This window comes from Epinephelus fuscoguttatus, linkage group LG11 (genome assembly GCF_011397635.1).
Source record: "Epinephelus fuscoguttatus linkage group LG11, E.fuscoguttatus.final_Chr_v1".
Lineage (NCBI taxonomy): Eukaryota > Metazoa > Chordata > Actinopteri > Perciformes > Serranidae > Epinephelus > Epinephelus fuscoguttatus.
Window position 1 is genome coordinate 29,398,065 of NC_064762.1, and position 288,358 is coordinate 29,686,422.

Consider the following 288,358-nt stretch of genomic DNA (forward strand, 5'->3'; position numbering starts at 1 on the left):
GTGTAATTATATTGCTTTTTGTTCATTTTATGAGTTTGCATAGTCATGATGAATAATCAGCGTAGCCAGTGCAGTCAGCATTTGTATATTAGTCAATTAGTCAATGCATTTGGCCCAACTGGTGACATTACTGTGGCTATATTTATACATACTGAGACGTCCAAGAGACGTCCAAGCTCCATATAGTGAAATGTATTTATTATGTTCCTTATAAAAAGGCATTAAATAGGGTTGGAACCTTTATTCTCTCTTTTTTTTTTAACATATGAAGTGTTCCTTGATGCTTTTGATATCAAATGGAAAAAATAATGAAAAGAGAAAACACTGAAATTATCATGACAACATCATCTCGAAGGTTGAGAACACCGTTGTGAAGGACACAGTGAGGGATAAAGTGAACAAAGACAGGTGAAGCTGAACCTGGAGGCATAAAGGGATAAAATGGGATAGAGCAGCGCTGGAAGAAATGAGACTGAGCGGAGTTGGTAAAAGGCAGAAAAAAGGAGACAAACTGAAACAACGAAATGGCAAAAACAGCAGAACAAAATGTACGAAAAGTGAAGTGAATTTGACAAAATAGCTGAGAGTGGTGTAATAAGACACATCAGGACACAGTGGGGGGAATAGAAAAGCAGAGGATTATGGGTCATCTCTCCTCGTGTTCACAGCGGACCTTGATTTAAATGTCCATACAATTAAGGCACGCGGTGAATGCCAAGAGAGTGGCCTGGAAACCAACACTGACCTCACTGAGCAGAGAGTGTACAGACTGCCTCTAGTGGTCAAACTGGAGACCCACGATTGTCATCTTAAAGATGACCAAAAACACAAGAACAATTTTAAATCACTATCATGGCTTTTTTGAATAAAGATGTCAGATTTTTGGGCTGTTTTGTATCTGGGAAGCAACCATGGCTGGAGCTTAATGCAGTACCACTAATGGCCACTAGATGGTGCTCCAAAAATCTTTTAAAAATTCCAACTTTTCTCATAAAATATATAATGTTTTTGTGAAAAATGGATAGATATATATGAAATTTGGTTCTTGATAGTACATTGGATCTTTTTAAATGCATGTCTTCTTGTTACTGCTTAGAATTATAGTAGAATTAAGAAGATATTTGGTCTTAAAGACTTACTTTTGTGGGAGCATTTGCTTTTAAATAAGCGCATTTAAGGACATTTACTCAAGTATCGCATTTAAGTACAGCTTTAAAGTACTTTATATTTGTGCTCCACTGCATTTCAAAGGGAAATATTGTACTTAGTACTCCACTACATTTATCTGACAGCTTTTGTTTCTTTTCAGATTAAAATGTTTCATAGAAAACTTATTATAAATTTCTAAAATTATACATTGTTAAGGGTTGAACTAGTAGCATAGGCTATAAAAAATATGGCAGTAAAAAATAGCTCCACCTCCACCAGCTACAAAATTAATAGTACTGTTGTAGTTATAATAATCAGATAATATTATTACAATAAGCTAGTGTCACAATGACAGCAGCCATTTTGCTGCTTAATGAGTACTTTTCTTTAAAGCTTTACATTCTTTTTGTTGCTAATACTTTTATACTTTACTTAACCATTTGATTGCAGGAATTTCACATGTAACAGTGTATTTTTAGTAAATCATTAGATCTCAATACTTCCTCCACCCCTGCAGACACATACTATGAAGTTTAATCCCAAAAGAAATTGCATTTGTTCCATCAATGTAGGACAAAAACTTAACGTACTATCTGTGTGGGATGTGGAATTCATCCACAGTGATCCCTTCAGTTTTAAATCTTCATAATGCTGTGTAATTTACCGCCTTTTATCATTAAGCAATCCAGTCATCATACATTAATCTGGTCCTCCATTACCAGTGACATAACGATAGCTTTATCCCTAGCACCATGGAACTCCAAGAAATAACAAAAACACAGCCGAATATGTATCTTTCATACTCTGTAACCACATAAAATGTTGCTTCATTCACCTCTCTTCTCTATCACCACCACCATCGCTGTTTGTGTTTCTGCTCGGTTGCTTCTCACTTGCATCACCCTCCTTGGATCAGCCTCGCAAATCACGAGAAATCCTCTCTTATTTGTAGTCTTGGAGAAGAGGCCAGGCTCTCAGGACTGCCTGACATGCAGGTCGAGCGAACGTCCTCTCTGATACATCTGATGAGTGTGAGGTTTTAGATGTAGATTAGAAGTAATGATGGGATACAGCAAAAAAGGGGGTCTGATGACAGCTAGAGCTTACAAGAAAAAAAAGATTATTATTATTATTAAAGATTGAAAAGCAAAAAGAGGATTACGAATAAGTGGAGGAAATATCTACACATACAAATAAAGACAATTTACAGTAAATTACTGTAAATTCTCTTTATTTACATATGTGGATTTTTTTTTGTTTAGAATAGTTTGAATAAAGACAACTGGGGCATATTATAGTATGAATACAATGATACTCACATTAACACATTTATAGGAGGCCCAGATGCATGACTGATTCTTCTTCTGCTCCTGTTTATTTTCTGTTGGGTCCACAACTTTCCTTTCAGCGCCACAAGACAATGATTTACCAAACTGTAAATTCACATGACACAAAATAATTATGGTTTTGATATAGAGAAAGAGTCAACAAATACTCTCCATGAGAATAAAGGAGTAAAATTACAAACAAAATGTGATTCAGTGGAATATTTTTTACCTCAACTTATTGAATGTTTTCAGTAAAATGCACATTTCTGGAATATAAAATTAAAAAAGAGAAGTCCCAACACCTCCTGAGAATACATGTATGTCCTCCTGTGACATCTCAACATTGTTAACATTCTGTATGTAACGTGAATGTGGATATAAGACACTGACATGTGGGCTGACTTCAGTGAACAGTCTATTCTAGGTGAGCAGTGTAGGTGAGTATGAGACATGGAGCCAGCAGCAGCAGGAGTGATCTCTTGCTAATGCATTTTCCCCAAACTCACAGGCTTTTATATTGATTGAGGATGTACAGTATCTCTGCTGGGAAAGGAGGCAGTATATACTGTATAATGTACACTGAAATGTATGTGCAGTAGAAACAGCACAGCCATGTTAAGTGAATTTACAAAGCAGGACTCAGTGTTAAACATTTGGTTTCTCAGACTGTGTTTGAGCTCCTAAAATGTATTTTGTGAATTTAATAAATGAGGTATTGTTATCTGTTTTTGTTTATGGTTCTGGTGCAATTATTTTTCAGTGTGTGTCATAGAATTACAAATTAAATTTGAGGTTTTTCAAAGTCTTGTTTTTTCCTTTTAGCTGCAGCTCATTGAAACATCTGTGAAATGTCTTGAAAATTTTTGTCTAGCATGATTTCAAAACATGTATTAGTTATCCCCATGAACCAGAGGGAACATTTAGAGAATATTTAGAGTTAATGGTCACTTTTGTAAAGCATCCTTAGAGAAGATGAAAATATATGAAAGCTTCTATAAATATAGAAGGATAGAAAAGGTGAATATAATCTTCTAATTTTATGCTTTAAGTAGATTATTTTTTAGTCAGTGTTAGAAAGATGTTCACATGTACTGTATTTTTTCTTACATTATAATTTATTATGGAGAAAAACTAAAATGATCTGAAGGGATATCAAATTATTCACAGTTTAAAATTCAGCATGGATTTATAATGTATCAATGTATACCTTCTGTATTATTCTTTTTTGTTCTTGATGACAGTAAATAAAATAAACAAATCAGAAAAAAAAATATTTTGTGTTACTTTTTGTCTTTCTTCTTTTTGTTTTACAGGTTATTTTAACTATGAATATTCCGCAGATACTAACTTTAAGGCTGGGAAACGATTGTGGTCATTGTTGAATAAAGATAAAAGGCCTTGGGTTGAATAATTACTCATCGTCATGCACATGGACTTTGAGGACTGAAGTGAAACATCTGTGTGACAGGAACATCAACATCTGCCACAAAAAGGCACAATCACGATAATCATCCGTCCAGCAGAAATTATAAAATAAAAAAACAACAAAAAAAACAACAAAAAAAAAACAACATAAAAAATGGACTTAGTCTTCAATCTCACATTACAAACAGTAATTTCTCTTCAGGGAGAATATTAAATCTGTTTCAGCAGCTAACGGTGGTGTACCTCTTATTATACTGCGGTCTGTTTTAATGAGACAATATGATCATTATCTACCGAACATCAAGGAACGCACTGAGCATCATGACAAATTACACTAAAACCTTATATTTAAAAAAAAAAAAAGAAATATTTCACTGCACCAATAAAGGAGTGTCCATGCAAAATATCCCAGTTATTTGAATTAGATTCTCATCCATAATAAACCCTTTATTCACTGAATAATTACTTAGACCCTGATGAGTTTCCCACAGCAAGATTACCAGTTAAACCCTGCTTATTTTACTAAGTCAGGCTTACTTTTAGGAAATCCTGTTTCATGAAGGAACAGCCAGATAATACAGTCAGATCGAAGTCAAAGTATCTTTATTGTCCCTTTCAGGGAAATTGGTTTGCAGCCAGGGAAATACACAAAGTCAGACAGTGCTTTAGCTGCTAAATCATAATCAGAAATGTTCCATTATGTTCACCAGCAAGTTCTCAGCAGGCAGTGTAAAGTGGGTCTTTACAGCTTTCCAATTGGAAACAGTTGCCTGCTGTGGCTGACAACGACACTATGAGACACTATGAGAGCGACAACAGTGAACCACAACAGTACAGTTGCAGCCTGACAGTTAAACAATGAGCTGAATCTCACTGTAAATATCTGTAAAGCTGAGGGGAGCCTGAGCTCATGTAGAGCCATCATACGTTTCCAATACCTACTAATATAATACTAATGACCAAATACCTACAAACTAACCATCAGCCTCAGCTGTACTTTGTGTTAAATGCTAATTAAATTATTAGCATTATAATTAATGTAATTTGAGGAAACAATCTCTCGAACCTTCTCCTTCTGACACTTAACCGCCCTGATGGCCACCAATGTCATTAGATGTTGATATTAAGTTAAATTTAGGTTGTGATACAACCAAAATTCAATGTCAGGACGTCGAATGTTGACAAAAGATGGTTACAAGTTGTGTCTTCCAAATGTCTCACGCCAACATCATCTTGACATAAAATAATGACGTTTAGTCGTAAGGTATGGAGAGCGAAACCCAACGTCTGCAAAATGTCATTATCCTAACATCCATACCAAGTGAAATTCTAACGTTGTTCGTGGTTTAAAATAACCTGATTATCATTCCAACCAAAATTTAACATCACTCTAAGATAAGAGTCCAACGTCTCTCTGACGTCACACTGACGTTCGGTGCCAGCTGGATGGGCTCCATATATAGGAATTAGATTTAAAATATCTCTTGTGCCAACTGTGTTACCATCTGAACAAACATTACAAAATGAGCAAATACAGCACAGTAAAACAGGAAGAAAGCAGCACTTGGAAAACACATATCTTTTATTTTAACTTTATTAAACAAATATACACTTCATATCAAACACACAGTAAAGGCATTGCCAGAGATACTGGCATCTGAAGATCCGAAACACACACACACACACACACACACACACACACACACACAGAAAACAGCTCATATCAGACATTAAGTATCAGTCGTCATATCGTAACTTCTGCTGGAATAGAAACTACTTTCTTAAAATGTGACAGAAAGAATCCTTTGGCTTTTATTCAGCGATGCCATCCTGAGACAAAGTCCGTCTGATGAGAGACAAAGAGGAGAGGAAAAGACTGATGGTACAGGAGAGTGGAGGAATGTGTTTCCATGGCAACGGCTCAGGATAAACTGACCAGTCCGAGGACAAAAATAAAGTGAAAGCACAGGAAGTCAGTGGGAGGTTTTTGTGTCCCGTCATCCTCATATTGATGATGCGAAGAGAAAACCTCCACTGTGGTCCATAAACTATTAAAACCACATCAGTGATGTTCCGTCATTACACCATGACCACACACACACTGTTGTTTATTTTGACTCAATCCCACACACACCGTCCTGCTGCCACAAAAACTCACGCATCAAATGTGGATTCATCCACCGCTGAAAATAGTCCCCAACAAAGGCACTGTTTCCTCCTGTTTGAGTGACGTCTGTTAAAAACTACACTGACCCGCTGTTTTTGGAAATTACCGGATCTTATTTAATAAATTAAACTATATATTTGTGATCTGTTTTTTTAGATTTGCATCTTCAGCAGGAAGCAGTGGGCTCGGGACTGAGAGTCAAAGACAGACCCGAGAGATAAGGAAGTATAAGAGGGATCAGGGTCACATCCAGGCTAATGTTTTAACACTCATTTAAGAAAGTAGTGACTTTTATTTCTTTTCTTTTTTTTAGCTTAAAATTACTTAAAAAATAATTTCCACAGTAGGAGCAGAGAGGGATTTGAAACAGCATTTTGACCGCCATGAAAGCAAGAGTTTTTGGGCGCGAGAACAACAGAGCAGACGTGAAGAGAAAGAAGAGCACAGATGGATGAAGTATTTAAAATCTTGCAGCAAACATGGAAGAATGTAAAACAGGAAATAGCAAAAATGTGTGTATGCGTGTCTCAGTGGAAAGAGAACCCAGATGCCGGCAGGCCGCCACACCACAGGCTGATAAACTTGAGGACGTCCTGGCACTCTGGACTGTGAGTGGTCTGCAGGGTAAAGATGGACACCAACAGCGACCAATCACAAAACAGATTCAACATACGTTGTCAGTGCTGCATGTTGATGATATAAAGGGGTGGGTGTGTGTGTGTGTGTGTGTGTGTGTGTGTGTGTGTGTGCGTATAGACTTGAGATAATGATGATGCGATTAGCCGACTCTGCTGATTCACAGAAAATCACTGAGGTTGAGAGAGATGATGAAACTCAGTGAAAGGAGTTTGGCTTTTGTAAGTGAGACATCAGACAACTCGTTCTGTGTGTGTGTGTGTGTGTGTGTGTGTGTGTGTGTAACAGTGTCATCAAAGGTCTGAGTCTGTTATAAATCAAACATGTCTGTCTACAAATGGAGGACTAAAATGAAAGTCCGTCCATGTCACACTCTGTCTAAACCCACGCTCACCAAAGCACAACATATCAGGGAGACATGTTGGATTCAGCTGCTCATGTTTAAGTTGTTGGAAACCCAAAACCCTTTAAAAGAAAGCTATTTATGATTGAAGTTTTTGGGACTGTTTTCAGTGTGAGGTACTCCCAGTGGTGGAGGATTCAGAGCTTTTACTCAAGTAATAATACTAATACGACACTGTGAAAATCCTCTGTTACAAGGAAAAGTTTAAGTATGGAAGTATAATCAGGGAGATGTACTTAAAGTATTAAAAGTAAAAGTACTCCAGTTAAAAAGTCTTCCATGTCACTGTTATAATATGATATATAAGTAGATAATAATGACTCACGCATGTTGTAGTTGGTTGAGGAAATAAAAAAAAATAGTGAAACATGCTGTCACAATAACCCAGAGCTCAACATCAATTGAAATATTTTTTTAAAATGTATATAATTTAAAAGAAAAGCAAACCCTCATATTTGTGAAGCTGGAAGCAGGAAATGTTTTTGCATAATAAATGAAAGAAAGGATTATTAAATGACTAACAGTCTGCTATAGCAATAACTGTGATAGTTTGAAAATAATATGGCAGACAGACCAGGGATGTTCTCTGGATGAAGAGCTATGGTTTGAGATTCTGTCTGACAGTAGTAAATATGTCAGGGAATCCAAGAGCAAATTCACCCAGTGAAAAATAAAATAACACACAGATACCAGTGGACACCGGCCAGGTTTATTAACCAATGACTCATGTTGGAATGCCAGGAAGAAACTGGCACTTTTTTACACTGTATTTGGGATTGTTCACTCATTCTGCCCTTTTGGAGTAAAATTCTTCGACACATGAGTAAATGGCTAGGTAAGAAACTAACAGTGTCTTCAAGACATTGCTCATTAGGGGACAGGTCACAGGTGCATAATGTGTCAAGGGATGAGTTCTCAGTTGTTATAGCTGGATTTAATACAGCTGCTAGAACAATACTCAGATATTGGAAGTCAACAAACCCCCAGAAATAAAAGAATGGGTCAACTATATGATAAAAACTGCTTCTTATAAATCCATAGTGACTGGAATGACTAACTGTGCTCAAGGACCAATCATGGGGGATTTTATTGAATTATTATTGCATTGTCTGGGGGCCTGCAAGTGTGAGTTTTGTTTTGTCTTGCCCTGCCTATTTTTTTGTATTTATTCTTTTTTATTATTATTATTTTTTTTAATTATTATCACTATTGATTTTAATGTTTATTTATTCAAATTTAATTTTGTAATTTTAATAGTTTTTTGGTGAACTGGGACTGCTGCTTCACTCCCTTTTGTACGGATCTCTGTTACCCTGATGTATTTTATTTTTATTTTTGTTTGTCAAGATTGAATGTCTCATTGGATGTGTAGAACTGTCACGTACCAACATAACCCAAATCAATAAAAATCTGAATTATATATATATATATATATAAAAATATAGTGTGTGTTTCACTATTTTTTTTTAATTTCTTATTGTTTTACAAACTAAATAATCAATCAATTAATGGAGGAAATAATCAGCAGATTAATCCATAATGGAAAGTGGAAATGGAGTTAATCGTTTAAAACGAGCTCATCCTCAACCAACTACAACAGTAAATGCTGCTCTACATTAATGCATGAGTCATTATTATCTAATTATATATCATATTATAACAGTGACATGGAAGACTTATATATATATATATATTACATATATATTACAAGCTACCTCTGAGATGTAGTGGAGTACAGTACAGTATTTGAGTAAATGTACCTCTGGTAGTTAAACTCCACCAGTGGATCCTTTCTGTTTTCTCTCTGTCTGTTCTCACCTTTGTGGCCAACAGGAAGTTGTTCCATTCTTTCTTGTTGGCTGCTTTCCCCACAGACGAGAACTCGATCTTATCCCTCAGCACAGGGTAGCCTGGAGATAGGAACACCACAGAGTGAGGGGGTATACTCTGTATATGTGTGTGAGTGTGTGTGTTCACTCAAGCAGCTCACTGGGAAACCAACACGAGCAGCCAAGTGAGTGTATATGCTGTTTTATATCATGTCATTTTATATTTATTTCAAATTCAAAATGAGATGAGTCATCTTGTCCTTCAACACAGACAAGGCTAAAGATTTTCAAAATAAAAGCACATCCAGACATCAAAAACAGTAAAGATAAAAACATAAAGACCTTGGAGTGTCTCAGTTGAGATGTGTTTGGAGAGGACGATGAGCAAACTAAGCAGACTGATCAGAGAGTGCTTCTTTATTCAACAACAGGCAAATGATTAAAACTGTAGATAACAAAGGAAATGTATGATCTCAACAAGATTCAGTCTGCCAGTATTTTTGTGCACTGATTCTTCTTTTACAGTGTTTTTTCTTTGCTTTTTCTACAAGTTTGTTATTTTCTTCACTAAGACTTCTTACTTGAAGGGTTGCAAAAACAGATGTGTTGTGTTGTTTTTATTTATTTTACAGAATCATGTTTCTGTGTGCAAACTTGAGAATATCAATCAAACTAGTGTTGAGCTGTTTTGATAAGATATCTCAGTAAGATATCTTTCTGTCCAGTTTTTGTTAATCATGTTTGTTATTGTGCACTTAAAGGGAAAATCAATCAAACTGGTTTATTCATTTCAAGAATGGCTATTATCTGTTTTTACAACTCTTAATTTTACCTCTGAACTCTAGTCAGTCTTTGAACTCAGCACATTTGATGAGTGTGTGTGTGTGTGTGTGTGTGTGTGTGTGTGTGTGTGTGTTACCGGTGAGGATACAGGGCAGAGAGCGGAGGCCGGTGTTGACGGCCACAAGCGAAGCCTCGTACGTGTTTCTCTCGTCACGTGGCAGAACCTGCTCCAACCGATTGTTCATGGACACCATCAGCACCCAGTCACGGATCTGCTCACGTTGGGTGTCCTGCGACACACACACACACACACACACACACACACACACACACACACACACACATATACACATGCACACGATGTACAGGAACAAGTGAAAAATTAAGACTATACAGTTAGCTGAGACTCTGGAATTGAATTTGATACCAATTCAACAAGGAACTCAATTAATCAATTAATTAATCATTTTCCAATTTTTCCAATTTGTCCTGCCAAGAATCCAGAAACACAACGATATTTTATAATAATTAATTTACCATGGTATAAATTAATATAAACATCATTTATGAAGCTGTAACCAAAGATATTTTTGCTAAATAAATAACTTACGGCAAGTCATCAACTTAGTGTTAGTTGATTAACTTATTAAATGACTAAGTGTGTCAGCAATACAAGCAACATAAAAAAAACAAATTCGGCAACAGAACCCTAAAGGTGATTAGCTAACTGAACTTAGCTAATGAAAGCCCTGATACTGGTTATCAAAACAGTTAAAAGTTATCAATATTAACAAACATATATAATAATTACAATAATCACAAGGCGGTAAAGTAACAATATAAACTGAGAATGAAAGTTTTCAGAACCGTAATTACTGTAAATTGAGGCTTTTTCGGGACTTCTGAGGGCTTGCAGATGGCTCTTTGATGGGGGTCAGCCAATGGGTTAGCTTCTTTGGGGGCCAATGTTATACAATGAACGTGATCTAATTCATAACACACCACCACAAGTGGCGCTATTTATCAGTGTGTCCAGTGGGGTGTTTAGGCGTGTGTTTGGTAGAGGGATGTCTTACAGTGATGCAGAGTTTGGTGGGAAGTGGAACGTCAAAGGGAATGTCTGTGTCCAGGAAGTCAGAGTGGTCCAGACCATCCATTGTCCCCTCGTCAACCGCCTGAAGACAGAAAACAGCCAGTCAGAAACAGAAACCGGATTCATGGTCAAACAGTCTAATGGTGCTGAGAAGGATTTCCGATGTTAATAAAATTCTGGATCTTTTACTGCATGAGGTAGATAAGGGGGGTATCTTGATTTTGCCAGCAGTTTACTCACATCACAGAGATCCAGGAAGTGGTTGAGGAAGACGAAGGCCATGTTCTCCCAGCCAGCATCCTGCCAGATTTTAAAAAAAAAAGAAAAGGAACCTGTTTAGTGAATCTGGTACACAGGATCATGTTATCAGTCCAGGGGAATTGGTATGGTCTTCTGGAACAAATATTTCTTGACATTTACGTTCATGTTTTTTCCCCAAAATGCCTGTCGCTGTCCAATTAACACTAAAAAGCCACTGAAACCTCAACATAAATATCCTGAGAAAAGCAAATTAATGGACCACAAAGAAACATAGAACATATTTTATGTTATTCTTGGATTTTTAAAAGTGACCAGTCAATGCAAAAACTACATTTTAGGTTTGCATCTTTTCTTGGAAGTCCTGGAATGTGTCTGGAATAGATGTACTTCAGATGAGGAAAGGTTGTCAACTTTCAGATTGTACAATGCCAGGTAGGAAGAACATTTTGTGGCCATGTCCCATACTAAAACTGGAATGAGTGGAGCACTTTGTGCCAGTTTATGAATACAGAGACTCTTGAGTGGAAGAACTACTGTCTTCCTCTCATCTGTAGTACCCACCCTGCAGGCCAAACCAGCCTCATAGAAAGCCTTGTCTGCAGGAACGAGCTCAGTGTGACGAAGCAGAGACACCGACAGCTTGGCTGGAAGACTGGCCTGAAAATGCACAGCAGAAGAAGAGGAGCTTTGATTTTAAAATTAGTAATAACACAAATCCAACTTTCAAACTGTCACCACCGGCTGCGGAAGAGAGTCAAGTTCCGGTACTGAAAAGATAATCTATCAGATTTAAGGTTTATTTTGGAACAATTCAACATATTGACATTTCCTGTTTTTTTGTTTAGTCATACTGATGATTATATGAGTCATTCCTGTTATTAATACATCCAAGTCAATGTTGAACCTGCTTTTTGAGATGAAATGTAATCATGCACATGTGAATTTAGCCCCATTTTTTGATAAACACTAAACTGACCTTTAGTATCTAATGTCTAGAGGAAATAATGCAGGTCAAAGGTAGAAATTAAGTGAGTGTTATAGTGTTGTGTGTACCAGCTGCGTGACTCCCTTTGCGGCAGAACGTGTGGCGTAATAGTGAGCGATCAACAGTATCTGCTCAAAGTCTTCATGAGCTGGAGAGTTGGCTTCGGCCGACCTGGAAATGTTCTCACACTGAAATCATACACACAACATAGGCGTCAGAAAAAGTGGAATTACAGCTATTTTCAGCTTTCAGACTCTTAACTAGATACTGTTGTGATTTACCAGCTGCAGCATGAAGTCGCGGAGGTCGGCCCACATCCGGTAAGACTCTGGTCCATCAGTGTCGGGCAGGTTAATCAGGTCCAGGAACAAGCGCTTGTAGATGTTAAAGTTCTGAGAGTTCAAATAAGAAGGTTAGTTTGAAAGGCAATTCCCATTAATACGGAGTTAAAAGTGTGTATACGGTACCTGAGGGTTGGGTGGAACTCCGTGTTGTATGTAGAGCTGCAGAGCCTTCAGAGCGTCCTCCTCCTTGATGAGGTGTGTAGCGTACAGAGCGACGTACTTATGAAGGATCTTAAAGTTCTGTCGAAACACAACAGGGAGAATGAGGAACACTGACAACTACCATTGACATGGTTTATGTTTTCTGAATTCAGAGAAAACTTTACATACATGCAGTTTCATAGACAAAGAGAACTACATACAGCGTTGGAGGCGGAGCCCCATTTATTCCTGTGAAAGCAGCTCAGTGGTGCATGAAGCCAAAAAGGGTGTAAAATTATCTGGATCTTGTGCAGCGTTGGGCCACCAGAACAAGTGAACGTGATTTTTCATGGGCTGAGCGCCTAACTACTGGTTTAGCCCTCCGCTAACATAAATAGGAATAAAATATGTTCATCTAGCAGCCCTTCTAGACATTCCAAATATTACTAGACTGAAGGGATCAAATCCCGATAGTGAAACAAGTCATTTGGTGGGGGATGTGACGCTCAAAAATTTTCATCCAGTGATGTACAGATGTCTATGTAAGATAGACTTCACGATAGTTGTGTTTCCATCAGGCTGTTTAGATGTGCATCTAGAAGTATCGCATCGGAAAATGTTGATGGAAACGGCAAAATTAGAATTAAAATCCCCTGATTCGCACAAACAAAAATACGCTCGCTATGGCCGGGTTTTGGCTGATGCGGTTGATTCACAAAATGGGGGATGGAAACAGTTTAATTCGAATTAAGTCTGACGTAGCACACTTGCACACACGTGACTGATCAACTGTTTGCACTCGCAGTGTTTTCCCACAAGCCAACAACATGGCGGAAAGCAGCCCGAGGTTTGTGTGGATGGAGGAAGAAATCAAAGCCTTTATCACCTTGATAAAGGATAAAAACAATACTGCAATTCTGGATAGCAAGCAGCAACGGAACGCAAGCCTGTAGATAGCAGCCAGTACCTTGGCTTGGATAGCTTGATATATTGCAAACCGTTGCTAACGTTAGCTAGTTCTAAAGATGTTCTTATGTACATTCAAAATTTGTCTTCACAAGCACAATATGTCATGCATTTCAATACAACACATGCTGGCAACAGCATGTGAGATTTGTTTTGTTTCCGGCTCTGCGGCCAGGTAATCTTGCAACTCGCATGAGTTTGTAGTGTAGTTTTCACGCTCCAAACATTTAATGGAAACACACATGATTCCCACTTCTAAAAATGCGCATTTCCCAAAGATTCAAATCACTTTTAGATGGAAACGAGGTTAATGTCAGTCTTTTCAGGCCCAATGGCATCACATGACATACCCAGAAGTTGTAATTCCAGTTTGGGTACTATGTCAATTTGGCTTCAAAGCCCAACGCTGTTCCTGGGTCTTGATGGACTTCCGTTTTGAAGCCTCCAGTTTGGCATTTTGACCATTGTCATCTTGAATTTATGATCCCAGAAGTGATGAGAGTTGACTAGTTTGGACAAGAGGGTGGAGATAACCTTATCGCTAGCTGCTAGCTTGGTTAGCACGATGCACTTAGAGTCAGTATATGGTTAACTGTAGTAACACCAGCACAAATTTTTACCAGCAAAAAAACAACCATTAAAACAAAATGTACTTATTGTTTGTACTGATGTACTGAACATCCAACTCCTTAGAGGTCTTTTCGTACAACCACATGCTAAATCGGACTGTCTTCGGCGGCCAAAACGTTACAGTTAACTTTCATGAACTGGAAACACACTGAAATAGCGTCAGCTGCTGCTATGTTTATACTCTCTGAATCTGGAGTTATTTCATGGTTATGTTACATAGCCAGCTTTGCTACAATGTTAGCAACTTATTAATGTACGACAACCGTCCGTCACTTAAAGCGCCACACCCTCAATTATGTGTAACTTTTAGCCTTAATGAAATCAAATTGGTGAGCTATATAAAAATTCACCACAGTACAGTTGTCATGAATGTGGAAATTAGCTAGGGAGACCAAAAAAGTGTTTTGTACCAGGCTGTAAATGTGGTTATTTCTGTTGTAAAGTTGGGCATTTTAACGTAGGGGTCTATAGTAACTGACTTTCTCTTAGAGCCAGCCTCAAGTGGCCACTCAAGGAACTGCAATTTCATTTTACAGCACTTCTGCGGTGGCTTCTTTTTTCAGCCATAGTGGTTGCTGTATGATTTTACTTAGCTATTAATAGAAGGTTAGGTTACAACAAGCAATACCTGTTTATTTTAACTGAATGCACCTTGTCTGTAATCTAAACTTCACAACTAATAGTTTACACCTTCAATCAAGCAATTAGGAAAGGATGTTTGATTGTGTGTTCAGTACCTGTTTAGAAGCGGTGTCCAGACATTTCGCCCACTGGCCTCTTTCTGCGTACATGTCCAGAGCTGCCATGACGTCCACGCCCACCAGCTATAAAACACACACAGTCACAAAAATCGTCATAAACGACAACATGACACTTAGATTGTTTGAAGTATCTACATAATGTTTTCCATCTTTCTTTGTTCAAAGTACACTATAAACTTGGCTTCTTTCACACACTGGCAGCTTTATATATATGAGAATTGAACCAATATGCTTTGCAGAGACTTAAACAACCAGAAATCATGTACAATGCACACAACAAACTACTTGTTCTGTGGCAACCTTAAACTGATTTTACTACAGGGAAAGGCTTAAAGATTAATTCTGAATTTTAATTTTCTTTCATACATATTTTAGATAGGTTCATTTCCTCCGCAATATGATGATTTCTTACCACTGAGTCTTTCAGGCCACATGGATGTGAGTGATTAAAGTAAGTCTCATATTTTGCTGATAGTGGATTTTGTCCCTTTCAGGCCCAAACTCAAAGATTAGATCGATGATGTAACAATATTTCCTTGAGAAAATGGTACTTTTTAAATCCAGGGTGTTACAGTGTGTGTCTTTGTACTTACAGAGTCAACTTTGCCTTGGTTCTTCAGGTGCTCCTTGTATTTGTGGTCCACATAGTCCTCGTACCTGCCAGAGATCAGAGTTATATGATACAGGGCGGAGACTGGAGACAAATTTGTTTTTCAGTGGTTAAAAGTATGTTGAAATGAGGTGGTATCACACTGAAAATACCCTGCATGTCTCTTTTCCTCAAGCTTGTGTGCTTGTGAAGAAATGTGGTATATTCAAGTGTTGGTGTGTGTACCAGAGAAGAGGAAGAAATACTACTATAACTTAGAAATACTCCGCAACAATTAAAAAATCCTCTATACTTAGGTGCCATACTTAGCACCAAAAGTAAAGGTACTTATTATGTAGTATGACCAATTTCAGAATAATATATATAATATTATTGGATTATAATTATTGATGCATGAATGTGCTTATCACTTTCATGTTGCCGCTAGTAAGGGTGGAGCTAGTTTTAATTACTTTACATACTGTATCTGATTGATCAATTAAGTTTCATCTTAAAGAATCATAATACCTTATTAGATGTATATATTTTGTATTCGTAATCTGAATCTGTAAAGTGACTAAAGCTGTCAAATAAATGCAATGGTGTAAAAAGTACAATATTCGCCCCTGAAATGTCGTGGAGCAGAAGTATAAAGTAGCATAAAGTGTAAATACTCAGTATAAATTGTACTAAGTACTTTCCACCCCTGATGTACTGAATATGTGAATGTGTCTGTGTTTTTAAACCTCGGCTCCATCTCCTTGGCGACTCTCTTGGCTTTGTTCCACTCTTCACCCTCAATAAAAACATCGATTGCCTCTTTAATGAGGTTCATATTAAGGTAGAGATCAGCAGCCTTCAACAAGAGAGCACAAACAGCACAGCAGGAGACAAAAAGGGAAAATTAGAAATGAAAACAGCTGAAACAAACTCATAGAAGCATGTTCGTAGCAATTTAATAAATACTGATGGTTCTTTTCAAACACCAACACTTAAAACAAGGTCAGTGTGTGTGTGTGTGTGTGTGTGTGTGTGTGTGTGTTTGTGTCTGTGGTTGTGTTCACCCACAGCGTTGTACTTTCTCAGCTGTGTGAGTCGTGGTCCGACCGCCTGGATCACCTCCACTGCTCGATCTTCACTGAGGAACTTGATGGATAACTCTGCTGCCTGGAAACACAAACAAACAAAATGCACATGTGAAACACTTATAGAAGGAATAGTTGGAGTGTTGTTGTCTCTGCTTTTCCTCAAACAGGTACGAAGATTATAAGTATCTGAAAAGTGTAATTTCCGAAGACAGAATGACACAGAATTACACATTTTAACCCATAATGTAACTGGGTTACAAGATGTCACGATAACTATGAATATGAGTATGATTAAATGCAAAATGATCTTTGTCCATCATCTCAATTAACAAATACATTAACACTATAGTAAATGTCAATACGTAGTACATTTACCACAAACAAACCATTTCTGATTATCATTCTGGAGGAAGTTGATAATCAAAGTAATAATTTCTTAGCACATTTTAAGACGGATGACAATTTTCATTTTGAGGTGAAGTGCTGTTATAAAGACCAACAGTTTGATTTATTACTATTTATTTTGTCTGAAACAGTGACCAGAAGGCAATGTGTTTTAAATCTCTTGTTTCGTCCAATCAACAATCCAAAACACAAAAAATCTAAATAAAAGCCACATATTGATTCTGTTGAGTCTCTGACCTTTACCTCCAAACACCACCAAGACACCAAATGTTCAGCTCTCAGATAAGCACACACTGTGTATTCTTCCTTTTCTCACACTGGTTCATCAGACTCCCAAAGGGAATAAAAAATATTGATCTCTGAGACCCGGTGACCTCTCTTTCCAGAAACACCATCAGACCGAACCAATCCAATTTCAATTGATCTGATCTCCATAGCACTTTAATTAATCAATAACACACAATATTTGCTGTGAACACCCGAAAGGGAATCCATTGATGTTGGTGACACTGTGACCTTTTACCCTTTCTACACTATCATGTTGGCTCCATCACATATACATATTCTATTATCCACAAACTGCAGTGTTGAATGTAAAAGCAGCTAATTGGTGACACTGAAATATGTGAGATACATTTCAGATTAGATGAAGCAACACCCCTATCACTGTACATTAAAGCTGGGGTAGGCAGTTTTACTTTAGCATCATTGGACACAAATCCCATAATAAAGTTTTTGCATATTGTAATTCAGGTGGTCTATGAGAAAACTAAACTTCTGCTCCTCGTCTTGGCTCTGTTTTCAGGCTTTAGACAATCTATCATGTGATGGGAGAATGTGGCCAATCACAGTTCATTTCAGACAGAGGTGTGCCAACTAGCTGCTCTGCAAATGCAGATGCGCCTGCATTTCTCTTCAGATGAAAATCTGATTCATTGACAGAAAATTCTGCAGAGAAAGTTGCTGTTCCTGCATTGTAACAACTCCCTACACTGCAAAGCAACCAAACAAAGAAGGACGGACTTATCAAAAAGAGAGTCTTAAAGAAAGTCTGAAAATAAGCACAATAAAACATGCGTCTATACCGAAAAAGCATTTCAGAGATGGAGAGAAAATGTTAATAGTTTAACCTTTTGCTAACCGGAGCCAAAGGATTATGGCTGCAGGTTTAAGTTTGTGTTTATGTAGGAAACGTTCTTTGCCACCATCCCCGACGCTACAGGCCACCACACTGGGGGAATAGCGGGCAGCAGCTCCCTGACAGAACCAGTCAGCCCATCCCCAGCTCCTGCGGACTAGACAACCCCAACTGCTCGCTGGATCAGCAAACTTTCTGTTGCTGCCATTACAAAGGTTTGCGTTGCCACTGACCACCAGCCCGCTGTGACACCAGACACTGGGGGGTTGGCACTGGCCAATTCCAGCAGCTACAGCCACCAACTGAGCTGCTGGCAACTCTCCCTTCAGCCAGGTTGAGAACCCTCCTCAGCCCTTTATGGCAGTGAAAGAAACTGTATTTGTGCTAACTGGACCTGTTGTAAATCTATCTTTTACCTTCATCCAGCACTTCTCCATCAGGGCACTGTTGGAGTCGTCCTTCACCTTCAGGTAACACTCCACGGCCCGGGAATGTTCACCTGACTGCTCCCACTCCCTGGCCTGTTCTAGCAGACCCTCCACTCCCCTGGAACACCAAATAAAAACACAAAGTCAAATATGAGACACAAATCAATGCATTTCATTTGAGGTTTATTTGCAGACTCAAGGTATCAGGGCCAATTAGTGACAAAAAGGTCATCTTGCTTTGACTTAAATTGAACTCTGCAAAAAGCAAAACATAGTCTTTCAAGATTGAGAGTGCAACTTGCAAGAAATTAGGAAAAACTGAATTAAAAAAAGATGATAATAAATGAGGCATTGAAATATCTAAATTATTTCAAGAGGAAGGACTGTTTTCATGTCCATGAACACTTTCTTGTTCTTGGTCTCTGTCTTTTTCATTGTCTTCTTTACTTCTAAGATTAAAGTCGCGTACATCTAATACGGTGGTGCTGGTCTGCAGATGCCTATAAGAAACAGGAGTTGCACTTATCTGGAGTCTGAGCCGTAAACTCCGCAGGAATAATTCAGTGTTTAACCCTCACTTCCTCACTCGTCTCCATTGGTAACTTTTGATGTTTTCTCCCGCAAGTCATTAAAGAGGGAGAAGTGGTGGGAGGAGGATAAGAGCTGCGTGCTGCTGGTCTGACGGCTAACGAGCTATTCCTTGTTGGTACTTTCAATTTGGGATAATACATGAGCTGTGTTTTAATAAAGCATCAAACTGACTCTTTGTGCATAGATTATACTGGTGGGTGAACGGGCAGAGCCTGTGAAATGTTCAGAGTGGTTTCCCGCTGGCTTTTAAGGGATTTCTTAACAACATAGCAGGTCAACAAAATCTAATAGAAACTCTTAAAATGATGTCCCACAAATACCAAACCTCTGATCTATAATTATGAGTCAAGTTAACGAGGCTTTCGGCATCTGCTGTTGTAGCTATAAAAAGACAATTTTTCACTGTGTTACGTGGGAATGAAAAATAAATGAAGATAAATTAAATCACTTTTTAAAGGTTCTCTGGGATGCAATAAAGTACATAACCAAGCACAAAACAAGGCCCGTTGACTTCTTTTATTTTTTGGGCTTAAAGGAATACTTGGCTGATTTTCAACCTGCTTTGTATCATAACAATGTGGGTAGTATGTGTAAATGAACTACGGTAAGCTTCCCTCCATCTTACCAGTACCAGGATCTCCATGCTCATCTCTAAACTTAAATTGCATCATCCAGTGAATTTGTGCTGTTGCTCAAACAGCAGATTGTACTTCCGCATTTTTATATGCCTGTCACCACAGTCACAAAGAGTGTGGAAGTGGATCAAGAGAGAGACCCCTCCTTTCTACCAAAGTCAGATCAAATGATTAAACTGAGCAGTGCTGATCAAATACAAAATCTTTTTTTTTTTTGCCTTTTTCCTCATCTAAAATGTTTTCAGAAACATATTTAAAAGTGCTTTCACAACTGCCCTGTTTGGTTCGGTTGATTCGAACTCAAGTTCGGTTGCCCCCTAAGTGCGGTTCATTCAGGCAGGTGTTAACTCAGCAATGGCATTTGGGTGTGCACCTAAACAACCGGACTGAGACCGTCTTAAAGAGGTGGTCTCGGTCTGGTTACAAATGAACTCTGGTGCAGTTCGTTTGTGGTGAGAACGTGTTCCGACCTCGATCTGAACCAACTGCAGTCACATGACACATTGTTTGGGTTAAACATGAGCATGTTACAGTCCTGGAGGATTATTAATGTGCACCTCCTCCTGTACTGCCTTAATATGCACATTCAGCACATCCAATGCATCAAAACATTGTTTTCTAGTTGGAGCCGCGCCTCGTTTTCAAACTGTATGGTTTGACTAAAATGAACAATGACAGCAATATAGTCCACGATGAGCAGCGCTAAAATCAACCTGCGTAGTTGTCCCTCCATTGTGACATTACAAAGTGTCACTTTTATCTTGCAAGTGTACTCTTCTTCAACGTTTGGTTTACTTCCTGGATTTTTCTTGCATGGAAATTCTGACCAATCAAGAGCAGCTTTCTCACACAAGGCATTTAATCCGGTCCACTTGGAAATGCTGCCGTGAGAACACGAACCAACTCTAGGCAATTATGCAACTTTGTAATAAAATTAGTCCCTGATTCAGACCAAAGCAAGACAACTCTAGGTCTGAAAGCACTGAAATTCCAGATTGTTTGTTACCAGCCCACCACCTTATCGTTTCTATGTCACCCACCAGAGGAAGCATTTATTGGTCAGGTGAGTTGCAGTGCATTCTAGTCGTTGTAGATTTTCTGCATAAGTGAAGGCAGTAGCCCTTGACCTCTGTTTTCTCTGGTCACCAATTTCAAAAGAATTTGCTTCTTTCGACTGAACAGACAGCCCTGTTTTATGAAAAGACCATCTTTTCAGCAGTCTTTAATCTCACCTGACTCCCTTCTTGGAGGTTTCTTTCTCGAACTCCTCTTGGAGCATGGAGAGCTTGTTGGGGAGATACTCCTTACAGATACGCATGGCATCGCTCCACATATCTGCATTCTGATGAATACAAATATGGAATACATCAAAGAACGACCGACCACGAGGCAGAAGGTTTAAATCTATGGTTTGACTTTTTGTTTGGTCAGCAACTTGAAACAAAAATCTCTTCAGTAAAATAAAGCTTGCTTAGAACAGTTTGTTACTTTTTTCTTGTTTTTCAGAAGCCAGTTTGGCTGCTATAGTTACCTTGTAAAACTGGACAGCAAGTTCGGGTCTCTGGGCTCGTAGCAGGAAGGCTTCAGCCTTCTGGAAATCTTTCTGTTCAAAGCAGAAGTTGGCTTGGCCAACCAGGATCTCAGACACGCTCTCTGGATCATGGCCCTCAGCCACCCGCTGCGCACTGGCCCAGTCCTTGTTGTGGACATACCTGGAGCAGTTCACACAGAGACACAAATACACACACACACACACACACACACACACACACAAAAAACAAGATTTTAGAAGTAGTTGAAATCCTGTGTGTTGCTGCTGATCTGCAAGGACAAATAAATCTACACATAATTCTAACAACTCCTGATCAGCTGACAGTAATGCTGAGCTAAATATACTCACATGCACACAGCTTCTTTGGGTTTTCCAGCTTTGATGAACTCCACCTCGGCCTCAGGAAACTTTCCCTGGAGGAAGAAACAGTGACAGCATATTAGGATAAGCACTACCAATGATACTTGACATGCCGTCTAGTAGGGCTGTCCCAAAAAAAAAAAAAAAAATTTGGCCTCTGGAGCTTTGGTAGTAATCAACAGTGAGTATTTAAAGCTTTGGCCAGGGGGCAGGTTAATAAAAATGCTCACAAGTATAGGCTCTGAATCGAGAGAATGCCCCGAAGAGCTGTAAAACAAGCACAGAAGCGCAGGAACAGCATACTAGCTCCAAAAAATTTAAGCTCTGAAATTTACAAGATTCAGTGTTTATGTTAACACAGGTCAGATGCAGGGTTCTCATCCCGTCATCCCTCATAATTTTTTTTTAAAATAATTACAAATACTTTAGAAATGATGGACAGAGCTACGATGATAACATGAAGGTTGTGAAAAAAATACTTTTTTAACTACTGGTCAGATAAATATTGCAGATCCCAAAAATAGTTTAATATGTAAGGCAGACTGATGTAAAATGAATACAGATGTGTAACTCTGCATGACTTTCACTGTAGCCTGTGCTTTTGTATCAGATATTAATATGCATTTTTGAGATGATGTGGTGTTGTAAGGTGAGATTTTTCATATAGTGGTAAAGTACGGACAGCAGATATATTAATGTAGGCAGCAGGACTGTGACAGGTTTACCTCATCTTCCAGGTACATGGCATGTTTGAGGTGGATATCAGGAATCTTCTCCTTACACGCAAGACGAGCCAATTCAAAGGCAAAGTCGAATGAGCTGGGGAGTAAATAAAGAGTGAGAAATCTAATCAGGTTTTGAAATACAATAACTGATAGTAGGATAAATGTAAATTTGGAAAGGTACTTTGTATGAGCTTGTTAAAGCCGGCAGGTGAATGTTCTGAGGAACAGAAACTCACAAGTTATTTGAAGCAAACTCAATGGCATGTTCAAGGAGGCCGAACTTGTTGAGCAGCTTGACGGCCGCCTCTCCTCCCAGGCTCCGAGCCCACAGGTAGGCCACCTGCTTCTGGGCACCAGCACCCCCATGGCTCTTCGCCACCTGAGACATGCATAAACATCCATTTGCGTAAATATTTATCACTGTAGGGGTCCAGTGAATCCCTAATGCTCCTACCACAGATAATCCCAAAGAAAAACATTTAATAGAAGCTATAAAGTTGCACCGTGCTCCAAAACCAGCAGCAGCAATAAACTTTGTCGACAGGGAACAAACACTTGTTATAATACTGCACCCAGGAAGCCTAATCTCTCAGTAAACTTTAAATTCTCCTATTTAGCCTTTACAAGTAGTATACAAACATTAAATGAATGGTTTAAACACACCATAATTCAGTTATCCATAGCTATAAGAACCACTTTAACAGTTTAATAATATACAGTATTTCCTAGCAGTTGTAACTTGTCACCAACAATAAGCAGGCTATAGACTGGGTATAAAAAGACTGTAAGGGATATCCGCTGGCTACTGTAAACATTTGGTGTGTGGGATGAGGGTTTAGGCTTTAAAATATACAACTACTTTCAAACATTTGGAGTACATAACTCTACATATCTTTGGAAATGTAAAGGTATTAATAGCTAGCAAGCCAACAACACAAATGTGACCATATCTACCCTGTATGCATCCTCCCACATATCATTGACTCTGTACATGTGGACAGCAGCTTTCCACTCTTCAGCCTCCATGAAGTGGTACTCTGCCTCTGAAAACCTGGAGTCAGCCTCCAACTCCTACAGGAAACATTTATACCATACATATCATTAGAACATACATATCAGGTACATTAGGGCCTCACAAAACAGCAGTGATCCAGCACTGATTATCTGAGATCAAAGTACATGAAAGTAAGCACTAGTGAGAATATAATAATAATAATGCTGATAGGTACAATTCATGTCCCTTCAGCTGTACTTTCTCTCAGTGTGTGACACAGCAGAAAGGAAAACTGCTGACAAAACTAAGTAAAGCCACTTAATGATGAAACTCTATTGGATTTCTTTTGAATCTTTTGTGCTGCAACAATCTGGAGCTAAAAGGTACTTAAAGTCTCAGAGCGACTGTCTCTAGACTCAACCAAGAGGTCAGTGGTGGAATGTAACTAAGTACAAGAACTGTACCTAAAGGGAAACTTTGCCGATTTTCAACTTGCAATGTGTCATTGCCAAACACACTGTCATCTGCACACACTGCGATGACACAGAGCTGGTTGAAAATAGGCCAAGTTTCCCTTTAAATACAATTGACCTTTTGCTAATTGGACACACAGACACAAGCTGTCTGAGTAAGCGTGGAGCCCACACTGTAACTAACTTTACTCCCTGAAGAAAGATTATCATATTTTTGGAAAAATGAAACAGTGATTCCAGAGAGAAGCAGACAGAGGGGTCTACAGTCTGTGTTTGAAGGATATATTCAGGATGTCAAAGCTAGCTAGCTAGCTACTGAAGATATAGCCTACTGAATGTATACACATGCTGCTTTTGCTTTTTAATGATTATAACAGTGAGAAAAAGACCGACCCTGCTTTACAGGAACCAGTGAAGGGAAGCAGGGAAACTTTGCTGATATTCAACCAGCTCTGTGTCATCACATTGTGCGTAGATGAATATTGACTTCCCCCAGAGATCCCTGCCCGGCTGCCAGCACCCGGCAGAAGTCCGGGTGCTGGCAGCGGCATGGGGGTGAAGCCAAACAGCGTTCATCTGCACACACTGTGATGCCACACATCTGGTTCAATATCAGCAAAGTTTCCCTTTGTATTCATTGTCTATTGTGTCGATCAGCAGTGATGTGGTGGTTCACTTTTACACTGTGATCTGTAGCCTATAGTTCGGCTTTAGCTTCTAACTATCTTTGTCTTTTTAATTGTTGCTGCTGAGTCAGTTTGACATCCTGGATATATCCTTCAAACACAGACTGTAGACCCCTCTGTCTGCTTCTCTCTGGAATCACTGTTTCATTTGTCCAAAAATATGATAATATTTCTTCAAGGAGTGCAGTTAGTTGCAGCGTGGGCTCCATGCTTACTCCAACAGCTTAGAGAAAGGTCCATTGTAAGACCACCGTGTTTTGGTTGTGGCCTACATCAGCCATGCACCCTGGAAATAGGTGGAGTTTTGTAAGAAATCTCCAGCCTGCTTCTACAGTTAAATCAATAAAATAACAAAATAAAATGTTTTAACCAGTCAAAACGTTTTTTTGTTTTACCTATGTTTTTTGTTCAAGGTAAACTAAAAAGGAACTTAGGAAAATGATCCTGTCCTTGAGTCATAAACACAGAGGTGAAAACAATTTAGATCAGATTTAGAAAAAGAATCACCAGAATTTTTTTTTTAATCTCTTGCCTCTCGAGGCTTTCATATACATATATAAAGTAGTTAAAATTTGCCCCATCTTACAAGCCGAAAACATAAATGATGCCTACACATTAATGCATCAACAATTACGATCCAATAATATATAATTCAGAAATGGGCCATTCTACATAGTGAGTCACTTTTGGTACTTCAAGTACATTTTGATGCTAATACTTCCGTAATTTTACTTCATTAAATGTTATTAATACAGGTCTTCAACTCATGGCATAGAGTATTTCTATACTTTGGTGTTGCTTTTTCTTACTTAAGTAAAAGATTTGAGTACTTCTTCCACCAGTGCATAAGGTTGTAAAATTAGACATGCATGTGGTGTGAGTTAAAAAATGGGATTTGATTCATGGGCTTCTAAACTTCAGAAGCTGGGTAAAATTCTTAGTTAGGGACATTTGTAATTATTAATAGAGTTTAAAGCACTGCGGGGCAATTCTCACAAGATAATTGGACAACCAAAAAACTGTGGACGCACTCATTTGTCTACTGTTATGTAAGAAATAGAGAATGGTAAAAGAAAAAATGTTATTAAGTTGTATGGGTGCCTGAAGTGGAGCATTATCTGAGTCTCTGAGACCTTTTCAGATGGGAAACTTAATCCATTGCTGTCTGAATGTTGCAGATGAAATTTCACATGCGTACATTTCTGCCACTTTTCAAATCATCTTATGTGAGCTACAAGAATTTTATTATGTTGAACTGTTGTGCCCATTGACAGCCAAACAACCAATCAAGGCATTGTGGGTGGGATTAAGAGTGAGGGGGGTCTACTTTCATTATAGCTAATTAACGATCGAGCTACATTCATGTAAAAAAAGTGACAGAAACAAAAATGGCTGCAGGCTTGGTTTGCTTCAACACAGCTACACAGGTTGTAAGTCCATTTACAGAGATAACAACTCTTATATCAGCACAAATTCTAAGTCTGTGGCGAAAAAGACTGCGCTAACTGCCCCTAGTCATTTGTTACTGATAGGTTAAGGAAGACCAGACTTCAGGGGCTGGGACTTCAGCTTCAAATGTTGCTTTCAAGATTTGATCTGAAACCCTGTTATCCATTAGTTCCTGCTGTAGTGTTGATCACAGTGTGTTGTACCTTGGCGAGGTGCAGGTGGGTCTCTGTCAGCAAGTCAGGGTGATGTTTGGCCACCAGGCGAATAACATCATCAAACATGCGGTTCTTCTTGTACATGGTTATGGCGAGGTCAGACTGCTTCACTGTAGCAAACAGCCTGCACACACACATACACACACCCATTAGTAACTGAACTGTTCTTTAAAGTGCAAGTGTCAAAGGACTTCATACAGACATAATAAAAATAAAGCCAGACAGCAAAGACAAAATAGGGTCTGAATTTTCTATCTGCCAACACTCAAATACAGTTTTCATTATTGTTCTTGCAGTAATTACTTCAAACATAGTCAAGTTACTTTTCCTTACTCCATGTTCATGCTTCCAGCAGCTGATGATGTGACAAATGACTATAAATAAATCTCCTTTTACCTCTCAGCCTCCTTGAATTTCCCGTCTCTCTCCAGCTCCTGAGCTCTGCTGATGTACAGAGCCATAACCTCCTCCTCTGTCATACACTCCACTGCCAACTGCAAACCAAACGTGCCAAACAAAGACAATAGTTTCAATTACTTCATTGTTTCAAAGCTAGACTAATATCAGATGCCAAAGAACCCTTTTAAAAACAATCTAGTCAGTGTTATCCACCAAATTAACTTAGACACATGTACGCTTTTGTCTTAAATTAGTCAAATTATATATTGGTGGAATGTTCAATCTAACCCTAACAGTCCTGGAATTATATTTAGTATAACTGGAAAGCTGTGACTCTTGTTGATCCAGTGAGCCCCATTTCATTCATTTGCAATGAAGTTTATCCCCATTGTAGCCATTTCACTGTAGTAACACTTTTTCGGAAACAGACATCACTGTATAAAATGACCTATAGTGACCTCTAGTATAATTACAGCCTCATTAGACTTTACAACTACAAACTACAGACCTCGAGCATTTAGAGAATGGATGGCTCACATAGGTATATTGACAATAAGGGTCTTTCTCAGCAGTATCCACAACAGGAGTGCTCGTCATCCAACCGCCAAGAGATGCAGTTCTTTCCGATATCTCCAAATGTGTTTTTGACAGCATGGATTTTTCTGTGGTGTTCCTCAAGGTCTTGGTGTCTCAATGTGGTATTTTGGAGTGAATTTTGAACATTTTTATCAATTCTCCTGTGGTAAAAAATGGTAGTATTCTTTGTACCAAATCTGTATCAACCCAAAAATTGCTACAACAACTAAAAGGTCCAGTTTCCAGGATTTACGTGGATATATTGGCAGAAATGGAATACAGTATTCATAAATATGTTTTCATAAGGTTATAGTCATCTGAAAAAACAATCATTGTGTTTTCAGTACCTTAGAATGAGTAGTTTATATCTACATAGGAGCGGGTCCTCTTTCACGGAGTCTGCCATGTTGTTTTACAATAGCCCAGAGCAGACAAACCAAACACTGGCTCTAGATAGGGCCCTTTACATTTTCATGTCGGCCACCTTAGTTCTCCTACACACTTGGCACAGGGAAGAAGTTTCTCTTGGTTGCAGTCTGCAACCTCTTTGCTAGGCAGTGGTGTAGTGGAGGCTGTACGCAGGTTTACAGGGTGTACCCATCTGTTTTCCTGGCCGTTTAAAGTATACCCACCTTTCAGCCAAAAAGCCATTGGAATATATAGGGGAGTATGTCCACTTCCTGCTTGGTAACTTGCCCATTTACCTAGTAGTACACTAAATCCTACCACTAGACCTTCAAGAGACTGGAATGGCCATCATATACTTTCATCATAATATTCTGGGCCCCTATATGCTCTAAAGTTTAAAAGTTTGGATATGCGCCTAACCAAAACACAATGTTTATTATATATTTATGACAAGAAAAACTCAAAACACAGTGCTGAGCTCAGATTAAACCTCAGGTTCCCTGCTTTCAGATCATACATACACTGCTGAGCTGCTACGCCCCGCCCCCCCCCCCCCCCGGGTCAATTGTGGGTCTTTAAGGGTCAACTGTATTCATTTGCCACAATAATACATATTGATCACACTGTATTTTACATACTTGTTTGTGTAGTTTGTGCCCATACTAACCTTATGAGCCTCCTCCCAGCGTCCCACTGTGGTGTACATGTCTATAGCATCTTTGATGTGGCCTCCCTTCACAAACAGTTGCTCTGCCACCTGCAGGCCATTAATAAACAAAATACACACAACATACTCTCAGAAAATATAAAATACCGTCTGAATATCATACAATCTTCCTCTTCTTCAACTTCTTAACCCTCTGGAATAGCCATAGCATATACATATATTAAAGTAGTATTCCTGCAGGGTAAACAGAATAAAACAGCTACCTGTACGGATAACAATTGTTGCCATAGTGTGTAATTGTTAATGGTAGAATTTAGGAGAGCTTGCGGGAAGGAAAACAGGAACATTCACCACTTTATGTGAATAAATTTCTACAAAGCAAATGAAAAGGTATTTTTCATTGAACCCGTTCTAACACTGGCATCAATCAAAAGCAAACGTATGTGCTGGTTCGTTCTGATTATAAACCGTTAAGTCATTGTTTTTTTTCCGCTGATAATTTCTGCATTTGAATCACAGGTGTGAGCTTCCGTCATTGTTTTAGTTTGCACTGAATTATACTTTCCTGCAACTTCCACAAAGTTGGAAAGCAAAGAGCTTGTTATCTTAATTACTTTCTGTGAATATGCCCATAGAGCAAACAGACTGAAATGGCCTGCTATTTTCAGAGGCTGGCAGTCTGTGGAGGCTGTTTGGCTCAGCTGAGCTCATCAGAATACGGAGAGCACACTGTGCTTTACCATCGTTGCTGTCGCCGTCATCATCAGCATCATCATCATCATCATCATCATCTCTCTTCCTTTAATTTTTTCTTTGTTTTTATACCAGATTTCTTTTCCTTTTCTCCCTTTTCAAAAGTTGCTGTATTTCTGGTATTTAGGCAACTATTAACTATTACACTGTTACAACCATCCAACCTGTCATTACTGCCAACACACCCTCAAGCAAACACAGCCCACACTGCTCCATGGAGACCGAACTAAAGCTGATCGTCAGCTCTCACTTTCTGGTTGAAATGTGTACAGGGTTGTGTGTGCATATTTGTGTGTGTGTGTGTGTGTGTGTGTGTGTGTGTGTGTGTGTGTCATGGGTGAATGCACAGTATATATCCCTGAAAGATGTGCAGAAAGTAATTGCTGGTGGCAAAATGTCACTGCCTACTTTATCCCTCTGGCTGCCTCCATCTCTCTGTCCGGTGTTGTGTTCAGGAAGCAAAACTAACATCATGTGCTCACCTGACCCCAAAGCCAAATGTACCAGTATTTAGGCTTATATTATATACTGTTTTGTGGAGTAAGTATGTGCCATATTTCATTATGAATAACAGATTAATAAAAGTCCAAATTACATTACCACTCATAAACTTGATATCTATGGACATATTTGTGCATGCACATCGAGCAGACACACAGTGACATTAGTGTTCTTTTGGAGTCTTGTTTCTGACGTGACAAAAATAAGTCAAACTTTTACACTTTTAGCTCTATTTTTGGTCACCACCTACACTTGAGAAAAATATTTGGCTGTATAGCTGATGTAAATGCTCCACTATGTTTGCTAACCTTGTCTGTAAGCTGTTTGGTTGCTAGGCAGGTGATGTACAGTCGGTTATTGAGCTTTTACACTGCAAAAAGCTCCCTGCTGCTGGGACCAAAACAGAAAAGTCACAGGCCATAAACCCAAAACAATGAGCTGAAAGATGCTAAATCTCTCCTGGGTTCATCCCCAGGAGAGATGCTTTTCACATTACATGTATTCAATTAATGGATTGTTAAAGAAGCTGCATTCAGAGATATCTGTGATTCTAAGTCTGGGGCGGGATTGTCTACACACAGTTCTCATCATGGCAGTGGCTGAGCCAGCTGCTAACAGCTAACAGTGGTAACTCATTAAAAAAACGCTAACAATGGCAAATGTGCTGACAGAGCTAACATCATTAACCTGGGGGGAACTTGAGGCTCGGAGCTATGCTTCAGCAACAACGCCAATGCAGAGTGGCGACAATTAGCTAGCTAGTGGGATACTAGATAGCTAATTGGGGGTACACACACACAGGGACTCATATGCACTAACATGAGGCCAGACCGCCTTACCACAACAAGCTACAGAGAAGCTTGGACTACAACACACACAGACGGAGCGTAGCTTTATTCCACTATGTCTTTACATAGCAAATACTAGTTTGCTGCTACATTAATGCTCTGAATGCCGCACACAATGACTTTAACATAAAGATATTGATCAGTGCAGCCTTACCAACCAGTTTTTCTCTATACACACTGGTTGTGCATCCTCTACAAGCTAACCAAACCACTCCACACACTATTTGACACCTCTGGTACTCAGTGACCAACATCTGTATGAGCTGATATACTAAACTACCACAGGTACAGTACAGGCCAAAAGTTTGGACACACCTTCTCATTCAATGCGTTTTCTTTATTTTCATGACTATTTACATTGTAGATTCTCACTGAAGGCATCAAAACTATGAATGAACACATGTGGAGTTATACACTTAACAAAAAAAGGTGAAATAACTGAAAACATGTTTTATATTCTAGTTTCTTCAAAATAGCCACCCTTTGCTCTGATTACTGCTTTGCACACTCTTGGCATTCTCTCCATGAGCTTCAAGAGGTAGTCACCTGAAATGGTTTCCACTTCACAGGTGTGCCTTATCAGGGTTAATTAGTGGAATTTCTTGCTTTATCAATGGGGTTGGGACCATCAGTTGTGTTGTGTAGAAGTCAGGTTAATACACAGCCGACAGCCCTATTGGACAACTGTTAAAATTCATATTATGGCAAGAACCAATCAGCTAACTAAAGAAAAATGAGTGGCCATCATTACTTTAAGAAATGAAGATCAGTCAGTCTGGAAAATTGCAAAAACTTTAAATGTGTCCCCAAGTGGAGTCGCAAAAACCATCAAGCGCTACAACGAAACTGGCACACATGAGGACCGACCCAGGAAAGGAAGACCAAGAGTCACCTCTGCTTCTGAGGATAAGTTCATCCGAGTCACCAGCATCAGAAATCGCAAGTTAACAGCAGCTCAGACCAGAGACCAGATGAATGCCACACACAGTGTTCTAGCAGCAGACCCATCTCTAGAACAACTGTTAAGAGGAGACTGCGCGAATCAGGCCTTCATGGTCAAATAGCTGCTAGGAAACCACTGCTAAGGAGAGGCAACAAGCAGAAGAGATTTGTTTGGGCCAAGAAACACAAGGAATGGACATTAGACCAGTGGAAATCTGTGCTTTGGTCTGATGAGTCCAAATTTGAGATCTTTGGTTCCAACCGCCGTGTCTTTGTGAGACGCAGAAAAGGTGAACGGATGGATTCCACATGCCTGGTTCCCACTGTGAAGCATGGAGGAGGAGGTGTGATGGTGTGGGGGACGTTTTGCTGGTGACACTGTTGGGGATTTATTCAAAATTGAAGGCACACTGAACCAGCATGGCTACCACAGCATCCTGCAGCGACATGCCATCCCATCCGGTTTGCGTTTAGTTGGACGATCATTTATTTTTCAACAGGACAATGACCCCAAACACACCTCCAGGCTGTGTAAGGGCTATTTGACCAAGAAGGAGAGTGATGGAGTGCTGCGGCAGATGACCTGGCCTCCACAGTCACCAGACCTGAACCCAGTTGAGATGGTTTGGGGTGAGCTGGACCGCAGAGTGAAGGCAAAGGGGCCAACAAGTGCTAAACACCTCTGGGAACTCCTTCAAGACTGTTGGATAACCATTTCAGGTGACTACCTCTTGAAGCTCATCGAGAGAATGCCAAGAGTGTGCAAAGCAGTAATCAGAGCAAAGGGTGGCTATTTTGAAGAAACTAGAATATAAAACATGTTTTCAGTTATTTCACCTTTTTTTGTTAAGTACATAACTCCACATGTGTTCATTCATAGTTTTGATGCCTTCAGTGAGAATCTATAATGTAAATAGTCATGAAAATAAAGAAAATGCATTGAATGAGAAGGTGTGTCCAAACTTTTGGCCTGTACTGTATATGTCCAGAAATATCTGCTTGCTTTGACTATTTAACCACTCATTAATAAAATGCCAATTTTGATTTAGTTTCAGCTTAACTGCTCATTTTGGACACATTACTGCACAAAGATACCTCTCCTCTTGGTGAGCAGAAAAACATACTTTTCTTGAAATTTATATATGCTTTTAATAATTAGAGTTTGACGTGTTTACATATTATCAAAAGAAGGTAAAAGGTCAACTGTCTAACCCCCACATATACCTCATACCTGGCCCCTCCTCTCTCACCTCATACTCCTGCATGGAGGCGTAATACTGTGCTATCTTCACGTAGTATTTCCCTGCTGATGAATCCTCCTGTAACTCCAGGATATGGACGGCTTTCTTCCACTGACGGGCTGCGATGGCCGCCTCGATGGCTTTCAGCGAGCAGCTGAGAGCAGATTGGAAAAAGGACAACAGACCAGTTATAGTGCGGTGTATCCATATAATTTCATGAAATAAGCATCAACTCTGAAAGACAAAATGGAAGGACAGACAAATTCTAAGTGAATTAGCTGTGGTTAGAATTTAATTTAAACCAAATAATTTTGTTAAGACTATGGCACAGACCGAAACTTTACTGGCAGGACAAATTATCATCAGAAGTAGTATTTTTAAAACCTTTGTTTCTGCGGAGAGTTTCAGCTTCCCACAGTCAGATTTCAGTATCAGATGCTTTTTCAACCTGGAAAGAATAAAAATCTGGGCGCTGAATACCTGCCTTTATTTGGTTTTTTTTTTTTGGGAAATATAATCATGTTTAAAGAAATCTATTATGGTCCTGGTGATGATTTAAAGAACTATTGGCCATCTCTGTTGGATTAGTTTTTTCATGTGTCATCTTTCCTCCTCTCCATCTGCCCAAATCTTTGTCTCTTCACTCCCCTACACTACATACCCTGCTTCAATGAAGTGGTTGATAGCGGCGTCCATCTGTTTCTGCTGGACGAGGTAGTCTCCCCAGGCCTCCTCCAGTTTCACCACCTCAGCAGGGAAGGCAAGTCGAGCCAGCTCCACCGCTACAGGAAGCACAAACTTTATTTAATACACTGTATACCTACACTCAACTCAACAACATACATCCACCTGTTGTCCAACATTTGGTCACATGACCTATCTTACCTGTACTTATTTCATGCTGACATACTTACAATATATACTGTATCTGTATCAATGTAAAACAAGTCAAAGGGCTCTATGGAAATGATCTTTAGCGCATGGTATAAAGTGCACAGCGCAAGTGCATGTAGGGCGTGTCCAACTCCACTCTGCTAATCTGGTTGCAAAGTAAGGTGCAAGGGGTAATGGGGCACCCTTAATTAATCATATGTGTGTTATGGACGTAACATGAATTAAAACAGTCAGAGTGCATTTTCCAATTCCCTTTAAAGGCCTAAAATTGTAGTTAAACCTGATGGAGGAAACAGAACTAAACTTTTAGCTTCTGAAATGATCAGTGAAGTTCCTCTGGTCTTTGTGCATAAATGTGCACAGCGTCTCTCTTAATGGGGAGTTGGACAGCAGCTCTGCAGCTCTGCTCTGATCTCTGCTATGTTCACATTTTAAATGATGTATTCATATTTTTCTCGTTACCCTCTCAATAATGCGCCCACAATGCACCTGACCACACCTCATTTTAAGACCTACATGTCTATGGAGCAGACAGATGAACACAATTACATTTACTACTTACACAATGTGAGTGCTGGCTGTGAAAATGACAGCTGCGTTGGTTTTAAACTACCAATGACACTTGCTAACATGCTCACAATAACAATTCTAACATGCTGATATTAAGCAGATAAAATGCTAACCATGTTCATGTTTGCTAACTAGCACACAACACAACACAAAGTACAGCTGAGTCTGATGGGAGTGTCGTCAGTTATTTGGTCATAAATCAAAGTACTGGACAGATGTGAATTTTGACTAGGGCTGTATGATGTAAGGAAAATATGCGACAGATATTTAAGTGTGCTCAGTTCTGTCTTTCTGCTGCTTTCAGTATACTGCTGCAATAAAACAAATTGCTTATTGAATTTAAAAAAAATGAAAGAATATTTCCAACATTCTTCTCTTGAACAAACTGAACATTAAACTAAACAGAACACAAAAGGCACCAATAAAGAAGGAATGATAGTTACAATATGTGTGCAGTGCAGTTTTCTACTGTCACTACTACAACTGTTTAAAAATTTCAATATGGCACAGTAGAGCAGTGTTTTGTGATGTGTTTATCACAATTTGCCCCGATTGAAAAAAGGGATACTGTGCAGCAAAATTCTGACCCCTGATGATGATAGATGAAAAGTCAAAGGGTCACCAAAGTCATTAGGACTCATTTCATTTAGGAGCCATAGATTTAGTGCCAATCCAGCCAACAGTTATTGAGCTATTTCAGTCTGGATCAAAGTGGTGGACTGACCGATCTACAGACATTGCCAAATCTAGAGCCATGCTGCTAGCTCAAGTAAAAATCACCTAACAATATGATTTGCTAGTTATTCAAAATTTAGGTTAATCATATTCATGCAGTCTACACATCACTGATTTACCTTTCCTGAAGGCACCTCCTTTGCAGAAGCATTCCAGTGCTCTCTGGTTGTTTCTGATCCTCTCATACAGATCTCCTGCCTGACAGAGAGAATATAAATTTATTAAGACAAATTGACATATTAGGGTGAGTCAGGGTTGTTCAGAGTTGTTAGGACTGTAAACCATATTGCAAAAGTATGTGAACACTGTGCCCACAAACTTCAATTTCATTAAAATGAGTTTTAGTGAAGAGCGTTCTTGTCCAACGGTTTAAACACTAATTCTGTTGTTTTTCTGACCTGTCAACAACTAAATGCACAACACATGATCCTCGCAAGATGCAGAAAATATACAGTGTCAGTAGGATATACTGGTAAACTCAAACATCACCAGCATCCATTTCAACCCTCATACACCTAAACTAATGAAACCCTGCACCATCAGGACACAGCGACAAATTCTGCTGTGAAGTTTCATTCTTTCTTTACCACCTGTTACATAAACACAGATGGCTTGCGGAGAAGAATTGAGTTCTCAGACAAACGCTACAGAAGGAGACACAGAGAAATAACAGACAGATGGAGGGAGACAGCGTGTAATACTGGAGAAAAAAAAACAATTGTTGTTCCTCTGTTGATACCTCTCCTCTCCTGGCATTTGTTAGGAGAGGAGCGATGGGTGACTTGAACAGGGGAGGAGAGAGGATATGATTTACCAGTATGGGATACCAGTATTATAGACAGATCAATCTACAATTAAACAAGGCAGACAAAGTCCACTAACCCTTTCATAAAACTCTCCTTTGATGAGACTGGCAGCGATGCGGCTGACGGTGTCGCTGTTGCTGGTGATCTCTGTCCGGCTGATGGCAAGTCGGGCGGCTTTAGCGGGCAGTCCGGCCTTCAGGTAGAGGTTGATGGCACCCTGGAAGTCTCCCTCGCTCTCCTTCACCTCACCGGCCTTCTCGTCCTGACCAGTCTCAGTTAACCACTGGTAATAATTCCCTCGCAGGTTGTCCAGCTCTGGGTGGCCCTAAGAGAGACAAGATAGGTTGAGATTGGAGATGTTTCTATGCAGGACTTAGGTTCAAATATAGTGCTGAAAAATATTTAAGCCAATTAGCAAGTAAAAGTGTTGAATATTTACTGCAATTTGCTGCTGTTTGTAATTTGAAGACATGCACTTGGGCTTTGAGAAGATATAAGCAGCTATTTTGTGATATAATCTACAGCATAATCATTGGTTGTAGCCATATCTACATCAGTCGCAGTTAAACGTTCCCTGTGGAGTTTCAGACATCTAGTATCCACAGAGGTAGAATCAAAGTGCAAACCTGAAACTCAGTTTGCTTTGCGTCTGGTCCTTAGGTTTTTGTAAGGGATCAAGTCTGCACTGAGGAGAATGTCTCTGTGTGGAGGCATTTAAGACTCATCTAATAAGTAGGAAAACCCAGAAAACACTTCAGCTAAATGACTGCACCATGGAAAAAGGTTACAGTAAGCAACATCAGACAGCAAGAACAAACTCTCCCTCAGGTAAAATGCAAAGTTGTTAAGTACAAATTTAGTCTGTTCATTATTACCTTGGCCTCAGCCACAGCGATGCAGTCGTCCCACATGTGGAGCTCTTGGTACATCTCTATCGCTTCATCAATGGAATTCTGCAGACACACAGAAACGAAGATTATAGCATATGACTTAGATCTGCACACGTATATACTGTATAATTATCACAGTTGCAATATTGGTTTTCTGCAAGTGATAAAGTGTGTACAGGTGTGATACTGTTCCTGATCTGGTGAATTCAAGTGTGTGTCCCCAGTTCATGTGTAATTCAGAAGATAACGGTACATTAACAAGTGTTGAAATGCTGTGTAAGAAAATAACTTGGGATCTGTTGTAAAATGCATCAGTAATTAATTGTGCATATTGTATATAGATATACATGTTGTGAGCAAGTGTGTACATAAGGTTTGGTTGTACAAGGCACAACCAGGGCATGTCACCAACCTGCTCCATGTAGTGCATCTCAGCCAGTTTAAAATTCTTATCCAGCATCGCCACGTGGGCTTGTACTTGAAAAAACTCTGTTCCATCTCCTCCCTGGTCAAAAGAGACACATACACAGTGAAAAACACACACTGCAGTGATCACTCAGTTTGTACTGTGTTAGGAAAGTGTGTAATCACTTTTATGACAAGTTGAAGGTCTTATTCCGAAATGAATATGGATTACTAATTTCCCACTGTAAATTGTAAATCAATCACTGATATTCACAAAATATTTCATTAATAGAGTTTTGGTCTTCTGTGTTTTAAATGCTGATTTTTCATTTCCACTATGAGAAGCATTAATCTTTAAAGCATATAATGAATAATTTAAATTCTGCTGCCTAAATTTACAGCTATTGAATATCAGTGTGGAATACTGGTTATCTCTGATGGAATGTGACTAGGTGTGTTTACTCAAGTACATTTAATCCTACTTTATACTCCACTACGTTTTGGAAGCAAATACTGTATTTTTTACTAACACTTTTATATGTATATGAAAACCATCATTACTAGTTATTTTGCAGATTCAGATTATATGAAATGCACAAACATCAGCTCCACCTTTAACTGCTGCAATATTAAAGTCATGACTATATTAATGTATCAATAATTATAATTCATTCATAGATGATTCCTAAGAGGCAGAATGAGAATGAGTACTTTTACTTTTGGTAGTTTAAGTATACTTTGATGCTAATACTTTTGTACTTTTACTTCAGTAAGGTTTTGTTTGTAGGACTGTTAATTGTGACAAAGTATTTCAACACTGTTGTATTAGTACTTTTACCTAAAGATTTTTTTTTTTTTTTTACAGAGACTCTGCTGTCCTATATTTTCTTAAGCCCTGTTTCCACCGAGCAGTACAGTACGGCTCAGTTCAATTCGGTACACTTTTTTTGCATTTCCACTGTGAAAAGTTGTGGATGGTACCAGTGGAACCGTTCCGTACCGTCCCCATATTTGGTCCCCCCTCTGTTGGGGTGCCTAGCACACAGATCTGGTACTAAAAGGTGGAGCTGTGAACACTGCAGTCCATTGATTGGTCAATAGCGGACAGTCACTCTGCTCTGGGCTGAGTTGTGGCTGGTTTTGAGGCTCATGTAACCTCTGTTCATACTGTGGAGAGTTTTATTAGTAGACTGTACCAATAAAATGAAAGGATGTTTTGCTGCCTCTTGCAGCAGCTGGAGTCTGAGAAAAAAATAACTTCACTAGGCCGACTGCGGGCGACTTTTAAGGTGGAATGTTAACTTGTAATGTTACTCAATGCATGAGCTGACAACACACCTTAAATTTCACTGTGACAACTTTGACCATTACTTTAGTTTTTATCTGACATACACTTTTAGCAATGAGTGGATCTTCAAGCGTGTATATGTATTTATTTCGACTGGGACGTCATATATCCCAATCCTCACTCGGAGAAAAAAAAGCGTCACAGAGTGTTGTTCCTGTGGGCTCTGGCAACACTTAACCCCTGAGCTTGCCTCAGAAGGAATAAATGTACAAACCCGCTATTCTTAAATATCCCGTGGAGAGAGACTCTCACTGCAGCCTGTTTTATTTTGTTCTGTGGACGATAAACAAGGCACAGACTTCCATCTGTGTCACCGGTAATGAGGCAATGCAGTGAGAGCTGGATGGAGTAGTGAGTGACAACAACCCCGCCCACATTTAAGGGTCCTGTTGCGGTGGAAATGCTAAGCGGACCTAGGGTCTAGGTTTATGGGCGTTTACCCCCAAAGCATTTAGATGAGGTTAGGGCTTTATAAAAAAGGTCATGACCAGATGCCAGACTGTAAATGGCAGATACCCAAGAAGACTAAAAAAAGTGCTTAAAAAATGCAAAATATAGTGAGAATAAACGCCAAACAAGACTGAATCTTTTCCAAGAGAGTGAGTTTACAAAAGGTAACTGACAATCCTGCATAGTATATAAGTAAAAGATTTAAGGACTTCTTCTGCCACCTCTGGTAATTAGCCTCTTAATCCAAAAATATTTGTATACCACCCTCAAAACTCTGTATTAATAATATACATGGTCAGTGTTGAGATGTACTCTTGTGTCTTGTATCTGTGCTGATATGAAACACACCATTTCCTGTGAAACTTTGTCAGCAATCTGGTTCGTTTGATGGAGGAAACGCACAGTTGAGACATCACCCAATGCAGCGAAACACCTAGAAAAGAAAAGGCAGAGAAAACAAATAGAGAGCAAACAAGTAAGGAATAGTGGGAGAAGGACGAAACACAGAAAGAAACATTCAGTGGAGAGACGGTAAAAGGTACTGTCCGGTCAAAGCTCTCAAAAACTGTTCACTTAATGAACTGGGATAAATTAGAGCTTTAGTCTAATTAGCCTTTAGATACGCTGCAGACTGAGGGGTTGAGAAATGAAAAGGCTCATCTTAGCATTTGGCCACTTTATTAGCAACTCTCTCTGAACAGTTGCATCAGATTAATGAACAAGTCATGAAAGAAAAAAAAAGTTTAAAAAACTCCTTCTGTCTGACTCTTTCTCGCTTCCCTCCCTCATTAACATCGCTTCCCTCCCTCATTAACATTAGCCACTCCAGACAAAAACGTTTCTTTCCCCAATTTCATGATTTATGCAAATCAAGCCAATGCCTAACGAACAGCATATGCATTATTAATGACAGAGAATTCAAATTTGGAAAGTTTCTCAAAACAGAGAGAAATAAAGATGGAGAAAGAAAGAAAGAGAGAGAGAGAGAGAGAGAGAGAGAGAGAGAGAGAGAGAATGCTTATGATTAAAAAAAAACTGTCTTCGATGATTAATGAAGTTAGAGAGGGAGGTCAGGCAGGGACACAGTCATCTGCTGCAAGTGTGTGTATGTGTGCGAGAGTGTGTGTACTTATATATGTGTCCAAAGGTGTACGTTTTTATTCCAGGTGACCAAGGTGCCCTTGTTGTCTACTTCCTCTTCAGTAACAAAGATAAGTCTCACTTACAATGAAGACTGATAAAGAATGTAATTAGCTCAGAGACATGAACATTAGCTCACAAGGTTGTGTGTGTGTATGTGTGTGTTTGCTGACCTTTCTGCGATGTGCAGCTGGTGAGCCTCCAGAGCCAGCTTGCTGAGCGTCTTCCACATGGCTTCGGTCTCTGGTGACATCTCCAGAGTCTCAAGGAATGCTGTGGCTCTGTCAACACACACACAAAGACACACACACACATATGCAGATGTAAGGTTGAGTCAGGCCATGAAGCAAGATATGACAGAACAGACAAGTTCACCAGTATTTTGTGTTGCAGATGCAGTGTGACATGCACTACGAGAAGAGTTGCACCATGGCTGCAAAAAGAAAAAATACAGTTGTGTGAGTTGTGAAAATATTAGAGAGACTTGGTTTTTCAAAGTCAGCGGCAGTGTGTCTTGGAGGTCACAGTGAAGTGTTTTGAATATGTTTTAAAACAGAGTCCTCTTTTAAGAATAGAGCGCCAACTGGAGATTATTTTATTAGATTATCTTAAACCCAGCACAAATCGGCACATCCTGTAAAATGTGAATGTAGCAGAGAGCAGAGCAGAGCTGCTGTGTGACTCCACATTAAGAAAGATGTTGTGCACATTAATGCATGAGGAGCAGCATAACTTTAATGATTATTTCCGAAAATAAATGTTTCCTCTGTCAAGTTAGTGACTAGCAATTTTAGTTTTGCTGCTTAAATGTCCATTGATACTGCAACACTGACATTACTGCTCCTACTGCATTACTCTCAGCAGAGAACCGCTCACTTCTACAATTTGCCGAATCCGCCATGTAAATAAAAATGCACCATGCGCTGGCACACCTGGCTTTTAATGGTAACGGAACATGAAATTCTGATTGGTTGAATAAATGAAATGCCCAAAACACACCTAGGATTAATTAAGGGACTAAACACAACCCCTTTACCCCTTGCGCCTTACTCTGCACCCAAATATGCACCATTTTAAAAAGCAAAAGTGGAGCTGGAAACGCCCTAAATGCACTTGGGCCATTCACTTTACACTGTGCTCTATAGATCGTTTAAATAGTCTCATTTCTGAAAAGAGACATTGAGCTTTTTAAAACTATTTTTTCGCGGCTTTGACGCCACAAGCCAAGTGCCATCTAGTTCCACTCTATTCAAGAGAAGGCAGACATCCCTACAACTGATATCTCTAACACTCTACAGCTCACACCCAAACAGTCTAGATTAATAAAAAGCACCACAGGTAAGAGAAAAAAATATGCATTTTGATTTTTGGGTGAACTGTCCCTTTAAAGGTGGATGACCTCACTTTGTGTGACAGAGTTCAGAGCCACAGTGAAGAGCTCAGCTGCTGCTCCTCCAAACTGAGAGGTCAGTTACAACGATATGAGAGCATCACTTTGGAGGTGTTGGTATCACGACACACTGAAAAGATGATGCCTCCCAGCTGGCCTGGGAGCTCTGAGGAAACCCTCAAGAAGAGCTCGAGGAAGCTGCTGGATAAAAGGACATCTGGCCTGTTCTGCTCGCCCTGCTGTCACTCTGACTCCGACCCAGAAAAGCAGCAAGTAGTTGGAAAGCTGGATGGACGTTCAGCTTGACAGTAATGACAGTGATGATCTGATTTTTGTATGTCACAGTGGTCTCAACCTACCTGTCATAATCTCCATCATCAATGGCTGTACCGAACTCAATGAGGCCTTCGTCCAGTGTGTACGTCACAGTGTTGACGCCCTCTGTCACAATCACATCCGTCTTCCCATCACCTCTCTCTAGATCCACAATGTCTCCCTAACAAAGAGAGGTGCAACCAGTTTAAACCTGAATTAGAGATGTTGCAGTGGTGGAATTTAACTAAGTACATGTGCCAAAGTGTTGCACTTAGGTACAAATTTGAGGTACCATGTCCATTTCATTTTACTTTATACTTTACTTAACTATTTACTCTGCTACATTTATTTGACATATAATTACCAAATACTTTACAGATAAAGATTTTAGTAACTCTGGTTTTAGAAAGACACTATGAAAACAAAGTTTGTTACTATTATTATTATTATTATTAGTTAAATTGAATTTTGCCAATAAAGGATGAAAAATGCCAATATGAGCCCCATCTTATTGTGAAATTATAAACTTAACAACCATTACAGTCATGTTAATATGTAACGTGATGGAGATGCTGGTACTCACCTTGATCGGGAACATGGTGATGCTCTCTGGGCTGTCGATACTGTACCAGATGCAGAGGTTTCCCCTGTTTTGGGCGACCACCACGTCACTGCCAGGAACCCACTGGACGTAGGAACAGAAACTCAGCAAAGTGTTTTTTACACCGGTCTCTATGTCATACAGATGGAGCTGAGGAGGAAGGAGAGGGAGATACGGAAAAACTTACTTTCTCAATTGTTAATTTCATCATCAAGGATGGTCTAAACAAAGAAATTAATTTTCTTGCTGAGACTTAAGACGTTTGATACAACTCATATGAAGACAGTTAGCTTGGCATAAGGACTAACAACAGGGGAACCAACTGATGTTGTCACGCACACTCAGGCTAGCTGTTTCCATCCAGGTTTCTACAGGGTTCACCATGTTAAGATTTTATAAGACCTTTTTAATCCCACGCAGAATGCAATTTAATACCTCTTTTATGATCACAGCACATAGAAACTCAGTACTTTCCAGCAGTATAAAACAATAATTCCCAATGATACAATCATTAACATTAATGTGGCATACTTAATGAGCCAGATAACTGGCGTACAATTGATGGATGGAATAACCACTTCAAAATGATCAATTTAAGTTCAGTTTTTCTGATTGTCTGAGTGTTTGCTACAGGTCTGATGGTGCTGACTGAAAATCCACCATCACAACAATCCCACTTTTAATTTACAGGTGTACAATGTTTCCACGACAGCCAGGAGGGGCAGGTGAAAAAACATGTTAATTTTTTTTTTTTAATAGACTCTAAGGCTTTTTAAAAGGAAACTTTGTAGGACCTACAGATACCCTGAGTCATTATTTCAAGCTATCATAACCAGCTGCTGGCTCCAGCTTCATGTTCAATTAACACATATGATTGATCTTCTTATCTAACTCTCAGCAGAAGTATATATAGTATTTCCAAAAATAGCAAGCTATTCTTATTCCAGAATTGTACATTGCAGAGCCTTTGGAGGTTGCTGACAGATGAGTAGGTTGCTGTAGTAAGACGTAAGAGCCAGCATTCCACTATGTTTAGCAGTAATAAGGCAGATTTGGTGACTATAACATAAACAAGACAGATATAGTTGTAAACACAGGAATTAATTGAAGTTAAAGTTTACATTGCATAGTTTAATTCATGCGGCTTGAACAAAGTTAACATCCAGCAGCTCCATGTGAATACTAACACTGCAGTCTATCCTACTATACTCTTGATGAGCTGATGAGATTATGTATATTCTATAAGCTACAGTGGCTCCCACAGCACTTAATATATACGTGGGTGTGTGCATGCACGTGTGTGTCTATGAGAGACCGCCCACTGTTGTAATCAGCTAACTTAATATCTCCCACACCGCCATTTTTAATAATGCTGCTTCTATAGCTTCACCCTGGAGCTCAGCCGGCCACGTTTTAATGCAACGAGGAAGAGCAGCCTGTTGATAAGTTCACTTGAAAGCGAGTTTCAATTAAAGCAACATTTGTTACACAACTTCACTTTCCAGAATTTCTCACTGGTGGGAACCACAGTGAATATGTGCCATGAATGTTAACATCCAAAAATGTGAAATTGTATAAATCATTTTCGGTCTGATACGCTGCATTTTTATCCACTTAACAGACCAATGACGTGCATGTCTGACCTTCATGCACCAACAGAACTGAATTAGAGGTAATTAAAGACAATTCCTTTTAACATGGACAGGAGAAAAGCCATGTGGATCCAAACAAAAACAAGTCAAGGTTTTAAATATACCTGAGCAGAAGAAACAACAACTTTAATCCAAAGTATTCACAACAATATTCAGACAAGCGGCAGTTCAACGTTAAGATTTCTATCTGCATAAGAACCACAAAACTTACCAGAGTCTAAAAACAGCCAGAGAGACTACAGAGACTTTTCTGCTTCTGATTACCCTCAACCATCCCTTCTTTTGTGTATTGGAGATCTACACATAAATATTTCACAATCTGTTCCACTAAAGTTCTTTTTGTACATACTTAAAAAAATGGTGCTATTGTACCTATTGTGAAAAAAAAAAAAAAGACTGTAGCGAAAAGTTTGAAGCCACTGAAGGATTCCCAATTACCAGAGTTCTCCATGTCTTTGCCCCAGGGCTTAGACATCAAACTGTTTCATTACCCCGGGGCAACAACTGACAGCAGCTCTCTGCCACTCTCATCCTGCCTCTCAGAAAGCTGTGAATCTCAGAGCTGCCAAAACAGTGACCTTTTCTAAATGTTGTTTGTTTTTGGCATTCAGGTGGACAAAGGTAAAAATATATGTTTCTACACATAAGCCAGCGGAATAAATCAAAACGAACTGAAGAAAAAACAAATTAACTTGCTTTTTTAGTTATGATAGTGTGCTGTGATCATGAATATCCTGAATCCTGAATATGAAGGAGGAATGGACTTGAAACAAAATGTTGTGGCTGTTGTGTGTAAAATCAATAAAAAAAAAAAAAAAATATATATATATATATATATATATATAATGCCTGAAATACCTCTCAGAGGGAGGACCTTCACTTTGAGTGACCTTTTAGTATAGTCTCAGGGAGGGACGACAGAGCTTAGATTCTCTGCCCGAGCCTTAGCCCGGCCCGGCCCGCGGTGGCTCAGACAGGTGGGCTCAGGTTGCAATAAACAAAAAAGCTCAAACAAATAAGGCTATTATGCACATGAATTTTGCATGTAGGGTATGATAAATAGAATAAATAGAACATAATAAATTGTATTCAAAACAAATAAAACAAAATCCAAAAAGAACAGGCTAAATTAAGCCGATTTAAACACTCTAAAAGAGATGGACTGGCTTGCCTGGGGTCATCGGATCGGACATGCAGCTCCGCCTGAATCTAAGACTAAGACCGAGGCTGCACAAAGTTAATTATTGTTCATCTTGTATGTTATAGTTCACTGTTCATTTTTTCCATTTGACCTTAGGATCCTAAAATAAACACCTGTTTTATTACATAATCATGCTTCCGTGTTGTGCCATTCATTAAGATCCCATATTTCTGTAATTCAAATAACAAGAATTGTGGTTTAATACTCTTAATTATAACAGCCAACTTATTGAAAAATGTCGGAGTTAAATCGGGCTCAGGCCCATAATTACAGTTAATTGGATGGGCCGGGCTGGTCCCGGACATAACGTGCCTGGGTCGGGGTGGATTTTTTGGGCCCGATCTAAGCTCTAACGGACGAGTAACAGGCCTGCACTGTTTATGCGTAAGTGTTTTAAATAGTTAAGTTTTAGTGAAAGTGCATCTCTTAAGGAAGTACTGAGCATACAACTGGATAAATAAGACTTGGATTATACTTGTGTGAGAGCCTGTTAGCAGATTATTTGATATAGTTTTCTGTTATTAAACGTGGATCCCTACGACTTTAATTCATCAAGAACTTTCTCGGGTTTTTGGATTCTTCGTTCGCTGTGGAGGAATGCAAGAGAAACAAAGTTTTCTTCTTGAATTCAACATAACATGCATTTAGTGATTGACATCCAAATTATCATTTGGGGGGGTGGAGTATTTTATTAATGTTATTTCTACTTCCATCCCTACAGTTGGTTATGTTATAACAATGAAGAATGGAGCTTGGTGACTTGGTGACCCACTAATTGGAAGATCGGCAGTTCGATCCCCGGCTCCTGCAGTCTGCATGTTGAAGTATCCTTGGGCAAGATCCTGAACCTCAAATTGCTCCTGATGGCCGTTCCATCAGTGTGTGTGTGTGTCTGTGTGTGTGTGTGTGTGTGTGTGTGTGTGTGTGTGTGTGTGTGTGTGTGTGAATGTTTACTGAGTTGCTGGTGGCACCATGTATGATAGCCTCAGCCACCAGTGTGTGACTCGACTAGAAAAGCGCTATACAAGTGCAGTCCATTTACTATTTACAATGTATGAGTTATAAATCAAGAAAACCCCCTTCATGGCAACGGCACTCCTCAGTAACAGTGGTCCCCCCCCAACAAGACAATACCCCAAGCCACACCACAAAAACGGCTCAGGAATGGTCCAAGGAACGAAACAAAGAGCTCAAGGCATTGACCTGGCACCAAAATTCCCCAGATCCCAATCTGATCAAACATCTGTAAGATGTGCTGGTACCCCACCTCACAGGACTCAAAAGATCTGAAAGTAATGCCCTGATGCCAGGCACCAAAGAACATCCTCCAGCGGTCCTGTGTCCATGCCTTGACACATCAGAGCCAAGTCCAGTCCAAGGAGCACCCGCCATGGATTGTGGGTACCTCTGGGGTAACAGCACATTGTTCAGATGTTCAATCAGATTGGGATCTGGGGTATTTTGAGGCCAGGTTGACGCCTTGAGCTCTTTGTCCCATTCCTGGGGTCATTCCTGAGCAGTTTTTGTGGTGCAGCATGGTGCATTGTCTTGCTGGGGGGCCACTGCTATCGACCAGTGCCGTCGCTGTGAGGGGGTTTACTTGGTCTGCAACAGTGTTCGGTTGGGTGGAGTACCTCAAGTAGCATCCACATGAATGCCAGGATCCAAGGCTTTAATGTTTTGGCTGATCAGTGTATTTAAAGACATTGTATTTCATGTCTCCATCTGCTGGTGGGCTGTCACGACAAGAGAATGCATGCAGAACATAATGTAAATTCCACTAAAGAGGAGAAAATTAGCTGAGGAAAAAAGTGGATATATATCGATATTGGTATTGGTTATCAGCGAAATAAGTTGTTATATATCAGCATACCGGACATCTGCAAAAAAATCCAATATTGTGCATCCCTAGAGGATCTATTGCTCTTATTTTTTTGTTATCAATTTTGCAAATGTTTTTGAATACAAATCAAACAATTATTTGACTGAAAACAAACAGCTGTATGAAAAATGTTGGGTCCAACCTGTAGGAAATCTCTCCTACTGTAGGGGTTGCAAGATCAATCTGGGGAGTCGATCAAGGGAGTCAATCAAGACGAAAATTAGCGGGATAAGAAAGTAATAAAAAAAAAACATTTATGCTAAACAAACCTATATTTATGTTTGGATACAGGGTCACAGGTCATATTTGGGTGATGTTACTTCTTCAGGCCTCTTATAATTAATGGTTTAAATAAAACACGGACAGTTGCTTTGTTAAAATAGGTCACAAGCCACAACATATATGGATGGATGGATTGAGTTCTCTCGGGACTTGCGGCGCCCCCTCTGGCAAATTGAGTCCACATTTATTCTGAAATACTATCCTATCATCTGGATGACCAAAATAACTCCACAAAAAGCCCAGAGACATTATTTGGGTGATGGACGTGCCTATAACTTTAGACATCCCCCAACCAAGGTGGTGATTTTTCTACTTGACTTACTGCTTTACTAATCATCATCTTATCTATCATCTGCCCTCTCTGGCTTTGGGCCTCACTCCTACTGTTTCCACTCTTACAGTCCCTCAGGGTGCTGAGGTTTTTTATTCTCACCCGCAGCTTCTTGTCCCTGAACAGCAGTTTGCGTCCGGTTTCATTGAGCTCCAGCCAGTCAATCTTGGAGTTCTGGCTGATGGTTCCCAGATTGTAGCCCCCAGCCAAGTCCACTGAGCGGAGAAAGAAAAGGACAAGTTAACTGAGAGGAGTGAGACAGCCAGTGTGGCAATGTGTCAAACGAAAACTGGCTTTCTATTCAATTAATCACTGTATCATAATTATCTCTGATTCTATCAGGTAGTTTCTCTACTTTAAAAACTTACCTGCTCTGGGATCAAGCTGATATTATTAGTCTGCTGATACGTCAACTTTTTAATTAAAATGGAATACAGCCCAGTCAGTGTGGTCCACTTAATGGAAATTATACAGTTCCATTGATGATATAGTGCAGTTATTGTAGTTGTAGCAGTTTTAATATTATGGTGAGTAATCATGTGTGAAACCTAGCTGTCCGGCTCAATGTGCGAAACAAGATGTACTAGAAGATTCGTGCAGAGAAAAATGTAATAATGGTAGCATCATCAACATCCGACAGTGTTGAAAAGATGCAGATTGAAGCTGTTCTATAATCAAAAGCAATTCACAAACCTCCAGTGCAAAATGAACATGTTAATCTGCAGAGCTGACAGTGTTGCTGATAAGAACTGATGACTCACTATGACTTGGTCAGGTGCTGAGAATTCAGGCAAGCTGTTTTTGCCTTGGAACGAAAACTTGTTGGCATTTAAGTATAAGGCTGGCAATATTCAGCATTTTTTCTTATTGTTACAAATCCCACAATAAAATCACCAAAAAACAAACAATCAATTGATCCCGACAACAAGTATTGGCTGTGTATCCAAAGCCGAGTATCCCTCTGTGCCACAGAGCTCCGCTGTTGTCCAAAAACTATTAAAAACATATCAATGAGTCACGCTGTAGCGCTGGGTGACATGTTCCTTCATTACCATGAACAAACACATCATAGTTTATTTTGACTCAGTCCCACATGCACCATCCTGCTGCCACAAATACTCACTAAAGCACCAAATGTGGATTAATCCACCGCTGAAAATAGTCCCAAACAAATGCACTGTTTCCTCTTGTTTAAGTTACTTTTGATAAAACCTACAGTGGCCAGCTGTGGTAGGAAATAACTGAGCCTTTTTAAAAATTAAACTATATGAGTTTGAGGTGTCTTACAAGATTTACGTTTTTAGGAGGAACCACTGGGCTTGAGTCTGAGAGCCAAAGACAGGAAGTTAGAAAGTATTGAGGGACAGACTAATAAATTGTTGGTGTTGGTCTTTTCATGTGATTTATTGACTACAAGGAACACAATCATTATCCTGTAATGTAAAGTATATATGAAAGCAGTAAAAGTACCAATATGGGCAACATTACTCGCTACAAGACAAACAGACACAGGAAATGTCTGCTATAAAGAATCAAAAGTAGTTTTTTGTTTTTTTTCTTTGGGGTAGTGGATCTTTATGATATTAAAGTATCAGTGCAATATTTTAGAAATGGGAAGTTTCAGCTTAAGGTACAGGGTGTTTAACCTCAGGTGTCAAATTAGAAGTCTTATTCCACAAATGGCTACAACAGTCCAGTGCACATCCACAGAATCTCACTGGAATAGATGCTGTATACTACTATGCCCCTAAAGTCCTGTAAGGTGATGTATTTTATCATGTGCACACAAGTTATTATCTCGTGCACACAAGATAATAACTTCAGTGCAAAAAAATCACCTTTGAGGACATTAGGAGCTCTGCAGGATACCATAAACAGCTTAACTACATCTATTTTTGTTTGTTTGCATTTCTTGCCCAAGGAAGACCTGAGCTGGGTCAGCAAATTGTTCATATCAGCTTACGTGTGGGGTTAAATTTATATTGTATTTAAATAACATGAATGACCAGTGGTGGAAGATGTAACTAGATCTTTTACTTTAGTAAAAGTAGCAGTACTACAGTGTTGAAATACTTTCTTACAAGTAGAAGTTCTACATTTAGAATTGTACTTATTGCGCAGTTTTGTTTAATACTCTTTTCTGATTGGTCAATTATGGTGCTCTACAGTCTGTCATTTCTCAAAAGCAGACTATTTCTATGAATACCTGACTGTTGCTATATTATGGACACAGCCCTGATAATACATGCTTAGCTGAAGCAATAAAAATCATTTTTAAATCTGTATGTTTTGTCCAATTATTGACTGATCCAGTCAGTAGTGGTGTAATAACTGGGATAATGTGCAGCTTCACGGTGATTCAGTCCTGCATCACCCTGTTGGGTTTCATTTCGCAATAATTACCCACTGGTTGTACTTATCCATTACTTGAAGTACCAAAAGTAATAATACTCATTATGAAGAATGTCCCACTTCAGAATAATGTATAGAATATTATGTGATTCTCATTCCTTATGCGTTAATGTATGTTTCACTTTCATATTGCAGGTGGGGCTAATTTTAATTACTTCATATACTGGTGGGTAACTTGTGAATTTATCCCCCTGGATCAATAGTCATATCTTATCTTATATAAACCTTTGATATTGCTCAGAATTTATTTGATGATTATATTTTTCATTATCAATCTCAATCTACAAAGTAACTGAAGTTATCCTTCAAAATTGTACTCAAGTACCTGGGTAAATGTGCTTAGTAACTTTCCACTACTGTGAATGAACACACCAACCCCACAGTGACAAACACTCATTCTTACCAATACAAATGGTCTTCATATCAATCAGGTATGCCAGCTTCTTGTTGTCTTCAACTCCTCTCTGCTTCCTCTCATTTAGTCGCACACTGCACAGGTAAACATACAAACACACCGTCAGTAACACAAAAACTTTGTCACTGTAACATGACTGAATTTACAGCTGTTCAACATGTACGTATTAAATCCAGCATCTGCTCAGTATAATTGGCATCAGCTGCTGTTGGAATCCCAGGACACTGCTGATCATGATGTTGTCATGCTACAGTGTCCAGCCAGAGGCGAGGAGCAGTCAGAGCATCCTGAAACCTGCTGGCCTCAACAGCAGTCGGCCATTAGTCAGTTACCCGGGGAACTGTCAGTCCTGACACTTTTGACAGGGCTGAATATTTTAACATGGATGTGTGCTGACGAGCAGGCTGAGGCTCACTGACGCCTCTGAAGGCCCAGAGTCATGGTAACTGGAGTTTCTGCACAGCTCAATACACCCATCTAATGGTCAGAGCTGGAAATGCATGTTTTATTAGTTATGATCAGGGAGTTATTTGAACTGTATATATATTATATTGGCATTTTTATATGTTTATACTTAGATTAAAAAAAGACTACTTTTAAAACAGAAGAGTAAAATTGAGTTTTATTTGCTTGTTAAACATTTTTCTACATCTGACAAAGTTTCCTAACAATTACATTAGAGTTGCAAAGTAATTATAGTAAGTAATTATAAACTACTGACATGTAATGCATTCACTTGAGAAAAAAACTGCTCTCTTTTTCAAAATTAATGATTAATATCATTCAATTCAAAATTCAAATGAATTCAAATTCAAATTCAATTCAATTCAAAAAAAATGAGAAAAACAAGAATTTATGAGATTATTACATTGTTCATTCAGAAATTAATACAGAAAATGAGAATTATTAAGATAATCTTTTTAATTAAAAAAAAATTCAAAAAAATTCAAATTCACAAGATTGTTATCTCATTAATTCAAAAAACTAATTTACAAAAATGAGAATTTATGAGATTATCTTTTTCATTTAAAAATGACTAAAAAATTTAGAATTTACGAGATCAGTATCTCCTAAATAAAAAATAATTCAGAAAATTTTGAATTTACAAGATTATCTTTTTAATTAAAAAAAATAGAAAATTTAGAATTTACAAGATAGTTATTTTGTTAATTCAAAAAAATAATTTAGAAAAATGAGAATTTACGAGATTATCATTTCATTCAGATTTTTTTTTAGAAAAATAGCAGTTTCTGAGATTGTTATCTCGTTAATTCAATAAAAACAATTTAGAATAATGAGAATTAACAAGATTATCATCTTGTAATTCAGAAAAATAACTAGAAATTTTTTTATGAGATTATCTTGTTAGTTCAGAAAAAACAAGAGCATGTTTTTTCCCCATGAAAACTTTTCTCATTATTCTGAAATATTATCTTGCTAATTCAGAAAAACAGGGCAAAATTTTTTTTGTGATTGCAGTACGCTTCCATACTGAAGGACCCAAAATTGGGAAATACATATATTGACAGGGCTATTTTTACTAAGCAAAAATGCTGAGTTGTCACCTTCTTTATTTTGGATGTTTACAATGCCTATAAAGCTGTGTTGGAAATTTTGTACCTCAACAGTCAAAATGGATGAAGACACTGATAAATAAAAACACCTTTTACCGTTGGACCCCACATTTTTAATTAAGGCTGATACAAATGCTTCAGATCTGACCTTTTTACAATTGTTACATTCAATATAACAATTAGACCAATGATATCTGTCAGACTACTCTACCTTTGTTCTTAGGAACCAGACCAACCTGTTGAGGTTTCTTTTAATAAACCAACTCGATTAGGTGCGTCTGTTTTGTGTCACTGGACCTACCTGATGAGGTGAGGGTTCATAAATTCAGTTCTGACTGATCCCAGGATCTCATTGTTACTGTATTCCACCAGGCTCAGCTCCCCGGCATTAAAAATCATACACACCTGAAACATGAAATACAGTCAAATAAAACACAGTAGAGTGTAATATAATAGGAGCAGTAGGGAGACATACTGTCTAAAGGAACCTCCTACTGTATTGGAACTAACATTATATTGTACAATTTAGCGAGCGCTGTCTTGGCACAGCTGTAAACTTTAATGGAAAACCAACAGATAGATGTGTCTTGAATATTCATGGAGAAAAAACCCACAACTTCTTAATAATAATCTTCATGTGTGTACTTACTGATTCATTTTCAAAGAAGAACTTTTCATTTCCCCCTGAGCCGGGCCACGGCACCTGAAAGAGAGGCAGCAGAGTCAAGGCTTTTTTATTGTTAGAAGGAAACAAAGGACCATGAATGTACAGTATGACAGGACAGGCGGGGACACAGACTTGAGGAGGTGAATGGATTCTATTCAGGTTGTTCAAAGCAGTGAAGTGTGACAGTTTTCAATGGAAACAACACTGAAGAAAAAGTCCTAAAAAAACCCTTCATATCCTGTTCACAGTAAGGTCTGCGGATTATGCTGAGTAACTGGGAAATGGTGTCTTCAAAAGGTATGTTTTTCCAAAGTTAATCTTTCAACAATTTGACACACATTCATAATTTCACTCATCCCTACTGTACTGGGGTGGAGGCCAAACCTTGTTTATAATTCTTTACATCGGAGCAACTGTAATGAATCATAATTTTCTGATTCTGTAAGTAGCTGAATATGGAAGAACAAGTACCTCAAAATTGTACTTAATTACAGTACTTGAGTAAATGTATCAAGTTACTTTCCACACTGATGGCTTGATGTATGTTTTTGTGATTTAGGTGAAATAACCCTTTAAGTCCTACCTCGCTCAATTTATTGGTCAGCAGGTCTCCCAGCAGAAGAGTGTCGGAGGTGTGAGCCACCAGGTAGCGATCTTTGCCCATGATTTTGACTTCTTCTATCTCATAACCGTAATAGGACTTCAGGACCACCCGTGTTCCTGAAGAGAGGTTCCTCACTATCACCTAGAAGAGGATGATGAGACGATTGAGACAGGAACGTGGAGAAGGAGGCTAAATAAATATATAAATACGTAAGATAAAATGTATTTCTCAATCATTTTTCATTTGTATTCTATACACAATAGGGGTGAAATTCAATGACTTAATACATCGCAAAATGAAACTATATGAGAGGGCTTAAAAGTATATTAATGCTCCACAAATACACACAAGGATTCATCTGCTCCTTAAACACCAGTCAGTTGACTCAGTCTGGCTGAGTCACAGTAAAATAACTATCAGCTGCAACACCAGGCAGACTCACTCATAACAAGAAAGAAAGCAAATGTTCTTTCTGAACTCTTGACTGGAAAATATTATTACACATCAGCCGTCTCATTACCTGCTTTGCTATTCTCTCAGTCATAATTGTCAAATTTAATTTGTATCTTACTTTATCCAAACCAGCAGCAAAATCTATTCATGCATTAATTAACTTAGGATAGAATTTTTTCTTTGCTAATCAGAAAATACTTGATTAAGTTTAAAGGCCATTTCTACTCATTTCTAACAGTTGTGTTTCCAAAAACTAGTCACTGTCAAGTTAATATGTTTTATCACAGTTTTTAAGTTTTATAGTACAAACAAGACACACAGTGTTTGTTCTAGGGGATTACTAAAAGCCTATATTTACATTTTGTTAAAGAACTAGTTTGAAAATTAAGCAAAATACTGGTATGTTGCTGTAATCAGACAACCATTACATAAAATGTTGTCGGAAATCGGGGCGTCAGAGGCTTGGTGGATAGAGCAGGCACCCCATGTACAAGGCTGTTGCCGCAGCGGCCCGGGTTCAGCTCCAGCCTGTGGCCCTTTGCTGCATGTCACTCCCTCTCTCTCTCCCTTTCATGCTTGACTGTCCTGACAATTTAAGGCTAAAAAAAAAAAAAAAAAAAAAATGTTGTCGGAACTCATACTAATTAAAGGTTAACTTCGGTATTTTTCAACCTGGGCCCTATTTCCCCATGTGTATGTGTGCGTATGATTCAACAACTCGTTTTAAAATTGGTTTAGTATTGAGGGTGGCGGATGCAGCCGGCAGCCGCAAGGTAGATATGGGGGCAAATGCGTCCCGTATAAGTTTGCGCATTAAAAGTGACCGCCACTGATCGGTTCAGATCGCCAGTGCTATCTCTGTAGATAGCATACTAAGCGTTTTCCTTACCTCTGGGCTGTGTGACATCATCTCGCAAGAGCTTTGCTTGTTGCCGGAAGAAAAAAGAGGAGCCATGCTGAGCGCTGCTCAGAGTGGCGCTGGTTGTCCCGGAGTACAGTTGAGAGTTTTACTGCATCGATTGAAAACACAGTGGTTCGTGTTTGTGCTTATCCGAATTGCAAGAACAGGATGTCGCGCAACACCCTGTACAGCTTTCATAGGCTGCCTTTGTCGGACGGCGAGATGCTGAAGTTGTGGCTAGCTGTGCTACAAATGGATGCTAACACTCCTGTCCAGACATTGCGCCTTGCAGACCATCGGGTCTGCAGTGCTCACTTCTCCCAAGATGACTACTGCCAGCCGAAGAAGAGAAGACATCCAATGCCGAAACACCTCTTCCTCAAGAAAACGGCTCTCCCACAAGTAGAGAGAGCTACAGACACAGTGGAGCAAAGCTCTCGCGAGATGACGTCACACAGCCCAGAGGTAAGGGAAACGCTTAGTATGCTATTTACAGAGATAACACTGGCAATCTGAACCGGTCAGTGGCGAAAAAAAAGCACTTTTAATGCGCAAACTTATACGGGCGGGACGCATTTGCCCCCATTATCGTTTTAGCTCGTTTCACTGCTCCCGGTTGCAATCCGCCAATATTGAACCAATTTTAAAACCTTTGTTTGTTGTACCTATGAATCATATGCACACATACACATGGGGAAATAGAGCCCAGGTTGAAAAATACCTAAGTTATCCTTTAATGTGTGTGATAAGTATGGCTTATTTTTGTTCTGATTTCAAAATTTGATGCAAAAACAATATGCTTTCAAATACTGAAAAAATACTTTTACTGGTCCATGTGATGCATAGATTAATCAGTAAATCTTAAGATACTGGGTTAGTTTCTGAAACTTCCATGTCCTCTGTCTCTTTTTTAATTATAAAATTTAGATAGTGGACTGTTTTTTTCTTTGTTTGTTTTTTGCACTTTAATTATTTAAAGCTGAACTATTGCTACTGCACAATCAGCTGGCTATTTTCAATTTTGCACCATATGTTTCCACCTCAGGTTATATATATTTTCTAGAACTTCTACTTATTCATACTCACGTATGTATACGTACTAACCCATTTTCTTTATATTTATACTGTGTGACATGGCTATGCAGTTTACTACTATGCAAAATTTTACCACTTACTGTGCAATAATATTTAAAGGCGATATTTCTATATATTTAAAGGAAATATAAGACACAACGTGTGTTTTTCGGTTAGCCTGTGCACCTATCAATCATGTACATACAGTATCTGTATAAGTGAGATGTGTATAAAGAGTTTTATATATTTTTTTGTCTAAATTGTATATTTGTAACATTTTTATCCTTTTTTTGCACTCTTCCATTCTCTTGGTTCTGATTCTTGATCTGCTGCAGGGTGCAAATTTCTTTGGTGTGGGATTCATAACTATTATCTTATTGAACCTCATCTTATGCAAACTGGCAAGTGGCAGAGACCAAAGTGAGGGATACTATTGCTTTGTTGGTCCTGAATGCTCCACAGTTTATGTGATTAAAAATACTTCACTTTTGTGGTTTAGACAAATACTTGAATTTTTCCCATCTGTCTCTACCTGGCTCAGGCCAACGTAGGTCATCTCAAACTTGTTCTTATAGATGGCTCTCCGCAAGCAGCAATCGAACAGCTCCACTCCCCCACACAGTGTTCCCTGTCAAGACACAAACACACACTATAAATAAATACATAAAACACCATTTAGTTTTTTTACAGATTTGTGTTTCAGGTGTGTATTTAACAGAGCGGCATGCTATACTGTAGAAACAGGAACTCAGCGCCACAGTAACCAGTTTAATATCAGTGTAAAACCAGGTAGAGACCTGCCCATACATAAACATGTAACCACTGCTGCAAATCTCCCCTGAAGAGCTAAAGAGCAAAAGACATGTTATTTAATTAGTAGGTTGGCGTTAAAGTAAACACTCCAGATTAAAATAATGCGACAGATTAAGTATTTACAGCACAGAGGCGTGAGCCATCTTTCTTCCAGGCCAAACTGGTGATGGTGTAGAGGTTGAGAATCTCTTTGGGCTTGGCTTCATCCCACACACCTCTCCTGGGAGCCCAGTTAAACACCCGCAACCTGGGTGAAAAATACAGGAGAGAAAAAAACTTGCTGAACCCTATGCAAATAGTCTGAGTATTGTAAATGATACCTGATGTGTGATGGGTATCGCAGTACTGTCTGTATATCAACTGAGAGACGATGTACTGACCGGTCATAACTCCCAAACACAACCGACTGCCCGCTGGGGCTGGTGGCAGCCACGGTAAACTCCCTCTCAGTGCGGTCGCGGCTGTACTCAAAGGTCTGCAGAATGTGACCCTCTCTGCCGTAGGCCACCACCTTCTTGTCACAGCCACCCACCATGATGCTGTTTGCACCCCAGGCCAGAGCATAGGGTGGGCATGGGTGCATCAACAGCTTACCCTGTGTCAGAGCAAGAGGGAGTGCGTTTTGTTTTGCGTGATAGACACATTGAAAGCAAGTGTATACAATAAATGTTGCAGCAACATGTAGACAATCTATGTGATGATAAATTTAAAGTAGGTACCTGAGACTCCCCTGACCCCTCGTCACCAAAGAAGTAACGCACGACTGTCCCATCAGCGTGGCCAGACAGGATGCCTTTACCAGAAACACTGGCACAGAACAGACGAGACAGATGAAGAAAATGAACAAGCATATCATTTGTTGGCATTTTGAGGACAAGGCCATCTTCCTCGAAAATATTTTGTGAATAACAAACCAACAGTGCACCTTACACTATCTGTTGGTCATGACCACCTATGAATATGTATTATGCATTTACTTGGATGCCAGTGAGACGACACAGGACTCAGTGCCGTAGATGGTTGATGACTTGTTTGTCTGAGTATTGGCGAGGCGAACCTACGGGAAAAAATAATGAAACAAATAATGAAACAAGCAAAATTTACTTTATTGTTTGACCAAAAACTGCTTTCAAATGCTGTTATAAGAGCAGTTATCGCAACTCTTAAGTAAAACTGACATTTTCTGGAAGGCAAGAAATAATTTTCACTCAAATGAGCCCTTGTTTAGCCAAAAACAGTAAGTCTTAAAAGGGTGAGAAGACCTCTGACACAGCAGCTAGACCAGATAGAACTCAAACTACCTGCTGTGTCTGCCAACTTACTAATATGGCAATACTCCTTCCAATTATAATACATCAACAAAATGAATATAAACTCTCACATTAGCATAATGATGTTCCTGATGAGTGGTGAGAACATGTTGCTGACTTACCTTGCCATCCACTAATCCATAAACAATTGCATGCTCTGCAGGCCAAAGCAAGCAAGTTACAGCGCTCTGCAAAGCACAGAATAAAACGCTGCATTACAAAGTTGTCAGAGAGTTGGAAATTCAGACTTTCTACCAGGAAAATTTGCTTTTCTGACATGCAAAAGCCATTAAAGTCAAATATTTTACCAACAAGTGAGATGTCTCAATCCATGACTTTGAAAGCATACACTCAGTATACATAAAATTAACACTAAAGCAGATGCACATTGGTGTCTTTTTTTTAATACACAGTTACTGCTTCTTTAAGGATTCTATTCACTGCCAAAACATCATGTTAACTTACCGTCTGAACAAATTTGTTGCAAATGGCTTTCTTGTCCCCCCTACAAGAGAAGACAGCACTGATAAATACAGTCTGTTTGCATGCACCGATGTAGATAACAAGATCAGTATAGGGGGTTGAAATCAGCATGAGGATGTTACCATTCCTCTCCAATTCTGTAGACAAAGATGATGTTGTCTGACTGGCCGATGGCGATTTTGGTGGAGTCCGGTGAGAAGGCCATGTCATTGACAACATAGCTCTGTTTTCCATACTGACAAAAGATCACATTGGATTATAATTGACACACAACATGCTGTTATAGGAAGGTGTTTTAACAATATACAGTATACTGGGATATAGGCAGGAGTTAGGTATTTAACAATGGCAATGACAATTTATTATTTCAAAGGCCAATATCCACACTTTGATTCATCATCTGTCCTTATTTTGCTTATTTAACAAAACGTATTATCCTTTTTAAAACAAATTACATGTGTTTTCAGTATCGCTGAATCATTTCTTATGATAATACCTATCCTGAGGTTTTTACTGTTTTCCTATTTATGTTATTAAATGGACTGTCTTATTTTTTGTTGCATTAGTGAGGTGTGTTGTGCCCTGTGTTTTGTGTTTCGGTTTGTTCATGAAACTGTTGGATACCCTTGAAAACGAGATGCTAAATCCCAGTGGGTTTAAACTGATGTTTCAAAACCTGACTTTAAGTATTTAACAGCATTATAATAACTGCTCCTCTGTCTCACCTTGGAATCTAAGGGTTTGGTGGAGAACTTGTCTCTCCTCTCTCCCTGCTCATCATAGAGAAGCACCACTCTGTCAACAGTGCAGACAGCGAACTTGGTGTTGTTGGGTGCCCAGGCCATGCACGTCACTTTGGCAGCACCCTCCTGTGACACAAGGCAGAGACAACAAACCGTCAGAAGTGATTACCAGCCGATGCTTTAGCCGAGCATCCCTTTGGCTAGTTTTTAGCTAACCTAATATGCGTTATGTTCTGTAACGACAGGGGCTCGCACCAAACACCACAGAAGATTGAACAGTTTTCAGTTTTAAAGCTGGTATAATGTGTCAACTACTAAAATACAACTAATGACCAAGTCTGAATCATTAAGATGAAGTATTCAGCTTATTCGGGGCTTATTAACAGTGTTTTTTTCAACCAGGTAACGCATCGTAGTTGCCATCAAAGTAAGGTAACTGTAAAAATAAAACATAATTAAATACCAGTTAAACACGGATCAGTAAAATCACCTTAATGCCGAATTGACAAGAGGAAATTAGTGTTTTCTTACAGCTTTCGAGAAACGACATAAGACCATTAACAGTCAGACTTTTTAACTGATGTTGCTCTCCAGCATCAACTAGCATTAGCTTAGCTAACTTGTCACTGAACTTACCTGGGGTGTTAACAGAGTCTTAAGATGCTTCAGTTGCATTTTTCTAAAGTCTGTGGGAGGCTCGTACACAGCAAGAACGATATTAGTGCTGAGATAAAGTGCAATCTTTAGAATATGGTCATTTTGTTGACCAGCTCCGACATAGTAGCTAGCATGGAGGACATCTTTGTAGTAAACTTAACAGTGATCTCCTTAGTAACCGTTGGGGCGGAGGCTCGTGGTGCATTTAGAACTATGGGAAATGTTAGCAGCTCTACGCATTACGTCGTTTTCTTCCGATAATTGTACTTTTATCACAAATAGTTTTAACTGTTAGTGAATTCTGATTAATAGCTTAGAGAGAATTTTAGACAATGCATCTATAAAAGTATGTAGATTCAAGACTGGAGCAAAATCTAAAAAACAGTCTTCGTTTTTTGAAAACTATGATGTCTGTCACAATTGGAAAGCGACCTGGATAGTTAGCTCTGGATTTACTACAGTCAGTGAGTGAGCAGTTTTTTATTTTGTCTATCCAAATAGACATTTTCGTTTCGACACAAGAAAAGGATCGCCTGGAGATGCCGGGGATTGAACCCGGGGCCTCATACATGCAAAGCATGCGCTCTACCACTGAGCTACATCCCCATCCACGATAACTTTCTCAAAACCCACATATTTATAGCCACTAGGGGTCGTGACGTCTATAACTAGGTATAATATGTATTTTGTGATGGAAAATGGATGGAATTTGATACTTGAAACATGTTCCAAAAAGGTTGGGACAGGTGCATGTTTACCCTTGTGCTCCCACTCATGCTTGATGTTCAGCTTCAGTTACTCAACAGTCCACAGTCTCTGTTGCTATCTCAGTTTGTGCTTCTTAATGCGCCTTTTCAAGAGGAGACATGTCCAGATTGCAAGAAGGCCAGTCTTGTGTCCCCAACTTTTTTTTACTGCAAAGCCTTTTCCTCCATGATTCCTCCATCCATTATTTCCAAGAACAATTTGAAATGTGGATTCGTCAGACCACAGGACAGTTTTCCACTTTGTGTCAGTCCATCTCAGATGAGCCTGGGGCCGGAGGGGTCGGTGGCGTTTCTGCATGTTGATACATGGTGTTCACTTTGCATTGTTGAGTCTTAACTTAAATGTGTTGATGCAGCAACAAACTGTTTTCACTGACAATGTTGTTCATGAGCCCATGTAGTAATATCATTTACACAGTCACGTTGGTGTTGTGCAGTGCTGGTATGAGGGGTCAAAGGTCACAGCCATTCAGTGTTGGCTTTCAGAGTTGCCCCTTACGTACAGATTTCTCCAGATTTACTGAATCCTTGATGATTTTTATGGATTGTAGATGGTGAAATCCCGACATGCTTTGCAACTGTGCATTGAGAAAGGTAGTTTTTAAACTGCTAGGCCATTTGCCCTAACATTTTTTTTCACAAAGTGGCCATCCTTGCGTGTGAACAGCTGAGCCCTTGGTGGATGCTCCTTTATACTCAGTAATGATACTTTAATCTGTTACTGGTTAACCTGTTTATCTGTGGACTGTTCCAAACAGGTGTTTTTTGAGCAATCAGCAACTTTCTCAGTTATTTGTTGCTCCTGCCCCAACTTTTTTGTAACGTGTTGCAGGCGTCAAACTCAGAATAAGTGTATATTAACAAAAAAACAATAAAGTTCATAAGTTTGACCATCAAGTATCTTGTTTTTGTATTGTATTTAACTGAATGTAGGCCAAAAAAGATTAGCAAATCATTGCATTCTTTTTACCTCTGCCAAGGAGGTTATGTTTTCGCCAGCGTTGGTCTGTTTGTCTGTTTGTTTGACTGTCTGCAAAATAACTGAAAAAGTTCTGAACGGATTTTGATGAAATTTTCAGGAAAGTTGATAATGGGACAAGGAACAGATGATACAATTTTGGTGGTGATCGGCTGAAGCGAAGTGGATAAAATAATAAATTGGCGGGAAATCTGAGCTGCTTGGCGGAGGTCTGCGCTCTCCGAGTGCTTTTCTAGTTTTATTTATTTTATACACAGCATTCTGACTTTTTTGGAATTGGGGTCATAAACCATAACTACTTAGATAAAGAAGTACTAATTAAAAACTTAAATAGATTTTAGGCAGTGGTGGAATATAACTAAGTACATTTACTCAAGCACAATTTGAAGTACAGTAACTTACTTGTATTTTACTTGATTACGTCTATCGTCTGCCATGAATTTTGCTTTTTACTCCACTAAATTTATCTGATACCTTTGTTGCAGAATTACAAAAAGTAATCAACAAATATAATGTATCATTATCAGTTAATAGAGAGTAACACTATTGATCCCTGGGGAGATATTCATGAGCTAGCAGTGTGGCAAGTAATTAAAACAACATTAAAGTAATGTACTGCATCAATAATCCAGTAATATAATATATATCATTCTGAAATGGGCAATTATGTATCATAAGCACTATTGGTGCTTTAAGAATATTTTGTTGTTAATATTTGTGTAGGTTTACTTAGGTAAAATGTTGAATGTTGGACTTTTACTCGTAACTAACACTGTAGTGTGCTGTTACTTCTTCTATGATTTTTTTTATATATATATATATATATATATATATATATATATTTAGGACCCACTGGGACATGCTATATTTAAAATGTGGCATGTGTTTGATTGAGTCATCCAGCCAGAAGCAGCAGTATGAAAATCAAGCTCATAGAAACCACTGACTACAATCCAACAGCACACAGAACATTTATGTAAATCAAGCACGCCATCTACTGTTTTAATCTGCAGATGTCTTACTTATGTATTTCATGGGATTGGAAGCCAGACTGTATTTAGTGAATGGCTATGTGTTGTCTCACTGATTTTTTTTTTAATGACCTGAGGAAGAGCCATTTTTAGTTATACAACTCAAAACTACACATGCTGGATTTATTCTATAATTGAGTTGCCATCATTTCCTCTACATGCAACAATTCTGACTCTCTGAAACAGTTCATATCATATTTAGCAAAACTAAAACTTAAAATTCAACGGCTAAATTTAGAAGTGTGAGAAATATCACAAATATATATATATATATATATATATATATATATATATATATATTATGACCTTTTTCTTCTAAAATTCTTCCCTTGGTGTAAAGCCAAAATCCTGGCTAGTGGCTATGACCCTGGTCACTGGATATCATGACTAAATCACCTACAAAGCACCCAAGGAGCACTTACCTCGACCAAGGCTGCACAATCCTCTATATGAGATTTTTGTGTGTGTAATAGAACCAGAAGTTCCAATTCACAGTTGTACGCCTCTGCAAACCACTCAAGTTGCACTTAAAGTTTACATTCATCAGCATCTGACCAAATGCCTCCCCTTCTGTTTCTGAGATATGGCATCAAATAATGGCCAGAAAACTGTTTTTGCAGTCCATTATGATGTCACAGTGAAGCACAATGACCTTGACCTTTGACTTCCAAATTCTAATCCAATCATTCTTAAAATCCAAGTTAACGTTTGTGCCAAATTTAAAGAAACTCCCTCAAGGCCCTCTTGAAATGTCGTGTTCACAAGAATGAGGTGGATGCAAGTTCACTCTGATTTGACCTTTGACTTCCAAAATCTATTCAGTTCATCGTTGAGTCCAGGTGGATGTTTGTGCCAAATTCAAGGCGTTGTTGAGATATCGTGTTCTGGAGAATGGCGACAAACAACTTAACATAAGGCCTTCAGGCACGGTTTTCACCAGCATGGAAGCATAAAAATAAACCTTAAAATAAACCAAACCTTATCCTAAAATTCCCAGAGTAACACCAAAAACTAATCTTTCACCATGTCCTTAATACATATTCTTACATAAGAAATAAATGGGGCCAAATTCTCGAGGGCAGAGCTGATGAATGAATGAATGAATTAACTAATTAGCTAATGTAATGTTATAGGGCACTTTCACCTCCTGTCCCTGCCCTCTGACCTTTGTCAGCTTCCTGATAAGGGAATAGATAGCAGTGAGGTCAGTTCCTAGCGAGGTATTTTCTAATCCAGAGAATGGAGTCGGTTAAGTAGACTAAGCTATTAATGGGATTACTAGACTATTTATAGGGTTGGGTGCAGAGGGCTGCTGCAGGGTAAGCTAAACATACATACACACAGCTACTCATGCCTCTCTTATGCTATCTTATTTTTTATCATTTGAGGTAATCATAGTGCATCAGTGCTACAGAGACTCTCTACTCAATATTTTTCTTAATATCAATAAAAACCAACCATCAGTCAATCTTAACAACAAGTATATATCCAAAGTCTGATATTCCATAGAGCTCCATTATTGTGCAAAAACTATTGAAACACACCAGTGAGTCATACTGTTGCACTGGGTGACATGAACACACACACACTGTAGTTTCTTTTGACTGTCCCACATAGATAGTCCTGCTGCCCCAAATACTCACTAGAGCACCAAATGTGGATTAATCCGCCGTTGAAAATAGTCCCCAGCAAATACACTTTATCCTCCTGTATATTTGATCAAAACTACAGTGACAAGCTGTTTATGGAAATCACTGAGCCTTTTAAAAAATGTAATGTAACCCTGGACAGGTCTCCAGACTATCACAGGGCTGACACATAGAGACAGACAACCATTCACGCTCACATTAACACCTACAGAAAATTCAGATTCACTAATTAATCTGCATGTCTTTGGACTGCGGGAGGAAGCTGGAGCACCCCGAGAAAACCCACGCTGACACGAGGAGAGCACACTTTACATACAAATACAAGACAAACCAAGAGACAGGAAGTTATAAAATCCCCCTTTTTTATTTGGTTGAATTTCATAACTAATTTACAGATCGTCCACAGGGAACTACAACAGTGAATAACCCCCCACCCACCCTCCAAAAAAATCCCCAACTTAATCTACATTGAAAACGTCTGTCAGGTTGTTCTACTCAATTTAATATTTTCTCATCCCTCTTTTGAGAAACACAGCAGTGTTGGTGGATTGTCCCACTTGTCACTTGAGAAATGAGACCACAGATCCAAAATCATCCATCTGTCCTTGGGAGAACATTAGCTCCACGCTAACTATTTTGGCATACATTAACATGGAGTTGTATCACTAAACACAGTGTATGCTATCAGGTTAGCACAAAGCATTCAAGCCAGTATTTAAAGGCGACATACGAATGACTTTTAGAGCCTGAGCTCATAATTTAACACCCATGAAAACCAACATGTTGAATCCCTCCCCCCTTTCAGTGATTTTACATTTAAATTATGGTATTACTGTGACAAATTAAAAAAGAAAATTAAAAATGTATGTACACTGTTAAAACAGACATTAATTCATAAAAGATGTCTATTAACAATTAGGATTTTGCCAGTTATTTTGCTGTTTAATGAGTTATTTACAACAGTTACAAAAATAATAAATAGTATGTCTTCTTTCAGTGCTCAACAGACTCGCTTTTACACTTCTGTTTTGAAAAGATCTGAAAGACAAAAAGAATATTCCTGAAATGTTACGGGACACGGGAGGTTTTGGCTTTTGATGGAACTTCAGATGAAATGACGACTTTCAAGTCTGCTGACAGTCCCTCTGAAATGTACAAACGGATATTTAATCCATCAAAGACAAAGCCGAAATAAAATGATGGAGGTACTTGTCTGAGCTGGTTTCAGAACAGTTTGTAAATCACAAAATGAAACAATGAGCTCGGTTGCTGGTCCTACATGTCAGTCTACATTAGTTTATTGCAGTTCACCAGGCAATGTTAATAATGAGGAGTTTTAGCAGCTGAGAAATCACTTTAACTTTAGCTTGACACACAGACACCCTATGGCCTTTATTTATAGTGGGAGAAAAAACAAAGGAACACCCTTTAAATTTCACCTGTCACTGCAAAGGGAGAACGTTTCATGTAAAAATGTACAAAAATTCTCCTACAAGCATCAGTGCTCCACCCTAGACAATAACTCTCAACAGCACATCAACCTATTAACACACATATGACATAAGTAAACAATCTTGAAAAGGTTTGAATGTTGTTAATAGAGACCTAACATGGCATGGCAGCAAAATGTTTGTTGGAGAAAACCTTGTTCTATCGATCTTTTTTTTTTTTGAAGTTTTGCTATTTTCAAATAATTCTGATTTAAAGGAATAACCCAACATTTTAGGGAACGTACTCTTGAGATTGATGCCACTCTCATGTCCGCACAGTAAACAGGAAGCTACAGCCATTAGATGCTTAGCTTAGCTTAGCTTAGCACGAAGACTAGAAACAGAGGAAACAGCTAGCTCATGCTTAACCCTCACAATTGAAGAGCATAAGAGCACTAACTCCGTCAAAGGAAATAAATGAAGTATATTTCCTAAAATGTCGGACTATTCCTTTAAAAAACACCCATTGATAGAAAGATTTGGCTCAACTGTCTTTAACTGTAGTGTTTAGACGTAAGAATGTTTTAGTGTCCATTCCTTCATTTCAGAAAACCCATAAACTCTTGTGACCTCTGACCACACAACACTCGTAACTAACACGAAAGGTTGGATGAAATTGGCTCTACCTTAGTGTTAAACTGGCTGACATTATCTCCTGGCACAAATGCTCACCAAAATTATGTTAAAAAGTTAATAACCCTCATGTTCTAGAAGTAAAGTGATCAATCAAAGCATGTATGTGTGTGGGAGGCGATTAAACATTAAACTGTGACATGATAGCTGCACTTACACTATGTACTTACTCGAGTAAACATTACTCAATACCATTCTCATGATACTGACTGTTGGCAAGGTGAACAGTAAACTCGTTACCTAATTAGATTTTATTAATACTGAGGGGACTGACATGGCTTTGGGTTAAGACGACTCTTAACGCGGCCTGTCACCTCTCTGAACGGCCCTACAGTATATGCAGACCAGTCGCCATATAATTCAATACCAAACCAACTTAAATTCTGATAACAGCTGTCATAAAGTGTGGCAATAACTCAACAAGGGACCTCTTGTGTCGCTGCGTAAAAGCTGACTTGAGCTGGGACAACAGGTTGATTAATCAATGGACAGAAAATCAATCAGCAACAATTCTGATAATTGATTAATCATTTGAGTCACTTATAAAGTAAAAAATGCCAAAACAGTCTCTCATTCCTGCTTCTACAGTGTGCTGATTTGCTGCTTTTCTCCATCTTACATGATACTGAACTAAATCTGTTTGCATTTTGAGCATTTGTTGGACATAAACTCACATTTAATGGCGTCATTTTGGGGCTGTGGGAGTCTGTGATGGCCATTATTCACAGTTTTTGGACATTATATAGACAAAGCGACAAATCAAGAAAATGACTTAGCTGCAGCGCTAACGCTGAGCATGCAGACAACACTGCTCTGGAAAAAAGTAGCTGTGATTGACGGTTGGATGCTCCTTTCTAACTAGACCAAAGTGAAAGTGAGTGAACGTGTCCAAGTGTATAAATCGTTTTGCTAAAGTCAGGATCATCTCAAAAAACCTGCAACAGTGATCCAGATTCACTAAAGGTTTGCACAGGTAGAGCAATAATAAATGACCAACATTAGCATGCTAATCACTGAAGAATCATGTACCTGTACGTATATCTGATCATGTTTTCCCATTACATATTTACAAGCGATGCCGTGCTGAACAAGTCACACACAGCTTTGAAATACTCCCTTGAAAAATGCTGCAGTAATAGTTGTCTGTTCGGTCACTGCTCCAATTATTCAAGGCACACTACTGTCTCTATCAAATCAGGAAGCAGTGGGGAAAAGGTTTTATATCCTGGAAACTCAAGACAGAAACGGAGGTTTATGGTGCAGAGATGTACGACTTAATGGATTAGTCCTTCCACTAAAAGAAGAGTGCCTGAAATTTGCAGTACAGGAGGGCTGATTGTTCGCTCAGTGCTCTTTTTCCAAGGGACACAAATGAATCTACAGAACATGATGTGACTACAATGAAAGCTGAAAATGCACTCAAGTAACAGGTGCAATGAAATCGGATGATTGCCCTTGCGATGCAGTCTTAGTGAATCTGGACCTGAGTTTATTGATAATCAAATAACTTTTTCTTCTGGAAGTTAAGAGGTAAAATAAAAGACGTACACCCTGAACTGTGGTTTAAAGAAGAAGAAGAAGGAGAAGAAAAAGGTAACCATTTGAAATGGCAACGGACCCGCTTTCACATGGTGCATAGACCCAAATGCATATACAAGTTTGACAAACTGAGCTGTGGTTTAAGGAGCAGACAGCATTTTCAGAAACCAGAGTTTTATCATGGGTTGGCTGGCTACATGGAGCTGTTGGCTTTGGTCTACCAAGTAGTCTGACTGCAACACAAGATGAAGCGCAGCGATCTGGCGACACAAATTTAAATAAAAATGATTTTAAAACTTAAATGCTGTGGTTCTTTCCCATGGTATGGCATCTGTTGTTGTCCATTTTAGTCAATAGATTACACTGGGGGTTGTATTGTTTAGCCAAGGGTGGCACACGATGACATACGGGCTGGTACAAGTGTATAGTGTGTGTGTAACCAGAGTTTGCACGTCTGTCAGGTATGAGAACAGGCAGTTCTTCCATGTATTGTGGTCTGGGCTGTGGGCTGTATTCCAGTGCTGTACAGTGGGGGCAGGGGCATGCATCTGGAAAAAAAAAAATGCATGCACTTTGGGGAGGAAAGCCTCGACTCTACTCCTGATCCATGCTCTAAATTTTCAGCTCCAGGTTTTGGCTCAGACATTTAACAACAAAGACATAATCTTTCAATCACGCAGTCACTTCTGCAGCGTCACGTCTCTTCAGTTCCCCCTCGTCACATCCGTACGATCATGAGAAAAGCAACTATTAGTCCTGCAGTCTTTGACAGAGGAATATTTTTTAACCACTGCACTTGGCGTGAAGAGCTTGTTTGAAAGGCTGATCAACAGAGGGTGTCAATGCAACATGGAGCTGAATGCGACTGAAGGAAGAGGAAACAATAAGGTCCTCCACACACACCGTCCTGCTGCTGGCTTCTGATGATGTGTACATGTCATCCAATTTCATACTAGAGTTCTTTTACCCAAAAAAAAAAAACCACTGTTCGTTTTGGAGGACAACTCCAAAGGAAGTTAAAGGGGGAGAAATGTTAAAAAAAAAAATGCTCCTGTTGGTTGCAAATGGAGTCCAGAACGGAGGGAGACATGAGCAGAGGTTGGGACAGAGATAATTCCAGTCTTGGTCTGGACAACGGATAGATAGATAGATAGAGGATCACTCTTCCATGATGTTTTTGCCCTTAAATCCCCGTGTTTTTGCCATCTTCTAGCCCAGTGTCACATCCTTACAGGTTGTAATGGGATGACAAGAACAGATTGGTGAGGAGTCCAGGCACATTGCCAAGCCATGGATGACTGAATCCATGGCAAGATCACATCGAGCCCAGGCTAGGCTAAAGTATGTGGCAAGCTGGAAGGAGAAAGAGGACTCGAATTTTTCAGTCAAGGTCTCAGCAATATTAGAGCCCAGTGAGTGGTTTAATTTGCACAAACACTCCTCCATAACTTGGGTTCAATGGAGGGGGCCAGGAGCCTTTAAGTTCCCACCTCACAGGTGTTGTCCAAGGGGTAGATCAGGTGGGCTAAGGGTTCAGGGTCGAAGTGTGGGCCTGGGCCGGCTGGTGGCTTTGGGCTGGTTGATCTCTGGCAGCAGTCGAATGTGGCTGGATCATAGTAGGGGCTCGAAAGGCTGAAGAGGGAGAGAGGTGGGGGTCAAACTGAGATTCAACAGTGGCTGTATCCATTAGTTAGCACATGAAGCTTTGCAAAAATGCTTCTTGGGCTGTACCAAATGTTATTTTTTTTATATTACACCCTACAAAAAAAAGAAAAAAAAAATCCACAAACAAAATACTTTACATTTAATCGAATCAAATGAGTTAGTGTTTTATATAAAATCAACGTTCTTAAATGAATAAATGTAATTTTTGGTACTGTTAGATGTCGTTAGTCGTCGCCGCATTGATACAGGTGCATCCCTCCCTTTGATGCATGAACCAGAGGCAACAACGGTTATTTTTGAAAGGCTAGATGGCAACAAATACGGATTGATGCAGAATATTTTGCTGGATGTAATCATATCTGAAATTCACAATGTTTTTGTATACATTTTTTAAATATATTTTGACATTTGAACTGTACAACAATTTGGAGATGTTGAAAATGTTAGGATCACACGAGTTGGAAAAAATGCTACGCAGCCACCCCTGGAATCTAATTCTACAAATAGCATGATATTAGAGTAGCCTATCTTTGTCTAAAACTTAACGGTATAACCCAAGAAGCTGCACAGGATTTGACTGTCAATTTTATGAATGAAGCTGCGAACTAATCGGTACAGCCCTATGAGCTTCTTCTACCTGTGTGATGCTTTTCTCTGCATATGGATGATTAAAAAAAAAAACGTACCTACCTGCTTCCGCTGGTTGAGGCTCACCCGCACCGTCACTTTCCTGCGGGAGGAGAGGAAGGTACCCACGTTACCCTTATATCAAACACTCCATTACAGCAAATCAAATTTCTACGCTGATTATCTTTAAACCCAGTCGGACAAAATCACTTTCGTCATACAGGTTATCTGCAGGTTTTGGAAAGCTAGTTTCAAAACCTCTACAGTTTCAAATTCAAGCAAAATAAAAACTGAAAATTCTGATGATTTCTGATAAACACATCTGATTTAGGTTTTAAACTGCTGTTTAAAACAGTTTGGTTATGCAGACAGATGCATATTAAAAAACCTTTCTGTGATAAACTTCAAGTAGACATGCAGTGCGAAGAAACCTAATTCTGAATTAAATGATCTAACACAAGCAGTACAATTAATAGTTACAATACACATAACAGTAAAGCATGTGCTTATTTTCTGGCAGCAATTGAAGCAAACAGTACAGTTTAATCTAACACTGACAACAAGCATATAGAAACAACATGCAGGTAAAGAGGACTCCAGTGATGTGATGGATGGTGCAGTACAGTGGTTAACAGACAGCACGAGTGGTTTGGTTATGAGTGAGTGAGGAATCAGTGATGAGCCACACACAGCCAGCTGACAAACATGGACGAGCAACACCAAGGATGAAAGACAACGACGACGTGACACATAATTCAGACGAGGTGGTTCTTACGAGTCATTTCGACTCTGGCAGGGTCTCTCCGGGGTTTTCTTCCCCCGCTGGACTGCCCGCTGTCGGCGAGTGGGGCTCAGGAGGTGGAGGCATGGGCATTGGCAGGGGGATGGGCTGACTCTGGCCTTCTGGGTTTTCTGGACCCAGATCAGATTTGGGCTGGCCTATGATTACTGTGTAACCTGTGAGATTGGAGCATGAAAACACGAATCCTGCAGCGTGAGAGGATGGTAAATTCACGGGTGAAGTTACAGGAAGCATTTAGGATTGGTTACAGCATTACTCTCAACACGGATCTTCTTACAGATGCTGTTTCAACATTAATAGATGTGAAGTTAGTCAAGTTGCTGTGATATTACTGGATTTATGGTGACAATATGCAGATTCTCAAAGAAGAAATAACAGCATGTGGAGTGACTGGCACAGAAACTAAAAATAAAATGGGTTCTTGTATTGGAATAAAACGTGTCTGTCTTGATGACAGGAAAATGACTGTTCAGTCAACCATCATGTCTGTGTTTGACACGTCCTTTATTCTCATGCTGCTTGCGCCACCTTAAACAACTTGATGTAGTATTTTGCTTTGCATTCTATTACATCACTGTGTACTCTACTAAATGAATAGCTAGGTTTTATATGCATCTTTTCTTAGCTGAAGGTATTTGTAATAATCTTAATTATTTCATCTTGTTTTATGTCTTATGTTTTATTTTTTTTTGTCAATGAAGACTACCTGCAAAAATTGCCACAGTATATCACTTCCTAAATCAAAAACTGTGACAGATGTGCACGAGTCTTGCAATGTGTCCAAAATGCTTCTGTTCTTTAACATAGCGCTCAAAGATTTTGACATCGTCGGCTACATTGTGACACTTTTTTTTCTCCAGGGAAAATACATGTGTATTTTTCTTGCTAGAAACACCAAAGTTCTCACTAAACAAACAAGAGTAGAAGAACAAGTCCAACAACAACAGACAAGTCTAAAGCTATCCACCTCCCACTCCAGACCCCATTAAGTGCCCAAACAAAAGAAGAAGCTGAGTTATGAAAGACCAAGATTATTAATAGTACTTATAATTTTGACAGCCAGGAGCATAACATTTTCCTTTCTTTACTTGGGCTGCAGCAACATCAGGGATCTCCAGGAACTGAAATGTTTGCCTTTTTATGGTACACTAAATCCCAGTTGTAGCAGCAGCAAGACAGCTTAACTGAAATAACTGTTTTAGTCAGACCTTTTCCATAATCTGTTGAGTTCACAGGGTTGTTTTCTAAACAGTGCTACAAAGGGCAGTTTTACCCAGGGTAGATATAATGTGATAAAAGTAACAACCTCTTTCTTTCCCTTCTTCTGTTTGTTGCAGACACTGTGTTACTGTCTGTCTGTTAGAGAAGTGATGCTTCACATTGTTCACTTTTCTTCACATTGCATGTTTTAACACTACTGGTAACTTCAGAACAACAGAGTTCAACAGTGACCATTGTTACAGTGAGAAATAATTTCTTAATTACATGCAAATGTTTACTACGTGTACGCTTGTCAAGGAACAAAGTCGCAAATTATACCTGAGCACATTAATTCATATAACATAAAGTCTGAAATTTAATAAATCTGGACAATGTCGTTATTTATAGTCACATATAATGTACACTACAACAAATGCACAGTGGTTAATGGAGCGTGTACTGTGTCCTGGATATACAGTCATCAATCACAAAGCAAAATGATGCAATAGTGTGCATCAACATATAAAAACAAACAAAACAAACCAACAACAGAATATTTACAACATCAGCGTCGTCAAGACCTGAGAGCCTAAAACTAAGTGAAAGTGGAAGTATTCCTGCATTCAAAACCTTACTTAAGTAAAAGTATGTGAGTACTATCATAAAATGTAGTTAAATTATACAAAGTAAAAGTATTTAATGTGCAGTAAAATATTTCCTCAGTCAGTGTTTTACTGTTACAGCTGATATTTTTGGATTAATATTGCTGCTGCATTAATGTGTGTGTTGCATTTTACTGCTGTAGATGTTTAAGGTTGTGCTTATTTTAACTCCTTTATATATTGTTGTGTAGTTTAATCTACAGCATCATATTCTATAAGATCATCATATGTTTGTAGCCTGGCTGTCCTGTGAGAACCACGTATCTCTAAAAAGTCAACTTTTCATGGTGTCAGAAAAACAGCCCTGTTTTCAGCTTTGTGACGATGCATTTCCCAGCTGATCCAAGAGGGATTTAAAGAGTTTATTTAGCCTAAGAAGTAGTACAATTTTCTCAACACACAAAGTAACACTTCATCCTCCAGTTTATCACAAACATTTAAAATCAACACATCTGAAAAAACTGTAATTTGTAAAGTAACTAATGCTGTCAGATAAATGTAGTGGAGCAGAAAATACAATCGTTGCCTCTGAGATGTGGTGGAGTGGAAGTGTAAAGCTGCATTAAATTGAAATACTCAAGTAAACTGCAAGTACCTCAATTTGTACTTGAGTACAGTACTTGAGTAAATTCACTTAGTTACTTTCCACCACCACTGTAACCATGTGAAACTCCCTCTCACCTCCATCCTGCTCCGCTTTGATTTGGGCCTCCAGGTCTTCGGGGTCGACATACTGGTAGTTTTCGTCATCGTCGGGTGGTTTACACTTCCCGCAGCAGAAACAACAGCAGCAGCAACAGCAGCAGCAGGTGAACATCGTGCAGCACAGGACCAGACCCTGCAGGGGGAAACACAATTTAAGCCATATGAGAGCAAACATGGGGATCTATTAGAATGTTGGGATGACAATTAATCTAATCCTCTAAATCAGGTTAGAAATACAGTTTTGTACAGGAAACTGTCCTGGCATATCTAGGATTCATGCATGTGTGTGAGATATATGAGGACAAAAAGCAGAAGGTACTTTATAATCTTGATTTATAACAGTAATATAAGGTTCTCACATGGGATAAGGCAGAAAATAAACCTAGGAATCCTAGTTTCAAATTCAAAGTGTCATGAAAAGTTTGCCATGGATATTTTTCACTTCATAATTTAGTGAAACAAATTTTTAGAGGAAAAGAATGTACAAAATACCATAAAACTCTTGCTGAACGACAGTATCTGACACATTATAAACGGTAAAAAGGTAGTATTTATTGGTGGCTTATTGCACTAGATTGTATGGGTGTTAGTGCTATTATGTTAACCACATGTATGTGAACGCATTAATGCTGTGCAAATAATCCTTTCTTTCAAAATCTGCATCACAGTGAGCCAACAACAGTCTCAATATTACAGTAGCAGCTTAAAAAATAGTTAAATGTAGCACACACTGTCGATTATTTATGCACAAGTAACAACTTTACAATCAGTATAGACTGTAAACAAGGCAGAGCACAAACCTTAAACCACCACTTGGACATGAGGAAGTAATATTTGACGCTCTCCTCTCCGAACTGTTCCGACACGTAAAGGCCCATGGAGCCATACTCGTCATAGATCTTCCTCTTGGTCTCATCATTTAAAATAGAGTTGGCGTTGTTAATCTCCTTAAACTTCTCCGCTGCCTCCGGGTTGTCTGGGTTCTTATCTGGGTGGTACTTCAACGCTAGTTTCCTGACAGGAGAAAAAGAAGAGCACACAGGAAATCAAATGATGCAAAGTGAGGCAGAGGAAAAGTGTTTGAGTAAAGGAAGGAAGGCTCAGGTTGAGATTTTATTTATTTAAGGATTTTTCTATCTTCAGTTTATTAATGGATGGATAGATTATAATCAGTCATTTTTATGGTCTATTAAAAGGAGAGTATTTGAGTAAAAAACAAAAACAAACAAACAAGGTTCCTCCACCAGATTAAAACACTTGATGTCAAGGTCATCAGATTACACTGGCAACCATACTGTAATACATTAAAAATAAATTAACAATAAATAAATTAAAGTTACAATGTTAATGTTGAACTGAAAAAAATAATTGTGTAATCAATCAGGCCAATTGACAGACAATGCATCAATATCAAAATTAGGATGAGGTAAGAGAAGGAATTTGGTTTTTGCAGCAGCACAAACAAGAATGAGTGAAAATGTGTAAAGTAAAAAAAAATTATAAATAAATATATCAAACTAAAATAAGAATAGAAGTAAAAATAGAAACTATACATGAGCAATTAAAGACAAAATTAAAAGTTAAAAGTGAGAGTGGTGTGATCTATATAAAATAAAATAAATCAAAATAAAATAAAATAAATATAGGGACAGAAGTAAAATGATTTGTTAATTAATAAATTGACAAACTATTTTTTTTCAAACAATAAATTGATCATAATTGTCTTTTTTTGCTTGAAAATGACTAAAAGAGATTATTCTCTTTCTTCCTGCTGCTTTTTTTTGGTTTGTTTTATGTGACAGTAATCTGAAGGTTTGTGAACTGTTGGGTGAAATGAGCTTCAGGAAATTTTCAAAGGCATTTTGGACAATTTATGAAATAGTCTGATTAATTTAGGAAACAGTCCACAGATTAATCAACATGTGCGGCCCAAATTATGCTTCTGATAATTGATGAATGACTTAACTTTCATTAATCAATGATGTCAAACATTTGCTTAATATCAGTGTAAATGTCATGCTATTAGGTTTGAGACTGTTGGTTAAAAGTAATTGTATAGCAGCTTTGGATTCTGGGAACTGTTAATGGACATTTTAACCACTTTTTGACACTTTATAGACTACTTTAAATTTCCCAATTAGACCCACTTTGATAGATTATTTAAAAACAATCATTAGTTGCTCATGAACATATGCTTCATGTTAGCTTGTCTCCACCTGCACAGACAGAAATATGCTCTTTAGCAATATGACTGGTGGAGGAATGTCTCTGAGAAATCGCACCACTAATGAGGGGGGAATTTGCCGACACAATCAGGAACAGGATTACATAAATTTAAGCAAAGCATTTAGGAAATGCCTAAAGTAATAATAACAATGTGGTTAGCCTGCCTTCTCCGGAGAAACTAATCCTCTCTGAAGAGACATCGTAATTGGAGCAATAATTAAGATTACTGCATGCTCAGACTGCTTACCTGTATGCTTTCTTGATGTCCTCAGCTGTCGCTCCTTTCTCCAGCCCTAGCACCTTGTACACACTCTCCCCAGCGGTGGACATCTTCCTCTGGGGGCGGGAGGGGTTCGGTTCAGCCATGGCTTACCTCTGTTCATATAGCAGAAAAAAAATATGACATATCACAAAAAATATTTAAAGATGGTGACATGTTATTGAATGTCACTTAAGGGATTGGAGATCAAATATTACAGCAGAGCAAATCTGTAACAACACAATCAGATATTCTGACAGCTAATTCAGGTTTTTGTGTGGTAGTAAGTCTGTTCAAGATACATGTGCTCCTCCTTCATCCTCTGTGTATTCTAAACAGCACTTAAAGACTTACCTGTGTCAGATATTACTATTAATATTACCATTAAATAAAGTAAGAAATTTCATCTCCTACAACAGTTATAATTACATCATAACACAACCTTTTTTCCCAAAGTTGAGGTTAACCAGGAACAGTCAGAGCAACAAGAGCTGAACACATCTCTGTAAGAAATGAGGTGGACTTCTTCCTGTCCCACCCTCTGTCAACGAAGACCAAGGTTATTGTGTTAATTCCCATATAAACCAACTGCACTGCAGTCGTAGAAAGGGCTTCTAATGAGCCTACAGTAAGTTGTTAAGTGTTGTTGGAGTGGTGCAACCAGCCCCTACAAGTAAGCTAAGTGCTTTGTCAAAGATGTTTTCTTTACGAAAAAACAAAAGCATGGCTCAGTGCATCATAGGAAACTCTGCAGCCGAAATATAAAACAGCTACTTAATAAAGTTGTCATTTTATAGGTACTGTCAGTAACTCTGACACACTGAGTGTAAGACAATCACAAGCAGTGATGAAACAACTCACACTGTAAATAAACTGTCAGTCGAGCAGTAGCCTTGACTGTAATCTGTCCAATCATTTCCATGTATTTATTATCTGTTGATTACGCTTTACCATTGATTTATTAATCTTTCTGTCTACCAAATTTAAAAAAAGGAAAGTTTCTCCAAAGTCAAAAGCTGAAGGCTACATGCTTTCTCAATAAACAATGTCTGTTTTTCTCAAACATATTCAGCATAAAATTATACAAAACCGGAAAAGCAGCAAACTTTAACAAATAATCTGTTATCAAAACTTGCTGATACATTTTCTTTTGTTTTTCTTTTGTTGTTTGTTTTTCAAGTGACAAAGAAGGAAATGTCAGCTGTTAGGATGTGAGAAAACATAATGCTTTTGCCTTTGAGCAGGTAGACATAAAGCTTGTTCTCATTTGTGTAAATGGATTTATCAATTAAATCAAAATTTAGCAAAATTAGATTTTTTTGTTTTTGGTTCTTTAAAAAAAATAAATAAATAAAAAATGCATGTTCATCTTTTGGAAAAAAAAAAAAGTCCATAGAGAATTCCTGCGAGGGCTGAGGGGAAAATTACCTCATATGAAATGTTTTTTTCAACTAATCTAATGAAAGCTGACTTAAACTAAATTGTTTTACAAACATGTCTGCTTATCTTTGCATATGATAAACCCTTATATTTCCATGTTATTCCCAATTTCAATTAAACCAGGGGTTCTTTAAAGTTTTGATGACTTTGTGCCAATTTAGTGAGTCAGCATATGATTGAGAGCTGCACAGGGAAAGTTCACACAGAAAACGAAATATCTTTTTCATCTCACTTTCATATTGAACTGCTGAGTTGTCCAGTGAAGTCACTAACTGTAGCTCACAGCACTAGGATTGATGACAGAAAGTTATTCCAGCGACACTCGCAAGCAACCAGTAGCTTTCTACAAGTTCCTAACCTGATAGATGCTTGTTAGAGGACGCAGTTTGATGCAGCAGCTGAGTAGAGTACTAAGTGCAAGCTACTGAAAACTAAAGTATTGTAATGGGCCTCGAATGGTTAATATATTGTGTGCATTTCATGTCACGCTCGGGGTGGCACAAAATGTTTGAGGGCTGCCATTGGCCTGTATTAAACTGTGGCAACTGTACACACACACAAAACACACACACACACACACACACACACACACACACACACACACACACACACACACACACACACACACACACACCCCAACTCTTACTCAGCCACACAAATAATGCTGTCCGGGTCGTTGACTAAAGAAGATTACATTTTGCTGATCTTACAGATTACTCGTCCGAGTCCATGTCAGAGAGGGCCAATGTCCTGGTCACACTGGGGCTACACAGCCCTGCGCACACACATACACACACATACCACAACAAACTAAACAACAGATCTATATACTGTGTTTGATACCGTACGGGATGGAAAGAGGGCAGACAAACAGACAGACAAACAAACAGACAGACAGACAGACAGGCAGACAGACAGAGGTAATCATGCTGTGCAGGCTGCTTTAAATAAAACATTTCACTTTCATTAAACATTTCAACTGCAGCCTCCACTTGACTCTAACACAGGAAGAAAAGCCTTAAAAGTAAATAAATATAAATATAGAGATAAATAACACTTTAGATTTGTGTTTAAACAGAGCTGATATTACCAGACATGTTTCCTGACATATGCTAGGCAATTCCCTCTGGATTTTTTGCTTTAGATATTACAAAGTGGGCAGATTTGCACAGGATTAAAAACTCAGATGACCTTTGCAATTATTACAAATCCCCAGCTAATGCTAGGGGCTGTGTGAACAAAGCATTTGGTATTTCAGCTAACCACTATAAAGTCATCTGCTCCCTTCATCAAAGTGTAAACTCACATATTCATGTTATTAAGAGAGAGAAAAAAGTAGAATAACAGCATTGATCCTGGCAAAATGCTCCTGCTTTTATTGGCTGTACACTCCAAAACCAGTATATAGATGGAGATAATGTTCATCAAAGAAGACTGCAGCTGGATTCAAAGAGGATGGCATGGGTTATGGACTGAGCTAACTAATTTTAGTCTATAAAATACGAACAATTGTGAAACATGTTCACAACTTCTTAGAGTGTTCACATAGAACACACATTCTTTGTTGTAGTCTCAGCAGTCACACACAAACAGTACTTCACTTTGTTCACATCCAAACTATTTTTAATTTGCTAAAACAAGATCCCCCACCTGAGGGCATGTCTTGGAAAAACATTTCCCATTGTTCACTGGTGGTCAGATCCTCAGTCCCTTTTGTGCTTTATGGTAATGCTTTGAATGAGAAAAAAAAAGTGTTTCACTGCTGTAACACAAAGCAGCTTTGCTTCTATTGTCTCTCATCTGATTAAGTGAAGAGCCTTCTTTTGTGAAAATGAAATATTAGGCTTCACACTGCTTACATGCATGTGTAATTTTAAAAAGATGGTGCAGTTAGTCTGCACTGTTTTATTATGTTCTTCCCAATTTTTTGAGATGGCAGCAACAGTGTTCAACATTCACACAGAGGGTTGCAGGGTCTGTAGCTACACCATCATGGTGTTCTCCATTGGGGAATTATGTTGAGAATTTAGCTGAGAAAAAACAGAATATTTACAAAAAGCAACAGAAATATTTCAATAATAATAAAAAAAATGTGTTGGAAATAGAGTTAAAAAATTCAATGTACTAATGTTTTTGGTACGGAAGAAGAAATTTGGAATAAAATCCTTTTAACAAAAAAAACCCAAAAACAAATAAAATGAATGGGTAGAAACACTATTTCTGCCAGATAGGACTACTGGAGAAAAATTACACATTGCTCTCAGTTAGGGCACACCTCTTTAGTTGATAACCAGTTAGTCATTTTTTAAAACCTCCAAACATTTGTTGCTTCCAGCTTCTGAAATGTAAGGACTAGCTGCTTTTCCTTGCCTTAAATTATATCACTAATATCATATTTTTCACTGCTTTTCGTACATTTTAAAGACCAAACGATTAATTGATTAATGGAGAAAATAATCTCCTATAATAACAAAAGCATGTGTGTGCTGCAGACTGTGTTTGCCGCACAAAGTGCACAGGACTCAGAAAATCCGGCCAGTCTCTTGATGAGAATAAACCCTGCAAACACGAGATAAAAAAGGCCAATATTTTTCTCCACGATGGACACACTGCGGGCCCAGATGGCGTATCCACTGAAGCCAAGAAAGCTGATGTAAATACTCCAAAATTTTCCAAACATGCTGCACAAACCAGGTGGCGCTCTGTCAGGAGAGAGCAGGTCCATAGAAGAGGCCTTAGCTATAAACCGTTAAGACCACCAGGCGACAGAAATCTGCACTGCTCTATCTGCCACCCTGCAGCTCATACTGGAGCGATCGATGAAGCATCACTGAGCCAGGTCTATTAGGTTAATTAGCAAACTGCGGTTGTTGTGGTGCAGACTTTTAAGAAACTGCCCTGAATGTATGCAAATAGTGTTCATTTATCACGGTAAGAGGACTGACGGTATGAAAACGAAGCACAATAGAAAACCAGCCACTAAAACTAGAGACAGGGAGAAAGAGAGACACACAAAGGAGTCTTTTGTCTTCCGTTCCAGATATTTAACTGTGACTCTTTTGTTCTCCAAGATTTATGAAGTGCAGATATTTATCTAACTTTAGCCACTATTTAGCATGATTTTTTTTAGCTGAAAGCCTGTCAGCTGAGAGATAAAAGCAGAAAATGAGAGAGGGATAGTACACACATGCATATAACAAAAACGCAGTCAGGTTTGCAGTAGTATAACTGATATATAAATTGGTATGTTCTTAATAGAAATAAATTGGTTTGTTTTGTAGTTATATAGATTAAAAAATGTTTCAAGCTTACGCAATCACACACAACCCAAATGTGGCGAAGGATAACATCTCACAAATGTTTGAAAACAGAAAAACTGCCATAGCAAAGAGGAACAGCAGTTACAAGTTACAGTTACATTTCCAAACCAATATCCATCAAGCAGAAAAATGTGAGCACAGACAGAAAACAACTTTTAGAAGAACTTAAATTACCGTTTTTTAAAGGGGCTATTATTAGAATGGGACATTAAAGAAACTGAAGTCCTGTTTTTGTGCCAGCTTATCAAGATGTTTTATTGCCTGAGGCAGCAGCGTTTGTCAAAACCCACCAGTGGGAATAATCATGTGAGGGCTGAGGGCAACATTAAGATAAGTCTCTCCCAGTGAAGACAGCAACTCTTAAGATAGACTCTAACACTGTTACTCTTAAAATAACTCCCTTTATTGTTAAAAATAACAGTAGCTTGTTGAAGTGTGTGACATATTAACTATGTAATCACAACAGCCAAGGCCAAGCACGCCAAAATTCATACAAAAAAGCTCTGCCAGAGATGTTTAAATATTGCTGGATAATCAGATTTGATGATGACTGTATGCTGTACCCAAACAAACATTATATTTAAAGACCAATCTGTCCAATATGAAAGGAAGTATGAGCATTAGTGTGAGGAGCTTCAACATTAAGTTCAAAGAGTGTAGAGAAAGAGAAAACAAGCAATATGCCCATTACTCAAAATATTAAAAAATACACATAACACATGTATTGTATGTAAATATGAATGACGATTAAACATACAGGTTTCCATATTTCCTTTTATGTGTCTTACAAAAGAGAAGTAGCGAGTGAGTTGTAGTGAGTTGAGACCAACACAAGACAAATACATGACTGAAACATGTCGACCACCACTGTGAGAATATATATATACATTGAGATGTATAGCTAGACAAATAGATTACTGCAGAATTGGAATTAGTGCATATGTTGGGCGGATAAGTAACATGAAATTGCAGCACAGTAATGTTGAATACATATTTGAGGTCATTAAGGTGTTTACAAGTTAATTTTTCAATTGTGAAATGTACTCCTTAGTATGTATCTTAATCCCAATTCTTTAAAAAGGTACTTTTTAAATATTATCAGCTAATATATATCGAATTTTCCCCAACTCCCAGTTTGAAAAATCCAGTTTTGATCAGTGAGAATATGATAAAAAGGTTGCACTGGCTAATCATCCATAATTATTCTCTCTACATCTTTTCCCACTCATGTTGCGTACATAATATGTTATGTCTGTTACGAACCACACTGAGAACTATATCAGATGTGTATTATAAAAAGGTTACAAGTACTGTACAGTCACAAAGGCTGTACTTTATTTAAGATGTTTGGCAAATCAGTGGATTTCTTGTTGAGCCACACAAGCCGAGTCAAACAAAGAAACACCAGTGCTTGCTCAGAAGTTGTAAAACAAATAAACGGGTACATATGCACTATGGCGGCGATGTACAGTTTTGAGCCTCCAAGGCAGACTTCACTTTCTGGCTGTGTGCAAATCCCGCCTGCCTCACTACCAGACTCTAACCCCAATTATGACTCTAACTGTGATGCTGCATCTGTTTAGGGTCAAAGGTGGTGAGTCAAAAGCAAGAAACACAGCATTCAGGATCTCCTTACACTCAGTCTGCTTATGTGTGGGAAGAACTGTCTGCAGTGAAAGCTTCCGGTTGATTACAACATCAGAGACACAAAGTCGAACCATCTCACGCCAATGTGTCAGTATGCTGATAACTTTTAAACATGCCAAGCTGAAGATAAAACATATAACTGTACAACATGGATATAACATTAGATGCCGTACAATATATGGGCCAGGGACTTGATTTGATGTCATGTCAGGAAACATTCCCAACCTCCTTAATTGGACCTCTGACTAACAGGGCCATTTTATTTTATTTTATTCCCTCTGGTGAGAATAAGGTAACCAACTTTGAATTTGTAGCATGGTAACGGTGCCATTTATAACCTTAATAATCTGATAGACAAAACATATTGGTGGCGGCACAGGCTGGGAAACAGAGCATCATGAGAGGGCAAACAAGTCTCGATTTCCATAATTAGGTCATTACTTAAATGTACTCATAGAACCGGCGACAGAGGAACCTGATTCTGGCTAGCAGTGGTGGAAAGTAACTAAATAAATTTACTCAAGTACTGTCCTAAAGTGCAATTTTTTGTTCAAATAAATCATGATGCATTTTTAAGGATTAAGCTAGCCAGCAGTATACATATAGTAGTTGGACTTAGCCCAAGCTTTATCTGCTGCAACATTAGTGATGCTCACATATTAATGCATCAATAATTATAATCCAATAATACAATACACATGATCCTGAGGGCCATTCTGCATAGTGAGTACTTTTACATTTGGTACTTTCAGTATATTTTGATGCTGATACTTTAACTCTTAATTCAGTAAAATTTTGAATGCATGACTTTTACTTTTACAAACTACAGTTTTTAAAATTGGTCCAGTATGTGCACATTCAGCACATCCAATGCATCAAAACATTGTTTTCTAGTTGGAGCCACGCCTCGTTTTCAAACTGTATGGTTTGACTAAAATGAACAATGACAGCAATATAGTCCACGATAAGCAGCGCTAAAATCAACCTGCGTAGTTGTCCCTCCATTGTGACATTAGAAAGTGTCTCATTTATCTTGCAAGTGTACTCTTCTTCAACGTTTTGTTTACTTCCTGGATTTTCCTGCATGGAAATTCTGACAAATCAAGAGCAGCTTTCTCGCACAAGGCATTTTATTAGGTCTGCTTGTAAATGTTGCCGTGAGAACACAAACCAACTCTAGGCAGTTATGCAACTTTGTAACGAAATGATTCAGACCAAGGTGAGTGAACTCTAGGTCTGTAAGCACTGTAGCTGAGTGTTTTCAACCAAACCAGAGCTGGCATTCGTTGGTAAAGTAAAAAGGCAAACCAAGATGGCTTTTGTGAGCTGAATTTTGTTTCTGTCAACCTTGAAAGAAGTGTGCTTCACAATTATAAAATTACTCTTATTTTAAATGGAGTCTGGTGCATTTAACAATAGTGATTTCGCAGTTGTTTCTGGTTACACAAAAAGGATCTTGACAACAAAATGGTCTATCTCTGTCGGGATCATCTCCATAATGTTGTCAGACACTTTAAATAACAATTTGAGCCTGTCAGTGGCAAAAACAAGCACTTTAAGTGGATGGAAATTGAGGGTGCACAATTGCCCTATGTGTTTACATTGCAGCCTGTTTTGCAGCTGCTGGCTGCAGCCCTTTGGCTCACTACTGGACCAGTTTAAAATACTTAAAACTTACGTTCCCATTAGTCACTTTGACATAAAACTGCGGGGAAAGGGGTCAAGGTTGGAAAAAAATTATATCAAAGTTACCCTTTAAGTAAAAGACCTGACTGCTGAAGTCAGGTGTTGCTCACTGCTGGGACAATGTTGTGGTATTCCTTAAATTTTACCAGTTAACATATGACATCATCTAAGAACCTTTGTCTAAAAACTAACTAAATAAAAGCATAACTTCACAGACAGGTGACTTGATAAAGTTGTTATGGTGTGGGAGAACAGGGGGCTGTTGTTTTAGGATGACGGTCCGGTATAACGGAAGAAGTAATGCCGCGTGATTGTCGTCTGTTTGTCCTTGTGGAGCCCTAATCCTTTGCTAATCTCCCTGCACATGGAGAACTACTTTCTATGTTACACCCTACCATTCATAAATAAATCTAACAGGGAACATTTCGGCAGTTTACACTTATGGACACTTATTTCTCCTTGTCCTGTCAGAAGTTATTCCTCTCTGGCTGTCTTTCTCAGCCAAATAAACTGTCATGCTGGCCCCGGTGTTGACAGGTAGCTAGCTGTTAGCTAAACTAACTGTTACACGATACATGACACAGTTCACCACTAAAGGTGTTTTATTTTAAGGCAAGACTTCATTAATAAATGTATAAAAATGTCAGTGGTCGTGGCCCGTTATATTAGGGTACCTGCTAGCCAGAGGTAGCCCCGACACCGCTGTCGCGTGAAGACAAAGATAGACCAAACTCCATTTAATATTCAAGCAACTTAATGTTTCCTCACCTACATGTGAAATATAGACACTGTAAAATCTGGGTAGAGGTTATACCCGCATAAGCTACTATTCGGCGTATATGGAGCATGCATGGAGCCATTGTTTCAACAGAAGTACAAATCCTCAATAGCAGTCTTTCACAACTAACGTTAATCGCTGCCACCGCCCTCTTATTTTGCAAGTGTTACACTTGTTAAAATACGTTTGAATTGTGTTTTAATACACGTACAAACTAAAAGTGCACCCTAACGTCTTATAATATGTTTAGAAAATCAGTTTTATAGTGTCACTTTGCTCAAGTTATGCTGCCTTTATTGAGAAGCAAGCCAACCTTAAATTGACAGATTTTTGAATGGACTTTGGCGTACGTGACCATGACAGCTACCCACGGCTAGCTAACCTCATGCTAGCTGATGTAGTGCTCCCGAAATGCCTTACCTTGTGCAAACTGAACACTGTGAATCTCGCTGTAAGGTTAGCTGGATCATAGAGGCATCCGGTTTATAGTCTTAACTCCCAACTAAAGGCTCATATCAGTCCGGTGGTAGAGGAGTGAGAGCCCGATGCTGTGGCCGCCGGGTCGCCCCTTCGTGTATGGTCCTGTCTGCAACAGGACATGCGCTGTTATTGGCTGATTCCTCCTTCCAGGAAACGAAGACGGATAGGATGCTGCTTTCAAGGTTTCCTCCGAATTCCACCTTTCAAGCGCATGAAGCCAATAATTAATCAAATTCTTATATATTCCAGAAATTAATCATCAGAGAGCAGAAATGCTGCAGCTGAAGGATACAGATGAACAGAGGGGGAATCCAGAGTGTTGTTAGCACTGTGAGGTATTCATCAAAAAGCTGCAAATCTCAGTACTTTCAACAGGAAATGAACCTGTGAATCTACAAGCAGCAACATGAACTTAAGATAAACAAAGCTGAAAACAGAAACACGCATTATTTCCATAGGATGGCAGACAATACCACAACATTCAGGGAACTTATATCCACGAGGTGTATCTGTAGACATCTCAGCAGCTCCCACAGGAGCCAAACTTTACATTTGTTTACACTTGTGGTTTTATCTTGCTTTAATATTTAAAACTTTGCTGAGTCATTCACGCACCCCTACGAGTTAGGTTGAATTTAGAGTTTTCTGACAGTTCTTGAATGTAGCATTTATTGGAACCCCACTTCTTTTTATCATCTCATGCTGTGACTATTTGACTGCTCTTTTTCCATCCGTGTAAATTTTCATTAAAATGGTGATTTCTTTTTTTGTAATGATCTTTTTATTGGTTTATAGAAGCAGTATAAACACGTGTGACATGAAAACATTATATATGTCAACCACTTTGTCCACTTCTCAATAAAAATGTAATTCTGGGTTCTCAACCTGAAAGTCAGTCTCTCCATTACATAGATATCATAAACCAAGTCAATCCATTAATCAATACTAGGCATTTCTTTTTGTCAGCCATTTCTTGGTTAAGAATTTCTCACATGCCACCAATAGTATTCTCAGCAGATATTTATCCTTTGTTCTCCACTCAAGTTCCTCCAGTCTAATCAGGCACATCACTTCAAAGTCAAAGGTTATTTTGGTCGAGAAAACAGATTCAAGAATGCCATGAATTTTAGTCCATAAGGGAGCGACCGAAGGGCAGCTCCAGAAGATACAGAGGTGATTTGCAGCTTTGTTCCCACACAATCAGCAACAATTTGTTTGGCATGAGATTTTTTTCTGGGCCGGAGTACAAAAGTAACGCATGACAGTATCTCTTCCAATTCCCCTTGCGTGATGGTCAGGTTTCCCTGTTTCACACCTTGTTTTAACTCTAAATGTATCTTCCTTGTTTAGTTGTTGGAGGCTTAAATACAATTTTGAAACCTTTTTATAGGTTTGTTCTCATATGCTCTAGTAAAAATTTCTGTGGCTGAAATGGTGTTTTAATAACTATTTTGCACAGTTTGACAAGATTTTATTACAGTTGTACAAAATGGTCACACAATCAACAGCTTCATGGATACAATGATAGCATTTCTCTGCCTTAAAGGTCCATCAGCATCTTTTATTTGTTTTATTTTTGATTAAACAACCTTAAAATAAAGATGGAGTTAGCTCAGCTGTCAGAGACAACAGCTCCAGAAAAAAGCTAGTAAGGGAACTGAGTCAAGGTTATTTTTTCCAAACTAATTCCAAGATTAAAAATAACAAGACTTAAAATTTTCTTTGTTCATTTATCTACCTTACAGTATTTTTTTTCTAGTAGCTATAGCTATCAGGGGATAATGAGTGGAAAAAGGCATTTGTAACCACAAAACCAGTCATCTCTTTTGATCCCAGTATTGAGAAGAGAGGAGCCATAATATGTAGCTACAAGTCAAGTGCTTTATATTTTAGATTTTTCTAATTCTGATATATGTTTGTATTTTCCTCTTTAATCTATTGCCATTCAACTTACTTTTCTATCTGTGCTACTTGGGCTGCTGTAACATGTGAATTTCCCCAGTGTGGAATCAATAAAGTTTTTATCTTATCTCCAAAAGACTCAGTCCAAGTGCATTAAATGAGTAGAGGCGGAAAAATTAGACAAAAATGAACAAAAAATATTTATCAAGTATATTTACCACATCAGGGGAAAAGTAGTTGTAAACCACCCATTTATTGTTTCATAACATCTGAACAACCTGGACTTAAAACTTGCCCTTAAAACAAAGAATGTCTAATTTCACTTACTTAATTTGCCATGAATTATTACAGTTACTAACTTTGGTGTTCTGTTGCTTCATGTGATAAATATAACTAATTACACTGTCAACTGCAAAAGGGAAATATGTTTCTTTATTATTTATTTCTCCACATTATACAAAGTCATTCACCAACACTTACGACACAAAGTCCCATTTGGATAAAAGTTTCATTTTTAAACTGCTGCAGTATAAGAAATCACCCCTAAACCTTCAAAGTCCAAGCTCACTGAATATTTGTGCGCATTCGTTTTCAGTTAGAGCTACATGTCAAAGCAACAACATGGAGACAGTACGTTAATGTAACTGGCACCGTTACTGGTCAGAACAGAGCGACCCCTTACACCGTTTTCTCCCTTTCAATGCATTAACTGGTCCCTTTACATTTACCTACAGCTGAGTAGGTTCTAAACAGCTACCGAAACATTAATCTCACTAACATCATAGTACCGTGTGCATTGTCACTGAATGTCCACCTCGCTTTTTTCTTCCAAGGAGTCTTCCCCCGCTCCTCCAGCTCACTATGGCTCACTAATACACAAATTACACATGGTCTGTTAACCATCGCAAACAAAACAAAACTAGTCTAAATACAGCATCTAAATTATTTCTACCTGACAGGCATTTTTATGGAAAACGTTCATTGTGTTTAAGACATTAAAAAAAAATCATCTTTTATAGTGGAATATAGTGATTTCGCTGTAGAGAGATTTGGTCCGTCAAACTGAAGGAAAGCAGTATCATCTAACAGCATAATATATCTTCATAAACTTTCTGCTTCAGTTAAAGTCTTATTTAACTCTACAAACGCCCCCGTCAAGGACTGGAAAAAGGAAACCCACAAATTTTCAGCGAATAATAAAATGCTGGTACAGTGTCTAACACGTCTTACTCTACATGGTCTGACAGTTTGTGCCACAGGAAGGCAGCACATGGATCTATCGGCTCAGTACGGTGGCCAGCAGGGCCATTCGGATGTACATGCCGTTCTCTGCTTGACGGAAATACGCCGCCCTCGGGTCTGTGTCCACCTCCACACTGGAAGAAAAGTACAAAGGAGACACGAGAAAGTGAAGCAGAGGTTTAGTAAGACTTAAGCAAGACTGAAGTGCTGCAGCATCTACTACACTACTGTAGTAAATCTGTCAGTGATTATTAAAGTATATTTCAAATGTATTTCCTCTGAGACAGATCAACAAAGCCTTCACATCATATGACCACAGCTGGAATGATTAGTCAAGTAGTCGTTTAGTTGATAAGGTAATGCTATTCTGATGATGATGTAAATTATTAAAGTCGTTCATAAAAGCAAAAATCTGCTGTTACAGTTTCTCAAATGTAAGGAATCTTTGCTTTTCCCTGTTTTATATCAGTGTAAACTGACTGTCCTTGGGTTGAGGACTGATGGTTGGACAAAATAAGCAAACTGAAGACAACTTGAAAACCTCTAACTGGAATTTTTCAGTATTTTGTGACATTTTTTACACCAAAAAAGTAACTGAGAAATGAATTAAGCAGCTGTAACGAAAATAATCATAAGTTGCAGCTTGACATAAGACTACATGTTCCTCTTATACCTCAAAAAGTTAAACTCCCTGCAAAAAGAAACCCTGCAACCCTGAAAAACCAACAATTGGGGAAAAAAAAAAAATCACATCAACATGGCTACTAAATGACCTCACGGTGAGATTGTTAACAAAGTCAAGCCTTAACTTTCAATCTCAAACTTTTAAGCCAACATGAACAAGAGGTCCTTAAAGTGCCCAGAAAACTGAAAAGTTTAATCTTCTACAATTCTATGATTACTGGGCAAAACCCATCTGCTGAGGAGGAGTGTGTGCTATGGCTGAAAGCTCCACGACGACGACGACTAAGGCCCCGTGTCCACCTAAGTGATTTTTTTTCCCAGCTGATAATGCCAGGCGCTCCTCAGGAAATGTCCAGCTAGGAGCGTTTGAGAGCGCTCTGAAGGTGCAGCGTTTTTTAGACACTTTGCGTTTGGTTGCTATGATACGGAATATCCATAGAAGTAAAGATGTCAGCACAAGGTGGAGTCCTTGCTTTGGATGAGGGAGAGGTTGGAGCATGCAAGGAAGGAGGACGGACCCGCCAGTCCGTGTGGGTTCATGAGAGGAAACATAATATATATACAGTATATTAACAGATTTCTCCCCCATTGCTGTCGTTGTTCAGCACTTGCACATGTAAGATGTGATGTCTGTCTTAGTGGTACATGTCCCTGCTCCACTGTGACTGAACGCCTGAAGTGACAGTGATGAGCGCAGCATTTTTACCTAAAGTTGATCAATTTTTAAATCTCAGCACTCAGAAAAAAAAAAAAAGCCCAACTGTGGCAACACTCATTTCATGCCCAGCGCCTCGTCGCGCTGCTAGCATTTGTGGTGCAGCTTAGATACACAGTGTTCCCATTGCAAAGCATTTAAGAAATCACACTGGGGGGCCCCTTAAGGACCTTCTGGCGACTTAATAATTTAAAAAATAAAAAATAGAATAGTTCCATGTATTGATTCTAGTTGAGAACCTGTGTTAATGTAATACACCAAATCTCTTCCCTTACTTCCTGTCTTTCTTCTACGACTATACTGTCCTATCTAAGTTAAAAATGCAAGAAAAAGTAAAAGAATTGACCTTGAAAATCTTTCCTTTTTGGTGCATTTAAGTGCTCATAGGCATAGGAAAGTAGAATAAACTCATTTAATTTGGGAAAATCCGCAGATGCTGATAAACCAGGGAGTTTCAGCTGATTCTGTGAGGAAGTATGTGACGGTGCTGACTGGGCCTCACCTGATTTCATTGACTCTGGGCAGCGGATGCATCACCACCATCTTCTTTTTGGCTACAGTCATGATGTGAGGGGTGAGAATGAACTGACCGAAACACTGAGAAACAAAACACAAAGACACATAAGTTGACTTCGTAAAAGAATCATATACAGAAATCTCCTGGTTTGACATTCAGAAATTTTAACCATTTTTATACCTTAATCTAAAGACAAAGAAAGAGTTGGTGAAATGAATCGTGAGTTCACTTACAGCCTTGTACTCCTCCTCAGTGGCAAACCTCTCCTTCTGGATCCTCGTCATGTAGAGGACATCCGTCTCAGGCAGAGCTTCCTCGATACTCTCAAACTCCTCCTGCAAACAGTTTGAATTATTTAGAGTTTCCAAACATCAGAGAAATGCTCATGTAATAATCTGATTATAACGTCACACATTTGGTCTGTAACACTGTTTTAGTCCCGACCTGTCTGATTCCCTTTGAGGCCACGTAGTTGATGATCTCTGTCGGCATGTGGAGGTTCTTGGGAGCCACGTAGCGCAGGGTGATTCGGTACTGGGTCAGCAGTTTGGCGAGGGAATGAACTGTGCGGCCGTGTTTCAGATCCCCGACCATAGTTATCTGGCAGAAACACACATGACAACAACATGAAATATAAGAAACTAAAATTTAAATATGGATTGGAGCGACAGCTGGATGATAATAATCATACTAAAAACCAAAAGTTGTTAACTGAATTCTAAAAATCTAGGGACAGTTTTTTGGTCGAAAATGGTCTTTTTCTGTCGCTCATCCAGTGCTGGAATGTAATCAAGTACAATTACTCAAGTATTGTACTTAAGTGCAGTTCTGAGGTACCTTCTACTCCACAACTTCTCTGAATTAATTGTTGTATTTTTCACTTCGCTACATTTATTTAAGTGCATTTGTTACTATTCAAATCAAGATTTTTATACATAAAACACATGATCAATCCACAAAATATGATCCACTTTTAAAGATTAAAGTACCAAAAGTATATTACTTTTGATACTTTAGTACATTCTGTTTCTGACATTTGTACCTTTTCTCAAGAGAAATTATGGATGCAGGATTTATACTGTCAATGCAGTATTTTTTTTTACTGTGGTATTACTACTTTTACATTAATAAATCGCAAGTAATTATACGACTACTTCTTCCCCCACTGCCCTCACCGTCATGCCGTTGACCGTCCCCAGCTCCTCTCTGATGGTGAAGACGTCCAGCAGCGCCTGGGTTGGATGCTCCCCGACACCGTCTCCAGCGTTGATCACAGGCTTACGGCAGTGACGAGATGCACTCTGGTGACGAGTTACAGGAAAGACAAAGATGTTAATGTAATTGAAGCTATGTGACTATGAAAAAACCTGATATATTTACACAAAACGGCACTTGTAAGATTCATCAGTTTGCTTCAAATTAATGTGACTTAAGTTTAGTTTAGCTGCACCTTGTCTAATATCATTGTCATGGTGACACTTGAGGCAGTGTGTACATAACTAAATTTATAATAGTAATAAAAGAGGGGGGGGGGAGCAAAATATCCTAACCAATAGGTCTGTCAAGTGTGTCCATCACATAGTTTTTCCACCACAGAGCACTGACAAGTTGTAAAGTACTCCACCCATATAAATCTTGATCACAACTGTTTAAACTATTTTTAAAAGATCTTTATCATATTTTAAAATTCTCTAGACCCCAGTTAAAAAAAATGAATACATACACAAATACTTATATATAAAATAATTGTAATATTGTCTTTATATGTTATATCAGAGCCAACATGCCTTCACCATGTGTTGTTGTGTGTCCATATAACCACAAGGGGGTGCCAAAGGTTCTTACAAATTCTGGTGGTGGTTTTGAATTTGACAAAATTTAAATTTGAGATAAAAAGTAATATTTTTAGCAAGGATTTAAGAAGTCTGATTTATTGTTGATGTCTGTAGAGGGAGTTTTTTTGTTCAGTTAGAGTCCAGGGTCATCAGTGACATAAACAGATGTGAGGATAAGAATAGATTTATAGACAAGTAACAGGACAGCAACTTTTAATGTTTACAATATTTCTTTTATGAGATAGAGTTATATAAAAACATGCTCTATAATGATGTACAAGTTACATATTTTGAAAAAACTGAAGAAACTAAAAAATGATACATCCAGCCCCTATTAAATATTATTGTAAACATAGCAGCAGTAAGTGACAAATGCACGTTGAACGGAGCTTGACTTTACTAAAAGGCAAAGTCAGAGCTGAACCCACCTCCACAGCTCCTGGTGTTGGGTGTCGCAGCACCAGGACATCGGCGTAGCAGCTCATAGTCTGGACAGAGTCGGCCAGAGACTCGCCTTTTTGTGTCGACGAGGTGGATTCGCTGAAGTGGACGACCGAGCCGCCCAGACGCTGCATGGCCGCTGCGAAGGAGCTGCTGGTGCGAGTGCTGACCTCGTAGAACATGGACGCCATCACTTTCCCCTGGACAGTGAGGATAGTTTCTGAGCACAGCTTAAGACAGACCAATACTAAACTACTTTAAGCCAGGGGAACTTGCTTCCAAAACTCATGCAGTGTGTCTGCAGTCTCACACACATTCACAGAAATAAAGTGATTTAAAAACACTTCCTAAATAATGCAGATGCTGTTGGTTACAGCTTTGTGAAGAGGACCTACCTTCAGCAGGTCCAGGCTTCGTTCCTTCTGAACCATCATACGCAAAGTGTGGGCGACATTAAAAAGATGTGAGATCTGAAACAAATAAAAAAATATGCAAAAAAATAAACGATGTGCATCACAATGTCTCAAATGTAAAACAAAATAGACCTCTGTTCATATATAACAGTAGCTCTGTTAATGTGTCAGTGTACCTGCTCTTTGCTGAACTGCCTGACGGACAGGATGTGCTGGCCCACCAGCGGGTGCAACAGAGGAGACGTCTGGAAGTGGGACACCTGTCCAACAGGTAGCTGACCTGGCCCTGACTGAGGGGACAGCAGCCTGGATAGAGGAGGAGGGTGGCTGTAACCGTCACCAGCACCGGATGGTGGGAGCATAGCCATATCTGCAGAGAGAAAGCAAAGCCATTTCTCAGCTTATTCTGCACAAGAGAGAGATGTTTATATACAATCACAAGCTTTGTTCTCTTTCATAGCATTTGTTTCGTGTCTCACCTACAGTGTGACTTCATCACTCACTCGTGCTACTCAGAGAACCAGAGTTATGCAAGTAACCTTTAGTTTTCTCACTGTACTGTGTGTGTGCCCACTGACATGAATGAGTACTGGGTGTTTCACAGCATTCTGGGAGTTGTAGTACCTGGTGGTAGTCCAGGATCGGAGGAGCGGTGGATGCGAGGAGGCAGCAGATAGCGGCTCTCGCCCGCTAACCGTCGGGGGCTGGGTGCTCGGGTCCGGACGGGGCCTTCCCGGGGAGGAGTCGGACGTGTGTGCTCTGGAGTCTAAGCCACAGGACACAGTAAATACACACTCTTAGAATAAATGCAAACAACACCCACCCCCCAAAATCTGGCTTGTTTGATTTCACAGTGCACACAAGAAGGCTTAAGATCAGTACAACACTGTATCCACTTTGATTACCATTGGGCTTTCTTTAACGGGTTCAGGAAGGACCGAAGCAGTGGGCCAGGTCTTCACATCTTCACCATAACCTGGAGGCACCAACACCTGAGGGAGAGAGGAACCGAAAGGATTACTACTTTCAGGATGACAAGACAGACATTTTGGGATATCATAAACCTATAGGTCAATACAGCTTTTTTGTATGTCACTGGTGAAGATGAAGAGGCAACATAAAACTAATATGTATGTTGTGTGATGGCTGACCTGGCCGTCGATGTAGGCCACCTCTCCTCGTAGAACCACGCGGAGGACTTTTCCCTTCACCTTCATACCCTGGAATGGCGTCCACTTTGACTTGGTGAACTGCATAGCTTGAGGAATGACCCACTCCTGTTCTAAGTCCACCTGTGAGGCACGAACAAATGATACAGTCATTAAAATACAAGTCTGAGTGCCATTTGTGACATGTATAAAGCAAGACAGAAGTAAAATAAATAGATCCATAATAAATCACAATCAAAATCAAAGTCATCATTTGACTGTGTGTGTACCTCCACATAGGTGTTTTCCTGGACAGGCAGGTTAAAGATTTTGCGTGGGTTGTCATAAAGTCGTTTGATGATATCATCCAGAGTGAGACGTCCGTCGCTGACAGCAGTCAGCAGCAGCGGCAGCATCGTCTCCAACCCAGGGTAACCCGGAGGAGGAACATCCCCGCTCTTCTCCATCACAGAGTGTGGAGCTAACGACACAAGACAAAGGGGTAAAACATGTGTTTCTTCTTGAGGTGGAAATAATTATTAAATTATCAAACGTGTTTCTGTGTGGTTACTGACCGTGGTCTGTGGCAAAGCAGTCGATGATATCCAGGTTCTCCCAGAGAGCCTCCATGTCCTCGTGTGTTCCCAGCATGGGTCGGACCTGTGCTCGTCCGTCGCCGATCTCCGGAATGTTTTCCTCGCAAAGGAAGAGGTGATGAGGGGCCACCTCACAGGTGACCTGGATGCCCTTCTGCTTTGCTGCTCTGATGATCAGGATCTGGAAAAAGGAGAAGACGTAAGAAGTTTTAAGTTCCAAGTCTTGATTTCTCATGTGCACAACCATCACAGTGGAGCAGTCGTTGAAATTCTTATTTGTCAGGCTCCCTCCAATTACAATAATAATTAAGTACAAAAACAGTACTTTACCTCCTCCTTCTTGGCCACGTGGCAGATGTGGACTGGCCGCTGGTAGAGCTGCGCCACCATGAGGATTGCAGCCACCGTCTGCCTCTCAGCGTGAGCGACAATTGGCATCTGCTTGGGCCACTTCTCAAAGTGCTTCATACAGAACCAGACAGTTAGTTTAGTGTGCAGGACGAGGACAGTGGGGACAAATTTTGTCCACTAGATGTCTGCAAGCATTAGTCAGAGATAGCTGAGTAGAGCAGCGAATGAAAGTGCCTTAGTGATGACTAGATGCTGGTTTTAAGAAGACACATTTTGTGCTGTTTTTAACTGGATTGTCTTAATTTAAACTAATAAAAAAGTTGAAGCACGTTGGTTTGTTAAAGGAATAAAGAGTTACCTCCATCCAGAGGGAGACGTTGTCCATCTTGAGGGTGGAGAACGTGTCGTTCAGGTACATCTTCAGGCCGGCAGCCTGGCTAGCGATGGACGGCAGGATGGCGGCGTTGTCTGAAGCAGCGCCTAAATACAGGGCGTAGTCACACCGGCAGCCCGCTTTGGCCAGCTGATGACATGACGTACAACAGGATTTATTTCTTTCATTTTACTTCAGTTATATTAAATGTTTGGAAACTAGGTAATCACAGAGGGTCTCTTATTTTCACAGAACAACTGGACGTACCTTCTGTGCCAAGGCCAGAGTACTGGCGTCAATGATGGCAGGGGAAGTATTGGGCATCGCACACACCATGGTCACTCCTCCAGCCAGAGCAGCCGCTGTACCCGAGGAGAAGTCCTCCTTATGTGTGGCACCAGGCTCCCGCAGGTGAACGTGGACGTCGATCAGACCTAAGGATCAAGCACAAAATAAAGATTTTCACCTGGAAGACATTACAGAAAAAGTCTGTTCTCCATTTTGCAGCTGCAGACAAATGATCAGAGCCTCTCAAAGGTCCAGCAGTCACTCAGAATAGAGCAACATATCAGTCATTCCAGGGCTGCTTCTGCTGGTTGCAGCAACTCACCAGGCAGCCGGACCAGCGTCTGAGAAGCCATGCTGTCAATGTGAGTTTTCACTGGTGGAGTCCGACCAATCTGATGAAGAGCCTGTACACACATCAGCTCGTGTTACTTATGTTGCCATCCAACTTCTATAGCACTAACACTTTAAAAAAAAAAACAAAAAACAAAACAAGCAAACAAAATGACAAAACATTTCCAGACCTGGACAAAGAGTTTGGTGCACTTGATATCGATGATGAGCGGGACGGAGTAGTCGATGGCCATGCGTCTCGTCCTGTAGCCTTTGGTAACAAAGGAGGAGAGCCTGCGACCCCCGCTGTTCCTCATGGAGAGGTTGATGACCAGATCGAAGTGGTTTTCCTCCAAGTAGTTCATGATGCTGCGCTGTTTGTCTTTGGTGGGACACTCGCTGTCGTCCTCAAACGGCCAATCCACTGCTGTAACCTGAAACAGGATGTAATTGATGCTTTGTGATACGAACCGGGAACCCTCCTGCTGTGAGGCGACAGCGCTAACCACTGCACCAACGTGTCACCAGGACAAAGCCCCAAAGCCCAGGTTAGTTATCAGTCCAGTTAATCTTGATTACCTGACTTAACAACATACTTTTCTGATGTTAACCGATGGGTGTTTGTGTGATGAAATAAATCAAAAGATGAATGTGTATTTTAAGTTACCTTGACTCCATGTTCTGTGTAGAAATCTGCAGTACCCAGACTGGCGTACAGGTCGTAACCCAGAGACTCCAGAGCCTGCACAGTGGGCAGCAGCTCACTCTTGTTCTGCAAACACAAAAACACAGTAAACAAAATGACAATCAATATCATTATCTTAAGTGAAATGGTTTTATTAATGCAAAAGTATGGATAATAAAACATTTCTAATTTTTCAGCAGCTATTAGCACAAGGAATTGCTTTCCTAAATGTCAAATTACAACAATAAATTTAGAAATATTTTATAACTTAATTGCTTTCTGAACAGTCGGATTGCTGTATTTATTTTTCTAGTTAGACAAAAAAAGAAACAGTTGTATATGGCGCCATAGATCCATGATATATCATGCTTCATATTTAAAAAATCTAGTACAGAAGAGCAACTAACTGACAGATATTCATCATGATTTTCATGTGTCCCTGTAAATTATTCTAGTTGTGTCATAAACTTGGTTTTGATGCTTTTTTATTGCATTTGGCATAACGATGATATTGTACTGTTTTCTTTACTTCAACTGCCAGCTGAACTTAACATTCACATCTAACAAATAACCAAAACTTGGCTTTGGTAAATTGACCAGCATTTAAAAGAGAGTTGAATGTGCATGTCAGTACCTTATAGCTGCCGATGGAGAGCAGGATGTTCTTTTTAGGGATCTTGAAGCCTGTGGAGAGCATGGCTTTGAGATAAGCCTCGTATCTGTTCTCCCCGAAACAGGCCACCTCGCCAGTGCTGGTCATCTCCACCCCGAGCACCACATCAGCTCCTGCCAGCCGAGAGAAGGAAAACTGGGGAACCTGGAGGGCGTGACATAAGGAAACACATGAGACACAGTGAGGTGAAATGATATTTGATGGGTGCTATTTCGGTAAAAAGGTCTCCATAGAGGGTACTATACAGCTCAGTTTGAGTTAGTTACCTTGACTCCTACGATCCCTTTTCCTCTCATCAGCCCCACAGGCTCTACTTCCTCCCTCACAATGGCCTGAGTTGCCAGTGCAACAAGATCCACGCCCAGCGTCTTGGATACGAAGGGGAAAGAGCGGGACACTCGGACGTTGCACTCGATCACCTTCAGTTGATCATCCTGGCAGATTAAGCACAGTATTAGAAGATTGTTGTTAACAGTGGAAACAAAATAACTTGCTCAGTTGTTTCTGACTCTCACTGACCTCCTCAACTGTTTTCATAATAAATACTTGCAAATAAAACTGCTGCGTCAGACTGAGTGTCCGCCACAGCATAATGATGCATGTTCAGCACGAAAACAATCTTCTCCATATTTGTTGAAGAGAAATTAATTTGAAGACAAAACAGAACAACAAAACATCATCATAGATGGGTGTAGACATGTTTAAATTATGTTTTACTTAGCTGAAACTCAAAATATGCTTTAAAAGGCCATAAAAAAGGTCATATCAACATTGCACTACTTTCAGATGATTCTCACCTTAGCGATCAGCTGCAGGTTGAAAGGTCCAGTGACCTGCAACTCCTGGCCGATGGCATGGACGATCATCTTAATCCTCTCTATCGTCTTCTGATTGAGATCCTGAGGCGGTGTCACCAGTGTGGCATCACCGGAGTGAACGCCAGCATTCTCCACGTGTTCCGACACTGCGATTGCAATCACCACCCCGTCACAGGCTACAGCGTCCACGTCTATTTCCTGGAAAATGCAAAAGTGTTACAGACACTTTGAACTCTCTATTGTCACACAGGTCCTGGTAAGAGCTCAGCTTCCACCACTCTGAGTCTTTTTGTCTTACCTTGGCCTCCTGTATGAATTTGGAGATGACAACAGGGTGTTCCTTGGACACAGCCGCAGCATTTGTCAGGTATTTCTCGAGGTCGCTGTCACTGTAGGCCACGTTCATGGCTGCTCCACTGAGAACGTAGGAAGGACGAACCAGGCAGGGGTAACCCACAGTCTCACAAAACTTCACAGCTGACTGGAGATTAAAAAAAGGGATGTGAAGATGGGTAAATACAAACTTGTCTTCCAAAATTTAAAATACAGTACGCAGAAAAAGACCACAAACAATACAAAAATGCTTTACACGTCAAAAGGTCAAAATGCTGTTTTCTAAAATTCAGTACTTTAAAAACACATTCTGGTATAAACCCAGTCTGCTGTACCTCAGTGTCAGAGAGCTCCTTCCACTGCGGCTGACTGATTCCGATGGTGTCCAACATTCGGGAGAACTTGAACCTGTTCTCGGCACAGTCGATGAACTCGGGCGAAGTTCCCAAGATGCGGCACTGCTGACGGTGTAGCGACATGGCGATGTTGTTGGGCAGCTGGCCTCCCATAGAGAGGATCACTCCCTCTGGGTTTTCTCTCTCGTAGATATCCATCACCACCTGAGATATGCACAGGACACTAATTAAAAATCACTTTTATAAAACTCATAATGTGCTCTATGATTTCAGTTTATAATGTTGTTTTAGACAACAGCTAAGTATATCCAGGGCAACACTGTGTCACTGTGTCCTAAACATGCTCTATCTACTTGATCTCTACAACACAAACTCACCCTGTTTGTTTAGGGAGTGACGTTAAAGCATCTCATCAGCTGCAAAAGTTTAAGATGAATATTAATACTATTAGTTATTAAATAGTGGGGGAAAATCTTACCTCAAAGGAGATCTCATCAAAGTAGAGGCGGTCACACATGTCATAGTCTGTACTGACCGTCTCTGGATTGTAGTTCACCATGATGGTCTTATAACCCATCTGTAATAAATGAGACATAATGAATACATTTTGTTGTAATACCATTTGGCTAACTGGCCAACAGTTACAAAAAAGGTTAGGCATCATTTTATTTTCATGACAAGAAGTACTTCAATATACACATTGTCTATGATCAAGTGACCTTACCAGGTGAAAATCATATAGACAGACTGCAGCATTTATTTAATGACTAAGGTCCAACATGCTGCAACCAGAGTTCTCATTAGCCACCTGTTATTTCTAGTGCTGAGAGCGACAGAGTTTCCTCTGCGTTAGCTCAGAGATCAAGAGCTGGCCATTGAGAGACCTTGTTATACTTTATATCAGCATGCTGAACACAGAGCCTGCTTAGACATGGTTCTTTACATGCATCATGGTTGATTCAATAACAAGTGAACAGCTCAAAATTTGTCTGTTCACACCTGGCATTAGCATGCATCTTGAGTTATCACTTCTGCGCTCTATGAATAAACATGTCGCCTATCATTTATTTCATCAACGTTAAGAGACGACTGCTGCAGGAGTGTGAGCTTTGCGCCGGGGACAGTTGGTGAGAGTCCGCCCATACACACACAAACACACACACTGAAAGTGCTAACTGTTAGTTGACCTTAGCCGTGTAATGCCAGCAGTTATTGCGGGATTTAATAACAGAGTCGAGCTATTTCAGCGTCAGTTTGAGTTTGTTGGGACTGTTAAACACCAGCTAACACAGCAGACTTGAACTGACAGTTTGCCAGAGGGACAGCAACTCCAGAGACATTCCTTCTGCACTGCATCTAGCCTGTGTAACGGCAGCAACAGAAAGTTTGCTTTTCCAGCAGGGAGTTGGAAAAAGCAGTCAGCTGAGTAGATGGTCCTTCAATGTGTACTCAGCTGACTTCCTTGCTTTTCCGGCAGAGAGTTGGAAAAGCAAGGAAGTCAGCTGAGTAGATGGTCCTTCAGTGTGGCCGAGGACACATTAGTATACACACTGCTAAAAGAATGTGGCCACGTGCTCCCCAGACCACCTCTGTAAACAGTGTAAACGGGGCCAATGACTAAAGTGCTGCACTTAATCAATAAAGCAAATTTGTTTTTAAACTATAGGTGAAATAGAATAATGAAACATTTAGTTGAAGAGACCAATAACCTGCAGCAGTATGAGATCATGCAGGACTCACCTTCCTGAGCTCCGTGATGCACCCGACTGCACACCAGTCAAACTCCACGCTGCTGCCGATGCGGTAAACGCCAGAGCCGATCACCATGATGTGCTGATCCTCGAAGCTCAGGTCGTTCTCCGTGCCGTGGTAGGTCAGGTACAGGTAGTTTGTGTGGGCGGGCCATTCAGCCGCCACTGTATCAATCTGCTTCACAACCGGTAGGATGGACCAATCGCAACGCAGCTTTCTCACCGCAAGCTCTGTGCTGTAGGAGGAAGAAAAAGACATTCAGAAAAAAGGATAATCAAAAGTAGGAGAGCTTCAGACAATCAGCGTGTTCTTACTCTGAACTTGAAATTAATTTGTGGTGCCAACTGACAACAACTACCCAAAAAATTATGAGGTAATGTGCCCTCGGGCACCATATTGTCTTTCCCACTGACCTCTGTACGGCTTGTGCAATCTGCTTGTCTGAGAAGCCCAGCTGTTTGGCTTTTCGCATCACCTCTGGAGGCAAGGCGCTCTCATCCTTGTGGGAAGAACAACGTTATGAAGAAATATTAAAGACAAGAAGACAACTGCTGCTTATTTTCCCACCATAGTTACTTATCAGCTTTTACCTGGCTGTACGTCTCCAGCAGCCGCTCGTGGTCAGCGATGTTCTTCATCTTGTGCAGGAACCAGCGGTCGATCTTGGTGAGCTCGTACAGCTGGTCCACCGTGTAGCCGGCTCTGAACGCCGACGCCAAAACAAAGATACGCTTATCTGTAGGAGTCTGCAGCTCCTGGTGAGCAGAAGGGAAAGAGCAAAGCATGATCATATATTCTAATTGAGATCAACTAAAGAAATCGTGGTCAGCTGTGAGCATTTGGCCAAGAAATCAACTCCATACACAGTAATAGTAGATGATATATATTTTAATAAAATAATGTAAATAACGTAGACCCAGCAAGGCTTGCATCAGCTGTATCAGTAAAAAGTCTTATTGACAGCCTGACAGTATACAGTATTCAGTGGCCAGTAGCACCATCTGCTGGCCAAGTTTAGAACATCATGACAGTGCTGCCCCACGTCAATGGACTGATCAGTGACTTGTGATCCTGCAACTTTTTCTGGTGGAGCCATTGGGGCATTTTCCCCAATAAATGTAGTCCTTTATATGAAAGTCTTATAAACTGAGCTCAACAAGTCAAACAGGCAATAGTTATCAAGAAGCAGCATGTGACATCTCACTTTGAAAGGTTCTTTCAGCATGTTTTAGAGTGCATGTGTGGTGAAAAAGATTGCTAAACAATGTTTTATCCAAAATACAAATTAACTAGTATTTATTAAAGATATACTATGCAGGAATGGTCGGTTACTCTTTGTAAGCAGTATTGCCAATGAAAGTGAATGTCAACCCCAGATTCATTCTTGTTCAGGAACAAGCATTTTCCGCTTGGCATTTTCGGTGCTGCATCTGCGATATTTGTAGCTTCCTCTTGTAAGCCTGCTGCTTATGGTCTAGCACCTGGGGTCTCATTTATAAACATTGTGTATGCACAAAAGGAGGCCTGAAAGAGGCGTACGCCACTTCCCACGCAAAAGTTGTGATCTATAAAAACAGACTTGACGTGAGAAACTTTGACCTATGTTCACGAACATTTTGGAGACAGTAAACTGCTGATGCAGATGGTGAGGTGGAGGCCTGGTTGTGGAACTTGTTGAATATTTTTTGATGCACGCCATTTTTGGCTTTCGTTATGTCCCCTACCCCTACATGCAAAAAGGAACTGGGACGCCCCTACCCCTCGTGTGAACGCGCAAATGTAGGGGTAGGGCTTGGGGGGGTATTGGGACGGGCCCTTGTAATGGGTCATAAGTGATGACTGAGAGGGATTACTTCTGTCTGATTCTATAAATTGTTTTGTTTTTTTCGGAAAAGCCCTGCATAGCATACCTTTAAAGATGGTCTCTTCTGACACACAGGATGACTGAATGGGTGATTTGATATTATGTAAATACCTACACCTTAGCTTTAAAGATTACCTTTTCAGAGACAGGCTTAATGGTGTGGTCAAAGCCAACACAGTTCTCATCCACCATCCTCAGAGCTTTCTGGAAGGCCTCCTCAAAGCTGCGGCCAATAGCCATCACCTCACCTGTCGAGAAAACTACTGGTGAAGATCTGCTTATAGTTGCTGTTGTTCTCCGCTAATGCAGCTTCATAAGTAGCAAGATAAGGTTTAGATCTTGTCAAACATTTTTTTCCAGTATCAAAGCATACAGTTCTTTAAAGGTGCTCTACACAATGTATACAAACCACTATTTGCTATGTAAAGACAGAGTGGAGTAATGACGTCCTGAGCAAAGAACAAAGTCACGTTCCCTGTGTGTGTGTTGTAATCAGAGCTTCTCTGTTCTTTGTTGTGGTAGCTGGTCTGGCCATACATGAATGTTAGTGCATGTGAATCCCTGTGCGTGAATCCCACTGGCTAGCTAATTGCCACTGCTCAGCACTGCACTCATACGGCAGGTTTTTACTGGTATAGGCATTGTCGTAAAAGCATAACACACACCCTCTGGTCCCCCCTCAGGTTAACAATGGAAGCAATGTCAGTATTGCTGTCGTTAAGCACTGTTTGCTGCTAGCCGCCGGCTCAGCCACCTGTTGAGAGCCTTGTGCAGACAACCTTTGAATCATAGCTACACTCTGATTATCATATAGAGCACCTTTCAAGGCAAAAAAACACACTGACAGTTATAATAAAATTCAGTTTCTCTTACCAACACTCTTCATGGAGCTGCCAATCTTGGTTGAAACTCGGAGGAACTTGCTGAGATCCCAGCGAGGCACCTTCACCACACAGTAGTCCAAACTGGGCTCAAAGTTTGCTGTTGTCGAGTTGGTAACAGAGTTCCTACAGAAAGTGAATTTACAGATTGTTCATAAGTGAATCACACAGTTCCAAGAAATTACAAAGGGATTTAAATTATTTGAATATCATCTGTTAAACTTAAAATGAGACACGTACTTGAGTAATGGCAGCGGGATCCCCAGTCCAAGTTTAGCCGCTACGTAGGCCAGAGGATAACCTGTCGCCTTACTGGCCAGGGCCGAACTCCGCGACAGACGGGCGTTCACCTCGATGATGTAGTACTGCAAATCATCAACACAGACAGGTTAGAACAGAATCTGTGTGTGTGTTTGTACTTCTGTCCCAGCAGCATGTGTGTTCTGGTAAGTATAATTAAACGGGGAACATTATTTTGAGTTACCTGTTCTGACTCCGGGTTCAGGGCGTACTGGATGTTGCACTCTCCCACAATGCCGAGGTGTCTGATGACTTTGATGGCTGTGTTCCTCAGCATGTTGTATTCATAGTCGTTAAGCGTCTGACTGGGCGCCACCACAATGGATTCTCCAGTATGGATGCCCAGAGGGTCAATATTCTCCATATTACACACCTGAACAAGAGAAATGAATAAAAGGTCGTCTGTCAGGTGTCATATTAAATATTTGTGCTTCATAAAATCAGGGTTCCTACACATATTTGACATCTGAGTACAGCTATTTGTTTATCACATAAATGAATGATTTTAAGAAACTTCTCCAAAACATTCTGTTAATTTCAATCCATTTCAAGGTTTGGAAACCAGTCTGTCAAATGTCAAAACTTTACAGGAATTTTAATGACCAAATGAACCCTGTATTACATTGTAAAATAACTGCCAGAAGATTGCAGCCTGTTACTGTAACACCCAACCCATTCATAAGTTCATCTCTGCCCAGCGAGGAAGTAAACAAACTGGTTTTACTTGTGAAAATATTTTTTTCCGTTAAATGCTTCCCCAACAACAAAGCATTCAACAGACACACGGTTCTGTGCCACTGTCATATTTCCAGCCTGGCCACCCCCCTGAATTAAATGCATTTTTCTCCCCACTCGCTCCCACAGCTGCTCTTCTTTCCTGCTCCTATGGCAGCTTGACTCCTCTCCTCAGCATGGATGCATAAAGAGAACTCGGTAGCTGTTGCTGTGTCTCATGTGTGACAAAGAATAGATGAGGACAGACTCGCTGTTGAAGACGAGAAATATCCTGGGCTAAACATCAGTTGCAAATCTTGTCAAATGTGATTTACCTGTGAATACTAGCAGACTGGGCATCAACTGTAAAAAGCCTGTTATCAAAATACCAGCAACTGCCTCCTCTTTACTCACAGTGATGCAGTTGTCATAGGCATCTCGGACCACCTCGTACTCAATCTCCTTCCAGCCTTTCAGGGATTTGTCCACCAGGACCTGAGAGGTGTGGGCGAAGGCTGATGTCACCAGAGAAGTCAGCTCTTCTTTGTTGTTGGCAAAGCCCGAGCCCAGACCACCCAGAGCGAAAGCTGAACGAACCAGAACAGGGAACCCTAGACGTTCTGCGGCTGCCACTGCCTACAAAGACATGAATTAAAAGATACGAACAGAATGAAGAGAATACTAAATATAAGGTTTGGAGGAATAGTAATGACTCCTCACCTGCTCCACGGACAGCGCTGCTTCACTGGGTGCAACATGTTCATTGATCTCTTCCATCTTCTCCACAAAGATCTTCCTGTCTTCGGTCATCTCGATGGAGGCCACCGGTGTTCCCAGAACCTTAACTTTATACTTCTCCAGGACGCCCAACTTGGTCAGCTCCACACCACAGTTCAGAGCTGTCTGACCACCGAAGGTCAACAGTACGCCATCTGGACGTTCGTTCTTTATCACCTGAGAACATAAAATTGGGAAGACATGCAGCATTTGTAACACAAGAAAACAACTATTGTAGTCTTTTGTCAGATGAAATCTAAAAGAAATGTACCACAAGAAAAACACCATTTATTGTCGTACAGACTACAATTATTCTCAGTTACCACATTCAGTCAAAAAGAGTCCAGCTTTACCTGTGTGACATAGTCCGCCGTGATAGGGAGGAAGTAGACTTTGTCAGCCAGGCCCTTTGAGGTCTGGACAGTGGCTATGTTGGGGTTGATCAGCACAGTCTGGATATTCTCTTCCTTGAGAGCCTTAATAGCCTGGAAAACAGAACAGGAATAATGAGGTATAATAAAGGCCTAATGGGCTACTTCAATGTTGGTGACTGAACAGTGAAATCTTGTGGTCAGCTTTCAAATCTTCAAAGGAAGTTCAGCAGCCACAAGGAAAAGTAGACAGACACATATCTTTGTAATGACTTTACGGTCATATGTTGCCTTTTAACAGTTCATACAGCATAACTTTAGTATTTCGTAGCCAAACAATACCAGAAGACATTCCAGACAGACCTGAGAACCAGAATAGTCAAACTCCCCGGCCTGGCCGATGGACAGGCCTCCAGAGCCCAGGATCAGGACCTTTCTGGGTCGGGATACCTCTTCAGGCTTTACGGAACCCGTGAAGGTGAGGTGGTCCATGAGACGCTGCTTCACTGGAAAAATCAGGCACACAGGCATTTTCATTTTGCTGCTCATACTCATAGATAGTTGATATCAACATATCAAGGTTCCAGACAAGTCCTTTTGTAAAGAAGCCCTGAAACAATCAAGGCACATTTTTTATTAACTGACAGAAACCGTTAAGAAACCTCGGAGTAATATTTGATCAAGATTTGTCTTTTAATTATCATTTAAAACAAACCTCACGGACTGCATTTTTTCATCTGTGTAATATTGCGAAAATTAGGCCTATCCTGACCCGAAAAGATGCAGAAAAATTGGTCCACGCTTTTGTTACCTCAAGGCTGGATTACTGTAACTCTCTATTATCAGGTAGCTCTAGTAAGTCCTTAAAAACTCTCCTTAAAAACTCTCCAGCTAATTCAGAATGCAGCAGCACGTGTACTAACAGGAACTAAGAAACGCGATCATATCTCTCCTGTTTTAGCTTCTCTGCACTGGCTCCCTGTAAAATCCAGAATTGAATTTAAAATCCTACTGTTAACTTATAAAGCTCTAAATGGTCAAGCTCCGTCATATCTTAGAGAGCTCATAGTACCATATTATCCCACCAGAACACTGCGCTCTGAGAACGCAGGGTTACTCGTGGTCCCTAAAGTCTCCAAAAGTAGATCAGGAGCCAGAGCCTTCAGCTATCAGGCTCCTCTCCTGTGGAATCATCTTCGTGTTATGGTCCGGGAGGCAGACACCATCTCCACATTTAAGACTAGACTTAAGACTTTCCTCTTTGATAAAGCTTATAGTTAGGGCTGGCTCAGGCTTGTCCTGTACCAGCCCTTAGTTAGGCTGACTTAGGCCTAGTCTGCCGGAGGACCCCCCTATAATACACCGGGCACCTTCTCTCCTTCTCTCTCTCTCTCTCGTATCCTATTACTGCATCTTGCTAACCCGGCCATTCTGGATGTCACTAACTCGGCTTCTTCTCCGGAGCCTTTGTGCTCCACTGTCTCTCAGATTAACTCATACCGCAGCGGTGCCTGGACAGCGTGACGTGTGTGGTTGTGCTGCTGCCATGGTCCTGCCAGATGCCTCCTGCTGCTGCTGCCATCATTAGTCATTAGTCATACTTCTTCTGTTATTATACACATATGATTATTGTCACACATGTATACTGCCAGATATTAATACATACTTTCAACATATTGTACCGCAGTAACCAGAACTATAATATTATTACTTTCATTAATGTTGTTGTAAGCTACTGTCATTACCTGCATCTCTCTCTCTCTCTCTCTCTCTCTCTCTCTGTCTCTGTCTCTGTCTCTCTGTCTCATTGTGTCATATGGATTACTGTTAATTTATTATGCTGATCTGTTCTGCACGACATCTATTGCACGTCTGTCGGTCCTGGAAGAGGGATCCCTCCTCAGTTGCTCTTCCTGAGGTTTCTACTGTTTTTTTTCCCCCGTTAAAGGGTTTTTTTGGGGGAGTTTTTCCTTATCCGCTGTGAGGGTCTTAAGGACAGAGGGATGTCGTATGCTGTAAAGCCCTGTGAGTCAAATTGTGATTTGTGATATTGGGCTTTATAAATAAAATTGATTGATTGATTGAAATTGAGAAAGACAGACAAACTCTAAAGTAATAAATTAATGATAAAGTTCAATAATGATGCTATTAAACACATCATTTGGCCTGAGAAATAATGTGTTTTACATACAAAATTGAAGTGAGACAATAAAAAATGCTGAAACTGTTACCAGATTTGGTGGTGTTGCCCTCCTTGTGGTCTTTCACTGTCTCCAGAAAGACATCAAACAGGCCGACTAGATCTGTGGGGCCAGCCATGTGCTCTGGGTGGAACTGAACACTGGAAAAAAAAATAAATCACAAAGGATTTACTGGCACTGTTCAATGACATAGGAGGTATCATCTCCATAAATCACCACATCACCCCTGTCACTGAGCCCCATTACCTGAACAGGGGTTTTGTGTTGTGCACGATGCCCTCATTGGTGTGATCATTGGCGTTGGTGAAGAGGATGTCCCAGTCGTTTGGCAGGGTGTCAGGGTCGACGGCAAAGCCATGGTTTTGGCTGGTGATGAAGCAGCGATCTGTTCCCTTATGGATGCACGGCTGGTTGTGGCCACGGTTACCGTATCTAAGAGAAGTAGAATTTTTTACAAGGTGATGACATGCATACAAGTGTGCTTCAGCAAAGAAAGGCAAAATTCAATGTGTTTACCAGACATACATTTAAATTTTGGCACATTCAGATAGGGTTCAGACAGGACCTGGGGACTACCAGGTCCAGATGAAAAGAAAACATGTATTGGGGTTTAAACACTGATATACCTGTAGCTTCATAAGAGCAAACTCTATGAACTACATGTAATTTCAATTTCACTGCAATCCCACAATCCCCTTGTCTGTTGAGATGCCAACAACATTCCAGCAGGGTAATGGGAACATTTGCTGCCCACCGTGACCTTCACACTGAGCCTGATAAGGTGGAGTCCCACAGATGTAGCTGTGGAGTTCTGCACCGAGGAGCGGACCAGCTTGTTTCTTTAGTCTTTCTCATAACAAGGCTGGTCAGTTCAACCCTCCACTGCTCATACAGGAGAAGCCAGACTGCTGAGGACAGCAAAAATCTGTTCACATCACAAACCACCCAAAAGAAAAAAAGTTTGTGGGCATGAGTGTCTGTGTTTCGAGAGAGCGTAAAAGGGTTTTGAAGAGGTTCCCTGGTTCAGGTCACTGAGGGCACATTTCTGTCTTTGTCCTGTTCCAAAAATCTTCTATAAGCTTTGCAAGAGAACGACTGAGTTCCAGACAACTGTGCATATCAGGAGTATCAATAATGGACATAGCTACAATGACATCATCCTTTGGTTTGTGGGCTGTCATTTTAAAGCCTCGAGTTCAGCATTTTGACCATCTACATCTTAGTTTTTGGGAGCCAGAAGTGACCATATTCGGTTGAGAGGGTGAAGCTGTGGAGGAGCGAGGGGTGGACCTGACTCATAGTATGCGTAACTCTGGGCCTTAATGAAATGTTAACAGGTGAGTTATAAAAAGCGAGAAGGAAGTGCGGGAATGATTAAATGTCCAGTGGACTTTGAGACAACTGCTGCCCACAGCGTCTTCCGGCCATCCAGCTGAACCAATCGCAACTGAGCGCAGTGCGACCGTCCTGGGAAGAGGACTCCGGTGGGACGAGGGGAGGACTCTACGTTTACATCAATATTGCTTAGTGCTCAAACACAATCAAAGTTGATGGGCAATGTTTCCCTGATGTCAAACTTTTTGTGTTAAGATGCTGAGCATACTATCTTAGTTGTAGTTGTAGAACGACAATGAATTAACCTTGCACCTTGTTATTCATCGCATAAAAAGGTCTTTACAAAGACATTATGGTGTTTACAGTATGAGATACTAACTTCATCTTGTAGGTCTTCGATCCAATGACCAACGACAGCAGCTGGTGTCCGAGGCAAATACCAAAAACTGGCTTGGGACTTTCCACAGAGACCACCTTCCTCACATTGTTGATGGTGGTCTGACAGAACTGGGGGTCCCCAGGGCCGTTACTGATGAACAAACCGTCAAAATCTACAAGAGATAATAAACCATCTCAATATTTTATGCCCCAGTCAACCAACGCCTGACACTGAAGTCAAAATTAAGTCCATTATTAGCAGTGCAAGTGTGTGACAGACCTTTGCTATCCAATGGGTGGTCCCAGGGTACAACAGTAACGCAGGCGCCCCTCTGAGCCAGACAACGGATCTGGTTGTATTTGATGCCGCAGTCCACCACTGTGATTCGCAGACTGCCGCTGGGGTTGAATACTCGGGGCTCCTGGAGACAAACAAAAGAGAAGTGATCAAATAAACAGGTATGTGATGAGAACAAGGACTGTTTGTATTTAGTTTAAAGGTTCTTACTAAGTTCAGAGTTTCTCGTTTACAAAGGTTATTAAATGTTTGGGTGAGTTACCTTCATGGAGACCTCCTGGACCAGGTTCCTCTTGTCTGGGTTAACAAAGGGAATACTGTCCTCAGGCGTCCCGTCCATGACCAGCTTCCCCAACATGGTGCCCTTCTCTCTGATTTTTTTGGTCAGACGGCGGGTGTCAATACCTGGAGAACATGGAAACAGATATTTTAAAATGTGTAGTTTAGGTTTGGTGTTTTATGTTTAAAGGTTGCAAATATCTCTGATTGTTTGAATATTATATTAGATGCTAAACTATAATTTGGTGATCTTTATGTTTTTCATAAATGTTTCTATTTCATAGTTTAAAGGGCTGTACAGAGAAAAGTATAAAAGTTCCCGTCTATGTTTGACTTTCCTCAACACAAAAATTGTTGCACCGAGGAATGTAAAACATGGCTTGCTTTTTGGACATTTTTCAACTGTCTATGCTGCCCCATCTGTGTGTGCGAGTCCTTCCTTGCTGCACTATACTACTTCAGATACAAGGCCAATTAGTTTGAGTCCTTATCATCAACTTACGCATTTAACGTTGCATTCATACAGTATATTGTTATTAGCTTATATAGATTTGCTGACCTTGAATTCCAGGAACACCTTGCTCTTTGAGCCACTGGTCCAGTGACCTGACTGAACTCCAGTGACTGGGACTCTCCGACAGCTCGCCGATAATCAGTGCCGCGGCGTGGATCTTTGATGACTCGAACCACTGAGTAAGACAACAATAATAAAAGAGATGGCAATCAGTATATGATCACAGACAATAAGTTAGATCTAGTATCTTCCTTTTTCCCTCATCTTTCAACACCCCCCATCATAATTGCGTAAAACACTCTCACAGCTTAGTGTTATCATAAAAACAAAAATAAAAATGCCCACCTTGCTCAGTCCAAACTCTCCCTCCTCGTCCTGCGGTACACCATAGTTACCCACCAGAGGGTAAGTGAGGGTCAGCAGCTGGCAGCAGTACGATGGGTCAGTAAGAGCCTCGGGGTAACCCACCATGCCCGTCTGGAACACTGAACACACCCAACATTCAGTTACATTTGAATGATTTAACACAAATAGTATTTGTAAGTTACTGACAGCAAAAGACTAAAGTGTGCTCAACACAAACTTAATAAATAAAAGCTGTAATTGTCTGCATATGTTTATGGTTTTGTTAAGACAGGCAGACAAGTGTTGACTCAGGTTTATGGTCATTTTAATGCCTGTTACAAGTAGCAATCTACTGGCAATTCTGTAATAAAACTGATAACCTCCTGTGACCCTGTGTCCTCATATGAGGACATCACATTCTGGGTTTGCTGCACCTTATACTTCATTCTCCTTAACTTTGACCTGTTGTCCTCAATCATGGACATGTTTTTGTGCCATCTAGTTGTATCAAAAGCACAATACACTTATCCATGTAAAATCAAGCTGGTGGCCATCTCTGCCTAGTCAGTCTGCAGCCAATCCCAACAAGCAAGTGGACAAAGTACAAAACCTGATCACATTTTATAGCTGAAACGTATTTATTCAAGATTATTAATGTCTGTAATTTGATATGACAACAAACATAAACAAGCTTTTCTAATTGTCTCATTTGAGGCCACTGGGACTTCATTATCATCTTAAGGATGTTGGGACCAACTAGGTGCCAGACTCTTAGTTTGGAGTATGGGGCAAGGAAAATTCATACAGAGTTTCTAAATGAACAGGTCACATTACTTCTAGGTTTGTTGCATCATTTGTAATTAGTTTTTGCACAGCAATGTCCAGGTGATCAGTTTTATACTTTATTACACACTTGTGACAATTAAAATAAACCCATTGTCCCCATATGGGGTCATCTTTTTTTCTCCAAAAGTACTTCATGTTCAGGGACAATGTTTTTTTTTGTTTGTTTTTTTAAATACTTATCAGGTCCTACTGATCCCAGATAGGAGGGAGACATTAAAAATGTTTACCAAACAGAAGCTGAGGTCTCAGGAGGATAAAACTGGGCCTGCACTATGGCATCCAGATGTGAGAGACTCTTCTAAACTACTGGCAGAGATGCATTCCATCCTGTTGTTTGTCCCGCCAAACTACCTTGAAAATGTCATCACTTTAATGCTGACTGTGTCATAGGCACGAGTACACGCCACACAGAGCAGAGTTTGTCCTTGTGAATAATCAGTGTTGCCTAATATTTAATTCGGCATACCTGTCACACTTCTGAGTTGCTTCTTTTTAAACCACAATCTAACTTTCAAATAGTAACATTAGTTATCAGCCATTTTATCGAACATCATACATTCATCTGCCAAAATGACCACACTGAAACTGAATGCGGTTTGATGATGTATCTGTGGGATTCACTGAAAGAGGGAAAGTGTCACGTGATGTACACGCATGCCTACTACCGTTAATGTAAGCTAACCGAACATTTAACTGGCAGATGTTTGACTGGAGTTTGGCAACTGGCTCCTTGTGAGGGAAAGTAACGTGGAGTTAGAGGGTTTTAGAGGAACTCTGATCCAAGTGCATCGTGGCACATTAGGACAAGCGATATATAATGTCCAAAAGAACAAAATACACAAAGCGAAAAGTCTAAAGCTAACGTTAACCTTGCGCAGGTGGATTTTGTATGAGCTAGCTAAAATAGCAGTAATACGATGAAGTCATTAATAAAAAACGACCTACCAACTTCTCCCGACACGGACACATTTGCCCCGAAAAGGAGGCCTTTGAACGTCGTCCCGTCCTCTAAAATCAAGGATGCCATCTTTGACATTGTTTTCTCTCAGGTGGCTAATGCTAACTATCGTTACTGTAACCGGAAAATTGGAGGATGTTTCTGAGAAGTGATGAGTCCCCGGTCTCCACGTGAAACTCACGCCGCGCGAGCAAGCAGAGATGGAAGATGATGTTCAAAAACTACCGATAAAGACCAACTCGGACCGCCGGGAAGATGTCTGTCAGCGTCTCTATGAATATGGAGCAAAAGAGGGAACAATAAAACAGAAAAAAACGGTTTTTTTTTTTAGAAAAATGGCCGGTTAGACAGACGGGACGGGGGGAGAAGGTGTTCCACACACGCCGCCAGCAGTGTGGAAGTCGGCCTGCAGCCTGGGCCGGTAAGTTTGACACAGTAACACGCAGCATTTCCACCGAGGAATTTCAAAATAAAAGCCACGGTGATAAACTGCTGTAGGATAGATAGAGTCAGAATCAGACGGAGCTTTATTGTGGAGGGTCTGGCTGCAGTGCTCCAGCCTCAGACCACACCTCCATCACCGGAACATCCCGCCCCTACGCCCTAACAACCAATTGTGTGTTTTTACCGCACTAACTGGTAAAGATATCAGCCAATCACGTTGCTGTATTGATGAGCGCGCTCATCTGCCGGAAACTAAGTCAGTGTTGTGAAAGTGTGTGCAATAGGAGTGTAAACGCAGTTTAAACCTAATTTCGGGGCAAACTCACTGAACTTTTTGGGCAGTTTTCTGATCAAAGTTCACCAATGACTCAAAGACAAACATTATAAGGTCGATATAACTGCAACTTAGAATGTTATGCCACGTTAAGTTCACATTAAGCAGCATTTATTAACCTTATAAGGTTGCTAACGTTAGGTAGCTATACTTTTGTAATAAGCAAACCAACCTTTCTTTTAGAATATTCTTTATTTCACATTTCCTTGTGAACATAGAGACAATAGTATGAGAGAACATAACGGAAGATCACAGAATAAGGAACAACAAAGAGATAGACAGTGCCAGGGGTTTCAAACTAATTGTGATACAGGTAAATAAAAGATATGCAATAAAATTAACAGACCAATATCATTAGTATATACATTCGAAATTTTGTCATAGAGCATAGCTAACGGAGACGTAAACATCAGATGGGAATGATATCTGGCCCTTTATGGGGGAGCAATTACCAATGGACCCTGCTTTATATCTTCTAAATAATGATTCCCACCTTCCCTTATAGAAAAAACACCCAACATCTAGCTTGCAGAACTGAACTGCAGCTAAGAAGATAGATATTTTAAGTATTCACCAACTTCGAAGCTTTTTGGACATTTTTTTACCTACACCTATCATCAGCATGACTCAAGACAATTTTAATATGGACAAATTTAATGTATATTTAAAAGATCCTCTATCTAAATAAGGAATCTGTGTCGGTATTACTATCCCTTTGGGTAGTGGAGGGGAGAATGGTGAAAAGAGGGGTGGGGTTTGAGTGGGAGCTGGGTTAAACAATCAAAATGTATTCAGCAACCTGTTGTATGGTCTGTAATTTGTTGGCATTGAAATACAAATTACTGGTAAAAAAAAAAAAAAAAAAAAAAAAAAAAGGGGAGACATTCATTTTCTGTTCAGGTGTGACTGATTTACACCTATAAAGTTGTCCAAATTCCCCCAAGGGACTGACTGTTCATTATTTATGAGCAGGGAGAGGGAGGTGCAAAACAGGGGAGGCACTTCAAATATTTTTTTAAGCACTGGAGGGAGTTATGTCTTTTTTATTTGGCCTAGGGGAGGGACAGTCATCTTTACACTACATGTTACATTAACGTAAAGTCTCCATATCTAATTCACTGCACATTTTTGCAGATCTACACACACACACACACACACACACACAATTAGCTTTTGCTGCCACTCGGTGTTAAAGGTACAAATTACAGATAACCTAACAAGCAGGAGTGCCACAGATATCCATTCCCATAAGAATCGACCTCATTGGCCAAGTAAGTGTGCAGACAATTATCTCAGCCAAGTAATAACTATTTAATTTGTAGATGAAGAGCAAACCCCCTGAGCAGTAGACGTTATGTAAACATCGTCTCTTCAGTGTCATCACTGTGTCTGCCACCTTGTTCAGAATCCAAAAGTTTAGCTTAGTGCACGTCATGTCACGTCAGCTCACACATTGTAAATGTTGACATTTTGCACGATACAGTGAGTGTGAAGTGAAGTGAAGCCTTAACTTTAGCATTAATGCACTTTAACTTTTTCATTTTTAACAAGTGATTTTTTTTTTTTTTTTGCATTAGAGATTCTATGACAACAATTTATGATGATATCCAAGAGAGACATGTGAAAGTCTACTTATCAGAACATTCCAAGCAGGCCCCAGCCAGAAGCAGAGGTGAGGGCTACTGAAGGACTATGAGTTCAGATAGCTTCCCCCTCATACATACATTTTCACTTGGGTCGCCACCTATCCTGTATAATGCAGGATTGTCACGCATTGAAAAATAAAATTCAATGGCCCTTACTGAATCAATTCAGGCTGTGATTTGTCCTGCACATCTGAGCCCACCCTCTAATTCATAAACTGGTTTCACAAGCTTGGAATGACATGAGAAACAATAAATCCAAAAGAGTTTCACAAAACAAAAAAAGTATTATATCAGAATTTGTGGACGAGAATGACAGAATAACTAGTAAGTCACTCAGTGTCGTTGTTGCCATGGTTACAGAGACCCAGGCGCTCTGTTTTTTTTTAATTTCAGGTGAGTCCAAACCAAGACTCAGTCAGTCCTGTCGGAGGAAGGAGTACTGCACAATTCAGGATGAAATCAAAAGATCATGAACAGGAAAATAAGTGCAAGATGAATTAAACAGATCATCAAGAAATCCCAGCAGCTACTGTACCTCTTAAGAAAAATGAGGAAATTTGACATGCTTACTAATATCCTCAGCTGTTACAGCTGTACAGTCTAGAGTGTCCTCACCAGTTCAATCAGGAGCAGTCTGTCCATCCATTCAGGACACTTACAACAGCAGGGTCATCAGGAGGGCCAACAACATCATCAAGGACAGCACACACCCCAACCGCAGTCAAATCTGGCACAAATGTCCACTTGGACTTAAGGATAATCTCATTAGACTTGAGTGGTCAGCAATCAAAGGTCACTGTAACCTCACCAAACATGTCTTTGGCCATAACTCAAGCAATCATACACTGAATATGACAAAATTTCCCACAAATGACTGATAGGATAAAATGTTGAAGTGATAACCTTAAATATCCAAAAGGTCAAAGGTCAACTTCACTGCGACATCATACTGCAAAAACACTTTTCTGGTCATTATTCAACATCAAAACTCAGGAACAGAAGGGGAGACATTTGGTCAGATACTGACTCAGTGACACTAATCTTGGGTGTCCATCTTGACACTCTGTTGTATAGATCCTTTACAACTACTGTAACTGCAACTTAAACAGTTCACTGAGGCATACAACTGTGAGGCAATAATTCTAGTTTACGCAGATTTTAAGGTACAGATGTGTGAGTTTACCTCACAGCAAAATAGCTCTTAACCTAAGGACAGGTGATTTAGCCTAGCATCAGTTTAAAAAGAGACTCAACAAGTCGCTAAAAGTGCTCTTTCTGAATGGGGCAGGTTTCAATGTAATGTAATGTAATGTTCTATAATTTGAGGTATATTGTAATGTGTAACTAACTAATGTACATTTTTCCCATTTGTTCAGTCAGGTACACACCAGCCACACAAAATGCCAGAGGTACAAAGAGTTAAAAGAAAAAAACAAAATCCAGGTAAAGCAGCATATATTTGGTTTGGTTTTAAAGTCTGATGTTGTTAGTGCTTTTCAGAGGCTGCTGCAACACTGTTATCTGTGTCTTGGGAGACTGCTTTGGTGTGGCACTCATGTCACACCTGACAGGAAACAAAGTGGGAGCACAAGAGAGCGAGAACAGGAAATGACAAGGTACAAGTTTTAATGCTTATTATGAGTCTGTTAGCAGAGTAGAGCGGCAGATATCTTCTTCCTAAAAATAATCTGTTGTGCTGATCTTCTCACACCACCGATGACCATATTGTGCTTACCTTACTAAAATGCATGACAGTGATGCTGAGGACCACAACCCAGCTGAGGTCTGGAACACATGATAAATCAGGCAGACTCTGATCATGTTGTCGACTCCTTAAATTCCTAAAAATAGTCTATTATATGGATCTTCTCACACCGTCAATGACTAGCCTATGTTGTGCTTAGCCTTAGAAGGAATACTGACAGCGATGCAGAGGTCTGGGAGTTTGAGACTTCTGCGTAGTATCTTAGCTGTTCCTAGGACTGCACTCTTCCTGACAGAGACCTCAGATGTTGTACCAGGAATCTGCTTGAGCCACTCTCCTAGTTTGTGGGTCACAGCTCCGAGTGCTCCGATTACCACTGGCACTACTGTTGCCTTTACTCCCCACGTCTCTTTTCAGCCCTTGGTATTTTTCAGGCTCCTGATGTTGCTGTTACTTGTGATTGCTACATCTATCACCACTGCCTTCCTCTGTTGTTTGTCCATCAATGCGATGTCTGGTTGGTTAGCCATCACCAGTTTGTTAGTCTGGATCTGGAAGTCCCACAGGATCTTAGCTTGGTCGTTCTCAACCACCTTAGGTGGTGTCTTCCACTGTGACCTTGGGACTTCCAGCCCATACTCAGTGCAGATGTTCCTGTACACTGTGTCAGCCACTTGATTATGATGTTCCATGTAGGCCCTGCTATTGTGCTGAACTGTCTCAGGAGCATCTTTGCACAGCCCGCACCTGGGGTCCTGTCTGGTGTGGTAGACCCCTGCTTCTATATCAGCCTCTAGGTGCGATAGCAGTTGTCATTTGTGGATGTTGGAACACTGGGATAGGTGTTGTTTCCTTCTCAGTCTAGATGTTGGGTTTCATCCATATATCCCACATCCTCTGCATGTAGCCCCTCTCACTGGGGTAGGTTGTATAGTAGCTTTCCAACAGTTCCATATTCTCTGCTCTCGTCCATCCATGTCTTGTTTCAGTAGCCCATTTCTCATCAGGTTGCCCTGGTTCTCCAACACCCGACGTGGACCTTGTTGACCCGGGCGACGTCCAAGCTGGTATGACTCTTGTTTTTGTGATTTCACTCATCCTAAGGAAGGCAGCATTATGGACCTTGCCTAAGGGTTCGGACTGGATATTTGTTACCTACCCTGACCAGGATTCGAATCCTGCATTCGAGTCAGCATAATGACTGACTTGTAACAGAGTATTTCCACAGTAGCAAGCTGAACAATGCAAAACCAATAGGTGGTATCAGTTTTTTGGTCACTGAGTACTGCTGTGACGAACACAAGTCTAAACTGAGAAATGGAGCTGTTTTTTCTGAAGTGCTAATGACAAACATGGCAGACAGAGGTTGCATTATGTCACCAGGATCCCCTCCTAAGTATCACACTACATACAAACATTATCATTTGATCACTGTCCTGATCCTCTGCCACGCCCGGACTTTCCAGTGGTCCAACCGGGGCAGAACAGTTTAGACAGTAACCCAAGCCAGAACAAACTGAGGAGCTAAAAATACCAACAGTCAACAATCCGGCTGCTGTGGGACTGAGACAGCGGGCATGGGAGGGTTAGACAGGCTGGCAGCGAGGGTAAAAGGATAGACAGCTGGGGCAAAGAGAAGTTGTGAGAGCGAGGACAGAAAACAGAGAGAAAATACGACTACAAACACCAACAAAACCAACATCCAGAACATTCCCCACCTATCTCTGCTTGTTATCCTCTTCTTTCATCTTTGATATTTTACTCACCGCTGCCTGGAGGGAATGAACTTTGCTCTCAGGCCTCCATCAGCAGGCAGTTCTGGGCCTGGTGCAGGCGGAGGAGCCACCATGGAGAACCTAGAGAAGCAGCTGATCTGCCCGGTCTGCCTGGAGATGTTCTCCAAACCTGTGGTCATCCTGCCCTGCCAGCACAACCTCTGCCGCAAGTGTGCCAACGACATCTTCCAGGTGAGTCTGGGATTTGTCTTACATGGTAGATAAAGGATAACTTCACACACAGAATTATCATTTGTAGCTATACCAAAAGCTTGCCTTGTATTACGTTCAATTTGTGAAGAAACCTTTTGTTTTCACATGCCTCCATGGTGAACGAAGAATCCAAAAAGAGGAGAAAACTCGTGAAAACTTTAATTCATCAAGAATGTTCTGGCATGCAATAAAAACAAAGTTTTCTTCAAGAATTCAACATAACATTAACACTACTGCTAATTTAATAATAGAGATATTTCATAAACTCCTCAAATGTTTTGGTCTAAAAACTTAATCCGAAAAGTAATGAGTAATTATACACTCACTGGCCACTTGTACACCTGTTCAACTGCTCATTAACGCAAATACCTAATCAATCAATCACATGGCAGCATCTCAACCATTTCGCCATGTAGACATGGTCAAGATGACCTGCTGAAGTTCAAACAGAGCATCAGAATGGGGAAGAAAGGGGATTTAAGTGACTTTGAACATGACATGGTTGTTGGTGCCAGACGGGCTGGTCTGAGTATTTCAGAAACTGCTGATCTACTGGGATTTTCACTTCACACACAACCATCTCTAGGGTTTACAGAGGATGGTCTGAGTAAGAGAAAATATCCAGTGAGCAGCAGTCCTCTGGGTGAAAATGCCTTGTTGATGCAAGGATTAATGACTGTGTGCCCATCTCAGAAGACAAATACACCATGTACTGTAATCTGATCCTGGCATTACAAAACAGAAACATTATGAACTGCTCCAGAAGTTATCACAAGCTTAGTCATCACAAAGACATCCTAATGGGAACCTCCATGTTTTGGAATAGGAAGAGAAGATGGTGGTAGTTTATCTTTTTCTCAGGAGCCATCAATGGACCTTTTTTAAAACAAGAAAAAAAAAATTTATTTCTCTCTCCTTGTCTATCCAGTCAGCTAACCCACTGTGGCAGTCCCGCGGCTCCTCCACCATGGCTTCCAGTGGCGCCCGCTTTCGCTGTCCATCGTGCCGCCAGGAGGTGTTGCTGGACCGCCATGGGGTCTACGGTTTGCAGAGGAACCTGCTGGTGGAGAATATCATAGACATTTACAGGCAGCAGGAGTCCTCCAGGTGAGTGTGTATGTGTGTGCTGGAGGGATATGGAGTCACACTTACACTATATAAACCTTTAAAGTAATACTTCACCCACAAAATGTCCACTTGTATATCAATAACTTACTCCATGTTACGCTGAATTTGCAAAGAAAGCTTTGTTTTTCTCACATGCCTTGATGATGAACAAAGACTCCAAAAAAGGAGAAAATTCTTGATGAACTGAAGTCATAGGGGTCCATGTTTAGTTCAGCAAACCTAAATCAAATCACCCGCTTGCAAACTTTCACACAACTGGTGCAGTATAATCCAAGTCTTATTGTGCTGCTATCTTGGCCAGGCCTCCCTTGTAAAAGAGATTGTTGATCTTAACGGGACTCACCTGGTTAAATATGGATAAAAAAAAAAAAAAATCATATTCTGCGCCCCAAACACATGCATTTTTGCTGAAACCTTAACACAACAACAACAAAAGGAACTGAAAGCAAAACTTATCTATGCTCCTTTCAAAGCCAGACTCTATTGACAAGAACAGCAATTTAACCTCTCTTAGCATAAGAGTTGCTGGTCTACCACTGCCTTGATCAGTAGGTGAATAGAACAGAAGTCCTTTATTCCTTTATTGTCATAATAATCAAATAATAATCAACAATACTAGGCAGATGTTGTTATTGCACTTAATGTATGTAATGTCACCCAGACTGGAAATGAGAATTAGGACAGTTTATGAGGTAAGGAAGTTTAGAGTTGTGATGGCCCACGGAAAGAAACTGTTTGTAAATCTGTTTGTTCTGCTTTTAATGCTGCTGTACCGCCTGCCGGAGAGCAGTTAGGTGAACAGTGATTGACCAGGGTGGGAGAAGTCCTTTATGATTTTCCTGGCTCTGCAGAGGCACTGGGAGGGGAAGATGTCCTCCAGGGAGGGCAGAGAGATGATTTTATCTGCTGTGGAAATCACCCTCTGCAGTGCCTTCCTGTCTGCTGCCGTGCAGCTGGCACACCACGCTGTAACACAGTATGCCAAGACACTCTCGATGTTAGATCGATAGAAAGCCACTAGCAGTTTCTTCTTCAGGTCCACCTCACGGAGCAGTCTCAAGAAACGCAACCGCTGCTGGGACGTTCTGACCACTGTCAGAGTGTTTGCTGGCCAGGACAGGTCCTCCGAGATGTAGGTCCTCAAGAACTCCTCCGGTTATGAGGCCAACCACGGTGGTGTCATCAGCAAACTTAATGATTGTGTTGCTGGAGTGGTTAGGTGTACAGTCATAAGTGTACAGGGCACAAAGGAGTGGGCTCAGCACACAGCCTGGTGGGGAGCCGGTGCTAAGTGTGAGGGTGGAGGAGCAGTGGGGGCCGATTTTGGCGGTTTGTGGGCGGTCAGTGAGGAAGTCCTTGATCCAGGCACAGATGGAGGGGGAGAAGTCCAAGTTCTGTAGCATGCCAATTAATATGCTCGGGATGATTGTATTGAAGTCACATAATAACATAAACAAACAAACTGATGGTGGCAGTGGTAGACTTGCAATGTTTTGTCAATGGAGTCTGGCACTGAGGAGAACATATATACATTTCACTTTCAGTTCAGTTTGAATACTAAAGTTTAAGCGAAAATGCATGTCTTTTGGAAGCACTGAGCATAGGACGGGATAAATGAGTTTTTGTGACTAATTCAGCACAACACAGAGTAAGTAACAGATATGCCAATGGTTATTTGGGGTCTAAAGTATTCCTTTAATGACTAATAAGACACTTATTTAACTGTAAGGAAACATAAGGACATTTTTGATCATCATTATTCATAAATACTCTAAACTGAACTATTTTCTGCCCAGTTGTTGTCTGTATTTACGTCACATCTTCCAAACAGGTTTAACATGAAGAAGTCTTAATATAGAATGTGAAGTAAGACTCTGCATGTTATTGTAATCATGAGCGACCACCAACAGAGAGCAGTATTGTATTCTATTCAGACCACAGTCTTTGTTTAACAGTGACACAGAACTAATCCCTAGTGATGGGGTTTTATTCTGTTTTCATTGCAGACAATTTAGAGAGTTTAAGACTTTGAGGCAGATAAAAAACCAAACTGGTACTTGCTGACATGATATATACGGTAATTTTAAAGTGAGGGGATCATACGATAACACACTTTTCTGAGACTCTGCTTATTTGCATTAATCATCGATTAATTGATAGATAGATAGATAGATAGATAGATAGATAGATAGATAGATAGATAGATAACTTTATTGTTCACCTCAGTGAAAATTTGTCTTTGGCTCCTCTCAAAAATCAAAGGTACAGGCAGACACATACCAATAAAAATGTACAATTAAACCATATACAAGATACAAAAGTGCATTGCATTGGCAATTATATGTTTAGCCTTTCTGCGTACAGCATTGCCAAATATATTGCTGAATTGGGGGGTTATTTTACAATACAGTTACAAAATGCTTGACATGGTTGAACCAGAATTAAAATATTTTAGGACTGCTATGAGGCACACAAAATTAGACAACAACAATAATATAAGATAAAAACCTGTATTAATAAAACAGAAAAGATATGTTGTAAATAAAATGGTGTGCTAGCCTTAATAAAAAGCTTTTTGACATGTCTCTATTTATTCATTTTACAGCTGTCAGTAGAGGTCAGACTGAGCATCAGTCACACGAAATGTGACAGTTCAACACCATAGTGTCACCAGTTTTGAACCATGTCCGCTGTCTTGATTTTGTGTGTTACCCCTCAGGTGATGAATACCATTTTCTTTCTATATTTGCATTTTGATGCACTGTTTGTTTACTACAAGTTATAGATATGATGTGTGTGCATGGAAAACATACTAGGAAGGTGAAGGACGTCAAAGACACCGAAGAAGAAACATAAAGAATGGAGTTTGGAGCTGGAGTCAGTAGAAGTGCAGTGATGACGTGGCACGTGTTTAACACAGAGTTTGCAGGAACAATCTGTATCTCATTTCTGCACTGAGTTGTGCAGCAATTGTTGCATATTTCTGGCCTGAATTTGGTTATTCTTTTGTTAATCTATTAATCATCATATTGCTTTAAAATACATTGTGTTGTCTGAAGTCTATTGCTGCTCACAAATTTGCATAAAGATTACAATGTTCCAAGTAGAAGCCTCTTCAGTCCATCTGCTTGTGTTTTTATAAGCGTACACACTTACTACAAGTCTACACTGATATTTAAGTCATCCTCACTCCAAAATAGAAGCTCAGTGAGTCACAGTTGGCATTCACTGGCGACAGAAGGACAGGAGTCCCCTCATTATGTGTGTGGGCTAAAATAGATGTGATTGTTCACAAATGTTTTGTAACTTGTAGTTTCTCATCATTTTTTTATGCGCGGAAAAAAACATCTCATTACTTAATCATCGTTTCTGTCAGAGACACCTACGTCAGAGTACAAAGGACCCTTTATTGCATATTCCGTAACTTCCGTTAAATATGCTTTGCTTTTTTTAGGATGCTTCGTAGTGCCAATGCTACCCAACTGTCCCCACTGCCTACGTACATGAAACACTGTGACCTCGCTGTGAGGGCTGGGAAATGGTGTTTAATCTGGTTGTTCATTTCCGCTTGTATGATAATTAAAGGGAAGCTTTTTGGCTAATTGTCAGGTTCATACTTGTATTTTGGGTTTCCACTTTATTTCCCTCATACTGTCTGTGCTGAGACACCTGTATTCACCTTCTGTCTGAGACGCTCTGTTTTAGCCTCCGTTTCTTTAAGCCCCCCTCGCAAAAAAGCCCAGTCTGCTCTAATTGATCAGTGTTTTGGGGTCTTCCACACAACCCCTAGAAACCCATAGAAACAGCACAGTTCTGAAGCCAATTTTACATAGTGGCCCATAGAGAGTATTTCCCATAGACTTACATTATAAAAGAGATGCCTGTAAATCAGTGGATATATTTTTCTGAGCATCACAACCCCTGCAAAATGACTCATTTCACTCTGGGGATTTGATCTATTCTGTCTGATTACATTTAGAAAGTCTGGAACAGTGGTTCTCAAATGGTGTCAATCCAGGTGTCAATGCAGGTGCCAATCCAGCTGCGCTGTGGGAATTTTGTGATAACCACATATGATTACTGCAATATTCAACTGGGCCTATACAAAAAGTTATGAATGAATTTTTAACTGACTGTATCAGTATGTCGTGCATATCCATTTCCTAACAGGGAGGCAAAGACTAGCGAAAAAAATTTATTTAATTGAATTCATTTAAAAAACCTTCACTGGGAACCAATTTGTCGCTGTTTGTGCATGGGAATTATAAGTGTGTGACACATCAAAAGCCCTAATTGGCAGCCAGTGTGAGGCATGATAACAATTAAAAGAAGAGATGCCTGAGTGGGACAATGGATCGCTTTACAGAGCAAATTACAACAAAGCACCAGCAAAGATGACCCACCACTGAAAGAAAAAAGAAAAAAAAACTGTCCGTAGACAGTATCACGAAAGCTGTCTGTCTTATTTTTTCTTATATTTATTGTCTTATGTCATGATAAAAGTGCTAACACACCTTATAGAAGCTATTGTACAGATATAAATACAGGTGTGCCTTGAGATTTTGGCATGCCCTTTGGTGTAACTTGGGCAAGAACAGTTTGAACACCACTGGTCTAGAAGAGCTGCATGATTAAATTTCTTTTCTTGGATTCATGCAATACCGAGCAATAGGAATGAACGGAGTCCCGTTCAGCCTTTGATGCTGTGTCCAGTTCTCTTAATACATACATCCTTCTGCATCTCTGCGTCTTTGTGCAATCATTGCAGCTGGGGAAATTACAGAGGATACTGGCACTTTCTACCGTGAGAAATCACCAATTAAAACTTCTAAACCAAAATCTTCATGGCAGAAATATGTTCTGAAATAAGGGAGAAATTAACATCAACAACCAAAATCAGTGGCGACACGGTGGTATGGTGGTTAGCACTGTCGCCTCACAGCAAGAGGGTTGCCGGTTCGATCCCGGGGATTGGGAGCCCTTCTGTGCGGAGTTTGCATGTTCTCCCCGTGTCAGCTAGGGTTCTCTCCGGGCACTCCGGCTTCCTCCCACAGTCCAAAGACATGCAGATTGGGGACTAGGTTAATAACTCTAAATTGTCCGTAGGTGTGAATGTGAGCGTGAATGGTTGTCTGTCTCTATGTGTCAGCCCTGTGATATTCTGGCGTCCTGTCCAGGGTGCTCTCGCCCGATGCCAGCTGGGATAGGCTCCAGCCCCCCCGCTACCCTCAAGAGGATGAAGCGGTTAGAAGATGAATGAATGAATGAACCAAAATCAGTTCTCCCTGACATTAGCATGTAGCTACATGTAGCAGTGTAGGCTAAGTTAAGTTGAACACTTGCAGTAGAGTGTCTGGAGCAGATGACCATATAAAGAAATCTGTCATGAGCTAATGTCAGCTTGTCTTAAAAGTTGAAAAAACAGAAACAGAGTATTCAGAACAGCCCTGAGATTTTTGCGAACATGGAATTACTCCCTATTTAAAACTTTGGTCACATTTACTATGAACATCCGACACTGTAACATTATACTGATGACAGAAAATAGGGGAAAGCATAAAAGGACTCCTTCAAATGTGTGGCCTTGAAATAATCATATAAAATGCACATTGACAGAGACAAATCTGAGAGGAAAATTACATAAAATCACACTAAAATACATTTCAGTCAGGATTATGTGGAAAGCCAAAGGTAGAGGTAGCACACCTTTCAGCCCTTCTGCATGCCTACGTGGAAAGCCTTAAGGCAGAGAGAGCACACCTCTCCACCCTTCCACATGCAAATAAGGAAAGCCTGAGGCAGGGAGAGCAAACCTCCCTGCCCTTCCATGTGCCTTCATGTAAAGCCTAAAGCAGGGAGAGTAGCAGCAAAGACCCCCCAGGAACAGTGATAAGTCAGATACAGCATGAAAAGGAGGAGCTGGGGTGGAGATGGGTTGCAGAGCAGCTTGCAGAGGAAGCAGCAACAGTAGGCAGGCCAGAGCAGTTTAAATAGGGCGCCCTGAATGAGATTCACCAATTGGTTGCATAGAAAGGAATCATGTGATCTATCAGCTGACTCCCTTTCATCAATCAGCTGCTCCATCAGTTGATTGGGCTGTTTGAGATCAGCTGATGTAGCTGGGATGTGAGCTGAGCTTAAAATTGTGTCCTGCCTGAACTAACGCTTGGTTCAGTGTATTTATGGTGTCCTTTGGAGGTATATTATGGGAAGCTGAAATCCTCAGATAGCAAAGAAACAAAAGTGATCTCAGCCAATTTTTTGGAGTAGTTCTTACATCATCCCCTGACATGAAAAAATATGTCAGCAGTAAGAGCAGTTTAAGAATTGCAGGCACTGTGTCACTAGAGCATGGAAATCTGGCCTTTAAGAGCATTTTAGGCACATTATAATAAGTGCATCACAATGATGGCCAGAAGCAAAGACACCTGTGCTTCGATATTCTTTTTGCCAAAGAATAAATACCCTACCTGGAATTATCTTGTAAGAAAAACACAGGATGTACCTCTGGGCAAAAAATGCTGATTTGTTTGAGCAGTGTGAAAACACGAGTTAACTCTTCCACACTTGGACTTAAAGTGCCTCAAGGTTAATGTCTGCCCTTTGTTATGACTAAACTTTTAGTTTTTGAGCTTAACTCTTGTTACAAACTTTGGATTTAAAAACAAGTCAAAAACACTTTATTTCTCATTAGTAGAGTATATATTTTTCACAAAGCTGTGCATGAACCTTTTGATGATCCATTTCTCCTTTTTGTCTCATCCAGGCTTGTGAACATGAAGCCAGAGCAGCAGCAGCAGCTGCTGTGTGAAGAACATGAAGAGGAGAAGATCAATATCTACTGCCTGTCCTGTGAGACGCCAACCTGCTCCATGTGCAAGGTGTTTGGAAAACACAAAGACTGTGATGTCGCACCGCTCAGCAGCGTTTACATGAGACAGAAGGTAAAGAATCGACTTCATTATGTGAAGGTGTTAATATACTCAGCTCACATCACTCCGGTTTATAATGCCACTTCACTTCACCTCTTTTTACATGACCCCACTCCACATCATTTCACTGCAGTTCACTTCGTATCACTTTACTCCACTTCACGCTACTTAGGGTGCTTTCAGTCCTAGAGTTGTCTTGCTCTGGTCTGAATCAGGGACTAATTTTATTACAAAGTTGCATAATTGCCTAGAGTTGGTTCGTGTTCTCACGGCAGCATTGACAAGTGGACCAGATAAAATGCCTTGTGTGAGAAAGCTGCTCTTGATTGGTCAGAATTTCCACGTGGGAAAAATCCAGGAAGTAAACAAAACGTTGAAGAAGAGTACACTTGCAAGATAAATGTGACACTTTCTAATGTCACAATGGAGGGACAACTACGCAGGTTGATTTTAGCGCTGGTCATCGTGGACTATATTGCTGTCAATGTTCATTTTAGTCAAACCATACAGTTTGAAAACGAGGCGCGGCTCCAACTAGAAAACAATGGTTTGATGCATTGGATGTGCTGAATGTGCATATTAAGGCAGCACAGGAGGAGGCGCACATTAATAATCCTCCAGGACTGTAACATGCTCATGTTTAACACAAACAATGTGTCATGTGACTGCAGTTGGTTCAACACGTTCTCACCACAAATGAACCGCAGACCGAGACCACCTCTTCAAGAACATCTCGGTCCGATTGTTTTGGTGCGCACCCGAACCTGCGCAAATGAACTGCACTTCAGGGGCAAACAAACTTGAGTTTGATTGAACCGAACCAAACAGGGAAGGTTTGAAAGCACCCTAAGCTCAGTCCAATAAGCCTCACTACCTTTAGACTACTTGTCTTTGGAATCAAAAACAGAGTGCCGTTTTTTGCAATTACCTTTTCACATTCAAGACATTTGCTTTGGTGTTTTGTTGCACAAGAAAATGAAATTAAAGATAACAGCAAATGTTGCAAAAATCAAGAAACATAAATACAGAATGAAGATAATCCTCATGAAGACATGAAAAATAACTTTGAAAAGAGAGACGAAAGCAAGCAAGAGATAAGAAGAGCCGTGCAGTCTTCACAAGTGATAGCTTCGCACTACTTAACTGCTTAATTTTTCCTTACTCCACTTACTCAATTTCACTTAACTTAACTTGAGTGAAGCTTCACACCATGCCACTCTACTCACTTTTCTTCACTATTGTCTACATCAGTTCACCTTACACCACCTTACATGTACTCCACTGTACTGCTGTTTCCTTTTAGTTAATTTGGTGAATTTCATTTTCTACTCATCTTCACTGCTCTTTCCTTCACCCAGTTCCACATCACTGCTCTCCACCTCACAACACTCATCACTCTACTTCTTTCACTTCACTTTCAGGCAAAGCAACAAAACCAGAGGCAGATACATTGTTGTTGTGTGTGTTGGAAGTAATCTGGCAGTTTTTATTTTGGAGGTTTTTATCTCTAACGAAAGCTGAAGCTTATCTAAAGGTCAAAGAACCATCAAAGAGTGTTTACAAAAGTCTAAACTCGTGTGGGCGACTTGATGGTCTTTATCCTACATGCTTCTCTTTGCTTCTATTTTTAAATCTTACTTTCCTTTTCTGTTTGGTTTGTTTGGTATTTCTTTCCAAGATATAACACAAACCACGATGCACACTGATCTACCACCCAGTGCAAATGCACAGTATATAAGTGAATACTGTATAGCCACTGACTAGATACTGGCATTGGAAATTAGCAAAAGCCCTAAATGCTGCGATACAGTGCACTGAATAATTATTCTGCATTTCTCTGTGTATATTGTATGAAATAAACACTATTTTTTTTTAAATTAAATCCAGCATGCAGCTTGGTCATCATCAGGTCAGTTGTGATGATACCAGACTTATTAACTTCTACATTAAATATATCTCATGAAAACAAATAATTTACATTATTTGTGGTGACACAAAGTCACACAAAGACAAAGTGCAGCAGTTTTGTCATGCAGATGGCAGCAGCAGCAGCGTCCGGCTTGTTATTGAGCAGTTGGCTTTGTTGACATTTCAGTGCCGGCCTCTCCATCTCTCACTCTGTCCTCTGATTCACTCATCTGAAATTCAGATGAGGTTGATGAAAGTTGTTGATCCTCCATCTTTACGCAAAGGTTAATATGAAAAACAAAAGTTTGTGGTTTAATTTGGCCCAGATAGAGGATGAGTGTTTGTTACACTAATAAATGACACTAAAAAGGTACAGAAGCTGTAAAGAAAAATGTGCATGATGTCATATGATACGCTAAACAGATGCACGCTGGTGACTCATGTTGTTGTGCTTTAGGCAGTGACAGGCTCTCTAACTAGAAAGTACTCAGAGTGCATTCCTCCGCCAACACTGCACCATGCACTGCACACAATAAATGTGTGTTTTTAACCCTTTAATGTTTTGCTTAACCGTTTGGTAAAGCACATTTGTAGTCACTTTATCTTAATAAAAAAATGTGTTGAATTTAATTTAACTTGATTGAGCTATCTCTACCATTTGGTTTAGGTGTGTTATGCAAAAAAATAAATAAATAAAAAATAAAAAAAAATAAAAAATTAGATGTTGCTGTGTCTCTAAACAGTATGCCTTTGCAGAAAGTTAGTAACAAAAAAAGTCACTCCAGACATGAGCCCGCTTTGTGGAGGGATTTTTTTCAACATGTCATAGTTTCATAGGTCTAACAGAACAGATTTATGTAACTTAATACAAAAAATAAAAATCTAATAAAGGAAACTTTGTGGGAGTTTTTATATTCAAACTGATGTAACATCCTTTTTGGTCAAGATCAATAGTCAGTCACAAGAGGACTGTCAACAAAACAAACAGAAAGGCAATGTACACGCACCTCTGTACATATATGTTAGGACGTAATGTGTTGCTGGGTGATTCTTGATGCAGTCAAAACAGTCCTTTTAGTTTCACAGCATTATATTTTCAGAGGAATGTTGGTATTGAAATGTAATGTCAGTGATGTTCTGAATGTTTGCAGACAGACCTGAGTGACAGCATTGCGATCCTGGTTGCTAGTAACGACCACGTCCAGGCAGTCATCTCTCAGATGGAAGATATCTGCCAGGCTGTGGAGGTTAGACACGCACATGCACAAAAGTAAAATTTTTTCATTTGGGATTTTCGCATATTTAGACACCTTGTTATGTAATGTTGTCCATGTATCAGTCAGTACTGAGTCCTGATGCAATTAATTTCTCTATGGACAGATACAGTGCACACTTGAAGTAGGTCTACTCTGAAATTAGTAGATAAGCACGCAGCACAAGCAGATGTTCATGAAAGGGGACCTATTATGCTTTTCCTTGTTTGCTGTCATATATATAATGTTACAATGTCAGCTGTTCATATGGAACATGGCCAAAATTTTGAATAATGAGGTAAACGTATATAAAACTAATCCCTGTGAGCAAAAACCTCAGGCTTCAGATCGTTCTGAATACTCTGTTACTGTGCGTTCACACCGGGCGCGAGTGAAGCGAATTACTCGTGCGTAACGCGTGAGTTTGGACGCTGGACCATTTTGTTAATTCGCGTTATCGCATCAGTCGCGCGAGAAGCGAGCCCGCCCATTTTCACTAGATAACAACATCTGGCCATTCTCTCCTCAACCATGGTTGAGATAACCACCATCGCTGCTTTGTACCTGTCGTTTTTGGGTTCACCCTATCCTGCAGAAACGCATCCAGCTCGGCGAGGTTGGCGCCACGATCTCCCAGCAGGACACCAACTACAGGTGCTCTATTTCAGCTGTGGAGTGCCTGTCCATCTGTCTCCGGTGAGTAGCAGTTTATTGTTGTGTCAGCAACTGGACGTCAGGGCGTCAGGAGAATCTCAACGCTGATTGACTTTTGCGGCACAGCGTCACGCGAATTTGCCTCAAAAGTTCAATATTTTCAACTCGAGCGATGAGGCAATGGACGTGAATTTCGCGGTTATTGCGCCGTACCTATGCGTCCATTGTGTTGCGCTAGACGTGTCCATCACACCGCCCGGCGCGAATTCACGTCTAATTGCGTCTTTGCATTGACTTTGTATGTAATCTTGACGCGCAAATTTGTGAATTCGCACTCGGTGTGAACGCACAGTTACTCAGTTTTTGTTTTTTTTTAAGACAAATGTAAAAAAAAAAAAAAGAGATTTTTTAATATGGTCATCTGCTTCAGGCACGCAACTTAGTTTACATTACATTACATGCTAACATTAGAAAACATGCAATCTAAACTGCTACATGTAGCTACGTGCTAATGTCCGGGAATCATATAGTCTTAGTTGCCTACACTGCTACATGTAGCTACATGCTAACTTCAGGGAATCATGTAATCTTAGATGCCTACACTGCTACATGTAGCTACATGCTAACATCAGAGAATCATGTAATCATAGTTACCTACACTGCTACATGTAGCTACATGCTAACGTCAGGGAATCATGTAATCTTAGCTGCTTACACTGCTACATGTAGCTACATGCTAACGTCAGAGAATCATGTAATCATAGTTACCTACACTGCTACATGTAGCTACATGCTAACGTCAGGGAATCATGTAATCTTAGCTGCTTACACTGCTACATGTAGCTACATGCTAACGTCAGAGAATCATGTAATCATAGTTACCTACACTGCTACATGTAGCTACATGCTAACGTCAGGGAATCATGTAATCTTAGTTTCTTCCGGCAGTTTCTTTGTATTGGATTATAACTGTAGTTGTAGTAAAAGAAAGCAGATTATAATTTTCTTCATACCTCAGGAGAATGGTCGGCGACAGAGAGAGCATCTGGCTGACAGATTTGACAACCTGGTTGCCATCTTGGATGAGCGGAAACGGGAGCTGGTGGGGCTCATTACCAAACAACAGGATGACAAACTCAAACGTGTTCGATCTCTCATTAGTCAGCACAGTGATCACCTGGAGGTCGCGGTGACGCTGGTGGAGTCGGCCATTCAGTCGATGGAGGAGCCACACATGTCTTTGTTTGTACAGGTGAGTAACACTTTATATCAGCTGGTTCCTGCAGGTTGAGTTAGATGATTGGACAGCCTCCTTAGTTTCTTTTTTCTTTTTTTCTGTGAATTTCTGGGGGCATTGTGACCCAACTGATCCAAAAACTACAAAATCACCCAAGGAGAACAAATATGTTAAAGGTAAATTCCTATGTGTTTTGTATCTTTTCAATGTGATTAATTTTAGACAAAGAAAAAGAAACCAAAAATCATTTTCAGAAGTCTGAAGAATTAAAAATATCCTTTATCTAACAAGATTAGAAGCAGAAATTTCCGGATACAGTCTTAAAGAAAATAATCATAATTTTGTGTATCAGTAAATCTGTTTTTCTCATGACTTTCTATCCAGTTAATTATCCAGGTTTATGTTGCCTCACTTTCAGAGGATCCAGTGCTTTATAAATTTCAGGCCTCCCAATTTAAAATAACTGAACAATGATGAGTAAAATCTTTTAAGCACCAAACATTTTATTGATACTAAACATACAGTGCATTTCTATTACATCAGCAGTAGTTTGCTTTTACATAAAAACAAACTTACCTCACACGTCACATGCTCCTCCGTCATTGAAAGTTTCCTTCCGCCCATCTATATTCTTCCAACCACAGGTTTTGTTTGACAGGATGATCCGTGCTTAGTAGTCACCGGGTCATGTCTGCTGTTGCTGTAGATGATCAAGGGCTTTATGTGCATAGCTGCAGGGTGAGGAGGAAACAAGGGGCAGTAAGCCCAGCGGGATGCCTCTGAGTCGGGCACTCAGCTTCCATAAAACCCCCCTGAGGACAGCTCGGTCTCTGGTCTTTCATACCTTAAGACACAGGCACACACACACACACACACACACACACACACCACAAACACATGATTGTGTATTGATCAACCAATTGATCACATGCACTTACAGAAACAAACCAACACATTCTCACTCCGACCTTGTCACATATCAACGTTTTTGGTCATGGAATTTCCATGTCCATATATGATTTGCAAAGTACCCTGGGTGCGTTGGTTGTGTCATCTTCTGCCTGTTACATGCACTGTCTTCTTTCTCTACGTCGGGACAACACGGTGAATTGACGTTTTTTTTTCTTCAACAAAAAAACATGGTTGAGTTAGGGTTTAGAATCTTACGGAAGCGAAAACCACTCTCTCTGTGTTTGTAGAACCCACCTACCACCCTTCCCGCCCATCCCACTCGGACTTTTGCTGCCTTAACTCTGTCCTTGTCCTGCCATGTTTACTCCGTTGAACTTTAACGGCAATCGGCCGCGTATTATGCTGACGTTAAAGGACGCCTTATTTAGTTGGTTTCTGATGTCAGAAGTCACTGCCCAAGCGCCGGATTTCGACAACTTCAGAGTGAGACCAGGCTCGTTTGATGGAGAAAGCAAACACACATTCAATACACTGACTTCTAAATCTCATGTCTACAACAATAAATTGTAATTGAATTATTTTATTTTGAAGGTTTAAACTGAAATATCAATTTGCTCATGTAACTAACCGATCAGATTTTTAAGTAGCTTTACCATTTTATTGTCCCATGGACTTAACACTGTTTTAGAGGCTTTTCTACTGTGAGAACAACAAATCTTGGGCTGAAACACTGAACACATCAGATTTCACTTGGTGAAATTTATTCATGTGTTGTGTTAAAAAGCATGTAAGACAGGAAATAGAAGCATAGGTAGGAAGGCTTCTAAACAAACTGTAAGAGTTAGCATGGCTAATGTGCTAACAGCAGCAGTCCAGAGAGTTGTAAATTATATAGGTTTTACTTAGTACCAGGGGTCAGCAAGCCTTGCTACCACAAGAGCCATTTTTGGTCCAAAAAAAAATAAATTGAATCTGTCTGGAGCCACAAAATATATTTCAGACCTATCATACAGGTAGCACAGCCTTATTACTTCTGTATTAGCTTATCAACATTACTAATAGGTCTAGTCATTAATATGTTTTACCATAAGGTGGCTCCTCTGCACCAAAATATTTATGAATATTTGGTACCTTGCAGCCGAAGTAAACACATCTGCCCATGCACTATTAAATTCAATAGTTTCCCCCAAGACAAAAACAAAGTTTTCCTCACAAGCATAACACAGGATGAGTAATTGTTATCTAAATGGTCGTTTTGGGGGCTAAAGTTTTTCTTTAACAGAGTCTAAATTTTGTCACATTTCAGTCAACCCCTAAATCTGTCATGAATCAGTGCAGGAAGGACCCAAATGCAGAGCAGCAGGCAGGTTTGAGGTTTAACAAAAAGCGAGCTTTAATAAAGGTGATAAAAAGCATCCAGAACAGGCAGGTAACAGAAAGTCCAAATGCGAGAAGAACCAAAACTAAACTGAAAACCAACCGCAATAATAAGATGAACTGAAAAAATCCAAACATAACACAAGACATCAGGCGGGAAACAGAGCAGGGAACGACACCAAGAACACAGGAATGAACTGACGAACGCACGGGTATATATACACAGAAAAAGAATCACAAGAGCGAGACACAGCTGGAGTAGGAGGGCACAGGCAAAAGGAGGGAAATGGAGATTGGCTAACAACAAGGGAGTGGTTGGGAACACTTGGGTGGAGCAAACAAGAGTAATACAGAACAGGTGTGAAGGGAAGACTCTGGGAACAGGGAAGGACTAATGAGATAGGTGTGACAGAAAACATACATGCATAAAACACACAAAGACAGGAAGAAAAACCAGACATGACACATGAGGAGAGAATCTACAAAATAAAACAGGAAGCAGCTAAAACATGAATGAATCAAGGAACAAAAACAGAAACCTCAAAAACAAAGTCCAAAGAATAACAGCATATACACAAAATCCAAGGATCATGACAGAATTAAGCTTGTTTTGAAAGTAGTAGTAATTATGACACAAATGTGGAGTTTCTAAGTAACCTTTGTGTGCTGAAAATACAAATAAGGACAGCAACTAAAACTGTAAAAGAAATGCCTTTCACTATTTTCCAGAGCCCAAAGCAATACCTTCATGTTGCTTATTTTGTTACACCAGCAACCAAAAACATAATTATTTTACAAAGACAGTGCCGTTATAAAACAATCAGTATTTCCTGAATGAGAAGCCGATCTCTCCTTCTCTCTCAAACTGAGCGGACATTGGAGATCCTCATGATTTTGTGTGTCAAAGTTCAGTCAGATTGAAGACGTGGGGTCAGTTTGCAATACCAATGAGTACCAGTCTGTTTCTATAAAAATACGTCCCCTACTACAGCTGAAAATTTGATTTCACCTGCAACGTCAGAGTGAGCAACATGTTGTCTTGATACAAACAATCAAAATGATTGCATCACAAGGGTCAGAATAAATTAACTCTGAAGAATCTAAATTCTGCTCAAAATGATGCACTTGACAAATTGTTTCATTGTGACTTTATCCTCTTGAACTCTTGAAGCTGTTTAATGACTTTATTCCTGAGCTCATGACATTGTCATTAAGTGGTCTTTCTCTTTCATGTATCATTGTAAAATAAATATGTCTTGGATTTTGGACTGTTGGTCGAACAAAACAAGCAGTTTGAAGATGCAGCACTGGGCTCTGGCAAATTGCGATCACTACTTTTTTTTAATTAATTGGAGATATAATCATTAGTTGCAGCCCTAATTTGTATTTTAAGGACACAAAAGTTACTCCGAAATGCCACCATTTTTGGCAGACTGACTCGTGACTCGTGACGGAGCTTGAGGGTCGAGTGAAACGTGACAAAACTTTAAAAGTTAGTTAAACTTGACAGCAGACAGATGGAGGGTCCAACCTCAGTCGCCTCTGAAGAGACAAGCAGGTTGTTACTAAATTCAGCATCCTTACTGCTGATGCAACGTGCCTGCGTCACTGCATCTCCACTGAGGAAAGTGTGTGTGTGTGTGTGTGTGTGTGTGTGTGTGAGAGAGAGAAAGTCTGAGCCTCAGGTGTTGCTGTTTTATGTTCACCCACATCCTCTGCCAGAGCAGGTGTTAAAGGAGATAGAGTTAGTGGCAACAGGTAGTAAACACCATGAGGCCACTCTGGCAGCTGGCAGTATTTCTTTAAATCATGTTTTTTTTTTTTTTGTTTTAACACGGTGACACGTCTGACAAATACTTGTGACTGATGTCGTTGGCACAGACAAGTGAAGCACAATGTGATTAATTTTGTCTCTTTGCTCTTTTCTGTCCGTCTTCTTCACTGTCACAGAACGCCCAAGTCATACTGGAAAAGTAAGTTGAGTGTTGTCTGTGGTGAAGCTCTGATTCTGTATGTAGTGAATGCGTTCAGATTTTCATAATTAATTAATCGGTAACTGAGTGTATTTATTTTAGAACTATTCTGAAGTTATTTATTTGAGTACATTACATTTACATTTTAGAGGGAAACACTGTACGTTTTACTCCACTACATTTGAGTGACATTTTTAGTTGCATGTTATTCAGTAGATTTTAAAAACCTATGATAACAATCTAAAATATACGGAAGAATATTTTTTTTCTTAAAGGTTAAATCTGCCCTTGTTTTTCTGAATTATTATTTTGTTAATTAAGAAAAACAGAGCAGAACAGATTTTCTTCCAAGTTAATGCGTTACATCTCCTCAAAAATCTTTCTATCTATCTAAAAGTATAAAAAAAAGTAGTTCCACCTCAACCAGCAGCCAACATTAAAATTCTGCTTCAACATTAAGACAATGATCTCATGATATAGTATTGCAATGTAAACCTGTAAGGGCCCATACAGTATTACAGGTACTTTTACATTTGATACTTAAAATGAGCACCCAAGCATTGGAGTATTGCATTCCCTAAATTGGAGTAATTACAAAAGATAATTTTCTTTCTTTTCTTTTTTCTTTTTTTTTAAATTTTAAATAGTCAGAGCCAAAGCAGAGCTCCTAATTTTTACAACCTCCAAAAACGCTGGATCCTACATTTCCCATAATGCAGTATGATATCAACCTTTGAGTCATTTAAGTCTCTTAAACTCCATACTCACAGGTTGTAAGGTGTGCCCTCTAGGAAAAGAAATAAAATAAAAAATTAATCAATAACAAATTCTATAAATACATTTTAAAAATGTATATTTGTTTATTTTTTTAATATATATTTATTTATAAATAAAATTGAATTGATTTGTTTTTTATTTTTTGCGTGACATTTGTATAGCGCCTCTCTAGTCATCCAACAACTTAATATGCTTCTTACACTGCGAATCACATTCACCCATTCACACACACATCCACACACTGGTGGCTGAGACTACCGTGCAAGGTGCCACGCGATTCTCAGTTTTGTTTTTGTTTTTTTAACACATTCACACACCAGTGTGAGCAGCCATCGGAAGCAAGTTGGGGTTCAGTATCTTGCTCAAGGGTACTTTGACATGCAGACTAGAGAAGACGGGGATCGAACAGCCTATCATCCAAATGGTGGACAACCTGCTCTACCACTGACCCATAGCCATGTGGTCTGTTTGTTACTGTCTTACTGCAGCAACTTAATTGGACGATTTGATTAAACAGACCAATCAAATGAAAGCTAAAGAAAAAATGTTTTATTTCTGTGGCAGACACTTGAATAATAATCTGAGCCTGTCAGTGGACAGTAGTGGATGTACACTGACTGTGTGATATTGACCTAAAGGATTACATTGAAGCCTATGTTGTGGCATGTAGTTTCCCTTTAAATACAGTACTTGAGTAAATGTGCTTCGTCAGTTTCCACCTCTGCTGGTATACAGCACTGTGTTGCCTCGTGCTAACAGTCATCAGCTCTGTGACATTTAGTCATTTTACATACATTATGTAGCAGATGATCAACTTGTTTCTAAGAGATCGAAAAACCAAACAAATCTGCTCTGACTGCTGCCGTCAGTGAGCGGCCACATGGGGATGAGATGGAGGTCAGTGAGTTCGTGCGTGTTTGGTGTGCTGACGGATTGAGCCAGTATATTGGCCTTTATTTCAAATCGACACCAGTTATCTTTGAAATGGAAGTTTACCTGATTAAGAATTATTTGTTGGATTTAGTAGGCCTACTACTACACTGGTTGCAGATTAGACACCTTTAGTATGAAAAAGTCAATTATATATGAGTGTATATATGAGTGAGTCTTATAATATAAAATGCTGTGTGTTGACAGAATGGCAGTGACAGCCCGGACCTCTAATATGGAGCGTCCAGAGCTTGGTTATGAGAGTATGAGTCACTTCGTCATTGATACTGACGACCTCGCTGCCATGCTGAAAAACATTGACTTCTGCTCTGGTACGCACAGAGGTACAACATCAAACTAAAGTGTTATCATGTTGGTTACTTAACAAAGATAGTATGAGGTAGAGGAGCAGTGATGGAGGAAGAATGTTTAGTTTATTAAAAGTACTAATACCACACTGTACGCATACATATTCTGTACACAAATGTACTTAAAGTATTATAAGTATTCAATGCAATGTGTGTGTGTGTGTGTGTGTGTGTGTGCGTGTGTGTCTATAGGTGTGGGAGATGATGGAGAAGAAGATCCGGACGAAGGTGTAGAAGAGTCAGAAGTTGACTTCTTCTCCAGATATTAAACCCAGAACTGAGGTAGCCGTTGCTTTCAATGACTTGTGCAGATTCAGACCTTTGCAAAGGTTAAAACTGTGATTCTAACAGAGGGAGCATACAAAGTGTTTGTTTTGGTTCTGAGTCTCCCCGTCAACCTGTATTGATGAATTGATGAGGGTTCTGCTTGGCCAGGGCTTTGTGGTGTGTTTGATTTCGGTTTAGAAAGTATCAGACCCCTCACATTTGTTATTCAGCTTCAAGTGCTCTGTCACCAGTTGGAGAGGAGGTACCTGCAAGCCCCGTCTCTCCTCTTGTCAAATGTTTTTTGTGTTTTATACACAGTAATCGACTCACATTTAACTAAAGAACCTAACTGAAAATATTTAGTGGGAGGGGCTGAAAAGGAAATATTTTATTTGTTAATCTAGTCTTGAATTTTAGATCTGTCTGCACTGTTTGGGCAAGAATCAAATCTACAATTTTTGCAAAAAAATAAAAGCAAACACAAGTTCCACTTACTAGGCTTTTCTGGAGATTTCAAATGCATTTAATGGTCTTCATCAGCAGGTAGAGTTTGCTCAGCTATCACGGAGGCCATTCACATCACACACCAAAGAAAGGGACAGAGGTTAAAAAATAAAATCAAACTTTTTCTCATTTTGCTGAATAAGATTTTCTTGGAATCTACTTACTTAAATACAGATAAATTATAGCAGTGGTTCCCAACTGGTCCAGCCTCAGGGTCCAGATTTCTCCTCAAGGTCCACACAGTTTAATGTATTTAGTGTCATACTTGCGTTTGGCCATGTCGTCGAGTTAGTTTGCTGTCTCTGTCAAGAACCTGTCCGTTAGTCACTCATGCTACAGCAGGAAACAGCACTTCAGAATAAGAGCTCTGTGCCAGAAATTCACTGTACTTAAAAATAAAGTTTGTTTTTTAGAAACTTGACACATTTGCAAGTCATTTGCGGTCCTTTGAGAATGGACCCACAACCCACTTTTGGACCATGACCCACCAGTTGGGATCCACTGTCTTAAGGGATTTCTTTGAGTAATATAAGATACACAATCCCTAAACGCAGATAAATTATAGTATTCACTATAAATACTTGTCACTCCCTTATTAACTTTAATATATTTATAAAATAAACATATTTGTTAAATTTTCACTTTCTTGCACTTCGATACAATTTAGCCTCAAATAATTGACAATGGTTCTTGATTATTTACTTTTTCATTGTGCATAGTATCACATCATTTCTTGGTGTTAGAAGTTAGAAATAATGTAATCTTTAAATTCTAGTATTTGTTTTTACACTGTAGGTGCTGTTTAGTGGTTGCATAGCTCCAACAGCAGCCACAGCCGATAGCTAATCGGCCTGATGACCAGGCTACATTCATCAGGTCACCGAAAACATGATTCCAAATGACTAATGACCAAATGCATGCCGGAAAAAGACTTAGTATGTCCCAATACATAGTATGTCAAATGCAGTATTTATTTTTTTTTGTGGCTATTCTTTCCCACAATCCTCTGCGTAGTGGAAGATGCATCAAATCAGCTGAGCTGAAGATAGAGGACAGCTCATCGATAGCAGACAGAGACTGGCTAAAACTGCATACATTGCAAACAGCGGAGCTCTCTAGGTTGACCTCCATCTCTGGCCAGCTTGTCAAATGCTGTTTCGTTGTATCTCCAAGGTAATGCTAACGGATAACGTTAAGGCCTGCTGCATTCCAAATTACATACTGTTTCATTTTACTGCAACAGATATAAGAGCAAGACAATCGAAGATCAAGGCACAGCGTTATTATAAAGTGGTATGCCCAGTTGTATGCACACTCCATGCAGCAGTATGTACTTTGTAAGGGCAGCAGCAGTGCACACTGAGAGTAAAAAGACAAAGAACACGGGGTGTGTGTTTGCTATTTTTTTCCACTACCTGAAAGTGGCCAAAAAATTAGGTACTGCGTGTTTAAGTGGATTGTTTTACATACTGTATGTATACAGTATAAATTCATGGTGCATTATTGCTTGACTTGTGATGTCTTTTAAGTGCAAACTTCATTAAATGCTACATATTTAATTGTGTTTCAATCAACATCCTGCAGACATACAAGCTTCTAAGAAAGCAAAAGAAAGCGACAGCTCTCAAACTGAAGCAGTGCAAATGTGTCAGAGCCTGTTTATAGATGTTCTTGTTGCTCTGCTGATGAACTGTAATATTTGGGAATGTGCAGAGTCTGAAGTCAGCAGCAGCAGTGGCGGCGGCAGCTCACTGTGTATTATACAGAGGGGATGTGTGAAACCAGCTCTAACAAGACCACTTACGTAAAACAGAGCTGCAGAGAGCGAAGGATTCCCCTCATCCGCACAGAAAGGCGACAGCATCGGCGTATTGATGCTGACTCAGTCAAAAATAACAGCATCCTCCTCCGTGCTGCATTTGTGTGACATTAGGCCGAGCAGCTGGAGAGTCACTGGTGATTGTTTAGACGTAGGATGATGACACTGATCTCATGATATTCGTCTTTTGTTTTTTACTCGAGGTCCCTGCTGCAGTCCTGGAGGAATGTAAAACAGAGACGGAAATAGAGGTTTACCATAATCCTCTGGAGGAAATCCATGCAGTGTTCAAGAGTGAATTCAGCCACATGAAAACAACAAAGACAACATGAAAAAAAAAACACTAAATGATTGATTGAATTTACACCTTTCTTTACGTTATCCATGTGAGTTTCCTCCTGCAGCAGACCACATGCAAGACTTGGACAGATTTTTGCCTCCCACATTGTTGCCTTTTGTTCGGTAAATAAAAAATCCAGTGTGTTGTGTGTAAATATATCTATCTGTGTAAAGCTCACAGGAAATGTATACTGTGGATTTAGCACTGTATTCTGTGTTGTGGGAGGGTAAAAAGATTTTGCTCATGTGTTTCTTCAGGATTTAAAGCCCTTATATAGCTTTTCTGTCACAATACCTCCTAAAGGCGTCTGTAAAAGACTACAGTTTTATAATTCTTGTCAGATGTTATGTAAAAAAAAAAAAAAATGTGTGAGGATTAAAGTCAGTGAGACAGAGATGGTTCCTTTCTGAGTAGACCCATTTTAACAGGGTGTGCTTGCAGCTCAGAACTGATGGTAAATTACTTTGTCAATGCAACAACATATTGTCCTTTTTATATTTTCAAATAGAAGAAGAGAATTGTCCTTTTTAAATGCAAAAATACAGGAAAATGACACCACCAGTGAACAGGATGTAAAGCTGAAAGAGTGGGCAGATAAGCTTATTACTGTAGGTAGTATTACAAATGACTGTGGGAGGGATTTCCAAAACAAGCCTTTCAGAACTACCCATACGTTGCATATGGACATTCTCTGACTTCCTACCTCTGTGGTGGTGAAGGTTTTGTTAGATTTGGGCACCTGACTCTGCTTTGTTTAAGGAAGAGGCTCATGATATTCTGTATTTCTTTTATTGTCAGCATGAATAAGAAAAAAACCCAACTATGAATTGATACATATAATATGTATTGTCTTATTCCTTAGTGTCATAGAACTCCATTGTTGTCCAAAAACGACATCAATTAGCAATGCTGCCATAAATACTCACAAGAGCACCACACGTGGATTAATCCACTACACACTGAAAATAGTCCCCATAAAATGTGCTGTTCACTCCTGTTGAAGTCATGTTTTTGGACAGAAATGCTAACATGCTAAGCTATGGTAAACATTATTCCCGCTAAATATCAGCATGTATACATGCATACGTTGGCATGTAGCCGAGAGGCAACCCCCAGGGCTGAAAAACAAAGCCAACATGAAGTGCCAAAAACTGCAGTTCCTCTAATGGCCACTTGAGGCTGGAGCAAGTCAATCCCTACAAACACACATTAAAGCACCCAACTTTACTGGAGAAATGTTGTTGTTGTTGAAACATGTTTACAGCCACGTACCCTCGTTGAATGTTTGTACGATATCTCACAAAGATGCACACACAACAGTTTGTATGATATCCTGTGAATTAGCGCCCCATGAATGACATTATATCATAATTAACGTAAAGTTACGTAAGTTAGGTTTATGCAAGTAAAGTTATTGTGGTTATGTTTAAGAAAAAGAAATATGGTAAGGACTTACCTTAAAATTACTCAAAGTTCATTTAAGCCCTGTTTCCACCAAACACTTTCAGTATGGTACCTTTGGAACCCAAAGTCACCCTTCAGACATGGTACCTAGACCCTAGCGTTTCCACCGCAAACGGTGCCCTTAATGTGGGCAGGGTTGTTGTGACTCACAGCTCCGTCCAACACACTGTATTTCCTCATTATTGGTGACACAAATTTTAGTCTACACCTCATGTATCATCCACAGAATTAGGCTGCACGCCGACATTTCACAGAATAAATAGAACAGGCTGCAGTGAGAGTCTCTCTTCCTTTCATTTTATAGTTATATTTCACTAATGTAAGCAAGACTTCCACGGTATGAACAGTGGTTACAAAACCAGCCACAACTCACCCCTCAGCAAGAGTGACCATCCACTATTGGCCAATCAACAGACTGCAGTGTTCACAGCTCCACCTTTTAGTACCAGATCTGTGTGCTAGGTAACCCAAAATGGCAAAAATGGGGACGGTACAGAACAGCTCCATTGGTACCATCCACAACTTTTTAAAGTGTAAATGGAAAAAATTAGTACTGAACTGAACTGAACGTACCATACTGCTTAATGGAAACTGGGCTCTAAAGTTCATGCGGTTCTGAACACCTGTCTCATGGGGAAAGTCCTGTGTTTTGTGACAGATTCTCTGCCCCAACCTGCATCCCTACAGACTACACTTTGATTTTTCTGGTCAGCGCATTGATCACTTGATTGTAGCCTTCAAAAATATGTGGGTTATGCATGAATTACTGACATATGATTATATGGGATATGTAAGAATATGGCTGCATTACTTTTCATAGGAAAACGTACAAACAGTTTACAAAAGCAGCATGGTACAAAAAAACAGTTTTAATCTCAATAGCTAATTTCCCACTTATGACAACTGTACAGGAGTGTATTTTTATATAACTTTACGTTTAATTTTTATTAAGGCTTAAAGTTATGAATAATTAAGGAGAGAGAGGTGGGTGCCCTCCGTTGACAAGTCCAGTACAAGGTTGGCTAGCTTAACAATGGCATAACCCCAGATTCAGAGAGTAGGTGTAGCTGTCGCTGTCAGTGTGTTTTCAGTTCAGGAGAGTTAACATTTTGGTTGCATTAAAAAAAATTGTCGGGGCATCGGTGGCTTAGTGGTAGAGCAGGCGCCCCATGTACAAGGCTGTGGAATGAGGGTGGTGGAGGATGTTAGGGCGTTGAGTAAGGGGATGTTGGAAGTTAGAAAGAAAAGTTGTATTAGAGGTGATCTGTTGATTTACAAAGAGAAGTCTGTGCTTTTATTTTTCTCTCAACTAGACGACTATTTTAAACATCGGTATTAGTCAGGGCTCTCCTCCGCTGGTTATAATTTTGTCAGAATGAGTCATCAATGAGATAATGATCATATTTCTCCTGTGCTAGCCATCGCACTCATTTTTAATAACTTTTGAAGACAGACTTGTCAAGATTGTCCTAATAAGACAATACAAAGACTCACACAAAAGTATCCCTCTCAATCATCACTGATGACCCCTAAGCAGTGTGTGGCAGTGTCTGTGTCTGCAGAGAACCTGCCCTCTGCATGTCCTTCCTTATTTTCTTCTTAATTTGGTTTGTTGGGATGTTTCTGGGTGTCAGTCTTTTGGTAGTGGCGTGTAACCTCCAGCTAATAGCAGCACAAGGTCAGACCTCTTTAAAATAGCGACCAGGTTACATTGCTGTCTCGGTCTCTTTCCTCTGCTGTGTGCATGCAAGCTGCAGATCTCTGTGTCTGTTTGATTGAGGGCATTTTACACTTTTTAAAAGCTTTTAACAAGAAAGCCTTTTAATTCCCATGCAATGTAAGTTTTTGTTTCTTTTCATACACATGTGACTTGTTTGTTATGTTTATGTTTTTATTCCTTCTGACTGCATGCTTGCTTCCTGTGAAATAAATTTTTTAACTGATGAAAATTGCTATCATTACTATCCATCCATCTATTTTCAACTGCTTATCTGAGGCTGGGTCGTGGGGACAGCAGGCTCCCTTTCCCCAGCAACCCTAACCCTAGGGTTTCCTAACCCTAACCCCCCAAGGCGTTCCCAGGCCAGATGAGATATATAATCCCTCTAGCATGTTCTGGGTCTGCCCCAGGGCTTCCTACCAGTTGGACATGTGTGGAACACCTCTAACAGGAGGTGCCCAGGAGGCATCCTGATCAGATGCCCGAACCACCTCAAGTGACCCCTTTCGATGCAAAGCAGTAGCGGCTCTACTCCGAGCTCCCTCTGGATGTCTGTACTCCTTACCCTATCTCTAAGGCTGAGCCCAGCCACTCTTCTAAGGAAACTCATTTTGGCCGCTAGTATCCACAACTTCACTCTTTCAGTCACTACCCAGAGGTCATGATCATAGGTGAGGTTTGGGGCGGAGATGGACCAGTAATTCGCCATCTGGCTCAGCTCCCTCTTCACCACAATGGTCTGCTGATCAATTTCACACTCACACGCAATACCTCGTTTTCTGGCACAGAACCATGGCCTCAGACTTGGAGGAGTAATAATACATCTAAGTCTGAGGCCATGGAGGTATTATAACTATGATAATAATAATAAGGCCAGCTGCACAGCCAGGTGTTTGTTTTATAGCACGATGTGACAGCCTCAAGTAGTTTGTTGGTTTTATAAATATACCAGCACATCATCTGTGAATATCATTAGGTGATGTGTTCTCCTCTAAAAATGTCATTGGTGCACGGCCCCTGCCTGACACCCCTGTAAAGTGTGAAACATGGTGACGTTACAGTAAGTAAGCTTTTGACTGTGACTGTGGCCACTAGGCTGCATATAAAAAAACTGAATAAGTCAGTCATCAAATGAAGCACAAATACATACTAATTATAATTTAATTATTATTCAATGCTGTTACTCAAGCTGCAGTTCAACATAAGAAAGTCTTGACACACTGTCTAGACATAAAAATCTAGTGTCATAAGTGTCAGTCTCTAAATGATCCTATTTATCTTCATGCATTAAACGCTGTAATTTAACAGGTATAATCTTTCAAAGTCAAACGTTCTGCAGATTTATAGCTGAGTTATGATGACACACGTTTGTCATTGCTTTGCATCTACAAAGCGATATTTAATGGCATTTGTAAAGCACAAGGGAGATGAAACACAACACACACACACACACACACACACACACACACACACACACACACACAAACAGAAGGTGATAAGGCAGACGAATCACCAACACACCCACAGTTTGGACTGAGTCAGAGAAACAAAGGGCCCAGAGGCCATTTTGACTTCTGTTTGTTTCTTCTTCTCTCTCTGTTATCTGTTTCAACAACTTGGACCAGACGCTATTAACTTCCATCATGGCTGGGCCTTCAAACTTTACATATCTTCAAATAAAAATGCCTCTGTTGCAATGATAAGCTGCAAATCTCTTAGCAGTTCGCAAATATTCTTACTGTTCAGCAATTTTTTTTTAAATGAAGTAGTTGGGTTTTATTTTATTTCTCTTTTGTATCACACACACAGCTAAAGAAATGAACTATCAACTAACAAGCAACAATATGTGATCATTTTTGTAGGAGATGACTAGATGCAGTCAACAAATAGAAAACATCAGCCCAGTTTCAGGTCTGGTGATACAGAAACAATCTACCTTGCATTGTTCCTTAACTGGCAATAATACCCGAATGTGTAGAAGTGTAAAGTTCATCCTGTGGGTGGCGTTAGAGGAAAGTCATGAAAAGTGTTTGGCATTCTGGTAAGGTAGGGGTTTGAGATGTCGGTCATTGCAGTGTCAACAGCTTGAGTCTGACTGGGGAAGTTTGTTACACGTCATCCTCTCTCTGTCTCCACTCATTTCCTGTCTGTCACTGCAGTCTAACTATAAAGGTCAAAAAGGTGTGTGTAACATCAGAGGTAATCTCTTTTGGGAATATTTTGCCTCATGGTGGCCCTAGAGTAGCATCGTAAGATACTTTGTCATGAACTTAAGTGTTGATCTGGTGAAAATTTGGACCTGATGGTAGTGCTTGGAAAAAGGTCATTGAGTTCACCATCATCACTGGGAATCACCATCAGGGGGACATGAATATCCAAACATAAGTCACGGAAATCTGGCCAGTAGGTGTTCAGTGTTTGGTTGGAAGAGTTGTTAGATGGAACATTAACTGCAATTGTAACCTGGTCGCAAGCTTGACAAAAATCTTATTATTGTCTTCAGGAAGACTAATCACAAATGGAAAAACACTGGATGACACTTAAACCAAACAGCAGTCGCAAAAGGTTGTATTTTATAATAATTAACACACATTTATAATCATGACAAGAACAGAATCAAAAGAGTTGTACTTCAAACTTTTTTATTACAAAATATAAATGGCAAAAAAGCATTTTCTTCTTTTGCTAAAACAATGTTACTGGTGTCAGACATAAATGTTTATGGTGAAATAAAGCTCTTTTTTAACGTTTCTTTTTTTGTAGGTTAGCATGCTACAGGTGATACAGTACAGGTGATAGTGCTCCCGCTCAAACTAAAGGGACAGAAAAGAGGATGAAAGGAAGGTGAGCGCTGACAGATTGTATGGAAAACAAATTGACGTGACGTGTTTCGTGGTTTCTTCCATCTCGGATACGTTCTCAAACATGCCATCACATTCAGAGAAGAGTTGAAAATCTGGAAGGGGGGGGGTTTCTGCCTCATGATTTCAGTCTGCAGATCTTTAGTAGTTTTTTCTGTTATTTCAAGGATTCATTACGGGCTAACTGCGCCTTGAGTCATCGCTTCAACTGGCCGAATGCCACCTTCATTTGGCCGGTTATGTACAGAATTAGATACTAGGTTTGAACATTGTTTGGTGCTGTCAAGAAACCCTTCCTGAGAAGGGTCTTTTGTGCTTTAGTTACCCCTTTAGTAGTGTACAAAATTACAGTTTACATGAACTAATCTGAGGGAGTGGGGGGTAAACAAAACAATAAAAAAAGGTCATGATTTCTGTGATGTGATAGAGGTCAGAGTTTGCCCTAGTTTTTCTTCCCACTACATTATGTGGTCAAAATGTGGAGAAATGTCCACTTGAAGCACAGTTACATTAAGTTATCTGATGACTGATTAACTTCTAATATCTTTGAAAGTTAATACAAAGCATCAATTCAGTTGTGTGGTGGGTACAAGCTAAACACCCATAATGCACCTTACATTAAACTTGCTTAGTTGCCGGTGCTAATAAGTAGCCTGTAAAGTGGGTACATTTCATGAACATCATTGCAATGTTCCACACAATCAGATCACCCAATTTGCTGAAAACAAAAACAAATATTAAGCCCACTGGATTCATTTATTTTGGTAATGTGTCATCTTTCATTTTCACTTCAAGCATCAAAACATTTGATCAAATCATGATTTCCGAAGCAAATCTTTCCAAATGTTAAGGTGTGAAATCCAGGACAGGCTCTCTTCCAAAAGTCCAGTTTGGAGAGGAGTTTGTGTGAGGAGGGTGAGGGTGGGGGTGAAGCCAGAAGGGGGATTGAGGGGAGGGAGGTGTCTGAGAAATCTCTTTCCATATTTTCCAACAAAGTCTTTAAATAACACTTTAATTTACATTTTACTCGCGAATGCTTTGATGCGTAAATTGGCACCATCTGTGCGTAAAATGATGTGGAGAGAAAGGCAGGCGCACAAACAACAACTAATGTCAGAGGTCTTGAATACTTAGACAGCGCTGACGGCTGTTTTAATGAGGCATTTTTAAATTAGAAAAATAGAGCTTTACTTCCCGACCTCGTCGAGAACTTTGCGGTTGAGCTGAGCCTGCTCCCTCTGGCTCTCCATCTTGGCCATCTGGATCATATTCCTCAGCAGGTGGAAGGTGAGGTCGATGGACAGCGGCGACTCTTCGCTCCGTTTCAACAGCTGCGCCGCCGTCCTCATCGCCTCAGCTTCAGTCTCCTCTTCTGGCGTGAGCGGGTGCAGAGGGTCCAGGTTTCTTTTTTGGAGATACCTCAGGATGTTGTCGCCCAGTAGGTCTGAGGCGGTGCTGTCCCCGGCGGCGGCCGCTCTGAGGAGCACATCGTCAAGTTGCTGAGTCTGGAGGCGACCGCTGTCATCCAGCCAGCCGGGGAGGATGCGCGGTCTGCCGGCGGCGGGGCGGAGGTGCGATGAGAGGAGGACCGAGGAGAGGAGCAGGAGCAGGGAGACTGGCTTCATGTCCTGCAGGCAGATGTATTTAATAAGATGACATTGAGACATCTCAGGACAGATCATCAGGAAAACCAAACTCACAGCAAACATGATTTCTGTTGCGCACTTACTTAGTTTTTCAGACAAATGTTTGCAGCACATTTACTGTTTAATGCACGAGAATACATTGAAATTCTTTATGCTAAGATTGAGATGCCTGTAAGAAAGAAGTAAGGAATTTACAGGCCCTAAAGATGATCATTTTAAAACTATATGATGTTATCTTGTACATTTCATGTCAGTCAGGTACTTTCCTACAAGAAAAAAGAAGCAAATAAAACATTTAAAAAACTTTTTACAGGATTAAACTTGACAAAAAGCATGCACATAAGTCCAAGAGAATAAAAGTACAAGTATAGGATATCTGAAAAGGTCACAAGATGATCTGCCTGCACTGCTTCCTTCCACCTGCCATGTTCTCTTTTGCAGAAATGCGTCCATTCTTCAAAACTTTAACCCAACACAAAGAGTGAATGAGAGCTGCAATACTCACTTTCTTCTCTCCAGATGCTGCAGCTGAACTTTGTGGTCGGCCAGTGGGATCTCAGGTCGGAGCCGAGTCTGGAAAGTCCCTGTGAGCGGCGACTGGAGAGGACGGAGGGTTTTATACATCCAGCCTGCTCCTTTGACGTCAATGCAAGCACACAGACCGGTTTGGAAACTGGACAACTATCGAGACGACGAGGCAATATAGTCCCGAGGGACAGCTGGGGATGCTGTGATCGAAAGGAAATAAATAATGCATTTTTTTAACAGGGTTATTTCTTATCTATAAGGGACCTCCCAGGGGTGCAAGAGGAGGATGCAGGGGCCTTAGACGGGGCTGGAGGGGGTCTTGAGGAGGGGGGTGTCTAATGTTGGGCATTTCTTGAGAAGTTTCAAGGGTTCTTCAAGTTTGAACACCAGCAATAAAATGTTTTTATTCAACTTTATGTGCCCTTTGTGACTGGATATGGATATGCCAAATAACTTGTGTATTTCTGCTCTTTTCTTACATCATGTTTTTATTTTGATTGCTTTTATTAGGTGAATGAATAGTTTGTGTGATTTATTTTTGCAAACTTGTACCAAATAGCTCCACTAAAGACTAGCAAGGTCATTTGAATTTGAATTGAACCGAATCGAATGCAACATAACATCAACAACATATGACGTTTTGTTTTTTTGAAAAAAGAAAAAGACAACCTTAATTAGGTGTAATGAAAGTGGTAAATTAAAGGGATAGTTCACCCCAAAATCAAAAATACATATTTTCCTTCTTACTTGTAGTACTATTTATCGGTCTAGTTTGTTCTGGTATGTGTTACCGAGTGTTGAAGATAATGGCCATGTGATATCTGTCTTCTCTTAAATATAATGGAACTCGATGGCACTCAGTAAATATGTCTGAAAAACTCAACAGCAGTGTGTCTCTCTCCAGAAATCATGACCCTGAAGATAATCCACAGACCTTGTTGGGAGAAGTTTCATGTAGGAACTATTTTATTTTCTACTGAACTACACCGACCAACCAAATCACTGCGCAGAGAGACATGTTGCTGTTGCTTTTACGGATGATTTTTTTAAAGATATTTCTATTTGAGCACCACAAGTGTCATCTATTTCCATCATATTAGAGAGACGGCAGACAGCTCGATAGCGAATATCTCCAGCACTCCACAACTCACACCAAAAAAATCTAGGTTAATAAATAGTACTACAAGTAAGAGGAAAAAATATGTATTTTTGATTTTGGGCTGAACTGTCCCTTTAAGAATTAAAGGTCATTGCCATAGATCCTGAAAAGCCAAAGTGATGCAACGAGTGAAAAACACAATAAACCAGTATTTACATTCTTTTCACATCAATATGAACTAATTTAAGTTTAATTTTTGACCAGATGCCCTATTTACTGAAAGCTCAGATCTTAGCATTTCTAAGCAACCACCCAATCAGATAACTTTTCCAAACACTGGTGTGAACAAAAAGATGAAAAATCCCTTTAAAGTCAGAATGAGTGAGTCTGAATGAGCTGTCCATGGTGCTGAACTGCTGTTGAAAGCCTGCAACTGAACTCATCAGACATGTAACACACAGAGTGTTAAGTTATATGTATCATATGTGGATTAGACCAGCGTTTCTGGGGTGTTTACAAACGTTTTGGCCAAAATGATTCCATAAAAGACAAATAACCTCCCAGGAAGCAACAAGGGTAGACTGTAGCTGCTGATTTAGAGATGAATATAGTGCACTCTCTGCTCTGTATGAGGCAAAGAGATAATATTAGTTAAAATATCCAGACTTCTGCTGACATGTCTGCTAAATTTAGAACCTTTTTGAGAGTTTTCTATATTTTTTAGTTACTTGTTTGAAGTTGACAGGGCTCAGTTGGGGAAAAAGTGGATGTCACATATAAGTTTGTGCACCAGTGTATTTAGATCCAAATTACTGGCTCATTTATATAGCACATAGCAACCACTCAAGCACTTTGCAACAACAACACAGCACAAGCACCCATTCATATGCTGGTGGCCAAGGCTATCATACAAGATGCCACCTACATGCACACTCAAGAACCAGCAGCACATTGGATGCAGTTTGGTGATTAGTATGTTACCTGAGGACACTTCCAAGGACACTTAAACGGCAAGCATGATATCCTTAAGGTATATTCTCATACCTAACATCAGATGTAGTTTATTTTGTTGTCATTTGTTGGTTTATAGTTTATTACTTTTGTTTATGCATATTTGGATTCGGACATTTAAAGACTATCATAAATTATACAATCTGTACATCAACACTGGCCAATAGTTGTTTCTCAGCAGAAAACATTCATGCCATTACTGGTGTATACTCAGTGTCCTGCTGTAACGACTTTAACCGAAACACAGTGTCAGCTCCATCATGCCACGTGTTCATTTGGCAGTACTAACAAGACTACTGTACTGTGTCTTCATTAAAGTAACACAGTGTGATTTTAAAAACACAGCGAGCCTTGGTGCTGAATCAAAAATGGATTCCAGGGGAGGGCTCTTATCCCTCAGGAGGGAAGAGGCTATTTGGCAGGTTTTCAATGGATTCCTCAGTAATGTTCTGCTTTTTTCCCTTGATTACAGCTCAAGTGTGTTTTTGTGTTAAAAAAAAAAGTGTGCAGTTAATTTGGTTGACAGCCCAGCTCAGCAGCCTCCACATCTCCCAACAAACAAACCCCACCCAGCAGTTGGCCACAAAAGTTAGTGAGGTCAAACACACCATTGAGATCACCTCATGGAAAACTTTATTGGCTAATGCACCAGAGACAGCCTTTGTTATTAAAAATGTGCACATTTTGAGTATAAAGATTCAATTGACATTGAATAGTGAAGAAAAATTTGACACTTCAGCAGCGATTGTCGGTACACCAATGAAGTCATGGGTCTGTTTTGTTGTTTAGTGCCATACAGTTTAACAGAAAATGATTCAGTGACACGGACTGCTTAAAAGAGTAGTTTGACATTTGGAAAATACACTTGGTTTCTTACTGAAAAGTATATTTCAAGATTAATAGCACTCTCAAGTCTGTTTTTTTCCCTTTTGTTTTGTTTTATGGTTAGGTGGCTGTGGGTGTGTTGATAGGTTGGTATATATTCTGGAGTATGATTTATTTGTGTGAGGCTTATGTATAGATATTGTGTGTCCAATGAGCCGGAATGTTTGTTTTGTTGTATTTAATGTGTCTGTATAATCCCATGTGGGATGGGTCATGTAAATGTCCAGACATGAAAATAAAATATTCATTCATTCATTCCATCATTCATTCATTCATTGTACAGAAAATATGAAGCTAGATTTAGCAGCCAGTTAGTTTAGCTTAGCACAAAGAGAAAAAGGGGACGCATTTCACTTGGCTCAGTCCACACAGGTACCAAAATCAGTCTACGAGGACCTTTAAAGCTCACTGATTAACACTTCATATCCTTTGTTCTCATTTGTTTAATCCATACAAAAAAATAACTGCAGTTTTACAGGGTCACGGACTATTTCTTGGCCAAGCACAGTTGCCAAGCAACAAGCAGAGACCCCAGGAATTTGCTGCACCCGGTCAAGAGAGGTATGCTGCGTTCCATTTACCTCGGAAGTCGGACATCAGAGCTGGGAATGATGCCACACCAGAGGTTGGAGTTAGGAATGACTTCACACAAGTTGACCACGTCCCTGTACAATAAATCAGAAAACTAATGTTGTTCGCAATACCAGTTCTAACCAGTTTAGCTATTGTTAGCTATACCAGTTGATAACAACAGATAACGCTGTATTTTGCGCATGAAAAGACTGTGGCAACATGTCCATAGAAAGAAGTTGGACAGGACTGTGTGTGCAACTGATGTAATGAGACACAAAAAATACAAAAGTACTAACCAACAACTTTCAAAACTGTTGACGCTTGGAGCAGCCATCTTGGATTTTGAGGTCAGAGTTGGTGAGATTCCTCTGTCTTTCCAAGTCAGAAATCCGACTGGCGTTCCAGTCAAAATTTCCAAATGGGATGTAAGAAATTCTGACTTCCCAGTGCAAATGAAACACACCAACAGCCCAGCAAATGATACTACAAAACAGCAACTTGACGTTTTTTACACTTTGGTTTTTGTAAAGATTAAACAAACTAGATGTCACATACAAATTAGTGAGCCTTGAAGGTGCTGTTTGGCAGATCATATTAATGTTGGACAGAGTCAGGCTAACCGTTTCCACTTATTTCCGGTCTGTGTGCTAAACTAAGCGAATCGGCTGCAGCCTTGTATTTATCATACAGATATGAGCATGGTATCATTTGTTAGCAAGAAAGCTAATAACTGCATTTTCAAAAATGTCAAACTATTTTTTTAACATCAGGTTTTGTTGTGACTCCTTCAGCATTGAAAAGCAAGCGCAGAGACATGTTTTTTTTTTGTTTTGTTTTTTTACCCAACAACTGATGCTTGTTACTTCACTCACTGAAGCCTCAAAAGACCAGAATGCATTGCCACTTTTGCATTGCTCACTTTCTGGCCATTCATAGCAGAAGTCTAAACAGATTTCTTGCCCTTTCCTGAGGGTTGTTGCTGGGAAATGTAGAAAAACAGTTGCTAAAGTAGAAGTGCATAGATGAAGTGGTAAAGACATGAGAGTACACCAAATATGCTAATTACAATACATTATTGTAGAATGCATATTTTGGAACGTACTGAAAATTAATAATAAAAGAGTGGCGGATGAAAACGAGAACCACAGGGGAACATTTCCTTCTTCATAAGACTAAACATGATGCTATTAACCTGTAACAAATGATCCTTTAACATGATTTCAAGTAAGTAACAATACATTAAAAGATAAGAAAAGTTTCCTTTGCAACCAGTGAGTGTTAATGTATGAGTGTGTGCGCGTATGTGTGGCTACACCGTGGCACCACTGCCAGATCCCATTTCCATAAATAACAAACTTTCACGGACATTTATGCAAATGCAAGTTTGACTTTCAAGTGTGAATTTGTCATTCAGAGTAGACAAGCACTTTCTCCCGACCTTTATAAGTGAGTCAGTCACAGCTTTACACATTGGAAATATCAGGAGAAGTAAGTTAGACCAGAACGGCCCATGTCACACACACACTACAAATGAGTGTAAAATCATCATCATCATCGACAACAGCAACAACAAGACAGGCCAGACTTGTTATCATCCTTCACATCTTATTGGCCTTCCAGGTCAGGTAGGAGTTCCAAGCAACAGCAACAATCTGGACGACAGCCAACCTGCAAGCAGGAGGAAATTTTACGTGTTTGATATTTGGTATATTTAAAGCTTTTAAAGACAATAATAATGCTACTTCTTATGAAATTTAGGAAATTTTCAGTTGAAACATGGTTCAAGAAAACTGTGTTGCTTTGCAAGTGTACAAGAAAACTAAAAATCTTTGGTCCATTTTGAGACATTATGATATTTTCAAGACTTCTCCAGGCTAGACAGATACACTGTTTGGATCCCTGTTCTTTTAACTTTACACAGACTTCACATGTCATCAATGCAGCTGATTGTTTGTATGTTAATAAAGCCATAAACTCTTACCTGTGGTGTAGAGGAATGAAGTAGAAATTGGCAATCTGGACGGGGGGCCATAGCTGAAACACAAACATAAAACAGTCAGGGGACCAATTTACTCATATGATGTAGGGATGTCAAGTTATTAATTTCCTAGATTATACAGTTGAACAGTGATAACTTCAAGTACATTAAAATTAAAGTGATGCTTGACAACTGAATAGCTCTGCAAACTCTCCCTTTAATCTTTTTGGCCTTTTCACTGTCTCTTGGGAATTCTCTAGGGTATTTCTTTCAGCGTTTGTTGCTTCGGTGCAGCCACTATCTGAGTTACCCGAATAAACTGCATTCTGTTGAGTGTATAATTTAGTCGTGTGCACATCTTTTGCACAGACTACAGTACCAAAGAAAAAACACCTGTGTGACAGCTGACGTAAAACAAATGATTGCATGGGGCTCTGTTTAGCTCAGTGCAGCCGATCCCAATCAGTTAAAGAATGCTGTGATCGGCACAGTACCGATCTTTAAGACTGAACTGGGACATTGCTGATAATATGCGATCAAGCACAAATGTATACCAATCAATAAGTTAATTTTAACAAAACAGAGACACACTAACTTTACAAGCATACTTCGGTAAAATGGCAAACACTAGAGGAAAAACTTACGTAGTAATTAGAGATCAGGGCGTCTGTGTAGTCCTGTGAACAAAGTTTAAGAAGTTATGATATCAGCATCATAATTAGTCACTTTAAAATCAGGGGCTATCTATCTATCTATCTATCTATCTATCTATCTATCTATCTATCTATCTATCTATCTATCTATCTGTTTCTCTATATCTCTTATTTCACATTCACTGTCACAGACCAGTCACCTGCCAACTGATCATGGTTGAGGTACATTACTTCATGAACATTTCTCTTAGTTCTTTGCACAAAGTTGCTCGCAGTAGCTTAGTGCAAAGGTCTTAAGAGAAAACTTATGTGAGAAAAAAATATGCCATTGTATTGAATGTTACGGTACCGATATTACTTGCAATAAATAAACAGATATTAAAGTGTACCCAGTGCCTAGTCGTCTCTCCTGTATGCAAATGTTGCCAGACAGCTGATTTGTCAAACTTTCCTCCAACTTCCTTCAACCATGCAGAGTAGTACGGCGGCACTAGTTTAATAAACCTCACTCTAATTGCAGATTCCGTCCAATCAGACAATTGCTGCTGGCGAGGGCTCTGTCTAACTGGCCAGAGAGCTAACAGCATGGTGCAAATTAGACAAAGCAGCACCTACAGACAGAATGTAAGTTGATATGTTGTAACTTGTTACTATGTTCAAAATGCAGTGTTCACTGTGCAAGTTGACATCACAGAGACTATAAAAACTGACATATTGTGCAGCCCTAATACAAAGTCTTCTGTACATATGTGTACATAGTAGACATTGTACAAAACTTAAACAGCTGCTGGGCCACTTGAAACTCTTGGTTTATTTCTGAGGACTGAAAAATAGATGAAAGTTGGAAGAAATTCCTCTTTGGTGCACATTAATGTGAAAGGTAACTATTCCTTTAGGAACATTTCAATGTCTAGTGCCTGGCGGGATAAAACAGATACACATTGGCTCTGATTCGAGACTTCTGACTCAATTATACAATCATTGTTGGCCAGAAGTTGCTCATAGTTGAGTTTGTTTTGAAATTTAAACCTCTGTTATGAAACTTTCAGCCTCCTACTCAGGTCTCAGGTTAAGCCCTCCAACATTTTCCATTACTGAACAGTTGAGACTGCCAGTGGGGGACAAAGTGAGAAATGGTGATGTGTTGAAACTCCAGTTGTTGCGGATTTTCAGTCCAAAACAATGCAGGATGGAAGTTTCATAGCCAAAATTATCAGCAGATGTTCCAAGTAACTGTTGAGTAATTGGCAATGATCGACATCTCTATCAACCCCCTATAGATACAGTATATTCTAGTCATATTGTAGTATAGGAAAAGTTAATTTTCCTTTAATGGTGACCATTCACACTGAGGACACATTTGTGCATTTAAAAACCCCCAAACATGGAGGCTAGCTGCCAGCAGAGCCAGAGAACATTAGCTTAAGCAATAAAAGAGTAATGTTTTTCCAACCTGCAACCCTTTTTACCATGTTTTCGTGTCACAGCGACTAATGTGAACAGAACTTTTTGAAACTGGTCCAGTACTGAGTGAGAGCCCTGCGGCCAGCAGCTGCAAAAAAACAAAAAAACAAAAAAAAAACGGGCTGCAAAGAAACAACTCGGGGCAGGTGCACTGTTAATGTGCATGTACAACAAGTGCTTGTTTTTACCAAGTGCTAAGTCAAATTTTACAAGTGTTTGGTTTGTTGTCAGACTCTCTTTTAGGCCTTGTTTAGACATGGTATTAACATGGGTTTTGGGTGATCAAATCACAAGTGGACAGCTGAGACACATCACTGTTCATACCTGTGCCGATCATGTGTCTCCAGCTGACCACTTGTGTTCAGATTTCATTACTGCCTCACGCACAGTTCTTACGTTCACACTTTTGCTAGCTGCTCTGTAGCAACCAGGATTTTAACCACAATACTCAAGTAAACATACTTAATTTCCACCACTGGGCCCAACAATAGAGAAAAATATGCTATTATTGCTGTGAAAATAATAATAAAAACGTATTAATAAAAAGGCAAAATTTGTGTGATCCAGTTAAAGTTCCTTTAACTTAGAAATTTCTATGAGTTTTCGATAAATGATGAAACCAAGGGAGGTAAATCCAGACTTTTCAACCCCTAAGCAAATATGAGAGTTCAGCTCTCTCTCTCTCTCTCTCTCTCTCTCTCTGTCTCACACACACACACACACACACACACACACACACACACACAAAATATTGCCACACAAAATCTCCGATGTCATCTACTTAAAGGTCACCTCTTATGTCCCGACATATAAAAACAACGAGCCAATGTTCCAGTCTTTTTTCTGGAGGTTTTTTTTTTTTTGTTTCAGGGTGAAACTGTTTTCTAATTATGGCCAAACAAGCTACTTTGCCACCTGAGGTGAAATTACCTCTGCTGATCGCTGCGTCAGAGACACGTCAAAATCTTTCCCCCCCACACTCTACAGAAGACCGGACCTTTCTCAGCTCTTTCAGGGGTTTCTAAGCTGGTTGTAAACCGTCTTCAGTTCAGTACACAAGAAGTTATTGCATGTGAATTGGACAGGAAATGATACATGACAACAAATGTCAATTTAAACTGTGATTTTTGGACAATTAAACTTAACAAAGAGAAAGTTCAATATATCTAAGTTTCACAGTTTCAATTATTGAGTTTTTGTTTCCTCACAGCTGTCTCACCACATTCATGTCCTTTGATTTCCTCCTCATTGTGTACAATGTGTGTTCCAGGGCTAACTATCAATTAATTTCATTATCAATCTTTTTTTTTTTATTATTATTTTTGTTTATTTTCAAAAGTAACTGATTAATTGCTGAGTCTATGAGTCATATGCTGAGTCATCCCCAAACTTGAACTGTGGAACTGAATTCCCATTACAATTTGATAATAAAATGTCATCAAAGTTTTCCATCTAAAAGTCCAAACGTAAAAAAAAAAAAAAAAAAAAGAAAACAGTTTATTATTACACAAGACAAAGAAATCAGGAAATCTTATTGCCTGAGATTTTTTCTTTCAATCAATTAATTGACTAAAGCTCTCGGAAGTCATCTCAGTGGAAAACTGACAGAAAAAAGTATGTTCAGAGATGTCAGTATACATACTATACTTGACTTTTGACTGACTGTGCTGTTGGTGTACACTATTTCCCCACAATGCAATGCACAAAGATGAGCTGCACAAGATATTAGGACAAGGTAAGGTAAAGTAATAGTAATAATTTGGTGTTCTACTAACTCTTCACCTATCGCCATCATCATATCAAACCTTTGATTTGTCCACTACCTTGATTTCTACGCAAATACCTGCAAAACCACTTCCATCAAGTGCACTTTGTGTTTAATCCTAATAAGCAAACGTTGTAACATTCTCAACTAAGACTGTGAACATGGTAAACATTATACATGCTAAACATTAGCATGTTAGCATTGTCATGACTCTGGGTGTGTTAGCATGTTGGTGGTAGCATTTAGGTGCCTAAAGTACAGCTTCACAGAACTGCTAGCATGACTGTAGACTTGTTTTTTTTAATCATATTTGAAATGAGGGCCTAAGGATCGATATTTCTACAGATTGTAAAACCATCTGAGGTACACTGGTAGTGTGGGCTATGTAAATAAAATTGATGTGACTATAATACATACATAATATTGGCATGTAGTACAGACCTGGGAGACAGGAAACTAGTCCATCTGCACCAGACTCTGCAATCAAGCAAATCTTGTACCCATGTGGGCTGGGCAATATATCAATATTATCAATATTAAGATATGAGACTAAATATTGTCTTAAATTTGGATATCGTCATATTAAAGTGTTGTATTTTCTTGGTTTTACAGGCTGGATTACAATTTACCAATCTGTCAAAAATGTCACCAAGCACCAAAAGTCAACCTACAATATTGTCGCAATATCCATATCAAGGTATTTTGATCAAAAGTATTGTGGTATTTGATATTCTCCATATTGCCCAGACCTATCATACTGACATCTTTAAATACATGTAATACGATCAGTTTGACAGTGTGTATGAATACACACATCCCTGGACTTCTATCTTCCTGAGAACACTCATTAACAAAATGTATTCTCTACCTTCCTTACCCTAAGCTGAACTATCACAACAGAGTACCTTACCCTTACCCAAACCTAATTTTAACTTAGCCCTAAAATAGGCCTGGGAAGCAGTGAGGTACGGCCAAAATGACCCAATTGTCCAAAATGTCCTTGATCTTTAAGTTACAAATGTGTTGTGGTCCTCATTATGTAGCAAATACGAAAACACACACACACACACACACACACACACACTTGATTACACTTGATTATTATTAGCATGCAGTATAGACAGTGTCAGCTATTGGAGGTTTTTGTTCTGTCACAGATTAAAAACCGGAGACAGACAAGAAGAACAGGTGGGTTAATAGGCAAACAAGTAGTTCTTGATTGGACCTGTGTTAGACTTTAACAATCAGAGCAACCTGTTCGGCGAGCGGCTCCATTAATTTTCATCTCACATTCCCTCCATGCCAGGCGGCCTTGTTGTAATGAGCACATTTGTCATTTATTTTCTGTCCTTTCTGACATTTACCAGGTCGGCCTTTCGGGTCCAACGCGCCTCCTTTTGTAAATAATTGATGGTGACCAGCGGCACGTTGGGTAAGCAAGGCGGTGACGGACGTTTGAGCAGCTGGCACAAAATGACAGTTAGCTCTGACCTAGCATACAAATACACACACAAACCCGCACACACACATTCATATGAAGGTATGAGTCACCCCAGCTATTTCCACAGCCCCCCCTCCCCTCTCGCCTCTTCCTCCATCACAGGAAATAGTTTCTAATAATAAGGAGAGGTGAGTGTTGGAGGTCAGATACTGTAGCTACGATGAAAACTAAACTTCCTCTCTGTGTACTCTCATTTACTTGGGCTGTGTTCATACAGACTAAATACTGTTTGTGTCAAGTCTTAAGTATCAATATAAAATATATATCAAGTTAAATCATAACAAAGGGGAATCCAGTACCGACTTAACATACAAAAATGGGTTTTTCATGACTTGTTTTGTCAATATTGCAGCTGAAACCACAAAGAAGAAAAGAGGTGACAGGCAAAGATGGTTTACTTGTACGCAAAATTACAACTTTTTATCTGGAATTTTTAAAAAATCTATGTATTTTTTCAATGTTATTGCTCATAATTCAAGTTTTAAATGCGTCTATCTTAATTTACAGTGATTTCTTTATCAGTAGGGCTTGGTAATGTTTTAAAAATTACGATACCAGTACCAATACCAAAACCCTTAAAATGATAAAGATACCAACAGAGTCATTCAATACCAATGATGTGAATGGAGTGGCGTGTACTATACTTCTTTAATATTTTCATAGCATCTCGGCACACTGAACCTCCAATGCTGTCAACAGGCCGAACTCTACTTCACCAAACCACAGACTGAATGGGCTGCAGCTGCTGTTGCAGGAGTGTGAGCTCCACGCCGGGTACAGAGAGTCTGTCCCGCTGCACACACAGTGACACGGCTAACTGTTAGCATCACACAGCTAACATTACCCTAAGATTATTAACAGGTTTAACGACAGAGTCGAGTTGTTTCCATGTCACTGTGAGTTCGTTTGGGACTGTTTAACAGCTCTGTGTTGGTTGTTAGCATTGCTGTGTTAGCTCACATTACCTGGGCAGGCGTTGAACTGACTGGTTGCCGAGAGGAGAGCAGCTCCAGAGACAGCAGCTACAGAAAGTTTGGTCATGTGGTGGGGAACTGGGACAGTTTGGGATTAGACCCCCGGTGTAAAAATGATCCATCATTTGACAGTTCGATGGTATTTGGTACTAGGTTATTTCGGTTGATACTTTAAAAGTATCGAGTACTAATACTCAGCCCTATTTTCAGTGACGTTTACTATCCAAACCGACATCCATCAGGCTCTAGAGGAGTACACACCTCTTCACCTTTAAAACAACATTCATAGAGGAAAGATCAGGAGAGGACAGATCAGGTCAAACAGTGAAATTTAACCTAAAGTGGAGAGTATTTTGAACCACAGTCTGAGAGTTTTTTCAGGTTCAGCTAACCAACGTCACCCGGCATTTTTTTCAAATCTCAGTAACGCAACACAGGAATGCTCCTAATGATGTAAGGATAACAATATAAATGCTTGTTTCTGGGTGTTTGGGGGCTGAAACCTTTCCTATAAAGCACTGGTGTATGGGAGGGAGTCAGGCAAACACATACTGTATCTAATGAAGGGCGTCCGGTCCACCTAACTGCGTCAGAAACTCTGGAGAGCATATGAGGTAAAATACAAACTCCTCAAAAAAGAAAGCACAAAGGATCATACCCATCAGTTGAGAGTGCTGACGGCTAAATACTGTGACACAGGGGGAGTCATATTGTCAGGTATACACAATGATGTGACATAGAAATAACTCACTAACTCACCCTCTTGAGCTTGGTGACATTCTCCTCCACCGTCAGTCCGTTCAGAACACCAGAGATACCGAGGAAAGCTCCCAGGAAACACGGAGCAAAACACAACTACAAAGACACATAAAAACACAGTGAATTTCAATGTTCGAACTACAGTTCATACATAATAATTAAACATATTGTGTGCTTAAAACCCCCCCACAATTTCACACATATTAGAAAGACGTTTTGCAAGAACTCAGGGTTTATCTGAGTAATCTGAACACTTACTATTTAAGATTAAGAGAATGATACATTTTCATTGGGTGCAGTTTACAGTAAATGCAATAGACTCTTAATTGTTAAAATTATAATTGAAACTGTCTAGTTTTTAAGTTAGATCATTTAAGGTTCTTTGTGATGTTTCTCTTAATTAAAGAAAAGAGGGACTCGCTATACATAGTGAAGTGAAGCTACACTTTTTTTTTTACACCATATAATTAGGGCATTTTAAGTTTATTTCATTTCTACAAAATAATCTTGGCCAACAGATTTGTTTCTCTGTCACCTGGAAGTGTGACAGGTTACATAAACTCAGACTTTTATTGTGATCTTAACAAAATAAATACAACAAAACAGGTCTTCAGTGGATCAGCTCAAACAAAAGAAACCATTTCTGCAGCTGTGTCCTCAGTACATGAAGGCTTTTTTAGAGGCTAAAGAAAAGATCAGATGCATGAACTGAAGCAGAATGATGGAAAAAAAAAACATATTTACTGTACAGTGGATTTTATGCATTTCATGGCCTGAAGTAGGTCTGACGCAGATGGATGCCACATCACCTCAGATCTTTCAATGGTACTTCAGTTGATAGAGGCAGGGAGAGCAGCGTACAGTGTGACCATGTAGCTACTCAAGCGGAGGAGTGGACCCTTTGCTTCAGTAAATATTTCAGTAGAGGGGAGATGTTGAAAGCTCTGAAGTCTTGTTCTACATTTGTCCTGCTGCACTTTGATTGAATCAAACACCAGAGGGCAGAATAAAGAGGGGACACCAGCCTCCTCTCTTTTTTACATTATCTGACAAAGAATTTAGACGAATTTTAGCATCTACTGTACATGCATTTAATGATAAAACCTATAACAGATTGTAGCAAATGTATGCTGTAATGTAAACATTACCATTCCCATCTACGAGTTGCTACAAGCACCCACATCCGGAGCCTATAAAGCTGATGGAAACACACTGACAGGTTGCTACAAAACACTCATATTTGGAGCCTATAAAGCTGATGGAAACACACCGATGGGGCGCTATAAACACCCATATTTAAAACCTATAAAGCTGATGGAAACACACCGATGGGGCGCTATAAAACACCCATATTTAAAACCTATAAAGCTGATGGAAACACACAGATGGGGCGCTATAAACACCCACATTTAAAACCTATAAAGCTGATGGAAACACACTGATGGGTTCCTATAAAACACCCACATCTGGAGCCTTTAAAGCTGATGGAAACACGGCAACGGGTCGCTATAAAACACCCACATCTGGAGCCTATAAAGTGGATGGAAACACACCAACTGGTTGCTACAAAACACCCACATTTGGGGCCTATAAAGCCAATGGAAACACACCGACAGGTTGCAACAAAACACCCATATCTGGAGTCAATAAAGCCAATAGTAACACACCGACGGGTGGCTACAGAAGTCCCACATTTGGAGCTAAAAAGCCAATGAAAACACAGCAATGATTCACTGTAACATAGTCCAAGTCCAACATAACTGGAGCCCATCTTTGCAGAAATATGTTGATCTGCATTTGCGGTTTAATTTTCCTTTGTGTAAACTTGTTTCAGTCTATGAGTCCATGAATTTGGGTGGGTGAAAAATGCTCCTCTCCAATTCAGTTATCATTCCTCTAGCAATCAGCAGAAGTATGTAGCCTATATCTTTGGTCTTTTCCCATTTCATTTTGGGATAGCACTCCAATTAAAATCAACACAGAATCCATCGGGATGGTAATTCTCAATGATTTTTCAGTCTCCTGTTTTATATCTTGTCAAAATCCCTGCTGTGCTGGACAGTCCTAGAAATGATCTCCAGTCATCCCACATAAACCTTTATAAAAAAAAAAGCTAATGTTTATTTTCCAATCAAATTCTTTCAATAAATGACTGTTAATGTGGCTACTCATACAGATATACTTCCCATTTCTATCCTCAATAATACATTTAATTCTAACTCCTATTTCTCTTTCACATGGAGGGCATTTTATGCTGTGTCAGCTGTTAAATATCAGCAGAAATGAGAAATATGGATTTTACTGAGTGAGTGTTTTTCTGTTACCATAATAAAATGCTTTTCAATAACTGTTGTGTCTCGTTTGATCTTTTCTCACTCTGAATTGCATTTAATGTAGTGCCTTATTTGTTGGTATTGAAGAAGCTAATTTGGGAGTAATGTGACTGATTTTGGAGATGGGCAAAAGATGTTACTGATGTCACTGCCCTGATTTATTGTGCTCTACATTCTTTTTACTTTGAAATGTACTGTAATAATTTCATTTTCATCTGGTCATCTCTCATTTATAATATGAATGCCATTAAAAAAAATAAGTACAACAGGTACAATGATTAAATTTATGTAAAAAGGGTTAGACTCCTGTTGGTCCTTCATACTCACAGCTCATCAGCTGTATAGGGAGGAAGAAAGGGGGAATCACAGGAAGTGCAAATAAAAGGAGAAACAGTCAAACTGTACAGTCTGCTTCGTCCCAAACTCTTGACAAAATTCGACAGAGTTTCCTCCCGTCAGCACAACAAAGAGTCATCTGTCAGCCTCATATGGGGAAATTGTATCATCCACCCAGTTGGGCACAATTAATGAGCTGAGCCCTAACAGTAGTTTGTGTGAATCATTTATCACTGAGCTTCTTTCCTTTTTGTTTCTTTGTTTACTGAATGCACTGTAGTTGCTTTAGTTTGCCTTTACCCAGCAACAACAGGTAGTAGAAGAAGAGAGGAGTGCTTTTCTCACCTGGTCCACCAGCATTTTCTTCATGGCTGCACTTTTAGTTCCTCCGACCACCAGTCTGTCCAAAACTTTGTACCAACTGCCGATTACTGGACCCTTTGTTAGAAAACACAGAAATTATGAATTACACAGCTTCTTCTCTCATAAATATGAATTTTTAATGTGTTGTTGTTGTTGTTGTTGTTTGACAAACATTCCAGTTAACTACATATCACTAAAGAAGCCTCAAAGGTTTTCTGTCCATAGCTTCACTCCTTTGACGACTGAATTCAAGCCACTAAAATGAATACATTATTAATGTGGGGAAGACTGATACATGATGTATGAGTTATGAGACAGTTGTGCCTCCCTAGATGAATGAGCAAACATGTCTTAGTGTAACATGACTCCTGTGTGTGTGGTTGAAGAGCTGTTTTTTCTATAATTTAAAACGACAAGGCAGCTGATTGGCGGAACGTAAGACGATTATGGAAATATAAATAAACTTTGCTTACGCTGCAGTGATGTCAAAATGAATTGTGCAGCTGTCAAAGGACTTGAATGAGTGAATGTGCACACAAAGGCATAAAGCAACTCTATGCAACATGGGTAAGCATGTACGCACATAATGCATGTGATGATAAGTTACTTACAGATCTACAAATTCCATTTTCGATGCCTTTCAATGTAACTTTTTTCCATTAATGTCTTCATTTTGCTTCACATTCTCTTTCTCATGTTTTACAAAAGACACCCTCAAAGCCCATATTTTTATTTAAAAAAAAAAATCAATGCCCTATTTACACCTATAGTGTCCAGATTATACTGTATCTGCTGCAACCTTTCATTTCAGTATTCAGTGCCCTATTGAAATCAACTGACTAGGTCTGTGAGCTTGTGTTAGACAGCCAGTAAATGAGTCAATAATCAAAGTTTCATTATTTATCTCTTTGTCAAATGTATGTCATTTTCATGTGGTATCACAGCTGCAAGCACAGACCATTTGAACTCACTCATCATGGCTGAATCATTTAAAGTTTTTTCTTTCACTTTGTGAATATTTAGAGAAGTGTGTCACTTATTTTGTTTATGACAGAATAGAATCAATTAGATAATCACAAAACTTGCCAAACTCATTACTTATCATTATATCTAGTCAAGAGGTCACTTCTTACCACAAAGAAGAAACCAATGCTCATCATCTTGGCCGTCCGCGGCACGTCATGATGAGCCAACCCTCTTCTCTCAATCACCTGCTGGGATATGACATCACCGACACCCACCAAAGACCCTGGAGGACAATCAGATACTGAACAGGTACTATACAGGTGATATTATTCCTGTAGATGTTATATTCATATATATTGTGATAGTGTATGTATCAATGCTTTTTTGTCATTTTCATCACATTTTAATTATACGGTACATTTAAATAATATTGTAATAATACTGATAACAGCAATTTTTGGTCACTATAAATTCATTCATTTTCCGTAATCACTTATCCTGTTGGGGGTTGCGGGGGGCTGGAGCCTATCCCAGCTGACATCGGGCGAGAGGCAGGGTACACCCTGGACAGGTCGCCAGACTATCACAGGGCTGACACATAGAGACAGACAACCATTCACGCTCACATTCACACCTATGGAAAATTTAGAGTCACCAATTAACCTGCATGTCTTTGGACTGTGGGAGGAAGCTGGAGTACTCGGAGAAAACCCACACTGACACGGGGAGAACATGCAAACTCCACATAGAAGGGCTCCCCCACCCCAGGTTTAAACCAGGAACTCTCTTGCTGTGAGGTGACAGTGCTATCCACTGCAACACTGTGCGGCCCAGTCACTACAAATGTGACATGAAATTTTCATACAGTTTCATCTCTACAACAAACACATAACATGATGAATATAACTACTTTAGGTACCATTTCCATTTCTCTGGTGTGACTATGGTGCTATAAACGGGGATAATAATGCTGTAAGTTCCCATGTTAACAAAAGGACATTTAAAACATCAGCATCAGCAGACCAGAATGCAATGCAGCCAAGAAGACATTTTATGTTTTGCTGTAGGGGCATGTAGCACACAGCTGATAATTCTCTGTGGGCTTGTCACTACAAATGACACCTTTCATATAACACGTAGCCATTTGATCCATTGGCAAAGCAAAGTATTGATTAGTGGAACTTAAAGTGCACTAAACAAAGCCACAGCTGTCAATTTAACTCCTTTCAGAGTGATATTTAGTGCTGTAGTGCGAGGATCAGGATTTCATTGCCCCAGGATTTAACTGACTGAACTCTAGACAAGCCTGTGAAATCTCAAAGGGATGACCGTAATGGAAGGAGGATTGACGGAAGGGCCAGTTTACGATCTAAGGACGTCACAATAACCTGATAGCTGCTAAAACTCTCACGCTCAAAAAGACATAAACTGCAACAACAAACACACAGTGGACACTATAGACCAAGAGCAAAGGGACTGATGTTTGTGTGAAGAGTAGCATGCACGGTGTTAAACTAAAATGCTCAATTCAAATTTATGGAAACAAGAAGACACATCTCAAACTGCAGATATTATACTATTATACTATATTATATGCCCCAAAATTGTTTCAACACAAGTTAAATCCTGTTATTTTAAACTAAATATTCAGTTAGGATAGTCAAAATGGACTGCAGGCATTCTCTGATCTTAAATGTAAATCAAACCATTTATGCTGCAGTGAAGATCTTTTGCCCTTAAATAAAGGTGGAAAACCCCACTAACATAATGCCACCCACTGCAGCCCACATGCCACAGTTTAAATGGCATGTGTCATAGCACAGACCCAGCTGAACAGGAGCCAACCTTTGCTTAAAATGTCATGGGAGAACTAATAAAGCTAGTTAGGGTGACAAAGGTGGACACGCACTCACCAAAAAATGTCAATTGTACATCCTGTGAGCAATAAATACTTTGTCACTTTGACTCAAGCCTCCCTGATGGGAAGTGAAGCACCAAGAGAGCTCAGGAGCTTCACTCAGTATCGTCAGCACTTCGATGTCTATTAAACCGCTCAAACATCCTTGTTGTAATAAAGTTAAAAGTCGTTTGGTTTTGTTGGTCGCATCAGTCACTGTGCTTCCTATTGCACTCAGTCAATCTCAATGAGAGGTCTGTATTAGTCCGACAAGAGGAGTGGCCAGACTCTAAATTGCCCTTAAGCCTGAATGGGAGCGTGAATGCTTGTGTGTCTCTAAGTGCCAGCCCTGTGTTAGTCTGGTGACCTGTCCAGGGTGTACCCCGTGTAGGAGCTAAGCCTCGATAGATGCCACAGCTTCCCTGGTTGTGTTAAGACAACAATCTGCAGGTTCCAGTTGCCAAACAATCAACATGTTTAATCATACCACCAATACAGGTTGAATAAATGTCCATTTCTTTATCTTTAATCCAAACTGAACACACAGCACATCGCCCACTGTCCTGCACCACAGCGGTAAAAACCTTTTGCTCTTCCAGGATGAAACACCAGACGTCAACAATGTTGTTCCTACCTTTATACACTAATGTTCCAAACATCAATACAGCGCCACACAGTGTACATGCATAGTAAATACAATTAATGTCTGTTGAGTGGAATGACATGTTTTGGCTCTTACACCCTGCCTCTCATCCAGTGTCAGCTGGGATAGGCTCCAACTCCCCACGCAACAAGTAGTTATGGAAATTGAATGAATTTTGTTTTTATCACTATTGAATACAAGTAAGAGCATTTTAATGCTGTAGTTTGTCAATGTGGAGCCAATTTTAGGTACTTTGTATTCTACTAGGCACATCAGCAGTATAGCACTGCATCATATCATAACAGCATATCATATGTTTACTATGGAAAAAGAATCATCGGCATAAAATAAATGCAGTGGAGTAAAAAGTACAATATTTCCCTCTGAGATGTGGTGGAATAGAAGTATAAAGTAATACTCAAGAAAATTACAAGCATGTCAAAATTGTACTCAAGTACAGAACTTCTGTCAATCCTGGCAAATGATGTGCATCAGTTCAGTCAATTGGAATTATACTTTGCTTTTTAACTGTTCATTTATTTATAATATCGTGCTGATGCTTCTTGTTATTGCATTTGTCTCCTTTGTTGCTGTATCTCTACAAATTTCCCCACTGTGGGACTGTTCAAGAATGATCTTACTGATGAGCACTGTCTCCATCTAGTGGTGATCTAACAGCTATTACACTTATAGGTACATTTTTCAAACACTTGCACATTAAACAACTGCTCAGAAATTCTGGACATGGGATGAGTTATATATTGCAGAAGTAGCATATAAAGATAAAGTCAGATTCATAAAACCTGAACATGTTGTCCTACATATCACCGACTTTGAAGGAGAAGTGACCTTAAAAATTTCTACACATTTTTTTGGACAAAAGGGTCAAAGGTCGGGGGTTTTATTTCCTGAAAGTGTTCTCCAAAGGCTCTCTGGGAAACTGCTTGAACTACAGGCTTTATTTCCTTTCTAATAAATTAAAGACTGTTGGAGCTGTTGTTGCAGTTTCTACAAGTGCTAACAGTGATTTTTATTTTAAATTTTTTGTTATTCTTGTTAACGGATGATTGATTTACTCTTCAAATGTAAAAACCTAAACCTAGTGCGTATAATTATGTCATTGGAGCATCTTTTCAAGTTAGTCTGATTGCATATGCTGGTTTTTGTTTGTAGAAAATACATTATCTGCATGGCAACTTTATTAACAAGGTCACCAGGACCAAAACAGGCATCTTGTAGGTGTGAATTTTGTCTGAGAAAAACGAGAAAGTCCTGTAATCAGCAAGGGTCTTTTATTTTCAAATTAGTTGTTCTATTAATAGTCACCTTCCATCCATCTCAAAGCTGATATTGATTAGGAAACATGAAAAGACAGACCGTGGTCACTTGGTTCAAAGGTCTTTTTTGTTGATTCTGAAACTGAGGTACATTGTAAACTGGTCCAAAGGTCATATAATGTGACAAACAGCTGAACATTTTAACCCCCTGTTTCTGTTATTTACACTTTATCTTTCCCCAAAGAGTGACTTCAGCTGTATTTCTGCACGTATTAAGTTGCTTATTGATTAATAACTTAATTAGGAAATTTGTCTGCTGTGTTATGGAAATGACATGTGCATGTGAAACCTACCAGCAGTCACTATCTGCACTGTCCAGGGGTATTTGGCCATCAGCACTTGGTAGGATCTCCACAGGGCCGCCATTCTCCGTCCTGGGAAGACAAAAACAGATCAATCTCATTAAAGAGACTGCAAAAACAGGATTTTCCCACTAACACACCCCGCCCACCGGCAGGCAATGTGATTCAAATCAAGCGACCCGGCAAATAAGCGCCGTTGTACTGCCAATTATGGCATGTCAATTAGTTTCAGTAAGTAGTCTGCTTCTTAGAGGTGGCTATCATTGACTAAACATATAATATACTAACCTTTTTACAGCTAGCATGCTTTCTTTCACCATTTTGGCAATGAGAGTTCATTTAGCAACACTTTGAGTACATACTTTAACGTCTTGTCCACTTAAGCTGCTGGCTAACACCCCCACTGGATGAAACTGCGCAATTACAATATTACGATTCAAAGTTAATTTTTAGTTAAATTACGTCCTTCTCTGTGAGTTCTGTCAGAGCCGAATTAAAGAGTGGTTTCAAATAATTTAGGTAAAACTCAAAATGAGGTTCTGATGTATAAGTTTATTGACAAACAATCACGAAAACTTTAAACTGTGAAGTTTTTGAGTGCGATTCTGTCTGAGCCTAGCTGAGCTAAACCTACATCAAGTTAAGTGCTGCGTCTTAATTAACGTTAACGACGTTACAGCCGGTTGTTTATAGCTAACGGCTAGCTTTACGTCTGTAACGTTAACAAGTTGTAAACCAAAGTAACTTTTAACCGTATTATTCACAGTGTTTATTTAACTGTACGAGACATCCAAGCTGCTACCTACACACAAACACAACTGTCCCGGCTTGCACCTCAACTTCAACGTCAATTAATACTTAGTATAATATGAATAAATGTGATTTAAACGCGTACATGCCTGTGAATGAGCCCGGCTTCACTGAGTGCTGCTGGTGATGCCTTCACGTCCCCGCATCTGCTCCGAATTGTGGCCTCTAAAAACCATCCGAGTAAAAAGCGTGAAGTGCTTTGTGTTGAACCCTTGTCCTGGTGCAATTTAAATATTAATGAGGTCACATTTTCTCCAGAATCAATCAAACAGTATTACTTCAAAGACTTTACTAATTATCTACTGTACTGTGCAAAACAACACTTATTATTATTATTATTATTATTGAAGGTTAAAAAAAAAAAAAGTTATCACTTGTTATGAATGATGATGACAAAGTGTGTACTATTGTTGCATTTTAATCTTATTAAAGTTGTTTTTCGTATTGAAACTGAACGCTATTTTGAGTCTCCTAAATTTGTGACAAATAAGAAATCCACAACAGCAGATATTTACTCAAAGATGTTTGTTTGATGAAGTCTGACATAGAAGTAATCCTTGATTTTTATTTGTCATTATTTTCCTTCTTCTCCTATATTATAATTATTTAATGTATATTATTATAATTTAATAAATGAATGAAATTAATAAGTAAACAAACTAAAAAAAAGTACTCCAAGTTTTATCCAAAGACATAAACCATGTCAAATTAATTTCCTTGCATATTAATTGCCAAGTACAAGATACTACATCATGTTACTAAATCAGGAAACATCATTAACAGATTTTTTAAAATTATTTTACACATAGCAGTGAATAAAACAACAAAACCATATGATAGTGGGTTAAATTGTTAGTCTACATCTTGAATGCAATCTGACCCTTTAAACAAATGTTGTACCCTTCTTTTCATACTCTTAAAATTATTTATTTTGAGTGCATGTAGCTGCTCTGTCTGAAAAGAGTGCACAAACTTGTTTCTACCTCGCCCTTTCTGTTCATTAGAAAGCACAGAAAATGAACCCATGATTTCCTACAGTCCTGGAAAGCAGCATTAAGACTGCAGTGTGCGTCACTTCCTCTGTAAACAAGCCAAGTCGAAGCCTGGTCGAAGCCTGCTGCCCTCCTGTGGGCAACCCCAGCACTAAATAAAATCACAGACACAAAACTACAAGTTCTTTCAAGTTAATATTTTTATTCTGTACAAGTGAAATGGAAATTGTGAAAACAAAACTAAAGGAAACTAAGAACTCTTTCTCACAAAGCACATGTTCACGTGCCAACACACTGGTGTAACTAGTAACATTAATCATGGCTGCATCCCATTCAGGTGTACTGGTGCATGGCTTACTTTGGGGCCTAAAGTGAACTGAGTCATTATTAGCGTTAATAGTTACACCTGTGCTTTTCCTGCTATGACAAATATCCAGTGTGCAAACAATTCATCCGTCGCACACTAAAACAGTTTCATGTACAGTAAGTAATTAATGTGAGGTTTCAAGCTTCCACATAAAAATATACTGTGCCATACAGTACAGATCAAAGTGACAGTAGATAATGTTATCGTAATTGTAATGTGCTCTCAAATACAGCTGGACGTAAACCTTTCTCTTGGTGGACATTTGACAAAAGCAAAGGTGTAACTAACACCATTGATAACTGACTGGTTCCAACTAGCTGTGTCAGCAGTGGTGGGATAAAACTAAGCACATTTACTTCAGTACTGCACTTAAACAGCAATTTGAGATACTTGACCTTTACTTAAATAATTCTTTATGATACTTTATGCTTCCACTTCTCTACATTTACACACTAATAACTGATGTATTAATAACGATTAAACTACTGGGCAGCTGCAACATTAAAGTGATGAACACATTGTTGCATCACTAATTATAATCCTGTAATTTATATTATTCTGACACAGGCCATTCTGCATCATCATCCGTTTTACTTTCGGTACTTTAAATGTATTTTAATGCTTATGTTTTTGTTATTTTAGATATTTTAGATGCAGGATGGAGTACTTCTACCACTACTACTATTTTTTTACTCATAGCAAAAGATTTGGGTACTTCTTTGATCACTGTGTGTCAGTAAAGACAGCATACACACTAGCACGTAGCACTGGAGCACCTGGAAAGAATGCAGTCATAATTTGTCCTAAATTGTCAATAGCATAAGGCCTGTTGTCAAAGTGAACCTGATATGATCTGGACAGTGACTGCGTCTGCAGAACTTCAGTGTTATAAACATTAAGACAACAAAATATTGTTTATGTAACTTGGATAAATGGCCGCAAAGTAATGCAAAACAATTATGTGAAGATGTAGAATCCCTGCAAACAATATAATTAATAAATAAAAACATAAAAAAAAAAGGGCGGCAAACAAAATTACCACAACATGTAAGTGTCCCATATGAGTCAGTTTCTCTATATATGGGGAAAAAACAAAAAATCTGGGACTTTAAGTTAATTTGAATATACCTAACTTATGCTAACACAAGTGCTGTAGTTGTTTACAAATCATGACATTAGACCACTAGCAGTAACACTTGGTGTCATTTGGTCTCCTGGTCAGTTAAAATTTTGTCAGCCCATATGTGAACATTTCTGATATTGCTGACAAGCTATTGAAAGCGATATTGTTACACTTACGCTTTCTACACAAAGTCTGACAAGCAACGCAATACAAAGCTATACGATGACTTAATTAGCAGCTAAAGCTAAGTAATATAATGTTTTGTGATGTGACGTTTTTGTTTTTTTTTTCAACTCATGGAAAATAAAAAGAAATTAAAGGAATGACACTTTTTCTGAGCACGTTGAAAATATATGGAAGCAAATAAGAGACATAAGTAACTGAACTTTAACAGATGCTGAATACTTTATGGTGAAATTGAAACACTGCTAAATTAATACATTTTTTTTTCAAGTTGATTTTTTTTTTCTTTTAACATTTTAATTTTAAGAATAAAAAAAAATCTGCATGCTCAAAGTCAACTGGTGAAATTCAAATCTAAATATTCAAGTTAAAAAAAAAATAAAATAGCAACATCTCGGATACCAAGCACAGGATAGGCAATCGAGCCTGAATGTTTTGACCAATTGGATTTGACTGATGTTTTATTTAATATTTTTAGTTCTAAATTTTATCCATCAAATTTAAAAAACCTGACTCTATTTTTTGAAATTATGGAACTTGAATTTTTGGATCTGAATTTGTAAACATTGGGAAATTAAAAAAATAAAAATATATATCATTATAATTAAAAAAAAAAAAATTTAATTTGTTCAAATTAATTTTGAACAAATTAATTCAGATAAATGGTTTTTAGGGTAAAATATTTCAATGCTCTCAATTCAGTGGTGTTTAAATTGCAATATTAGGTATTCAGTAGCTGTTAAAATTTAAATATTTGCTTCTTATTTGCTTCCTATGACTGTAAGTTTTACTTGAACGGACACAATGGCTCTGTGTTATTATTGTGGTAAACAATGAGATAAAAACAAAATCTAACAGATAAAACAAATATAACCAACAATATATGGTTGTTTCCTCTAATCATCCGTCAGTCAGTCTTCTTGTTCAAGTATGACTCCTTGTTTCTTTCAGTGAAAGTCGCCTGAGGTAATACCATTATACAGTACGGACAGCTGGAACTTCATCAACCGAGCAAAGCTGCAATACACCAATAATTCTTACTGAAAGCTTTAAGCTAAAATTACACAACACTGCTACGTGGCAAATTAAGTTACGTCTAACTCTGGAAATTTCCTCCCCTAAACATCCAATACTTGTGATAGAGACTAGACATAAAGGTTGAGATGTAATTTCATGTTTGTCGTTTCTTTGTGCAAAACAAATGATTAGATAATTACCGATTAGACACGTAGCAGTGTATCGACGGATCGATTTGACACTATGAAGTACATTTTTTCGTAACTGCTGTTAAAATTGAGGATTAAAACTGAGCCGAGCTCTAGCCAAATCTTCCCAGCTAACTTTTACCAATGATTTATTTACAATATTTAAAGGCAGAGACACTCACTGTGCAAAATCCTGAAAGAAACTTGAAGATTTTAAGGCCCTTCCAGTAAACTGACAGTACATGAATTCAAACTTCAACACTTGAGCAACAAAAACACATGACTCAACAATATTTACATGATAATTGAGCAGTTTTCTCTCGCAACATGCAGCTTAAATTGGTGGCCATTGCAGCACACTCCTTTTGAGATTGCAGTGGAATTAATACAACTGGGTGAGAAGGTGCCAAAGCTGACCAACACTTTGACTCCTTTAAAACTGGCTGTAAACTCGAATGGGGAATGGCACAGATGGAAATCTCTGCTGAGCTCTCACTGACGTCGTCAGTAATCGCGCTGACCCAACAGTGAACTCTGTTCGGAACAGGAAGCAGTTTATTAAAGCATCACCTCCCTGGTCTGGAGGATGTCGATGGAGCAGATGAGCGGCGAGGGATGAAGGAGAGTCTCTTCAGGGTTTTCATGGCTGTAAGTGCTTCTGTAACAACGCTCCACGTCCCTGATAGGCTCTCTATTCAGAAGTCCATCCCTTCATCACTCTCGCACCAGTCTGATGGAGCGTCGGTGCCAAAGTAACGATCTCCAAAATTACCTTTGGAAACAGAAAAAAGAAGAGAAAAATGAGGAAAAAGACAGGATTTCTTTCCCCTCTGTAATGAGTCCTCTCCTTTAGGCTACTTCAGCAAACTATACATGATTCAGGCCTGAAAACTCAGGCGGGTTGCAGAACACAAACCCAGGATAGGGGACATGACAGGGGTACAACCTCTGCCGAACCATCTGTCTGTTGACTAAACCAACTACTGTTCATCTCCTCTATGTTAGACTGAACAGTTACTGTAAGACTTGTGTACAGTTGTATGTATATTTTGATTCATTTTATTCTATTCTAATTTTAATATCTCCGAGTTTGCATGTTCTCCCTGTGTCAGCGTGGGTTTTCTCTGGGTTCTCTGGCTTCCTCCCACAGTCCAATGACATGCAGGTTAACTGGTGACTCTAAATTGTCTGTAGGTGTGAATGTGAGCGTAAACGGTTGTCTGTCACCATGTGTTGGCCCTGTGATAGTCTGGTGACCCTTTCCAGTTCCGCCTCTCGCCCAATGTCAGCTGGGATCAGCTCCAGCCCCCAGTGACCCCCGACACAATAAGTGGTTACAGAAAATGAATGAATGAATAATGAATGAGTATGATTTCAAACCCGATGTGGCTACTTTTCGTTAAGGTTTTCTCATGGTGGCACAGACACAGATCAAGTTACCATCTATTGCACCATGTTGAGAGTTCATGTTGATAAGTTTCACTTTTGTTGCTACAGGTGTGGTGAGCAGAGCTGCATTTGTATTTATAATGTTACTAGAATACCTATTACAGTCGATAGAAATATTGGATTTGGATTCCCCCCAGTGACTGCATATAAAGACGGATGGTATGATAGCTCTCAAAAAGTGAAGCCGAAACATCTCGATCTTCCCCTGGTGGCTGGCTGCAGTATAGGTCATAAACCCCGCCCTCCACGTTAGCTGAATGGACAAAGCACACGTCAAATACATTTTTCCCAAAGATGGTTTCTTTTATTTGAGGTAGTTCTTATCATGCTGATGTATGTTTAAGTGTTCATTTTTCTAATACATTTGTTTGTAATTAGTTATATGACAGTATAAAAAGGGAGTCTGACGTCATGATTGACAGCTGTGTGTGTCAATCAGTGTTTTCGCGATCAATAGCGCTGCTCGTAATTGAGTTGGATAGGTGTATGGGCAAAAACTTGATACTGCAACTCCACTTCCTGATCACTTTTTCGGAGACTCTCACTCCAAATGATATTAACAACGCAAGATGGCAGCGCCTGAGTGTGGAATGTTTTGGTTTCATTTTTGTACACGGGGAGGAAGTGGAGACGTGTTTCACCCCAGACACACATTTCATTTCAGGGCAAACTCTAGACATTTATGAGATCACGAAAATACTTTTGTAGATGCAACTTGCTGGGAACAAAAATAATGTTTCTATTTTTCCCCCAAAGGTTTGTGTTGGGAGTGCTATCTGACTTAGTCACAGAGTTCAGGTGGTACAGAAAGTGACTGATCAACATCTTAATGGGCCTTTTTTCACAGTAGAGTATTATAACTTGTCAAGTACAGGTGTTACTGGTAACATTATGATGGCTCTGTTCTATTCAAGTGTGCAAGTAAGTCGTGGCAGTGTGACAGTGAGCCAACATGAACAATCGCAGGACCTTGAAACTGAAGCAGCTAAATGAAATTAAGCCATCATTCATTTTGTTATTTGCATCAGTGCTTTTCTGACAGTGACATGTCAAACACTAGATTAGATTACATCAGACTCTAAACCTGTGGCTACACTTTCATTACTAAAGTCAAAGCAGATGTTTTGTTCCTGCTGTGGCATCACTAGATTTTGGAAGGTTCGGCATGTTGAACACATCAAACCCACAGAGAACAGCAATGTGATTCAGCGTTGATTTGGCATTTAATATCTCACCATCTGATAGATCTATAAATCACCTTTTCTTACTGTCTTTCACTGCCTGCAAATAAAGGTTAAAGATAATTCATAAAGCTTTGCAGTGGCTGGCTCGGCCTTACATAACTGAGCCGCTGAGCTCTTACAGCACTGCAAGGTCAGTTCGGCCTTCTTATTAAGGACTCTGAGACATAAAACCAGAGGTGATGGTGCCTTTACTGTCCTCTGGAAACACCTTACATGTCAGACAAGTCTGCTAAACACTTCAGGCAGCACATTAAGACACAGCTTACACTGTTTGCAACATCAGTAGATTTCCTAGGGTTGTTTATGTGTGTGTGTTTGTTTTTATGTATGTGTTCTTGTATGTAACTATAAAAGTGCCACTTAAAGCGGTGTGAAACTGCTTCTTACAGTACATGCTAAAAATTCAGGTGAAAGTGAAAAAAGAAACCTCACCGATGCCTGGTATGATGTGGAACTGGTCGTTGACCTCCTTGTCCACGGCAGTGGTGATGATGCGGACTTTAGGGAAGGCGTAGGCCACTGAGTGGACACCCATCTCTGCCATCAGCAGGGACAACAGGAAGATCTTATCTTCTGCTACATCGTGGTCCTTGGGGCAGAAAATGCACATTAAAGACTATCGAATACATTCAGTATCGCTGGTGGAAGAGACGGATGGATGGATGACACCCATAGAGCTGTGTTGACCTACTAGCAGCACTCTGACAGCCATGAGAGCAGCAGCTCCGGTGGAAACTGTGCTGTCCATCAGGATGACGTAGTCTTCACTGATGTCTTTGGGCAGACGAAGGTAGTGAAGCTACAAGGAAGAGAACAAGACAGTAAATAACATCACATTAAAAATGGACAGATATTCTGATATTTACTACCTGTATCAATCTGTTAGTATCATTAAATCCTGCCAAAAAAAGAGACACATTTCGAAAATGAATTGCTACATTTGGTCAGTTATATCATGAAGTTTAGGCGGAAAAAAAGTAATCCAAAAGAATCCATATTGGAAGCCTAAACCCCAAAATCCAGATAAAACAAGCATTATGTCAAGAAAAGGTTTTATGATGAAAACACACAAAGCAGTGGTGAAATGCGGTTAGCTGCAATAATTGCATTTTTCTGCAGCCAGTAGTAGGCTCCATGTGTTTCAGGCAGGAAGAAATTTTTTGTAACATAGATCAACATGTCCCAGGAGTCAAATGACTCTTTTTACTGATTGGCTGCGGGTACTCTCTGGGCAGTTCCCTAATAAAAATCAAATAACCCCCATTTTTAGTTTGGTCACACTTTGATGCACAACCGAACGGCCACAGCAGCTTTCCATAGGTATTGCCTGGCAGCTTATCGCAGGCTGCACTTTGCTGCAGATTGGTGGGATTTCAGCAAAACTGTATGTTCACACAAAAAGCTGCCAGAGCTGCAAACGCATCAGGTCTAATTCATTTTCAATGGACAGTGACGACCAGAGGAGTTTTGAGCTGCAAAAGCGATGAGCGGCAGCGTTCGGCGAATTGAGCTGCAAATGAAAGTTGAAGACTGGTTAACTTTATGCAAATTAGCTATGATGCGTTCGAGCTGCAAATGACCAGGCACCAATTGAAAAGTAGATGTCCATCGCTTGTGTGGAACCCAGAGAACATCCTCGGAAACTTTTAGTTCCTACCACACATTGGTTCCTACTAACAAGCAGTAAGCTGTCAAATGAAGTAGCGCTGGAACCTCTCCCCATCTAGCCGCAGCTCCCGCACCAGCCGATGATATTCCTCGTGCTGTTCACGACACTGGAGGATATCGTGAACCCAGACCCGACGGTGGCTACATCCACGCAGGTACCACACGGCAGCACAAATTACAAGAGCATCTTCTTCCATGTTGAATCGATACACAAGCGCACATACTTGTACAATTTCTTTGTGTTCTGGAACGCTTGTTATTGTTACTCAGTTCGGGTTCAGCCCCCTTGACATGCTGCTGTGTTGTGCTACGGTGTATTCAAGCACTGGAATTTGTTATTTACGTGACAACGCCTGAACACAACACAGGCTGTGTGTGTTTAATGTTTAATCACAGACCTATTTAGACTTTTTATCCTGTTTTCATTGTCCATTGTGAAAATTTCTGTACTCAGGCAAATGCACAAAGTCACATTTCTGTGCTCCAGCCAGTAACCTGCTTTGTGGCTCCTTTAAACTGAGAAGCATAATCGAGCGTTCAGAATTTGACATCATGAGTGACTTGAGCTGTTTTTGCTGCCACAAACATTTTACCAGTGGCGCTGCTAGAGCGAATTCAGCTATTTTGCAGCTCTGGCAGCTTGTGGTGTGAACGTACAGTAACACATCAAAGCTGATGACTGACAAAATTGTGGATTTCATTGTGTTTTGATGGTTATAGTTTTTTATTTTGTTTTTGTATTACTTTAATTGTCAGATTTGATTTGCAGAATTCAAAGTCCTGAAATGTTTAATCCTCAGTCAACCATGTAAAGCACTTTGTAACTTTGATTTGAAAAGTGCTATATAAATAAAGTTTGCTATTCTTATTTGATGCAGTTGAAACCAGGACTTCTGACTGATCATCTTGAACTTTGCTACTCACTGCCAAACACATTTGTATCTTTGGTAAGGCTTTTCCTTTCTGTGTGTGTACAACAATCAAGATGTGACTTAACGACTTAACTCTGAATTCATTATGTAATTTTTCAGTGATGAAGTTTTGTGACACTTTCAACGCCATCGCCATTCTTATCAAATACCTGCTAAAACTTTGTGAGGCAAACACAACACTGTTGTTGAGACATAACAGAAACAAAGGCTGTAGTGTTTGAGACTCACACACCTCTGGTTCACCTGTGTCATGGTTTGTCTGGATGAGGATCTTTCCCAGCCTGATGTCTTTGCACACAGCCATCAGAGCCTGCTCCATTGTCTCTCCTGCTCTCAGGATGGAAACGCCTGTGATCTATAAGAAACATAGATTTTAATGTTCTGGGGAAGTTAACTTGGGTGCGCAGCTTATCTGGAGCTGAGAAGCAGGACAAAGTGATGACCTTTGAAGACTCAACATATCTGCATGATGAGCACCACCTGCCTAAATACATCTAACATTCTGCTGGCAGCTCAAGGCCACCAGTGTCCTCACATACATTGCTAAATGCTACATTTGGTTTCTCATAGATCCTACCAAATTTTCTTCTAACTTTGACTGCATCATTTTGATTGTGCAGTGAGTGTGCACCAGTACCATGGTCGGTAGTGGTCAGTGAGTGTCTGTCGCCCAAGTTTTTGCAGTGTGTCCTGCACCGTTGGCACTAGTTGGCCCATGCTGAATGTTTTTCATCTGACCCAACATGTTGAATTCGTGTTGGAGACTGCAGAGACCTTCAGTGAAAGAAATCACTCTGATTGGCTGTTCAGTTCAGCGTACAAACGAAGAACCGGAAGTGAGGAAAGTAAACAAACTGCTAAAGTCAAGAGGGAGTGAAATCAAAACAAACTTGTTATATAAGGTAAGATTATGTTTTAGCCATGGAGCTCTTTAGCAGAAACCGTTCGTAACTGTTTGTGGTATTGTTTGCTATCGCACAGCAAATATAGTTTGTTATTTCAACATCGGACTGTGGTGTTAACGTGCTGAGCAGCTAACTAGTTTCTCGAATCCATCCTGTCATTTTCCGGTTATGGAGAGTTATTTCCTCCCATGTAGGCACAGAACGTATGTGCTTGTCGGCCACTGACTATAGTCTTTGTGGTGTGTTCAAGTGCAAATTTTTGGCTGAAACACAGTGACACAACAGTCGTCCTTAGTCGCCACTAGTTTTTTGATGTTGCTTTGGTGTGTCTGGGTCGTGGTAAAGGTGCTGAGAGGCCAAACACTAAACACAGACTTGGTGACCAATAATTCAACAGTGAACAGAGGCATAAAAGCAGACTCACTCTTTTACCGCTCAGCCTCTTGCCATTATAGATGCCTCCCTGAGGCGTTTCCACAGATACTGGCTGGAGAGGGAGGAAAACGAGGAAGAGGAAACAAAAAGGAAAGGGACAAATGAAAACCATTTTGTCTGGAAAAAAAAAAAAAAAAATCACATTTCACTTTAATAATTACACCAGTTAAGTTGTAGGTGACACCAAGATTCAGCGCAACCAACTTCGAGCAATTTTAACAGCAGAGAATAGATACTTTGCTATATTTATATTCCAACACCATTCAACCTTAAAATGGAAGCAGCAGGTCAGTTAATCTTCACATTTCCACACAAAAACAAAAGACTTACCTTGAGGGGCAGGAAGGAGAGGGCATGCTCTATCAGAAGCCTCATTAATCTCTTGGAGTAGAAGATAAACTCGTCTCGGTTAGTCTCCTTGTTCCTACATAAACAGGCAGAGGTCAGGAGCAAAGAGGATGAAAAAGATTTGTAAGAAAATGGTAAAAGTTTGACCCATACAGGGAGTGAAAGTCGGGATATCTTGACCACTGCTGCTTTGATTTCAACCATTCTTGTCTTGCAAGTCCCCCAACTTTATGTACAATGGATGGTTAAACAGTTTTGAAGAAGACATTGCTTGTGAGATGTGAGTGTGTATTCTGACCTGATGATGGTGTGCATGCCGCGGACCTGTGGCGTACTCTCCATCACACTGAGGGTTTTGGGTAAGGGCTGACCCTGGTGAGCCGAGGCCAAAGCCGATCTGTTTAAATCAAACAGAGGCAGTGTAACTGACATGTAAGAATGATAAAGTAACATACTGCAGCAGCAGACAAGGACGTCCCTCCAGCCTTAGCTTTTCTCAATCAGATAATATCCTGCTCTATCTTTTCAGTGAAAGCTTTTTAATTTAGAACAAGGGCCATCCCAAGTACCATTTTTTGGGCTCCGGTAGAAAGAAAAATCTATCTTTTAGTTTAACGAAAGACATTCAATTTTAAGGATTATCTTCATATTTAACCCATCCTATACACTAGGAGCAGTGGGCAGCTGCAGTGCAGCGCCCAAGACCAAACCAAAACAAATGCTGGCTACATAGCAGATGTTTACAATATGTTGTTAAACTGCAAAGGGCCTGGTTTCACAAAGATTAAAGACTAACTTAATTTCATAAGCTTTAACCATCTTAATCAGCACTAACTGACTCATTGCTTGTTCTCCAACACTGTCATAAACATAAATTGCCTGAAGTATTCTTGTGTTTTGTGCCACCAACTGTTATAATATAAACAAAGATGTAATTTTGGGGAATACAACTAAGTCAGTCTCTATTTCTAACTAGCATAAGAGCAAAAGTAAGACTGGTTTATGTGTGTAGATCACTCCAACGAGCTGCACGGTATCGTTGTGCAACCAGGCCTCCTGTTTTAGACAAGCTGCTATGATCTAAAAGCAACATGTTCAGTCTCCATAAACATATCTGCATGCATATGTATGTGGAATTTGTAGGCAACAATACAAGACTTTGGTTTCGGAAGCATTCTAGTCTCTAAACTGTCTGTTTAGGGAGCAAATGTTGCGATTTCCCAAAATGCAATCTCGGAACCTATCGGCTATTGTCTGATGATGGTTTAGATGTTTGTTTGCTTTCTTCTATTCAATTATATTATATTATTTTTGCAATAAAGTGGTTACAGAACAAGAAGAGACAGGTACAGGGACACATAGATAGCCAAAAGAGATTATATAAAATAGAAACAAGTCAAACAATAAAAACAAATACAGCAAAAGTTGAACAAAAGAAACGGAAAAAGGAGGTCTAACATAGACAGTAAAGGCAGATGAATGTGTGTAGGTGTTTGTTTTGTGTGTGATCTGGATGACGTGGTGTGTTTTTTTCTAATTTATCTGTCTTCATATGTAGAGATTCACAAAATGTTGTCTGGACCTGTATTGAGTTGTGAACTGAACCATACACAATGACCGATGTTCACAAAAGGAAGTCTTGACCTGAACATCTACTGGCCACACCAGATCTCCTCAAATTTTGGTTGTTGCCCCCAGAGGCTTTATTGTCATCATCACACGATAGCCAATGAGTTCAGAGATTGCTGGAAAGATAGCTGGTTATTTTTGTACTGTAATTGATTTTGGAAGCAAGGCTATTGCAGTGTGTGCGATCACGTTAAGCCAACGAATGCAACACAAGAAATGCAATCCTGAAAATAAGCAAATGCTGCAAAAACACTTTCAGCACACATGCTTACAAAGTTAAAAAGCGAAGAAGCAAGCCGAAAAATCTATTTCTGCTGCTACCTACAGCTGCATGCCCTGTACTAAAGAAATACAGCATGCGTCTGATGCTTCTGCTGTGACACCCAGGATTGCCAATGAGTTTAATGCTTTCCAGCCAAAACAACTTTAGTGTGTCATGAAAGGCATCAAAGAGGACAAACAAGCATGTTGGCTTTTCTATGGTGAAGGCGTTCGCTCAGTTCAATATACACAGCTGATTTTAAGTTAAAAGGCCCGAGTGCATAAAAACTGCTTTCAAAACTACGGCACTAAAAGAGGATGCACAAGGCGAGCCTCACATATCCCAGCGGAGCTTCCTCTGAAGAAGGTGACAGAGATTCATTTGATAAGATTTAGAGATGAGAAGTGGAGGCGGGGGGAAGAGACAGAAAAAACACACGAAGAAAAATACACAAAAGGACAAGAAGAGACAAAAATATAAAGGAGAAGAGAAAAGAAAGAACAGTGTTAGAGTAGTGAAAACAGCTCCACTACATCACGGCTATGCAACACTGAACAAATACCTTCTAGTTCTGGGCTGAGGAGCAGCGATTCAATTTGTCTTATAAGCGGGTTTATTTTAGGTGACTCAATTCATTCACACTCCAAGCAGGCTACTTTAGAAGGCTAAAATACAGATCAGTCACCCTTTATTACCGGGGCACGTAGATACACTACTGAGAGCAGCCTTTGTTCCTGCACATTAACAACCCGACCTGAGCATTGATCCTTTTATGTGAACTCAGGTTTTTAACCATTAGTGTGTTTTAAAACCACTTGGCTTCTTTTTCAGAGCACCAGTGAGGTTTTTTTCAACATATTGTACATTTACCCAATAACGTCAACACCCGTGAGCATTTCATTCAGGTGTTAAAATGCTTTTCTGCCCAATAGAGCGTCGAAAAATGCACTAGTGGATCTTTGGTGTGCTGCTTTAACACAGGGTGGACTACAGCTGTAATTTTTAAAAGGCAAACGGTACCTGTATCAAATCATATCTTCTTGAAATAAGGGCAAAACAGGATGTAAAAAGTCCCACTTTCCCCCGTGTGAATTTGCATGAGCTTTGTTGTGTGGTCGTGAGAACATGCCCTGTGGAGCTTTTGAAGACGTAGATTTAACCAATTATTTTGGCTACTTAGGAGGCAGCGGACATGTCAACTCAGAAAGTTGATTTGGTGATGACACTAGCAAACTTACATTATTTTAGTCGCCAGCCACGAAATTTTAGCTCTCTTTTGGTCTCCACCAATTCCTTAGGAAAATATCTGTCTATTTAATTTAGATATCTGTAGTAACAGAACAAAAGCTTGCAGGCAGAGGTAATCAATGCAATCCATATTGCTACTACTGTATACTTCCTGTGTGCAGTGTGCAACACCCTCAGTTGATAACATCCCTGATTAAAATGGTTCCTCTCAAAACTGGTGGAAATACAGGCTGGCTCACTAGATAGAATCATGAACATAACTGGATCAAAACCCAGAGCTAATGTGGATGATATTTTCGTCTCATCAATAAACGGCCAATGGTAGACAGACAATGCATTTTCACAATGAGATCCGGTACTTCCACTGTAATGTACCAATCACAGAGGGAGGAATCCATCGAAGAACAAACAGAGATGATCAATATCTGCAGAATGAAAGGCTTTCTGGGCAAAAAAAAGCAATGCGCTTGCAAAAGTTATCCAGAAAGAATGACTGATTGATTTGCTCATCAGAAAAAAAAAGAAAAAAAAAAGACAAAACAAGACAATTATTCATGTTGTCTTTGTTTTCAAATGAAAATAGAAAATACAATGAAAGCAGGAAGGGGGGGGGGGGATGTAATAATAAAAAAGCAACAGTCATACCTCACAGTGATCTCACGCTGGAATGGTTACACAGCATTCAGGCAGGCAAGGGAAGTCGTGCACGCACAAGGAGACACACACGTGTGTGTACATACAGTGAGACACAAGAAGAAAAAAAAGAGATAAGCAACATAAACCCCAAAGCCAAACATTTAAAGCACAATAAATGTTTGTTAAAGTGTAGTACTAATGACCTCCTTACAAAACATTAAGCATGTTGAGCTGTGAGCTAAGTGCTAACATCAGCATGCTAACAAGCTCACAAGACAATGCTAACATGCTGATGTTAGCAGGTGTAATATTTACTTTGTTCACCATCTTAGTTAAAGTTAAGTTGAGGCTGATGGAAATGTCATTAGTTTAAGAGGAATTGGTCATTAACTAAAGTATTGGAACAGTCAAAATTTTGACCTGTCGCTGACAGATGAAGGGATCACAGATGAAATTACCATTCAGTCTGAGTGTGGACATGAATGTCTGCACAAAATGTGCTAGGGCTGGGCGACATGGAGAAAATCAAAGGTCAAAATATTTTTGAACAACTATTGTGGGTAAAGTCAAATAACAGAACAGCTAGAACAGTCTGGTAAGTTCAGAAAATTATATCACTTCTCTGTAATGCAGCCTTTAAAACCAGTAAAAGACAACTCTTACAGTATTAAGATATCCAAAATCTAAGACAATATCTTTGTGGATGGCACTCTATTAAGAATACGACAGTATCATGCGAACCTTACCCATGTTTCACCCTGCAGGTGTTGTAAATGTAAATAAGTGTGAAAGATGTGAAAGTTCTTCTTGTGGCTATGAATGAAAATGTCAAAGGAAGGACAAATCATGGTTTGGAACTGGTCCAGAAGTGGATGGCTGACACTACAGTGAGTTGAGGAAAGATGGAGGACAGCTCTCCTGGCTTCATGCGGTCATTAGTATCTAGTATCAGGGCCAGATCAGGGAATAAAAGGGGATAATAAGACGAGAACTCTTGACATGAATTCTGAATGACAAGGTTGACTGAAAAATTGAATCTTTAGTGTCGTTTTCTTCAACCAAATGGCTGACTCTAATTTTCACATGCAGACAACAGCAGGAAAGCCTGACCACCATTTAGCTTGCTCAACCAGCAGAGGGGGGAAATGGTCAGAGACAACATAAGGTTTAACCAAGTGCTCAGACTCCTTTGACCAGATCTGAGGCTGCATTCTTCTCATGAGGTAAAACAATCAAGATTGTGCATACTACCATAAAAGGGTAAAACAACCTTTTCTATCCTCTTCATCTCTATCTATATCTATTTCTATCCTCGACATCCCTCAACTGGGACCCACGGTACGATACCAGTGGAAGTATCATGGTTCTGAGTAGTATCAGGATACCACAGCGAAAATGAGGCAGAGGTGCCTTTTGTCATTTATAAAAAGATAAATCACTTTTCTATAATACATCAGTGATATTTCAATGGAATAAATTACTTATTGACTTATTCATACTTCAAAAACAGCATCAATAAGTGATTAACATAGGGGGGATCAAAATAAAATAAATAAATAAAATAAAAATCAACCAGCCACCCTCCTCCCCTGACAAGTCCCTTCATAAGTAAAGAACAGTCCCTAAAGTGCGGTGAGGTTTGTGGACACAAAGAGAGAAATGTGAACTGCTTGTTTCTCCTCTGATACGCCACATACTGTGTGCCGCCATGGCTCAGCTGTTCAGGTACTTTTGGGCAGTCATGACAACAAGTTATTAACCTGGAGCCGGACTACTTCGTCGTCGGTAAGCCGTTATAATGCGCTGCCGAATTTGACAGGAATACGTATTCCTGTCTGTGTCTGTGACCCCTGTTCAGCCCACAACCAGCGGGATTCGCCGTTTAGTTTCTGCTGCTGGTTGAAATCTGTACTCACACAGCGTGCTGAATGATTTATTTTGCCCACACATTTCGCAGCGGCGTGTCGCCGCTGCTAAATGAATATAGCGGCAACACTGAACTCAGCAAACTGTGCTGACAGTTTCCAGTTGAAGGTGGCCACATGAAGGAGATCAAATTTCAGTAGAGGTGGAAGGGGAGAAGATGTGCATGGTGCACATTATGCTTTTTTACTGGAAAGTTAGTTTAAGTGTTTTTTGGGGTGACCACATGAGACGTAGCAGTGGCAGTCTCAAAGAAAACTAAAACTGTGTCATTGTGGCAACATTTTGGATTTGAAGCAGACGAAAGAGGTGAGCCCAAAAAACAGATGAGGCAACGTGTAAGTACTGCAGCAAAAAGGTCATGGCAAAATAGATGTGCATTACCACCACCGAGTGGACTGGAGTTGCTACACTCTCATTCATGGGCTCTCTTAAAGCTCATTTAAACTCCCTTTACACATGAAAATAGATATGTTCATTTCAAACACTGTTACTGTCACACTAGAGGGCAGAGTCAAAATTTTCTGACAATAGCAAGGCGAAGGTGTAGGAGGTTTATACCTTTTAACAAAGGCAGCATTGTAGACCAGTAAAATACATCACACCATGGGGACAGAGAATTCTTTTCACTATATCACCGATTGGTTTCGTTGCGCCATTTGTAAAACGTCATTTCCATGAGCCTTCAGAAAAGGACAGTAAGGACAGAGGGCTCTGTGTGTGTCCGTATACATATCTAATGTTGAACATAAAGAAGCCATTGGTCTTATTATGTTCCACCCGGGGGCAGCTGCTGAGTTGAGTGTGACACCTTGCGGTAAAATTGTTTGGCTTAATATCAGACTGGTTTGAAAACATTTACTCTGGCCCAACCCTAGTAGACTTTCTTTTACATTTAGAAATTTGTCAGTTATACTTGTATGATGTGATCAGGAAATGAGTAGTTTATTATACTCGTTATAAATTTGAAGGACAAGCAAACCAACAGACTGACCCTCAAAGCACCACAGGCCATGTTCACACTATCTCACAGCTTCACGCACTCTTCAAACAGCCATTGTTCTTTCTTACTTAAGTTAAAGTGGCTGTTTTGAGGCCGGATGGTGGGCTTTCTAAACCTTTGGAAACTTGAGCTCCTTAGAAGACACTTCTGATCTATGGCATCTAAAAAACTGCAGCCAAATGTGTAGCAGCGGTTATTATTTTGATCATTCTGAAGCCCATTAGCTGTGTTATTGAGGAAATGGCTGTTTAAACTGCTCTTCCCTCATAGCAGCTGCAACTGCAGATTATAGAAAAGACACAGTAATAACGGCTATCAGCACAGCATGCAGTCGAGGTAGCACTTTTTCTACAAAAAACCCCCTCACAGACTGAACAAAGACTTTCAATCTATAAGGGTGGAAATAACCAAGACAACCCAAATGTTCAGCTGAATCAGTATAATTCTGTTCAGGGCCCAACAAACAACAAAAAGAAACTGTTGAGCAATCTTTACCTTCTCCAGCTGGCTGTGAACATGCTGAACAATCAAATCCAGTGCTACAAAGTTTTCTCCACCTGCAAATAAGTTTAAGACACAAAGGACAAGAATTTAACGCTAAAGTTTAACCAAACCTGCCAAATAAAGTATCACAAGTATCAAGGAACATGTAACGGTTGTACATATTGAAAAGTAATTATTAAACCAAATTTCCACTGACCTCTGGGTACCACAATGTCAGCAGACTGCACAGTGGGCTCAATGTACTGCTCGAACGCTGGCTTTACAAACTTATTGTACTGTTTGATGATGCCGCTGATGTCCCGCCCACGCTGTGAGATGTCCCTCTTCAGCCTCCGTATCAGGCGGATGTCAGAATCTGTGTCCACAAACACCTTCATGTCCAGCAGCTGGCAGATCAAAAGGGAAAGGAGAGAAATCAGCCTAATTAATATGTGATTTATTTTTTCTACTGCATTTCTATGTCTTGAACAGAATTACTGTGATTTTCCTGTTTCCCAGAATGCACTGAGTGCCAGCATAAAGGATATACTGTAGTGGTGCAAACACATGTAGAGTCTAATATAAAGGAATACAATGGATCTAAAATAATGCTAAATCTTTACAATGTTTTACAATGTTCCCCTCTTTTGTTTTCAATCCAAAGTTTTAGAAATTGAACCATGACCAACCACAGAGGTGGCAAATTAAATACTTGACATACTGTATCTCTACATAGGGAGTGGGTCTTCGTTAATGGAGATCGCCATGTTGCATGCTGTTTCTGAAATAACCCAGAATGGACAAACCAAAAATTGGCTCCTTTATTAGTTTTGGAAAAGAAGAGACCCTTGTGGATACTTCGGCTTTCAGTGAAAACCTTCTAAACGTCTGGAGCTTATTGTAGTAAAAAGGTGACCACACATCAGCATGTGTTGGACAAACACTGGCAGTGACATGCCAAACTGTGTCCAAAATACCAGGCGTAGAGTGAAACTGCAGAACCTCCCGAACAATGAACACTGAAGTAAATCTTGCCAGAAGTTTTAGCTTGTTGCAATCTGCAATTCACCGCTAGACACAACCAAATCCTCCTAAATCTTACACACTTCACCTTTAGAAATACGCGTAATTAAGGTGGGGCCACATCCAAGACGGCGACGGAGGAATTACCAAACTTGAGGCTTCAAAACTAGTCCAAACCAGTGAGTGACATCAGCGTACCTTCGTCCATTAATTTAAATAGTTTGTTTAAATAGTTTTGTTTTGGCCAACCAACTATCCAAAACCCAAAGATATTAAATGTACAACCGTAGAAAACCAGCCAATGTTCAGACTGAGAAGCTCAGCCAGAGGATTATAAAAGTATTGGCAGTTAATTTTCTGCTGATTAACTCACTAACTGTTTCAGCACCGAACCCGAGTATAAAAAGTATGTGGTTTGTACAAACAGTATAAGGAGGGAGGAACAAGTGGCAGACTGAAAACTGTGCCAGCTTCATCTTTTAGTTTTGTCAAAATGCCACAGCCTGCTTTGCTGCACACTGAAAGTCACAGTGGAAAAACAATTTTGAGTTGCCCCTGTGATTTGACATTTTTATAGCTGAAATGTGACGTCGGGTCGGGACATGTCGAGGAAGTCAAAAGCATAAAAAACTGAGAGGACATTAGTTATCACTGTCACTTTAAAGAGAAAGTCAGCTCCATTAAACCGAACTTCAACTCAGCAAAACCAGGAAAAAATCAATGAGCCAGCATCACAATAGAAGCGAAACAACAAAAAAGGCAACAGCCTTGCTCACCAGAAGAGCTATTGATGACAACTGAAATAAAAAGAAGTTTGTGAGTGATTTAGACGAGGAGGACAGTAGGGGTCCAGGAATAACTCAGTTGTACAACAAGCCGGTGGCTTCTGTCTGCTGTAAATCTGACAAACTGACCAACCAAAAGACGGCATGTTGCTGGATAAGCACGGCTGTCAGCCTATAGGGGGAATGACGAGTGGATGGTTCCCAAAGGTTAGAGAGCATGGCTGTGGCTGTAGATCATTTTCTAACCTGCTCCAACAGGAAGGCAATCTGTTTCTTTATGCTGCAACGGTGAAACTGAAGACATAGCTTTCATTAAAGTTACAGGTGAAGCTCTTTTTATACAAACATTTTTCATCTGTTTCTTTATTTGACAAGAATTTTTAAGCAATCTAGTTATCAAAGAATACAACAAACGTTTTCAAATATACCAGTGGGTCCCTGTGTTTGTTGATACCGGCAATAAAGACAACCTTACAAAAGCTTTAGCCCCATCTGTTTCCTGTCTGAAAAAAAAAAAAAAAAGTCTTTGAGTTAATGGCAATAGTTTACTGTACTTGTACATCATTTCCAAATCATTTCCTTGAAAGTTTCCTGTAAAATTATGTGTTACTTATTATAAAGCAAATATAGATTGCAGGTAACCTAAATATCAAATGTGAATTTTGTCAACAGGTTTAAAGTGAGCTGTTCTTTTGAAGAACAGCCCATTTACACTAGTGTCAAATAAGTTTCTTCCAGGAAACTATCACTACTACTTTAATTTTTACCCACTGCCTGTGCACACATACCTGGTAAATATGATATGATTATATTACATAACATTTCCAAACAGTATGAATTAATCAGAATCACCTAAACACACCATTAACAGACCGTGTTGTGAATTAGATTGGGAGACGCTAAGTGTTTCATCTAGATTAATTTAGAGAGGCATTTTACCTGCATTTTTTAATAAATGAGACGAGGCTTTGCTGGCTATCTTCAGAAATGAGGATGCAGCTTTGGGAAGAAGTCATTTTAATAGACTTTTACAGTGATGTTGTTACCAAAATACATCTTTATGTCTGTGTGCATGGCTTACATTAAACCAAAAAAGAGATCCAAACAAATGTTATTCATGTTTGTAGTATGCTGGAGTGCGTGATATGTAAAATACCAGATTGTTACTTTAAATAAGAGAACATTTATACAAGCGATATCAGATAACAGACAGAAATACCATCTTTTTGGCTCTACGGGGAAACTCAGCAACTGCCCATCTGACTTAATGCAGAAGTCTGTGGTATAGGTTGGCAGTCTGAAAAGCATCCGAAGCACTCTGTCGGTAAAAAACCTTTACTAATAAGCTAAATAAATGACCGTGTTTTGACTTAAACATTGTACATTCTACATCAAGTTAGTTGGGCACTCACTGTTGTTACTGTTATTAAACTACTTGCCTTATCTTTGAGGAGCACCTAATTTTTTTTAAACCAACACCTTGTTTCTTAATCCAAAACAGTACTGCCTATTTGTTTTTCTTTACATATACATATGTACTATTGGCTGGACTGCATTATGGGAAATGTAGGATCCAGTGTTTTAGAAGCTTGACCAATATCAGGCTCTGAAAGTCAGGATATGCTGGCCTCTGCTGACTCTGACTGACCTTTTTTTTTTTTACACAGTACAATAGTAATTCTTCAGAATACCCCTTTAAATGCTTGTACATAAATCAATCTACTTCAAGACACTGATGCAAAAATCCTGTAAATCCAATTTTGCCTGAAGTGGGACTACTTGCATGAAATAGATGGACTGCCTGCAATAGCGTGATAACAACAGAAAATATTAAAGGGATGGGCCATTTTGGTATTAATAGTGTTATAAAATCTGCACTGGATAACAAATTTCTTATCTTCTATTAGTTCATATATTATATACATATATCGTCACATCACCCAATCCAAGCAGCATGTGTGTCTGTGCACAGCTTCTCAGTTTCTCAAACCAAACCTCTACATTAGCATATCAGATTTGCAGCTATAATTGACTTCAATTACAAGAACGGACACAAAAGACGATTAATCACTGTGGACAACGGCTGTTATTAACTGAATCAGAGGGTAATCAACTACACAGCCTGGTCTCAAGGGAGGCTGCGTACCTTATCACCACGCTCCAGCTCACACACACACAATTAATTTCCTCCTCATAAACCAGGTCTCCTCTTCACACGCACACAGACATGGATGTAAATCCCAGCTGAATATTTTGCTTTTTAGTATAGCTGTTAATACCAATAGTGTAAAAATAAAATAAATAATACATAAAAACCCACAATACATAATACCCACAGAACTATAAAATGTTATTACTCATTTAATACTAGTAAAGAACTCCTTGCATTAAATTGTGATTAACTAAAAACTGAATGGATTTTCAATACTCAAATAAAATGTCATCTTATGTGGACATCTCTGTAGTCATGATTCGAGAGGAAAGCTGACTGATTGGTATTTGATATTTAATAAAAAAGCCAATACCAGCCTCAATCCTCCGTGTCACCACTGCACATATGAAATATTTCACCACTCCGATAAATTAGCTGATTTAATGTCCCAACTCAGAATCAGATGATTTAGTTCACTATTAATCAGCCTGCTGGTCGTCTCTCAACTGACAGATCCATTAATCAGGTCTGGCACTGAGAACAGAGGGGGAAGAAGACAAGAAAATATCCAAAATGTTTTGGTAGCACAGCATCCAATAAAACCAGTGTTGGAACTTATTTGAGAAGTCTGCTTGTGTTGTGCATTAATGGCTTAAAGGTGTCTTAAAAAAATGTCAGACTTGAGGGTCAGCCGTCTGTTGATCAGTGCTGCTACTGTATGTTTTTAATAATGAGGCACTGGAGGTGTGAAAGAGTTTGGGCGTGTATGAGTTAAAAACAATATGACAAGAACAAACAATGAGTGACAACTTCCCTTGTAATATGAGAGAGGTTGTTCTTACCTTGAGCAGCTCCTTGTTTGCAAACGCCAGAATGCCCTCAAAGATGACAACATTGGCCCCGTACACTGTTTTCTGTCAAGAGGAACAAATAAAAGGATGCACATTTTCACACACATGCGCATAGGTACAGTATGTTGAAATTGTTAATGGCTGCTGTAATCATGTCTCCTGTCCCCGAAGCGAGCATCTGGTGGCTGGACCTTTGGCTATGGTTATTATTTTTTGCACTTTGAGCACTCTTCTTTTTGTGCACCAATGTTCTGAATAAGTTGACTTTTTTGGCATCGATCTCAGCCTGTGTACCTTTTTTTGTGGCTGTCCAGCCCAGTTGTATTGGTGTGCAGGTATTTCGTCTGCCATCCTTTCACTGACACACAAACACAATCTCAACACATGTTCACGTTCTTCACTGTTATAGGATAAACCTCATTGTGAAGCTGCTTTACTACCAAGGAAAACATGTATGTGTGTGTGTGTGTGTGTGTGTGTGTATGTGTGTGTGTGCGTGCGAGTGAGAGAGCGCAAGAGAGATTAATCACTCTCTCAATCAAAGACAAAATGGTGCTGAGTATGTCACAATCCTATTACCTTCCTCTGACCAGCTTCATGCTAAAGTCAATGGACTGGACACTCTGCTATTGATTTCTTTAGAAAGAAAGAGCAAGAGAACCAGAGAGAAGAAACAAAGAGAGAGAGAGAGTCCAGGCGAGTTTGTGTGTGAACAGCAGAATGTGAATTCTAAAGAAACAGACGAGTGTTTATCGATTTGTTCATTTCCCTGTTCTTTGCTAAGAGATGATTTACTGGGTCTTTAACATGTTTAAGTGTGTGTGCCTAAGAAAAAGAGAGAGAAAGAAAAAGGTGACCTCCAGTTTTACCAGCGAAGAAGAAGAAGCAAGGAAACTCAGCTGTGACCTCTCCTTCATCCATCTAAGTGATAGGAAAACACACACCGTATACAGCCTGGAGCTGGCCAGCCCCTGCAGTCCTCTGCACCCTCGGGATCTGAGGCTTAATTACATTCACCCCGGTACAAAAGGTACATAAAATGATTTCAGACTCACGAGTCGTGATAGGCGATTTTCCCATGTGGTGTTGTGCCTTTCAGCCATGAAATTACATTGCAAAGAAATAGAGAGGAGATGTCAGAGTGCTACACTGCCAGATTGATTCTTTACAATGCTTTCGGGAGGGGATTCGTGCTCTTTGCTTGGGTTAATGTCCTGTACACTAAATCCTTAATAATTAGCTAATTAGCAGGGATCTCAATTGGCATCAGCTCAAATGGCTAATACATCCCTTGGGGTGTTCAGTGATTTGTAACTACAATGGTAATTTATCCTGTAAATTACAAAAAACAGAAAAAGAAAAACTCTAATGCTTTTATTTTGGTGAAGAGAGATTATCCTCTACAAACTCAAGTGAAGTGGGAGGTCCCAGTTCTTTCACCACGACGGCAGCACTGGTGATATCACAACAATTCAGATTAGATGATCAATTCTGCTCCAATTGATAAAGAATCAGCTAATAATTACTTTATACATGATTAATGATGCCCTCTAGACCTGTTTTACAGGGTTCCCATTCTTTTCTAGAGATCGTTTTCCAGGACATTTTCAAAGATGATCTAGCTGATGGCTGACAGGGATCACGCCATAAACTAATATGTTCCACATTATGGAGGTCTGATAGCCGTTAGCAGCTAACTCAGAAGAGGAACAGCAGCTGAAAATGTCCACAAACTGGGTAAACAATGAGGTCTGGAAGCTCAGCCACCATGTAACAGGGACAGTAAATAATTATTATTGCCATGTTAATGCCATTGTTATTGTTTAGAAAGTGTGGCAAACACTTATGTCATATGTCACACAAGAGGCTGACGCTATTGTGTTACACGTCACGCCCATCACACTTCTTTTGCTTCCGCAACGCTGGCTGTGTAAAATCAGACACTAGAGTAGAGTGATGCTGCCATTGTTTGGTTCTGTGTATATATGCAAAGGCTGTATAGAAAAGGGACTTCGTAGCAGCCCTATAGTGTGATGTTGGTGTAAAAACGGCTTTTAACTATGCACATTTTCTTTAATTCTAAAGTTGAACTGTTGGCCACACACGCACTAGAGACTTAAAGTTTCCACATTACACTTGTGCAAGTTGCATTTCAGACCATGATTGGCTTCAAAAGTATCATTTTAATGTCACAAATCACGCTCGTATGTAGAAGTGTCAAACTCAGTGATTTAAAGTGAGAACAGACTAACTTTCCCACTTCAGCAGCTGAATGTCGAAACAGCCTTTCCATTGTCAAACTCTGCATATACATCATTCTGCCCAGTGAAGGTCAAACATCCAAGAATACATTTCTCAGCAGAAGGGTACTGTAATTCGTCATCCTTATGATTGTTAAATTTAGACATTTTAATTTAGACTTCTTACCACAAACACAGTGATTTTTATAACATTTACAAACAAAGTAAAAATAGCAGACCACATAGGTAGTGTACAACTAGAGTTAGGCTTCCTGAAGAAATTCTTATGTGTGACTACTAAAGCAGAAAAGAAAATTCATCAATAAGAAACTAAGAAGTGCTCATGCTGCAGTTTGCAGGGGAAACAAGGGAAACACACTATGTTGACTGCTGAAAGAGTAAGAGGTGAGGGACATTAATAAAGGTGAGATAACATTGTTTTTATAAGTATTTCTCTTGGTCACAGCTTACACTTACGGTTGTAATTTCAGTCTTAAAAATCCAAATGTTTACAATCTCCTTTTAAGGGAACGACCGACAGTGACTGTTACCAGGATGCAAACAAGACATCAAAAAATACTTAAAAATATGTGATGTTTATCTCAGACTCCACCGTCTCCAACACTGATTAAACATGCTAAATTGGCTGAAAAAAGCCAACTTTTACCAACAGTGCGGGACACACTGTAAAAACTAGGGAGACAGCCCAACACTGGCCGACTGCCGGCATGTTGCGTCAGGACTCTTCGTCCAAACCATAATGACAATCAGCTAATAAGTGTCACGTATACCCAGTTGCAACCTTAGTGTAAACAGTGTCAATTAATATGACAAATCCCAACTAAATTTTTTTTAGTAAAACTGTAAGTTGCAAAGACCAACAGTTTCTTACCCATTCTTTGCGTCTGCAGTGAGATGTGAAGTCGTACACCGGGACTTTAATGCTTTTTCCTTTCTTCAGCTTCCTGAGGACAGTGACCAGCAGCTCAAAGTCGAAGGCATCGGGATGGTCAAAGTTATACTCATTTTTGGCTGCCAGCTCCTGCTCTTCTTTATTTAAAACCTGACACACAAACACAACAACAGATCAAAACACAAAGTTCAGCAGCACTGAGGATATTGATCTTTTCATTTAATCTCTTTCTAGTGATATTCAATATTATAAGGTTGCTGGTCAGTGGGCTGCAAAAGTTTATATCTGCTAAGATGCTGCAAATCCAGCCACAGACATTCTGTTGCATTGGATATCAACTCTCCTTCTCTTTGTATTTGTCTTGTTGCCTTTTACTCTCATGAATCAATGGTGCAAATTCCATGAAAGGATCAGTAAACCACAATTCAAGACACCACATTCTGTATAAAGGTCTCCATCTTTTAAGTGTAAGCAACAATTCTGTAAGCAGCCATTTTTAAATATATGACATCAGAAATGGACCTAATCCTCACGGTAAAGCATCAGAGTGGAGTTTTCCTTTAAAATAAACCACTCCCACTTATTTTATTCACTAATGTTAAACTGACAAAGACTGCAAGAGCTAGAGCCAGTTAATAGAGACATGCAGACATAATGGACTGTAGGACTGTTTGAGTAAAGCAAACAATCGACCTCTGGTCTCAGAGGAGAGGGGGTGTAATTGATATAAACTATTGCGGTCAGTTGGTTATCACTCAGGAGCTTTTACTTATGCTGAAATCAGCAGTAATGCCTTTGGGTTAGGAAAGAGAGGCTGTTTGAATTTACATCAATTTAATATTTCATCTACACTAAGGGGTTATTGTTTTGCATTTAAAAGCTAATTAATTATTGTGTAAACACTGGGCCTAACATGCTGAGCAAATTAGCTGAAATGACCGCTAAAACACTATTAATCAAAGTTCTTATTTATATTTTAAATCACACTGCTGTTAACTGGATTTCATACCTTGTAGAAGGAGTCCATGGAGAGCAGAACCACCCAGGGAACGTCCAGCGCTTCAATTATCTTATTGGCTACTGTGGTTTTACCTGAAGCACTTCCTCCGCACAGACCTACAGGAGGAAAACACAAAGAACCACAACACGGTTACCAATAAAGACTGGCTGACATATTTAAATTACTGCAAAGTACATTACTGCCAGATTCATTCTTGTTTAGCGTATCACCTTACTATATTTGCGTTTTTTTTCTGCCTTCTCTTTATTTGTCTTATGTGATAGTAAACCGAATATATTTGACCGTTTGTCGGACAATATGTGTTATCTGACAACATCACCTTGGGCTTCAGGAAACTGTGATAGGCACTGGTGTGTGGACCAAAGGGTGAGTTGATTAAATGACAATAAAATTTGCAGATTAATCAATAAATGAAAATGAAAATGTTTGCTGCAGCCCTACTTGATGGAGACCCTTTCTGCCTACCCACATCTTACAGTGAGAGGTTATTGTCTCAGTCTTTAAAAAGCTCCTCCAGAGCAACAGAATACACTTTACAACTATTTTCACAGGCTAAGTAGAACTAAACATGACCGGTAAACTGATCTAGGTGTGGCCTTTTATCACTTGATATATATGTTGATACACATATACAGTGTATGCTTTAAGGTGATATATGGAAAAGTATGATCTGGTTGCCAACTGTTATCCTATTCTCCTTTACAAGATACAGAGTGAATTGATCACACAGTGTGACTGCACTCTCACTGATCTCATTGACCATTTAGTGTTTCTGCTGTGAGTTGGTGAGTTTGTTCTCTTTCCCCACACTGCCAGCATTCACAGAAATTTGGTTAGACAGTACAGATTACGAGCTGCAGGCTGATAGTGACAGAGCCAGCGTAGAGCTCAGGTACCCACAGTACCCGACTAACTGCTCTCACAGCACAAAGTGCTTCTACATAAGCGCTGTATACCTGCAGCTGTCAGTCTTGTCATTTCTGCTGCAGCACTGCAGTCGCTCGTGAAGTGAAGTCACTTCAGTTCTGTACACACACACACATGCGCACACACACACACACACACAGTCAGTCAGCTGTGGACTGACTGTGTAAAGGCTGACTAATTTTTCATGTTTCTCCTCTAAATAAACTCTCCTTGCATGGAATCATTCTAACAGCTTTTAAAGAATAGTGTGTAAGTTTTCGGGGGACAGTGTATCACCATCTTGCTCCACCATGTTCCTACAGTAGCCCAGATTGGACAAACCAAACACTAGCTCTAGACAGGGTCATTTACATTTTCATGTTGGCCACCACAGTTATCAGCATCGAAGAAAGACTGATTTGTGACCTAAATCGGTTTTATTCAGTGTTCTTTTGCTTTTTATTACCTGGTCCATTTGTTTTGGAGAGGAAGAGATCTCTGCGGATACTTTGGCTCCTGGTAAAAACCTCCTGAACTATGAACACTGAAGGAATCCCAGCCAGGCAAAGTTTCACCTGGTTCCAACCTTCAATCCTCACTGCTAGATATCACTAAATAACCCTAAATCCTACACACTGTTCCTTTAAAAAGAGATCAGTCATGATGTCATGAATAATCTGGTGCTCATCATTTCATTTTATAGCAACTTGACTGTGTTTTGCGCTGTGTCATATGTATGTTCTAGTTGGGTTATGTGTATTTGTATAAAAACCCATCTAGATCTGGGTATCAAGAATTGTAAACTAACTTAGGGTGGTATGTAGCACTGGTTCTTGCTTTATACAGTCATTTTATACAGTACTGGTATGATTGGCCCACTATCCCAGCAGCTACAACCCATATAGTCTGTGGTGTGGTGGAGTCGAGCAACATGAATTTGATGGATTTGACAGTTCAGCATGCAGAGATACCATCAAAACACTGGAAAGAATGGCTTTACTACATGCCAGTGGCATCTGGTTAAAAAAGATATCAAATGAAGTGTTCTATTGGCATCAGTATGGATACTTTATGAATAGTATGTGTAAATGAACCATGGCAAATTCCCTCTTGCCAGCACCCAGGCTTGAAATGTGTCATCCGGCAGATTTTTGTTGGTTCTAGGGCCATTGCTGAACTAGAGATTGTACTTCTGCACCACAGCTACAAAGACTATTTCTCTCGGACTCAGATCAAACTGTAAAACTAGGCAGTGACGATCAAATATAAACCAAGATTCTGACACTGCGTTGCCTATTTCTCACCTCAAATGTTTCCAAAAATGTATTCTCGCTTACCTTTTAACTGTTACACAGGATTGTTTGTTACCAGCTGGCCACCATATTGTTTTTCAAATGAGCAACACGATGTCACCCACCAGCGGGAGCGTTATTGGTCCGGTACAGTGCATTCCAGAGGTTATAGGTTTTCTACCTCTTGAGAAAAAACAAATACCACAGCCCTTTTCCTCTGTTTTCTTTGATCATGTGGCACTAATATCAAAAGTATTTTCTACTGCATAGACAGACCACTTTTATGAAAAGACCATCTTTCCAGCAGTGAAATACTCAAAATGTTTTAAACGATACTCAGCCCTTATTGTAGCGAAATGGCAAGTATTACTGTCAGAAAAAGGCAGTGTAAATCTCTTTTGTGCTGGAGTTAGAAAGCATCAGTACCACCACTGTGGAGCCCCGTTTTATCTCACTCGACCTCCTGGGTTAAAGACCAAAGCAGCCATCTTTCAGGACAACAATCCTGGGATCTGGGCCAGAACTACATGCTGTCTGGCAAGTAAGGTGAAAAACTGGATGCATTCGCTGCCAAGCGGTTGTGTGTTTGTCGATTTGTGCACCTATGTGTGTGCGCGGGAACAGAAATAGCCTACGGAGCTAACTTCTGCCGTATAAACAACTCTTACTGTAGTGTTGGAATGGGTTTTTTGCCCAGATAAGACCCATCAAGGTCAAAACTGCTGACTGGGAGGCTGAGGAAAAATCGCTGCAGTGGCTCCTCATTTCTATGTATGATTACAGCTTCAGAGAGGTTATAGAAATACCGCTTCTGACTTGCAAAATGATGTAATAAAAAGGAAAAAAAATCCGATTTACTGTGTTTCTATGGATTCAGCATAAGTGACAAATTTTGTCACCCAGCAGTGAAGCCTGGCCGGTTACAGCAGATAAAACTGCCTTTTCTATTAGCAATAAAATCAGACTGAGGAGATAGAAAACAACCTCTGGTATCTATGATGCTTCACTGTTTTTCTGTCCTCACCTCCCCTCTTCATCCCTCCTCTCTCTGCTCATTCATCCGTCCATTCGTCTTGCTATCCCTGCATCTTATATCCCCCCTCAAGCCTCTTTTTTTTTACCCTCTCTATCTCACACTGACCTTTAAAGCTAGTTGTTTTTTCCCTCTCAGGCCATGCTCTGTCAAGCTCCCTGCAGTTATACAGCCTGGTCCTTCTAACCAGAGCCACATCGACCACAGCACAGCAGAGTGTGAAATTGTAACAAGTCACTGTGGCCCATTGACAATAATAGATTGCCTACTAAAGACGATGTCCACCTCTCCCTCCACGTATTCCTACTCATGCCAGTCTGATGTGTTTAACCACGGAACGTTGGCTACGCAAATGTCAAACACACACACACACACGCATGCAGCTGTGTACACACACGTAGTCTTTTCATCACGGTTCATTTTACTGTCGCTTCATCTCGTCCTGAGGCAGATTTTTCAGTGTGCTGATCAGCAAGACGGTGACTGTTAAAAAAAAAAAAAAAAAAAAAAAACGCCCACACGGAAGCCACAGCATCATCAACATAACTGTCACGTAAGCTGGCTGGGTTTTACCCAAAAATGTTAAGCACCAACTGATGAAGTGATTAATTAGTTGACAATTTAAGTCATTAATCAACACATTTCTGAACATTTACTGGCTTGGACTTCTCAACTGTGAGTCATGTTTGTTTTCTTATCTAGTTTATAGCATTGTAAACTAGTGTTCTGGACAGCAATCTGAACCCACCTTTCCTTTGGCACTAGGTAATTTTCAATTATCATTACCATGAGCTGTAGAAGTGTTTCTGAATGTGTGTCCTGCCAGTTAACAACTATGTGGTTAATTTTGGCCTGTGAGTTGCTGGATTACTTCCAATGCCAGTACCTGTGCCTCTTCGATACAGCAGGTGGAGTAAAGGCTCGGTCACATTAAGTTTCCAGCCTACAAATACTTAATTCTGTCTACATTCACTGTAATTGCAGCCTGCTTGAAAGATAAACTCGGTTTGGAAATACAGATGTCATTATATCAGCCTGTTACCCCACCCTGTTTAGTACTGCAAAGTGCAGTGTCATTCTCACAGACTATTTATAGTTTGGTATCACTGCTCAATATTTGTTTACTACCCACATTAAAAAGGCATCCTTTAAAGATTTTGTTTTCATAGAATGAAAGGCTGATCTGACCATACCTTAACACAGCCAGCAATTACTGAGGCTAATGCTGCAGTTAGATCAATTTTATTACAGAGTTTAAACAATGGCTGAGACATAAATATAGGTATTTTTATCTGTAATTAAAGCCTTAAAGATACAGTGTCGCAAAATCAAAAATACATGTTCAACCTCTTCCCTGTAGTGCTGTTTATCAGTCTGGATTGTTTTGGTTTAAATTGCCGAGTGTTGGCGATATCGGCCATAGAGATGTCTGCCTTCTCTTCGATATAATGGAACTAGATGGTACTCGGCTTGTGGCGCTCAAAGCCCACAAAACACACATTTGAAAAACTCAACAGCGATGTCTCTTTCCGGAAATCATTACCTGGTTGCTCAAGATGATCCAGTTTCATGTAGGAACTATTTTCTTTCTACTGAACTACACCCACCAACTGTATGACTACATCTACTCATGGATGAGAGGCTCGTGCTCATTACAGTGCGAGATGTAACATTAATGGTGTCCTCCTCGACTGAGCTGTAATATTAGCTAGCTCAGTGGTGTTAGGTGAGCTAGCAGTAGATGCACGCTTTCTTCTGCGCGGTGATACAGTTGGCAGGTGTAGTTCAGTCGTGAAACTGCTCACACTGCTCAGTCTGTGGATTATCTTGAGTAACCAGGTCATTATTTATGGGAAGAGACATTGCTGTTGAGTTTTTCGGATTTATTTTTTGATGCTTTAAGCACCACAAGCCGGGTGCCATCTTGTTCCACTATATTCAAGAGAGGGCAGACATCACCACAGCCGATATCTTAACACTCAGCAACTCACACCAAAAGAAATCAAATTGGCAAACAGCACTACAAGTAAGAGGAAAAATATGTTTATTTGATTTTGGGATGAACTGTCCCTTAAATTGCTAAAGAACTGGGGCGTCAGTGGCTTAGTGGTGGAGCGGGCGCCCCATGTACAAGGCTGTTGCCGTAGAGGCCCGGGTTTGGGTCCGGCCTGTGGCCCTTTGCTGCATGTCATCCCCCCCCTCTCTCTCTCTCTCTCCCCCTCACGCTTACCTGTCCTGTCCATTAAAAGCAAAATGGCCACAAAAAAAAAAAAATCTTAAAAAAAAATAAAAAATAAAATAAAAATTGCTAAAGAACTGGTTTACTTTATGATTTCAGACATTGCTGTTTCTTAGTATACAATATATGGCAAATTTTCAAATTCAGTGTTGAACTCGGGGGCCCCCCAGTGGGAGTAGACCTATAATCTCACTGATGACAGCTAACCAATAAGACATACAGTAAAAAAAGAAGTACAGAAGTCGAGGGCAGTTGCCTGATCTCTCACCAATAACAAAGGCCTCTTTGAAGGTGGTCCCTGTGACATTGTACCAAGGTGGTCTGCCAGCAGTGTAGATGGTCCGTTTGTTCGTCCTCAGCAGTGGTGGCTCTGTCTTGGACTGGCTCGTGGTGCGTTTTCGTGGCGATAAAGACGGGGTCAAAGGGCACCGAGGGACATGGTTTGAGAGGCCATCAAGGGAATCATCTCCACTTCCACTGGAGTCAAAGACAGGAGGACAGCAGATGCCAAGATCAGGAGATTTACTCTTTTCTAGACTCTTGCCAAGTCACTGGTCTCTAGTTACTGTACTTCAATTATGAATCAAATAAAAGAGTCTAATTAATTACAGAAATTTCTCAAGAAAAAATACCCCATTACAGCAGCTTCTGGTCCCTGTGACTCATTGTATACACATGCGCTCATTGGTTAAATGTTCTGTATATGCTGGTTGCCATCAGAGATGCCTTTTAAGCTCATACTTGGCCCCATGCTGCTGCTCCAATACAGGCAAAGTTGCTCTGCAATATCTGCAGGCTCCACAAAGCTAACTATAAGACAGGCCTTAAAGTCAATAAGTAACTCTTTTCTGCTCAGACATAGCTAATCAATGTATAGCTATAAACTGGTAGAAAAAAAAATTACTTTACAAAGATCTCTAACATTTAAAAAAAAATGCCTTAACGTTATCCTTAGACTGTTGTGGAGCTACAGATACTCTACTGTCCTGTAGAGAGATGAGAGAAAGCCTATGTACTCTGGCGTCTCTCTGAGCTGTTCTCTCCACAGTGAGGTTCTCTGCTGTCGGTGTGGTTGAGGGGGAGGAAGGGAGAACTTGCCAACCCTCCCCAGGAAATCACACCGCTGCCCAGGACACAGCATGACACAGGGTGGGGCCACTTTTCACATGAGTAAGGCTGTCATCACTTGGCTGGGACATTTCGTATGTATATAGTAATATCTCGCTGTGTCTCGTACTCTTGTACACTCTGAAAATATGAGGTTAAATTAAATCTGGTGGTTGAATCTTGCCCTGCTTATTCATCAATAAGAGCACCTTAAATGCACAAATTGTAAAAGGTCTGCAGGTAAAGATGTGCTTCAGTGAGCAACACTTCATTTCAAAATGAGTAAAACTTTTAGAAACAGTTTAAAATACTTCCTCCTGCCCAGTCTTTGCTTAGCTTTGTAGTGTGGACACTACAAAATCCTTGTACAAGACACTGAATGCCACAAAAAAAAAGCTGCTGTTGTGTGTTAATGTTAGTCGAGTTAGATTAAAGTGTCTGCCAGATGAATGTAAGTTTTACTCAAACTTAAACATGATACCACAGTTGTGACCAAAATCTGACAATATAAAAAGCAGCAAATGAACAGCTATTCGTATGCGTTAAAGGTCCGGTGTGATTTAGGGGGGTATGTTAGCAGAAATGTAATATAATATAATAAGTACCGTAAAACTTCAATTAAAAGCCTAGTCCCTTTTACTTGCACGATGTGGCTACACATTTTGACAACCCGGTATGCCGGGTGCCACAATCCTCCAGTAGCGTAACTCTCTCTCTCATGTACTGCCTTTGAAGTTAGATCAAATGAATGATTCATAACTGATACATTATCTGAAGCCTAATATTCATAGTAGTTTAAATAAATGACTTGATTGTATTTCCTGATCTTTGCTGAGCAACAGCTTTGTGTGAAAACAATTAAAGGCCTGTCCCAAGTAAAGGCCTGCTGATTTCAGTGAGTTAAGCAAACAACAGCCCGGGCTATTACTTGATGTTTTGCAGTATGTGTATAACCACCTGAAAATGTCTGTTACCTTAGGGTGCTTTCACACCTATAGTTGTCTTGCTTTGGTCTGAATCAGGGACGTTGGTTCGTGTTCTCACGGCAGCATTTACAAGTGGACCAAGTAAAATGCCGTACGCAAGAAAGCTGCTCTTGATTGGTCAGAATTTCCATGCCAGGAAAATCCAGGAAGTAAACAAAACGTTGAAGAAGAGTATACTTGCAAGATAAATGTGACACTTTCTAATGTCACAATGGAGGCACAACTACGCAGGTTGATTTTAGCGCTGGTCATCGTGGACTACATTGCTGTCATTCTTCATTTTAGTCAAACCATACAGTTTGAAAACGAGGTGCGGCTCCAACTAGAAAACAATGTTTTGATGCACTGGATGTGCTGAATGTGCATATTAAGGCAGTACAGGAGGAGGTGCACATTAACAACCCAAACAATGTGTCACGTGACTGCAGTTGGTTCGGATCGAGGTCGGACACGTTCTCACCACAAAGGAACCACACAAGAGTTCGTTTGTAACCGAAACGAGACCACCTCTTCAAGAAGGTCTCAGTCCAGCTGTTTTGGTGCGCACCCGAGTGCAACTGCTGTGTTCACACCTGCCCAAACGAACCGCACTTAGGGGGCAATTAAGGTTGGTACACACTTTCAGAGCTGAATACACATTAGCAGGAGGTGGGCAGACGGGCCGAACAGCATTGGAGAACCACTGATTTGCAACATGAAACAATTGTATTCAGTGTTTTTACTAGTTTTCAGCACCTGGTCCATTTGTTTTGAAAGCGAAGAGACCTCTGTGGATAATTCAGCACACTATAAAACCCTCCTGAAGACTGAACACTGAAGGAATCCTTACAGGGAATTCACTCTTGGCACACAGAAGTTTCAGGTGGTAAAGGTGTAATCTACAATGCTCTCACCTAGATGCCACTTAATCATACACAATGCCCCTTTAATGCTTCTACACTCTCCATTTTCCATTAGTGAAGAAATGGTCCTTTGTGCATATGACAACAGCAGCCTATACAAATCAAAGCTAGTCCCACTCAAATAACCAGCTGGGTTTGGCCCCAGTTCTGCATAATCATTGTGGGAAATGTAGCCTCCTGCTCTAACAATCAGTGATCAAATGAAAAGACATATGTAGGCTCACCCAGCTACAGGATATCCTCATTCACACGGCCAGGTTAGCATGGCTGCTGGGACAGACACCTGATCCCCCTCCACATCCTCAGTGCTACGTGGTACGAATAAGCGAGTGTTAGCCACGAAGTAGCTTTACTTTGCGTTAAGACGGGCAGTGCAACACTAAATTTTCCACCAGAGCCATTTACATGTGTCGCTTTTATTGATAATTTCTCTTTATTATATCAATAGTCACAGAAATCAGATTAGAGGCGGACAGTTATTAGTGATGACGACTTAACAAGGCCATATTGTAACGCTGGAAAATACTGTTATGGCAATTTATAAACGTTTGCCAACAAAATAATGAGCATAATACGTCACATTTTCAGAGAAGTCTGATTTAATGGGCGTCATAACACAAAAAGGACCGTTTTAAGCGCGAGCGAAACCAGAGGACGGTAGTTTGTGTTAACATTAGCTGTAGCTAGGTATAACACTGCATATGCACCTCTGACAACTATGATATGGTTTGTCCATAACGTCTAGGGTGTTTTTTTGTGTTTAATTACTATCTGTATTTCTCTCGTTTGCTTGTCTTTTGTTCGCTGCAGCCACGCCAACACAAAGCGTGGGTATGCTTGTGGAAGCTAGCCAGCTAGCCGCAGTAGCTAGCTAGCTAGCATGAACCGCTGCGCTGCTCTCCCTCAGTGTTCCGGCTCTCTCTTCCACCGCAGACACTCAGCCTTTATTTCATGTTTTACCTGTCAGACCTTGACATGGACCTGTCCGCCTCCATCCCCTCATCTGTCTGCTGTTCGTGGGGTTTATCATCGCTGCTTGTTGTTTCCATGTCGACTCGGCGCGGCGCGGAAACCAAACACTGGAGCGTCATGACGTCTGGAGGCGTAAACTGATGCTGTGTTGATGGTAATCGGAAAATAGATCTTCAGTCGTTGCTTATTCACATGCAGCCTGTATATTGTGTTAAATTAAAAAAAATATCACAATAAACTTGAAACAACATCAGATCTGTCACACAACAATCGAGGTATTTCTATCAGAAAATGCGCAGTGCTTCGTGGTCGTGGTGTTTATTTGTGCATTGACCATTTTATTCACTATGTTCGGCCACAAGTAGGCCTGCGGGGAAATTCAGCTTCACTAATTCATTGTGTTAGGCTATATTAAAAAATGGCAGACACATTAAAATAGATCTAAATGATGCCATATAATAACAGGAGTTTCTTCCAGCTAATGAATTCTATCAAAAAAAATCTGCTCTGAAAGTTTTACATGACATGTAGGCAAGGCCAGCCCTAGACTTTTGGGGGCCCTGAGCAAGATTTGGTTTGGGGGGCCACCTTCATTGTGATGCCATGGCTCTGAACCAACTTCTGCTTTGTAGATATTAGTTTAGGTACATATTATGTTCACTTAAACATGTAGACACTGAAGAGAGGCCTATTTGCAGCAATACTAACCCTAAAACAGTTACAGTAAATACAGTATTTGTCCAATACGTCCAAACCCTATGAATGGTCCTTGTAAACTGACCTCCAAATGTAATTTATGCAACGTAAAACTAGGGCTGCAGGGAAAACAGTCTAAGAATAGCTTGTGAAGATATATCCTAGTTTGTGTCGACTTTCGTTCTTTCCTTTTTATGTTCATTCATTTTGTTTACCTTCTCATTTTTAACAAAAACACAAATGTGATTTATCTTACATGTTTATTTTTTATCCACAGAATGTTTGAAATGCTCTGTAGGGAATAGTGAATGCTGACATAAACTGTCATTTTCACTGATCTCTGAGTTTATTGTTTTGTCTCTATTATCCAGCTAAAATGGCTCAAAATATGTTCAGTTTTGTTCAGGACAGTTACGTTACAGTTTCATTCCATTACTGTCTCTTGTTTATTAAAAAAATATTATTATTATTATCATTGCAAAGTCAGCACGTGCCAAGTAGTCAGTGTTTTCTAAACGTGGTTGAAAATACATTCCCGCCAAATGACAAGCAACTTATACCTCTCAAAGAAAACCTCAGTAAACCAAGAAAGTTGATGAAGCCTGACCTAATGTCCGTTTGTCCCACTGTACTGGAATGCACCATTAGTGCGGTAGTCATGAATGATGACCGGAGACACCCAGAGCCGCAAATCCACACTAACCAAGGATTGTCTTTTTATACCTTATGATACATCATGATATAAATTTAGTCAACGACCAGCTGTGGACTTGTTCACATCTTAGTCTGTGGCCAGTTAACGCCATAATTCAAAATAGAACAAGGCATACTGAAGGACTGAAAAGGTTTTACATGTTACATGTTATCCATAGACTTAAATTAAGCTGTGTTTTTAAAATATTCTTAATAGACCTGCACCAACATATGAATTTGTAACATGACATAATTTCGTGTGCAGCATCTGTTTGAAAATAATGGGCCATATGGTATCTTAAATATAGATTTTTTTTAATTCATTTTTTTGTATGAATCTTGCCCTGTTTTTAAACACTGCTGTCTACATGAATGTGATTGTATTTTAATATTTTTGAGAGTCATAAATCTGTTTAGATTTTTTTAATTTATCTTTTTTACTTTACACATCTATAGATAGGCTATATATGCAATAAAGCAACCTAATGACATAGTCCCAATTGGTCAGTTTGAGGATTATTTGATGCTTGAAATCTATTTCGGAAAAAGACAGAAAGAGGTTTATATCTTTACAGCATGGCATAAATCTGCTTACTCCTAATAAAATAATGCACAGTGGCATGGAGGAAGGCAGGTTGGTGGAAAAAATAACAGAGGTTTGCACTGATTTAACTGCGACAAATCATCACACTTATGAAATATAACTCATAAAGTGTATTTGATTTTTAAAATACATGGTGCAAGTGAATCCTATAGGCAATAATAGTGTGTTAAATATCTTTACTCACAAGAACAAATTGTTAAAATTCTTGTTTGTAATTTCTGTGCGTAAAGACTCCTTTTTGTGTTTCTGTGAATGAATTGATTTTGCTTTGACCCATTAGGATTCACCAACCGGAGGTCCTGCTTGCACACCGGGTGATCAGTCAGGCTCCTGTGTAGGTACCCAGCCTGTCTGTCCTGTCCACTCACAGCAGCTGCAGTGTAGAGAGCGCTGCGTGCCTTATGACTGCTGCTGCTGCTGCTGCTGCTGATGCTGCTGCAGCTCCACATTCAAGGCTACAACTCCAGCCTAATTAAAAACCTCCCTCAGAAAACTCCTCCTGCCCTCTCCACCACCGCAATGAAGGAATTTATCCGATTGTTCTGAAGTCTCTCTGCTCACAGAAAATGTGGACTCGGCTGACTTTTTCCCCGCGTTGAGTGAAGACCAGGGATCCGGACCTGTCGAGTCTCAGCGGCAACTCCTGCAGCGTCCTCCTTAAAAACAACATCACCTTAACTCTTTTTTATTGATTTTTTTTTTGTAAATCTCAGACGGGACAGCGGCTGACTGCAGGCTGGGTAAATGGATAATAACGCTGCAAATTCGGAGAAATCTCAGCTGATACACGAGAAGAGTGCGAAAATGTATTCTCTCAAACTCCAAAGGTGGGAACATGTTTCATGTGATTGCAGCTGCATGAGGAATAATGCTGCATGTGTCATCACCCTGATAAGTTACCTGTGTTTCATCTGACATGTCATTTAAAAAAATCTACAAACAGACAATCTAACAACTATTTTTTAAATGTCACGTTTAAAGAAAGTGACTAATATTTCTGTGATTTTTGCGCGTAAAAATCCAAAGTGATTATTCAGCAGTCAGCACATCCCCGAGCTCTGCACGCAGGAACGAGCCCGTGTTGTCATATGTTGTAACGCTTGTGTGTAACGGTGGCAGCAGTTGTTACCGTGGTGCATGTTAAGCAGGCTGCCGCTCTTGCGGGCTGTTTTATGTGAATGAACAAATTCATTTCCATGCTTGGCTTGATTCTGGACAGCCTGTGACAAATGGCCCCGGGGCCAGTTCACTGAGCAATGCTAAAAACTCATCATCTGTCATTAGGGGAGGCAAGAAGCAGCTCCCTGCACGTCCAGACTGCATGGGGACGGAAAGAGGCAGGAGAGCAACGAGATTAAATACATGGAGGTGTGTGTACCTGCACGTGAAGGCAGCGCGGATAAATCCAAAGCGCTTTATTATCTATGAATGAATGAAATCTGTATTTATGTGAGGAAAATATTTGGCAAAGACATCTAGAAAAAATCATTCTGGAAAAGAAAATATCTATTGGCCTATAATACTATAAATTAAAAGGCTAAAAATATTGATTAAAATAGTATTAAAGCAGCAAGCGTCACGTTTTTTCTTCTGTGAAAACGATTGAAATGAGTCGGATAGATATACATCTTACAGTTTAATAGTTATAAGAATTTATACAAATTAAAAGTGTGAATTTTTGAGCTATAATTTTAAATATGTAAAAAGAACATCTGCCACTAATTTTGAATTTAAAATAAAAATCTCACAAAAATTAAAAAAAAAAATAATAGAAAAATTAATTGTATGATCTTGGGCGGGTTTTTCGTCACCAAATATGGTAAATATGAACATAAAAAAAATATATATAAAAAAAGATACTGAAAAAATCCCCGTACTGTTTTCCCCTCAGCTGTGTTTGTTCAACATGAAACCAGTTGCTGCAGAATCACACCTGCTGGTTTTCAGCATCCTGATTGATCACACTGGAAATATCGGCCTATATATATTGGGGAAATTAAAATCTAATCGAGGGGAATTATTTCTCAATCTTCATATTTTATATCAGGCCTGTCATCAGTAGGCCTCGTCCATCGGATCAATAACTGTTCTAATCTGCGAATTGATCCCTCTGATGAACTCTATCAGCTGTTTCTCACGTTTCGGGGCCAATTCACCACGTAACAAAGATGTGATCCGACAGAAGATTTTTACGCTTTACAAGCACGAGAGCGACGAAAGGGACAAATATAATCATTTATATTATCATCAGGTCGGTGTTGCAGATATTTAGGCCTCTGAAAAATCCCGATCATGAGGATAGAAATGAATTTCTAGGAATTAAAGACATTATGATGAAGGTTTAGAGAAAGGTGGTGTGCACATGTGTGTTTATGACCGCGTGCGTGTTTGTGTAGGCGATGTGTGTGTGTGTGTGTGTGTGTGTGTGTGTGTGTGTGAGTGAGAGACAGAGAGACAGAGAGAGAGAGAGAGAGAGATGTGCATATGGCATCACATTTGGGATTTCATGCACCATTTGCACCGTGTGTGTGTGTGTGTGTGTGTGTGTGTGTGTGTGTGTGTGTGTGTGTGTGTGTGTTTACTGTGTCATCTTCAGCATTTTTTCCCAGCTGGCGGCAAAGTGGCTCATAAGGAAGTGACATCACTTCTTCACAGTTTGGCCCAAAACATATATGAGGATAATCTGTATCAAAGTTTTTCAGAATCATATGGTACAAGACATGTATTAAAGGTTTATAACATGTATCTATTGGCTTTATTAATGGTTAATACGTTGTGGCAAAGCCTCTATGGCTTCAGGGCCATTCAGACTAGTGCATGCAGCTAAAATTATTATTGATTAATTACAGAAAATTAATTGGCAGTCATTGTTGCAGTCACCTTTTAAGTAAAAAAAAAAAAAAGTATTTTTACAGCTGTGAGGATTTGTTGCTCTGAGGGACATTTTTCACTATTTTTAAAAACATTTTAAAGGAAAAAATGATGAATCCATTAATCAAAAAATATTTTGTAGATGAATCAATACTGAAAATAATTGTGAATTACTAATCAAATACTGTCAGTAATAAAGGAGTTTGTTTATCATTGTCAAGTCATAGTTATAAATGTTAAGAAGTCATTATTAAAGGGGTCTAATAAATCCACCAAGCCTGCATTTGTAAAAATGTTAATAATTTCACATCTACTTATTATTTTCTTGATTAAACAATTAATCGTTTATCTATAAAATGTTAGCACTATTAAAAAAATACCCATGATAAGCCCCCAGAGACCAAGGCAACCAATGTCTTGTTTTGTCCAGAACCTAAAGATATTCAGTTTACAAAGCTGGAGACAGAGAGGTTTAAGTTTTTTTTTTGAATGAAAAATTACTTAAATGATTGAAAACAAACCCAAGTGTCATGCTAACCTGGCCATCTGAAATCTGTTCTTATTAATGGCTTTTAGGTAATATATAATTAGTGAATGGTTTATTAACCATCAAAAAATCCATTAGTTAGACCTCATAAGCTCTTTGTAAAATGTGCCTTTACAACAAGCACGTTATCTAGAACAGTCTGTGAAGTAAGCGTGCTGTGGTCAAACCAGAATTTTTGTGTACTGATGTGTGTTTTTTTCCTGTTTGGGGAAACATCAATTTGGCCAGATTCTGTAAGGAATTCATGAATATACAAAAACATGACCAAAAACTTGAACCAATTCTTACCACCACACTTAACCCCCAACTAAATTTCAAATAATAGATGTGGCAGCATTTTTGTATAAGTTACTTAAAAATGCATAACTCAAGTAAAGCTGCCACTTTTAATGGTAGGTTTTTAAATAGAAAACTACAGTTACATGAAAACATGGTGACTCAACTAAAACTAAAGGGTCGCTGGTATTAAATACAGTAAATCAACAAATTCATGTTCCAAACTTCCTAATTCATTCCTGTGTCTTTATGATGTTACCCAGCTGTGTTTACTAAAACCTATTTGTTGGATCATTTGCTCACTGGTAATTCCGATATTTCTGGCAGTCCAATTGGCTGAGGGTTAATGAGAGTCTGGCAGGAGATGCTGGCTCTGTCACTGCAGCGGCCGCTTCCAGAAAATACCCCTGATAATAAACCAGTGAACCCAGTCAGGCCTGTCATGGACTTTGGTCACCAGCCTGGTCTCTGGTAGCTCATTTACTTGTACCCTAATATACTTAAGATAGGTGTAACTTAATGTTCCTCCTGATTATTCCCAAAAAGATTAAATAAAACAATGGCTTAATTTGGAATCTTCTCAGAATAAATCATACTTCAAATGTTATCCTGCTCAATTAAAGCTCTCCAGAGACAATATGTATTAATACTCATTAATAATTATTATGGATAACACTTACTGGAAAATTCTGACTCTGCATTTCAAATATGTTTTTATGTTCCGACAAGACTAAACATCTACAACCATTCTCACAACTCTGTGAGGCTGTACCAAGATACACCTTTTTGCTAAACACATGCTAATAGCATTTTAACCATGTTCATCATCTTAGTTTATCTATTTATTTTTTTTTATTTTATTTCATTTTATATACTTTATTAATCCCCCTGAGGGGAAATTGAATTGTTAGCATGCTAACATTTGCCAATTAGCACCATACACAAAGTACAGCTGAGGCTGATGGGAATGTCATTCGTTTTGCAGGTATTACCGTAAACCCAAATATTAGACAACCCGAAAATCTGACCAGATGATGGTGCTACAGGAAAAGTCAATGGATCACCAAAGTCATTAGGATTCATCCTCTGGGAACCATGAATATCTGTACAAAATTTCATGCTAATCCATGCAATACAGGAATTTCAATTTCGACCAAAGTGGTGGATTATGCCACTTGAGTTACTAAAAACATGAACCTGGCTCCAGACCTTTGAATTGCTGCCAGACCACTGGACTCCAGGAAGTTACTGCCCCTGACACTCCAGAAAACCAAATATTGTCATATTTACACTTATTGTTTTTTATATTAAGAAACAAATTAAGAAACAAAGATTTAATTAGTTAATTATTGAGCTTTAAAGGTATACCATGCAGGATTTTACCAATAAACAATGTGTAGATTTATACAGTAGTAATCCCACCCAATCATCATCTATGACCCACTAGAGAACACAGCGTATTTCTCTGCAGAGACTCTGCTCTCTGCCTGTTTTTAGTTATTATCTTTTTGTTTCCTGTGTTTGAGACGTTGACAGGCGTGTCCCCGCACATCGCTCAGGTGAGGGTGGGGTTTTATACAAAGGTAGCGACCAGGTGCCAGACTGTAAGCAGCAGGCATCCAATAAACACAGTACTGAATTAAAGCAAATACAGCAGGGTGAAACTGGGATTAGCTTTTACTTTCACACTCAGTTGATAAACAGTAACTGACAATCCTGTATACCTTTAAAAGTCACGGTAAGCAGGTTATGCAAGCTGTTCTCATGCATTGTTCATATGTAGCCTATATCTACAGTACAAAAAGTAATGCACCAGAATTCATACATAATCCTCGTAATCATGAGCCAATAAATTGTATTCAAGTCCTGTAATCATGATGGCTGCGATCATGTGACAAATGCGCAGATGGAAGTAAAGAAGGAAGTTGTTAAAAGAGCAAATCTCTGCATAAAGAAACACAGGGCTTTCCCCCAGGAGAGGTGTTTGTGTCCCGTTTGTTTCCTTGCGGACGAGAAAAGGGGGAGTGCACATTTCAGGGAGGGCGTGTCCTTTTCAAAAATGCAAGAGGCGTTGCTTTGTTGCCGGCCGTTTTCGCCGGTGTGTTAAACACACTTTAGAAAGGAGTGTCCCCAGACTATCAGAAGGCGGAGATCTCTGATTGTCTGGTGGCGAGACTACTAAGCACTTAATGTGACATCACTCAACCATATTTTTTTTCCTAAACCTAACCTAAGTAACTTCACTTTTCTTAACTTAACCTATGTAACTTTATGTTTAGCATATAACTTTATGTTAAGTACGTAACATTACATTAAGTACGTAACATTACGATGCTCAACCATGTTTCTTTTCTTCAACCTATCCTACATAAATTTACTTTCCTAAACTTAACCTTTAACTTAATTTTATGTTAAGTACGTAACTTTATATTACATACGTAACATGACGATGCCAAACAATGATTCTTTTCCTAAACCTTACCTGCGTAACTTCACATTAAGTATGTAACTTAACGTTAAGTACCTAATGTGATGACGTCCAACCAGGATTCTTTTCCTAAACCTAAGCGGTAGGAGCACTAACTTGTAAGATATCATACCGACTGTTGTATGAGGATATGTTGAGAGCCAGTCTTGTTGTTTCCCTGTTTTCAGTTTCTGTGCTAAGCTAAGCTAACTGTAGCTTCACATTAAGTGTACAAATGGTGGTGTAAACCTTAAACCTTCTGATCTAACTCTGAGCAAGAAAGCGAATTAAGGTGTTTTCCAAAATAATGACCTATAAGAGAGAATATAAGAGAAACAAAAGTCAATGTAAAAAGAGATATACTGAACAAACAGGATTTACAGGAACAACTCTGAAATCAGCATATTTTTAAGACCGTATCAATTGACAGTCACAGAGGTGGGATAGTTACGCACATCAAATCAGGGCTAAAATATCAACAGTAATAATACAATGATTATTGTTGTCATCATCACTTTGACTTGTCTGTTAAAACAACTGAACCAACACTTACCTCACTGCAGCACCCCCCCTTTCCTCCCCACAGTTATTGTTATGTCAGCTACATAAAATATAGCACGGGCCTCTCATACAGCAGAATGCAGCTGTAATTAAATGCTGGATGGTTACTGTTTCAGTGGACAGCTCTTCTGAGGTATCTTCATGTCAAATCATTTCACAGATGACTAAATATTCCCCTCAGGTCCCTGCACTGCTGATGCTGAGTGTCAACAAACGTCAACACCTGCCCTGCGGTGTATTGACTAACAGATGAACTTTAATATTTCCAGCATATACACAGTGTTGTTGTTTTGCCAACCAAGCACTTAATACAGCAGTTGATACCAATTTAACGGAACAGGATGATTACTGCAGATACGTTCAAACCACCTATTACTTTGTTAGACATTTGAGATCAAATATGTATCGTAAAGGAATAACAAACAACTGCGAAACTCTTTATTACATTTGTACTGCTCATGAGGGAGTTTTATTCAACAGTTGTGTAGGTTGTATTTCAACAGAGATAATACATGATGCACCAAATGCAAAGCAGAAATTCTTATTACTTAGTTTACAGTCAAACAATAGCATTTTCTTGTTTTTAAGAACAATTTTGGTGTCACAAGCAGTTGTTCACAGCTCCCAAATTATGACTGTAGGTATTACAAAACACAAAGGTCAACCCCGTTCCTTCCAAAGAGACTAAACCCAACCATGTGTGTGTGTTGGCTTAACATTACAACGTGTGTTTGTTGTTGAGGGAAAAAATGTCAATTCTCTGTGTTGTACTTACATAGTACATTTATTTTGAAAGAGACTGTATGCAAACTGCACATTTCCTGTGAAAATGGAAGTGTATTTTGAAAACAGACAATGCATGTAACAGACTGATATTGACATGGCGTCCCAGAACATCAAAACCAACGCACCCAGGGTACCTTGCACGTCATATGTTGACGTCCATGACCTAGCATCAATATGTGATGAGGTCAGAGTGAGAATGTGTTGCAAAAAGAGACTGTATTAAAAAGTGAAAATACAGGAATGATTAACCAATGGACATACCCTACTTAAAACCCAACTGATTTCATATTCTTTTGCAGACAAGTTCAGTATGGTATTTCCATGTTAGTTTTTCATTGACTATGACACCTAGGAATTTAGTGTGAGGAACTTCAGTTATTTTGACTTTTGCTTTCATATATTTTTTATTTCTGTTACAAAATATCATAAAACTAGATTATAGTTAATATTTAGAGTTTGTTCATCTGAAACTAATTTGATTATAGATGATAGCTCTTCATTTGTTTCTCAAGTCAGTGTTTCATTTTCAAATGAAGCTAACAGACATGTCATCAGCAAGTAGAAGAGGCAGTAAAATTTTTGCAGACCCTCTGTAGGTCATTCCTGTAAATTAAAAATGAGAGGGGTCCAAGGATGGAGCCCTGAGGTACTCCACAAAGTAGCTTAGCTCTATTTGAATTATACCTAGTCATAGAGAGGCTATAAAGGCTGACAGGACACTGAGAGACAAAAATGTCACATCAGACACACAAAACTAAGATAAAAAAAGTGCTAATGTAAAATTCAGGCATTCAAATGTGAAAATCAATGCGGTATGTCTGTTTTCAACATAGACTGTATAAAAGGAGTGGATTTAGCCTCTAGGTCTAAAAACCCCAGTAAATATTTTCTCAATAAGTTTATCAATCAATTGCTACCTTGAAGTCTTACTCAATACAGCATGATGTTCATTAAGTAAAATGTGGTCCCATTCAGTGTATAATAGATGATGAAATAGGGTGTGCTTTAGGGGGGCGGCTACTTTATGATTGACAGGCGTGTGCAGTGTCCTCAGTCAGATCCGCTCTCTTGTCAAAGTATGGCCACTAAAATAAAACAAGATGGCAATGGCCAAAACGCCAAGCTTGATGCTTCAAAACAGTAGTCCACAAACCAATGGGTGACATTACAGTGGCTGTGCCAACTTCTTTCATACAGTCTATGGTTTCCCAAGAACAAGCCAGGAAAAAAAGGCAGCATGCCAAAGGTCTAAACAGCAAAGCAATCACCTCATGATGAGCCTGGTCTTTTGGATTCATTTATTTACAATCGATAGGCAGACATAAAACTCTATATTGGATGTAAAATGCCAGAAAATCACATCTGACTACATATGAATTTATCGCACGTGCATGCAGAGAAACTGCTGTTACAAGCTATCAAAAGAATCATTTTTTAATATTTGTTAAAAATATATTTGTGAAAAAGAAAAAGTATATCTTCTAAAAAATAGGTGATTACATTTGACTATCCAGTGCTGTAGAAGATATTTCGGTAAATATTTAAATTTTAAAGATATAAATCTTATGTGGTAAATACATTTGTTGTACTACAACAAAGCCTCTACATTCTGGCCATGTTAAGTGTGTGTGTGTGTGTGTGTGTGTGTGTGTGTGTGTGTGTGCGTGTGTGTGTTTGTGGTTGCATTTGGATATTCTGTACAAAAGACTGTTTGGTCTGCAAAATCACAACATGCTCGCATTTGAACAAACGTTGCCTTAAGGCTTCAGAGCACTCAAGTGTATATATGTGTTATATGTATGTAGGTTGTGTGTGCTTGCTCTGATGTCCCAGTGGTGTAATTGAACAGAATCTGTTTTCCACTCGACTGAGTCTTTTCAGCGTGGACATCCCCTAAGACGTGTGTGTGTATGTGTGTGTGTGTGTGTGTGTGTGTGTGTGTGTGTGTGTGCGCGTGCGTGTGCGTGTGATAAAGGCTGATCATGAAACACTGGCAATCTCCCGTGTGAAGTGTGTGATATTAAGTGTGTGTGTGTGTGTGTGTGTGTGTGTGTGTGTGTGTGGTTATCTCAAGACAGCCCAAATTAGTTTTTTTCCACCTCATTAGCCACATCATCGCAGCTCCCCCCCACTGCACATGGCAAGAACAGCAACCTGGAGATGTGTGTGTTTGCCTCTGTGTGTGTGTGTGTGTGTGTGTGTGTGTGTGTGTGTGTGTGTGTGAGGAAAATGCAGAGGTCAGCCCTTTTTGTTTTTGCTCTCATGCTAAAATCCAGCTCGATGTCTGTGTTAGACGTGAAGTATATCTGCATGTGTGATTCTGAGGTTGAACACTAAACAGTTTAACCATCCATCCCAAACACATCCTCTAATAGTGGGATGGGATGTTCTGATTGAGAGCATTACAGAAGAATCGATCAATAATGCAGTGTGTAATGAACTGTGGACTTCAATCTGAACATTGTCATTACTGTCAGTAGTTGTAGTAGAAGCAGCATCAGTAGTAGCAACAGTGAGTGCAGAGACGACTCATGAACCAAAAAGGAAACTGAAATTTCACGCCGTTTGCGTTTTTAGCAACTTCAGTCCAGACTGGAATATTTCAGTGACAGGATGGATCATAATGAAATTCTGTACAGATATGTCTTGCTGATTTTGGTGAGCCCCTGGATTTTTATCTAGTGCCATCATCAAATCCAGATTATAATTTGTCTAGCCCTTGGTTTATGACGAAATACTTGCAAAAGTAATAATATGCCCTGAAACTTCGACTGAAATTTGTGTAAAGCCCTAAATGTTAACAATGATGACCAAATTTTATTTTGAACCAAAATTTTCACCATTACTTATCAAATCAACAAAAATAAATGCTGTATTTATTGTTGCTTGTTTCATAATGAAAATATCCTCTCCTGAAAATGATATGATTTCTTCCTCTTCTTTTTTTTGAACATAACTGTTGCAAAAAAAAAAAACGTTAGTAGCGGCTACATGACCTGAGAAACTGACTGATCTAAACTAGGACAGAGAGAAAATGCACATGTTGGCAAGCTGATGTTTATACATTTATACAGCTTCAGAGAAGCTAGCATGGCTAGGCTTTGCCAGCTTTGGCGATGCGGTTGCCTGCTAACATTAGTCTGATAAGCTGCAACTGTTTGCTTAGCATGTAGGTGGTAGCTCAAACTTACTTATGTACTTCGGTGATATATGCATATTACTTTCCGCTTGTCAACTGAGCCATTTCGGAGATTTTTAAAGTGAAATGAGACATTCAAAAGTGCAGCGGTGTCATTATTTTCCATCACTGCAGCAGCAGGAAGCAGGAAGCCGCTGAGGCGCCTTGACTTCAAGTAAGGCTGCATCAAGGGAACCAAACAGCAGCAGACGATTAAAAAAACATAACGTGCGATTAATGCATTAACGCTGACAGCCCTATGTTAGATGAACCTTTATTTATCCTGAATAAAACTGCAGCAGATGCAATACAAAGAGTGGGAAGAGTGCAGATATACAAGATGTTATCTGTTCTTTCAGCAGCATTTGTATGACTATATTTTAATGCAGTGGTTCCCTACTGGTGTGTCGCGGTCCAAAAGCAGGTCAAGTGACTCGCAAATGTGTTAAGTGTGTGAAAAACACACTTAACACTACAGTGAATTTCCAGCACAGACCTTTGATTTTGAAGTGACGTTTCCTCCTGTAGAGTGACGAATGGACAGCTACTTGACAAAGACAGCAAACTAGTTCAGCAACATTGCCAAACACAAGTATGACGCTATTGTGTGGACCTTGAACTAATGACTAAGGAGAAATCTGGACCCAGGGACCGGACCTGTTGGGAACCACTGTTTTAATGATTAATTAAGGCCTCTTTGACACTAAAATACAGTAATTAAATTATATTGAATTAACTAACTGTGACCTTGATGTCTAAAAACGTACTTGTTTTTTGACCTAACCAAATGTGTGTTTACTGGATAACAGAAAACACACTAAAACTAATTTTTGGTGTAATGGGCAAAATGTAACAGGTATGTGTTGTGGAACTTAATTGAAGAGGAGTCTGTTTTCATCCACTCACCCCACCCCACCTCAGCATTAATCAATCTGACCCGTTTCTTCTTTAGTGGATGAGCGCGTCTCGTCATTCTTCCACTTTAGTGAACATTGATCGTGATTCACTTTGTCAGGAGACGATCTGTTTCCACTAAATGTAGCACTTCCAAACGATACTGTGCTCTGCAGCAACATTTACTGCAAAAAATCAATCCACTCAATGCCTTATATATACTGTAGAAACTGAGGCTGTTACAGGGTGAACATACACTCTAGTGTCAGTAAAGCACGCCAGAAGGTGACTCTGGGCTGACATGAGGAAACTCCAGCTGATATCACTGAGTACTGACAGTCATGTCGGCCAAAGGATTCCCCAAAGTTCTCAAAGTGTTCCTCTACCATTGTAAAAAGTAAAAAGTACTAGCTCCTGAAATTTGTACCTAAGTACTTTAGATCTGCAATCAGCAAAAGGAACAGCTACCATCTCAGCTTTCTTTTGGCTATATGAATTTTGTTATAATATTGATGTCTTAACACGTTTTTATCCAATTATCAGACGAGTTCAAATACAGGTAGATCAAAAATTAGAGATCTTTTCCATTAAGCAACAATATGCCACAGACTGTACAGTTAATAAATGGACTCTCAAACAGTTTGCAGTCATACTTAGGCAGAAACTAGTCCATCTTGCCTCTAAAACTGACTTAATTTTAAAAGCCCACTTTGTGTAGATTTTTAACATCTTTCATATTTTCTGATGGCATTAGGTCTTGCTGATAAAAAAGACAATCCCTGGAACAAGCCCATACACACAGGGGCTTTAAAAACTGTTTGAATGTAGGGGATGGACTATGTCTGTCTTCATAAACACATACCTTCTGTATCCCTGCAGCTCCTTTCCAGATTCCAAAGAGCAATATCCCGACTTCCCCTTTAAGAATGGAGGCATGGCCGGTGCCATCGAGTTGAAGCGACCCGTCGGTGCCCACTGCCACGGTGCCAAAGCCGCGACGTGTGAGGAGAGCGGGGACAAGCTGCTGGCCAAGAAGAAACTCTACATTGCTTCGGCCGTCTGCCTCGTCTTCATGATTGGCGAGGTCATAGGTAAAAGTTTAGGAGCTCAAACCTCAGGAGTGACAGAGAACAGAGGGTCAGATGTCAGGACATTTTCTGATGCATAATCAAAATCTCAGCAATGTAATTTTTTTTAAGAGACAGTTCAACCCAAAATCAAAAAATACATATTTTACCTCTTACCTGTACACCCAACAATCGTATCACGGCACAGAAGGAAGTGTTCATCTATACTGCTAGCTCACCTAGCACCCTGGAGCTAGCTAATGTTAAAGCTATGTCGAAAAGGACGCCATTAATGTTCAACATCACTTGCTGTCACAAGCACGAGCCTCTTGTCCATGAGTAGATGCACTCTTCCCTCTGCATGGTGATACAGTTGGCAGGTGTAGTTTGGTAGAATGAAATAAGTTCTTATTGATTATCTTGAGTGACCAGGTCATGATTTCAGGAAAGAGACATTGCTGTTGAGTTTTCAACTTTTTATTTAAAATTATTATTATAATTATTATTATTATAATGGAAAGAAGGCAGACATCTTCACAGTTGATACCTCCAACACTTGGTAACTACAATTATAAATAGAACTACAAGTAAGAGGAAATATATGTATTTGGGGGGAACTACAGAGGGTCAAAGGAGCTGTTTTCTATCTAATTGGCACGACTAATGATGTGTGCAATAAATCTTTCTTTTTTTGCGATGTAATGTAACATATAAATGCAGTGTTGAACAAATTCTAATCATAGAGACGTGTTAAAAAACAACATTTGATTAAAAAATGATGATATACAATTATTTCCTTTCCCATGAACTAACATAAAAAACAACTGGTGTTATGAACACTTGTTTGTCAGAAGGAAAAACTTGTGATTTTCTGGATGACAGTTGCTACTGATTCAAGCGTTGTAGCTACAGCAGACTTCTTTTTCCCAGAAAATGTTTAGTGGTGCTGACAGCCTTCCCCCTCCATGGACACGAGATAAAGTAATAGCTGGCAATGTGGACAATCACTTGGTTGTCAGAGGAGGCTTTGGGATCCTCAGAGGAGTCTTTGCCGCTGGCACATAAGTAATAGATGTTTAGTGTGTTTGGATTTGCTCCAGTTTAGAATCAGGCCTCACAAGTTGTGTAGAAAATGGCCGATATGTTATGGAAGTTCATTAATGACCAAAGTATTGAGCAAGCAGACAGTAATAATTAACACTTAGCAGCATGTATGTCACACTTAAGAGTTTATTTGAGCAAAACAACTTCTGGAAACAAAAAAAGGACAGGATTCTGAGAATAGCAGATGTTTTGAGGACACAAGAAAGAATTGTGTGACAAGATTTGAACAAACTGTAAAGCTTCCTACATTCACTATCTTTATTTTTAAAGGGTCCCCCCTTCATTGCATATACTGTATGAAATAATGGACGTAGCTACCTTGAAATCACCCACTGGTTTGTGGAGTCATCTTTAAAGCGACACTTACCTTTCTGGGAATTTTACGCTTTTCTTTGTTTAGGTTAAAATGCTATTAATAAGCTGATGGCACACTAAAATGTAAGTGAATTCCACCAGAGATACAAACTCCTAATTGTACCATTCACATATGGCTCTGAGAATACCCCGACCAATCATTGCATTTGGACCGAATGCAATGATTGGCCGAGCGTCCTGTCTGTCTTCCCCATGTGGAGGCCTCCGACAGACGTAACCGCTCTCGTAACATCATCACTAACTCCAGCTGAGTTTTAAAACTCCAGGGTTGCGTTTGACTGTCTTGGTTTTAACGTTACACTCGCTCTCCTCTTGGAGTTGCAGGAGGAGGGGGGGTGGGACTTTGGAGGGACGCGGGAGTTGTTGATGTTCAAATTTTGCTGTGTGAAATGCAAGAAAGGTAAGAGTTGCTTTAAGTCTCGAGTTCAGCATTTAAGCCATCACTATCTTGATTTTTTGGAGGCAAAGTGGCCATATTTGGATGAGAAGGTGGAGCTGTGGAGGAGCAAGGGGTGAATCTGACTCATAGACTGTGGTGATGCCTCACAGCCAGCCTGTCACACAAGTGGCCCGACCTTAAATATACAGTACAGGCCAAAAGTTTGGACACACCTTCTCATTCAATGCGTTTTCTTTATTTTCATGACTATTTACATTGTAGATTCTCACTGAAGGCATCAAAACTATGAATGAACACATGTGGAGTTATGTACTTAACAAAAAAAGGTGAAATAACTGAAAATATGTTTTATATTCTAGTTTCTTCAAAATAGCCACCCTTTGCTCTGATTACTGCTTTGCACACTCTTGGCATTCTCTCCATGAGCTTCAAGAGGTAGTCACCTGAAATGGTTTTCCAACAGTCTTTAAGGAGTTCCCAGAGGTGTTTAGCACTTGCTGGCCCCTTTGCCTTCACTCTGTGGTCCAGCTCACCCCAAACCATCTCCATTGGGTTCAGGTCCGGTGACTGTGGAGGCCAGGTCATCTGCCGCAGCACTCCATCACTCTCCTTCTTGGTCAAATAGCCCTTACACAGCCTGGAGGTGTGTTTGGGGTCATTGTCCTGTTGAAAAGTAAATGATCGTCCAACTAAACGCAAACCGGATGGGATGGCATGTCGCTGCAGGATGCTATGGTAGCCATGCTGGTTCAGTGTGCCTTCAATTTTGAATAAATCCCCAACAGTGTCACCAGCAAAACACCCCCACACCATCACACCTCCTCCTCCATGCTTCACAGTGGGAACCAGGCATGTGGAATCCATCCGTTCACCTTTTCTGCGTCTCACAAAGACACGGCGGTTGGAACAAAAGATCTCAAATTTGGACTCATCAGACCAAAGCACAGATTTCCACTGGTCTAATGTCCATTCCTTGTGTTTCTTGGCCCAAGCAAATCTCTTCTGCTTGTTGCCTCTCCTTAGCAGTGGTTTCCTAGCAGCTATTTGACCATGAAGGCCTGATTCGCACAGTCTCCTCTTAACAGTTGTTCTAGAGATGGGTCTGCTGCTAGAACTCTGTGTGGCATTCATCTGGTCTCTGATCTGAGCTGCTGTTAACTTGCGATTTCTGAGGCTGGTGACTCAGATGAACTTATCCTCAGAAGCAGAGGTGACTCTTGGTCTTCCTTTCCTGGGTTGGTCCTCATGTGTGCCAGTTTCGTTGTAGCGCTTGATGGTTTTTGCGACTCCACTTGGGGACACATTTAAAGTTTTTGCAATTTTCCGGACTGACTGACCTTCATTTCTTAAAGTAATGAAGGTCAGTCGTTTTTCTTTAGTTAGCTGATTGGTTCTTGTCATAATATGAATTTTAACAGTTGTCCAATAGGGTTGTCGGCTGTGTATTAACCTGACTTCTGCACAACACAATTGATGGTCCCAACCCCATTGATAAAGCAAGAAATTCCACTAATTAACCCTGATAAGGCACACCTGTGAAGTGGAAACCATTTCAGGTGACTACCTCTTGAAGCTCATGGAGAGAATGCCAAGAGTGTGCAAAGCAGTAATCAGAGCAAAGGGTGGCTATTTTGAAGAAACTAGAATATAAAACATGTTTTCAGTTATTTCACCTTTTTTGTTAAGTACATAACTCCACATGTGTTCATTCATAGTTTTGATGCCTTCAGTGAGAATCTACAATGTAAATAGTCATGAAAATAAAGAAAACGCATTGAATGAGAAGGTGTGTCCAAACTTTTGGCCTGTACTGTATGTAACTTTAGGCCCTAATTAAATGTAACTGGGTGAGTTATATAAAAATTCATCCCTTGTACAGTTGTCATGAGCTGTAGAGACCAATACTGTCTTTTGTACCAGGCTGTCAATGTGTTTATTTCTGCTGTAAAGTTGGGCATTTTAACATGGGAGTCTGTGGGGATTGACACTATTCTGGAGCCAGCCTCATGTGGCCATGAAATGAACTGCAGTTTTTGGCTTCATTTCTCAGCAATGGAAGCTGCCACTTGCTTCTGAATAACATTGTGTAGTCACTTGTTGACATTATGACCCTAACAACCAGGTTTTGGTGTGTTGCATTGAGTTATGTCAGCCAAAAATGGTTAGCATGTACTGTCTGAAAATCCTCCAGAACAGCTTTAGACAAATGTTTTAAACCTCACGACAAACAACTATCGTATAATTTGAGATCTCGCTGTGCACAGATTAGATGTGGTATACTGACACTGACACTGGAGGATACAGAGGATACACGGTTTACTGAATGAGGTGGAAATTCACATTTATTTTACTCTTCATTGTTCTTTTAATCATGATTTACGAGAATCATTAAAAAAAAAAATCTAGATTTAAATTTGATTAGAGTTGAGGATGATGCTTTAATTCTGAATATATATATCTAAGGCACAAATTAGGAGGAGATTGTCATACTTCATTTTATGTAGGCATAATACATTTGTTTTAAAAGATACAATACAACAGAGAAAACTTTCACATCAAGCTGCTGTTATGGACAAAATTACTGAAGGGAAAGAAAGCCATTTTAAACAGACAGCTATATAATCATAATGAAAACACTGCAATGGCTGCACATTTCTCTTAAACACAAAGAAACTACAAAGAACAAAAACTTTCTTTATCACTTAGAGTATATAATGGTGGCTCACACTGACTGGCTGTTTGCCCAGATGTTTATGATGATATAAAAGAATATCACATCTCTTTTACCCGAGGCATTTAAGAGGACCCAAGTATTAATACATATCACGGTTTGTAGCTGCATTAAATTACAGATTTTATAAACCTTTAAATGACTCGGAGAGATGTAATTAAAGGCTGAGGGTGTTCTCACAGTTGGTGACACACTCCTTGTCAGCAAGTTTTTAAAGTTAGTTTTCTGGTCATTAATTGGGTCTAACTGGAGATTGTTGGATGATTTACCCAAAGTGTGGAGGCAACTTCATACAGTATCTTTTTTTTGTATTATATTTTTATACCAGTAAAGTTATGAACTGTCATTCAAAGATTTAGCTTAAAGTACAATTGTTTAGACATTAGTTTGCAGATGTAAAGTGTGCTTCAGAGGGATTTTCTTGGCTAACAGTAATAATGGTGTTTCCCTGTGTCTTACAGGAGGTTACCTGGCCCACAGTCTGGCCATCATGACTGATGCAGCTCACCTCCTGACAGATTTTGGCAGCATGATGGTGAGCCTGTTCTCGCTGTGGATCTCCTCCAGACCGCCCACTAAAACCATGAACTTTGGTTGGCACAGATCAGGTCAGGACGAGAGATCAGACACCTTTGAGTGGATGGATGGAGTGAGGAGAGGCGAAGATGAATGGATGGAACGATTTAGTACATTTATTTGTTGCTATATATGTTTAAGAATCCTTGGATAATAGAAGGACGGTGGTGAAGTATCTATTACTTGCTTTATCTGACATATCTGAATATTTTTTTTTCTACTGATTTTCCAGCAGTTTTATGTTTTAGAGTAATCATTTCAGTCTCTATTAAGGCCTTGACATCTGTCCATAAAAATTAGTTTTTATTTTCATATTTCACATTCAGCAAGTTGCATCTAAATGTACAATTTGTCCAACCAGTGGCGGACTCAGGCTGTCTGAGGGGCAGGGGCAAAAAAAAACAAACCCATTTTTTATGTTTGAGTCAGCCCCTGATTAAGTGAAACTTTTATTGATATTTCATATCATATTCAGTGCTTAACAATAACAGTACAGAACAACTGATAAACTGTATGATACAGTGAAAGCAATAACTGCAAGAGGTTTGTGTAAAACAAGCTATCTGGATACAATTTGGACAGATTATGCCCTGGGAATATTGCACTGGAGACAAGTTTTCCCGGTATTTTTTAGGATCTTTTTTAGACAATTTTTGTCTGAATTATGATTTTTTTAACAATCATACATACTTGATAGGCTACTTTAAAAAAAAAGATATATTGAGAGTTTTTTCCTCTCTGATGCTTGGCCATCGTTTAGGTTGTTTCAACTGCTTACTTCTCTAATGCAGGATGAGGCTGTTTAGCAGAGCGTGAAGGCTCTGTGAATAAATTCCGTCTTCACTGTGGCCTTATCCTGTGGCATAGATCTTAAATAATAATCTAAATAAAAATGGATATCTCTTTTTTTCACAGAATTGAATAAATTGCTGAAATATAGGCCTCATGTATTTTTTTTTTACACCCCTCAAAATCAAGAAGGCCTCACAACCCCTGTGTAGCTTAGGCAACCCATCATGGGGGTCAGGACCCCCAGGCTGAGAGTCAAGCACTTTTTTATGCACCCAAGAGGGCGCTGTATCATGTTTTCTCCATTTCAATTAGCAGTATAGAACATTCAGAGCATATCTAATTCACAGTCTGCGCCGGGATTGTCAGCACGTGGTTCTCAACAGATAGGCAGCTGAACTGGGGGCTAACAGCTATCAGTGCTAACAGCGCCAGTAGTGCTAACACCAGTGACAGTGCAGACAGAGCTAACTGGGGTGGGAAAACTAGAGGGTGGGTATTACACTTCGGTGACAGTGCCATCGCCACTTTCAGCAGACAGCCTGACACTTAACCATGCGTAACTTTAAGTCTTAATAAAATGTAAATGGGTGAGTTGTCGTGAACGGGAAAATTAGCTATAGAGGCCCAAACCATTTTTTGTACAAGGCTGTAAAGATGGACATTTTAGCATGAGTGTCTGTGGGGATCAACTGGCTTCTGGAGCCAGCCTCAAGTGGCCGTTCAAAGAACTGTAGTATTTTGGCACTTTTGTTTTGGCTTCATTTTTCAGCCCCTGAAGGTTGCCACTTGTGGGGTGCTACTAGCATACATGCTTGGCTAGACTCTCTATCACCATAACAAGCAGAAAAGCTCAGATTACCAAAAAAGAGAGAGGAAGCATGACTTAATTCTCTTGCCAATTTTCCACTATATTTTTACATAGCAGTTGATGCTCATTAGAGGGCACTTTATCTTGTGTTACAGCAGCACACCAACACCCAAATGTCACTTCAATCTCACCTGGTTAAAAACAATATCGAGAGTAGACAAATGAGTCATTTTTGTGGAGGTACATTTTGTTGTTGTACTCCAGTAAAGAAACAAGTGTTAGAGAGCCCTCCACTCCAAGAATCTGCACTTGTAGCAAATTTTGTGAACTTACTGCATTTCCAAAGTATCTGTACAGTAATGAGTCGCTCATAAAAATAAGCTGCATTAAAGCTATGAGCTTGAGGGTTAACACAGCATAACATCTGCGTCCCTACTGTGAGCCTGACTGTCTTGTATGTGTGAGATTACTTTAATGTTGAAGCTCTGCCTCTGAGGGATGTGGTGTGTTATTTAACTTCATGTCCAACTGTGGTGCTCAGATAGAGGTGTGCACTCAGTGTGATGAACTGTATTACAATATGAAGTGATTAAGATTCCTGCCTCTCCTTTCTTCTCTCCACAGAGATCCTCGGGGCATTCATCTCAGTCATTTCCATCTGGATCGTTACGGGAGCTCTGGTCTATTTAGCCATTGAGAGGATCGTACGCAACGACTATGAGATTGATGGCCATGTAATGTTAGTCACCTCCGGGTGTGCCGTCATCGTCAATATAGTGTGAGTGGTTCTCAGCATAATGGGTGTTAACATAGTACATTATGTCATTGTAATAAAGGCAAACACTACATTTAAAAGCTTCATGATAACACTAAAATCTCAGCTTGAAAACTATGTTCACCTCAGCTACAACTGGTAAATATTTCTTACTGGGACATAGGATCCTGATATAGCTCAGGAATTCTTAGCAATAGTAAATCTATCTAAATAGGACTTGTATGAACTGGATCAACTTTTACGCCGCAGCATTTTTTTCCCCCAGTGCTAATGTTCATGCTAAAATGACAGGCTACTAGAATGAGTATGAACTGAGCTGAGTGCAAAGTCTATAAACAAAAATGCAGGCTGTTAAACTAGAAGGTTAATCAGACATCTGGGCCTCCATCCAACAGGTGCAGAAGATAAACAAAACAAAACAAGCTAATGTCAAAGATCAATAATGCTCTCGGTCTCAGAAGAAAATCAAAATAATACAGTATGATGCTTTAAGCTGAGTATGAATTATTTTGTATTGGCAGTGATGTGTTTCTACCACCTGAAAGATAGTATAATTGCTATACTACTTAAAATACATGTTATACAATTCAACATATTTGAAAAAAAATATCAGGAAAATAGGATAAAGAGTATTTTATGACGATATTATCATCAGGACTGCGTTTAAATCCACTGGTGGAATGTAACTAAGTACATTTACTCAAGTACAAATTTGAGTTTTATTTGAGTATTTCCATCTTATGCATGTTTGTACTTCACCACATTTTGAAATATTGTACTTCTTACAGCAGTACATTTGCAGAATAAGATAATTAATTCAAGATATAAATAAACTAATAAACTTTAATTTTATAGGTTATGTTACCCAGCAGTGTATAAAGTTAATTAATTTAGCTCCACCTTTACCAGCTGCATCAATAAAATGATAAACACATTAATGCATCATGAATTATAATCAATATAATCAAATTATAAACAATATCATATACATGATTCTGAAATGACCCACTCTGCATAATGATTACTTTTACTTGATATTGATATATCAGTACTTTTGGTACTTAAAGAATATTTTGATGGAAATACTGTTGTACTTTGAGTATTTTTACACTGTAGTATTGCTACTTTTGCTTCAGTAAAAGATCCCAATACTTTTTTTTTTATCACATCAAACCTGGAAAAAAAGTGATATACTTTTTGTCATCAGTAGTTTTTAGGTCTCTGAAAACCTTCAGTCATCATGGAGGGATTACTAAAAAGGCCCACTGGCTACAGGTACAGGGGCCCAAAGTGTCAGGGGTCCCCTGGCCTTCACTTTCAAAATGTCACTTAAATTAACATGTACCAACTCAGGAGAGACAAAAAGGACCACAAAGACATTCATTGAAACTGCAAAAAGACACAAAATCAGTATAAAAAGGGGTAAAACAAGCATGAAGAGACGTGAAATGACCAAAAAAGTCACAAAATTACCGTACAAATGAGAAAACTGACTACAAACAGATGCAAAAAACATCAGCAAATTTCTATATCTGTGCTCAGGGGCCCATTGTCTCATAATGTCACTCCTACATAAACGTCCCTCAAAAAATATCTGTTGTCAGGAATAGGAAAAAATGTAGTCACAGTAGTTAAAACCAGAATATGTCATTTTGTGATCACGTTTTAAAATCCTTTGGCAAGAATGGATATTTACTTTTTGTGGGTGACACTTTTTACATCCCACTGTTCAATTTCAGTGTCAAACTACTTTATGTTTCGATTTTTGTTTTTCTTTCTTAGCGGGGAAATTTGTGTTTGAAGCTAAAACCTGCATCTTTATAAACTGTTTTCCTCTCAGGCAAAACAGAGTCAGTAATTCAAGTACGTCTGTCGTTCTGTAGCATGGCCTACATCCTCCATCACTCCACCACCTTCCACGCCCACGGCAGCGGTTATCACCAGATTGACGAGGGTGGCCAGAGTCCCATCGCTCATGGCCACTCCCACACGCTCCTCGGTGGCCATGGCAACACGAGTGTCCGCGCAGCCTTCATCCACGTGCTCGGAGACCTGCTGCAGAGCGTCGGCGTCATGGTGGCTGCGACCATCATCTATTTTCGGGTCAGATATAGATCACATTTATGTTAGGGTGAGACTGAAATGCCAGTTTGCTGATACTGGCATTTTAAATAAAAATCCAAAATGATCCAATCGTCTCTGATGATGCCCTTTAACTTAAATAATTCAGGTTTTCAACAGAATTTTGATGAATTTATGGCCTAAATATTGTTGCATTTAATTCTTTTTTAAATGTTCAGGATCAAGACAGTCTTTTTGTATTTTAACTGAATATTCTCTGTATAATACATCCTATAATACCCAACACTAAAACCTCTTACTCAAGCATCAAATGTTATTTAAAGGTAGGCCTATGTATTAATGTGTACAGATGAGGAGATGAAAGCATGAATGCTTCTCTTTATTCTGAGTCTTGTTTATTATGAACGGGTTAAATATTTCTGTCATCATGCAAGATGTTCCCTTCTCTTTTTGCCCTGGGCACTTTAATGGCTGCTGACTGGGGAAAACAGCATCTGATGTCTCTTTACTCACTCTTTAAGTCTCTGTAACCTCTTTTTTTCTCTTTCAGCCTGAGTATAAAGTTGCAGATCCCATCTGTACGTTCCTGTTCTCTGTTTTCGTCCTCTGTACCACGGTCACCATCCTTAGAGATGTCTTTAGGATACTCATGGAAGGTACTTCATTTTGAGATTGTTATTATATAACATTTTTTCCTCTGTTATACTTTAAAAATGTATAGGTTGAGAGAGAAGAATGATGAAAATGTTAGGTTTCTGACACAAATAATGATTGAGGTGCAATGATTAAAATTTCAAAAACCATAGCTGCCATTTCACCACCACAACAAAACTACTTATTTACTTGGAAATCATATGTTAATATAAACTCTCAGCACTGAATACACAAGAAAAATAAAGCAAATTGCCATAACTCGGGTACTATCTTGTATAACGTTGAATCCAGGACGGGTTTAGTTTAAGTTAGCATAAAGACTATGAACAGCTATCCTGCTAACATCTCTAAAGCTCATGAACTGACACGATGTATCTCGTTTGTTGAATCTGAAGACATCTTTGTCTCCTGCTCCGTTCTTAAACGAATAGTTAGACATGTGGGAAATACACTGATTCGCTGAGAGTTAGATGAGAAGAACGATACCACCGTTCGGTACCCTAAATATGAGGCTATATCTTACAGCTGGTAATTTCTGCTTAGTATAAAGACTGGAAACAGTCCCCAAAAACTATGAACACGTTATATCTAGTTAGTTTAATCTGTACAAAACTGAAATGTAAAAACGTCAATTGTTCATGGAGATTGCCTGGAAACATCTGTGTTAGCAAGTCCAGTATATAAACAAATTATTAGTAAGGATTGATATGACAAGTTAATTAGGCTGGTCAGTTACAGTGGTGCTAGTAGGTGAATTTTTTAAACTTTGGACAGAGCCAGGCTAGCTGTTCACCCGTTTCCAGTCTTTATGCTAAGCTAAGCTAAACTAAGCTAAGCTAAGCTAAGCTAAGGTAAGGTAACCAACTACTGACTGTAGCTTCATATTCAAAGGAGCCCTACGCAACATTCAGAGAATATCTCTATTCAGAATCTGGGGTGGCATCGTCTGCATGGAGGTGGCTGAGCTGGTGGCTAGCAGCTACCAGTGCTAACTCAACAAACAGTGCTAATAACAGCACCAGTGCTGACAGAGCTAACAGCGTTAACCTGGGGGGGAAACCGGAGTGTGGGCGCTACACTTTTGCAACAATGTTGTCCTGATATCAGCATAACCGCTGTATAAGCGCAGTGGGGACGGGAACTGCCCATTGGTCCGACATCCCATTGTTCTGACCATATTAAACCCATTGTTCCGAAGTCCCATTGTTTCGAAATCATCATGATGCCCTGTGGTTAAGGTCTGGTTAGGTTTATGCACAAAAACCACTTGGTTAGGGTCAGGAAAAGATCATGGTGTGGGTTAAAATGAAAAAGAAAGTGGCAAACACATAAGCCGTGAGCCTGCTTCGCCCCAAGCCTTTCCCAGCTGACCCAGAGCTGGCCGCGGCGCACCGTCAAGGTAGAAATACGCCTGCCAGGAGCTGCTCAGCACTGCGGACAGTCGGACCAATGGGCTGTCGGACCAATGACATGGACCCGTGGGGACTCACGTACACTAATAGGCACAAGTGGCTGGGCCATCCACTGTAGGTACAAACAGAAACTCGAAATACAACACACACACACAGAGCATGACCTCATTCTCTGCTCAGGACACCATTACTCCACAATATCCTTACAAAGACAATAATGGTTTGCTGCTATATTAATGCCCTAAATGTCGCATATAGAACCTTTCACAGACACACAAGAGAGTAGCGTCGATGTTCTTATCTATGTTCTTACTACTCCTGTACGGTGGCTCATGAGCTGAAGGGTTATTTATGACCAGTGCAGGGTTGTTCTCACCTGCAGCTGTGATCAAGCTGTCAAGTTTTGACCTCATCTGACGAGGTCAACATCACACGATGCTGACATGTTCTGTGCATATACAGGAGAAAACCAAAAAAAGATAGTGGGGCTCATGACAAATTACATACACTGGCTCCATATGTGTGGACATGGATTGAAACTAGCACCAGAATTGTGCTAAACAAGTACACAGACCTCTGTGCTTTTCTAAATGCTCAGCTGGCTGTTTTGACTTTAAAGTTTATGCAGAACAAAGAACAAGGACACAGATGGTGACATCCTGAGGACGTCACAAGATTCTTGGGACATTTTAAACATTGTCTTTGCACATCACTAAACCCTTCTCCCCTCCCAAATGCCCCCTTGATCAGTATGATAAAATACATTCGGCTACACGTCACCTGAAAAGTAATGAAAAAGCCATCTGGTGCTACAAACTAAGCTAGCTAAGTAAGCTTTTTGTGTACATTAACATACAAATAAAACATGATAACCAGGCTTTTATTATCCTCAGATATGTGACGTCAGTGTCTCCTGTCTAGAACCATGCCGGGCAGAAATGGGGAGCCACTGTGTATTAATTTGTGGCCTGTTGTTTTTCAGGCTCTCCTAAAGGAATAGAGTTTAACTCGGTGAAGGAGGTGCTGATGTCTGTGAAGGCTGTGAAGTCTATGCACAGTCTGCATCTCTGGGCTCTGACTCTGGGCCAGGCACTGGTCTCCGTTCACCTGGCCATAGGTAATGTAACATACATGACTTACCTACACTGACTTGAGTGAACTGATATTACTATTGAAAGTATTCAGGCAATTGAGGGTCTAAAGATAGGAGGTTTTGTACATTGTAAAGGTTGTTGTAAAGATTGTAAAAGCACATTTATAATTTTGTTCTACATGTTAAAATGGATGCAAATATATCATATACAGAAGAGATTATATTGGACCACACTGGCACTGTTAACTGAACAGATGCGACCTGACAAAGCTGATCAACAGAACGAGCACAGACTCACCACACTCTAAAACATGTATAAAAAACGAGAGATTCAGTTTCAATTACCCTGTAATCTATGGAAAGGACAAGGCAGCACATAAAATGTGAGTGCACCACAAAATGTGTTATTATATATCAGCTGTATCAGTGTTCATTCTAAACTTAATCTAGTCTGAGCGTAATTTTAACACAGATTCTGCATTTAAAATACAATCTTCACTGGCCTATGTTGTTCTCATGCTCTAAAATATGTGTGAAGCTCAGGTGTGAAATAGAACAAACTAAGTACATTTACCCAAGTACTGTACTTAAGCATAAAATTTGAGGTATCTGCACTTTATTTGAGCCTTTTCTTTTCAGGCCACTGTCTATTTCTACTCCACTACATCTCGAAGGGAAATGTACTTTTCACCCCCCTAGTTACTTTACATATTAAGATTTTTGCACACAAAACATATGAAAGGGTTATATAAAATGATGTTTTGTTATCAATGACCCAATGACTACCCAATAGTTTCTATAAGTACAGCTGAAGTAACTACTCGATAAATTGATAAGCGGATTGACTAAAAATGAATCCCTGTTCCAAAACCAAAATCAGACCCTGAAAAGTGTAGGGTTAGCCAGCTAGCTACTGAAGATATAGCCTACTGAATGTATACACATGCTGCTTTTGCTTTTTAATGATCATAACAGTGAATAAAGACCGACCCTGCTGTATAGGAACCAGTGAAGGGAAGCAGGGAAACTTCGCTGATATTCAACCAGCTGTGTGTCATCGCATTGTGTGCAGATGAAGGTTGTTTGACTTCCCCCAGAGATCCCTGCCTGTCCAGTGGCAGAAGTCCGGGTGCTGGCAGCAGCACCAGGGCGAAGCCAAACACCGTTCATCTGCACACACTGTGGTGCCACACAGCTGGTTTAATATCGGCAAAGTTGCCCTTTATATTCATTGTCTTGTGTGGCGATCAGCAGTGATGTGGTGGTTCACTTTTACACTGTGATCTGTAGCCTATAGTTCGGCTTTAGCTTCTAACTATCTTTGTCTTTTTGACCTGTTGTTGCTGCTGAGTCAGTTTGACATAAGTACTTTTACAAGAGGAAGAGAAGAATGAAGAAATTAGAAGAAACGGCATCTAGTAAAACAGACTCACTGTGTTGCTTTCTTCTTTCTTACTTCACGGCAGAGGAGGGTGCTGATGCTCAGTCTGTGCTGCAGGAAGCCACTGATCTGCTCCACACCAAGTTTGGTTTCCACAGCATCACCATCCAGGTGGAGCTCTACTCTGAGGACATGAGCCACTGCTCCCACTGCCAAGATCCCAGTGACTGATACTGATAGACTGGAACCCAACAGGAACATGGAACGGCTCAGGCATTATTTTTCATTCTCTGTGGGTGAGCTGGAACAGTGACAGCTGCATTCACCGATGCAGCTTCCTGTTAAAGGAGTAGAAAGAGTTTTTGGTAGATTTGTTGTGTTCGCCATTAAGTCACAAGACAGCGAAATCATCCATGTGTTGGTAGTAGAGTGCTGATGCTGGAGCTCCATGCTAACATGGAACTAAGTCCTCCCATAAAGACCTTCATTAAAAAATAGGGGGGCTGTAGGGTACTCCAGTCCTCAAGTTTGCATGGAGCTTTAACAAAATACAAGGACAATTTCACAAGAATGAAAGAAAGCCCTGACGAAGACAGTTTGTCCTAAAAAATATGCAACAGAACCATAAAACCTCCTCCACAAGATTGTATGACAGCACAATTACTGCTTATTGATGGAAAAATAATCTATAACAGCAGAATTTGTTCACCAGACTTGCTAGCTCATTGCTAGTTTACGGTAGTTGCAAATAAGTTACGAACCTTTTTACAAAGTCAACTGAGAAAAAGCATTTTCATTGTGCTTGAATGTGTTCAAGTTTGGCTGTGAAAGACGTTCTAGGCAATAAGCTGTCATAAAGTTTACATTAATATGAACATGACCTGTACGAGCAGCAGGGATCCATCTTGACAAAAGTAGGAATACGAGTTAGCATGGGACGCAAGGACTCTTGGACGATTGTAGGCCATGAACACTAGCACACAGTATTAGTTATTCAAGATTGTCTATTTGATGTCTAACCTTTAAAAATTGAAATATTAAAAGTCTATTTAAGAAAAGCAGCACAGTTTATATTTATGCAACTATTTGAGGAGAAAACTGTTTTTCCTTCTCCACTCTCTCCCAGTGTGTGATGCTTTATGAAATTAGCTGCTGCTGGTTGAAAACACTGCCTGATTTTTAGTACTTCACGTAAATTAAAGAAAACTGCCAGACACAGGGCTATACAAGAACTTTACTACTTATTTTCTACTGTAACAAAACCAAAACCTCCCTGAAGATGTTACTTATACACAATAATAATGCAAAATCCTAATATATTAGCATGGAGCATACAATCAGTGCTGGCTGTTAGCATGGAGCACCTTAAGTCTTGTTCTACCAGAGACACATGGATGACTTTAACGTCTAACGTTACCAAACAGCCCGTCTACCGGACACTCACTCTACAGCTCACTGCCATCTTTGTTCCATTAATCTGCTTTTCACTTAAGGTCAGACATGTATGAGTGCTGCTAGCTGGTCACGATTGACATTTTTCAAGGTTTTTTTTTGCCAAAAACTTTATTTCTTGACATAACTGATCGAAGACTTCATGGTTATTTGTCAATTTGTCTTTTAAGAAAGCATTAATAATACCTCTCTAAAAATATTAATTTTGAACATACTGTTGGTTGATGCCTTAGCAAAATCACAGACTGAGGGTGTAAGAACTTAAATCTGAGGATTGGTCAATGTCTTGATAAGGAAATTATGGTGAGGGTGAAGTATAGGATGATTAACCATCTAAAGTCACCTTTTAATCCATGAACAGTGCTATTTTTGCTTCCAAGTGAAACTGACAAGGGGTTTCTGGTTCAAACCCAGGGTGGGGGGTTCAAACCCGGGTTGGGGGAACCCTTCTGTGCGGGGTTCTTGTGTTCTCTGTGTCCGCGTGGATTTTCTCCAGGTACTCCAGCTTCCTCCCACAGTCCAGACATGCAGGTCAGGTAAACTGGTGACTCTAAATCGGCCGTAGGTGTGAATGTGAGTGTGAATGGTTGTCTGTCTCTATGAGTCAGCTCTGTGATAATGTGGCGACCTGTCCAGGGTGTACCCCGCCTCCCACCAAGCCAAGATATTCATCATGTTATGGACATGCAAACATTTTAATTTGGAGGCAAATTGTAAAGCGTTTTGTCCATTAATGGCCGACTCTAATTTTTAACCTGGACCTTTTTTTTGTGTCTAAGAGACACCATTTTTGAAATTGGTCCACTGTTGAGAATGATCACTGCTGCAACGTAATCCCTATGGGCAATTGTATACCTTGAATGTATGTCCACTTAAAGTGCTTATGTTTGCCACTGACAGATTATTATAACTATCTGACAATTTTATGGAAGAGACCCTACAGAGTTAAGAAACATTTTTCCTTACCCTTTGCTGATCCGGTCTGGTTTTTGTTGTGTGTGTAACCAAGTTTCTCTCAAAGAGAAGTCTTGTTCTGAAATCTGGTGGGCTTTTCCTACATATTCAGCCATGACATCGAAAATCTTTCAAGCATGCTTTCAGTTGCATAATTGCTTTGAGAAAGCTGCTCTTGATTAGTCAGAATTTCCATGCAGGAAAAATCCAGGAAGTAAACAAAACTTTGAGGAAGAGTACACCTGCAAGATAAATGTGACACTTTCTAATGTTATAATGGAAGGATAAGTACATGGGTTGATTTTGGCACTGGTCATCGTGGACTTTATTGCTGTCATTGTTCATTTTGGGCAAACCATACAGTTTGTAAACGAGGCGCGGCTCCAACTAGAAAACAATGATTTGATGCATTAGAAACGCCGATTATTATGGCAGCATGGGAGGAGGTGCACATTAATAATCCTCTGGGACAGGCTAATGCTTCTTTAACCCAAACAATGCGTAATGCCACTGAAGTTGGTTCGGATCAAGGTTGTAACACGTTCTCACCACCTTGACCACCTCTTCCAGAAAGACAGAGACCAGCTCTTTAAGAAAGTCTCGGTCAGGTTGTTTTGGTGCGCATGTGAGTGCAATTGCTGTGTTCATACCTGTCCAAACAAACTGCACTTAAGGGGCAAAGGAGATTGAGTTCGACTGAACCGAACCAAAAAGGGCAGGTGTGAAAGCACCCTAAATAATATAAAGCTGTGCTTTCAGTACTCCAACAGAATGAACTGTCCCGCCTCTCTCCCTCTCCCCAGCTCTCGGTAACATTTCCACTGTTGTTTTTCCTGCAACAAGTCACCTCTTCTGAGATTTCAGAGCAAGGCTTATCCCTGAGTGAAACTTTGTCACAATAATAATCAGAGCAGCGAAAGAAAGATATATGTTTATGTACTCTCTAGGGTCTTCTCCATTATGTTGTCAGATGTAAAGAGAGACTGTTCCTCTCAGTACTGGACCAGTTTCAAAAAATGTTGTCTCCATTAGTTACTAAGACACAAAAACAGGGCCCAGATTGAAAAATTCCAAAGTGTCCCTATAAGGTAGAGAAAAGATATTGAAGTGTAGTTAGTTTCCTATTTCACTGCGAGTCCTGGTCTGCATCCCTCACACCGGTCCTAAAAGCCACAGTATCCTTACCTAAACTGTTCTACTACTCCCTTTAAACATTATACTACACTGTACCTCATCATACCATGTTGGCTACATGTGTCCCTCCTGTCTTATACCTAATAATTTCAGCTAAATGTTGATTTCACCAACATCTCTACTGTATTGAACTTTGCTTCATTTGATCACATCATAAGGAGTCTCTATGCCAGAGGGGAAGGAAAAGTAAATTCTTTTAGATTAGTGAGCATGTTTTTCAGGAAAATTCAATGGAACTATAAAGACTGGTTGAGATGTTTCTTAAGACACCAATAGCCTCAAACCTAAACTCATCAAGGGCTATTTTTGGTGGTAGTTCTTTTGGCAATTTTGTTGTGTTGCAGCCATTTTCCGTTTCACTTGATCAGAGTCAGTACCCTCAGTTCTGTCTTTAGCGTGCATCTTTGTGAGATGGGTTTGTCTAAGAGTTGGCACTGTATTGATAAGTGTCAGACTGAAAAAGCATTCAGCTACTTTCAGTCCGAGCAGACACTCAGGTCTGAGGGCAAAAATGATTTAGTTCTTCAGCTAGACGATTAGTTTCAGCTTCACGCCGGCGTCATCCATCTCATCTATCTCTCATTCCTGCTGTAGCTTCAGCGTTACTCATCCATCTACTACTCCACTTCTCTCTGTTCCACCAGCTTTCATCTGTCTAGCTGTCCGCCCATCCATCCATCTGTGTTATTCAAGTCAGAGGCCCTGGAGTAGACTGGATATTCAAAGTCCCAAAAGGTAACAGGAGCTTACAGCAGACTTCATGAGCGCTCAACACTTTCAAAACTAGAATTACCATCTTGTAGTTGTATACCTCTGCGAACCACTTAAGTTGTAGTTATAGTTTACATCCATGTCTGTCTAGACTCATATGTTGCAATGACAGTTGACAGTGCTTGCAAATATAGATGATGCTGTAAATAAGCTACAAATTCTAAAACAAATTCTAAAGCTTCACACACATCTTCAACCCTGCAGCACAGAAGATTTATACGGTCAGCAGTTTCAAGGTGGACACCTAAGATTAGTGTCACCAATTTAGTATCAGACCAAATAATGTCCAGATAAGTATTTTATGCATAATATTATGATGTCGCAGTGAAGTTGACCTTTGACGTTTTCGATATAAAATGTTAACACTTCATCATTTTATCCTATTAGACACTGGTGTGAAATTTGTCACAACAAGCGTATGAATTCTTGAGTTATGGCCAAAAACACACACGTTTTGCGAGGTCACAGTGACCTTGAGCTTTGACTACCAAAATCTAACCAGTTCATCATTGAGTCTGAGTGGACATTTGTGCCAAATTTGAGGAAATTTCATCAAGGTATTCTTGAGATACTACGTTCATGAGAATGAGATGGACAAGGTCACAGTGATCTTGATCTTTGACTACCAAAATCTATTCAATTCATTGTTGAGTCTAAGTGAACACTTGTGCCAAATTTGAAGAAATTCCCTCAAGGTGTTCATGAGATATCGTGCTCACGAGAATGGGATGGATGAGGCCACACTGACCTCGACCTTTGATCACCAAAATCTAATCAGTTCATTCTTGAGTCCAAATGGACGTTTGTGTCAAATTTGAAGAAATTCCCTCAGATGTTTATGCCGAATTTGAGGAAATTTCCTTAAGGTGTTCTTGAGATATTACGTTCATGAGAATGAGATGGACGAGGTCGCAGTGACCTTGACCTTTGACCACTAAAATCTTATCAGTTCATTGTTGAGTCTAAGAGAACATTTGTGCCAAATTTGAAGGAATGCCTTTGAGGTGTTCACGAGATATCACATTCACGGAGAATGGGATGGATGAGACTGACTTCCAAAATCTAACCAGTTCATTCTTGAGTCCAAATGGACGTTTGTGCCAAATTTGAAGAAAATTCCTCAAGGCGTTTTTGAAATGTCATGTTCACGAAAATAGGACAGACGAACAACCCAAAAACATAATACTTTAGGCCATGGCTGTTGCCGGCGTGGAGACATAATAAAAATATCAACCCATTTTTAGTACACATCAGTGTTTATAGGGTGTACACCTCAGCTGATGGTTTACCTTTATTCAAACTAAGGTACTGGAATGACACCTCAACTTCATCTTATATAAATTTTTTACATTATAATCCCCATTTTAACACTTTGCTTACACTATATTTTCCCACCTTTATTTCTTCTCTATCATTGCAACTCTTCATACCCCTTCATACAAAGCCAGCAATGCAGTGTAGCTTCCAGCCATTTATCAATCAATGTTATTTAGCTCCCGGCAATACATGAAGCATCAGAGCTCAGCTTCCAGCCTTTCAAACGGTGCAGCTTAGCTCCATGCATCACTGAAGCTCAGCATCGGCTTTTCAGCAGCCAACAATTATGCAGTTCCTTTAGACATTACATTCTCTAGTGAGCTTTGTTGTTGGCAAAACTGAGCAAACGTCCGGAAGGAGGCATTAGAGGAAAGCTTATGTTATGAACAAAAAATAGTTCATCCCCTGGGAAGCTGAATTGTGCAAAGTAAATAGTGGTCTGCCCTTAAGATTTGATTTCAATTACATTTGGGGCTGATGGTGGTGCTAGGGGGCACGATCATGTTATCATTAACATCATTAGAATTTCCAGGGACCACAAACATCAGCCAGTTTTGGTCTGTAATGGTTAATACTTTGAACTTGAGTGAAGAGTATACATTTTATTAGTCATAAGTAAAGCCAACAAGCCAGTTGTCATGCCTGTAATGTTTCGCAGCTCCTATAAAAGCGTTGATGTTGTTAGTCGCTAAAGACAGGACAATTGTACATTGTAAACGCCTAGTTGACACCCATTCTGATCCAAATACTTGCATGGTTGTTAGCTGTTATTCAATATCATGTACAGTAAGAAGTTTCTTGTTCAACTGCCAATCAAAATACATCGATATGCCATGCGGAGGATAAATCAAAGAAAAGATATCTTCTTGAAAAATTCTATATTTTCACCAGTTTTTAAGGAGATCCTGTATATTTAAAGACATTTTTTTTCCTTTTGAAATAATGAAAAAATGAGAATATATATGGACCCAACAGCTAAGTTTAAACAAAGTGAATGTAATGACGACCAATGCATTTTACTGTACTAGTTTTGATATACATGCATCCATACTGAAGTTCTCCCCTACAGGTGTTAAACTGGAGCCAAAGTTTGTCAGTACGGTTAATTTAATTCCAGAAAACACAGTTCCTGTCTGTTCACTATGAAAGTCTAATGTTTGAGAATGCTCTGTATTGTGCCGTTGCTGTCCGTGACAATTATTCTCTGTGTGACTGCTGTAAATATGTCAAATATTGTGTATTTTCTGTGTATGATTTTGTGTATACATGTGTAAATACATTTATCTCCCTTGTACAATCGGTCCTATTTGTCTAAGTGTTATGGTGATATTGCATAAATCCACATGTCACATCTGTGATGTTTGATATTTCATTTTTACGTGTGGCAAAAGTTTTTTGTAAAGTGAAATAAAAGATTGCAGACGATGGAAAGAGGCTGGATTATTTTAGAGATAATGTAGGTCAACTAGGCTACATTAATTTTGGAAACAATCCCTATTTTATGTTTTGTTTCTGATAAAATAATAACTCGAAAGCCCTGTAGAGTGAACTTTCACTCTCGACTTTATTTAATATTTACTCAAATATTTTCTTAATTATAAAATCATTTATTATATGTAACATTTTAAAAAAATAACAACAAAAGAACAATTGCTGTACATTGTGATGCTTTTATGATTTACAAGTTCATGACAACATTGTCAGTGATGAACTGTTTCATGACTGACAACATTATCATGGTGTTCACTGAACGTCATTCTGAAACTGTCAATGACATTTGTAAGTAATGTGGAAAAACAAAACACAACTGATAAGCACATTCCCAAACCCCTAATTTAACTTAGAGGAAAATATGTTGTAGATAACCTCTAAAAAAGAGACAGCTGCATCTGTAAACAATAACAATTGTTTTGTAGACACTGAAAAATAAATTAGGTCATGTCACAATACAGCAGCCGTTTTAATTTAAAGGTCCAGTGCGTAGGACTCAGTGACATCTAGTGGTGAGGTCGCAAAACTGAAACTTCTCCTGTTCTACTGTTTTAAGTGTGTAGGAACAGCAATTTGCTCAAAGCAAACAATGCAACTGGCCCTGTCTAGAGCCGGTGTTTGGTTTGTCTGTTCTGGGCTACTGTAGAAATAAAATGGTGGACAAAAACACAACAATTCTTATTTTCAGACAATTATTTAACTTAAGAAAACATAGTTATGAATATTACATACCATTTCTGCCAATAGATGCCCCTATATCCTACACACTGGATATTAAAAAATGAATCAAAACCTTTCAATCATCAGAAGAACAGCAGGAATAGAAAGAGTAAAGACAGAAACAAGGAAGAAAAAGACCTAAAATATGTCATTATAAACATTACATCCAGCAGAGTTACAATAAAAAATTTCAAGTATTTCCCCTCAGTTATAGCCTGAGTTGTTTTTGACATGATAAAAAGAGAAAAAGCAGCAATTACAAAAATACAGCAGCAAGAATGAGCTTAAAGATACACGTTTCCAACTTGCTATTGATGTTTTTAAACTCTGCACGTTCACAGTTTAAGAACATCAACAGCGAGTTGAAAAATGATAAAGTGCATCTTTAAGGCACTGTGAAAAAAATTAAATACCATGTTGTCAAGAAACTCTTAAAACTATGAGTGTGGAACCAATACGAGCACAGGCTTTAAAGACAATGTGCAAATGTGATGAACAAGTTAAAAGAACAACAACACCGCTATCCTTGTTGCTGCAAGCTCTTGCTAGTATGAACAAATCTGAAGATACAAATCAACAAAAACTGCAGTGGAATGTTTTACCGATTACACAATCAAAACTTTGCAAAATAATGTATGATAAATTAGCCTGAATGGTTTTAAGTTTTTCCAGTTTCTCACATTTTGGCGACTCCATCCTTAACATCTAACATTTTGTAAGCAGAAACACTTCAGTTTGAATTTTTGCACCAACTAATGACAAGATGTGTCCTGTCTGCTTTGCATTATACTGACAGAAGTAGAAAAACAGGATTCATTTTATTGGTATTTTGAATGTATTTACTTGTTTCAGAATAACAAACAAAAGGTTTAAGTATGTTGCATCTGTAACCACACCCTACAGTGATGTCACAGTGTACCAACACACCCTAAAGTACACGTTTACATCACTGTAGGAAATTTTAACCACTGGACGCCAGCAATAGCAAGGTTTTTAGCTGTTGTTATCATCAATAAAAAAGAAGCAGGCATTGATTACTTTTCCTGAGAGTAGTTGATGTTTACATTTCTGTTTCCTTTGGACTGCTGTCAACAATGGATTCACTGCCACGTTTCCAATTTGTATGCTAAATTAGAGAAACTGGAGCAACCGAAAACCCTTCTTGACCTACTTGGAATCAATAATCATTAGGTGGAAAACGCTAATGTGGTGCGTGTTAAGCAAGGCACTTAAGTGCCAGCTGCTCAAACTTCTTGGAAGCAAATGAACTGTCACTTTTCATATTCATCTAGTGTAGGAAAAGTGTAAAAATTATGTCTATGAGACATCTGGTGGAAGTAAAATGGTGTTCAGTCTGAGGAACACAAGTTTCGGAGTGTGGAGGTGCGGAGGTCACAGGTGCAAACTCTTACCTGTAGTTCTCCATTAACCTGGAACACTTTCAGGCAGGATTTTAAGAACAGGTTTAGAGTTCATGAAAGAGTATTTTTGAGCTGCCCACATAACAGGATAAACCAAGTTGGAACAACAACAGCTGATTACTGTTGTTTTTATCGTTTTTAAAAAACTGTTTTGCAGGTTAGTGTTTTTGTGGTCCATCTTTTGATCCCACAGTAAAGCTCAGCTCCTGCTATAGCTTGTCTGTAGCTGTTTGGACGGCCTCCTCCTGGTCTTTTTGTGAGAACAGTGCGTTGAACTGGGCCTGGTTTTCTCTTATCATCTTCTTGGCATGGGGGCTTATCATAGACCTCAGACAGATTAGTCTGACCAGCCCTGTCTGGCCCCCGGTTGCTATCCAGTTATGGCAGCACATGTTTGGGTTGAAACGTACCTGAGGAGAGGAGGAAGGTACTTAAATGTTTCATAGCTGGGAAATGACAAACCTAAAAAACAAACAATGAATGAACAAGTACAAACCAGCTTTCAAATTTTGGATTTGTCATTGTCAAGCTGAAGGAAGTTGTGGAAAAATCTATTTGTCTATGTCTCTGATGGGCTCAACCAGTGACTTCAAAGGAATTTCCAATGTTTTTCAACCTGTTTCTTACTGTCATTATCAGGCTAAATTCATAGAGATTCATGGGCACCCAATAGCTCACCTGGTAGAGCAGGCGCCCCGTGTACAAAGGCTGTGTCCTTGCTGCAGCGGCCGTGGGTTCAATTCCAACCTATGGCCCTTTGCTGCATGTCATCCCCCATCTCTCCCTATTTCATACTGTATCTGTCCTAACAAATAAAGGCAAAAAGCCCCAAAAGTATCTTAAAAAAAGAGAGATTCTGGAAGAAAACGTTAAGTCGATTAGGGCAATCAGAGTGAATAAAATTCAATTTGACATTAAGAAATACAAAACCTTGCCTGTAAGTAGCTCTGCTTGCTCCAACAAATGCTGCTTTAAGTGAGTAACATTTCCTGAATCTATATTATGGAGGAGGAAAAGTGCTTAGCTAGCACTATCAATAGTCAAAATGGACACAGTTTTACAGTGAAATAAAACAAAGGCTAAAAAATGCCTGCATTTTTCCTCAAGCTTCAGTGTGTTAATCTCTCACAGTCACCACACTAAATGCAGTTTTCATGGCTTATCCAGTCAGACAAAAACAAAAATCTTAATTCTTAAAGAAATATCACTGATATGGAATTAACAGTACTATTGAGATTAGTCTCAAGGAAAAGAACAGGTATAAATCTGTGTCATCAGCATAATGTGTTTGTCGCACTGAGCCAACGTGTAAAAGCTGAACAGTAATGGACCAAGTGGTGATCCCTGAGGGACTCCACACATAATGCCAGCCTTGCTAGACAATTATTTATGTAGATGTTTTTTGAGATATTGCGTTCATGAGACTGTGATGGATGTAAGGTCACACTGACCTTGACCTTTGACCACCAAATTCTCATCAGTTCATCCTTGATTCAAAGTGGATGTCTGTGCAAAGAGTTTCCTGAAGGTAAATTTTAGATACTGCATTCCTGAGAATAAGATGAATACAAGATCATGATGACCTTGACCTCTGACCCTTGACCACCAAAAACTTATCAGTTGATCCTTGAGTCCAGGTGGACATTTGTGCAAAATCTGAAGAAATTCACTATTGGCATTCTTGAGATATTGCGTTCACAAGAATGGGACAATCAGACAACCCGAAACATAATGCCTCTGGCTATGGCTATCACTAGTGCGGAGGTATAAAAACAATGTATGTAGTCAAACAGAAGCATTTCCCTGCAACTTTCACTTATGACTCACTAGAAATGTGTGGCGGTGTATTTTTCTTCTGAGACTCTGCCCACTGTCTGTATTTTCTTATTTTCTACTTATCTTTCTGACGTTTATGGGCTTGAGTCCCCACAGCGCTTAGATAAGGTTGGGGCTTTATAAAAAAGCAGCTACCAGGTGCCAGACCGTAAGCAGAAGGCACCAAAGAGACTCAGCACCAAAAAAAAAAACCCTGCAAATGTATCACCAAACCAGAGTGAATCTGGGGTTTGGCTTTTAGTTTTACATTCGTTGGCGAGTGTGCTTACAAACAGTAATCAACAATCCTGCATTGTATATAAATTTAGCAGTAATAAGCGAGAACAGATTATGATTTGTTTGTTTATTTAATCTTTTTTTTTTGGCTCTGCCAACACAAAATAAGAGTGTGTTGACCGTTGCTTTAAAGGCACGTATGATTCCAATGAGTTAACAGCTTGATGTGATAGTACGTTGTGACATTGGCTAATGTCATAAGCACACCTGGAGCAGGGCTGCTGCTATCCACCTAGGTGCCCCTAAGTGTAATTACTCTGTGCTTTTCATATTTTTTTTTTACTTAATGACCCTGATGCATGGTTCATTTTATTATTTTGAGTAATTACATATATCATATTACCTAGAATGGTCTAATGGTGCCTATTGTAGTTGTGCTTCGCCTTAAATTTAAATAGTTCATCATTATGATTGTGATTGATGATCATTAGCTGTTTTGGTGCCCCCTTCAGCACTTCATGCCCCATGCACGTAGAGGCGGCGCTGACCTGGAGGTTTGCAGTGAAGTATCTGGGCTTCTTTCCTTTCCTTCGTCCTCTTCTGATGACCATTCAGAATTTAACTCATATATTATTTGTGGAAATATATTAACTTTTGCTGTGCAGTGTTTTTAATGACAACTGTTATTGTAGGCTGATTAACGGGTTAGAACACCTGTAAAGCAGAGGGATACATGTGTGGTCATATGTCCCAGTGATGATGATGTACTCTTTGTCAGCACTCTTAGAATGACTTTTATCCAAACAAATGTTTTGACTGGAACTAACTACTGTATAATTATTTAATGTGATGACAAATTTTACTTCATCTTGAGTTAGTGTTACTATAAACTTACAACATTTTTAATCAAGTAGCTATTTGTCCACTCTTCCCTCCTGCGAATGACTCAGCTGTAGCTCTCAGTGAGTCAATATTACTGCCACCTCCTTCCTTTTTTTTTTTACTGATGCTCATCTATCCCTCTCTTCATCACTATAAATCCTCCTGGTGTGCCTCTGCTTTTATTTTTTTCTCTTCCTCTTGTCCAGTCAGTTTCTTCCTCCTTCTAATCCATTTCTCCCCTTCAGACGAAAAGCCAGTCACAAACTCAGTGGCGTTTTGTTTTTGAGATTGTCCCATGAAGTGCCCGTCCATCATCTCATCCCAGAGGGCACAGCGACACCCTCCACTCTGCCCCTCTTAAAATTAAACACATCAAATCCTCAAATGGCTGCTTTCCATCTCCCCCTCCCTCCTTCCACCGAGGGTGACATTTTTCTCATTTTACACATCATTACATTCAGCCCGTCTTTATAGCTGCCCATCAGAGGAGGAGAAAGAGGAGGAAGGGGCTCTACTTTCATCTCTCACCTGCTTTCTTTTTTAGTCTAGTGTTTATCTTTCTCTTCCCTTCTTCGTCATGTTGTGTTGCAGCAGGAGTCTGATGATACTTGCGCTGTGTGTGTAAATACCTTGTGTAGTGCGCCCAACGGCTTCTCATCCAAGTTCAGCTTTCTCTTCACCTCCGTGTCCTTCATGCGTTTCCACAAGGTTTGCTTCTCGCCTCCTGCAAAGGTCCGCTGGAAGTCAAAGGAGATGATTATTACATTGTTACATTTGGAGAACGAATATGTTTGAAAAATACTGCGACTTGTTTTAATAATCACTCACAACTGGTGAATTAATCCTTAGAAATATCTGAAGTCTCTTCCAACATTGCTAACCCAGTGGAATAAAGAGTATTACACACTTTATTTATGAATCGATTTGATTACTGTGATAGTCATTTAACCGTTTAATGAAACCACTAATTAGGTTTCCATGTCATTATACTTTAATACATATGATACAGTTAATACAATCATCAATTTATTTGTTACAATACATAATTAATGATTCAGTTGGATGATGATGGCTACATGTAGGTGGGTGTTCAATTAATCACATGGCTGCCAGACAAATTTCCTCATGGGGACAATAATGCCAGAGTTGACAAATAAATAAATTCTGAATAATGATGCATTTATCTTTTAAAGATTTTTTGGCCTTTATTCGATAGGATGGACAGAATGAAAGAGGGGAGGAGGGTTGGGGACATGCAGCAAAAAACTGCAAGTCAGACTCAGCCTACATTTGGCACATACTATGTAGTACTACACTGGTGTCTGAAGCAAGTTCTTACTCCGAACTCAGCTTACACTAAGTCTTGATGGTCTTTTTATGCATATTTGATCTCTTGGGACAGTCTAAAAGCAATTTCAACAGCCTTTTCACCTGGATAAAAATTAAATCCTGACATAACAAAATAAAACATAGTATATATTCTATATGTATATATATATATATTCTATATGTATATATATATAGATATATATATAGATATAGATAGATATATATAGATATATCTATATCTATATATATCTATCTATATATATATATATATATAGATATATATATATGTATATATTCAGAATATATGGCATAAAATAAAGAAATAAGTATTTCCTAAACCAAGGGCTGAGTATGATTTGAAATCTCGTTTTCCCATTTGGCAACCTATCACTAACGCTGGGTGTGGTCAGAGGTGAAACAGACTTGAAACTTTTCACTTTTGTTCCTCTCTAAATGTTGGCTAAAATACATTCTGAATTAGAAAAATAATGATTTAACAAATGTTCATCAAAGATTAAGTGAACTACTCATTGCAACAGGAATGTTCTGCCAGAACCAAAAAGTTTGTAGGTTTGTCACCCAGCCCTACAAAAAATGGCTTATTTTCTTTTACTTTCAATTTGGTCTTTCATTTACCGATAAGGTTTTCCTCACTTTGATTTTCTTGATTGTAACAACATTTTAATTTGCTTCCTTGTGTATAGCACTTTGTGACTTGGTTTCTGAATCTACCCACCATATCGCTGTCCATATGTTGGAGGAGGTATTTCTTCACAGCCTCTTTGTACGTGTGGAACCGCAGAGGGGGACATTGATTCTTTCTATCTCTTCCTCCATCGCTTCCATTTTCATTATCGTCCTCATTCCCTCCTTCAGATCCAGCATCCGCTCCTTCTGCCTCTCCTCCCTCCTGCTCTTCAACATCACATCCCTCCTCCTCCACTCCTCCCATCTCTTGATTTAGTTCTTCAGTAGTATCGTGAAGCACCAGAGATGTTAAGTAAACAGGCTGAAAACACAGGGTGATAAGAACACGTTAATGTAATTGTAGAGACAATATTGCAACTTCTCCGACAATTCTTTATTCATTCCACTGTTTAACTTTTAAAACGTATGCCTGGGCAGCAACATGACATCAAATAACAACAAAGAATAGAGAACTTACAAATCGTCTCTCTAACGTGCGTTTGATGTACTGAGGACTGCTGCATATCTGAGGTAACAGCGAGAGGATCACCTCACCAAGGCTGTCTGCAGTCACCACACTGTTCATCCAGTCGGTGTAAGATATAGACTACAATGAAACAGAGAAAGACAAATCGGCATTAAGAATCTTTCCCTCTTTAACTACTGTCTTGTTTAAGGTTTCGCTAAATTATCATCTGATTCAATTCTCTAGGTTATACTAAGAATCACACTGTAATGTGATATTGTTGTGGGCTCAATATAAACTCCCTGTGACCTTTAGTGGAGAAAATTGGTTCCCAATTACTTACAATGAGTTTAAGGGAATCAAAAGTAGTTATGAGAGATAATTTCAGCACCAAGCATTCATTCATTCATTCATTCATTTTCTGTAACCGCTTATCCTGTTGGGGGTCGCTGGAGCCTATCCCAGCTAACATTGGGCATCGCCAGACTATCAAAGGGCTGACACATAGAGACAGACAATCATTCACACTTATGGGCAATTTAGAATCACCAATTAACCTGCATGTCTTTGGATTGTGGGAGGAAGCCGGAGTACCCCGAGAACACCCACGCTGACACGGGGAGAACATGCAAACTCTGCACAGAAGGGCTTTGTGGGAGATTTTGTCAAAGTGTTTGTCATAAATGCTCCATGATAAGCACACAAGCCCAGAAACATCCTTGTCAACATGAAACACAACAATGACTTCCTAACGAGCCAAGCTAATCAATCTTGTAGTCCCTGGCTAATATAGAGGATGCCAATGAATGAAAGATGAAAGATTACAACACACTCACCCACAGAGAGGCTGTCCTAGGAATCGCAAAGATTGCTCGCATATAATGGTCAAAGTAATGGACTCCTTGTGAACCATACCTAAATAAAAAAAATCCAACAAAAATAAGTGAGAAAGGAAAGGAAAGACATGGTGAGACATGTTGAAATCTCAGCGTGGCCGACAAGTACACTCCCTCAGTGCATTTAACGGGGAAGCCCACTAATTTTCGAAGTCACTTTACTAGTCATGGTTTACCATAGTTTGTAGCAGTTACTTTTATGATATTTACAGACATTAAGACAGGGGAAAAAAGAAGAAGCTGTCTTACGCTGCATAGGCGTTCTCCTGAGCCAACAGGAGGCCCGGTGCATTCAATGGCCAGTAGATCTCATTGGTCAGATAGCGTTTCTGAACAGTGATGGGATTGTAGAGCCTCCTCAGATCCCATGTCTTAATATAGCGGTCTTCTCCTGCTGTCACCAACAGGTACCTGAGAGGAAAAACAGAAAGAGAGCTTATCCTGAGAGTCCAATACAGGACTTTTGATACCAATATTGGTATTTGGTTTCCATTTTATTTTTCTTTTGACAATTGTGACAAGAAACATACTGGGCAAGACTTTTCACAGTTGAAAATAAAACTTATCTTTAGTTTTTAGTGAGATTGTTATAAAACATTTCTTCTATCTCTTCTTTACTTAAATTTCTTGTCATTTATTCGCTGATGTGTAAGACTGATAATGATGTATCTCGGATGAGCTAATATCTGCTCTACTGAATATGTGAATTTACTTGTAATGCAGAGCGTCAACACAGACATGGAATGCATCTTTCCCCTTACATTGATCAAATCTGACAGTGGTGTCTGCCATAGAACAAATGAGGAAAGAGCAATCAATACAGCCAGATTTCATTGTGACAAAAACAGTGGTGTATGAATGTAGAGAGAAGATGACAAACTGTTCAGGTGAGGAAAAAAAAGAAAAGAAAAAGTAGAGGTGGAACAGAGAGAGCGAGAGAGAGGGGTAATTTTATCTCTTTCAACATGGCTGTGTAATTAAAAAGCAGTGATCCAGACAAGATATGTGTCCTCTGGAGTCTGCCAGGAGGGTGACTCTCTCTGGAGGATTAATCTTATTCATGTACGTGGTTCAACCTTAGTTTAATACCTTTTTACACCTGCCTTTACAGAAAATCCACTCAAATGTGTGAAGCTCAAGCACAGTAAATAACCAACAATGGACTAAAAAACATGGCTTGTTGTTGTTGGTAATAATGACCCAGTGCTGGTGAGTCTTGTTAAAGCTTAACATATCAGATATGATATGAACTGATCTAAAGACAAACTTTTTTCATAGCTCTAAGAACCCCATCTTCTTGATATGTCTGCACCGCAAGAACTGAAAATGATTGTAGTGTCTAGAACACCGTTGAGAAATGTTTTTAACTCCTATTTCAGAGTAGATACTCTCCCAGTACTAGGACCACGAACCATGAGCAATGGAAAAGTACAGTTATTGGTCCAGATGTCATAAATGTATATTGATTGGTCAAACACAGCCAATGCTGCACTGGCAAATGCCTTTTTTTTTTAAAAACCTGATAGCCATGTAAAAAACAGACAAAGCAAAACACTGACCACAGCTTGAAACAAGAAATAGAGGAAAACGTGGACAGATGGACCAAAAGTTGAGTTCAGGCTTTAGTGAGTATGTGACAGTGGAAATAACGCGTTTATAATTCGTCAAAGCAAAAGTGAAGTTGCTATACTAACCACTGGCTGGTTTACAATATGTCACTTCAGTAGTCCTGTTGGCTGTGTCAATGCAAACAGAAAAAAAGCCATTGGAGGCATGTAGTTCTCATGGGGGGGCTCACCAGTGGGCAGTTTCTCTAGTGGAGTCCAAACTGTTTGGTCCGAAAACACCTGACAAATGATGGAACAAGCTGCTCCTCTCTGAATGTCCAGAGATCATTAAAGTATTTAAGTACTTTAAGTATACCTGAGGGTTATTATTATCTGTTAGCATTAGCTGTTAGTCAGTGCTGTGCTGGCTACAATGTACAGTAAAATGAAGTGCACATACACACTAATGCTAGATGGTTTGTTGACCGACAGACACATCACTCTGGTGGTCTTTGAGAACTTTTAGTGAATAATATGGACGGCAAATGATTTATTTTGTAGTTTAACTAACTACCATAATAAATGAAGATGGAGGTGATAAAATCTAAAAATGAGAAACCTGCCAACAGCATTGATTCTGCCCTTGATTTTTATGGAGGACAAGTAGGGACAGAGAAGTTGTAATGGCAGAAAATTTTATGTGCTTAAAAGGGGTCATTGTTGCAATGGGTTGCTTTAACTCAAAACTGTTGTTAGACATAAAATTAAACTGATACAGGAGAGCCTTAGCAGAGTTTGAAAGCTGGTGCTGATATCTCATATTTTGAGCTGATGGTTGATCTACTTTGAACAAAATGTTCTAAAAAACGTTTTTCAGCATTCCTCCAGGAGCTGTAATTTCAGCATTTCTCCTAAAACCATATGCATGTCAAGGAAGAAGAGACTTTGTGAAGGCATTTACATGATGTGACACCAAAAGCCATGTTAATAATTTGGTGTCAGCACCTTAAAAGACGATACTGCAGATTTTTGATGACTGCAGATGTTACCGGAGCTGTTAAGGGAAGAAACTCCTTAATAGCAGGTGTAGACGACACTCTGACTGACTGGCCAATATCAGATGTTAATAAAAAGCCAATTTTGTCCCAGGACATTGCTTTAGCCCTTATGCTGACTTGCACAGCATATTAGTGAATCCTTGTAGCAGACACAGGTGATGTAAATGACCCTTTCGTCTTTCTCCTCATCTATACGTACTTCACCTGACTAATGGAGCAGAGAAGCATTTACGTGGGATGAAACCATCTCCATGAGGTTTTGGGTAAAATGTTGAGCTATGACCTTTTATCACATGTGAATACTGGCCAGTCATAGTTCACCCCTGTGCATAGTCATAATCATCTACATACAGAATTTAGGATGTACTCACATCAACAAAGTTGAACAGGAGTTTATCTGAATTAAGGAGTTCCCCTGTGGTTTAATTTGGCATTTTGCTAGGAAGGACAACATAATTTTGCATGGAGACACCCTAGGTGACAATAATTTTAACACCGTCTGTGGAAACTGGACCTTACTTCACGGACCACAGTACATAGCTAGAAAGGTTTGTTGCACTTTCTAACACAGTCCTAAGTCCTTAGTTAATCATATTTAGAAAGCAGGAAATGCTCTTGTTATTTAGTAACTTGTATCTGAGTTTGCAGAAATAATGTGGAGTCCCACGTGGGTTCATTCTAGTGCCCTTTCTGTTCAATATATGCATGCTTCCACTAGCTCAAATCATGCACAACAGCAAGGATCCAAAGGATCAGCAGGTACATTTACATGTGCATTAATATTCCACTTTTATTCCAAATATTCCAAATTTGATATGGGTCATGTAAACAGCATATTCGGTTTGGATATTTTCCGAATTGGCAAATGTAGAATTTTTAAGACATGCAGGATGCTGATACTATTCAGGTTTTAATAGCATTCTTTGGACATGTATACAGTGCATTCAGAATATGCGTCACAATTGGGGTTTTTACTGCAGTTTGCGTCACACAGCCACTTGCTAGTTTATGGTCAGCTCTGTGCATTGTGCATATTTTGTACACAAATCACTTCCCAAAAGTTTGTAATGCTGTGGGAAAGATGAATGCCCAAAAGAAAAGCACATATGTGGTAGGAAGAAGCAACAAACTGACTTCCAAACATTATGAAAAACTTGGGATATCAACAGGCTTTTGGATTATGTGCAAAATATCCTAGAGCTGAACTTGTGTAGAAGGTGGATGAAGGAATATAAATGGGAGGCTGTATTCACATGGTTGAACAAGTCTGTCAATGGAGGAAAAAGTCCTGGCCTAAGCATCAGCCGTTCCACTTTTTGACATGATAAATGACATGTTAGGGCAAGTTAACTGGATGCATGTGAATGGGAAAACTAGTGGAATATGCATTTCTATTAAAAAAAAACAAAACAAAAAACAAAAAACAAAAAACAGTGTATTTTGTGCACATAAACAGCTTATCAAAGTCCAATGCTTTGTTGAGTCTACACTACTGTGTTTTGCCCACCTCAGCTGTTAGTGTTGTCCTGGTGACTGACCCTGCTTTGACAGCCAGGTCTTAAACTTTGCTAAAATCTGTTCTCTCTCCTCCCTGTTCCTAAACAGGAAAGCTATGTGTGTACCAAATACTGAGGAAGCAGCACCTCCGTTTTAGGTGCTGCAAACTGTTTTACAAGTTTAAATTACAAATGTCACCGGCGGCAGGTAATCTCAGCTGTCGCTTATTAACCTTAATTCTATGGTGATTAAGTGTATGACAGACCAACATAAAATTTGGCTGTTGTCAGGTTTACGTGCAAGCCGCTGTCTGCAGTCAGCCAGATATTGTTTATGACTTAGTTATTAAGGAAAATTAATACCTACAAAAACATAAAAGACATTGAAAGGTGTAATAGAACAATACCTGCTTTTTCTAAAAATGGGTATTTTATTATAATCTTTCAATTCTCCTAGGCTGTATAGTCTTAAGGTCTTAAACCAGATAAATATTCCTCACAGGAAGATTGAGATTTTGAGGTATTTAGGGAAGATCTAACTAAAAGAAAGACAGATAACTGAAGGTCAGTGATGTTGCCAAACAGACATAAGTCAGGTAACCTCTTCTGAATGGCTCGGGTAGGACATGGCTGCACGCCCGGCCTTGTACCCTACTTTTTGAATTAGTACCTAAACACAGTGGAACAAGGGGTGTTCTGCCAAAATTAAGCACAAATTTCTTCTTTCAGGATTTATTGTGCTGCCTTTGGCTGCAAGTACCAGAGCTGCCTTTAACCACCCACCTTTTAACTGGCTGTGAATAATACTGCCAAACTAAAGTAGATGTTTAGAATAAGTGAGAAAGGATAAAAAAGCAAATGAAATCCTGCAGTCCAATCCATTCTCTCTTCTATGCTCCTCCCCAAGGTTTGTCATGATTTTCCCCATAAAATTTCTTCATGGGGGTGTTTTTTTATGATTGGGGTTATACAAATAAATTGGATTTGCCCTGAAACATGTCATGTGAGGAAAAAACCCCATAACCACTTGAATGTGCTTGTGAATTGAAATCATTTGAAGCTGCTGCAACAATAGAAAGTAGGTTTTTAGCCAACAATGGGTGCTTTTGATCCACTTTTCAATTTTGCTGATTTCCAACATTATTCTTAAGTACCTGTTATGGACTGACACAGTCATATAACATTTACACTTCTAATTACTCTCATGCACTAGTCATCTAAATTCTGTATCATGCAGTGACAAGCTGGGCAGATGCAAGATAAATGATTCTGAAGTCACAATATTTTATCTGCAGACTAATCAAAGCTGAAAGAATAAACAAAGCTTTCCTTCAACAGACAGTTATAAAAAGGCACTAGTCTATGTAGGAATCTTATACTATGATTAATACATAGATACCAAGTTGAAAAACGGGAATGTCGTCCTTCACCACACATTCACACATGACTAATGATGACAAATGTGACATCATGTAAATGCAGCATCAGCATACGGGTGGGATCACAGTGAAAGTGTCTACCTGGAGGCAGGACAGAAGGCCAGGGCCCTGACGGCATGGTCGTGAGCCAGGAGGCATCGATAGGGCAGCAGGCTGAGCGACGTGCTTGACTCTCGCACCCGCAACAGCGCCGACTTCGTGCACAGATCCCACAGACCTACTACACCTGGGGAGAGAGAATGTAATACATGAGACAACAACAGAAAATAAGGGCTCAAATTAAATCCTTTTAATTTGCACAAGACAGAAGCACTATTTGTTGGAAAACAAATTAATCAGTGGCAAGAATAAAGAGGCATGAAAATAAACCTGAGGTTATCTAAAATGTGCATTTGTTTGTTCTTTCGAACATCGAACAGATTAATCAAGAGCATCTCAGGGAAATCAATTCATACCATCATAGAATCCAATAGCCATTATGTTGTGTGGTTTTTCAGGCAGCCAATCCATAGACAGGACTTGTCCACTCCTTTCATGTCGAAGAGCTTTCAATGCACCCAGCTTCAGAGTTAACACTCCTTCTGCCTGCACACAACAAACAAATGTCAACGGTACAACAATGTAAACAGTCAGGTTGGGTTTCATATTTCCCTGATGCCCAATGTCACATACTACATACAGTATAGAAGGCATTTCATAATCTAATGTGTAGATAAGCAGAATTTAACGAGGTGAACAGAGAAAGAGACAGAAACAATTTCAATGGGAACCTACCTGGTATATTGGCAACTGTTCACTGGCTGTTCCTGTGGAGAGAAACATAAATCACACTAAGTATGTGTTTATTGGTAATGATAATTCAAACTAATGATAGGATGCAATGACCTTCACATTGAGCATTTACAGGCAACAAAAAATATGTTGAATGTAAATATAGAAACATTGTGTTGCAGTCATTTGAGTTTTGTTTCACCTCCACTGGTGCAAACAACAAAGGAAAAATGTGCTACAAGCAAATGTGCAACAAGTGCATCTAGGGTGTGTCCATCTTCATTTTGCTCGTAAAAGGGTGCTTAATCTTGGCACAACATAAGGCACATCTTATTTACTTAATCAATTATAGGCGTGTTTTTGCGGTCAAGTGAATTCAACCAAGCAGAGTGTCATCTCCCATCCCACTGCTATTAATGTGGCAGGTTTGGCAAATTAGAGTAGCAAGTGGTTTTCTGCTGAGAGTAATGCAGTGAGAACAGTAATGCCACTGCAGCAAAACTAAAAAACTGTAGTTATAAACTTGACAGAGTAAACAAGTGCATTTAGGGAGTGTCTACCTCCATTTTCGTTGGGTGCAAACTAAGTAAGGCGCCCGGGGTAAAAGGGTTGTATTTATTCCCTTCATAAATCACAGTTGTATTTTGGGCATACTGTGAATTCAACCACTCAGAATGTCATCTTCCATTACCTTTAAAAGCCAGGTACACCTGCACCTGGACCACTGCTATTTGTATGCTGGATTTGGCAAATTGGAGAGGCGAGCGGTTTTCTGCTGAGAGTAATGCAGTATGAGCAGTGATGTCACTGTAGTAAATATCGTGGGACATTTAAGCAGCAAAACTAAAAACTGTAGTTACAGATTTGATGGAGGACATGAAACTGAACTTTTAACTTCTAAAATGATCAATGACATTACGCTGCTCCTCATGCGTATATACACACAGCATCTTTCTCTCATAAAGGGGAGCAAGATAGCAGCTCTGCTATGTTCACATGATGAAGAATGTAATCAATATGTTCCCAGTCAATAATGTATTATTTCGCCCACCCACAACCCATCCATGTGTCCCTGTGTGTGTAACAAGCAGGGTGTGCATGCATTGTGTAAGCGCACCTTACCGTCTGAGTAATGACCCATTTAAATAGCAGGAAAATACTACACCATTCTGACGTTAGACCAGGGTTTGTGGGTTAATGGCGGAATCGCTTTCTGCCGCCTCAAAATAGCAATGCGGCAACAATGCACCTGACCCCACCTCATTTTAGGACCTACACACCCACGCATGCAAAAATATTTGCTACTTACACAACGTGGGCACTGGCTGAAAATAATAACAATGTTGGTCTGAAATTGTGTTGGGGTTAGACAGGGCCAAAAGACAGACCAATGCAACAACTGCTATCACCATCTCTCGAGCCCCTCCCCTGATGTGGTAAAAAATTGCTGGATGTTAAGCACCACTTTAGAAGTAATTCTGCCGTGCCTGCCTTGACAATCACTGTTGTGCTTAATAGATGTAAAATCCAATAACAAAAAAAAGGTGTCAGACTGTTCACCCATCATTAGTTTCCTCTCCTCCTCCAGTTTAGATTACAGAGAGCTCAGATCAATATGGTGTCCTCCTCACTCTTCCACACCCTCCATCAACTCACCTCTGCCTCAGAAAAACACACACTCATACTTTTATATAGGTCTTGTGTCTTAAATCAAGCCCTACTCTTTTCCCTCTCAGTGATCAGACCCTGGATGAACCCTAGCTTGCCATCAGTGAGAATACGCCAACTCATGTTATTCAGCATGGCCTCACAACACTGAGCTGAGTCTTGGACAGGTCTGAAACTGCCAGGTTACCAAACTGACAGCAGAATTTATATTTTGTTTCGGTAACGAGATACTGTTGACAACCTCTCGCCTTCTCAGACTCACATTTCTCTCTTCTCAGTTACTAACATACCTGCATTTACTTTTTATAAAATGACAAAATAAAGAAATAATGGCAAATTTTGACAACATGGTTCTCATTATTCTCCATGCTTAACACACAGCAATCCTTCCCTAATAACTGCACAGGCCTGGTGGGCCACCAGGCCTATGGAAACCTCTACCAGGCCAAAAATAAAGTAAAATATCCATTCCAGTGTTTCCCCAATATTAATTCTGCAGGGTACCGCTGTGAGCTGTAGCGGGGATGAGTCCATGAATGGGGCTAGTGTCTGTGGTTAGTTCAAAGTTTGTCGTAACAGCAGGATAGTCGAGTGTCTGTTATCAAAACTACTAATGTTAGCTAAACAGGTGAAGTAAAAATAACCTTGTCATGACCGGTTACAAACAGGCTCAGTAGTGAAGGACATGCTAATGTGCTGAAGGGTTCAGTGTCTTTGTGTTTTTAGCTGAGCTAGACTGGTGAATATGTTGTTAAAACAGATCCAGGATGCCGTTTTGCCCGTTCTGTTCTCCGTGAAGTTTGTTGGAAGTGATGCAATGTATCGTTAGCCCTGGTGCAGAGTCAGCCCTGCGCTGGACTCAGTTTAAAAATAGCCTTTTACATGCTACATTGCTTGTCTGCCACCAGTAACTTAGAAGACAATTTCGCTTTCTGTCCTTTGATTAACTTGGCGTGCAGTTAACACACCAGTCATACTTTTGGGTTGACGAAAACTCAACTGCTGGCATTTCCTCCTGGTGTTCTTCACGACTGTTTTGGAAGATGGAAATAATGGGAGTAACAGGAGTACCAGCTGTAAAAGTGAGACATTTTCTTTTTAAATAACTGCTGTGCTGTGGATCTTATTTATGTCGATATAAAGAGAGGTTCATGTGAAGTTAAAAAGGTAGCCTAACTGGTTATTATCTGGAAAAGTAACTTATAAACATCTACAGGAACTTTAAAGTGGTGAATTTGACAATGGAATTTGGTGGAGTGGTAGGTGGTAGAATGAGCGTTCAAGTGTGCCAAAGCAGTCAACTGAAGGGAAACTGCAGCAACCACATTTTATGACCTGGAAAATGATAACCCTACCTATAGATTAGTTCATGGATTCAAACAACCAGTGATGAAAGAAGTACCCAGATCTCTCATGTAAGTAAAAGCTACAACACCACAGTGTAAATATACAAGTTAAATTGCTGCATTACATCTTGTGTAAAGGCACAAAAGTAATAGCATCAAAAAATACTTAAAGTATCAAATGTATTTTATTAATTCATTTTACTGTCTTTTTTTGCAGGGCGGCGCACACTTAGTAGAAGAAAAACAACCACTATGATTATTTTCATTATTGACTTATCTGGTGATTATTTTCACGATTAATCATGTTTAGTCTATAAAATATCAAAAAATTACAATAAATACTCATCACAATTTCCCTGGACCCAAAGTGACATTTCCAGTTTGCTTCTTTTGTCCAACCAACAGCCCGAAGCCTCCTTGAACAATCAACTGATCGTTACAGCTCTTCACCACAATATAGTAGAAGTACTCATAATGCAGAATGGCCCATTTCAGAATAACATATATAACTGGATTATAATTATGTAAGGGATAATGTATAATGAGCCGGTGAATACTGGGAAAATAACTCCCGACAGGGGAATAGAACCCTGACGCGCAACGGAGGGGTTTCATTCCCCTGAAGGGAGTTATTTTCCCAGTATTCACCGGCTCATTATACATTATCCCGCTTATTACACGGCTAATTATCAGTTAAATAAATAATGTTGTCTGCCTCTGCGAAGTGCATTAAAACCGACCGGATTCGACAACTTTTGGTGAAAGTTTTGTACTCACCCAGGCTTAGTGGACTGAACAAAACTCGCGTAAAATGTCATTAAGCATGACTGCCGAGTGTGTATTCAAATCCGTCTTTTGTTTTTGGCAGAGAAAGTCCGTAGGTATTCTTTTTCTTCAGCGGCATCCGTTAAAATCAGCCACTTCTGTTTGTTTTTTCCCTCAGAAGTTGTTTGACAGCTGCAGTGTTGCAGGGCAGCATCCCTAGCAACGCTGGGCTACATAGCAACTGTGTGTAATGACCGTTGCTACTAGCAGCGGTCATTACACAGTACTATCAGACCGCAGAATGCCGCTACTGACCAATCAGAATACAGCATTTAATAGAGCCGTGTAATAATGATGCATTAATGTTTCATCTCTTTTAAGTTGTAGCTGGTAAAGGTGGAGCCAATTTTAACTACTTTATAGACTTCTGGGTAGTTTAACCTACAGTAATACATCATATTTATTAGCTGACAGAACTTTGTATTAATAATTTAAAAAATCTGTGAAGTATCTAGTCGAAAGTTTGTGAGATAAATGTAGTAGAGTAAAAAGCACAGTATTGGTTCCAAAAAGTAATGTAATAGAAGTACAAAAGTAATAGAAGTACAAAAGTCCATTCTCATTGAGGGTGAATATCTGGGCGGATTACTCTCGTGGAAAAATATAAAAGTTGATCTCATGGGTTCTTATGGAAGTTTGCACACCGGGGCGGAACTTTTGTGTGGTGAAAAAAGTGATGACCAGTATTTGCTAGTGACCAACTGTTTGCATCGTACTCAGGATTTTCATGTTAAAGTGGCATAAAATTAACATGAAATAGCTGATGTTACCCTCACATAAAGCTAGTCTCAACCTTACCAGAAAACCCTTACATTTTAAACCCTAACCTGAACATAGTTTAGGGTGAATGCATTTGAAATGAAGACTGACTGACAAAAGACTGGTGAATAAAAGTACAACACACACTAAAGCGCTTTATCCTGGCCTTCCCGTGACCCCTCCAGCTCATTCCCCTCCCGATCCCAAGTGAGTCCTTGATGATTGACAGAGTCTGGATACACGAGGTGTCAGCTACTAGACCTAAAATTCATAGCTTCCAACACTAACAACTGGCTCGGTGATGCATCTTCTTTGTCATTTCAATTATAGATCCTTGTCTGATGGAGAACGGCGCTGTAAATTATGTGCGTTCACTACGCAGTCTCACATTCCCCCTTTTGTCTTTTTTTCCCCTCCCTCCTCCTCTAATTCTGCAGCTTTAACAGCCTCCTCTTCTCATTCACTTCCTCATTCATTCTGGCGACTGGACAGACAAAAGCCATTTATAATTATCTGTCGAGAACAGCAGTGGGCTGGTGGAGAGAGACTGGGATAAACACACACACACACACACACACACACACACACACACACACACACACACACACACCCTTTAACCCTGTCTTAGCCAATTTCACCTTTAACCCTTTCAGATGATACTGAATCTCATGGACATTATTTCCACCCATGGTCACGTAAGATAGCTAATCTGCATTCAATTAGTGCTCATCATGTCAGGCCGAAAGAAGCAGGAAACTATAAAGCGATTCACTGGTCATTTTTCACTTGGTTAAATGGACCTTTACCATCTCCATCCCTCCCCCACCTCTCAAGGGCCAGTTCAAAATTAATTTTCCTGTCTGCCCTTATAGAACAGTTGAGCTCATGAAGGGTATTTTTCTGCCTGCAAAATAGACTCGAGGTCAGTGGCTCAAAATGATGTCTGACAACAGAGCTATTTATCGAAAGCCTACAGAAATGCCCACTTCCAACCTGCAATATGTCAAATATTTTACAGTGTAGTCGCTTAACATCATTTTTTTCGTTTTATCACTGACTTAACCACTATGTTAAAAAGGAGGGGTTAATTATCTATTGTCATTTATGAATTTAATTGTCATTTCTCTTTTTTAGATTTCTAATTTAATTTATGAATTATTTTTGTTTGTTTTTAATTGCATCCAGAAAAGCTGAATGTGGGACCTTGGGTTGGGTAGGGGCCAAAAATGTAAAGGGAAAAAACAAAAACAAACAAAAAAAACCCTCAAAAGTGTTATCACATGATTAGTCAACCTGACTATTTTTCAAACAAAAAAAAAAAGAAAAAAAAAGTTTTAACCTTAAAATACAGTCTTTGGATTTTAAATTTGAGTCCTTACATTACTTTCTGTTCTATCACTTGGTTGCAAATGTGAAATGCACAATTTGCAACCAAGTGCCAATTAGAACTAAACACAAAGCACATTAAGGCTGACGTAACTAATTTCCAACGTATTTGGTTAAAAAAAAACTGTTGGATGAATTGAAATTCTGATTTGCTCCTGACACTAGAACAAATGTCAAGAGATCACCAAAGTCAGTAAGATTCATCCTCTGGGGAACATCAATGTTGGTACCTTGCTAACTTGTAGATATGAAGGTATTTTACTAGATGAGTGAAAATGTTGACTTGCTTTTGGCGATGCAACATATGCTTATGCTATGCTTTTTAATTTGAAAGATCTAAGACCAATAACACCACTGAACGCTGAAGTTATGTCCTCTGTATTTTTTTCTGGGAGCTGGGGACCTGTTTCTAACAATAAAAAAAAAATAGAAAAAAACCAACAAGAATTTTAAATGTGAAGGAAGCTTTGAAGCAGCAGTTTAGACCTTCATGCTGGGAAAAAAATGGAATTTGTCATTTTAGAGCCTTTTTTTGTTTGTGCATAGGGATGCACCGATCTGATATCTGGATCAAATATCGGCCCTGATATCATCGAAATAGATGGATCGGGTATCGGAAAATGCAACCTATACCTGAGGCGATCCTTTCCCTTTAAATCTATTGCTACGCGGGCTACGTCATATGTCATGGAGCGAAGGAAAGAATCTGCTGTGTGGAGGTATTTCACACTATTTCAACTGCTGTTGCATAATTGTTTATTTTTGTTAAAAATAAATAGTACATCATCATCATTGCATTAATCTGTTTCATCTTGTTTCATTTTATCTTCGGAAAGAACTGTGTAGTCATCAATGCCTGATGCCTCTAGTCTTTTCTGTTCTACATGTAAAGGTATACAGCTTTTTAGATCAACCATGGTATCGGGTTGGTATTGGGTATTGGCTGATACTCAGAGCCACAGAATCGGGATTGGTATCGAAACTGAAAAAGCTGGATTGGTGCATCTTTTTGTGCATTGGTCAAATTTAGACTGTAGACAACAGTATCTCTAAAATCATGAAAATCCTGTTCAAAAACTCAGTATAATATGTATAGTATGTGTGTGTGTGTGTGTGTGTGTGTGTGTGTGTGTGTTTAAGAGTTGGTATCTCCAAATGTGAGCGCTCTGCAACCTTTCTCTCCAATAACTATAACCTATGGTTGGAAGCAGGGGGCTGATGGAGTAGCTCTTTGGAAGCTGGATCCAATGACCCATGGCTACAAAATAAAATGGAAACCGTGGGCCATGAAGCAATGGAGTAAAGGGAGAAAGAATGGAAATGTCAAGTTTTATATGGCTTTTTATGTTCAAACTGCAGTGGAAATTTTTCTTCATTGTAAAACCAAGTCAAGTGTAATACCGTAGAGTCTGTTGTCACCTTATACACTGTATTTCATTTAAATATTAACACGTGAATGACTCTGCATGAGCTCCTCCATAATGGCACTTTTAAATCAAAATAAGGGCAGTTGTGTGTGCCTTTTTCAACTCTAGGTAGTGTCAAACATTGAATTATAGGTAAATAATGCAGCTGATGTTTGTGTCTGATCAAATACAATTTGGGCGAGTTAGAGTAAAAGTATGTTATTTCATTTTATTCAGATGAGATATGTGGTGATTTAAGACTGGGAACAATAAAATTCAGTATGACGCCCAAGTTATTTGCAGAAAATTGCTACATTCTAAGGTATACTACACCAGAATCACTGAAAAATATCATTATCACACTACAGACACAAATACCAGCCAACCCTCATGTTACATTATGCCATAGAGAAGATATGCCCCATATCGCAAGGCCTAATGGGATGTACAAATGTTGTGTCGACTGTGATATAATAAAATGCGTGAGTGTTTATTTCCGAGATGTGTGCTCTACGGAATTGCTATGATCTTAGACTGGTGCAGTGTTTAATCAGATTAGCCTGCACCGCTGGCCAGAAACAGACAGATAAACACACACACCCATACACACACATACACACAGACATAACCAGGTTTCTGTGTATGATGGATGTGGCAGATAGGATCGCCATTAATCTCATTCATACAGTCTTCTATCAGCAGAGCCCCAGAGGCAGCTGACGCAGTGATCTGAATGGACCAGGCCACAGGCTCCAGCATCTATAATGTCAGCATAAACTCACACTCCTGGAGAGCATTATATGTGTGCATGTGTGTGTGTGTTTAAGTGTGTCGGTTAACTGTTAAAGCTGCATTAAATGGTTTAAAAGACCCCCGAGCACTAAACATGCACCGACACACAGGGAGACGGGGAGTCTTTATGGATACTGTCTTTTTATTTTACACAAGATCTGCTCCAGGTAATGATGTCCATGGCTGATATGATGGATATGCTGCTGTGTGACTGATAACATACTTACTGTTAAGTTATACAGGTTGTGTGTGAAAGGCTGTAGCCACAAATGATTCTGAGACTAGAACTAAACCAAATAAGCTATTAGTCAACTGAAATGAATCAGCAACAGTTTTGATAATCAATTAATCGTTTAAGTGATTTTTTTTCCATCAATAATGCAAAATATTTGTTGGTTCCAGCTTCTCTGTTATGATAATTTGCCATTTTACCTGTTTTATATCAGCAACTACATTTACATGTACACTAATATTCCCCTATTATACCAAATATGACAATATTTGTTAATTTGATACGGATCATGTGAAAAGCATATTCTGTTTGTTTATTCCATAGTAGGCCTTATTCTGAATGTAGTAATGTGGGATATGCCGCACTATTCAGGTTTTTATAGTGTTCTTTGGACATGAATTCAGATTATGCGTCTTCACTGTCGCACAGTCTTTGGCCGCTATTTCCTGTTTGAAAAGTGGTCGATACGTGCAAATATCACAAAGCAGAGCTTTTCAAGAGGGTTTTTAAAGGAATCAAAGGGGGAGGCTGTGCTTGCATGTTTCAACAAGTCTGCCAACAGGCGCACTGAGCAGCTGGGGGTTTAGTGCCTTGCTCAAGGGCACCTCAGCAGTGCCCAGGAGGTGAACTGGCACCTCTCCAGTTACCAGTCCACGCTCCATATTTGGTCCAAACGGGGACTTGAGCCGACAACCCCCCGGGTTTCCAACCCAAGTCCCTATAGACTGAGCTACTGCCGCCCCAAGGGCATGTTAATCACAGTTTGCACAGCTGCATTTGAACAGGAATATTAGTGGAATATTCATTTTCATTAGCCATGTATACAACTATTTTCCTTTTTTGGAGCAAGGGCAAAAACTATTTTGTGCATTATGGTTTTGACAGTATGAGATTTTCACTGTACAATAAGCGTCCTCAGAAACTACCACGGTTTTACAGTATCACGGTATACGGTTTTACACAATTATTATCGTAAGTATTATCATCAGTAACTGACTTTTAAAGGAATGAAAACAGAAGGATTTTTGATTTAAGACCTACTTTGTTAGAACTGAAACTTTTTTTTTTTTTCCCCCAAACAGAAGTATGTGTAAAAAGTCTTGACTGGCAGTTGAGAAGGTAAGGAGATGCTCGGTATGGCTGCATTTTTTCCCAATACCGTAGATAAGCAAATGTATACGGTATGATAACTTTCAATTTTCATACCACGATACACCTTAAAACTGGTATACTGCACGACCCTATTGTGCATGCAAACATGGTCAGTGTAAACTGAGTAATTCCTGGGCTTTAAAGTAGTTGTAATGGCCATTTCTCACCATTTTCAGACATTTTATAGAACAAATGATGAATCGATTATTTGAGAAAGAAGTCTGCAGATTAATTCTTAGTTGCGCTGTTTAATAGGACACTTTTTTGGACAATGGGATGTGATAATCTGTGTGAATACACTTCTTTCGACCACTCGCTGGTTAAATTTGTGGAAACTGGACTATGGATATCACATGTTTGGTAACTGTTTCGTGGCAACTCCAAATGTCTGAGTAAACACATGGGCCCTCATTACACTGAATCACTTGCAGGGATGGCATGATGCTTCAGTGTCACTATGGTGCCTGCTAAAAGCACCTATTCTCAACCTTCATTCATGCCTTCTCGCGGGCAGAATATGGATGGAAGCTCTAGGTGATTCTTTTAAGGCGGGATAAGACGATGTGCCTCTGAGCTGATATCTGTCCTTACAGTATTTGTTTGCTCACGTTTTTTTGAATCATACTTGATTTGTCATTTTTCATTAAGGTGTGTGAAAAATCAGAGTAAGGGAGTTGTGTAACACACTGCAGCAAAGCTAATGTCAAAATCAGCAGCTGGGTGGGGTCTAGCAAGATGTGAACAAACCCACAGTCCAGCTGTTCATTTTTACAATGCTGCCATGATCCAAAAACCACCACTAAGGCACTGCTTTACTGCAGTCCTGTGTCCTCACAGGCTGCAGCAGGAGTCAGGTATCCAACATACTGACTTCAGGCTTTAGAAAAGCAACACTGCCCTCTACTGAACACAGGACACACTTCATTTTCTGAATGTGGTCAAGTCAGGGCTGTGAACTGGTCAGGAACTCTATGAGTCATTTTTAGAGTTACAGAAAACCATGATACCCCAATGTGACAATACTTGTAACTGAATGGTTGTAGATATTTACAGTCTTACCAGAGTTAGCCGTCATCTTGTTGGAGTGCAGAGCATCAGGGTGGGGCAGGCTGTAAATGGTGACCACACCGGAGGAGGCAGCAACTGCGAGAAGACCCAGTCTGGGCAGGAACGGAGCCTTCGGTGGCAGGAGATATCAAATGGTTTAATATTCTCACAAAGTATAGGCTCTTAGGCAACTCCAGACCAAAGATGTGATTTCAAAAACCCATGCTAGTGGAACATCTTACCTTTCTGCCACAGCTGGGAAGCTCCCAGCCTCCTGCAGGACACCACTTTACATGCCAGATGAAGCCTTTGTCCTGGGCCAAGCCATAGGCCAAGGCTGGCTGGGAGTCTGGTCTGCAGAGACAGAGGAGGGATTAAAGATACAGAATAAGATGTATCATACAAAGCAAATGAGGGGGAAACAATATGTTGCAGAGGTACAACACAGATGAAGCTTAATATAGAAAACATTGATGGGCTGACTAAGCATTTGATTCAAAAATAGCTCTGGAGACAATAAATAAACTCGACAGTGATGTAGCCAACTCAACACAAATGCATCAATCAACTGCACAGTAAAACACTTAAAGGTAAATAAGCTTTATCTATCAGTCCTCAAATAACCCCAGTGCCCGCACTTGAGCTGTACCTGCAGCTGTACTCCAGCGTGCCCAAGTTCCACAGCTGAACGAGTCCAGGTCCGCTGTACGTCTTGTTGACATAGTGCTGGTCGTCCATCCCTCGATGGCAGGCCAGAGCTAAGTACTGTGATGCCGGAGCACCATCAGGTGTAGGACACCACTCCATAGCCCAGACCGGTCCACCTGTATACAACATCATGTCCCAGCGATCCGGGTGAGAGGGCACTGCTGTGAACCTGGTAAGTTACATCGACATAGAGGTGTTATAAACACAAAACCATAGTTGAACTTTATTTTAGACCCTCCAAAAGAAACCAATAAAAACAAACTCCCTTTATGGAGTATTTAAGTGCAAAACAAAAACTTCCTGAGGCATATACAGCCAGACTCACACAATAATCGAATTAATAGTTGAAAGATATCATTTCAAATGTTAAATTACAATTGCTTTTTACTTTATGCTTAAAAGTTAGGTTGAAGCTCAGTCTAACCTGCTGAGTCTTTGCAGAGGTGTCTGCTCCTTGTTGAGGCCTTCTCTGGACACTTTGAAAGCAGCCGACTGAAGCTCCTGAGGCAGGTATTTCTCCACATCACTGAACAACACATATAACAAATCTTTGATAACTAACTTGTATAAGAATTCCTACCACATCCATCACCGTACAGCAGATGCTCCACAACGGCTGACGGGGTTGTTACATACCAAAGACTGACAATGGGTGACAAGTCGTTTGTCTCAGAATAAAACAGCACACAAACTAACCACATCTGTTAACAAACAAAGATTATCAGCCGAGAAACATAATCAGCTGTTGAAGATACTGTTTTTTGTTTTTTTTTTAAAAAGATTATTTTTATTGGCTTTTTGCCTTTATTGACAGGACAGAGGGTGAAATGGGGAGACAGAGAGAGTGGGGACTGACATGCAGCAAAGGGCCGTGAGCCAGATTTGAACCCGCGGCCGCTGCGGCGTGGCAGTGGCTCTATACATGGGGTGCCAGCACTATCCACTACGCTACCGACGCCCCCCTGTTGAAGATACTGTTGCCCAAGAGCTGAGAACGACCAACATGGCTTCCTCAGGTTAGATGTTTCATTTCCTAAAAATATACAAAAACTATAATCTTGAATTTGAAGAAATTCCCTGAAGCTGTTCTTGAGATATTGCATTCACCAGAATGAGATGGATGCAAGGTTACAGCGACTTTGACCTTTGATCCAAATCAAAATCTTATGAGTTCATCCTCAAGACCAAGTCAACCTTTGTGCCAAATTTGAAGAAATTCCTCCAAGAACACACAATATTGTATTCATGAGAATGACACGGACAAGGTCACAGTGACCTTGACATTTGACCTAGGACCACCAAAAAGTACTCAGTTCATCCAAGCAGACATTTTTGCCAAATATGAAGAAATTCCCTTGAGGCGTTCTAGAGATATCTTGTTCACAAGGATGGGAGGGAGGCTTACATACATACAGACAGACACACAACCTGAAAACATAATACTTCCAGCCGCAGCTATCGTCGGCGCAGAGGCATAAAAAAGCAGTCAAAATGATGGGAGCTCAGCTCCTGTAGTAATTGAGTAATTAAAAGTAACTCTGGAGATATTACCTGCAGTAAATAAACAAATATTAAAGTGTGAAGCCTTTGTGCTGCTTTCAGTATACTGTTATATTACAACAAATTTGTTGATGAATTCAAAAATTAAAGGACTTTCTTTCCAACATTCTTTCACTGAACAAACTGAACATTGAACTGAACACAAAAGGCCCCATTAAATAAAATAATAATAGCTATTTTTTCAAGCGCAGTTTTCCACTGAGTTTTCTACCTCTCACTAAAAAAAGCTCTCTGGCTTTATTTTGAATCTTTTAAAAGTTCCCTTTCCTGTAGAAAACTAGATTATCCTGTTGATTACAAACAAAGTATAAAGGTGAACTACCTTTGTGGTACAAGGTGCCAGTCATTGGTGCAGGGGACCCACTCTGGGAACACCCAGCTGCTGTGGTGCTCCTCCCGGCTGGAAAACATACACACATCACAAACAAATATCAGGGTACTGCTCTCTAAATGGTATGATTTTTAATGTTGCTTTAGGGTTTGTTTTACGTAGTTTTGCACTTCGGTGAAATCACGTCATGACAAGAGTTGGTTTTTCTACATAATGTATGTGGTAAGAAATGTGTAAAAAATGTTGGTTGGCCTGTGGTTCTTTAACAATATCCGGTAAAACAACCACAACCAGTCTGCAGCGGTAGCTTCTTACAATTTCTTGGTCGTGTCAGTGGCGTCCCAAACTACTTTCATGACGTTGGTGGTGAGCCCGTTGGGGGTTTTCACATTCGGGCCTGTCTGCAGGACAAAAGGACATTGGATGAGTTTAATGCTCCTCCTTTGATGCAGTTTTTAATGTTCACTTTTCAGCTCAGCAGAGATTTAAAGTTTGCCTGAAACTACGCTAACATTTTTTTAAACCAGTTGTCTCTTGAGTCTCTGTATCACAATATTTAAAGTAGGGAGCAAAATGTGATCATAACCAATAAGAATTAAGTTTACTTACATGGTTCTTGTTGAAGTAGAAAGTTGGTGGACTTCTTCGACCAGTCCCCAAGTCTGAGTCAGAGTCCTCTGCTTCTTCTTCATCTTCCATCTCCTCAACCTCCTCATCTTCTTCAACATCTGGAACAAAGTCCTCATCTTCTGCGGCATCACTGTCAGAGTAAGAGCGTTTCCTCTTCTTGCCTTTACGCCCTGTAGGAATGTAAAGAAAAGTAATTCATGCCTGGAAGCTCAGTGCTGAGCCAGAGCCAGGAGCTGATTAGTTTAGCTTAGCGTAAAAATGGGAGCAGTTAACCTTGCTAACTGGACTTTTTACATAACATACATGTACAGTCTTCCACTATATTGAGGAACAGAAGGGTCAGAATGTGCTGCGGGGGTCACTGCTCTGGGTAACCGTCTAGTAATTGAGTGCTGCAGGAAGGAGTCCTAAAACCCAAAAATGAGTTAGCATTTTAGCACTCCTTTTTTTTCTTCTTTTACCTTTGCTTCCTTTGAGACTTTTCCGCTCTGTGACTGAGTCCTGGTCTGTAGGGGTGACATCACTGTTTGCCCTTGCCTGGGAGCCTGGCTCATCACCTGGATGAGCGAACACTTCTTTTGCCAAAGACTGGAGGTACTTCAAAGCCCTAGGGAAAAAACATTCTTAATAAAGAATGACTACATTGCTGTTTGAGAAACTGAATGCATGGAGAACACTTGCAGATGCACTTGAAGATGTCACCAAAGTTCTTCTGACCTGTATCTCTACCTATAAATTACTTTTTGAGTATACAGACGTGTATGTACACCTTATTTACACCATCTTCTTGTAGAAATGTGATGACTGACTACATGTAACTTACGCTTTAGCAGCACCTCTCCTGCGGCGCCCACTTGGTGTGGTCTCCTCGGGTTCTGTCGGTTCCCCTTGCGCCTCCTCACGTGGTGGTTCTGGAGCTGGTTCCTGTACAGGCTTCCTCCTCACATACTTTCTCTTTGGCTTTGGCGTCCCATTTTCCTGCTGCACAGTAACTACAACTCCACCCTCCCCAGTTGGGAGGTCCCCATCAGTTGTGGGAGTTTTTTTGGCAGGACCTTTTTTGGCGGGAGTCTTTTTCCTTGGGGTCTTCTTGGCTCTCACTGCCTTTTTAGGTGTTTCCTCTGAAGTTTTTCCATCAGGCTCTTGAGGTGTTTTGTCACCTGCTTCTTCTTCTTCCCCATCCTCACTCTGTTGTGTGGCAGTCTTAGCTTTTCTATTCTTGGCTGGAGACCTTTTAGAAGCTGCTGCTCTTCCTTCTCCTGAGCTCTTTCTACGTGGTTTTTGCTGGGAACTTTGGACATCAAACACGCCTTCAGTTTCATAATCTAAATATTTTGGATTTTTCTTCCGTTGACGTCCTCTGGAGCTGGGTGTTAAATCGCAACACTGCTCTGCTGGCTTCTCTGGCCCTGTGAGGAGAGTGATGTTATTACTCCACAGGTATACAGCACACAGTATGAACAGAAATCAATTCAATCATCTTGAGACAAACGGTGTTGCAGGGATGACAGAGAATGTGTTTGAAATGAAATTCCCCAGGATGCCTCCCGGACAAAAGATATGTTTGCAAATATATCTAACTTTCACTAAGCAAATGACAAACTGAATCGAGCGCGTCTTCTCATGCTGTTATTCTAGGCACTATCACTGGCTTGCTACTTAGTGTGTGACCAATGAAAAAATGATGAAGATTCTGAAATGTTCCTGAGGTAGCGGCCCATCTTCTTCCCAGATAATGCTATAATATAACCAACAACTCTTTTCTGACATCAGCAAGAAGAAAGCTAGTTGGCTGAAAGCAGTGAGCAGTCGGTGAGTAGCAGAGTCCATCTAACAAAGCTAACAGAGGTAAACACAACAGGACTCAGAGTTTCTGTTCAGAGATACAAGAAGCGTTAAAAAGTGAACTGCAGTTTAATGTGACAACACAAGTTTACAATAAATATAAGTTTATGTTTAGTTTATTTACTTTATTAATCCCCCTGAGGGGAAATTCAATGTTTTCACTCTTGCTTGTCAATTACACACAGGTCTGAAAGACACACACATGCACAAACAGAACCTATACATGCACTAAGTGGAGAGATGTCAGAGTGAGGGGGCTGTCCTTGGTGAGGCGCCCCGAGTGATTGCGGGTGAGGATGCACCAAAATGAAAATTTGTGGCCAAAGCCGAATAATATTAAACGCTTGGCCGAATACCGAGTACCGTTGTTTAGTTTTTCATTAATTTTTGCAGATGAACCCCCTCCAGGTTAGTGTTGTCACAGTGCCAAAATTGGATCCCACGGTACGATACCAATGAAAATATCATGGTTCTGAGTAGTATCATGATACCATAGCGAAAATGAGGCAGATGTGCCTTTTGTCATTTATAAAAAGATAAATCACTTCTCTATAATACATCAGTGATATTTCAATGGAATAAATTACTTATTGACTTATTCATACTTCAAAAACAGCATCAATAAGTGATTAACATAGGGGGGATCAAAATAAAATAAATAAATAAAATAAGAATCAACCACCCACCCTCCGCCCCTGACAAGTCCCTTCATAAGTAAAGAACAGTCCCTAAAGTGCGGTGAGGTTTGTGGGCTGTGAACGGCTCGTTTCTCCTCTGACACGTCACATACCTGTGTTCGGCTAGCTCGGCTGTTCAGGTACTTCTGGGAAGTCCACATGCCAAGAAGAGGATATTATGGGAGCCGACTTATCCGTCGCATGTAATGTAATGTGTATCCTGTATTTGACAGGAATACATTACTGTCTGTGTCTGTGACCCCCGTTCAACCTACAATCGGTGGGATTCGCCTTTCGTTTCTGCTGCTGGTTGAAATCTGTAGGCTGCTCGCATGGGCGGATTGCCACACTGCCGACATTTTACTCCGCCCATCATGGCATGCTGTTTGATTGCGTTATCAAAGCACGGCCGAATACCGAATGTGTGTTTTTTTGCAATATTCAGCTGAATATATTCAGTGCATCTCTAGTTGGGGGGTTCAGTGCCTTGCTTAGGGGCACCTCGGCAGTGCCCAGGAGGTGAACTGGCACCTCTCCAGCCACCAGTCCACGCTGCATATTTTGGTCTGGACGGGGACTCGAATAGGCGACCCTCTGGTTCCCAACCCAGGTCCCTATGGGCTGAGCTACTGCCGCCCCAATATATGTATGAAAATGCTTCAGCTGAGTACAATTTGGAGGTACTCTAAACTTTGAGTTTAGAGTTACAGACACTTCACATCAGTGTTTGGATTTTCTATCAGAGATGGCAGTAACCAACCACATTTACTCCAGTTCTGCCCTGAACTACACTGCTAAAGTACTGGTACTTTGATAATAAAACATGTACGTAGCTTTTATTCTTTATAAAGTGCTTTACATAAACTGAGTACTGGTATAAAACAGTAGGAAACAGCAGTTTATTTATCAATCCTGTTAATCCTGTATCTTTTATCTTTTTTTCTGTGGGGCTAGCAATAATACTATGTTGTAGTATTCTTGCAAATCTCTCCACCTGGGAGCCTTTTGACCAAATCATATGAATGAAACATATTAATTTTTTCTTAAATCCATTAATTCTTCACATCTGGATGGTTAAGGGACCGTGGGCAAAAAAAAAAAAAGAGTCTGGAGCCCTGATTTAAAAGACAGAAAGTATAGCTTTGCTGAAGGGACCAATATGCACAACTATCTCACCAAATATTACTTTTACAGGTTGCATCCTTACAAAAAGAAACCATACTTTGAAACACAGTAAAATATAATGTGGCAGGTGTCACTGGGAAATTGAAGTCAGTAAGCACAAAGGAGTACTTTGTGAAAATGACCAGATAATTTTTGCTCCCAAAATAACAGTGCATGATATTAAATAATACTGTCAACATTCTAAAATATAAGTGCAAAATGAACACAACACTGCATTACATCTTTTTCTGTTTATTTTGCACTGCACTAGGACACACAGTGGTATGTGTTTACATAACTTACACTGCTATTGCAACAGTACCTTGACATTACTCTAGGGGTAAAAATAAGTAATTTGTGCACACTTCTGTCTTCTTTCCCCCATGACACCTTAATGATAGGAAGTAAACAAATGCATTTATATGTTATAGCCTGTCTAACCTTGTTCAGAGTCAATGGGATCCATAAGATCTGGGTTTCTTGTGCTGTGGTGGACCTGTGTGATTCCTCCTCATGCATGGAGCAAGTTCCTCCTCACTCTGGCTTTGCTGCTGCTCAGACAAGAAACAGAAGACACACATAGCATCCATTAACCTTTTTCATGAACTACACCACATTATCTGAGAACACAGTACAAACACCTGAAGGCTGTCTCATATAAGGGTATACAGTGACTGTGCACGTACAGTAATATTTCATCAGAAAACCTCAGTGCTACCTCCTTTGGTCTGGACTGACAGACTCAAAGTTGTCAGCCACAATTCAACAGCGTGTAAAGAAAACAGATATTACCATTATTTATCTTTATTGTATTGTACACAGCCTGACAGCTTGCTTTGCAAATAGTTTAAAATAAAACGTGGGGTGAAAGAGCAGGCACAGTACCGATATCACCTCGATACCACGTTGTCTAAGGCTGACACACCAAACCTCGTTTAATACTGTGTCAGTTTTATGGTTTCTTCAGTTGTACCAAGTGTAAATGGGTTATATACACACAGAGACCTAATACGCCAAATAGTTTTGAACCATTCATTAATTCGGCATATGTTAAAAATGCCATATACACCAAGTAAATAGTTATTTAAGTAATACACGTGTGTTACTCATTTGTTTTCCCGGTGACTTACATCGTCATCTAGTCACGCTATTGAGCTAACACCACAAAGCTAATGCTAACTGGCTAAAGTGGCTGGTGAGTGTAACGCTTCTTACACTGCCGTTAAGTAATTGAAACACTCTTAAAGTCGGTCGGTAACCGTCAGACGTTACGAGTACCACCATTACTACCGTTAAAAACTCACCCTGCAGAGGACAGAGGCTTCCTACTCGGTGGCGAAGGCTGAAAAGCCTCGTACCGAATCTGGGAAACTAGAGTCCGGCCACTCGGGATCGAGTCCCAAACTCTGCTACCAGGAACGACACCGTGGAAGATCACTAGAACCGTAGAAACATACCGGATTTATGGGGGCAGCCCTTATTCTTTCTTGAATGGCAAAATATAAACATCACCCGCGTTGTTTCCACTGATTCCGGTAGCTGAAACTCACATTCTGCTTACATCCGACCGCCATGTTACAGTACCAGCATGGTGACCCACACCGCCCCCTACCAACAGAAAATGGTACTGCACCTGTTTTCCACTGTTGCAGTCGTGAGTTCAATCCTCACTATGAACCAGCTGGAGGTCATACAGTACATCAAACCAGCTGTGGATCCTTTACCTGGGCAAAAGTACTCGAACAATAATGTAATAATACTCTGTCACAAACAAAATCATGCATTAAACATTCTTTTTAATAAAAGCATAATCATGAAAATATACAATTAATGCAAATCAATGTAAAAGTACTCAATGCAGAAAAAAAATGTTGCACAGCTGCTTTCTTTGGCATCAGTTAATTATAGATATTCAAATATACATTTTTATTCAAAGTATCTTCAAGAACATCTTGAACAAGCAGACTGAGAAAGCTTAAGTTTTAAGCCAGATTCGCAGAACCACACACAAACACTTTCAAACTGTGTGTCTCCCAGTACTTCAGGTTGTTTAGAATTAAGTCTTTAAAGGAGCGCTATGCCCATTTTGAAAATGTAGACATGTTATTCCTATCGTCTAAGACAGTCCAAAATTATTAGTAAACATAAACAACTCTGTCCCAAATCCAAAAGCTAGAGTGCTAAAACTCAAATTTGTGATTCCATCAAGTATAAAGTCTGGAGCTGCACCATATACAATGAATTATGAAAGATGTTCTAGATGACAGTGAGAGAACCCAGGGGAATGGGTGGGCTTATATAGAAACATTTTCTGTTTCAGAACTGAGATTGCTATCATATAAAAAAGCTTATTTGCGTAGAAAAAAACAAACAAATATTGCAGGGGTCCACCAAATGTGGCTCACATTAATTTTCTGTGGAGCAGCTTTGGACTTTTTACTTGATGACATCACAAGTTTGAGACTTAAATCTCATGTTTCTGGCTTTGAGAGAGAGCAGCTCATGTTCACAAATATTGATTGAACTTTCCTAGGCCATGGAAATGACAAAATGTCTATTGCAATTCTTAATTTAGGTGGTGTTATCCATTAAAGAACATATTTAAAGTCCAGTGTAGAATTTTAATCAAACAAATACTTAACACATGGTGAGGTATTGTACATAAACTGAGAAATTACTGCATCATTACTAATATTAATCCAAACACATAATCCAAAGGGTCATTCTGCATTATGAGAAGCAATTTTTTACTTTTGATACTTAACATTTTTGGACTTTAAATAACATTTGTTTGCATGAAAAAGTTTACTTGTAAATTGAAATTTAGCTTTTATTTTTTTTAATGATCCTATGATATTGTAACATGTTATTAAACATAATACAAAATATCAAAGTTCTCATATGGATATAAAGGATCATTCATAAACCAATATAGAAAAGGGCTATTTCTGTTATCTTCAATAGATAGTTGATATCTTTCACTGCACTGTAATTTAATATTTTTCTGTTTTATTCAGTTTAAACTTACCTTTATATTCTATTGAATTTCATTCCTTTCAAATAATGTGTGTCTAAAACATTAGTCATGAGTCTCTTTCCTGATGGTATTTATGACAGCTTACAGTCCCTACGTCATTGTAACTGAAGACACAGAGCCAGAAATGACCATGAATTAAACTTTTAATCATCTGTGGTTATAACACTGCTGGTATTATGAAATAGCAGCACGTAACTTCTAAAAAACAAGTAATAACATATTAAATGTACAGATTTGTAAAGTAACACTGGCTGAGAAAGTAACTAGGTTCACTTGAATATAAATTATGTCTCACAAAATGGAAAAAAATTAAGTGCTTTCTTTGAGTTTTTACAAATGATACAAGACTACTAACTGAACCTTTATTCAAATCTGGCCTACGTTGTATATACTGTATATTTTCTCAATGGAGGGTAACGATCGGGGCACAAGACATCGCAACATTATTGTCATTCTTCATCAAATCACAAAGCCCCTTTACAGCATGGTTAATAACACTACTTTCAAAAGTCAGACCCCAGTGTTTGGAAATGTTTTTAATGCCTCTCATTCGTCCTCTCTACTGTGAAAACTGGTCAGCATTGATAAAATTCAGTTAGATAATGTTGCTGTTTTGGTTCTATTGCCTACAGTTGGTGACGACTCCTCTGTTGGCACTAAGATACAAAAATGATAACAACACAGGCTTTCTGTTTTTGACTAAATCTGGATTACAGAACGGTGCTCCAGCATTAAGATGAAGAGATGCTACTGTAAATAAACTAACAGCAGGAAGACACAAGGTGCGAATGACTGTGAACACATAAAAATATGACGTTTCACGTATTGAATTACTGTTATGATTTTGAGCAAAATGCCACTCAAATATTGAACCTTTTTTTTCAATGATAAAACAGACGATTGGTAAAGTCTCTTAATGCTGAGCGATACTTTCCCTTGTGCCATCAAACAGTTCAAAGTGCATGCACGGTGATAAAGATTTGGTCACAAGCGTTAAGTGGACATGGGAAGTATTTCAACAGCAAGGAAACTTCAAGCCAGCTTCCAAAAGCTTTTACACTTTCGATTGAGTACGTTTTGAGACAATAATCAACAGGAACTATTTGACTTGGTTATAACTCATGACCACTGACAATGGGTTGCAAGTAGATATTGCTTAATTCCAAGGGGTCGCAAGCCATTAAGACTGGAAACAACTGACTGACACTTATTATTAAGAAGTACTGGATATTTAGCATGAGGGAATGATGTAATAACTTGTTAGCACCAAAGATAGAGACAAAAGTAACGGGACAGCAGTGGTGGATAATACCTAAGTACATTTTCTCCAGTACTGTACTCAAGTAGACTTTGAGGTACTTGAAATTTACTTGTGTATTTCATTTTCTGCTACTTTATGCATACACTTCACTACTTTCATTTGATAACTATAGTTACAAGTAACTTTAAATGTCAGATTAATAATACAAAATATAATCAAATAATATGATGTATTATTGTAGGTTAACATAAGACTTAGCTAGCTTAGTTAGCTTAGCTAGCAGGTCTTTAAATGTGCCCAACTTTTACCACCTGACAACGTAAAAGTACTTAATGCATTACTAATCATAACCAAATGTTATCATATGTTATTTTGCCAGTGTGCATCATGAGTCCTTTTGGCGTGTATAAGTATATTTTGATGCTAATACTTTCATACTTTTACTTAAAGCTACAGCAAGTAACTATAAAAGTAACTTTTTGTTGTATTTGCTTAAACTGTCAGTATATCCTGACAGTAGTACATTAAATAATTAATCTGTGAAAAATTCCGGTTCCTCTGGCTCCTCCTAGTGCTCCTAATGACATTTGCAAGAATCCACCGCACCTGAATGTAAACAACCAATCGGAGGCAGGAGGACTCTAACACAGTGTCAGTCACTGCTCTTGCACACGCTGTGCTCGAGATTAAAAAAAAATAAAAAAACAAACAGTAAACATCAGACTGGCTTTTCTGAGATGAGGAGAGCTTCAGGACCTAAAAGGATTCTAAACTGATGTACAAGAAAAAGACATGTAAAAAGAACAAGACAAATGACAAAAGGCTAACTAAAAAGAAATCGCTAAAGCCGGCAGTTAAATCCTTTTAGGTCTCGTAGCTCTGTCCATCTCAGAAAAGCAACACTGATGTTTACTCTCGTTTTATCTCGGGCACAACATGCGCATGAGCAGTTATTAACACTGTGTTTGAGACTCTTCCTGGCTCTGATTGGTTGTTTTACTTCATGATTCTTGCAAATGCCATTAGGAGCACTGGGAGGTATCTGATTTCTTTAACAGATTATCTGTCTCACGTACTACTGTCAGGACATAATAACAGTTTCGGCAAATATAACTAATGTAAGTATGACTTGTAAAAAAGTATTTCCACACCATGGTATTGCTACTTTTACTTAAGTAAAAGATCGGAGTACTTTTTGACCACTGTGTAACAGTAGCAGTGGCAGTGAGAGCGTCCATCCTGGTGAAATAAACGGTTAAAGTAAAAATAAAATATAAACTAGATTTGCAAGCAACTATACAGGAGTCCAAGCACCAACAAAATTCAGAACAAGCCCATTGACCTGAGGCAATCAGGAACCAAAAGAATGGCTGAAAACGGCTTTAATGGGTACTATAACGCGTCTGTTGGTCAACTAAGCTCCCATGAAAATTTGGCTTTTACACCATTGAACACCTGCATAACCACTTCTATCTTGAAAAAAATAACGCCATAAAGCCAGAACAAGTAAGTTAGGGTTCTAACCCCACTGATGCTTGGACTCCAAATAAAGAACATTCTCATCACTAAGCACTGAGTGAAATGACTGAGCACAGTAAGCGAGTGTTCATAAAGAGATGACTGCACTGCTTGACATCAATGTTAAAGTCATGCTTATTGAAATACTTCCCATGTAGGAGGTTTTCTATTTTAAACTCTTTCGAAAGGCATCTGATGGAGGGCAATGAAGAGTAAAGCACTTTCAACAGAATCAGGTACGGTAAATATTTTTAACAGAATAATTTTTACATAGTTTGTTTAAGACAGATTAACAGATTAAAGGAAACTCCTCTTTGTTTCTGGTTTCAAATGAACGCAAATGGTAAATTAATTATCCTTTGCTTTTAGAAGAAAACCTAACGGAAGTGCACAACAGAGGGGAAACCAATAACCAAATACATTCATAAATGCTATAAAGTTGTGGAAAAAAAATAGTGTTAAAACATCACAAACAAATGACTGACAACCATCCATAACCATACGTCACTATAGCAGATACAAAATGCCGAGTACATAAACATTAGGCTACATGCTATCGGTTAAATATTCTGTGAGACGGACGAAAACAGGTCTGTCTGTGAAGAATGAACAGAAAAGAAAAAACAGCCACCCTTCATATTAAATGCTTGGTATGTTAGCTTTCCTTAATTTAGAGTCACCAGCAGCCCATTAACATGTTGGCAGTCACATTGATTGGCTGTTGTTATGTGATCAGTCATTAGAAGAACCAATCATATTTATGTGCTTTACTTTGTTTCCCTGCTGATAAAACTCCTGCGTGGAATGTTTAAAAGCAATTTTAAATGTGTAAAAGTTTCATCTTAACATAGTGAAAGCAGTTTGACCTAAAAAAAAATAAATAAAAATAAAATAAAATAAAATAAATTAAAAATTAAAGGTCCACTTACTAGCTCTTCCCAGAGCTTTCAAACACATCTTGTGGTGTTCTTCGGCAGATGTAGACTGCTCTATAGTCATCATGCTTCGATCGTGTGATGAAAACGGAGCTTCATTCACTGAGGAAAATTAAAAGATGCAACTAAACGTTTTAGAAAAAGCTATTAAGTGGACTTTGAGTTTTGTTAACCAAAATCGATTACTGCAAAGATTCCCACATCTTGACATCTTTTAAGAGATCACAGGAACACATCTGAACAACTACAGAGACTGGCTTCACACACTACTGGAGTCAATTTTAAACCGTAAGTGATCACATGAAGCATTTAGATTTTTTTTCTGAACTTATTTTGTTGTTTTCGGTTTCTTTGGAAACTGGGTGTTGAGAGTATTACAAGCACAATATCGTGAGGTAGGCTGACGTGAGCTGGCTGACGCTGCTTTTAAAGGAATAGTCCAGCATTTGGGGAAATAATCCGATTGGCTTTCTTCATCAGATTTATGTCTGCTTTACTTATAGAGCCATAACCTGGAGGCAGTGAGCTTAGCTTAGCTTAGCTTAGCTTAGCTTAGTGTGAAGACTTAAAAAAATACTCTCCAATAAACAGAGTGTATCTCATTCGTAGCTGGATGCTGTGACTTCCTGGAGTCTTGTCATCACAGTGAGGTATGCTGTGCTTTAACTGGAGACATTGTAGGTGGAGGTGTTTAGCTGTTGTTCTGTGCTTAACAAGAGTCATGTGTTCCCCAAAATGTTGAACTATTACTTTAACATGTAATAAAGAGGCTTTAACTCCTTGCCATGGATTTGCTTCATATGTTCCAGTTTAAAGTGGAAACAGACAAGTTTTTGCTTTAAAGGTCCAGTATGTGATTTTATTCCAATACATTCTGGTCAGTGAATATCTTCTTACACTCTGCTAGCTGTCTGCTGTGTGTGTGCACTGAAAACAATCCTGGCTCTGTACGTGGGGAAACAAACAAAGCGGACTGAGCCACACAACACTATTCAGGCTACTCCCGCTTCCACATCCTTGCCCACAAGGAACAGAGCTATACCATGATAATAATGAAAGGTAAATAACGTTAGAGATGTTATCGGAGCTTCTGAAGAAGCACTAACGTGAACTATGCAATTCTGTCACTGGGTATGATCTGGGAAAGCAAAGACTCGATTTACAGCACAAATGAAGTGCGTCGGATTGCAGAACGAAAACAGGACGAGGAAATCGCTTTTGTTTTGCAAGGTAGCTATCAGGAGCTAACTCCAGTTACTAAAGAGTATCAATGTAAGGTCTTTGCAGTCACTATTCCCAGAAGTGGAAATTGTAAAGTAACTGAAAACTGTGGTAGTTGCCAGGAAAGCAATCCGGTTGTCTTTGCAGCAGCTACGGCAACAATAATACCCCTTGGAAACCCTAGGATGGTGACTCTGAAAAGTTGTCTGTTTCCACATTAAACCTGCACACACACTGCACAAAAGGTTACATCAAGCTGCCAGCGGACTTGCCTCAAGGATGGCAACGTGATGCCAGCCATGAATCAAGTTGCATTCAATGTCAAGACACATGGTACAGGAGGAATTGGGGTAGAGGGGGAATCCTTTCTCTCTCTAATTTTACCATAAAGTGACACTTCCACCATTGTATAGTCCAAAAAAAAAAAAAAAAAAAAGCCAATCAGTTGTAAATAAAAGTGATGATGAGTAGTATGAAGTTATACAGATCATACTTAAGAGGCACAAAATCTTTTCAGAGAGAGAGAGAGAGAGCGACTAGACAAGTCTAATAAAATACTCTACTGTAGCAGCCTCTCTTAAGGTTAAAGTAACTATTTCCTTTTAAGGTAAACATGAAAGACAGGAAGGGTTTATCAAACTTTTTTTTTAAAAGAATAAGACACATTTAAAGTTGAAAAGAATCTGTTACAGATAAACACACAGTTAACAGTATACTACATTGGCTATACAGTGACAACCATCTCAAGACAGAGAAACCTACACCACAACTGTGTCTCATCTCATATCCACGCTGACTCTGTGAGGTTCTTTTGAAGGATTCTTGTAGCTCTGTCGTCAGCTGCCTCCTCACCTGTTTGTCTTGTTAAAAACGCAGGTTTGTTTTCTTCTACGTCACAGTTAGTAACGTAGGGATAGATACTCGGTGGTATCTTTTTCTACCTCTGTTAAAATCAGCTCTGATGCGTTACGAGTGTTAAGTGTGACTTTTAGTTGTGTGTTTAAGTGTTCCTCTGTCCCTTCCCAGCCTCAGGGTGGGGCTCCATGCTGCCAGGCCGTTTCAGATTCCACTGGTCAATCTGTCTCTGCCTGTCCTGCTGCTCCACCTCCGATTCGCTGGACGAGCTGCCGGTATTACTGCTGCTACTGCTACTGCTGCTGCTGCCTCCACTGCCGCCACCGCTGCCGCCGCCACTGAAAGCAAAGCAATCCTTCCGCTTCCCATCTGCCTTCCCCCTCTCTCCTCCTCTCTCCCCCTTCTCTCTCCTTTTCCCCTCCGCTATCCCGTCGTTGTCCTCTGCACATTTGGCAACATCCGCCATTTCCATCTCCACCGGAGCCTGCTCTGTTTCCGGCACGGCTCCTCCCCGGTCCATGTCCACCCACATCGGTCCGGGGGGAGGCTCTAAAGGGGTGTAGTGGAGCATCTGCGGCTGGAGCTGGGTGTCCACCTGTGGGGGGAGGTTCTGGTGCTCTGGGTGGAGGAGCTGGGTTTGATGCTGGAGGTGGTGCAGCGGCTGCAGAGGCTGCTGCATGGGTTGGTGCTGGATCTGATGCTGCTGTTGCTGATGGTGGTGGTGGTGCTGATGATGCTGGAGGTGATGGTGATGGTAGTAGTGATCCACGATCTGCTTGTCTGCATTGTGGGCAAACTCCTTGGGCTGGCTTTTGAGGAACTTCTCAAACTTCTTGGAGGCTTTTTTGTTTGTCACAAACCAGTCCTGTTGAGAGACAAACAGCAGGGCGAGCAGGAATGAAAACACAAGTCTCAAATGGCACCTACAAATAGGCAGAGAAGCTGAACATACTGGTGAACTATTTGGTTACCTGTGAATGGACAGAGTTGATGTGGTATTTCACTCCACTCTCAGAGTTAAACTCTTTGTTGCAGATCAGACATCTGTATTTCCCAGCCTCAAAGTCGCCCTGAAATGACATCAAAGGAAATAACAGAGCCATAAAATGATTATAAAGCTCTGGAATAAGCTGTACTGTGGTTAGGAAAGTAGAGAATGTGATTTTACTAATCATTTTGTAAAAATCTGTGGTTGAAAGAAACTGAAGAATTAATGAAGGATTAGTCTGACAAATCCACAAAGTCTCTAAAACCCTGAATTAATCTCGTAAGTATGTATGCCTAATTCAGTAAAAACGCTGACAAAAATAATACCCTATACTTGGAAAAAGGCCACCAAGAGCAACATGTGAAAACTTGTTTGTTTTTAAATACTTATTGCAAATCACTAGAGTTTCTTATTTTCAGATAAAATTGAAGAACATTTTAGAATGTTTCAATTTTTAATTTCCTATGTATAGTTTCTTTTACTCTGCCACTAACCACAATAAGCACTTTTATGTTACAATGAATTCATTCATTTCTGTATCTGCTTATCCTGTTAGTGGTTGTAGGGGGTCTCGAGCCTATCCCTGCTGACACTGAGTGAGAGGCAGGGTACACCCTGGACAGGTCGCCAGACCATCACAGGGCTGACACATAGAGACAGACAACCATTCACATTCACAATTATGGCCAATTTAGAGCCACCAGTTAACCTGCGTGTCTTTGGACCGTGGGAGGAAGCCGGAGTACCCAGAGAAAACCCACACTGACACGGGGAGAACATGCAAACTCCACACAGAAGGGCTTCCCCACCCCGGATTTGAACCAAGAACCCTCTTGCTGTGAGGCGACAATGCTAACCATTGCACCACCGTGCCACACGTTACATTCATGAACTGCATATTTAGTTTCAGAGATAAAGAAAAAAGCTGGCCTACCCTCGTGCAGAGTCCCAGATGAGCTTTCAGTCCAGACACACTGGTGTAGGTGGAGCCACAACCCTGAGGGAGACACAGATGAAGTTACATCATGATTTGTGCACTTCAATAAAGAGACTTAATCCTATTCTGTGATTTAAAAATAAATTTAGACGAAGGGAAAAAACCTGGGGTTCAAAGAAATATGAAATAGAGAGACAATTAATTCCAAATATCAAGGACCAAACCAAACTTCTACTGAAATATGGTAAATCTAGTAGAACAAAAAAATTAATGAACACATAGAGCACACAAATAAACTTAAAGGTCTAGTGTGTAGGATTTAGTGACATCTAGTGGTGAGGTTTTAGAACTGAAACTTCTCCCCATGTGTCAAGCATGTAGGAGAACTTTGGTGGACAATGCAAAATCACTGAAACTCCAATAGCCCTATCTAGAGCCCGTCTTTAGTTTGTCTGTTCTGGGTTACTGTAGAAAAGCACTGTGGACTCCAAAGAAAAGGAGCTGCTCTGTATGTAGACATAAACAGATCACTAAGGTAACGAAACACAACGATTCTTACTTTAAGGTGATTAAAAACTAATGAAAACATAGTTGCCAACAGATGTCCCTAAATCCTACATACTGGAAATTTAATAATAACTCTATAATTGTGCAAATGTATCAGTTCCACTTTTGTAATACTTCACGGAAAGGAATCATTTTTCTTCAGCAGGATGCTCCCCATGGCTGAGGCGTTGTCTACTGTATAGTTTATACCTTATTATACACAAAGTCTTGTCATCCTGTTCCTCTAACCAGGCTGCACACACAGCAGTGATCATAGCAAGACAGGAAACAAATAAACACATAAACAAATGAATAAAACTGTGATCTTAAATTATAACCCTGGCAGTGTGAGTGTACTGTTGTCCTACCTGGTTGGGACATTGAACTTTCCTCTGCAGCTTCACCTCATTCTTCCACTTCCGCAGCACCTCTTGGCTGAAGGCAGGGAGGCCTGGTCGGGCGTATTTTAACTGCAGAGGCCAGCATGGATAAGAGGAGGTTAATGAAAGTGTGAAAGCCAAGAAGAAAAGAGGTGCACCAACTTCTTTCAGTTCCAGTAAACATAAATGCCATTATATATCCTGCAACTTCACATATGCATTTAAAGCCAATCTTCCCTTACCTTTTTGTCATCTGGCACTAGGTCTGACTGGAACTTCCTCTTGGGCCAGTCTTTGGGCAGCTCGTTGTTGGCGATCTCAGCCAGGTGGAAGTTTGCCACCTGGGCTGATGCTCGCTGCACCCTGCCGCTGGCTGTCCTCTCCGGGTTGGCCTCCCTGTGGGCCTTCAGTGCCTCATCTTCTTCACTCTTCTGGGGCGTCTGGGTGACAGGAGGGGGGACATTTTAAGAGTATGTCACATGGCTTAAAATTGTTAGGGGCCATGTCCACCAAAGTGTTTCTCTCCAGGTTGAAAATGTAAGGTGCCCTCAGGGAATGCCTTGTTGGGAGCTTTGGAGGCACTGTGTTTTTCAACTGAGACACTTTGGTTGTGTCTGGTTGCTATGATACAGAATACTGGGGCAAAGTAAAAATGTGGGCACAAGGTAGCGTACTCGATCTGGCCCTTGCTCTAGATGAAGGGAAAGCTGAAGCATGTAGGGAGAGAGGACGGACCCACCATTCTATATGAGCTCATGAGAGAAAAAATATCAATGTATATACAATATATTAACATATTTCTCCTCCATTGTTGTTCTTTTCATTTAACACTTGACTGTTGGTCTTTGTGGTATTTGTCCTGCCCCTTCTCCACTGTGATTGAATGAACACATGAAATAAAACAC

At 39.6% G+C, this 288,358-nt stretch overlaps 10 protein-coding genes, 1 long non-coding RNA gene and 1 other non-coding gene across 25 annotated transcripts in view; 2 read left to right on the plus strand and 10 right to left on the minus strand.

Annotated features, from left to right (window-relative positions):
- Nucleotides 1–5,502: 5,502 nt before the first annotated feature.
- ift172 (intraflagellar transport 172) lies at nucleotides 5,503–59,735 on the minus strand. Its single transcript, XM_049590293.1, has 48 exons — nucleotides 59,542–59,735; nucleotides 58,888–59,031; nucleotides 58,285–58,397; nucleotides 58,145–58,184; nucleotides 57,802–57,867; nucleotides 57,347–57,426; nucleotides 57,089–57,176; nucleotides 56,750–56,964; nucleotides 56,493–56,616; nucleotides 56,089–56,184; nucleotides 53,108–53,269; nucleotides 52,507–52,560; nucleotides 52,159–52,262; nucleotides 50,272–50,357; nucleotides 47,559–47,671; nucleotides 42,091–42,258; nucleotides 41,552–41,688; nucleotides 39,976–40,083; nucleotides 39,011–39,095; nucleotides 36,872–36,964; nucleotides 36,445–36,522; nucleotides 35,646–35,894; nucleotides 34,883–34,961; nucleotides 33,226–33,346; nucleotides 32,574–32,718; nucleotides 28,280–28,369; nucleotides 26,626–26,723; nucleotides 26,218–26,353; nucleotides 23,367–23,483; nucleotides 22,649–22,791; nucleotides 22,413–22,506; nucleotides 21,676–21,740; nucleotides 21,307–21,487; nucleotides 21,008–21,117; nucleotides 18,538–18,667; nucleotides 16,559–16,657; nucleotides 16,237–16,346; nucleotides 15,495–15,558; nucleotides 14,878–14,964; nucleotides 12,527–12,643; nucleotides 12,341–12,451; nucleotides 12,128–12,247; nucleotides 11,636–11,731; nucleotides 11,054–11,113; nucleotides 10,797–10,895; nucleotides 9,857–10,010; nucleotides 8,927–9,018; nucleotides 5,503–6,686 (listed from the first exon to the last, which is right to left on the minus strand). The coding sequence occupies exons 1-48, from the start codon at nucleotides 59,578–59,580 to the stop codon at nucleotides 6,597–6,599; spliced, it is 5,250 nt and encodes a 1,749-aa protein (XP_049446250.1). The 5' UTR covers nucleotides 59,581–59,735; the 3' UTR covers nucleotides 5,503–6,596.
- A 361-nt stretch (nucleotides 59,736–60,096) lies between these two features.
- Nucleotides 60,097–60,168, minus strand: trnaa-ugc (transfer RNA alanine (anticodon UGC)). The gene has a single exon. It is a non-coding gene; the product is annotated as a tRNA-Ala (tRNA).
- A 4,179-nt stretch (nucleotides 60,169–64,347) lies between these two features.
- Nucleotides 64,348–85,279, minus strand: dnajc5ga (DnaJ (Hsp40) homolog, subfamily C, member 5 gamma a). Of its 2 annotated transcripts, none has more exons than XM_049590032.1 (7): nucleotides 85,088–85,279; nucleotides 75,785–75,912; nucleotides 74,112–74,325; nucleotides 73,288–73,444; nucleotides 70,718–70,899; nucleotides 70,006–70,045; nucleotides 64,348–69,282 (listed from the first exon to the last, which is right to left on the minus strand). In XM_049590032.1, exons 2-5 carry the CDS (start codon nucleotides 75,901–75,903, stop codon nucleotides 70,721–70,723), a joined length of 669 nt encoding a protein of 222 aa, XP_049445989.1. In that variant the 5' UTR covers nucleotides 75,904–75,912; nucleotides 85,088–85,279; the 3' UTR covers nucleotides 64,348–69,282; nucleotides 70,006–70,045; nucleotides 70,718–70,720. The 2 variants fall into 2 exon arrangements, with proteins under 2 accessions (XP_049445989.1, XP_049445990.1); XM_049590033.1 differs by having other exon boundaries at nucleotides 70,002–70,045.
- Nucleotides 85,280–87,463: 2,184 nt separating this feature from the next.
- cad (carbamoyl-phosphate synthetase 2, aspartate transcarbamylase, and dihydroorotase) lies at nucleotides 87,464–113,059 on the minus strand. The gene is made up of 44 exons (XM_049589513.1): nucleotides 112,648–113,059; nucleotides 110,857–110,996; nucleotides 110,557–110,686; nucleotides 109,981–110,123; nucleotides 109,701–109,842; nucleotides 109,422–109,593; nucleotides 107,954–108,139; nucleotides 107,738–107,847; nucleotides 105,870–106,012; nucleotides 105,489–105,620; nucleotides 105,079–105,312; nucleotides 104,773–104,994; nucleotides 103,829–104,017; nucleotides 103,585–103,709; nucleotides 103,337–103,470; nucleotides 102,599–102,711; nucleotides 101,190–101,354; nucleotides 101,013–101,098; nucleotides 100,588–100,834; nucleotides 99,326–99,424; nucleotides 98,827–99,051; nucleotides 98,457–98,639; nucleotides 98,138–98,356; nucleotides 97,607–97,774; nucleotides 97,302–97,484; nucleotides 96,650–96,754; nucleotides 96,174–96,416; nucleotides 95,975–96,056; nucleotides 95,632–95,798; nucleotides 95,350–95,514; nucleotides 94,971–95,102; nucleotides 94,620–94,821; nucleotides 94,335–94,525; nucleotides 94,048–94,188; nucleotides 93,802–93,888; nucleotides 93,521–93,662; nucleotides 93,073–93,266; nucleotides 92,879–92,953; nucleotides 92,471–92,683; nucleotides 91,383–91,508; nucleotides 90,652–90,807; nucleotides 90,441–90,542; nucleotides 90,193–90,287; nucleotides 87,464–88,425 (listed from the first exon to the last, which is right to left on the minus strand). Exons 1-44 carry the CDS (start codon nucleotides 112,736–112,738, stop codon nucleotides 88,326–88,328), a joined length of 6,699 nt encoding a protein of 2,232 aa, XP_049445470.1. The 5' UTR covers nucleotides 112,739–113,059; the 3' UTR covers nucleotides 87,464–88,325.
- trim54 (tripartite motif containing 54) lies at nucleotides 112,960–144,536 on the plus strand. 5 transcript variants are annotated; one of them, XM_049589517.1, is made up of 11 exons: nucleotides 114,322–115,110; nucleotides 116,461–116,493; nucleotides 116,575–118,756; nucleotides 119,706–119,884; nucleotides 126,672–126,849; nucleotides 129,897–129,992; nucleotides 131,671–131,904; nucleotides 136,129–136,151; nucleotides 138,066–138,202; nucleotides 138,419–138,508; nucleotides 141,020–144,536. In XM_049589517.1, the coding sequence occupies exons 3-10, from the start codon at nucleotides 118,571–118,573 to the stop codon at nucleotides 138,493–138,495; spliced, it is 1,110 nt and encodes a 369-aa protein (XP_049445474.1). In that variant the 5' UTR covers nucleotides 114,322–115,110; nucleotides 116,461–116,493; nucleotides 116,575–118,570; the 3' UTR covers nucleotides 138,496–138,508; nucleotides 141,020–144,536. The 5 variants fall into 5 exon arrangements, with proteins under 5 accessions (XP_049445473.1, XP_049445474.1, XP_049445472.1 ...); XM_049589516.1 differs by lacking the exon at nucleotides 114,322–115,110 and adding an exon at nucleotides 112,960–113,081 and having other exon boundaries at nucleotides 116,461–118,756; XM_049589515.1 differs by having other exon boundaries at nucleotides 114,322–116,700; nucleotides 117,797–118,756.
- On the minus strand, nucleotides 131,878–141,013 carry LOC125896706 (uncharacterized). The gene is made up of 3 exons (XR_007450337.1): nucleotides 138,989–141,013; nucleotides 132,466–132,733; nucleotides 131,878–131,932 (listed from the first exon to the last, which is right to left on the minus strand). It is a non-coding gene; the product is annotated as an uncharacterized LOC125896706 (long non-coding RNA).
- Nucleotides 144,537–148,057: 3,521 nt separating the features above from the next.
- On the minus strand, nucleotides 148,058–149,982 carry uts1 (urotensin 1). The gene is made up of 2 exons (XM_049590021.1): nucleotides 149,353–149,982; nucleotides 148,058–148,829 (listed from the first exon to the last, which is right to left on the minus strand). The coding sequence occupies exon 2, from the start codon at nucleotides 148,824–148,826 to the stop codon at nucleotides 148,389–148,391; it is 438 nt and encodes a 145-aa protein (XP_049445978.1). The 5' UTR covers nucleotides 148,827–148,829; nucleotides 149,353–149,982; the 3' UTR covers nucleotides 148,058–148,388.
- Nucleotides 149,983–152,093: 2,111 nt separating this feature from the next.
- mpv17 (mitochondrial inner membrane protein MPV17) lies at nucleotides 152,094–171,234 on the minus strand. Of its 4 annotated transcripts, none has more exons than XM_049590550.1 (8): nucleotides 171,114–171,234; nucleotides 170,206–170,286; nucleotides 166,203–166,318; nucleotides 165,052–165,144; nucleotides 162,038–162,133; nucleotides 155,566–155,598; nucleotides 154,925–154,977; nucleotides 152,094–154,611 (listed from the first exon to the last, which is right to left on the minus strand). In XM_049590550.1, the coding sequence occupies exons 2-8, from the start codon at nucleotides 170,276–170,278 to the stop codon at nucleotides 154,542–154,544; spliced, it is 534 nt and encodes a 177-aa protein (XP_049446507.1). In that variant the 5' UTR covers nucleotides 170,279–170,286; nucleotides 171,114–171,234; the 3' UTR covers nucleotides 152,094–154,541. The 4 variants fall into 4 exon arrangements, with proteins under 4 accessions (XP_049446507.1, XP_049446508.1, XP_049446509.1 ...); XM_049590551.1 differs by having other exon boundaries at nucleotides 171,110–171,180; XM_049590552.1 differs by lacking the exon at nucleotides 171,114–171,234 and adding an exon at nucleotides 171,021–171,105.
- A 973-nt stretch (nucleotides 171,235–172,207) lies between these two features.
- On the minus strand, nucleotides 172,208–207,593 carry si:ch211-243j20.2 (uridine-cytidine kinase-like 1). 2 transcript variants are annotated; one of them, XM_049589881.1, is made up of 15 exons: nucleotides 207,470–207,593; nucleotides 203,783–203,991; nucleotides 198,033–198,139; nucleotides 197,003–197,173; nucleotides 193,862–193,933; nucleotides 189,277–189,466; nucleotides 189,072–189,133; nucleotides 185,660–185,676; nucleotides 182,174–182,272; nucleotides 181,858–181,951; nucleotides 181,517–181,579; nucleotides 180,420–180,542; nucleotides 178,279–178,386; nucleotides 178,020–178,176; nucleotides 172,208–175,666 (listed from the first exon to the last, which is right to left on the minus strand). In XM_049589881.1, exons 1-15 carry the CDS (start codon nucleotides 207,556–207,558, stop codon nucleotides 175,590–175,592), a joined length of 1,638 nt encoding a protein of 545 aa, XP_049445838.1. In that variant the 5' UTR covers nucleotides 207,559–207,593; the 3' UTR covers nucleotides 172,208–175,589. The 2 variants fall into 2 exon arrangements, 1 of the variants encoding a protein (XP_049445838.1); XR_007450364.1 differs by lacking the exon at nucleotides 172,208–175,666 and having other exon boundaries at nucleotides 178,038–178,176; nucleotides 180,431–180,542.
- On the plus strand, nucleotides 206,804–243,400 carry slc30a2 (solute carrier family 30 member 2). The gene is made up of 9 exons (XM_049589882.1): nucleotides 206,804–206,824; nucleotides 209,755–210,301; nucleotides 221,934–222,145; nucleotides 227,193–227,339; nucleotides 229,532–229,685; nucleotides 231,566–231,785; nucleotides 232,315–232,420; nucleotides 234,813–234,947; nucleotides 236,390–243,400. The coding sequence occupies exons 2-9, from the start codon at nucleotides 210,219–210,221 to the stop codon at nucleotides 236,533–236,535; spliced, it is 1,203 nt and encodes a 400-aa protein (XP_049445839.1). The 5' UTR covers nucleotides 206,804–206,824; nucleotides 209,755–210,218; the 3' UTR covers nucleotides 236,536–243,400.
- A 147-nt stretch (nucleotides 243,401–243,547) lies between these two features.
- On the minus strand, nucleotides 243,548–277,346 carry gtf3c2 (general transcription factor IIIC, polypeptide 2, beta). 5 transcript variants are annotated; one of them, XR_007450399.1, is made up of 21 exons: nucleotides 277,080–277,346; nucleotides 276,217–276,326; nucleotides 272,913–273,498; nucleotides 272,551–272,696; nucleotides 272,069–272,259; nucleotides 271,775–271,860; nucleotides 271,451–271,528; nucleotides 269,993–270,094; nucleotides 269,510–269,737; nucleotides 269,103–269,214; nucleotides 268,873–268,990; nucleotides 258,251–258,282; nucleotides 257,932–258,061; nucleotides 257,558–257,702; nucleotides 252,186–252,347; nucleotides 251,877–251,955; nucleotides 251,053–251,181; nucleotides 250,624–250,896; nucleotides 249,188–249,295; nucleotides 246,303–246,424; nucleotides 245,902–246,034 (listed from the first exon to the last, which is right to left on the minus strand). XR_007450399.1 is itself a non-coding variant. In XM_049590414.1 (20 exons), the coding sequence occupies exons 2-20, from the start codon at nucleotides 276,239–276,241 to the stop codon at nucleotides 245,834–245,836; spliced, it is 2,931 nt and encodes a 976-aa protein (XP_049446371.1). In that variant the 5' UTR covers nucleotides 276,242–276,326; nucleotides 277,080–277,346; the 3' UTR covers nucleotides 243,548–245,833. The 5 variants fall into 5 exon arrangements, 2 of the variants coding, with proteins under 2 accessions (XP_049446371.1, XP_049446372.1); XR_007450400.1 differs by having other exon boundaries at nucleotides 246,023–246,034; nucleotides 246,303–248,390; XM_049590414.1 differs by lacking the exon at nucleotides 246,303–246,424 and having other exon boundaries at nucleotides 243,548–246,034.
- A 1,601-nt stretch (nucleotides 277,347–278,947) lies between these two features.
- znf512 (zinc finger protein 512) overlaps nucleotides 278,948–288,358 on the minus strand; it is a 16,119-nt gene continuing 6,708 nt past the window's right edge. Inside the window, exons 12-16 of the mRNA XM_049590429.1 lie at nucleotides 287,696–287,893; nucleotides 287,442–287,543; nucleotides 286,525–286,587; nucleotides 285,574–285,672; nucleotides 278,948–285,467 (exon numbers count right to left, since the gene is read on the minus strand). Of these exons, the coding sequence (XP_049446386.1) occupies nucleotides 284,748–285,467; nucleotides 285,574–285,672; nucleotides 286,525–286,587; nucleotides 287,442–287,543; nucleotides 287,696–287,893 (1,182 nt within the window). The 3' untranslated portion in view covers nucleotides 278,948–284,747. The remainder of the gene's footprint in view (nucleotides 285,468–285,573; nucleotides 285,673–286,524; nucleotides 286,588–287,441; nucleotides 287,544–287,695; nucleotides 287,894–288,358) is intronic.

Coding starts and splice junctions, on each gene's coding strand:
- ift172 (XM_049590293.1), bottom strand. CDS start 59,580: ATGCAACTGAAGCATCTTAAGACTCTGTTAACACCCCAG. Junction 21,118..21,306: donor TTGCTGTCCAGTTTTACAAG/GTAACTATAGCA, acceptor TGTATTCATCAG/AATGCAGATATGTGGAGCGA. Junction 12,248..12,340: donor GCGACTTCATGCTGCAGCTG/GTAAATCACAAC, acceptor GTATGATTTCAG/TGTGAGAACATTTCCAGGTC.
- dnajc5ga (XM_049590032.1), bottom strand. CDS start 75,903: ATGGCTGAACCGAACCCCTCCCGCCCCCAGAGGAAGATGTCCACCGCT. Junction 74,326..75,784: donor GACATCAAGAAAGCATACAG/GTAAGCAGTCTG, acceptor TTCTCCTGTCAG/GAAACTAGCGTTGAAGTACC. Junction 73,445..74,111: donor TGTCCAAGTGGTGGTTTAAG/GTTTGTGCTCTG, acceptor TTCCCCCTGCAG/GGTCTGGTCCTGTGCTGCAC.
- cad (XM_049589513.1), bottom strand. CDS start 112,738: ATGTCAAAGATGGCATCCTTGATTTTAGAGGACGGGACGACGTTCAAA. Junction 96,057..96,173: donor GCACCAAACTCTTTGTCCAG/GTCTGGAAATGT, acceptor ATGTGTGTACAG/GCTCTTCATCAGATTGGTCG. Junction 95,515..95,631: donor CTCTGGCCTTGGCACAGAAG/GTACGTCCAGTT, acceptor TCATGTCATCAG/CTGGCCAAAGCGGGCTGCCG.
- trim54 (XM_049589516.1), top strand. CDS start 118,571: ATGAACTTTGCTCTCAGGCCTCCATCAGCAGGCAGTTCTGGGCCTGGT. Junction 118,757..119,705: donor GTGCCAACGACATCTTCCAG/GTGAGTCTGGGA, acceptor TTGTCTATCCAG/TCAGCTAACCCACTGTGGCA. Junction 126,850..129,896: donor GCGTTTACATGAGACAGAAG/GTAAAGAATCGA, acceptor GAATGTTTGCAG/ACAGACCTGAGTGACAGCAT.
- uts1 (XM_049590021.1), bottom strand. CDS start 148,826: ATGAAGCCAGTCTCCCTGCTCCTGCTCCTCTCCTCGGTCCTCCTCTCA.
- mpv17 (XM_049590550.1), bottom strand. CDS start 170,278: ATGGCGGCCCTGTGGAGATCCTACCAAGTGCTGATGGCCAAATACCCC. Junction 162,134..165,051: donor AGAAAATGCTGGTGGACCAG/GTGAGAAAAGCA, acceptor GTGTCTTTGTAG/TTGTGTTTTGCTCCGTGTTT. Junction 154,612..154,924: donor TTCATTCCTCTACACCACAG/GTAAGAGTTTAT, acceptor TCCTGCTTGCAG/GTTGGCTGTCGTCCAGATTG.
- si:ch211-243j20.2 (XM_049589881.1), bottom strand. CDS start 207,558: ATGGAAACAACAAGCAGCGATGATAAACCCCACGAACAGCAGACAGAT. Junction 181,580..181,857: donor TCTCCTTCCTGCCCCTCAAG/GTAAGTCTTTTG, acceptor CTCCCTCTCCAG/CCAGTATCTGTGGAAACGCC. Junction 180,543..181,516: donor AGAGGCTGAGCGGTAAAAGA/GTGAGTCTGCTT, acceptor TGTTTCTTATAG/ATCACAGGCGTTTCCATCCT.
- slc30a2 (XM_049589882.1), top strand. CDS start 210,219: ATGGATAATAACGCTGCAAATTCGGAGAAATCTCAGCTGATACACGAG. Junction 222,146..227,192: donor CATGATTGGCGAGGTCATAG/GTAAAAGTTTAG, acceptor TGTGTCTTACAG/GAGGTTACCTGGCCCACAGT. Junction 232,421..234,812: donor CTTTAGGATACTCATGGAAG/GTACTTCATTTT, acceptor GTTGTTTTTCAG/GCTCTCCTAAAGGAATAGAG.
- gtf3c2 (XM_049590414.1), bottom strand. CDS start 276,241: ATGGATCCCATTGACTCTGAACAAG. Junction 269,215..269,509: donor ACGCTGGAGTACAGCTGCAG/GTACAGCTCAAG, acceptor CTGTCTCTGCAG/ACCAGACTCCCAGCCAGCCT. Junction 249,296..250,623: donor AACATATGGACAGCGATATG/GTGGGTAGATTC, acceptor TTTGACTTCCAG/CGGACCTTTGCAGGAGGCGA.